The 288,358-nt window shown below is 36.0% G+C and overlaps 3 protein-coding genes across 3 annotated transcripts; 1 reads left to right on the top strand and 2 right to left on the bottom strand.

Annotated features, from left to right (window-relative positions):
- Positions 1-44,620: 44,620 nt before the first annotated feature.
- Positions 44,621-60,654, top strand: LOC138709271 (zinc finger protein 227-like). Its single transcript, XM_069839929.1, has 4 exons — positions 44,621-44,960; positions 52,597-52,739; positions 54,335-54,414; positions 57,707-60,654. The coding sequence occupies exons 2-4, from the start codon at positions 52,608-52,610 to the stop codon at positions 58,884-58,886; spliced, it is 1,392 nt and encodes a 463-aa protein (XP_069696030.1). The 5' UTR covers positions 44,621-44,960; positions 52,597-52,607; the 3' UTR covers positions 58,887-60,654.
- A 45,960-nt stretch (positions 60,655-106,614) lies between these two features.
- LOC138708542 (hemolymph lipopolysaccharide-binding protein-like) lies at positions 106,615-121,957 on the bottom strand. Its single transcript, XM_069838656.1, has 4 exons — positions 121,787-121,957; positions 117,051-117,168; positions 110,183-110,443; positions 106,615-107,236 (listed from the first exon to the last, which is right to left on the bottom strand). The coding sequence occupies exons 1-4, from the start codon at positions 121,955-121,957 to the stop codon at positions 107,070-107,072; spliced, it is 717 nt and encodes a 238-aa protein (XP_069694757.1). The 3' UTR covers positions 106,615-107,069.
- A 147-nt stretch (positions 121,958-122,104) lies between these two features.
- On the bottom strand, positions 122,105-257,240 carry LOC138709270 (nose resistant to fluoxetine protein 6-like). The gene is made up of 14 exons (XM_069839928.1): positions 256,203-257,240; positions 189,666-189,847; positions 171,482-171,639; positions 161,854-161,978; positions 160,197-160,364; positions 158,074-158,167; positions 156,122-156,247; positions 146,832-146,997; positions 137,043-137,122; positions 135,884-135,979; positions 134,221-134,350; positions 131,726-131,900; positions 125,835-125,977; positions 122,105-123,692 (listed from the first exon to the last, which is right to left on the bottom strand). Exons 1-14 carry the CDS (start codon positions 256,675-256,677, stop codon positions 123,543-123,545), a joined length of 2,268 nt encoding a protein of 755 aa, XP_069696029.1. The 5' UTR covers positions 256,678-257,240; the 3' UTR covers positions 122,105-123,542.
- Positions 257,241-288,358: the final 31,118 nt, after the last annotated feature.

Raw genomic sequence — 288,358 nt, 5'->3', positions numbered from 1 at the left:
ATAAAGACTGAACAATTTAGTGTAGAATTTAATAACAAAGAAAGTATTAGTGACTGAAGTACAAGTTACACGTAGAATAATATTATATAGGGATGGAATTACTGGAGATTGAAGTATTTTATGCTACAATAAGATAACTATTTATAAAGAGAAAAGAACAAGTAATGGCACTGCATTTAAAGTGATTCAGGGTTCCCAATGAGAGGAACGGTTTTCTTCTGTTTAAATTGGCGAACGTGCCAAATGTTTAGTATGTGGACACTCTGTTATGATGAAAAAAATGTATATATATATATATATATATATATATATATATATATATATATATATATAACGTTGACAGACATTACAATACCAAGCATTCTCAAACATATAATAATACTGTTGGATATGAACATATGGAACTAATAGAAGTTTTAAAGCAATCCGTCGTCAATGAGGTAAGTTATATTATGAAAGTAAATTACTTGTTTCTCAAACGTTTGGATTTAATGTTCCTAATACCGATCTGAGGTAACTAAACAAACCCTAGAAACATCCAGATCAATAAGACAGGCAAAGCGAAACCTTAGCAAAGGCAAACAATGTATGCTTGGAACAAAGGACACGGCAGGTAACACTATAAAAGCTAGAGGAGACATATTGAATGCAGTTACGGAATTCTACAAACTCCTCTACGCAACAACCATACCCAGAAACAGCACGCAAGGGCATGACCCCTCAAACACACAAATCCTACCTATCCTGCATAGTGAAGTACGAACTGCCATCAATGAACTGAAAAAAGGAAAAACACCGGGAGAGGACGGAATACAAAACGAAGTATTAAAAATAGCAGAACCACACATTACACCCATAATCTCCCATCTATTCACCAAAATCCTAGAGACAGAGGATATCCCAGACCAATGGAACACAAGTACGATAATATTACTCCACAAAAAAGGTACTCGCGATGGCATAAATAACTACAGGCCTATAAGCCTTATGTCGAACCTATACAAACTGTTCACGAAAATAATTACCAGAAGATTGACAAAAGTGTTGGATGAAAAACAATCGCCAGAACAAGCAGGCTTTCGCAGAGGGTTCAGCACACCTACAAACGATAAATCAATTGATCGAGAAAGCAGAAGAATTCAACATGAACATTTATCTTGCCTTTATTGACTATAGTAAAGCCTTTGATTCTGTGGAACATTCGAGTATAGTACAAGCACTGAGACGGTTCCTCGTATAGGATAAGGAGATTTTCATTAGATTAGTATTTCGTGTTAATATTCTCATATGGATAGTAAGAAGCATGGACGTGTAAGTTACAGAATGTGAGACGGAAGTAACAGGTGGACAGGAAGGCCGAAGGGAAGCCAGGCTGACAGGAAACATGTGTCCAGGCGTGGAGTTGACTGATGAGGGAATGTATGGACTTTGCCTGCGGGTGGTCAGTAAGATGACGCCAAGCCAGGTTCCAAAAGAGATGATCTGGTATATGTCAGAGAATTGGCAGGACGCCGGAAGTAGGGGGATGTTCTAGTTAACGAACAATTTTGAAGAACGCGTCTTAAGTGACGTAAGTGTAATCGTGGCCAATCAGGATTCTTAATAGAGACACGTGATATATAGATAGGAGGGTGAAATTCTATGTTTGGTGGTTGAAAGTAGAGGATAGATTTGGGCAGATAGACAGAAGGCAGATAGACAGTGTTCGGAGAGGTCACACTCCACATATTCTCGGCAAACCTAACTCGGAAGTATAACAATTTACGGACTTAGAATTTTTTAGTGGGTGTAGTAAGAAGTCGTGTGTTGCATTATTATTATAACTCTGAATTCTTTCCTCTCATCACGTTATCAACTGTCCGTTATATTACTGGTGTTTTATAGTACAAAATATATAATCACGTGAACTCAGAAATTAGTATACCAACTTGTAGGAAGTGAGAGCGAGATATTATACACTTGGACGCGCATTTCTGCTAATCTGAAACGAACACTTAATAATAATAATAAACGTTCTCATAGTTCTTACCAACAACTTCTGGTGTGCGCCTACATCATTTCAACCTACGAGCACGTCTCCCAAACCCCATGTCCCGACCGTTTTTGCAGCTGACCTGGGACCTCATCCTCTACCGGAGTAATCTCGAGGAGGCTGGCGCCCAAATTAAACAGTGTACGTAGTTAATTATTGACATCGATGTGCCATCCTCGAGATACTTTCCATATTTCGGAGCTGGCAGCCGAGGGCGACGACGACCAACAACAACGACGGCGACCCGCATCAGCACTAACAACACAAGGAATTGAAGCAAAATATGTGCGAATACTACAAAGGATCTACAACCAAAGCCGCGCCAAAGTCAAAACTGAAATAGAAGGAAAGCCATTCAAACTGGAAAGGGGAGTTCGTCAAGGGGACCCAATATCCCCCAAGTTCTTTACGAGCGTGATGAAACATATATTCCAGAAACTGAACTGGAACGAAGACTGGGGTATCAACATAAACGGAAGCTATCTAATAAACTTACGATTCACTGATTATGTGGTCCTATTCAGTAAAACTCCAGGGGAATTACAAACAATGCTCGAACAACTACATGAACAAAGCAAAAAAGCTGGTCTCACACGACACAAAACAAAAATCAAACTAATGCCAAATGGTCCACAAACAGCCATACTAATAGATGGAGAGACACTAGCATATGTGAACGAATATACATATCTGGGGCAACTGATTTCATTTCAAGACAAAATGGAAAAGGAGCTGAGACGGAGAATCTGCCTAGCCTGGAAAGCGTTCTGGGGCCTCAAGTTCATACTCCTAGACAGAAAGCTAAACCAGAAAATAAAATTTCACACCCTAGAAACATGTGTATATCCTGTGCTATTATACGGATGTCAAACATGGTCGCTAAGATCACAGCAAAAGAACAAACTTCAAATATGTCAACGTAAAATGCAGCGCATAATCTTAGGAATATCCCTGCGAGACAGGATACCAAACACCACAATCCAACAACTATCACAGACAACAGACGTCGCACAAACAGCCACACAAAGCAAATGGAAGTGGGGAGGACACATTGCCAGACTACAAGACAACAGATGGACCTACAAAAGTACTGTTTGGGACACACGGATTGGGCAAAGGACGCAAGGCAGACTAAGACGCAGATGGGAGGACATCTTCAAAGATCACGCAGGGCACCAATGGTCACGGATAGCAAGGGACAGAGAAGAGTGGAAGTCGCTAGGCAGACATCTGAGCAACGACTAGAACAGCAACATGCAAGCATCATTGTTTGAGGGAAGTTTAATAAGAGAACAGTGTAAAGTGTAGTGTCAAACAACATTATACCTAACGAACAGCATTGAACCTAACATAGAGTAGCTCGCCAAGTTAGGAAAACTGAGCTAACCCTACCCAAGGGTAGGAAGCCTTTGCCCTTCATGGGACATACTGGGCTATTTCATTTCATTTTATTTCAATTATGTCAGGTGAAGAATACAATGAGTGCATTTCTGCATTGTGTAACTTTCTCCATTCTCCTATAACTTCATCCCTCTTAGCCCCAAATATTTTTCTAAGAACCTTATTTTCAAACACCCTTAATCTCTGTTCCTCTCTCAAAGTGAGAGTCCAAGTTTCACAACCATACAGAAATTATAAATTCCAACCTTAAGATTTTTTGACAGCAGGCTAGATGACAAAAGCTTCTCAACCGAATAATAAGAGGTATTTCCCATATTTATTCTACGTTTAATTTCCTCCTGAGTGTCATTTATAGGTTTCAATGTTGCTCCACGATATTTGAATTTTTCTACCTCTTCGAAGGATAAATTCTCTCTCTACATGATCATTTGCAGTGCTCTTCCGTTTTTAAAGGTACATCAAGTACAAGTTACTGTACAAATGGAAACAAGTTTTGGAGATGTTGGAAAAGATCAAATTTGTTAAATAAAATTTCTAGATCAAAATAGTTTTGTGGAATATAAACTAAATTTTCCTGAAATTAACCTATTATTCACATATCAATTTCTCAACAAAGATTGATTACAAAATGAACTAAAGAATATTTATGTAGATAAAAAAAAGCACTTATCCTCTCAAAGACCTCCTGAAATTCATAATTTTATTAGCAATCTTCAAACCATCTATGAAGAGGTAACACGACTTATCAAGTTGGTTGACATTCGCCATTACTACAGCTTTCTCTGAAAGGAGTATTAGCACAAAAGGGTAAAAAAAAGTCTTCGGGATTCAATGAAGAACGAAAGATTAAGTTCTCATAGTACAATCGTCTTTGGAAAGAAATTGATTAAACAATTTGCTGTTGACAACATTTTCAAGGAAAGGAAAGAGTAACTGATACATTTGCAAACAAGAATTGACGCATGGCTCTACTATATAAAAAATATAAGGTACCAGGTAAGCAGATTTTTTCAGCCTACCCACTATTTACACCTTAGCTTCGCCACTGATTGGTATATTGATTAATTTGTGTTAAACTGATGCAGTACCGGTAGTGGAGTAGTGGAGTATGATTGTGCATTATGTACTTGTCTCCTTGCCCCGTGGAATTGGTATATTGATTAATTTGTGTTAAACTGATGCAGTACCGGTAGTGGAGTAGTGGAGTATGATTGTGCATTATGTACTTGTCTCCTTGCCCCGTGGCCTCCACCGAGTTCCATAGAAGAACATACACACATACACAAGGCCCTCATAGAGAGAGAGCTACACATTCCTTGGTTTACTTACACCACCAACTGAAGGAGTAACTCATGTCATCAACCAAGAAAACCAATATTGAATTTTGTCCACTGATAATGACATTACAACAGTATTACAAGTGGGTAGAATGTTCAGCACGTACCAGTACCTTGTCATTTGATAGCTCAATTCCAAGTAAGCTGAATAAGAATAATAATGTACGTTGTAACACCAGCAATAAAGGTGCAGAAATAAGACAAATTCACAGAAAATAAACCTGCTGCTGAAAATTGAATTCTATTGCTTAGCAATTGGGATGAAAACAGTAGCAACTCAAGTCTCGTCTCGTCAGAAATGTCTCGCTCAAGCAGCATCTCCTGAACATGATTCAACAATTGCTTAGACTCATTAACAGCTGCTTCGCATATTGCTGTAACTATCAACACACTGCACACAGTGTAGATTCCCCCAGTACATCATTGACGGAATATTCTCTCTGAGCTGTTCATTCTTCCCTGACAAATCGATTGGACCGTAGATATTGCAAACAGTGGCAATGAAGAGGAAAGTCAATTCTGCTAAAATAGGCAAGCCGTATATAGAACTGACCATACACGAAAATTCGTATAGCATATTGTATATTTCTCTGCATTCATGAATCGCATCTGACTCTTTAGAAGAATTTATAACCATGGACTTATTCTTTCTTTCCTTACTAATGGATTTGACAACGAAAATTATTGGAACTTCTTGAACATTCAGGTTTCTTGATGTTTTTTTGCTTATTGCGTCATTTTCTTCAGCACACTCTAGTGATACTGGAAGTTTTCCTTTAAGTGCCTTCAATCTCGATTTAATGAACAATATCGATCCACAGAACTGAAATAAGAACACTAGAGTAATCCAATCTTTTATTCTATTTCCTATCTCATAGTTTAAAGAAACTCTGTGACTCCATACAATGGATTGATACGTAAAGAAAATTAAGATGATAACGCTGATGATTATTATGATTATTAATGAATACATTCGCAATATTTTGTATGAGGCAATTTGTATGTCCCTGGAGAATAAACGTCTGTCAATGTTTTGAGCTCTTATGAGGAGTTGTGAAATAATTTTCCTCTTGAGTAAGACAACGCATAAGCAGGTAATAGACGTTGTGAAGGAAAGTGGTATGAGAATAACCTCGAGCAAAATGTCTCCAGGTGATGTATAATTGTTCATAATAAGACGATTAATCACGTTGACCAAGTTAGTAATCATGACAAAGAATACTACAATATTCCAGAGTGCAGATTTCTTTGAGAATGTTATTATGGAGTTTTGATATTGATCTCCTTTTTCTATAGCCAAAGGTGCCATTCCAACGGTTTTGGAGAAATAATACAAAGATTTTGTAACGTCGAAAAAGTCTATATTAGAGGAACCATCCATGGCAGAAGCTAATAGTAGACTACTATAATTGAATTGTTTTGCGATGGTGACATTCTACTTGTTTACAATTCTATGTTTGCTAAGGACAAATGAATTGTGATAATGGTATTGATTTATGAATATTACTTCGTGTGCTCCGATAATGTATGTTCAATTTTTACAATTGTGCTAAACGCTCTTACTATTAATTTATCTAGGCCATATATTATGCAATGATTGTACACACGTTTTGACAAGGGTATGAATAAATGGAAAACATAATACAAAACTAACTTCAATTTCCTAAGTGGAAACTGAACATCAGTTTAATTTCCTGCCTTTGGGATCTACTAGAGCAGAAATAAATAACATTCGTCTGCATGAGTTTTGTTTAATGAGTGAGTTGTTTGGATTCTTCCATTGCTAATTTTCAAAAATTGTAACGTTTCGAAGAATGGCTCTCTCTGTCTTCTTCATTAGGCGAAAACCTACTGTGGGGATCGTTACAAACAGCTAGCCTGTCTGACTGATCGACGACCATCAAGTCGGTGTGAAATATAAAGATGGAACACACAATGTCATAAGCTGTTTTAACATGAAATATAGAGAATGAAAAGAGGAATAAAAAGAATTCCGTGATTGTTACTAAACTAATATATGGAACAAAAACACCAATGGCAAGGAATAATAGGTAGCCTACTAATAAAATCAACAGTGGAAATATTGAAATAATGAAACAATAGGAAATAAATAAATAAATGAGCGAGGAAACAAACTACTACTGCCATCTAGTGGTGGAAGAGAGTAATAACTAAGTGGGATTATGGCCGACTTGATTCTCGCTTCGCTTCACCTTTACCGGCCTTGACAATTCATTTTGATCCCTGTGTTAAAGCTGTAATCGAGAATAGGATGAAATTCCCGCCAGATGGCACTGACTGCCAAGGTTCACTAAGGAATGTGTGTATGGTTTCTTGTACGATTATAATTAGTAATATTGCGCTTCTTTCTACTGGTATGTGAGTTTATTGTGATATGGTTAAAAAAGACGTATTGTTGTGTACCATTTTGTACTTCGAATAGAAAAAAGAGTGGAGAAGCAATATCATTCCACGAGTTTCCTAGTGACAGGGAAAGATGATTATGATTCGTGACCAGAATATTGTACGAAATGGAATTACATAAAAATTTGAGTTGTATCCTTCGAAGAGGTGGAAAAATTCAAATATTTTATTTTATTTGAGTAGGTTATTTTACGACGCTTTATCAACACCTTAGGCTATTTAGCGTCTAAATGAGATGAAGGTGATCATGTCGGTGAAGTGAGTCCAGGGTCCAACACCGAAAATTACCCAGCATTTGCTCATTGGGTTGAGGGAAAACCCGGAAAAAACCTCAACCAGGTAACTTGCCCTGACTGGTAATCGAACCTGGGCCACCTGGTTTTGCGGCTAGACGAGCCAACCGTCACTCCACAGGTGTGGACAAAAATTCATATATTTTGCAGCAACAGTAATAAATATAAATTACATTCGGGAGAAAATTAAACGCAGAATAAATATGGCAAATGCCTCTTATTATTCGGTTGAGAAGCTTTTGTCATCTAGTCTGCTGTCAAAATATCAGAAAGTTAGAATCTATAAAAACAGTTATATTACCGGTTGTTCTGTATGGTTGCGAAACTTGAACTCTCACTTAGAGAGAGGAACAGAGATTAAGGGTGTTTGAGAATATGCTTCTTAGGAAAATATTTGGGGCTAAGAGCGATGGAATTAAAGGAGAATGGAGGAAGTTACATAACGCAGAACTGCACGCATTGTATTCTTCACCTGACATAATTAGGAACATTAAATCCAGACGTTTGAGATGGACAGGTCATGTAGCATGTATGGGCAAATTCAGAAATGCATATAGAGTGTTAGTTGGGAGGCCAGAGGGAATAAGACCTTTGGGGAGGCCGAGACGTAGATGGGAGGATGATATTAAAATGGATGAGGGAGGTGGGATATGATGATAGGGACTGGATTAATCTTGCACAGGATAGGGACCAATGGCTGGCTCATGTGAGGGCGGCAATGAACCACCGGTTCCTTAAAAGTCATAAGTAAGTAAGTAACGGAAAGATGCGAACATGGGTTAAAGTGATTCCACGCCAAGACTCTGTTCCCAAAGCAACTCCCCATCTTCAGTTGTTTGCAGAGGCGGCTCCTCAGGGCAGGCAGGGTAGGCTAAGCCTACCTCAACACATTTAGAAAAACCTAAAAGTGGATATTTATTAACTACCCCAACACATTTGGAAAACCTTATATAATTATATACTCTTGTCTAGGTGTTTATAAATTCTTCAATTAACTATGAATGGGATTTTTTGAGGGTTAGTTGGACGTTGCTTACTACTGGCAGTTCGATTTATGCGACAAGAATACACTGGACAGATCACGATGCGTCAGAAGGTAGGCAGAAGCGAAGTTAGCCGACCTTCCACGTAACTTCAAAGCTGGCCCTGGAGTAAGCATTAAAAGAGATCGCTATTCTAAATGCTTTCTTAGCGCATGCGTTCTATGCTTAAGCCAGCGCGCTAGAATTCTGCCTGCCCTAACGAGAACCCACGAGCATTATCGAACACCTACGATTTGCGAAATTTCTGTTTGAAAGTTTCACGAGTTGGAACGTAGATTGTTACGAGTAGTATAACAGTTTTTAAACAGTGTGTTTTAAAAGATGTTTTTTTAACAGTGTATTTTAGAAAATGTGATTTTTGCAAGTACGTACTGTATATTAATGTTACGTATATTTGGTGATTTATAGTTAATGTAAGTGATAACAATAATATTATATTATGACTGATATAATAAGTAAACTGTTACGTTGTCCGTTTTCGCGTCGTAATGACATTGAAAAGAGAAGTATTTTGGAAATGGACGACCCATTCCTGCATTAAGCTCTATTGTTCATAAAGTCAGTGCTAAAGGTGCAAGAAAATTTAATCCTTCATGGTATGAAACACTATGAAATGGAAATATAAAAATTGGAGATTTATCTTTCGAAAAGGTGGAAAAATTCAAATATCTTGGAGCAACAGTAACAAATATAAATGATACTCGGGAGGAAATTAAACACAGAATAAATATGGGAAATGCCTGTTATTATTCGATTGAGAAGCTTTTGTCATCCAGTTTGCTGTCAAAAAATCTGAAAGTTAGAATTTATAAAACAGTTATATTACCGGTTGTTCTGTATGGTTGTGAAACTTGGACTCTCACTTTGAGAGAGGAACATAGGTTAAGGGTGTTTGAGAACAAGGTTCTTAGGAAAATATTTGAGGCTAAGAAGGATGAAGTTACAGGAGAATGGAGAAAGTTGCACAACACAGAACTGCATGCATTGTATTCTTCACCTGACATAATTAGGAACATTAAATCCAGACGTTTGAGATGGGCAGGGCATGTAGCACGTATGGGCGAATCCAGAAATGCATATAGAGTGTTAGTTGGGAGGCCGGAGGAAAAAAAGACATTTGGGGAGGTAGAGACGTAGATGGGAGAATAATATTAAAATGGATTTGAGGGAGGTGGGATATGATGATAGAGACTGGATTAACCTTGCACAGTGTAGGGACCGATGGCGGGCTTATGTGAGGGCGGCAATGAACCTGCGGATTCTTTAAAAGCCATTTGTAAGTAAGTAAGTATGGTATGAAACACATAAATGGCTAACAGGAAGTGAAGTTAAAGCTAAGCTGTAGGTGGTCACGTTTGTTATTGTAATCTAAAGAAGGTACTTGGAATCAGATCATATTTGTAACTCGGTAAGTCTAAAGAGACTTGAAAAGAATTTGAATCCAATTTCGGAAATGTCGTCTGAACAACAAGGGTTGCAAGACAACAGTATAACAATAAACTAGAAAAAACTGACAAATTATGAGACGGCTCATTGATGTAACAGTATTGTTATGTAAGCAAGAGTTAAGTTTTCGGGGGGCATGATGAAAGCGAGCTGTCATTGAATCGCGGGAATTACATAAAAATATTCTGTAAATTTTGCCTACCCTGAACATTTGACTACGAGCCGCCACTGGTTGTTTGTAGTTTACATTTCGGGGAAGAAGATTATTATAATAATGGGAAATTTAGACTATATTAAAACCAAATGCTGTGCCAACAATATTCCCTCATTTTCCTAGGTATAAAGTGACAGATATCAGAAGACCATGACGAACAGTTACAGTACTAAAACTGATCTCCCTCCACCCAAGAAACGCAAATCTTTTAATAATATTGGATTTTCACTATTTGAACAAGATGTTCCCAGTGGCTCAGCATCAGTTAATGACATTCCCTTCTAGCCAGTTGAAAACGACCATAAAGCGACGGAAACAGACGTTGTCAACTTTGTGGAGCTAAAAAGAAATAATTACAATATCAGATTGCGTGTGAAAATTACACAACTTAGTCAGGTGTTACAAGAGAAGCAAGATGAGATAACGAAAACAACCGAAAAACTCCAACTAATTGAAAGAGATCCGTTACGTAAGGAGCTGGAGAATGTAAAGAAAGAGGCGGGTGAAGACAGTATTCATGCAAAATTGATTCTAGATCAGCTGCTTAATATCGAAAGAGAATACTAAACAAGAATATATTAGAAAATTTGTATACAGAAATTGAGCCGTTACTGTGTAGATGCCCTCTCTTGCAATGCCAGTTTGTGATGAAGACGGCCAAAAACGACTTGTTAATATCATTATTGTGAAATTTGTTAGGCCACTTCTAGATAACATTGCAGCAGCTTTAACTGAAAAACTTGTTCCTTCGAAGAATGCGGCTTATAATCCACTGAGTCGCAAAATATTGAAACTATGATTCTTGATTCTGGAATGTATCAGTGCAGTGAGTGAAATTATAAAACTTAGTACAAGTTATTGTAAATAATTACCCAAGTGATTACTTCGAAACATCGCAGTTTAGCCTAGGGGTGCTACTCAGCGAATGATCTACAAAATTACGCCTCTGTCATCATGTTACTTACAAGGAGAGGAGGACACGCTCTGTATATCACCGAATTAAAACAGATTTTGTGACATGAAAGTACAATACACACTGTTTAAAGTCATACCTGGTATGGGTGGCCAATGACCCCTCGTTTTGGAAATATTGGCTATTGTTTATTACATACTTCTGTTATACCTGGTGAGGTTTAACTTGTCTCAGTAGCAATAAAACCAAGTCCCTTCAAATGAGGGTGGAGATTATAGGAGGGTTGTAAATTCTCAGTATTCCTTTCAAAACCTTGTTATTGTGCAGGCTACCGGAACTCAGTTTCTTGAAAGACAAGCTCAGTGACGGAACTACACAGTACGAAGAGAGATATTTTGTTACTGAGTATTCTATTTTGTGCTACAGAATGTATCAACTTGTAAGTGATTTTTACATCCCTTTTAATTTATTTGTGTTATTTGTGCTTTTGATTTTGGTGCTCCTAGCTGGTGTAGGCAAACAAGGGAAACCGTTACAGTCAGACGCTAGGGAAATCGTATGTTTGGTGCATAAGTTAGACGCACTGAAAAACGGAAGAGAAACAATATCAGTATCAAATGTATTAGGTAGAACGGCGGCTGCGACTGGTGTATCTAGGCGAACAGTTTCTCGTATTTTAAATCAAAAACAACAGGCGGAAAAAAGTGGAAACGTTTTGTCAAAACCAGGAAAGAAGAGACCCAACAGAACACCAAATAAAACTGTTATAGATTCGTTTACCGGTTCTGCTATTCGCCGTACAATTTACAATTTGTATCAATCAAAGTTTTTGCCAAGTTTAGATAATATGAGGGAGGCTCTAAAAGAGGCGAAATTGTTTGATGGTAGCAAATGGACTCTTCGACAGATATTGAAGAAAATGAAATTTCGCTACGTCAAAAACAATCAAGGACGGAAAATGCTAATGCAAAGGAGTGATGTTGTAGTAAGGAGATTTCATTTTTTGAGGAAAATAAGAGAATGTCGATCTTCTAACCGCCCCATTATCTATTTGGACGAGACCTGGATCAACGTAAATCACACTAAAGATAAAATATGGATGTGTGAAAATTCTGAGGGCGACCTAGAATCACCACTACGAGTCCCCATAGGCAAAGGCCAACGATTTATCGTGCTTCACGCTGGATCGCAGACTGGATTTGTACCTAATGGTTTATTGTGTTTCAAATCCAAATCTACACGAGACTACCATGAACAAATGGACGGGAATGTTTTTAAGAACTGGTTTATTAATACTCTCCTCCCTAATATACCACAGAATTCAGTGATAGTAATGGACAATGCATCTTACCATTCAGTTGAACTAAATAAAGCTCCCGTTTCTTCCACTAAAAAAAAAAGAAATGCAAGCATGGTTATGCTATCACAATATTCCGTACGATCCGTGTTATACTAAACCAGTTTTATATGATATTGTTAAAAGATCAAAAGACAGATTCAGAACATACGAAATCGACACAGTTGCTGTTCAACATGGACACACCGTACTGCGTTTGCCACCATATCATTGTGACTTTAATCCAATAGAATTGATATGGGCGCAAGTAAAAAGTGACGTAGCAAAACACAACACTGATTTCAAAATTAGCAAAACTAAGGAACTGTTTGAAGCCGCGTTGGAAAAAATAACACCTGAAAATTGGAATAGTGCGTGTGAACATGTTCGGTATATTGAAGATTTTTATAGGAGCAAAGATGGTATCGTGGATGAGCTCTTGGACAGTTTTGTGATAAATTTAGAAGAATCGGATACAGGTACAGATACAGATAAGTGTGAGGAGACTGACGACATCTCTATTTTCATGGAAGCAGGCCCTTCCGCCACTGGATGTATGGACGGCATCGCTCCATTGCCCCAATCACCATAACAATACAGACGAGGTAAGACATATCTCCTTTCTCTCTCTTTTCACAGTGAGACAAGATACATCACATCTAGTATAGGTGCCTAATAGGGAAGCATTAGTCTGTGTAAGGGCGTAGCTCAAATGGTTGGATGCTGAGTTGTCATCCAGGCAACCCGAGTTCGAGTCCTAATGTCTTCTCATTTTTTTAAAGCTTGATATTATTATTATTATTATTATTATTATTATTATTATTATTATTATTGTTGTTATTATTATTTTAATTCACTTTCAATTGTCAGTTCCTATATTCAAAGCCATGTTGAAATATGCGTGGTATGCATAAAAATTGATAAACGAACGAGAAGTGTTTGTGAATGTGAAGGATATCTGTTTCGCAGCAGAAGTGCGGAAAAATGTGTGTGACTGTGAACAACCTTCTTTCATTTGCTGTGCATGGTGCAGGAAATATGTTTGTTTTCTGTGTTTTTATGACATCATAATGAATCGGGTATAAAATGAAATGGAATAGCTGCTACAGAAATAGAACAGACGCCAGTGACACATCTTACCTTCCTACGTGAGCAGTATATCATCGTTTATCCTTTGCAATACAATGTTAGTTAATTAGTAATTTGTTTAAAACATGATGAAGCATTCAATACATTGAGAAATATGATATAGGTATGTAAATAGGTAACTGTGATCACAATATTAATCATTATTAAAAGGAAAAAAATATAGAACCAGTTAAGATTCGAACTCATGTTGCCTTGATAATAACTCAACATCCAACCATATGGGCTACGCTGTTACACAGTCTAAGGCTTCCCTATTGAGCATCTAATGGAAGTATGTCACAAACAATTGCCAATATTTACAAAACGAGGGGTCATTGGCCACTCATACCAGGTATGACTTCAAACAGTACGTCTTGTACTTCCATCTCACACAATCTTATTCTATTCGGTGATATACAGAGCGTGTCCTCTCCTTGTTAAACTAAACAGGTTACGATATCTTACCTTCCCTACTTTTAAACTCACGCTTTTACCATAATTAACAGAACTAAACATAATAATACTTAAGCAGTGCTGACTAGATCAGACGCTATGGACAGTACTCTATAACAGAGTCGCCAGTATGAAAGGATAATTCCAAGCCTTTGGCGTGAGACGAACCCGATAGCTCAGTGGTAGAGCGCCTGACCGGAGAACAGGAAGTCGCAGGTTCGATTCCCGCTCGAGGTTGTGAAATTTTTCTTTCATACCGTGGCATGATTGTGACTATAATAGTATTTAAATTCATTAATATGTCACATCAACGGGCGTGTATATGTCACCAAACATCGTAAGATGGAGATTATATAATAATACTTATTTATTATTTATACGTGTTAGTATTACTCTTTAATCATTTTTTAAAATTCATACTGAGTATTTCTTCTGTGGACACCAAAGCTTGGCAGACAGCGCCTCGTGGTGGAATTGAGAAATTAAACAATTTCAGTAAGAGATTACTATTGTCAAGGCCATATACAAAAAAGCGAAGGGAACATCAAGTCGGCCGTGGTGGGATTAACCCCTTTACGCATACGGGGACAGATATTGTACATACTGGTTTTATATTCATGTAACTTATAATATAAGCATATAGGCCTAATATTTCAAACTGCATACTGGGACAAATATGGCACACTGTCAAGAATAACTGGATTTGACCATATGTGACATCATTTGAAAAAGAGAGAACTAGGTACTTAAGTTATTTGAATATTGAACCAGTGTGTGCGAAACTGTCCCATGCAGTACCGGTAAGGGATTAACCTGCAATTGCCATCTGGTGGTGCCGGGAAACAAACTACTACTGCTTTCTAGTGATGTTACTTCATGCATTTTTCTTGAATTTTCTTGATGTCCTGTTCGACTATAGGTAGTCATATGCCCGGAAGAATGAGACTGAGTTGGCTAATAGAGTTATCCGAAAAACTCATGTGTGCAGCTTCCTTGTACTTCCTCTGAACCAGAGAACGCTTGGTTTGTAAGATGGAGGTGTTTTTCTCCTTTATTCTGTGACCAGATTCAAGGCTGTGTTGGGCTATTCTGGATTTGTCTATGAGGCATTGTTTAAAGTTGTACTTATGTTCTTTGATTCTTGTGGACAGGGGTCTTCTAGTCTCCCCTACGTACACACGGCCGCATTCACAATAAATGTTGTAAATGCCTTCTCTTCCACTCAACCAGGTTTGAATAATATACATGGAATACATAATTATGTAATAGAAGACAAAATAACACAAAAGACGATACCTTAGAGATTACATAAAATGTAATAGAAAATTACAAATAGTTAAGATTAGTTACATAATATAAGATCAATCTTCTTAATGTATCAGCTGTTTGCTGACAACATAAAGTCCACTATAATCCACTGTAGTCTATTCAGTTGTTGTTTTTCACGAGAAATGAGGGGTATTTTGATCGGTGTTCATTATAGATACCTGTTGCTAGTAGCCAGAGTTGGGGTGTAGTCAATATATACTGCAGGCTGTGTCTTCTGCAACTGGTACTGATGATTTTAATTTACTTCTTTTGTGGTTTATGGATGGACAATATAGAAGAATGTGTTCCAGATCTTCATCATGATTATTACACCACAGACAAGTAGGATTATCAGAAATGTGAAATCAGTGTAGGTACAATTGAGTGACAATGTGACCTGTTCTGGCTCTTGTTAAAAATGTTTGAACATGTCTGGGTAAGTTTTTGTACATTTCCAGGTCATTTGGTTTCTTTTGTAGCTACAGATTTTTCCTTTGTCAGAAGAGAGCCAGTTGTTGATCCATAGGTTTGTAAAATGAGACTTTACTGAAGCAAAAGCCTTGGATAGAGATATCACTTGAAGAGGTCTTGGTTGCAGATATGTTGCCTGTTTTGCAATATTATCGACTTTCTCGTTTCCAGGTATACCACAATGACTAGGTATCCATTGAAATGTTATTTCCTTTTGGAGTTCTTTTAGTTTACTTAGTTGTTTCTGAATTGGAATAATTCTATGTGCATATAGGTTTGGTACATATTTAATTATATTAAATATAGCCCCCTTGGAGTCGGTAAGTATGCAAATAGATTTTGCAGAAATTTGAGTAACACACTGAAGAGCAGCATCAATAGCTAGCAATTCAGTGTCAAGACTGGAGGAGGATGAACATGGTATGAAATGACTTTCTTGATATTTTGGAATATAATACCCTGCTCCTGATGTCCCAATATTAGGATTTAGAGATCCATCTGTATAAATTTGAAGGTGATCCTTATAAGTACTGCAGAGTACATAGTTCCATGGAATCTAACTTAAGAATATAATAAGGAGAATAGACAATTTATAAAACATAAACTGCTCGAGATAAACTCGACGATTAATTCACTTGAGAAATAATATACAGTTAATATACTGTATTCATTCATAATGTTCTATACAAGGGCATGTCTTTCACTGCAAACCCAGCATTCTCCAGCATGTCCTATTTTCTGCCTTCCTCTTTGTCTCCTAATATGATTCATATATTTTAATATCGTGTATCATCTGATTTCTTGTGCCCTGAACTCTTCTCCCTTTCACCCTTCCTTCCAGTGCATCCTTTAGAAGGTAGTTAATTCTCAACTAGTGACCCAACCAATTCCTTTTCCTCTTTCAACATCATTCTTTCTTCATCCACTCTTTCCAACACAGCTTACATGTGATTTACAAGACATAAAAAGTTGAATAGCAAAAACATACTCGTAAAAACATGAAGTTTCAAAGTTTGTAATTCACCTGTTGGTAACGACACTGAAAAGACCTGCTTCACTCCTACAAAAATCGGAAGCTGAAATTATAAAACTGCCATTTGTTTCACAGCACTTACTTGGTTATCAGAAAGGTCTACTATATAACATTTAGATACAAAGGATTAAGTAAAATATCAAGATAATAAGAAAAAAAGGAAGAGAGAGGAGAAAAAAATCTGTAGAAGTGGGAAAATTTGCTCAAACTCAATTCCATTGGTTATGTTTGTTTAGCTGCAAAAAAATTGAGTAGACATTTTATTACTTATATTATGCACCTAATAAATTTGACGAAATAGTGGACTAACGTTTTTGCATGTAATAGTGTTTGACGAAAAAATGTGGAAAAAGTCTTTTTTTAACGTAATTTGAATTGGACGTTGTATCTGCGGACCAAAAATTGTAGTTAAGTAAGTTGTTACTTGTGGTAGTGAATATTTTTCATCTTCGTTATAGTCATCTTTTATTGTTAATATCCTCCACATCAGTATCGCTCCAGCTCTTTTTCTCATTCCCGTACAAACATACAGTAAAGACATAATTTACATACAATATTTTTTTTATTTTTTTTTGTAGGTTATTTTGCGACGCTGTATCAACATCTCAGGTTATTTAGCGTTTGAATGAAATGAAGGTGATAATGTTGGTGAAATGAGTCCTGGGTCCAGCACCAATAGTTACCCAGCATTTGCTCATATTGGGTTGAGGGAAAACCCCGGAAAAAACCTCAACCATGTAACTTGCCCTGACTGGGATTAGAACCAGGGCCATCTGGTTTCGCGGCCAGACGCGCTAACCGTTACTCCACAGCTGTGGATCACATACACTAATAATAATAATAATAATAATAATAATAATAATAACTTATAAATGGCTTTTAAGGAGGTTCATTGCCACCCTCACATAAGACCGCCATCGGTGCCTATCCTGTTCAAGATTAATCTAGACTCTATCATCATTAGGGAGCAGATTTTTATGTGCTAAAAAATTTAAATATATTTATTTTTTATGTGCTAAAAGTACGAAAATATTTGCCAAAAATAAAGAAAATATTTCCTTACTTATTTAGCTTGGAAAAAAAAAATGTTACTAGGTACTCACCAACCACACTTGAGTGGTAGTAGTTGGCCAAGAATTGCAGTGAACAGCAAAGGTCATCTCTAAATTCTCCATCACAAATGCATGCCGATTATCTCTGAACAACGACTTATACTGAGAAAACGATCTTTCCACATCACAGGACGCCAGACGTGCATATTTAAAGAGAGGAATGTCACAAACACCGTCAATTTCACCTACAGGCACATCCTCCAATACATGAGAAACTTTACACATTTTTTTATATCCACTGTTTTTCCCAAACACATTCTGGAATTTATCCCTTAGTACTTGTACTTCTGGACCAGGTAGCTAGTCTAGTTTAATTTTCACGGCACGCACCACCTTGTTTCAGACAACAGGTTTTTGGATGTTTCGAGTTTTTTTATGGTGTTACACAAAAAGCTTAAATTTGCTAATAGGAAAGCCAAATCGTTTTTAAAAAACCATATTTCAGTATATCTTGAAGGATATCGATTGACGAAGCCCGGTAACAGGGAATCACAACAAGACTTATTGCCTTACTTGGATATGAGCGAGAGGCGAGAGATTTGTTTAAATTAAATAATGTTCATACCCGAACTCTTATCTGTTGTGTTTCACAAACAAAGCGTGGAATGAAATCATCTTTTTTTTTATTGGGTTATTTTACGACGCTGTATCAACATCTAGGTTATTTAGCGTCTGAATGATATGAAGGTAATGATGCCGGTGAAATGAGTCCGGGGTCCAGCATCGAAAGTAATCCAGCATTTGCTCGTATTGGGTTGAGGGAAAACCCCGGAAAAAAACCTCAACCAGGTAACTTGCCCTGACTGGGATTCGAACCCGGGCCACATGGTTTTGCAGCCAGACGCACTGACCGTTACTCCACAGGTGTGGACTGAAATCATCTTCAGCAATAAACATTCCTAATTATGTGTTGCAAGATCTCTCCTCCTTGTCCATGTTAATTTATTCTCTAATAATAACACTGATATGCTGCCTGGCAGTTCTCAGAACTTGAGGCGAAACTATTACAAAAATGGATCACGGATACACGACACATCGCTTGGAAACACAAAGCAACCAAGAATTCTTAAAAAGATAACGTACTTCTGAGTGACATAATTCATTTAGTTTTAAAATGTTTAAAAGTTCTTGTAAAAATTATTTAAGTAAAAAAACTCCAAGATTTATGTGTTTATAATAGATTTCCTGAAAATATGTATTTACATAATTTTTTGTGAAAATATGTTTTTTTAAGTGAAATAAAATTCGGATTTTAAACTTGAAACTTCATGTTCGGAATTTTTAACTTTGTTAATTGTGTTTTATGACACGCAAAAATAATATTTAATTACATAGGAATACGCTCCTTAATCATCATATCCCACCTCCCTCAAATCCATTTTAATATTATCCTTTCATCTATGTCTCGGCCTCCCCAAAGGTCTTTTTCCCTCCGGCCTCCCAACTAACACTCTATGTGCATTTCTGAATTCCTCCATACATGCTACATGCCCTGCCCATCTCAAACGTCTGGATTTAATGTTCCTAATTATGTCAGGTGCGTGCAGTTCTGTGGTGTAACTTTCTCCATTCTCCTGTAACTTCATCCCTCTTAGCCCCAAATATTTTTCTAAGAACCTTATGCTCAAACACTCTTAATCTCTGTTCCTCTCTCAAAGTGAGAGTCTAAGTTTCACAACCATACAGAACAACCGGTAATATACTGTAACTGTTTTATAAATTCTAACCTTATGATTTTTTGACAGCAGACTAGATGGCAAAAGCTTCTCAAGCAAATAATAACAGGCATTTCCCATATTTATTCTGTGTTTAATTTCCTCCTGAGTGTCATTTATACTTGTTACTGTTGCTCCAAGATATTTGAATTTTTCTACCTCTTCGAAGGATCATCATCATCAATGGCACGACAGCCCTTCCTGGGCCCTGACCTTTTTCAGAAGTTTTCGCCATTCCTCCCTATCCAATGCCAAACTTCTCCAATTTCTAATACCCAAAGTCTTGATGTCATCCATCACACAGTCTTCCCATCTCAATCTTGGACTCCCAACCTTCCTTCTTTCCATCGGAATAAATTTAAAACTCTCTTCACAACTCTATCATCTTGCATTCTCACAACATGCCCGACCCAATCCAATCTTCTTATTTTTATAAATTTAACAATGTCCGGCTCATTATATAATTTGTAAAGTCGGGAGCTGAGAAGCACAAGGAGAGACAGAAAAAATTGGAAGATATTAATACGGGTGCTAGACTGCGTGAAAAATATTATGAAGAGATTAACAAAGAGATCAGTGATGAACCGAAATATTTAAAATCAATTCATGCCTCTAATTTAGGGCTAACCCCATTGAAACCAATGAATCTCCGAAATAGTCTGAGGGAATTAAAACTGGACAGTTTATTTCCAAATATTTGTATAGTCATTAGAAGGATAACCAGATTCAAGTTGATAAAATAGGGGACAAAGTTTCAAAAAAGAGGATATTGTTCGATAAAAGAGGACAGAAAATATGTATTTAGATTTAGGCTTATTATACTTTAAATTACGCATTATCTATTTTATTACAGAATATTTACAATACAGATTTAGGCTTATATAATACTTAAATATATATTAATATTTATTTCATTACAAAATAATTATGCAAAAATTTAATAATAATGATTTCACAGTTGGCTACATATGAAAGTCATAGTCAAGGGAACTATAATTATTACAGAGGACAGATAATATCTATTTAGATTTAGCCTTAGGCCTATATTATACTTAAAATTATGTCAATATCTATTTCATTACAGCATAGGCTACTTACGATAAAACTTAATAATATAAAATGATTTTACAGTTAATGAAAGAAACGGCCATAACAAGTAGGAGCAAAGAGAGTTATGATCATTGGCAAAGAGTATATTCCGTCGATACTGCTGCCACCTACAGACAAATTACTTGAGAAAGGCGTCAAATCAGATAATTTAAAAATATTGGGCATACAAGTTACGAAAAGAAGTACATTTCTTTATTTTTTTTTTAAATCTGCCCGGACCCCGGACAAAGGCCTAAAAAGAAGGGCATGTCCGGACAAAAGAGGACGTTTGGTCACCCTAGACATTAGAATATTCTTTACAATTCCTGTGACAGTTGCTGATGCTTAAAGATCCTTCAGAAAAATGAAGGAAATAAAAAATGTATTCAGATAAACAATGTGTCAAAAACGACTGAGTAATCTTGGCCTCCTTAGTTTTTTTTTATTTTAGTAGGTTATTTTACGACGCTTTATCAACATCTTATGTTATTTAGCGTCTGAATGAGATTAAGGTGATAATGCCGATGAAATGAGTCTGGGGTCCAGCACCGAAAGTTACCTAGTATTTGCTCATATTGGGTTGAGGGAAAACCGAGAAAAAACCTCAACCAGGTAACTTGTCCGACCTGGAATCGAATCTGGGCCACCTGGTTTCGCGTCCAGACGCACGAACTGTTACTCCACAAGTGTGGACGAGGCGTTTTCTATAGTCTGGAGAGTGAGTTTGCTATGTCTTTAAATTTTGATGATGTAATTGATGATTTTGCATCAGTGAAGTCAAGGAGAGTTGTTTGTTGACGTTGGATTGCAAGTTAGAAATTACAGGTGTTTAGAAATAATATTTTATGAATGTAATATATTGTGCTAATGTGAAGTTTTGCTAAAAGTTTTCAATGTAATAAAAATGTACCGGTATATTTTTAGGTTCATATCTGTGTATGGGGTTATCTTTTATTTATTTTGTAAATAATTATTAAGTTAAATTAACTGGTAACTTGTAATTGTTACTTTTTTTCAACGGGGGTCCGAGTAAAGTATTGCATAGGGGCCCATAAATTCTGTCGGTGGCCCTGCCAGTACCTTGTCATTTGATAGATCACTTTCAAGTAAGTTGAATAAGAATAATAATGTACGTTGTAACACCGGCAACAAAGGTGCAGAAATAAGACAAATTCACAAAAAATAAACCTGCTGCTGAAAATTGAATTCTATTGCTTTGTAACTGGGATGAAAACAGTAGTAACTCGAGTCTCGTCTCTTCAGAAACATCTCGCTTGAGCAGCATCTTCTGAATTTGATTCAACAATTTCTTAGACTCATTAACAGCTGCTTCACATATCGCTGTAACTACCAACACACTGCACACACCGTAGATTGCCCAGTACATCAATGATGGAATATTTCCTCTGAGCTGTTCATTCTTCCCTGAAAAATCGATTGCACCATAGATATTGCAAACAGTGACAATGAAGAGGAAAGTCAATTCCGTTAAAATAGGCAGGCCATATATAGAACTGACCATACACGAAAATTCGTATAGCATATTGTATATCTCTCTGCAGTCATGAATCACATCTGACTCTTTAAAACAATGTATAACCATGGACTCATTCTTTCTTTCCTTACTAATGGATTCGACTACAAAAACTATTGGAACTTCTTGAACATTCAGGTTTCTTGATGTTTTTTTGCTTATTGCGTCGTTTTCTTCAGCACTCTCTAGTGATACTGAAAGTTTTCCTTTAAGTGCATTCAATCTCGATTTAATGAACACTATTGATCCACAGAACTGGAATAAGAACACTAGAGTAATCCAGTCTTTTATTCTATTTCCTATCTCATAGTTTAGAGAAACTCTGTGGCTCCATACAATGGATTGATACGTATAGAAAATTAAGATGAAAACGCTAATGATTATTATAATTATTAATAAATACATTCGTAATATTTTGTATGAAGCAATTTGTATGTCCCTGGAGAATAGACGTCTGTCAATATTTTGAGCTCTTCTGAGGAGTTCTGAAATAATTTTCCTCTTGAGTAAGACAACGCATAAGCAGGTAATAGACGTTGTGAAGGAAAGTGGTATGAGAATAACCTCGAGCAAAATATCTCCAGGTGATGTATAATTGTTCATAATAGGACGATTAATCACGTTGATCAAGTTAGCAATCATGACAAAGAATACTACAATATTCCAGAGTGCAGATTTCTTCGAGAATGTTATTATGGGGTTTTGAAATTGATCTCCTTTCTCTATAGCAAAAGGTGCCATTCCAACAGTTTTGGAGAAATAATACAAAGATTTTGTAACGTCGAAGAAGTCTATATCAGAAGAACCATCCATGGCGAAAGCTAATAGTAGACTACTATATTTGAATTGTTTTGCAATGGTGACATTCCATCTGTTTACAGTTCTATGTTTGCTAAGGACAAATGAATTGTGATATCGATTTATGAATATTACTTCATGTGCTCCGATAATGTATGTTCAATTTTTACAATTGTGCTAAACGCTCTTAGTATTAATTTATGTAGGCTATATATTATGTAATGATTGTACACACATTTTGACATGAGAATGAATAAATGGAAAACATAATACAAACTAACTTCAATTTCCTAAGTGGAAACTGAACATCAGTTTAATTTCCTGTGGTACCCTCTGAATATTCTTTAGGCTCTATTAAAGCAGAAATAAATAACACTCGTCATCTGCATGGGTTTTGTTTAATGGTTGAGTTTTTTGGAATTTTTCCATTGCTAATTTCCAAAAATTGTAACACAACGTTTCAAAGAGTGGCACTCTCTTCGTCATCAGGTGAAGACCTACAAACAGCTAGCCTCTCTGATCGACGACCGTCAGGTTGGTGCGAAATATAAAGATGGAACACACAATGTCATAAGCTGTTGTAACATGAAATATAGAGAATGAAAAGAAGAATAAAAAAGAATTACGTGATTGTAACTAAACTAGTATATGGAACAATAACACCGACAAGAAATAATAGACACTAATAATCAACAGTGGAAATAATGAAATGATGAAAGAATAGGAAATAAATAAATGAGCGAGGAAACAAACTACTTCTGCCATCTAGTGGTGGAAGACAGTAATAACTAAGTGGGATCAATTAACCTGCTATTGTCATCTAGTGGTGCTGGGAAACAAACTACTACTGCTTTCTAGTGATGTTACTTCATGCATTTGTCTTGAATTTTTTTGCTATCCTGTTCGACTATAGGTAGCCATATGTCCGGAAGAATGAGACTGGGTTAGCTAATAGCGTTATCCAAAAAACTCATATGTGCGGCTTCTTTGTACTTCCTCTGAAGCAAAGAACACTCGATTTGTAAGATGGAGGTGTTTTCCCACTTTATTCTGTGACCAGATTCAAAGCTGTGTTGGCTATTCTGGATTTGTCTATGAGGCATTGTTTAAAGTTGTACTTATGTTCTTTGATTCTTGTGGACAGGGGTCTGCTAGTCTCCCCTACGTACACATGGCCGCATTCACAAGAAATGTTGAAAATGCCTTCTCTTCCACTCAACCAGGTTTGAATAATATACATGAAATACATAATTATGTAATAGAAGACAAAATAACACAAAAGAAGATACCGGTACCTTAGAAATTACATAAAATGTAATAGAAAGTTAGAAATACCGTAGTCAAGATCAGTTACAATTGTTCTGCCCTGAACTCTTCTCCCTTTCACCATTCCTTCCAGTGCATCCTTCAGAAGGCAGTTAATTCTCAACTAGTGATCCAACCAATTCCTTTTCCTCTTTCAGCATCATTCTTTCTTCATCCACTCTTTCCAACACAGCTTACATGTGATTTACGAGATATAAAAAGTTGAATAGCAAAAACATACTATATAGCATACAGATACAAATGATTAAGTAAAATATCAAGATAATAACAAAAAAAGGGAAAAGAGAGCAGGAAAAAATCTGTATAAGTGGGAAAATTTGCTCAAACTCAATTCCATTGGTTATGTTTGTTTAGCTGGAAAAAAAATGAGTAGAGATTTTATTACTTACATTATACACCTAATAAAATTGACGAAATAGTGGACCAACGTTTTTGTATGTAATAGTGTTTGACAAAAAAATGTGGAAAAAGTCTTTTTTTTAACGTAATTTGGAGTGGACGTTGTATATGTGGACCAAAAATTGTAGTTAAGTAAGTTGTTACTTGTGGCAGTGAATATTTCTCATCTTCGATATAGTCGTCTTTTATTGTTATAATCCTCCACATCAATAAAAGATGACTATATCGAAGATGAGAAATATTCACTGCCACAAGTAACAACTTAATTAACCACAATTTTTGGTCCACAGATACAACGTCCACTCCAAACTACGTTAAAAAAAAAGACTTTTTCCACATTTTTTTGTCAAACACTATTACATACAAAAACGTTGGTCCACTATTTCGTCAATTTTATTAGGTGTATAATGTAAGTAATAAAATATAATCCTCCACATCTTCAGGATAACACAGAGGGTTTGGAATTGAACGGGTTACATCAGCTTCTTGTCTATGCGGATGACGTGAATATGTTAGGAGAAAATCCACAAACAATTAAGGAAAATGCGGAAATTCTTGTTCAAGCAAGTAGAGCGATAGGGTTGGAAGTAAATCCCGAAAAGACTAAGTATATGATTATGTCTCGTGACTAGAATATTGTACGAAATGGAAACATAAAAATTGGAGATTTATCCTTCGAAGAGGTGGAAAAATTCAAATATCTTGGAGCAACAGTAACAAATCTAAATGACACTCAGGAGGAAATTAAACGGAGAATAAATATGGGAAATGCCTGTTATTATTCGGTTGAGAAGCTTTAGTCATCTAGTCTTCGGGTCAAAAAGTCTGAAAACTAGAATTTATAAAACAGTTATATTACCGGTTGTTCTGTATGGTTGTGAAACTTGGACTCTCACTTTGAGAGAGGAACAGAGATTAAGGGTGTTTGAGAATAAGGTTCTTAGGAAAATATTTGGGGCTAAGAGGGATGAAGTTACAGGAGAATGAAGAAAGTTACACAGTGCAGAGCTGCACGCATTGTATACTTCACCTGACATAATTAGGAACATAAAATCCAGACGTTTGAGATGGGCAGGACATGTAGCACGTACGGGCGAATCCAGAAATGCATATAGAGTGTTAGTTGGGAGGCCGGAGGGAAAAAGACCTTTGGGGAGGCCGAGACGTAGATGGGAAGATAATATTAAAATGGATTTGAGGGAGGTAGGATATGATGGTAGAGACTGGATTAATCTTGCTCAGGATACGGACCAATGGCGGGCTTATGTGAGGGCAGCAATGAACCTACGGGTTCCTTAAAAGCCAGTAAGTAAGTAAGTAATCCTCCACATCAGTATCGCTCCAGCTCTCTTTTTCGTTCCCATACAAACATACAGTAAAGACATATTTTACATACAATAAATTTTTAATTTTTTTAGTAGGTTATTTTGCGATGCTGTATCAACATCTCAGGTTATTTAGCGTTTGAATGAGATGAAGGTGATAATGTTGGTGAAATGAGTCCGGGGTCTAGCACCAATAGGTACCCAGCATTTGCTAATATTGGGTTGAGGGAAAACCCCGGAAAAAACCTCAACCGGGTAACTTGCCCCAATCGGGATTAGAACCTGGGCCACCTGGTTTTGCGGCCAGACGCGCTAACAGTTACTCCACAGGTCTGGATCACATACAATAATAATAATAATAATGATAATAATAATACCTTACTTACAAATGGCTTTTAAGGAACCTGGAGGTTCATTGCCACCCTTACATAAGACCGCCAACAGTCCCTATCCTGTCCAAGATTAATCTAGACTCTATCATCATATCCCACCTCTCTCAAATCCATTTTAACATTATCCTTCCATTATGTCTCGGCTTCCCCAAAGGTCTTTTTCCCTCCGGCCTCCCAACTAACACTCTATATGCATTTCTGAATTCGCCCATATGTGCTACATGTCCTGCCCATCTCAAACGTCTGGATTTAATGTTCCTAATAATTATGTCAGGTGAAGAATACAATGAGTGCAGTTCTGTGTTGTGTAACTTTCTTCATTCTCCTGTAACTTCATCCCTCTTAGCCCCAAATATTTTTCTAAGAACCTTATTCTCAAACACTCTTAATTTCTGTTCCTCTCTCAAAGTGAGAGTCTAAGTTTCACAACCATACAGAACAACCTGCACCGGTAATATAACTGTTTTATAATTTCTAACCTTAAGATTTTTTGACAGCAGACTAGATGACAAAAGCTTCTCAAGCGAATAATAACAGGCATTTCCCATATTTATTCTCCGTTTAATTTCCTCCTGAGCGTCATTTATATTTGTTACTGTTGCTCCAAGATATTTGAATTTTTCTACCTCTTCGAAGGATAAATCTCCAATTTTTATATTTCTATTCCTTACAATATTCTGGTCACGAAACATAAGCATATACTTTGTCTTTTCGAGATTCACGAGATCGCTTTACTTGCTTCAATTAAAATTTCCGTGTTTTTCCTAATCGTTCCTGGATTTTCTCCTAACATATGCACGTCATCCAGATAGACAAGAAGCTGATATAACCCACTCAATTCCAATCCTACTCTGTTATCCAAAACTTTCCTAATGACATATTCTAAAGCAAAGTTAAAAAGTAAAGGTAATAGTGTATCTCCTTTCTTTAGCCCGCAGCGAATTGAAAAAGCATCAGACAGAAGCTGGCCTATACAGACTCTGCTGTAAGTTTCACTGAGACACATTTTAATTAATCGAACTAGATTCTTGTGAATATCAAATTCAATAAGAGTGTTATATAAAACTTTTCTCTTAACCGAGTCATATGCTTTTTGAAATCAGTAAATAAAATAATAATAAATAATAATAATAATAATAATAAATAATAAATAAATAGGTAATAATTAGTACAGAGAACCAGGAGTGCGATTTTAGTATAAAAACTTTGTGCATAGACTTCATTCCAGAGCAGGCAGGCAATGATATGAAAGCAAAATAATTTAGTTTTGGTCAGAAATAAAATATTTATAACTTAAAAAGCTGATGTACTGTACTGGTACCCTTATACTCCCATTTTTTCTTCAATATCTGTAAAATACAAAAAATCTTATCAATAGTCGATCTATTATGCCTAAAACCGCACTGATGATCCCCAATAATTTCATCTAGGCCTACATATGGAGTTAATCTTCTCAAAAGAATATTGCGCAAAATTTTGTATGATGTCAACAAAAGCGATATTCCTCGAAAGTTACTACAGTTAGTCTTATCCCCCTTCTTAACCTTCTAAAGACTGGATGAAGTATTTTGACACCCCAGTCGCAGTTTTTCATTAAAAATACATTAAAAGCTCTTCTTATGTATAATTATATATTTTTTTTATTGTGTCAGAGTTGCTTATGTTTTCATGTGCCAACTGTTAAAAATAAGACAGTTAATTTATTTTCCTAGAAAAAACACAACTATTAGATGGGGTGTTGAAACACCCAACATCATCTTTTCCATCACTTTGTAATTATTTCATTTTATTTTTATTTTGAAATGTTTTGTAGATTATTTTTATGTTGGTAGTAGCCTACCAGTTTTACAACAGTGTTATTTAAATATTTAAATACGTTCCACATTTTAACATATCGTTTAGTACTTTTCAACATGTTGCACAAAAAACCACACTTCAAGACTGTAAGATAGTAAGTAATTCTCAATAATGAACCAATAAGTTAAAATGTTGAACATATTTAAATATTTAAATAACATTGTAATGCCACACTTCACACAAAGCATTTCACTTGTCTCTTCTTTAGTTGTTTTTCCAGAGGTCTGCAAAAGAGTAAGGAAGAGACTAGTGAAGTGCTTTGTGTGGAGTGTGTCATTGTATGGGGTAGAAACATGGATATTACGATGAAGTGAAGAGAAACGAATGGAAGCATTTGAAATGTGGATATGGAGAAGAATGGAGCATGTGAAGTGGAGAGACAAAATAAGAAATGAAGGTGTGTTGGAAAGAGTGGGTGAAGAAAGAATGATGCTGAAACTGATCAGGAAGAGAAAAAGGAATTGGTTGGGTCACTGGCTGAGAAGAAACTGCCTACTGAAGGAAGCACTGGAAGAAATGGTGAACAGAAGAAGAGTTCAGGATAGAAGAAGATATCAGATGATAGACGACATTAAGATATGTGAATCATATGCGGAGACAAAGAGGAAGGCAGAAAATAGGAAAGATTGGAGAAAGCTGGGTTTGCAGTGAAAGATCTGCCCTTGGGCAGAACAATGAATGAATGAATGTCCTTGGCTAAAAGGGTGCTCTGAGACAAATAAGTTATACTGTTATAACTGGTACCTGTTTTCTGTTTGGGAGTAAAAATCAGTAATCATCTTCTTATTGGTTCTGTGTCACAAACATTTCTGGTAGAAAAACCGAAAAACTTCAGAGTTAAAGAAGGCATCTTCTGAATGAAGAGAGTTTTCTCTTGTTATGCCGTGGAGAAACTGAACATGCAATTTCTAAAGGAGCCAAGGTTCAAGCCGCCAAACACAATGAAATTCAGGGACGGTTATCCAGATGAAGTAGGTGAAGTGCCACTTCACGTGTTTACGTGTAAAACACAATTTCATCTCATATTAATAATTAATTCTAGTTATTACCGATACCGTATTTCTAAAATAAAAAAAAAAGTTTTCTTTTTAGTCGTTATGAACAATGTTTAGTTGTAACAATCCGCTGAATAGTTAACAGTTACAAGCACTGAGCGGTGTTTACTGGAACTTACAATACTGTAGAGGAGAAATTATTTGGACTCCCATTCTCATACAGTACTTGGTTTCTGTGGTAATATGATGTCACACACTAAAGAAAGATTGTATGAGTGAAGTGCATTTCTGAGTCTTTCAGCTACGGAGAACCTGTGCGGAGAACTGTCAGACTTATTGTAGGTGGAATAACCAGTTTACAGATCTAAGGGTACTAATAATAGAGAAGGGTTGAAGCTGATCTCCAAGGTCAGGGGCTATTGTTTAAGAGCTGTGAAATTGTATAGTATGACTCCAGAATAGTATTCTCATTCCTTGATTCCAAGCAGCCACTCCTGCGGTGATAAATTAGCTGGCTCTACATACACCCCACATACATTCGCAAAGTTTAAAAGTTGTTTTCCGCGGCGTGTATTATTTCTTCTCAAGAGCTCATGACCTTGCCAGTCTTGTTCCAACTCTTATATTTGAAAGTTTAACGCGCACATAAATGTACACATGTAGTTTAATATTGTGTACATATACAGGATGTTTAAAAAATACGGGGCATAATTTCAGGTATGTATTTCCCACATGTAGACAATCAAAATAGTTCATTACAACATGTGTCCGGAAATGCTTTATTTCCGAGTTATGGCCTTCACAACATTTAAATTCACCAGAACGTTTTTCTTTCCGCAGGTCGTTGTCGTCAAAGGAGACATTAAGAGGGCACTCTGACAGTTCATTCCGAGGTGAAGGTTACATTCAGTGTTGTGTAGGCGTTAGCCTGTGCGACATGTATTCAAATCAATAGCTGGCAGAGATACACTTCATGTACGGTAAGGCGGACAGCAATGCTGCGCTGGCTCGTTGTTTGTACCAGGAGAGGTACCCACAGCGACAATGTCCACATCGGAAGACATACATTTGTACGTCTCCATTACCGTCTGTGCGAGTATGGAAAATTTAACTCTCCTGGTTTGGGAAGGGGACGACCAAGATCTACAACTCCAGAAGTACAGGAGGAGATTCTGGAGGCTGTGAACATGACTCCTTCTATCAGCACACGAAGGGTAGCATTGCAAGTCAATGTTCCTCATACGACTATCTGGAGATTATTGAAAGAGTATCATTTGTATCCTTATCATTTGTAACGTGTACAGGCCCTGTCACCAGCAGATTACTCTGCACGAGTTAGGTTCTGTCAGTGGTTCTTGCAGCAGTGTGGTGTAAATCCGAACTTTCCTGCCTTAGTATTATTTACAGATGAAGCACAGTTCACACGAGATGGCATAACAAATTTCCACAATCAGCATGTATGGGCGTATGAAAACCCACGTGCAACTGTTCCATCTCATCACCAGGTGCAGTTCTCCCTCAACATGTGGGCCGGTATCATTGGTGATCGATTAGTTGGACTCCATGTACTTGTAAACAGACTTACGGGGCAGGCGTACACAAACTTCCTGGAAAACACCATACCTCATGTTTTAGAAGACACTCCACTGATCAATTGTCAACACATTCACTTCTTGCATGATGGCGCTCCTGCACACTTCAGTCGTACGGCTCGCCGGTACTTGGATCGAAGGTTTCCTGATCGATGGATAGGTAGAGGTGGCCCAATTGCTTGGCCTCCACGCTCACCTGATCAGAACCCTCTCGATTTCTACTTGTGGGGCCATTTAAAATCATTGGTTTATTCGACTCCGGTGCCTGATTTGGAATCCCTTCGGAATCGAATTGTGGCATGTTCTGAGGACATACGCAATACTCCTGGAGTTTGGGATCATGTTCGCAGGTCAATGAGACATCGATGTGAGGTCTGTATTCAAGCAGGAGGTGGACATTTTGAACATCTTCTGTAATGACAACGACCTGTGGAAAGAAAAACGTTCCGCTGAATTTCAATGTTGTGAAGGCCATAACTCGGAAATGAAGCATTTCCGGACACATGTTGTAATGAACTATTTTGATTGTCTACATGTGGGAAATACATACCTGAAATTATGCCCCGTATTTTTAAACACCCTGTATATTAACTTATTATTTAATGTATTTAGAGTATATTAATGATAAGTGTATATAGTGCATTAATCCTACATCATAGTGTATATTATATTTTTAATCGCTATAATGCTATTATACAAATACTTAGGTACCAGTACGTACAAAATGTTGATAAATGAGTGTGAAATATGTATCCCGAAAACGACACAGTTTGTAATTTATTGGAAATGCAGTTTTGTAGACTTAAATATGAGGATAAAAAAGATGTTTTAAATTCTGGACGACCTACAGTTCCATTTGTTATTTGTTTTAAAAAGTGCTAAGAAAAAAGAGAAGTTGTATAAAATAACTTCAAAAATTCTTCTGATGAAAGAAGCTTTTCTGTTTGAAACGATTGAAAATTTCACTCTGAGTACTACATCACAGGAGAGACTTTCATCATTAGCCCTATAGGTTTGCATAGAGATATACTGTCCACCCTCAGTCAAACTCAGACATCATCGACAGGTTTGCTGCTTTAAAATATAGGATTGACTTGGCATGCAAGAAATTCGGAGCCCTAAAATAAATTAATTTTCCTGTTTGCATGCGTTCTAGAACTATTAAAATTGTATGTAGTTTACGAATAGTAGGCCTACTCATATATTGGTAAAACTGTTCATGCATTTGTGTATGTGAACAACACTTCACCTATTTCTTTTATGGCGAGCCACTACTGATGAAATTGTGAACAAAAATAGATTTGTAATTGGGAGACTTATCGAAGTTGTTTGCTTCTTAGGTAAGCAAGAGCTTGACGATGAAAGTTCCGACAACAAAGGAAATTATCTTGAATTATTGTTACAACTTCTCTCTCTCTCTCTCTCTCTCTCTCTCTCTCTTTTCCAGTACTCTTCCGTCTTTAAAGGTACATAAAGTACAAATTACTGTACAAATGGAAACAAGTTTTGGAGATGTTGAAAAAGATCAAATTTGTTGAATAAAATTTCTGATCAAAATTGCTTTGTGGGATATAAACTAAATTTTTCTGAAATTAACCTTCTGTCCACATACCAATTTTTCAACAAAGAATGATTAGGAAATGAATTAAAGAAGATTTACAGTATGTAGATTAAAAAAAAAAAGCATTTATCCCCTCAAAGACCTCCTGAAATTCATAATTTTATTAGCAATGGTCTTCAAACCATCTATGAAGAGTAGCATGACTTATCAAGTTGGTTTTAACATTCGCCGTTACTACACCTTCCTCAGGAATATTAGCACAAAAGGGTAAAAAAAATCTTCGGAATTCAATGAAGAACGAAAGATTAAATTCTCTTAGTACAATCATCACTGGAAAGAAATTGATTAAACAACTTGCTGTTGATAAGATTTTCAAGGAAAGACTAATTGATATTTTTGCAAACAAGAATCGACGCATGGTTCTACTATATAAAAAATATAAGCTAAGCAGATTTTTTTCAGCCTACCCAGTATTAACACCTCAGCTTCTCCGCTGATCGGTATATTGATTAATTTATGTTAAACTGATACAGTACCGGTAGTGGAGTATTCATTGTATGACTGTATATTATGTACTTGTCTCCTTGCCTCGTGGCCTCCACCGAGTTCCATACGAGAACATACACAGGGTCCCCACAGAGAGAGCTACACATTCCTTGGTTTACTTACACCACTAAATGAAAGAGTAATTCATGTCATCAACCAAGAAAAACAATCATTGAATTTTGTCCACTGACAATGTCATTACAACAGTATTGGAAATGGGTAGACTGTTCAGCATGTAGTATTGCTACATTATTATTTGATAGATCAATTTCAAGTAAGCTGAATAAGAATAATAATGTATGTTGTAACACCGGCAACAAAGGTGCAGAAATAAGATAAATTCACAAAAAATAAACCTGCTGCTGAAAATTGAATTCTATTGCTTTGTAACTGGGTTGAAAATAGTAGCAACTCGAGTCTCGTCTCTTCAGAAACATCCCGCTTGAGCAGCATCTTCTGGACTTGATTCAATAATTGCTTAGACTCATTAGCAGCTGCTTCGCAAATTGCCGTAACTACCAAAACACTGCACACACTGTAGATTGACCAGTACATCAATGACGAAATATTCCCTCTGAGCTGTTCATTCTTCCCTGACAAATCTATTGCACCATAGGTATCGCAAACAGTGGTAATGAAGAGGAAAGTCAATTCCGTTAAAATAGGCAGGCCATATATTGAACTGACCATACACGAAAATTCGTGTAGCATATTGTATATTTCTCTGCATTCATGAATCACATCAGACTCTTTAGAAGAATTTATAACCATGGGCTTCTTGTTTCTTTCCTTACTAATGGATTCGACAACAAAAATTATAGGAACTTCTTGAACATTCAGGTTTCTTGATGTTTTTTCGCTTATTGCGTCGTTTTCTTCAGCACTCTCTAGTGATACTGAAAGTGTTGCTTTAAGTGCCTTCAATCTCGATTTAATGAACAATATTGATCCACAGAACTGGAATAAGAACACTAGAGTAATCCAATCTTTTATTCTATTTCCTATCTCATAGTTTAAAGAAACTCTGTGACTCCATACAATGGATTGATACGTATAGAAAATTAAGATGAAAATGCTAATAATTATTATAATTATTAATAAATACATTCGTAATATTTTATATGAAGCAATTTGTATTTCCCTGGTGAATAAACGTCTGTCAATGTTTTGAGCTCTTATGAGGAGTTGTGAAATAATTTTCCTCTTGAGTAAGACAACGCATAAGCAGATAATAGACGTTGTGAAGGAAAGTGGTATGAGAATAACCTCGAGCAAAATATCTCCAGGAGATGTATAATTGTTCGTAATAGAACGATTAATCACGTTGACCAAGTTAGCAATCATGACAAAGAATACTACAATATTCCAGAGTGCAGATTTCTTTGAGAATGTTATTATGGGCTTTTGACATTGATCTCTCTTCTCTATAGCAAAAGGTGCCATTCCAACGGTTTTGGAGAAATAATACAAAGATTTTGTAACGTCGACAAAGTCTATATCAGAACCATCCATGGCGCAAGCTAAGCTAATAGTAGACTACTATAATTGAATTATTTTGCGATGGTGGCATTCTATTTGTATGTTTACAGTTCTATGTTTGCTAAGGACATATGAATTGCTTGTGATATTGTTTTATGAATATTACCATACTTTATGTGCTCCGATAATGTATGTTCAATTTTTAGAATTGTGCTAAGCGCTCTTAGTATTAATTTATGTAGACTATATAATATGTAATATACAGTATGTAAACACCATTTTGACACCAGTATGAATAAATGGAAAACATAATACAAAACTAGCTTCAATTTCCTAAATGGAATATAATTTTTTTGTGGCAAACTGAACATCAATTTAATTTCCTGTGATACCCTCTGAGTCGCCTTTGGGATCTACTAGAGCAGAAATAAATAACACTCGTCTGAAGGGTTTTGTTTAATGGTTGAGTTGTTTGAACTTCTTCCATTGCTAATTTTCAAAAATTGTAACACAACGTTTCGAAAAATGGCTCTGTCTTCGTCATCAGGCGAAAACCTACTGTGGGGATCGTTACAAACAGCTAGCCTGTCTGACTGATTTACGACCGTCAAGTCGGTGTGAAATATAAAGACGGACCACACGATGTCATAAGCTGTTGTAACATGAAATATAGAGAATGAAAAGAAGAATAAAAAAAGAATTCTGTGATTGTAACTAAACAAATATATAGAACATTAACACCAACGAAGCCACCGGCGTGCCTCAGTCAGTTAAAGCACTTGCTTGCCGGTCTGAAGTTGCGTTCGGGCGCGGGTTCTATCCCTGCTTGGGCTGATTGCCTGGTTCGATTTTTTCCGAGGTTTTCCCCAACCGTAAGGTGAATTCCAGGTAATCTATGGCGAATCCTCGGCCTCATCTCGCCAAATATCATCTCGCTATCACCATTCTCATCAAAGCTAAATAACCTCGTAGTTGATACAGCGTCGTTAAATAACCAACTAAAATAAACACCAACGACAAGGAATAATAGGTACTAATAAAATCAACAGTGGAAATAGTGAAATAATGAAACAATAGGAAATAAATAAATGAGCGAGGAAACAATAAAAACTACTATTGCCATCTAATTGTGGAAGACGGTAATAACTAAGTGGGATCAATTAATCTGCTATTGCCATCTAGTGGTGCTGGGAAACAAACTACTACTGCTTTCGTGCATTTTTCTTGAATTTTCTTGCTGTCCTTTTCGACTATAGGTAGCCATATGCCCGGAAGAATGAGACTGGGTTGGCTAATAGCCAGTAGCGGCTGGTGGTCAAAATAATGAATGTGCTACAATTCCTATATTGGCCTACTGTTATACACTTGTATATATTTATCTTAATTTGAGACTCGCCTAGTGACGAAATATGAAATCCATACGACGTTCCTTCCTACTGCAGAACCTATCAATTACCCTGGTGTTAAGCCCCTCCATCTTGGACATCATACTCTTTTCTATTGACAGTGTTGCAAGAGCAGTGAGGCGATCCTGGGACATAGTGTTCCTTAAAAGCGTTTTTATGCGTTTTAAGCAAGAAAAACATCTTTCTGGCTCAGCAGTGGTCATTGGTGTTGTAACCAAAATATTTAACAACTTCGTTACTTCACAGAATGAATCCTGTGAATTGTTAGAGGCTATGTATCGTAACAATTGAACAGCTCCATCTATATTCCGGAAGGCAGGTGTTCCGTATAGAACTCAAAGTTGAGTCTTTAACACTCTTTTGTTCAGTACAGTATAGCTGTTGACAGCAACTTCAAGTTCGCGTTCAGGAAAATTAGGCTATGCGAAAAATTGCCAGAAAATTTGCTGTTTAACAATTTTATTGTGTCTAGATAGCTTAAAGACTGGAAACGGTGAGTAGTTTTCTGAATTATATGGTCACATACTTCCTTCGCTTCAGTTTTCTGGGATTCCATTCTCCGTCGCTTCCTGACTAGTTCAGGAGGAACCTCAAAAACCAGGTAGACGGACACTTGAATTACCAAATAGGCCTACATTGTAAATAGTTCCGAGTTCTTCCACAAACAAGCATTCTTTTGTTACGCTTTACTTTTGCAATCTCCAAGCTGTGTTGTGCTGAAGCTGACTACAGCACTTCCGCGCGTAAAAATAGCCAATCAGGGCAGTGATTTCAGCTTCGCACATGCGCATAATTGTATTTTATTTATTTTATTTTTATTTATTTATTTTTTTCTTATGTAGAATTTTGAGTAGCACATCGTACCCCCTGAGGCACCAAAGAGCTAAGAGCGAAGAACTAACCACTCTATAACGCGTCATGAACATAACCACGGGAAATTGTCAAATGGCAGATCAGAAACTATGGTGGTATTGCAAATACATTATTTGAGCAAAAATTATCATTGTGCTGTAGCACTGTAGCACAAAAGGACGGGCCGCCCCTGCTAATAGCATTATCCGAAAAACTCATATGTGCGGCTTCTTTGTACTTTCTCTGAAGCAGAGAACAATCGGTTTGTAAGATGAAGGTGTTTTCCCACTTTATTCTGTGACCAGATTCAAAGCTATGTTGGGCTATTCTGGATTTGTCTATGACGCATTGTTTAAAGTTGTACTTATGTTTTTTGATTCTTGTGGACAGGAGTCAGCTAGTCTCCCCTACATAGCCTACATACGGCCGCATTCACAAGGAATATTGTAAATGCATTCTCTGGTGTCTGCAGGATCTGGCTTCGGTTTGTTGTTGGACAGGACTTGGAGGAGTGTATTCTCTGATTTGAAGACCGTTCTGATAGTACTTACTTATTGGTTTTTAAGGAACCCGGAGGTCCATTGCCGCCCTCACATAAGCCCGCCATTGGTCCCTATCCTGAGCAAGATTAATCCAGTCTCTACCATCATATCCCTCCTCCCTCAAATCCATTTTAATATTATCTTCCCATCTACATCTCGGCCTCCCCAAAGGTCTTTTTTCCTCCGGCCTCCCAACTAACATTCTATATGCATTTCTGGATTCGCCCATACGTGCTACATGCTTTTATGGATAAAGAATCCTGTTCCTAATTGGTGACTCATTTCCTTCCCCTTAATACAAGTAATCTCCTATTTGTGTTATGCCGTTCATATCTAACCTAACCTCCTGTACTCCCACAAAGTCTATTCTATATCTAGCTAGTTCTTTTGCTACTAATGTTACCCCTCCTGTTCTCTATAGACTTGTAACATTCCAAGTATCAAATCTCATAACCTTATTCCTTTGCTGTGGTCGTGCCAGAGAATCAGTCCCATTCCGAGGCTTATTTTGAGGTTTCGTAACAAGCTGTTTTTTACGGTGATGGGTTGTTAGCCCTTCGCCCAACCCCCAAGCTGGAGGACCATCCCTCATCGGCTGTCCTCGACTGCTTATACAATATATTCACAGATACCCTCTCCTCGATATGCAACCTGAGGACGCGCCATGCCATGGTGATAGGGACCCACAATACATGGACTGATATTATATTTCTTAAAAATTTTCTTGAATTTTTCGGAAATGCCCTTGACATATGGAATTACAATGGTACTCAGGAGTTCAGAGGAAGAAGAAATAATGTCCTTGTTTTTCCGGTTATTGTTGATCATCCTATTGTTGAATTTGTAGGAGTAACCACTGGTTACAAAGGTGTTGGTGAGAGACTATACCTGTACTTCATCTTGAAGATCGGATGCTTTACTACAGATGGAGGTAGTTCTGTTGTTGAGGGTGAATATGATCCCTCTTTTTATGTGTGTAGGATGATTGGACTCAAAATGAAGCTGTCAAAAAAGGTATGCAGTCCAGAGTTAACTACATGCTATGTAATTATAAATCTTCTCCTCGTAGTACTCGCATATTTGCAAAAACATCGACAGTTCAGTATTTATGCCTATCCGAAGACAGCCATGTATACAGAAATCTTACTTGAGAGGATGTACAAAATAAAATGCAGCGGTCTTTCATAGGCCCTAATTGAAGACCTCAGGGGCAAACAGTGATAACCCTCAAAATTGAGATTGACAGTTTTCTGGTTGTTAACAGCCTATAAGCCACATTGACTTTGATTTGGTTAAATAATTATGTAAATAATTGTTAAAAATGATTGGATTATGCTGCTTGAAAAATATGACAATTCTCTTGTGTTTCTAGTAAAAATTAAAATATATGCAAATTGTAAATGTGGGTTACCATTATTTACCCCAAAAGTTTCCAATTGATAGCTTCCTTAAATTTGTCTTAAAGACTGCTTGACATCTTGGATCCTTTGCTAGCATACACATTTAACATTAATGCTAAAGAATATATATTTCCCAACAAGCTGCGGTTATCCTCTTACTTAAAAATAGCAAAAGACAAAATGTTGAAAATTATAGATCAGTAGGTGATATCTATTCTCAATAACTTCTCAAAATTTTCGCAAAGGTATAGGAAACATGCACATTTCCTTTGTTTCTTAAGCATAAACTAAATCCATCTCAATGTGGATTTTCTAAACCTAAATTTACAGTAACTTACTGGTACTGGTACTCAGGCCTAACCAACAAACATAAGCCTTGTTATAACATTGTACAACTCATTTCAAATGAATTTTGTGTTTAATACATATTTATGTACCAGTACCTAATATTGACCTGAAGATGACCAATGACTTTTCGAAAACAATTAATTACCTTAGTTAGCAGTGGCGTATGCTGAACCTGGAGTTTGGGTGTTCTGTTAAAAATATATAGTTGGTCTATCTCGCACAATTATTATAGGCCTAAGTGAAATATCGGGTCAACATTAACTGCCATTTTTAATATATAATTTAGTATTATTTATAAATAATAACTATGGGGCGGATGTTGATAACCTAAAAATCTACTTAAAATGATCATTAAAATGCCCTTAAACTAAAGGAAAAATGACATGAAATTAAAAGAAAATGACATTTAAATATTATTCAAAGTACTCGCATCACAACTTCTTAAAAATTAATCACCTTGTTTCAATGACTGCCCTGCAAATGCCGGAGAAAGGAGGCAATTACAAATAACGTTATTCAAAATTGCATTATTTATGATCAAACAATAACCATGGCCAGCAAAATAACCTGTTTGAAGTTCCACAACCTGCTAACTATTCTACAATTTCATATTGTGAAATAGAAAAATGTCTAGTATATTGTTCGCTTTTTGTTTTATATTGTTGCACTAAATTCGGAAGTGGCGGGGTAGGTCTATCCTTATTCACTATACCATGTAATTTCTCTCCTAGTGGGCGAGAAGAGAATGGCTTTTGCAAAAGATCTTTTACAGTGTAGGTACCGGTACATTTCCAAGTGCTATTATCATTAAATAAGTAATTTAATTTGTTCACCTGCGCTGGCACACAACTATGAACCCTAGTAAAACCTAAACACAGTAAATTCACTCGCACAAACAGTAAACACACACGTCAAACACAATATTTTGTAACGCTATTGACAAGTTGAGCTGCCTGTATATAGGACGACCTGCGAGCTTGAGAGAAGCGAGTATCCCCACCATGCCACCTTGCAAGTGTAGAGAATTATAGCAGTAACTCTCAGCAGGGGATGTTCTTTTGTACGGACAGGACAACCAGTTATAAAACAGAAGCCGTTCTGGGGATGGTGTGCACATTCAACCATCAGGCATTTAAAATATTTAAATTGTAATGAATTAAAATTAGTCTTGAACTATATACGTCAACTCCCAATGAGATTACCACGCATTTAAATTGTGATAAATTAAAATTATTGTTGCATTATATAAAACAACTTAAAATAAAAAATGAGATTACCGAATTTACAGGGTGTCCAGCGCACACCTTGAACATCCGCAATATATGCCCCTGTCGGTCATTCAGTCAGTCAGTCAGTCAGTCAGTTAAACAAATAACATTGTAATGATTTCATAACCTATTATTTTACTTAATAAGTTTGTAGACGGAAATACCAATTTATTAAATACTTTGTACTAACCAAATTGATTTCATATTTACATAAAAGAACTTAGCCTATGGTACTATCAAAATGCGTGGACAAATCGACTTGATCTATTTCGATTTTAGAGAAGCTTTCAGTTTCATACTACATAACATGGCTCTCATTAAGTATTTTCATTGACCTGTAGGCTACCACAATATGTTCACTCTAGTAGTCGTTGGTAACTTAAATTCCCCCCTCCCCCCAATTATTGGATACATTCTTTTAACACTTACCAGTACGTTGTTCAATAACTTAACAGTTCATCAGTAAAAATCTTTTGTACAATCAGAGATATTGCTCACTGCCAATCTCTTTTGTGAGACATTGTTTAAGATTGTCCAATGAGAACAAAATTAATTAAATTAAATGTTTTGAAAAGAAATGTAAAAATTTCAACTAGATAAAGTACCGGTACGGTATTTTTGGTAACATTCTAGTATGCAGCAGTTTGAAGGAAGATTAAAACTAAATTAACAAAACTAATTGCGTCAAGTACGGTACCTTTCACAGTAAAATTTACTTTCATAAACATATTCACATACTGGTATTGATTTTATTTGTAATAGGCTATCTGTTCCTTTTTTGGATGTAATACCATCCATTACTTACTGTATTCTTTTTCACAGTAGATTCACTTTTAATATCTGCACTGATATATAAGTACCTACTCTATTTTATATTAATTAGATCGAAATTAGAATATGCATTTGCATTTTAAAATTCCACTGAAACAACGAATTCTGTAAAATTAGAAAGCATAAATGCGAATTCATGTGTATGACCCCCGTAATAATTGCGAAAAAATTTGTGATTTATTAAAGAGACACTTTACATTCCCAATAACAGTACAGAATGGTATCTGACGCTTTCTTCTAGGATTCGTGAACGAGATAATAAGCCTGGACGTTCAAAGCAGGTACCCTCTTCACCACGACACTCAGAATAAGAATGTACATAACTAGGGATCTACAGCTGGGGAACGTAGCCAATATTACTCCATATCTTCAATAGTAACATTTCCAGAAGCTGCGGAAATGACACTATTTAGTCCTCTCAAAGGCTAGTATCCTGGACCCCAAGAGAAATTAACGAATTAGAAGCCAACTAAAATTGGCAAATTATGGATATGAGAACTTAACCAGAAAAACTGGTCCACAGGTTATAAGACTGGTTCACAGGAGAATAATCTACCACTTATATTGTATGAATCTAGATCAGAGGGTAAAAGATGGAGATACCAGTAGCAGTTTTGAGGAATAGAATATTGAAGTTAGAATAAGATCTACAAAATATATGTTTTTGTCTATCTATTATTACCGGTAATAATTACTAGATTATGTACCATAGATCACTATGGCCGACCATGCCATATGAGGCATTAACCCTTGTACTTACTTACTTACAAATGGCTTTTAAGGAACCCGCAGATTCAATGTCGCCCTCACATAAGCCCGCCATCGGCCCTATCCTGTGCAAGATTAATCCAGTCTCTGTCTTAATATTCCACCTCCCTCAAATCTATTTTAATATTATCCTCTCATTGACGTCTCGGCTTCCCCAGAGGTCTTTTTCCCTCCAGTCTCCCAACTAACAACTAAATTTACAGAATAAATAAAATAACTTAGTCTGTGTGAACAGTAGCCTGTCAGTAATGGAATCTAACAAAAATGGCTGGCAATATATTGTAAAACTTTTTATGTAGCCTATGCAGAAGTAGGAAACTGCAGAAGTGAATTATAGTAGTGTCATAATCATGATTTTTAACATTACCTATATTAAGTGACATATCTTGATTCCACATCACTTGTTAATATCTGTTTAGGCTTCATTCAATGGTCTTTTCCAAAGGATAAAATGCATTACACTTGTAATTTTTTTTATCTAATCTAAAAGCGTAAAACAATTTTACTATAAAATTTAATTTTTGCTCTTTGTAGCCTTTCACTTGCCATTTAATTATTCATGTCCTTCTTCCATCATGTATAGGCCTATTTTTAATATTTTAAAAGGCCTATCTTTGTTAGGAATCATATATATATATATATATATATATATATATATATATATATATATATATATATATATATATAATTTACTCTCTTGCTATACTATAGGTCTACCAATGAGGTTCAAAGACATCACTTTTATACATTTTTTCAATAGGGTATTCTTTTTTTTTTCTTTTTTACATTTGATGGCATACTTTTGTTGTTTAAAAAATTATTTGCGCTATGCATTAGTAGGCTATAGATATTACTCATAATAGTTTTTTTTTTCTTTTTTTTTTTCCAATACGGCTTTGCTTCAATTTTTTCTGCTCAAATGTAGTGTCATAAAACTAAATACAATACCAGCAGTCTGTTTTCATTAACTCGAAAGCATATATAGCACCCTCTACGTTAAGTAAGCAAGAATGATGCAATGAGAATAAATAAATAGGGTATCATTCATTCATTAATTCATTCATCCACAGTTTTTTACCCAAGGGCAGGCCCTTCATTGCAAACTCAACATTCTCCAGTCTTTCCTCCTTTCTGCCTTCCTCTTAGTCTCCACATATAATCCAGATATATCTTAATATTGTCTACCATCTGATAGCTTCTTCTGTCCCAAACATTTTCCCCCTTCTCAATTCCTTCCAGTGCATTTTTCAGTAGGCAGTTTCTTCTTAGCAAGTGACCCAGCAAACTTCTTTTTCTCTTGCTGATCAGTTTCACCATTAGGTCTACATTTTTTGTGCCCACTCTTCGTAGCACATTTCTTATTTTGTCTGACCATGTCACATACTTAATTCTTCTTCATGTCCACAATTCAGATACTTTCAATCGTTTCTCTTTTCTTCTTCATAATCTCATAATGTCAATGTTTGTTCTCCATACAATGTTACACTCACAAAGTACTACTTCCCTAGTCTCTTCCTTAGATGTTGAATTAAATTTGCAAGAAAGACACGAGTCCTACGATCCACTTCTTTGGCAACAGGAGAAGATAAAATTTATTTTTGAACAGGTAATTTCTCAACTTCAAAGCACTCTTTAAAATGGTTCTATGGAAGGTAGTTTCCAATCTCTGGAAACGATTTTTGAATGACGTCATGTACATCAGGAGTCACACGACAGTTGAACTGTGGTGAGAGGTGACAAGCCAGTATTGAGTGATTTCATAGTCAGAGTGCACAATGTCTCACAGCAGTAATGCCAAAGAAAATCGAGCCTTTTTGGGAGGGGTACATTACGACCCTTTCTGATGCCAAGTATAGTTAAGTAAAAATAAAAGAAGTCTGCAAAAAAACGTGGTGTATCAGTACCGGTACCAGTAGTTGTCCGTCCCTACATTTTATATTGCAAAGATAGTAGGTACTAGTAATTATAAAATAAGCAGTAAGCAGTAACATGAGCTGGTGCCAGAAGTCAAAAGGAGGATAACAGTGAAAAAGGAAGCTTTTAATAGAAAAAGGTGCAACTTCTGCGGACCTCTGGAAAAAGAACTAAGAAGAGACTAGTGAAGTGCTTTGTCTGGAGTGTGGCATTCTATGGGACAGAAACATGGACATTACGACGAAGTGAAGAACAGCGACTGTAAATGAAGGTGTGTTGGAAAAAGTGGATGAAGAAAGAATGATGCTGAAACTAATCAGGAAGAGAAAAAGGAATCGGTTGGGCCTCAGGTATATAGGCACATATATATTTTTTTTTCTTTTTTGGAAATGTAACAATACTATTTACAGTTCAGTAAAATTGAATATTTGTGCGTGAGATTCTTCTTTTTGCTATTTGATTTGTATGTTGAACTTTATCTTACTGGTACCAGTAATTTAAAATTTTCTTATAATTGTAATTGAATACTTGAAGTTGCTATTCGTATTCCTCAAATTTTAAGTTTCACGTGTATTGTAAGAAGTTAATAGAAATAGTATTTAAACTCTACTTAGTTATGTATTTAATAAAATTACTGTCGCAATGTTACTTCAATGTTCATGCAAATTACAATGAAAACGTTCACGGCATGTTGGATTATACAAATACATTTCCAGTTCAGTATAACTGTACATTTAACTGGAGCAGCTGTGTTCCGTTACTTCGTGATGATGGCAATAGATTTCATATTGAAACAGTAAAAGTCCTTTCAAATTATTTTATATGTTGTGTCTCAAGTGCAGATTAAGAAGTTGATCGAATTTTGTGGTGAAATGTATTCTCTTGTCATGTTCCGTTTCATTCTTGTTTTCTACACCTTCCGCTAATATTTAAAGTAGGACACAAACACTTAGAAGAAAGTAGCCTAACTTGTGACCAATTTTTTAGTGGTGTGAGATTTTTGAGCTTTTGGAATGAGATCGTCATATTAGCCTATTAGAAAAACTGCATCTACAAAGGAACTTCAATTGAATTGCCAGGTAATAATAAGTACACTATATTATTTGTTAAGTTCTGAGTACTAACTTCTTATTTCTTCATTGTTAGGCCTTAGTCCAGAATAATGACAATATTCTGACATACAGATTAGTTAATGATCAGTATTAACATAATCAAGCTTTTAAATAATTGAAACCCAATCTTCTGATTGTGTAGATTTTTATTCATTGTCAGTGCAATTAATTTTTTATGTATGTAGGACAGGAAAGCTGTGACATACTTTCTAGATACTAACCTTTCGGTTTTCTTTCTAATCTAGCGACTATAAAGTTAGTTTGAATTTTTTTTTTCAGTAGTGATAAATAAGTAAGGTAATGACATGACAGATTATAAGTTGTTAACTTCTACAAAATATAACATCTTTTGCTTTAAATATAGGCTAGTTAGTCTACATGCTTGCCAGCTTAGTGATGGACTCTATAGTAGCCAGTTACATTTAATCGTAACGAAAACATTTAATATCATTCGAATATTTTATAAGCTGTTAGGTCTTTCAAGTGACGTAAGTCAGATTTTCACTAAATATTTACCTATACTTAGCCTATGTACCATCTTAAACACGAATGACAGTGAGGGGTTAAGGGAGGAAGAGATTATCAAATTGTACGCGACCGCATATCCTCGCAAGGGGATTTGGGGCTGCGTGTAAGAAATTACATGAGCTCCAAACTGGTAGGCCACTTATTTCACTCCGTATGTCACTGTTCCATTGAAGCAACGTAGAAAAATTTAGGTGTCACATTAAGGGAGGAAGGAAAATGTCGCAGAGCACTACACTATTTGGAACAAGATTTTGCAGCAGCAAGACAGGGTGTCCTAAAATGTATCAAGACGAGTAAAGTTGACCTAAGTAGGACTAAAGCATTTCATACTATTTCCAGTATATAATTTTAAGAAATTAATATAGCCTGCAGTACGCTACTAGCCTATGGGGTGGCCGGATAGCTCAGTTGGTAGAGCAGGCTACGCACTGGAAGGTCCGGGGTTCGACTCTGGGTGGTGATGGGATTTTCTCGTTGCCAAACTTCCAGAACAGTTCCGAGGTTCACTCAGCCTATCAAATTGAGTATCGGGTTTTTCTGGGGATAAAGATGGTCGGAGCATGGTGCCGACCACGCTACCTGAGAAATCATTATTTATTCATTTATAGTTTTCTGCCCAAGGGCAGGTCTTTCACTGCAAACCCAGAATTCTCCATCTTTCCTATTTTCTGCCTTTCTCTTAGTTTCTTAATGCACTCTCAAAGTGGTCACAGGTGCGAGTGAAATGTATGTATAACAGGAAATGTAGGCCTACATTGAGACCATGCAAAAAGAGTTAGATGGGCTGTAATCTGCCACCAATCTGCCAATTTCTGAGTAACTAAGTTGGAAATGAACATGCACAGTGATGGAGTAGGAAGGCTCGCATACTAGGCTGAAATAATTTTATTTTTCTCTTCCCTTATTTCAAGTGAGGTGTTGTCTCTCAGACTCGTTTACAATGAATGGATGTTTAGGTGGCCCTGAAAAAGACCGTTCTTAAGGGGTTAGGTAGGCCTACAGCTTACGACAGTAAAGTTTTGGAAATAGGCTATTCAACATTTTTTTCCTCCATTAATTACTGCATCTTGTACAATAATGAAAATTGGTATATGTACCTAAAACACTGTCCTTCTGCTATGTGAAAAAAAAATATTTTTACGATTTAAAAATTATTTGTGTAAGCTTAAGTTATATTTAAGTTATTTATTTTTTCAAAATTCAAAATGTTGGCAGTTTACTGTGCAGTGATGAAGTATTTCCCTCATAACTTTTTCATGTTTTCTCTCTTTTATTTTATTGCTGAAACTCATGTTTAGGCCTACAATAGCATACTTTTTCAACTACATTTTTAATAAATAATATAATTTTTATTTTGTGTTAGAAGAAAATACTGATAGGCTTTTTAACGAAGGGTCCCGGGATCGATACCCGGCTCCAGAACAATTTTTCGTTGAAATTATTCAAACCTGCTTTACAGGGAGCTACTACCTGAAAGCCAGATTTGTACTGATAGGCTATTTTACCATTTTTTTAATGACTTTATTTTTATCAGACAATCTATCAGGGTTGAGAAGTGATCTTGCATCATATTGTAGATATGACATGCATAAATACACACAAAAAATTTCATCACAAAATGTTGGATAGTTTTTGAGGTAAGTGGGAAATGCTTCATCACTGCACGGTGAACTGAATTTTGATTTTGAAAAAAAAAAAAAAAAAAAAAAAAAAGTAAATCTTTTTTTTTTATCGTAAAAATATTTGTTTCATATAGCAGAAGGACAGTGTTCTACACATACCAATTTTCATTATTGTACATTATACAGTAATGGAGGAAAAAAATGTTGAATATTTCCACAATTTTACTGCTGTAAGCTGTACCTAACCTCTTAAGCAGAGTTGGACTAGAACAGGATAGTCTGTGGGAATTGTCAACACTCCAATAGCAGGCCTACATATATGGCGATTCACAGTGTCATTGTTGTGAAATCTAGATTCATCCGAACACAGGATGTCCAATATGATCACTGGATTTTTTCCACATTTCATAACATCCATTCACAAAAGTTCACTCGAGCTTCGAAATCTCAGCTTGTCAGATGCAGATGATAGGGCTGAAATTTATGGGAATGCAGTTAATTGTATCACAGGTGGCTGGATGATGTTGACCTATTGTGCCATTACCCGTCTACATCTAATGTGAGAGTTATTCTGGATAATATTTAAAATAACATCTTCATTATCATTGAACGTCACTAGTGTGTCTCTAACACGAGGTATTCTTCCAAGTAACACTGTTGGCGTGTAGACATATTTTAATAGGACCTACTCCAAAGTGTATTTACAGCCAGTTGCTCTTGATTATCCTGAAGAAGTAACATATCAATGTACTCGTCCATGGAATACACAGTGAATGAACATGGACTGTGTAGAGACCATATTAGTTAGGTAGCATTAGATTTCAGGCTACACACACAGACAGAGAGACAGACACGAAGCTCCATATACGAAAAAAAAAAATAGTAGGCCTAATTCTGGAGAAGAACCACTCCACGATTTTTCGAACTTTTTTTCCCATAATCAATGATTTTATGCTCGACTTTCGAAAGGTAATACAAAAAAATGTCGGAAACACATACCCTGTAACCGAATAAATCCTATCACAACCTAAACTAACCTAATCCTAACTAATCCAAACAAAACTAACCTAATTTAACCTAACCTAAACTACTCTGATCGCCATCAAGGAGTAAACATTGCCTACCAACAAACATAACATTATGCTACCATCCAATACTACGTGAAACTTTAAATATCTAGAACCATAATCTGCCCTCAAGAATCTGCACATATAGGTAAATGATGGGAATTTAATATAGAATAATTATACATGCTCAGGACTTCAAAATTTCATGGAGAGCCTTTCCTCCAGGATTAGTATTAAAAAAATTAACTGTAGTAGGATTCGAACCACGGAGACAGTTACAGGTTACAGCACTCTGTACCTACTCATTCACACCAACAGCATGTACAGGTCTCATAGGATAAAAGAGCATTCTGGACTTAACTGGACCTAGAGGATACTTTGCTTTGTTTCATCCTTTTCATTCTGTTTTTCTAAAACATAGCTTAATCAAGAGTTATCATTATAGGGTGCAATGACAGTCATATATTTCAGTGAACACAAGTTTAGTGTTCTTGCACACAAAACAGTAATGTTTAGCTGATGTTTTAGCAAGGGTATGGTTTGACTTATAAGGCTATTTTTGTTTCACTTCGAGATTTAAAGCCCGTAATATTTGACTTCCTGACACAGTTTGTGCTTTGCTAAAGCAATCTCTCAAAAATTTCCTTTGTTGCTTAGTATTATGTCCCTATTCTAGTACCCACTCAAAAGAGAGTGTGAGTGAGTGAGTGTGTGTGTATGTGTATGTGCGTCTGCCTGCAAGTGCGCATTCATATTTATGTACGGAGAGATCAAATGACGTGTGGACAGGAGTGATGGGATTTTCACTGTGTGCTGCTGACGCTCTCGCAACAGGGAATGGACAGTGTAAAGTCGCAGTGATAAAATCATACAAGTTTGCGTAACTATTTTTACTTTCCAACTTTATTGATGGAAGTGCTGAAACTGGCCACCTTCATTGTCCACACATTTTTGGCACCTCTTTATCGAACATCTCGTAACTCACTGTAGTTCTGGTCTGTAGTTCATGCTATTAATTTCGTGAAGGGTATTATTACGTTTCAGTTCTTTCAGGGTGTGTAGGGGTATTCTTCATGTAGGGGTACTTCATGAACGATATTAGGTTTCTCAGCGCTTCAATAACGATTGTTTTGTGAACACACATAACCATGGAGGTGGAATCATGCCTCGTCTGAGAAAAATATTAAACGTGGGTCTATGAGTCCATTATGAATATTATTCAATATCCACTCACAAAATGTGCGCGTACATGCAGGATTACCCAGTTGAAGAGCACGTGTCTTAGTTGTTTTATATGGCTGCAACTTTAATAATTTGATAGCTTTTGCACAGACTCATAAGAAATTAGTACTTGTTGTGAAAGGCACCTAAGTGATTTTCTAGAAGAATGTTCCAATCGATGACCAATGTCATCTAATGTTTCTTCTGTGAGAACCCTATACTGTCTCTTGTGTTTCTTAGGCTGAACACTTCCCATTGCCTGGAATTTATTATGAAGATTATGGATTGTTGTACATGATAGAATTTTTACATCTGGGAATCGTGTTTCAAACTGCCATCGAACTTGCTTGGCAGACTGGGTTAACACATATGAATCATAAATATATATGTATATACGTTGTTCTTCAGTTGAAAACATTTTATTAGCCATTATACAGTTTACACTTATTCACACTTTCACTTTAAATGCACAAAACACTGTATAATATGTACCGTGTCACTTGCCAGTTACTTGGAGACTGATTCACTAACCTTAATTCGAGCCAGAACGAACACGTGCATGCTTGCATCATCGTTATGGAAACTTGTATGGCTGTATCACTGTAACTCTGCATTGTCCGTTCCCTGCCATGAAAGCATCAGTAGCGCACAGTGAAAACCCCATCGCTCCTGTCCAGACATCATCTGATCAATCTGTATATGTATGTCGGCATAATGTATGTACAGTGTTGTCATGCAGGCCATATGGCAACCTGCAACAGGCCAAATTGTTTGGCCAAACACCTGCATAGAATTGGAATATATCAGTCCCCTAACTGCCCATTGTGCAACTCAAACCAAGAAATGGATTCGGAATACCTCAAAATCTGTGCTTCAGTGGCTGACCATGACAATATCTTTGAAGAATATTGGAGTGCAAGAGATCAAATGACTTTATTGTCAAATGCCTGGCATTAGAAAACAACAACATTTTTTTAATGACTTATATGGGGAAGAGAAAATATTGCCCGTATGGAGCCATACAGCATATTAGTGTCTAAGTTGTACACGGATATCTGATCGTAGATCATTTCTCTCTCTGTTCCTAATATATGAAGAGTTCGCGGGAAAAACGATGAATGTCACATTTCTGTTAAGGATTAGATAATGATCTAATTGAATCTATAACTGCAAGATGTAGTACTGTTTCTATAGAAAATAAAGGAAAGGATTACTGTATTCGTGGTGATAATTCTCCTTTTTACCATTTTTCATAAGAACAACATTAAATTTCGTAGTGATCCATTGAATTAGATAATAACATCAACCTTAATAAAACTGTGACGTTCATCGTTTTTCCCGCGAACTCTTCATATCTTCTTTAATATTCATAAACATAAGTGGTCCACCTCTACACCACTGGAATCCAGAACCATATATAAAAGAATGGTTGAAAAAACACTGAAATACTGCAGATATACACTCCAGGATTCATCAAGACCAGTGTTCCTCTACTGTGAGAGCTCTATGGGATCATCTTCTTTAAACCAAGCTTGTTTTAAATAGGCCTACAGTTAAAATGTAAAGTAAAACAAATTCTTTATTTTTTTTTTTATTTTTTATTTTATTAGGTCATTTTACGACGCTGTATCAACATCTCAGATTATTTAGCGTCTGAATGAGATGAAGGTGATAATGACGGTGAGTCCGGGGTCCAGCACCGAAAGTTCCCCAGCATTTGCTCGTATTAGGTTGAGGGAAAACCCCGGAAAAAACCTCAACCAGATAACTTACCCCGACTGGGATTCGAACCCGGGCCAACTGGTTTTGCAGCCAGACGCGCTGACCATTACTCCACAGGTGTGGACAACAAATTCTTTACTTCATTATAAAAGCATTCATTAAATATTTGTTATAATGATAGAGAGAGGAGGATAAAATATGTTTCAAGGGACAAAAATAAGAGGTGGGGTGTATGGTCAAGAAAAAAATACCATGACAGTACTGTGTATGTATTCTGAGGGACTTCCGTGAGGTTCTCTTGTTTCCCTCCATCACTTTACATTTCAATATTTACGAGTATAATCATAATTTTCAATAGTATTACTGAAATGGTGTAGCTGGAATATAGTAGGCCTATTGTGATTGGCACACAGATGGCTTAAGTCTTATTAAGTGTAGCATGCTACCTACTCAGAGACTCACTTGGCTGAACTTGATTATGCTGGGAACAAAATCCGACCAGTTCTGACTGTTTTCAATCAACCTAACCAGTGGACACTCGATACTGTTTCTTTATACTGGAAACATAATTTCGAGATAGGGAGAATCCTAATTACTGAAGATGAAATTAAGTAACTAACTTAACTTATGTAGCAAAATTTTGCTTTTATTGCAAAGTTAACATTTTATAAATCTTGATTACACAACTTTTAACGCTATATCACTTCAGAATATGTATTATATCTCTTTCTCTTGTTAAATTCTATCGTCCTAGTTAACATGTTTCGGCCTATTATGGGCCTTCTTCAGAACTGGTTGTTGCTGGTCTTGGCGCCTTTTGTTTTGTTTCCTGTGGGGGTGTGTTTGTATAGTGTAATGTGGAGTCAAAGAGAGAGAGAGAGAGCGAGAGAGAGAGAGAGGGGGAGGGAGAGAGGGTGAGTGTTTTTTTTTTTTTTTTTTTTTTTTTGAAACTGAGTTGTGTTGAGAATTTCATTTGGATACAGACACACAAAAACATATCTACTAAATGAAATTTTCAACACACAACTCAATTTCAGAAAACACACTCTTCGACTCCACATTATACTACACAAACACACCTCCTCAGGAAACAAAACAAAAGGCGCCAAGACTAGCAACAACCAGTTCTAAAGAAGGCCCATAATAGGCCGAAACATGTTAACCAGGTACAATAGAATTTAACACGAGAAAGACATATAATACATGTTTCGAAGTTAAAATTTTTATACATGCTCTATCAAATCAAATTATTTATGTTTCCAGCATTTCTATATGGAATCTGATTGACCAGTTTCGGGTAAAATGCTTATTTACGTGCAGCTCACATTCTTCTGAAGATTTTGCTAACTTTCCTCTTTGTTGAAGTACGATTGCAATCTTGGAGAAAGTAAGTTAAGCAGATGTCTCAGTGATATTGAGAAATTGAAGATTTTGCTTTTTAAGTTTCAGTTGCAATGGATCTGGAGCACCAAGAACCTCACTCTATTATTGAGCCTTGTGTGGTGCTGTCAGTTGAGAATAATGAAGTAGAAAGTGAAAAGTACACAGAAACTTCGAAGCCAACCCCTTCAACAAGCAAGGAAAAGGTGTGTTTCATGGCAGCTGGTAAATCTGACTTGACTAGCATTTTAAGAACCCTTTAAGTACTATTGGAACAACATAATAACTTTGCATGTGATTTTCTTAGTTAAAATACAAACTTCTGATATATTCGTGACAATTTTGCTTCTAGAGAAATGCCTTCAAAAGACTTTGGGATTTTACTGTCACATATTCATTGTGTTTTCATGAAGAGTTCTCCTGTATAATATGTCTTGTTGTTGCTGCTGTTGTCTTATCCTAATGTTGTACACAGATATTAGCATTTTGGTAATATTATTAATACCGGTAGCTGTTCTTTGATGCAGAGGCTATGAAATATATTTTAAATGAAAAACATTTTCTTTATTAATTCGACTGAAAATTATTTTATTTAAGATGTAGTTACAAGGTCAAAATTTTATATTTGAGCATAATTATTGGACCAATAAATATTGATAAAATAAATATTAAATATGTATGTGAATATGCAGTAAACATGAGAGAAATATGTATTAAATGTGCACCAAAGAAAAATATGCACTTAAATATGCCATTGAAACTAATAAAAGATGTTTATTTAATATAAATTCCAATTAATAGGCAATATTTCCAATTTGTTGATATTTATCTTAAAAACTTGCATATTTATGTCTGTATTCTTGTAATATGCCACAGATGCCGAAATATGCAGATGTGTACTATTAAACTTTACTTACAGATGTAGAAGAATTTCAAACATATTTTGTTTCCATTGTGCATATCATTTGTGAGAGCAAACAAAACATATAACCAAGACCAGATATTTATGGAGAGCGCGAAATTCACGACATGGTAGATATATAATAGATTTTTGCTAATCTGTACGAATTAAGTGATTCTGATTAATAATATGCGGCTAAAACAATCGCGACAAATCGCGAAATAGAGTTCTAACAGCGAAATATGAACACATTCGCGAATAATTACTATTGCGTTGTTTTATAGCAAATTTCATTTTGTGACTTTTTTTTCCTCGGATTTTTTTTTTACTTGAATTTGTTATATATCCAAGTAGCCTACATTACGTGGTATTCCAGGTGTTCTGATTACGTTAGTGAACTCAACATTTCACTAATCATTTGAAAGTGTTAATTTGAGGGCTGCAAGTTTTTTTCGTTTTTAATGAATGTATGTTAAATACAGTCTCAATCCAACAAATATTGTCTATTGGCCATACCGCACCTTTACCAGAATCCAAAGAACCTTTAATGTTAATTATTTGGAAAATAATATTCATACCAGTATTGAGTTAATACTCCAATTCCAAAATAATCGTACTTTCCAAAATATCCATTAATCTCCCCCAAGAGTACAAATCAATCTCCAACAATCTCTGCCAACACCAATATTAAAAAACACAAATGATAAAATTAATCTCCATAAATACCTGCTCCCTGCATATAACTGTGATGTCTAGTCATTATAATTGTACTAAATTCACTAAAACGTATGGATTAAAGTACGTTGATTTAGCTTAGTTTGGTTAATCTTTATTGTCCAATAAAATAAAACTGTTAACTGTTTCTAATAATATTGTTCTTACATGTTTTGATTTTTCAAGGTCTCAGTAGATGAACCGTTGCTTGCCATGCAAATGAAGAATGAAATAATTACAGAGGATCATCCCATATATATGGACAGGTTAGAATATGTAAAACATATTACATACACTTCTCAGTTTTATCATAAATTTAAATCTTTTTTTTTTTTTCTTGTTAAACATCTCATAGTGAAGGTAGAGCAAATTAGAGTATGTCTCAGAAGTGCCAGACTCAGATTTTATAATAACATTATTTTCATGATATAAAGGGTACTGCATTTAACAGAAACTACTAGAATAACAGATTTACACATAGAGGAGCACAGATTATTCTTACATACATTTCTGGAAGTACCTGTCATTTTGTTAAAATCACAACTTCATGATGACACATGTCAGCAGATACATTTTGCAATACATTGGCTGAGATGCTCTGGACATCATGAGTTCTACAGATAAGATCAAAAGTTGTGGCATATCATCTTCTTTAGTTATTCCATCAGGAAGATATCTGGATTAAACATGATTAGTGAGCAAAGTAGCCACAAAGTTCATTTGTTTTAATTTCTCTTCCCTGGTAGAAATCAGTTATCTATTGTTTTGCTTGACATATGGCATGTTGAACTATCTTGCTGACACTAACTATGATTAATTTCAAGGGAAAAATTATTCCGGGGACGGGTATCAATCCCGGAACCCTTTGAATGAGTGCGCTACTGACTGAGCTACCCAGGAACTACATCCACCACTGTCCCAATTTTTCCCTTTATATCTACAAAACTGAAGTGGGCTGACAAGGTGCCAGAAACCCAACTTTGAGTGCACACAAACTTTGTGTGACTTGAATTGTGATTTTCTGTTAACGTACCTACAGTGACGTATATATTATGCTAATCTGGCTTTCATGTATAGCTCCCTGTGAAGCAGACTTGAATAATTTCAATTTGCATAATATATATGTCACTGTAGGTACGTTAACAGAAAACCACAATTCAAGTCACACAGAGTTTGTGTGCACTCAAAGTTGGGTTTCTGGCACCTTGTCAGCTCACTTGAGTTGTATGAATATAAAGGGAAAAATTGGGACTGTGTTGGGTGTAGTTTCTGGATAGTTCAGTCGGTAGAACATTTGTGTGCTAAGCGAAGGGTCCCAGGATCGATATTGGTCCTCAGAATAATTTTTCCCTTGAAATTATTCAAGTCTGCTTCACAGGGAGCTATACCTGGAAGCCTTGCACTAACTATGATGTTCTTTCTCTTACACGGGAAAAAAAAAAAAACTGTTGATCAATGGCGATGGCTGATTTGATGCTACTATAAAGAAAACAGCCCTACAATTCACTGTTTCGAAATTGCATAGCACACTTCAATTTTCTTTGAGTGAAGCTGGGTTAATGTAATGCATGACATTCCTTAGTTTGAGAATTAACACATTCATTTAAATGAAGTTAAGACTTGGCCGTCTAAAATTTATAGTTGAGTTTCATTATTTTGGATCAGTGATAGTACTGAACACATATTTCTGTATCCAATGGACATATTATTGCATTATTCTGGCTCTGTACTGTCGTAGCTTTAAGTAGTTCATAACCTTGTGAACAGTTGACTGTTGAAATGCTTTCATTTACTGTGATGAACTCCTTATGATTTACTACAACAACCAAAGATTAACTTGCTCCAGAAATTTTGATTAATACTGATGGTCGCCCGTTTCTTGGTGTGTCTTAGACACTCTTGCAGGAGCACCTGTAGCTTACCTATCTTCAGGGTGCAAAGTCTCATGTGCTGCTCCCTCTGGGTGTTGTGGGTTAGGTAGTTGGGGGAGTGAGTAATTTGTATTGAGTGAAACTAAATAGCCATTCTTAATATGAACCAAAAACTTTTATTTATTATTAGACTAATTTCGCAATTTGATAACATCAAAATATCAATTAGGCTACAATATTAATGGCCACGAGCATGAACAGCAGATATTGTAACCACGTTCATGTCTGTGGCGTAACGGTTAGTGTGTCTGGCTGTGAAACCAGGTGGCTCAATTCCCTGTTGGGGCAAGTTACCTGGTTGAGGTTTTTTTCCAGGGCTTTCCCTCAATCCAATATGACTATGACCAAATGCTGGGTAACTATTGGTGCTGGACCCCGGACTCATTTCACCAGTATTATCACCATCTCATTCAGATGCTAAATAACCTAAGATGTTGATGAAGCATCGTAAAATAACCTAACCTAACCTAGTGTAACCACAGTTAAAATTGCACCTAACTTCTGGTTAAGCATTTTTACAGTGCATCGACCTTGGTTGGAACTTAAACAGAAGATAAACCATGGCAATCTAACCAGTGATATTCGAGCAATTAAAGGAGATAACCAGTGATTCTTCCTCGGACACATATCGTCAAGTTAGATGTACATATCAGTCAGAACCTCGTTGAGAGGTATCACTTCTTTTATATTTTGCTAAAATAAATTTTATATATTAGCAAAATTTTCTTCATATAATGACGGCTTCCATTTATTATGCTTCTATTATTTGAAGTGTAAAATCCACGAATTGTTCATTATTATTTACACACAGGCTGGATTGCATTTCTGCATTGAATAGCAATACTTAAGCGTTGACGCAAATAAGTAGTGCAATGGCGATCACCAGTAATGAAGATCAAAATTTGGCCAATTTGAGATACCAAAACTTTAGCGTTATTATTATTATTATTATTATTATTATTAAATCGCTGATTAGCTACATGTTACACTACTGTCTTCAGATGTATACAAACAATTGTTCTTCCTCTGACACATATCGTCAAGTGAGATGTACTGCCTGATAATAGATGTACATATCAGCCAGAACCTCAATCAGAGGATGTATTATCATTATCATTAATAATTTTATTATTATTATTATCATCATCATCATCAGCTTCATCCTCATTAATTTCTTTCGCTTTCTCTCAATTTACAGTTAGTGCAAATGCTATGTGAAATGAGAGTGTTGGTTTGTAGCAGTCATTATTATGCTTTATTTTGATTGAGCAAATTCCTTATAATAATTTCTTTAATCATTAAATTGCTTATAATTAGTGTTTCAAAGAACGCATTTACATGTGCAAACCAATATGAAATTTATGTATTGACAAGAACATTTATTAACTTTGATTTAAAACTAGTAGTTCGCTACATGGCTGGTGGAGCTTGGATCTTGTATATTGCAGCAGAAAAAGTTACATAAATATATTATTATTTAGTTAACTTATACGAATTATAATTTTGTTTGTAGTCTAAAAGGCTTCAATGCTACAACTCATTTATTGTTTTGTTGAAGGTATTTTTAAAATAAGAATTGAAGTTCTTAATAGAGTTCTGTAGAATGAGATATGTACTTTTATTCCAGTATTCATTGGCTGACTGTTCAGCAAGACAGAATGGCAATTCAACAAAGCTCATTTGGAATGCAACTGAGTACTATTGGTCACCAGCCAAGACCTTTCACAGTATATAGAGGCCGTGGTCGTCCCCGTCGTACAGACAATGGCGAAAATAAACCTGTCAACAAAGTGCCGAAACCGAAGTATGAACCTGGAACTAAGCCATATAAGTGTGATAATTGCGGGAAGGAATACATTCGTAACAGACATAAATGCCCCACGACCAGTTTTGAATGCCATATATGCCATAGAACATACACGCAAAATGCCCATCTTCAAAGACACATGCATACTCATACGGGTATCAAACCTTTCAAATGTGAACTCTGTCCAAAGACTTTCGCAGAGAATTGCTTAATGATGCAACACATGCGAACGCATTTGCAACTGAAGCCCTATAAATGTGAACACTGTGGCAAGTCATTTACAGTGAACACTTCTCTAATGAGACACATGCGGATACACGGAGAACAAGAAGCTGAAAAGGATGGAGAGTCTGCGTCACAGGAAGATGAAAATTCAAAAAAGCCCAAATACCCTTCTAGTATTAGGTCGTTTGTATGTGATGTTTGCAGTAAATCGTTCTACGACAGTAGCAACCTCGCCAAGCATATTAGAACGCATACTGGCGAGAAACCTTATAAATGTGTTGAATGTGATAAGACTTTCTCTGAAGCGAATAAGTTGAATAACCACATGCGAATTCATACTGGTGAGAAGCCTTACGTGTGTGAAGTTTGCGGCAACGCCTTCTCAGAAACTAGTAATCTCGTCAAGCATATGCGAACGCACACGGGACAGAAGCCGTATAAATGTGAAGTATGCCTTAAAAGTTTTTCTCAGAGTTGTAGTCTTTCAGCACACATGAGGATTCACACTGGGGAGAAACCTTATAAGTGTGAAATTTGTTCGAAAGCTTTTTCTTATAATAAAACTTACATGTCTCACATGCATACTCATACGGGCTTCAAGCCATATTCGTGTGAAATTTGCACTAAGTCGTTCTCACATCTAGCTAGTTTTACATATCACATGCGTGTTCATACGGGTGTAAAACCGTACAAATGTGAATTATGTGGTAAAGCGTTTATAGATAGTAGCAACCTTGCGAAACATATGCATGTCCACAGAACTCCTGTGATGTAAACTTTTAAATATCTTATTTTACCTCACAGCTTCATGAAATGTGCCTTATAAACGTGATATTTAGACTGGGAAGTGTATTGCAATTTCTAAAAACGACGTATTTGCCGCCAGGTGCTTGAAGTGTATAAAAGACTAATTTGAAATTCGAGATTTTTTTTTTTTCGTGTGTAATTATTATGCACATTCTTGCTAATGCCAGCAGGTTTTTTTTTGGCAATTCTACAGAACTAGACCAAAGGAGTACCATTTTTTTCTCTATCAATTGCTTATGGCGAATAGTACAGAGTACTAAGCACGTGGTTTTACTTTTCGATACCCAATACTTCCCACAGAATAAGCTAGAACTATTCATCTGTTGTACATAGTAATGGATATATGTATCGATGCGAGGCTATACACAATCTAGTATATACAGTCACGAAGCTTGAGGTGATTTTTTGCAACTGAGAGTACTAGGAACAATAGACTGTGTCGGTACTATTTCGCATTGTCTGTGATGAGGCGATAAGAGCGATCCTAGTGGTTAGCAACTATCTATGGATGCATATTTCCAGCGTATTGAGCTTCGTAGTGTTGCCAACTGGATGGAAATTCCGTCAAAACTGACGGAATTTCAACGTAGAGGACGGGGAAAAAATGCCTTTGACGGGTGACGGATTTTCTGGCGGAAATTACAATTCAGATCTTTCTTTTTTTACTTTTTTAGCTGCTGTAATTTTTAATTATTTAATTTTTGGGGGAGCGTAGACCAACCCAGCACATCAACTGCAGATGATATGGATCGATAATTATTTTAATCAAGATTGCTAAGTTGTGTTAAAATTTTCTTTTTAATTATATATAGATATATTGAGTGGGTCTTATTACTTTTAATTTTGACGGATTCTGACGGATTTGCAGTGTTATACTGACGGGAATACAAGTTATGTGTTGGCAACGCTGGAGCTTCGTGACTATCACAGTCTAGTATATACAGTCGCGAAGCTCAATACATAGTAAATATGCAAACGTTAGATAGTTGCTCACCACTAGGATCGCTAATATCGCCTCATTACAGGCAATGCAAAATAGTACCGTCACAGTCTATTGTTTCTAGCACCCTCAAAACTCAAGCTTCGTGACTGTATATAGTAGACAGTGACTGTATATAAGAGACTGTGGCTATATTGCCCACATCAGACGTCACGAATGAATGAGTGTGGCTAACGACGTCACATTCTTAGTCATAACATGGCCAACATTGAACAAGTTTATATACGTATAAATGCACGTTTAACATGAGTTTAATATAGCATTTCCTTTGTTTTTTAGAACTTCGAACATGTATTTATATTAGGCTATTGTGAAGCTAGCCATTACTAGGCCATGATAACTGCGTGGCTCCGAGTCATACCACAGCTTGTCTTTCTCGTTATCCACGTGAATGTGTCACCATTTAGATGTAAAACACGATTGTTAATTATGTCAAAATACGACTCTTCGACAATAATTTATAACTTCACTGGTACTAAAAATGCTTAGGAATGCAATATATCGTGATTACATTCACATGTTAACTAAGTTTTTAAATACCTAGTTGACTAGTTTTGGCTTGGGTGCCATCTTCAGAACTGCAAAGGTCTTCAGTGTTTGTAATATGGAATCAAATAGTGTATATTAATTACTTCGAATTATTTTTTTAATTATATTAGTCTTTTTCTCAGTCCAAAAATTACAAATGCCCCAGTTACCAATTTATCTTAAATTAAATCCACTAAAATCCACTGGAAATTGCAATTGTGACTTTTTTTTTTTTACTTTCCCACTTACTTCAGTGGAAGGTAATTTGCATACTATATCTTCAGAAAATAGAATAAACAATTCTGAATTCTCATCAGTAACAGAACGTTTGTCAAATTTCACCATTTCTTTAGATACTTGACTTTAAATTGTTCTTTAGTTTCAGGTACTGAGCAACTTGAGCTACAAAATGTTTTTTTCATTTTGTCACCTGTGCACTGCACTAACAGAAACTCTCCTTCAGTTATGCTGTTTTAATTCACGAGTCAATACTTCTATGTATAGTCAGAATCTATACTATGATTAAGTTCTAAAACTTCATCTGCATTTTTCTCACTACTTGACTCATACAATCTTCTTATTGGTGTTGTTTTTTTTTTTCTGACTTAGTTTTCTTAGCCTCAATTTCTATCTTTAGTGGTGTGTTGGTAAAAAATTCTGGTTTATCCTACTGTAATCATTTCTTCTTCACATCATTTGATTTCCTTTCTCCTGCTTTTAAGAATGGATGAATATCTTCAGGTGTTATTCTTCCAATTTTATTGGACATTGATGAATGAAGAATCTGTTGAGAATCTACATTATTCATGTTTATTTCCGGAATAACTGACAGAGGAATCTCCATTGTAGGATTCATTGCTGGAGGACTACTCCACATTTCCTAGCTCTCTCTATCTGTGGTATTGACATATAACAAATCAGCAACTGTTTTTCAGTGAGATTTGGTTTAGCATGTGCAGTAAAGTGACAAAAATATTGTAGAAGAATGTCATCATTAGATCAACCACTTAAATTTGCTGTTCCCACTGAACCTGCAGGTGTTCCCTTTAACATAAATGTTGTTTAAATTTCACTGTTGGGAAAATGAACATGGTAGGGATACTACAAGGTCTGGCAGAAACAATAAAGGTATTTCAATACATTATATTTTCAAATTTACGTGGGGCTATTGTTCAGTATGTGTGACAGTCTACCTTGGAGATATGTTCAGTCATCTGCGTCTCTCAGACCGATTAGTTAGCCATGGAGTGTTGGACAATATAGGAACACATTTGTGCTGTTGAGTGGTTCATTAGAACAGGTTCCATAATAGAGACGCAACGAGGATTTCGACGACAACTGAATCGACGTGATTCTCCTTCTATGTTGCTATCAGAAGATAGTTCAGTCAGTGGCGTCAGAAGGGCAGTGTGGCAAACAAATCCCCACCTGGTCAACCACGATCGGTGCGTACACTAGAAAACATTGTGCTGGTGAGGGAATCTGTACTGAGGAGTCCGAAGAGATCAGCAAAGAAGCATGGCATTGCATTGCAAATGTTGGACAGAAGTGTGTGGCGCATTTTACACCAAGACTTAAAATTCCACCTGTTTAAAATGCAAGTTGCACAACGTTTTTCGGATGGAGATAAGATGTTCTGCTTGGCAATTCTGCCAAACTTAGCGTCCTCTTCATGACCCTAAAGTGACAGTGTGGTGTGCTGTGTAGTCTTCCACAATAATCTGGCCGTATTTCTTCGAGGATGAATATGGTGAAGCTGTTAGTGTAAATTCTCAATGTTACAGGCATATGCTACAAACGTTTTTGTGCCAGAGCTCTATAAGCTCCATAAGCATGAGAATTTATGGTTCCAGCAGGATGGGGCAATTGCTCATACTACAGGAATCAGCAGGAAGTTCTGCACAATTTGTTCCTAGGGCACCTAATTTCTCGCTTTGGAGACGTGCCATGGCCAGCTTGGTCTCCAGACCTAACAGCCCCTGACTTCTTCTTGCGGCGCTTACCAGGTCTCAAAACTTGGAACAATTAAAGGAAAGAATCTGTGAGGCAATAAGAGAGGTTCAACCAGAGAGACTGCAATGCATAATAAATAACTTTCAAAGCCACGTACAACAGTGTGTTGAAAGTGATGGTGTGCATTTATATGATGTTCTGTTCAGAAAGTGAATTGTGCGTATGAAGTTCCAAGATTTGTAGTTTAAGTAGGTACCATTACAGTTTTAATATGTATTAGGGTTTAAAACATATATTACTTCAAAATACCTTTATTGTTTCTGCCTGACCCTATATTTCTATTGCATTTACACATGCTACCATAGTAACAGTTTGGCTTCTCTCCGCCAAAGTCATTCCTCCAACTTATTTAGTCCTCTTTTCAGCAAACATTCAGCTCAGTCATCAGTCCAGTCTCATCCACATTCCAAATCTGATGTGATTGGAATTTATCCCTATCAAAAACATGGTGTGATAATTGTTGAAAAATTCTGATACATTTGTTCTATTAAAAGCTGTTGATCTGGATAAACTTGTTGATTCAGATTTTCTGTCCTGACGCTTACAAAACATTTGCAACCAATCCTCACCAGTCATATTGTGTTCATCCCATCTTTATTGTTTCTCTTAGCATACTGTTATGCTAACTTGCGGGTTTCTACTTTGGTAAGACCATAGTGAAGTTTAGCTGATTGTAATAAATACTGCAACAGTTCTTTCTCTTCATCAGAAAACACTTGATGAATATCATACTTCGGTGTGTATAGAAGTGAATCATTGCCTGATCTTCGACACTGTTTTATATACTGGCCAATAGAAGAGACTTTGAAACACACACTTCTCAGCAGATTGCCTGATTGTTAACTTCTTTTGTAAAACATCATTCGCTGCTGCCTCCATCCTGTCTTTTGGAGGTGCAGGTCTAGCATATTTTCTATCCTATATAATCCACCATAGTTTAGAACAGTGGTCATCAGCACAGTGCACCCTCGGGCTAGCGTCTCTTACCCACGGATAAGAGACTGCACTATAGTGCATTCATGGCTGCTTTTCCCTATCCCTTCTGCATGATGGTGCATATTCAGATACACTGCTTACCCGTTACTCAGTGAATGCTGACGACCACTGGTTCAGAATAATTTCTTGGCAATGGAAAACCTGATCGCTTTAATTTCTGTTATCTTGTCACTAGGCACTAGAGGTTCAACAACAGAGGTAAAATACTTACTTTACTTGGAATGTTTCTTCATCAACAAAAGCTGCCAATCATTAGTACTGATTTTAGGCTGGAACTTCTGCACCAGTAGTACCAATCATAATGTGATACAAACGAAATTTCTCTTTTTAGTAAACCAAAGATTATTGATTTTGTCCCTAGGTACACTGTCGTTCAAAGATATCCGACCTACGATTTTATGATCGTGTAAGCGAATGTCTCAACCATGGGATAAGCCAGAACCAAAGATATGAAAAATTGACAAACTTTGAAAGAGTTCCGCTAGTTCTCTCTAGGTGGCACCATTTTTGGGAGCTATTAAAAAGTGTCAGGGAGAACGATTTTGTACATTAAGCATAAATTATTCTTATAATAGGCAATATCAGTGGTTTCCACCCAAACTCAGTGTTGTTTTACAATCAGTAGAGTGGAATGACAAATTGAATTCTAGGGCCTACAACACGGGTATATTTATCTACTATTGACAACAGTGACATATCTTCGCCATCTATTCATAGAAATAATAACTTGTGAAGCCACACTTACACCAACAAATTATCACAATCGATTAGTAGGGTAGGGATTTGAATGTCGGTGTACAACCTGTCCTTTGGTTAAGCACCTTCCCCATATACTTCATATTGTTCTAGTAATCAAGTGAAAGTAATCACGATATATTGTATTCCTAAGTGATATAGTGTTAAAAATTCTGTAATCAAGATATGTAAAAATGCTTTCTTGCTGGTGCAGTCCAGACTTCTGTCCAGAAATTTGCATATTTTCTTGCTGATGTGGTCCAGGTACCCAAGTGCCTGGGCCTCTCGAGCAAACTGAAGTACTTACATGTTTTATCAGCATGTGTCATGCCCATTCATTACTACGTACAACAGATGGATAGCTCTGGGTTATTCTGTGGAAAGTATTGGATACCGGAAAGTAAAACCACGTGCTTAATACTCTTATCCTATTCAGAGAACGCAATTGTTAAAGAAAAAAATTGTGCTTCCTTTGGTGTAGTTCTTCTGCAGAATTACGATTTTTAAGTATTTGCATTTTCTTTCTTTGCTCTATTGCCCCTTTGTGTTGTTTAAATTATTCAAATTTTTATGTGATAATTAGTCTTTTAGAATTAATAGGCCTAGCTTTTATTGTATTGTATGCACAGTTCCAGAAACAAAAACTGGCCCAAATCTTGAAGCTGCTTACAGAGCAAAATTCACACCACAATGATTTAACAATTGTTTTCGACCCAGTATTATCTGAATAGTATTACAGGAATGTACAGTGCGTATACTAACTGGCTCCGCAGGAGAAGTGGCAAGCAGAATGCGGGGACTCGAGGAGTTGTGTTGGTATCGTGCAGGTAGAGTCAATGACCTTGGCCACATCGAATGATGGAGGATGGGAGGGAGTGAGTCATTCCTTTCCTCAAACACAAGTGTTCAAACCATGTGTTACGCAGTCCCAACTTACATCGCTGCCGGGTCAAATACTGCTGCTTGCTTCACTGCGGAGCCAGTTAGTATACACACTTTATTCCACAACTAATGCAAAAAGCACGAAATTAATCTGAAAATAAGATGAAATTAATGCCTGAGATTCATTATTAAACAAACACGATACATAAGACAACCCCAGTTATGACAATTCATCACATCACAAACATTCTGATAGTTCTGTGCTAGCATGCTTGCTCGCAGACTGCAAAGTTCAGGGTTCAGATACTGTTCAGGAAAAAGTTTTTATTTAAATTATGCACGTTAATTTCGTTTACCATCGTTTTATTTTATTGCACGATTTACTATTAAGAATAGATCAATTTTCATCTTTTCAAATGCCTTTCTGGTTATGACAACAATCAACATAAAATGAATTTTAATAACTGCCAAAATGATCTGGTGTGTAGGCCTACCACAGCTCTGGAGCACTGAGCATATGCAAGCTTTGAATGTGGAAATTAGAAAATTCAAGTAGGCCATTTTTTTTTCTGGAACTATATTTAAATCATCACAGTAGGCACTTTGCCAGAAGTATTTCTATATTATCGTAGAAATAATCATAATACCTCATTGCCTTTAAGTGTGAAAATAATATTTTTTGAAAAGAGACTTGTGGTGCTAAAAAAAAAGTCTGCATTAAAGTGTAGGGATTATAATGTACTTCGATCTTGACGCCTTATGTTTTATATGCTTTGAGTTCACATAATGACTTGATTCATTATTTCTTGAGCTGTCTGCAATGTCTTTGTTACACAGAGAGGTATTACGTACATTTATTTTCTGTCATAAAATTGAAGATGATAAAAGAAGTATCGAAGGTTTAAAAATTTGAGTCCTTTGATCTGGTAATATATTCATTCTTGTGAGATTCTTAAATCAATGCAAGACATTTGCTAGTATCAGGATTATGTAATAGTATCACAGAAGACCACTATTTAAGGCAGTGCAGAACAAACACAGTGAACATAAGTCTATTCCTGTGGAATGAAGCTACTCGTATTTCTGCATTTTCATGTCAAACTGAGTCCACTATATTTGTACTACTACCAATATCACTGAGCCTGGAAAGATGATGAAGTGTCATAGGGTAGATTTGAGAAGTCATATAAAGGCCTGTAATGCAACATTGTTATGGATATATATATATATATATATATATATACAGACCATTTTAGAACTGATTTCTTATACCTTAACTGTAAGTGAATAAGATATTTTTCTTTTTCACCAACTCTTAGGAAGCAAGTGAGCTCATCTACTTTGGACAGGCACAAAGAAAAGTCAGTGGTCTTACTGTAATTCTGTATAGAGAATAGTATCTCAGTTCAAACTTGAAACTAAAAGCAACTGGAAACTCATTACAGTAGAGTCTCGATTATAATAGCAATAATAATAATAATAATAATAATAATAATAATAGTAATAATTGTTTATTTAACCTTGCTGAGTTAAGGCCATACTGCCTTCTCTAACACTCAACTGTGATACAAAAAATATTACAAATTTACAAAGTAAAGTACACTATACACAAAACTGAAGGAGATAATCATAATATAATATAAACAACAAGTCAGTGAAAATCAGACATTATAATTATATAACATACCCATAGAAAGAAAGGAAAATGCATAATAAAATGTGACCAGTAGGTCAAAATAAGTGAGACATACAAAGTGTAAAAATATAAGACAATACCGGTAATAATATTGATGATGATAATATTATAATAATAATAATAATAATAATAATAATAAAATAGTGAAGTGTAAAGCATACAATGAACACAATATTTTTAGGTACACACAGTAAGGAAAATTATGATAAGTGGCTCAAGTTATCACATTATAGATATACCATTATCGGGAAATATGAAACAAAAAGATCAAATAAGTTAAATATCACTAGAATATGTATATAAAAAAATGTATTGAATACGTGAAAACATGCAATACAACACTAACTTGGATTTGAAAGACTTTTAAGGTTTGGGAGTGAGTATTAATATTATGATAGCAAGAGAGAGTATGAAACGGGCAAATAAATAAGAGGGGGATGAAGTGTGCATAATTCGATATAATAGAGAAAGTGAGTGCAGATTTCTCCTCTCATGTTACATAAGCCATGTATGTATGTATTTATTCACACTGAAAATGGGTAAATACCCAGTGCCAGTGGTAGGAATCAAACTGTAAGAGGTATCTGTAGATTCTTTTACTAGTTTATCAACACCTGATACCTCTCCCTGAGCCAAGGGTGTAGTAAGACAAGGAGATGGCCGTGATTACTTGTTTGCAAGGGCTCACCAGTCATTGAGTATTTGCTTGCAGAGATTATTTTCACAGTCACCATTTTACCCAGTAGTTCAGCATCTTTTGGTACTAAAATCAAAAAGGCACCTGTTAGGCTTCCTTCATGTCGGGAGTTTCTCTGTGCGGCCAATTTGTGACAATAGCATTCTTATTCAGCTTCTAAGCATTCTTATTCAGCTTCTTTCAGCCATGATAACTTCTCGAAAGAAGATAAGAGATGATCATAGTATCGAACATTACAAATGAAGCAGATTCACATGTTACGAACACACTGTAGTTTCTGCGAGGAATCAATCCTGAGATCACTGAACAAAAAATCACAATAATCGAAGTGAGGTGGATTGAGTGTCTATACCAGCGTCTGTTTTAATTTAGATGAATAATGATACAATCTTTTTAGTGAATGGAGAATAGAGAATGCCTTCTTACATGTAAATTTAATATGTATATCCCAGTTGAGATTAGATTCAAAATGCACTTTGAGATTTTCTATGGTACAGCTAAACGGGTTCATTGTTTTATTCAGTTTCACAGTTTCTGGCTTTCTGTGATACCCGGATCACGTTTTTTTTTAATTATAATAGTGTACAAATTTAATTTAATTAATGATCTTCCTCAACTTGGTGAGATTGCCGAAGACAAAGAATGTTAAACAATAACATTTAAGATGTGACATTAAAAATTTCTTACAAGAAGTTCATTTACAATAAACTGAAATTTACAGCAAATAATGTTTACAATAATGAAAATTTGCAGTAAAATAAAAAACAGAGAACAAATAAAATAGACTGAGAAAATTGAACTGCAATTTGAATTGAAGTACAAGTGTCGCCATAAAATCTGCAGAGAAACCTTCAGAGCTATCATAGAAATTTCCTTAATTGTTGTCGTTGGGACTCTAAATTTATGACAGAATGACACAAATTGTTTTGTTATGGTGCCTCTAGCGCTCACCGCCCACCATTAATCTGATGACTTCTCTATCCCTGAGTTTATATGATGTTTTGTACTAAGGGATAGTTGGTTCATAAATTGCCCTTTTCTCTAGATTGACCTCCTTGGGTTGATTCTGATGCTTCTCGAATATAACCTTTTATCTCTCGAGGTTTATGTTATAAAATCAATATGCCGAAGACTTCCGGTATCCGCTATTCCATGGACTTCTTCATAGGTAGTGTAGCCATTGGACTTACTGTAAGGCATGTTGCGATTACAGATCTGATCTTGTTATGCCTGCTGTTACGAAGAGTTTCGACAAATGGGCATGAACCCAAGACATGAGCCGAAGTTTCAACCTCATTGTGACATTGCCTACAGTGGTGATTGTCTTGAGTTCTGCCTGGAACAGCTCGTACAGGACCAACATTACCGGTCATCGTCAGCGCATCTCTCCACTCGAAGCTAGAAAGTACTTAACAATAACAAAGTTTTTTTTTTTTTTTTTTTTTACCTAAATTACATACTGTGCTGTATTATGAATAAAATCTCGTTTATTATGTACATGTGAGTAATGTCTTTCTACATTACTGGGACCGATCTTTGTCCTTTAAAGATACAGTATTGAAAACCACATAGCGCTCTTGGCCTATATAGTCTGTATAATGGGGACTCTACTGTATTTGTACCAGGGCTCAGTCAGTATTACTGTTGTGTGCATGTGCATATACTTGTTTATATTTTTCCTCTGAGACCGAGTTTATAATTACTAAAATATTATTATGGTTGCTGATGATGCTCTGTATTAGGTTGATGTTTAAGTTTATAGCGTTTTTGTTCGTCACAACACTGTATTCTTATGAGACTGTTTATCGTTTGTCATTTGTTATTTGGAGTGTTGTGCTTGTAAATACGTCTTGAATTTTTCGGATTTGAAGAAATTTTATGCTATTTTTGGCCTGAAGAAAATGGAGTGTCAAGTGGAAAAAAATTAACACTTTTGACATATTCTTCTATATGAGTTTATAGAGCAAAGACAGAGGAGGCGACTCGAAACATTTGTGCCGTGTACAGGGAGAATGCCATCAGAGAAAACACTGAAAGAAACTGGCTTTGTCGCTTCAATACACAACAGCCCATACAAAAGTCAGTGTCTATCTAAGAAGATAGTGTCATGCATCTGGTTGGATAAAGAAGGCATTGTGTACTACGAATTTGCTTCCCAGAAATGCAACCATAACTGCTGACATTTATTGCCAACAACTCTGACGTCTTACGGCCGCAATTTATTTATTTATTTAGCTAGCTGGTACAAATTAAAATTATAAAACAAAAATGTTTCTAGCCACTACTGGTACAATAAGAGCCAGGCTCGTGTACGGCGTGGCCTTAGGCAATAATACAACATAAAATTTACAAGGACAGCTTACTAAATACAGTAAGTAACTTAATTCAAACCAATAAATAACACACAAGAGCAAAAAAAAAAAGAAGAAGAAGAAGAAGAAAGAAAAAAAAAAGAGAGAAAAAACACATTTAATATAAATTGACAATCAGACAGAAGCCAGTGATATTCAATAAAACCATGAATATAGTTGACAGAAATAAAAAGTAAAAAAATACATTTATTAATACTATATATCATGAATAATTTTATAATTTTTTTTTAAAGCTTCAATTTTAAAATACTTCAAATTTGAAAAATGGTTTGTAATTTTATTTTAAAGTCTTGGGCCGAAACTAGCACCATGTTTAAGAGCTGTACTTGTATGAAATTTAGGCTCAATTAATGGGAAATTAGACTTTTGCCTTCGAGTACGATATTCATGTCAATTAGATTTATGTTTTATTTGATTTCTGTGGTAGTAAGTTAGTAAACTATATTTATAAATTTCTTCACTAGTTAATACTTTAAAATCTGTATAAATTAAATTTGTTGGGTTACTTAATTCATATTTTTGAACTTTTATTAATCTTCTGTGTAATAAAATTAATGGATTAAGTACAGATGATGCTACTCCACTCCAGTTTTTTATACCATACTGTATTAATGATTGTACTAAAGCTAAAAATATTATTCTCAATTGAACAAAAACGACTGGAAGACTGCATTAAGTGCTGCTGCAACATGATTATGCACACCCACACTCTGCTGATATGACGAAAACAGCTATTCCAGGCACTTGTCTGAGAAGTCATACATCTCCCATATTCTTCCAATCTTGTACCTTCAGATTTCCACCTTTCCCGTTCTCTACCCAACAATCTTCGAGGGAACTCCTTTGATAAAGAAGATGCTTTACAAACTTGGCTTGAAGATTTTTTGTAACTCCAAACCAGCAGATTTCTTCAGATGTGGAATTGAAAAACTACCACATTGTTGGCAGAGAGTCATAGATAATGTAGGAGAATATATTACTGATTAATTTCTTTCTTCTATCCATCTCAAATAAAAACTTTTATCACATCGAAAAAACGCTACGAACTTTTACATCAACCCATTACTACCAACTTAAAATTTTAATTTTGATATTCAATGACATTGTTAATCTGTATTTTGTAGTTGTGTGTTTCTTTAGCTTACATGTCAATTGGCTTTATAATATGGTTAGAAAGTGATAGGAAAGATATGATTGAGTTTCTCTCTTAGGAATTTTGAAAGAAAGTGACTTAAATATTGTGATGGGTTTGTTGAAGGGGCATTACACTCATACAAATGCATTCAAAGACTGTAACTTTCGTTGGAACTCAAATTGTGGTCTAGAAGAAGAGACTGCTTGTCATTTAATCTTAGAATGGGATTCTTTAAGCCCAAAGAGATACCACACATCTGGGTCAGAAAATATTACCAAAAAAGAGTTGTAAGCTTCTGTTAATGATTAAAATTTCAGATTTATTTTTGAGGCTGAAGTGCTTAGGTCTGACCTACGTACCTCTAGTGCAGTTCTGTTGTATTCTGTGATCAAGTAGAATTACCATCAAGGTTACATTAATAGAGGAAGGTTAAATGTTGAAGACATGTCACATTTCTTTCTTAAAATTGAATATGAATAATTTATTATTATTACCATCGTAAAAGACAACAATTTAATAGATAGGAATTTCATTCACTGTTATTATTTTGGTGTTGAATTGCAACATTTGAAAAGTTTTACAAGTTGCAGAACATAATGTTAAACAATAAATATTCATTTTTTTTATTGTTTCAAGTTATGAGTAATAATATTATAGTTAAAATAATTGAACACTTACATATTTCTTATTAAGTCTATGGTTTGCTGAATTGTCTGCAGGTATATCATGGAAGCTCGCTATAACCAGTTTGGGCCTATATACTAGTGAAAACAAAAATGTATGTGATTGTATATTACATCACTGACAGCTGCACATTATGAACGACAGTGTGAATTTAGATCAGAGTTGCGCCTTTTGCGGTCCTCTGTGGCCCAGATGTTTGTCTGGCCAAGCTAACAGGAAAGAAATCATGTTGAATGTATTCTCTTATTTCAGAAAATGCTGAAAGTGTTTTCCTTCGGCTTGTATATACTGCTGACATCTGCAGATAGAAGTTTCCATTGACTCAGCACAGTTCATCTTCAGAAATTTTGTAGCAGATGATTTTAATTCTTCCTCGGAGTGTGAATTTGACTTTATCTTTTACCTTTATCTGCAGAAGACAGAAGCATTTTCATGATATATTAAAAACTAATTAAATGGAGTAATATTTCCGTTTTTTAATAAATAAATGAGAGAAAAACAGGAGATACTGAGACCCGAACACTTGATGTGCTTGTTTTATGCTTTCGCATCGGTCTTCTAACCATTTGCACCATGAGAAAAGATGTAAATTGCTGTCACAAATACATAATTATGTAAAAACTGCTTCTCATTAAGGTAGGCTACATTGCATATACCAATAAGGTAATAAGCAGGTTACTAGTGTGAGTCATGCTTGTCTAGCCAGGGTATTCTGATTGTAAGATAGAATTTATTCGATCTGCAAGTTTTTCTGTCCCAAGTTATACATTTCCTAACTTATTACGTCAAATATATGAGACAATAGAATCGTTAAAGACCATTTCTTTTCGAAGTTCTATAATTAAGCTAATACATTGAAGAACACATTATTTACAATTTTTTTCTTGATTTTTCATTTTCACTCTCGAAGTTTGTACTGATCAAAATAATAGGTGGTGTAGAGTAGATTGCACTGGTTCAAGGCTTTCGTGACAAAATTTTTGCCATCACTTCAGTTTTTCATAAATAAGAATGAACCTTCCTCTTTGTTTGGAACAAAACCAGAGCTCAGGACACCATTTTGAACCACTTACAATAGACTCCATTATGTTGATATTCTTCTGAGCCACAGTGGAGCATGATATCACAAATCGTTGCCAGTGCAGCATGCCCATAGCTTCTCTACCCACCACACATTCTGCTTGACAGTCTGAGTACTGGTACATTATATTGAGGTACTGTTAATCACAGTTTTTTTGTGAAATTATTGCAAGTTCTTTGTACAGGGCTCTTACAAAAGACCTTTCCGGTTTCTAACACATGTAATTTACGTTCTATGAATCTGAGGTGCATGAAAATAGTACCAATGGAAAGAGAAACTCAAAAAGTTTAGTTCCTTACCTTAAAGATGTTAATGTGTCCCCCTTGGTAACACGGCACACATCAAGCCTATAGTCAAGTCCCACGTAGGTACGCGGATTTTTCGACCCCCAGATTCTAAGGTTATGTCTGTTCACCTTACAAGGAAGATGAAAAGTGGTTTCGTCAGAAAACATCATGGAATGAATAAATTCATCATCATTTTCAATTAAAGCCTGCAGAGTTATGCACTTTGTCCTCTGGTTTTAGGGCTTGCAGCAACTGTAGTCAGTATGTATGAAATCACAACTGCTTGCAAAGAATCTTGCAGTGTACCATTTATGAATTATAGCCCACTGGATGGATCTGCACCAAACTTTGTTCGGTAATGGCGTTGCATATTAATAACCGAATGGTTCACATGAAAATCAAGCACACAAAAAGCTTTTCTGTCCTCTGTAGCAGCCTTCTTCTTCTTCTTCTTCTTCTTGTTTTGTTTTCTGACGCCTTATCGATTCTTTACTCATTCAATTTTAGTGTCGATTCTGCCTTTTAAAACTTTTGGGACTGTAATTCCGATATGTATTGAGAGTCTGGTTGTATTGTTTTATATTTTCATCTTACATATCTTCATGTGGATATATAACAGTTTTCCTATTTGGATTTCTTTATTAACTAATATGTCTGGAATCTTCCAAGGGCCAAAATATAGCTGTTGGCTAAGTTCGTGTATTAGTTTGTCAATATGTTGTTTATATAGTTAGCATTGGAAGAACATGTGACTTATTTCTCCTGGCTGTTTGCGACACCCCCCTTCTAATGAGGTGTAGGTATTTTGGGGTTATGGCTGCGTTGTGTTTAAGTTTGTTGAGGACCGATATGAATGGACGTGTTAGTTTTTTTTGTAAGTACCATGGTTTGCCTGTCTGGGTGACTGCATTTGTTTGCCTGGTGTTGTGTTTTATTAAGTCTGGAACCTAGATATTTACTGGTGCGAGCGAGTTGGTTGTTATGGCTGCTTTCGCCATTGAGTCTGCAGTCTCGTTTCCTTGAATCCCTTTGTGACCTGGTATCCATATTAGTTTTATGTTATTCTGTTTTCCTAGATTGTGAATCAGCTGTTTGATATTTATTACTATCCAGGGAGTTTTCGTTGATAGGTTGTTGTTCTTTACTTTTTCTATGGCGCTGAGGGAATCCACAAAGATGAGAAAGTGCTTTCCTGTAAGGTTTTTGACTGAGAGCAGAGCTTGCCGTATTGCAAATAATTCTGCTGTACAAACAGATGATTGATGATGAAGTTTGATTTTTCCACTACCTGCCATTGTGGTGTTTACGTAGGCTGCCTCCCACACCCTCATTGGATTAGGATCCGTCGGTGTATATCTGTATTGTGTTGATCTCCTGTTCTACTGTATTGGTTACAAATTCTCTAAATCGTTGTCCAGTGTGTATTTCTTGTTTGTTGAAGGTTGTGGTGTCCGTGGTTAGACTTTTTTGGAAAATTTCATATTGGACACAATATAGTGGAAACCGAGGAAATATTGGACAGTGTGGCATATTATAGTATTCTATGAAAGTTTGTATATTTGTGGTATGGGGAAAGGTATTGGAGTTTCACTGTTTTGGATTTGAAGAGCAATTCCTTTGAGTTTGTTGTATATCGGACCAGTTGAATTACATAATACTGAGTGCATAAATCTGTGACAAGCTGTCCTTTTCTTGTGAAGTAGTGAGTGATACTGAATTGTCTTTAGGACTGATTGGGTGTGAGGTTTGCCGCTTATTCCAAGTATTTGTTTTGCCACCTGGTAATGGATTGAGGTTAATTGGGCTTCTATTTGGGTTTGAGGTTTGGGTAATATGACTATGGCGTATTCTTGAAGGGCTATGAAGAAGTTGTTGTAAAGAAGGTGAAGTGCAGATGGGTGATTTCCCCAGTATCTGCTGGTTAAATACTTGAAGATTGTGGCTCTCTGTTTTAGTTTCTGAAGGAGATTTGTATAGTGTGTTTTCCCAGATAATTTATGGTCCATATCTACTCCCAGAATCTTGATGCATGTTTGGGTTTCTAATCTGTGGTTCTGAATTGCAATTTTGTTCCATAAGTATGGGCGCTTTCGTCTTTTGTGAAAAATAATGTGTTTGCTTTTCCTTGGGTTTGTGGGTAGTCCCAGTTGGTTGAGGTGATTTTGAATGCCCTCTAAATCTTCTTTGATGTAGCGTCTGAAATTTTTTTGTCTGGTGGTATTTTGGTTAATAGGTAGATGTCGTCAGCGAATACTAAGATATTACTTTTCTGGAGTGGAATCTGTGACAGGCCCATGATATAGATCGTGAAAAGGATGGGGCTAAGCGATGATCCCTGTGGGATGCCTAGGTTTGTGGTTCTGCTTGTTGTGTTTCCATATGCTGGTGGGAAGGCTATGGTTCTATTTGACATGAGGTTTATGATGACTTTAATAATTTCCGGAGGAAGCTGTATTCTTTCCAATGTTGATTGCAAGATTGAGAGGATCACAAGAGTCATATGCCTTAGATATGTCCATTGCTATTACATTAAGATGTTTTTGCATCCATGCCGATAATACATCTGTGAGGATATACATTAGACAATGTACCGTGCTGTGATCTTTTCTGTATCCATATTGCCATTTAGGCCACTGTCCCATTCTTTCTAGATAGAAGGATATGCATTGTGCTAAGATTTTTTTCAAAAATTTTTCTAATGGTGTTTATTAAGATGATTGGGCCAAAGTCTTGCAGGAGGAAACCTGTCGTTCCAGGTTTTTGTATTGGTATTATATAAAATTGTCTCCTGGGAGATTTCAACCTAAACACCACGTCTACGCAAAACAGCACCTCTATGCGAGACAAGTTCGCACAATATCTTGAACTCTGTAGCAGCCATTTCGCCTCAACAATGAACAAATTTGTTTATATGCACTATTATGAGGCAGTGTTACCAACTAGGGAAACAATGTTGCCACAACTTAACTTTTTGAGTTTCTCTTTCCATTGGTGCTATTTCCATATATCTGAGATTCATAGAACGTAAATTACATGTGTTCGAAACCGAAAAGGTCTATTGTAGTAGATATCATTATGTATGCTAAATTTTATGAGATGTCAGAAGTTATGCCAAAGTTAACCCCTCAGGCCAGTTTGCCATATGCGTTTATGCATGATGTACGATTGCATAGAACCGGCCACAGTTCATAATCTATTGGCGGTATTTTCATACGGTTTTTTTAGTCTATTGCAAAGAGTCTGGTTTTTACTGCTGTATTTTTATATTATGTTTAACTGTTTCGAAACTAGAAATAAAAAAAGTGACGTCATGTAAATGTAATTATTCTACTAGAGGATTTAAATACCACTTCAGCACTTAGCATCAGGAGTTTTAAATGCTGGATTGAGGGGTTGAGAATACTAGATAGGAAAGATTGTGTTCTGTTTATCCTGGTCATCTTCTACTCTGAAATTGGTATTGTATTTGTGTGAAATCGTTTAATTTTGTTCAAATTCATGTTTACAGACGAAATAAATTTGATTCCTTCCATCTCCACATAACGAGCTTCCATCTTATTACGTTTGTCGAGATTTTAATTTTTGTAAAAGATATTTAATTGCATTTAATATTTGATTATGTATGGTATTGAACTTTATTTATATATATATTTATTTATACAGTTTATTTATATATTTATCTATTTATTTTTTTTTTAGAGTTAGTGACCTTTTACATCACTGTGTACATACCTCTAAATGTTACATTAATTCTAAATGGTGAATGTTAAGTCTGAGTATTGGAAGATGGAGGTGAAAATTGGTTGTTAATGGCCCTCCCAGGAATATATACTATTTAATACACCTCTCTATAGTTTATATATTTTCATAGCAAAATAGAAAACGTTGGGTGTTTGTAATGTCTGCTATATTATCTTTGAATGTTCATTTGAACTTTCAAGTAACTGGTTGAATTCTTACAAAGTGTAATCTTGTTTTAAAATAAATAAATTTGTATTGTTTTCAATTGTGCATACTTTCATTCTATGTGTGAACTACCATGTAAATAACTATGTGGTTACTTATTTAAATGGAATAAGTGAACAGTTTACTACTGACTTCAGTTGTGACAGCCTAATTTTTTAAACTATTGACACTTTAGGAAACTTAAGGACCTAGTTTGTTTACATGTTTTAAAAATTAGTGTTGCTGAATATCACATGCTTTCACATTATATATATATCACATAGAAAACCAAATAACCCTTATATTAAGTAAAGATTTTTCAAATGATCAATATCATAGTCTAATTGAGGACTGTTTTTGCAAAACTTGCTAACTGCAAAATTTGCAAAATTGAGATTTTGGTGGATTCGTTAATAAAGCAGGCCTTTACACGATGTTAAAGTTATCTTAGTAAAATTGAATTATTTCTCTTCATTATAGTGTGTCAAAGTGTGATGGTTGCTCCTATAACCTATTTGTCTTCATTCAGTTTTTTGTCTCTCCTGTAAATTTTAGTTTTTTCAGTTAGCAAGTTTTGCAAAAACAGTCCTCAATTGGATTCTTTAGTTTGCAAAGTTACACTTGCGCACACTTTCAAACTCATTTGCTTTCACGAACTAACAAACTATACCATATTCTGTTAGAGCTGGGGTTGGCAACCTACAACCATATATGGCCAGCACTCTTTTTCCAGTAGCCCTCAGGCCTAAAGAAAATATAAAGGCAATTTTTACCGGTTAGTTCTTATTTTAACTTGGGAAATGAATTAGCATATTTCACGTTAGTACTTTACTTTAAAAACATCTTGTCCTATAAGTCTGCAGTATTTTGTTCTATTTTTTCATAGCTCTAAGAGCTTGTATTGTTTGTTTTCTTAATAATCGACTATCATGTCACTATCTAGACCAGCAAAAGAAAAGAAAAGTAGATCTTGAGCACCGCGTGTTCAATGAACAATGAATCCAAGAATACTTTTTCATCCAAAACAAAAATAAGGATTTGTGTCTGATTTGCAAGGAGAGTATATCCATTTACAAGAGTGTAATATTAAGTGGCATTATTATCTACATCACAAAGAAAAATATGATGTATTCAAAGGTGAGATCAGAATCGAGATGGCCAAAAGTTTGCAGAGAGCTATTTCAGACCAGCGGAATATATTTAAGATTAGGGTTAATGAGAATTTAGGTGCTGTGCGTGCTAGTTTTCATGTTTTCGAAGTAATACCACAAGAAGGGAGACCACTCATCAGGGTTGCCGACGTCCTGGATTTCCCAGGATTGTTCTAGATTTTAATACTATGTCCTGTGTCCTGGATTCAGTTATATTTGTCGCGGAATATAAACAAATATTGAAAAAAAAAATCAATTCTTTGCTCATTTCTATAAAATTATTTTTAAAATTCCTTATTCATATTTTTAAAGACTCTGTCCAACCTATGTTCATTGTCATTTTCAATGCCCCTGGCACCTCCTATCAGGTTGTATTGAAATAAAAACAATAATATTACAGTGTGTATTAGGTATAATACAATATCTTTATTCTTTATTCTCTTTGCAAGTTTATTTATTATAATTATTGATGGATTTAAACACTGTAACATGCATTTTTTTTTTCTGTATAGTTCAGGATGTAAAAATAACTTTATTTTTTCAGACTTGTTGTTAATGGAGAAAAAACTGTGAATCCCGGATACTGAGATAGACCATTTTATTAGAACTTCTTTATAGAATAAATATAGGAGAGACTATTGTACCTTTAAACACTTTTCACATTTTATTTCTTTTTTTTTAATTTTAGGAAATGAAATTTTTTAAATGAAAAAATGCTTGAAATAATTATTGAAGATTCTTCTACAGATCTATTAAGGATGGAAAAAATAAAATGAAGGGCTATATAATGTGTTCGAAGGTACAATGGGTTCTTCTAAGTTGGAACACATGGAATATAGGTGGGAATATAGCTGTAAAAACTGACAATCATATTTAAAATGTATTTGCCATCATAAACCATTGCAGGCTTCTCTGATTGAGATTTTATTTCCTGGAGGAGCAATAACTGCTTCAACAGCTTTCTTCAAGGCATCCGGATCAATTGGGGCATCTTAACTCCAGACTTACTTCGTGACATGATCTTAAAATAATAGAAAAACAAAAACCGATATTATTGTGTACCTTGGAACATGTTCCATGGTAGAAGATGTTTTGTGTTCAAAGGTACAAGAGGGTGCACGTTTAAACAACTATGGGTACTAAAACTAGAGATTCGAATAAATCATGGAAATTAAAATATGTTATTACTCACCAGATGATAGGGAATACACTGTACTTGATAGTTAGTACTTATTTACTGGCTTTTAAGGAACCCGGATGTTCATTGCCGCTCTCACATAAGTCTGCCAGTGGTCCATATCCTGAGCAAGATTAATCCAGTCTCTACCATCATATCCCATCTCCCTCAAATCCATTTTAATATTATCCTCCCATCTACGTCTCGGCCTCTCCAAAGGTCTTTTTCCCTACGGCCTCCCAACTAACACTCTATATACATTTTTGGATTCGTCCATACGTGCTACATGCCCTGCCCATCTCAAACGTCTGGATTTAATGTTCCTTAATTGTGTCAGGTGAAGAATACAATGCATGCAGTTCTGTGTTGTGTAACTTTTTCCATTCTCCTGTAACTTCATCCCTCTTAGCCCCAAATATTTTCCTAAGCACCTTATTCTCAAACACCCTTAACCTCTGTTCCTCTCTCAAAGAGTAATTAGAATAATAGTAGATGCCAAATCTAGGGAATCTTGTAGGACTATTTTAAAAAAACTGCAAATAATGCCCATGGCTTGTCAGTATATCTTTTCATTAAAAATCTTCCTCTTATGTAATCGTGGAAACTTTGTAACTAATTCAACAGTTCATAGCATAAATACACGTCAAAAAAATGACTTTCATACTCATCGGCAAGTCTATCATGCTATCAAAAAGGAGTGCGTTATATGACAGTACAAATTTTTAATAGCCTCCCTATCGATATAAAAAATGAAACTCAAAACATAAGATTATTTAGGGCAAAATTAAAGACCTAATTTCTCACGCCTTCTATTCTGTAGGTGAATTCATGACATTCAATAACGCTTCATAAAACTTTGTGTTGTACTAGTAGACTATTTTGTAAATCTCTTCTGTATATATTTCATCTAGACTGTGACTATAAATTAAGACTTTATAATAGTATTAAGTTTTTTGACTTGTTCCTTATTCTAGCTGTGAAGCAATGTATGAATACTATGGAATGTTAATAAATACAATACAGTACAAAAGTGAGAGTCCAAGTTTCACAACCATAAAGAACAACAGGTAATATAACTGTTTTATAAATTCTAACTTTCAGATTTTTTGACAGCAGACTAGATGATAAAAGCTTCTCAACCGAATAATAACACGCATTTCCCATATTTATTCTGTGTTTAATTTCCTCCCGAGTATCATTTATATTTGTTACTGTTGCTCCCAGGTATTTGAATTTGTCCACCTCTTCAAAGGATAAATTCCCAATGTTTATATTTCCATTTCGTACAATATTCTAATACAATCTGGTTTTGTTAGAAAACATAAAACATTGAACGAAATTATTACTTTTGGTACTAAAAAATTTATTTTGTCCACAGAACTCACACTTTGCAATAAATCAAACTGAAACTACGACCAGAGCTACTTAGCGGCTTCTCTACAATTTACTTCAGTTTGAGACCTCTAGGTACTTACGTATTGGCTTTTAAGGAACCTGGAGGTTCATTGCCGCCCTCACATAAGCCCGCCATTGGTCCCTATCCTGAGCAAGATTAATCCAGTCTCTATCATCATATCCCATCTCCCTCAAATCCATTTTAATATTATCCTCCCATCTACGTCTCAGCCTACCCAAAGGTCTTTTTCCCTCCGGTCTCCCAACTAACACTCTATATGAATTTCTGGATTCGCCCATATGTGCTACATGCCCTGCCCATCTCAAACGTCTGGATTTAATGTTCCTACTTATGTCAGGTGAAGAATACAATGCGTGCATTTCTGTGTTGTGTAACTTCCTCCATTCTTCTGTAACTTCATCCCTCTTAGCCCCAAATATTTTCCTAAGCACCTTATTCTCAAACACCCTTAATCTCTGTTCCTCTCTCAAAGCGAGAGTTCAAGTTTCATAACCTTAAAGAGCAACTGGTAATAAAACTGTTTTATAAATTCTAACTTTCAGATTTTTTGACAGCAGACTGGATGATAAAAACTTCTCAACCGAATAATAGCAGGCATTTTCCATATTTATTCTGTGTTTAACTTCCTCCCGGGTATCATTTGTATTTGTTACTGCTGTTGAGTCCTCTAGATAGCAGCAAAAATTAAAAAACAAAAAATTTTCAAAGGTACACTATGCTAAAGGTACAACAGTCTCCCCTAGGCCTAACAGTTAATTTGATGCGAATCAGTGTTACTTTATACAACAGTTTAAATCTCCATCCATATGATGTGTATGGAAGTGTCTAATATTAAAAAAAAAAAATAATTTACATTCTGTGAAAATCTATATTTTACGGTAATATTAGGCTGGTAAACTTGTGATTGGTGCACGAGACAAATATTGTTGAAGGTGGTCTCAATTTTAAAACACGAAGTATATTTCAGTTCTACAATGTGTGCTAAGAAACATCCTTCGCCCATTGAAACCAAGTAGAATAATTTTATACCCTCGTACATGGTGTGATAAATATCTAAACTTGTATGCCATGACGAACAGTTTTATACACCACTGCTTATTCGCGCAACTCACAAGATGTGACTATTGACAGCCCGCAAGTCGAGTGCTTACAGACTCAACAAGTTGCTGTCATTTTCTCTAGTAAAAAATCAGCTGTATAGTAAACACATAGCGGGAAGTGATGTTTACATAATTTCAGTGAAAGAGGGAGTATTGATTCTAATATCATTAAGAATAAGTAATTGGATAATTCTCAGCATGTTTATTCTCTGATTGAACTATAATAGTACATTATGCAACGAGCCTATAATGGTAGTAAGTAAGACGCAAGTATGTTTGTTTATGAAACGAGCGCAAGCGAGTTTCATCATTTTCATACGAGCGTCTTAATTACCAATATAGGTAAGTTTCATACGACTTTTTATGCTCGACCATATTTCTAACTTGAAATTATTCAAAATTAGGTCTTCTTATGGTTATGTGCGAACTGACCTGAATTGTGAGATGTGCGCAGACGCGAAAGTATTTATTTTTTCCGAGGCCGAATGCCATTGACCTTGACAGAGAATAAGATGAACATTAGTCTGATATAACCTGGAAATTGATTTAGAATTGAAAAACGAGATGACAAATTGAATTTATTTGAATATTATTTACAATTAACGCTAATTATTATAGTAACAGAACATAATCTTCTGCGACAGTATTGGATTTCCAGCCTCCGTGACTTTTCGCTAATTGTCTTTCGATTGCATATCCGAGAATAATCGAAACTTGCGGTTTCATAACGGTACAAAGCTGACTTGTCATTGGCTGAACACCTGAACTTTAATGAATAGGTGTACTTTAATGACATGCATTAAAGGACTGCTACCAGGTGTATAATTACTACATTTCGGCATGGTCGAGCATAAAAACTTTTATGGTTGTCCAATTTTAACGACAATAAACATTTCAGGTTTAGTGTGGTCATTGTTACATGATTTTCTAATGGAAAGTTTGGTGGGTTTGAAAGTTGAGGAGACTGATAAGAGGTATTTTATGTACCGTACTAAAACAATTGAAGGGCTCAGAGCCAAAGGCGACTAACCCACAATTTTGTATTGTTCATTATTAAGCCCTTCTTCAAAACTATACATTGTTGTTATAGATTCATGCTATATTTTTATATTTATTCAATGTAGACCAATAAAAATAAATTGTGAAACCAATCATTTTTTGTCAGGATCCTCTTAATTTTAACCCTTATTTACTCATTTTGTAATTGTGGGTTAGTCACCTTTGGCTCTGAGCCCTTCAATTTAGAGCCTTTCACGTACCTCATTACTAGATCTCGGATTTTGAGACTCGAATAGGATAGGTTTCAACAGTTTTATGTAAAAATCCCCAAGTGTATGCAACACGAGAAACTCTTGAGCGATGATATTGCTTAAAACTGGATGCATTAAAGAACGTATGTTTTAGCCTATGCTAATCGAGCCTAAAAATCCGAAGTCTACTCATTACTATTACATACATTAACTTATGGCAAATTCACTCGACGATCTTCTTCCTTCGCAAACCGAACAATTAGATCACAACAAACTGAACATCTACTACCGGTACTAGAAGAAACTAGAGATAAATCTACATTTATTTCTAAACTATTAATATTTAATGTACTGTATCTGTGATTGTATAAATAAATATATCTTGTATCACAAAAAAAAAAAAAATAATAATAACAGGAACACCCGCAAACAAGAAGAAAAACCTGTCAACATAAAAAGAAACTTTCACGCAGAAAGCGAAAACTAATAATATATGACGCGATTTTCTAAAATCAAGAAGAAAGAGAGAGAGAGAGAGAGAGAGAGAGCTTGCCAATACGCACAGTGGTCTAGAATGCAAATTTAGCGGGACATATTAATAACTTTTCAGCTACCTAACAGATTTTTATGAAATTTTACACAGTAGTTACAGGTAGCATATATGTTTTTTATGCAAGCTCTCGTTACGTTGGTATAAGGGGAACCACCCCTTATAGGGGGGCGCATTTAGACAAAATTAGTAACTTTTCTCCTATCTGACAGATTTTTATGAAATTTTACAAAACAGTTACAAGTAGCATATAAGTTTTGTATACAAGCTCTGATTACGTTGGTATAAGGGGAACTACCCCTTATAGGGGGCGCAATTAGACAAAATTAGTAACTTTTGTCCTATCTAACAGATTTTTATGAAATTGTATACAGTATGCAAATCTAGTCTTTCAGGTAAGCTCCCTGTTTAACAGATTTGAATAATTTCAAGGGAAAAATTGTTCCGGGGCCGGGTATCGATCCCGGGACCTCTGGTTGAACGTACCAGCGCTCTGCCAACTGAGCTACCCGGGAACTCCACCCGACACCTCTCAACTTTTCCCTTTATATCCACACAACTCGCGTGGGCTGACGAAACGCCAGAGACCCACATCGAGTGCACACAATCTCTGTGTCCCGGGATCGATACCCGGCCCTGGAACAATTTTTCCCTTGAAATTATTCAAATCTGTTTTACAGGGAGCTTTACCTGAAAGACTAGATTTGCATAATATATACGTCACTGTGTACGTTAACAGGAAACCACAATTCCAAGTCACACAGAGATCGGGAGAATATGGGGGATGTGGAATCACCTCCCAACCAAGCTTCTGGAAGCTAGCTGCTTTCGTCATATTAGCGGAGTGCGATCGTGCATTATCATGTTGCAGCATCACTTGATGCAGTCTTCCCGGTGTTTTTTTTTAATTGCGACCGCAAGGCGTCTTGGTTGTTGGCAATAAATGTCAGCAGTTATGGTTCCATTCCTGGGAAGTAAATTCTTAGTACATGACGCCTTTTTATTCCACCATATGCACATCATCTTCTGTGAATAGACACTAACTTTTGTACAGAGTGTTGTGAGTTGAAATGACAGCACCGTTTTCTTGCAGTGCTTTCTCCGATGACATTCTCCCCGTACACGGCACAAATGTTTCGGGCAGCGCTGTCTTTGTTCCTCTATTAAACTAGAAACAGAAGAATGTATGAGAAATATTCGCCTTTTTATACTTAATAGTCTATCTTCTTTAGCCTACAAATAATACAAACTTTCTTCAAATCTGTAAAATTCAAGGCGTATTTACACACCACCGCCTGCTCGAACGCATCTGCACAACCACTGACTGCTTATATTGCCTGCTCATAAAATCATTCTGACAATGCTTTCACTGACATAGTGTATTTCCGATTTCCAACGGTTGGTGGTTGATGGCAGCATCAAGTATACCCTGTTCCTCTACAGGGTGTTTCCGGGCTGGTGTTACAAACTTTCAGGATTGTTGGGGAAGGCACATGTATCAATTTGAGATAAGGAACCCTGGTCCGGAAATGACTGTGAGTCGAAAGTTATAAGCAAAAATAGTTGTGTGGAAATGGAATTGTAATTTCGCAACACGTGCCCTCCTTCCCTTAACCTTTGAAACAGTCGTGGAAAGATGGTATGGGCTGGATGTCTCCTACGTGGGTACTTGTCCCGATACAATCTGTGAGCTTGTCTACTGTTCCCATTGGCTCATCCATAATTGAAAATCAGGTCTGCTTATTCCGCTCTCGTCTACTCCTCACTAGGACTGATCGACTGGACACTGCAACTTGTACACATACACTGCTGTCTACAGACGTGCATATCAGGACCGACCATGTCCTTACACATTACGCTATCTGCATTGCTTTAGTGTAGTTTCCTGTCCCCACCCCTCAGACAGCACACTGAATGGAATACTGTAAGTATACAACGTAACCAACGTCAGATTAATACAGTATGTGTAAGATGTACAGATAAATATACATAAATAAGATGTACAGAGGAATAAAATTATTTCATTTACACACAACTATTTTTGCTTGTAACTTTGTAACTTTCGACTCGGTCATTTCCGACCATGGTTCGTTATCACAAATTGATACATGTGCCCTTACCCATCATCCCTGAAAGTTTGTAACATTAGCCCGGAAACACCCTATATATGTCTGCTTCAAACTATTAAAAATACGTCGTTCTATCTACTTTGTGCCAGTGTGACATATTGAAGTGTGTTCAGAATAATAATCATCAGAAACTCTTGTGAGTAAATTCGTGAAATCTGTACTTAGTAATGTGGGGAAGTTCCACACAGAAATTTTTTCCGGTTTTCTTGTTTTGCGAAATCCCTTACTCGGAAAGTATTGAATCTGTAAGTCCCTAGGACATTAGTTCATTGGATGGCAGGTGGGAATATTTTCTTTTTTTATTATTGAATTGCCCACTTGCAAAAGTTTGTATCTGAAAAGTTCATAATACATTTTGTCTTATAAATCACCAAACGCTAGCAAATGAACAGATCATGGCCTGCTGCAGTTTTTTAAGAACATAATTACAATTATTTAACCTTACAAATTCCATAAAATGTCCTACTAGTAGTTAATTTGCAATTTTAAAACTGTTTTTTAATTCTGTCACATAGTGGCTCGACTCATTGGCTTTCATATTTTAATTTTTGTTTGTGCATGTCTAGTTGTATTTCTTATTGTTTCAAGAGCAATGCATATAATGAATTAACGGAGAAATAACGGTTTTTGTGAAAACCAAATAAGTTAAAATTTCAAGGTTTGCAGTAAAAAGAAAAAACTGTTTATTTCAATTGATACTAACTGCATGGAAATGATTATGCTTACACATACTTTAAAGCATTCCTTCTTCAGTTATCACTGCATATAAATTAGATTTTAACTCTAGATTTTGATTTTAAAAGTATTTTCGAAAATTAACTTATTCTGTTTTAACAAAAAAAAAAAATCCGAAAACTAGATGCATTCGTTTAAAGTATTTATTTTACTGACTTTTTAGTGGGTTATTTCAAAATTATGTTCATTACAGATTTCTGGTAGTCTGCAAAAACTAGAACATTTATACTGTCACTTAAAACTAATATATTGAATTAATACAAGGAAAAATTAATATGTATTAGATTAAAAATAACAATAGTAATATTATTAAACTCAATATACATTCTATGTATGATGAAGTAGTTTAAATGTAACACACTTGTTTGAAAATAACTACATACAATAATATTATAGACAAGTTTACAGACATCACATAAAAATCCCGTATAACAAGTAAAACAAAAAATTACTAGGCCTATTCTCTCTCTTCAAAAGAGCAAAGCTTTGACTGACATTCACTTTTAAAAAAAGTATCACGGGATAAGGGGTATCACGGAAATAGGCTACTTTACCCTATATCTATGTTATCACTCCCTGATGTTTTTCTCAGGTGAAATGTTGTTTCATAATACAACCAATGGAGGAAAGCACAACCAATTTCAGCTCAGTAGTGAAGAAAAAACTAATATTCATAATTGCGCTTGGCGGAATGACAATAAAAGTTTACCAACATTGAAAGATTGAACGCATTCGTCCGGCCCGTTTAACACAAATCAGGATGTAAGAAGAGATCAGACACAGCATAAAGGATACCATGACATTTTCGGTGTTAATGCCAATCGATAGGTCTTGACGCTAAGCAAATACCATTATAGTAATTAAGGTATTTTCTTTAAGTACATGAAACGGTAAAAAACAAAACAAAACAAAAACCGCCGAAAACTGACATTCGGTTTTAATAAAAACCGATACAATTAGAGTCGTGAAACAAAGTAACATCGCAGTCTAGTATATACAGTCACGAAGCTTGAGTTGTTGAGAATACTAGGAACAATAGACGTCCACACCTGTGGAGTAACGGTCAGCGCGTCTGGCAGCGAAACCAGGTGGCCCGGGTTCGAATCCCGGTCGGGGCAAGTTACCTGGTTGAGGTTTTTTCCGGGGTTTTCCCTCAACCCAATACGAGCAAATGCTGGGTAACTTTCGGTGCTGGACCCCGGACTCATTTCACCGGCATTATCACCTTCATCTCATTCAGACGCTAAATAACCTAGATGTTGATAAAAAACAATAGACTGTGCCGGTACTATTTCGCATTGTCTGTGATGAGGCGATAGTAGCGATCCTAGTGGTTAGCAACTATCTATGGATGCATATTCCCTACGTATTGAGCTTCGTGACTGTATATATATATATATATATATATATATATATATATATATATACTGTGGTAACATTTTAATCACATAACATGAACATAAAGCGTAGGACCTATATCCACGAACGTTTTCAAGGACCATTAGGAGCTGTCATCTAAAGCAATATTGTTTCCTTTTCATGTTACATGTTTGACCATTGAATGAGCAGCCAGTCTAAGCAGCTTTTACAAGCACAACATTCAAAATAACAAATGACAAACGATAAACAATCTCCTAATAACGCAGTGTTGTGATGACGAACAAAAACGCTACTAGCTTATGTTTCAACTTAATAATTTTATTTATTTGTACTTGATTCTATATAAGAAACAAAACTAAAATAAAATTGTTAGAACCGAATTCAAGTAAATCACTAGACCCATTTGTATTAAGCAAAATACATATAAGTAATGGTGGATTCAGCCAAGAACTGACTACTGTCGGGATGTAGGAGGAAATTTTATTGGAGATAAGAATGGAATAAAGGATAGATGGACAGAACATTTTTACGAACTACTTGGGGAACATAATAGAAATGAGGATAATGATGTGTGAACATACTACAATACGAAGGTGAACAACAATTGGTACCGAATGAAGAAGAGATAATATCTGCAATGTACTCAATGAAGAATAATAAGGCTCCTGGTGACGATGGTATGGTAGCAGAACTATGTAAATGTGGTGGAAGAGAATTGGAATTACGTATTGTCAAACTTATCCAAGATGTATGGATTAAGGAGGAAATCTCAGATGACAGGAATAGAGTTACACTTCTGCCGGTGTTGAAGAAAGGAGATAAAACTCTCTGTGAGAATTATAGGGAATAGCTCTGTTAAATGTGACATATAAAATTATGACCAAGTTAATTGCGTATAAAATATCTAAGATTGCGGAAAATCTGGTTGGTGAATATCAAGGTGGTTTTAGGAAAGATAAATCTACCAGCAATAAGATATTTATAATTAGAACCATTCTGGAAAAATGTTATGAATTTAATGTGGACCTTCATTTACTCTTTATCGACTTTAAACAGGCATATTGGAGATTAATCCAAATTAAATTAACAAATAATAAAAGAAAAGTGATGATTCAAGGAGAAATTACCGACGAGTTTGATATGAACCTTGGTGTGAGGCAAGGCGATCGCTTTGCACAATATTATTTAATATTGTGTTGGAAAGAGTAATTCAAAAAATTGACATCAATCATGGAGGCACGATGATATATAACAAAATGGTTCAAATCTTGGTATATGCTGATGATGTTGTACTGATTAGTAGATCTGTGCAAGAATTACAGTTCAGCTTTACCCTCAGGGACGCCGACAGAATTTATGGACCCCTATGCAATACTGTACTCGTACCCCCATTGAAAAAAGTAACAATTACAAGTTACCAGTTATTCTAACCATAATAATTATTTGCAAAATAAATAAAAGATAACCCCATGCATGGTACGAATCTAAAAATATACACTTTTATTACATTGAAAACTTTTAGCAAAACTTCACATTAGCACACTATATTATATTCATAAAACATTATTCCTAAACACCTGTAATTTCTAACTTGCAGTCCAACATCAACAAACAATTCTCCTTGACTTCACTGATGAAAAATCATCAATTATATCATCAAAATTTAAAGATCTAGCAAGATCGCTCTCCAGACTAAGGAGGTCAAGGTTACTCAGTCGTTCTTGACACATTGTTTATCTGAATACATTTTTTATTTCCTTCATTTTGCTGAAGGATCTTTCAGCATCAGCAACTGTCACAGAAATTGTATAGAATATTCTAATGGCTATACAAATATTTGGAAATAAACTGTCCAGTTTTAATTCCCTCAGACTATTTAGAAGATTCATAGGTTTCAGTGGGGTTGGTCCTAAATTAGAGGCATGAGTTGATTTTAAATATTTCGACTCATCACTGCTCTCTTTGTTAATGTCTTCATAATATTTTTCACGCAGTCTAACACCCATATTAATATCTTCCAATTTTTTCTCTCTCTCCTTGTGCTTCTCAGCTCCCGACTTATGCCTGTCCTTATCAATTGTGCAGTTAAACTATAACTGATAACATTAATGAACAGAATTTACTAGACAAACTACAACGAAAAGACGAAAGTTTCGACACGAAACATACAATGTACTGAAAAGGAAACTTGATCCTGCGAGTTCGGTTTGGGAGAGTCCACTAGCATATTGTGGTGGTAGTTAAAAAGGACAAGTCAATAAATAATTGAACGTGTTCGGTACAAGCGACGGGAACATAGTTCAGGCAAATGCCGGGGCCCCTCAAGTGTCGTGTCGGTGAACGTTAATGCGGGAAACTGATATTTTATTATATAGAAGTCAAATATTTACATATGAAGTGGTAATTTGTATTAATTCTAGTATTGTTGAGTTAATATGTCAAATTTATGTAACAAATATTCTTACAAAATTTTATAGTACCGGTATGTATCTACGAATAATTATTCATGATAATGAAAAGTAATCAGACTCACTTAATCTGACTGGCCCTTACTGCTCACGGGCCCATATGCACTTGCTCCCTTTGCCCCTCCCTTCTCGGCGGCCCTGTTTACCCTAGTAGAACAAGAAAGTATCCAAATGGGTTTGAGTGTGTACCCTAGTAAAAATATACAGGGACATCATTTTATTTTTACTAACATTTCTAATATTAACCTGGCTATATCTTTGGATCAACGATTAAGAACCGGAAACACCGTTTGCTACCCCCTTCCACGACTGGAGTTCGATGATACTGGCGTAATATAGGCCTACAAACAAATCACTTTACTAGGTATAGGAGGGAAAAAAAGTAGTTCATCCATTTACGTAAACTAGGAAATATCGCGATTTTGAGTTTGATAATTTTCATTAGGTTTTTGTTTAATCAAAATACAGTACAGGATTAACAATAAGTGTTTTTATTCACGAACTGAGCTGTCCATGCGGATGTATCCATTATACAGTGTATATTATACTGTTTACAGCACATTAGCGTACAATATAGAGAATTAAGTTAAATTGAAAAATAGTCATAATATGGATATTTAAACACATTTTTGAAAATGGTGGCCGTTCATTTCGATACAGACTTCAGTTCTTTTTTTGCATATTATCGCACTATAGCCTATTGTACGTAATTCCAATTACTAGGTTCGTACTTCGTATCAGTAACTCATGTTGAAATAGTTCTGTACCTATTCTATAAAAGAGACCTTACGCACTGTAAATTCAATCTTCACTTCTGCCCTATCCGAAAAGATAAAATTATTCAAACATGCTATCTACTGTCCGTCCAAGTGGTTACGTCGCAGCGTCGTAGAAAGGGAGGAAATCACGTGACAGTTAATTACTTAACGAGGCCCTTTTATTTAAGTTATTGTATGGGTATAATATTACGTAGACGTCTAATTCCTAACAGAAATTAATGTTCTCAGAAAAGAGCTAAGACAGCCCAGCCACTAGCATTTACAGAGAGGCGAATAGAAGCAGGAGGGGGAAACTGGAATGCGACGTAGGCAAGTGGAAAATGATGCAATACTGAAAGCTCTTCCGTCACTGGAAAACGCGAACATATTTTTGGAACGTAAGGCTACTATGACTGTCTTGGATCTGTGTGGAGGACGGTTGAACTTCATTAGTAGAAGGGGTGGGAGTGAAATACACTCAAAAAGTCAGATACAATAAAAATTGAAGTAAAAATAAAATGATGTCTCTGCATATGTGATTACTACAAGAGAGGAAGGTAGGTGGATGCACTATAATGACATAACAATTGGAAGGAATAATTTTGAAAGAGTACAGAGCTTTAAATATCTCGGGAGTGTGATAACTGATAATAATATGGTATTGACAGAGGTTAAAGAAAGATTACAGTTGGGAAACAGATGCTATTGGGCCTTACTTCCTTTGTTACGATCTAGGGATCTCTCAAGAAGTGGGAAAAAGAAAATACAGTATATAGAACAATAATCAGGGCGGTCGTTATATATGCCTCCGAAACTTAGTCTTTACTAATAAAGGAGGAAAGGAGAATTTTGAGAAGAATATATGGGCCCCAAAATGGAGAATGAAGAATGGAAAATTAGAACTAACAAGGAACTTTATGAGATATATGGTGAACCGCATAATATAATGGGTGTAATTAGAAGCGCAAAGTTGAGGTGGGCCGGCCATGTTGAAAGAAGTGAAGAGGGATCATTACTGAAAAAGATTTATAGAGGGAAGCCAGATGATATATAGAAGATGTGTTGGGAGACCAATACCTGGTAAAGTTTATCTTGTCTCAGTAGCAATAAAACCAAGTCAAAGTTCTGTGTGTATGAATCAGGAAATTGAAATCAAACACCTAGAAGCTCCGGACCTCCGGAGGGTTGTAAATTTTCAGGATTGCTTTCAAAATCTTGTTATTGTACAGGCTGCCGGAACTCAGTTTCTTGAAAGACAAGCTCAGTGACGGAACTACACAGTACGAAGAGAGATATGCGTGTGTAAATTCTGTGTAAAAAAGTGTGAACTCTATCACTTCTCAGAGTGCTTAATAGAATAGGATCGCTAACTGACCTCATCAAAGACAAAATATAAACAGTGCAGTGTGCCAAACTTTAATGCTCCTCCGAGCGCACCTTTCTCTTATTAAATAAAACGAAGTACCTTCAAATGAGGATGGAAATTATAGGAGGGTTGTAAATTTTCAGGATTCCTTTCAAAATCTTGTTATTGTACAGACTGCCGGAACTCAGTTTCTTAAAAGACAAGCTCAGTGATGGAACTACACACTACGAAGAGGGATATTTTGCTATTTTATTTTGCGCTACAGAATTGTATCAACTAGTCCCTTCCGCCACTGGATGGATGGACGGCATCGTTCCACTCACCCCATCGCCATAACAACACAGACGAAGTAAGACATATCTCCTTTCTCTCTCTTTTCACAGTGAGACAAGATACATCACACAGTCTTTAGGAAGAAATGGATTGAAGGCGTCGAAGAAGATATAAAGCAGATGGGTATAAGGGCATGGAGGAGAAGAACTCAAGACAAAAGAGAATGGGCTTCTATTGCTAGGCAGTCTTTGTTCCTTCAAGGAACGTAATCGCCATGGAGTAAGTAAGTAATGGTGGATTCATCTAATTACAAGCATGTAAACGTTATTCATATATTCGTTCGTTATTTTGTTCCGTCCTAGGGGATTAAAATAAAAGCAATAGCTTTCTCAAACTCGACGAGCGAAACATCTGACATGCTAACGGATCACATAATGCAAGCACTTGATGATGCCAGCTAACCGATAAAATTGTGCCGTTTTCAGCAGATATTACAAACACTAACTTCGGAGGAACGAAAAGGAGAGCGATTAATAATGTATACTACTCGTATAAACTTAATAACAAAATGAAGAGGGAAGTAATTGGTGTGGGTTGTGTAGCACACATAAGTACTACAGTATAATGATGTACAGACAGCTGCTGTTTACTAGTGGACATTCAATGCATTGTGGACAAAAAATTTTTACATTTTCACAACTGCACAGTGCGTGTTCAGACACATAAAGGAGTTTTGCGATTTCGTAGAAAGGGAATATAAAAACATATTGGTACACAATAAAACTAGGCTACGCGGCTTTCATTAATGCAAGCTGTAAAGATAATAATTTTATTGATATACAGGTTGAACCGTAAGTAATGCCATTAATTTGGAGGGATTATTCTTTGAGATATTTAAAACAAACAAGTTTAATGCAATTTTGCTCTTTTTTTTTATTCCTTTTCTAGAAAATAATAGTTTTATATGAAACATTTCATAGCGTGTTTTGGAAAGCCATTGATTGAATTCCCAATATGCTCAGTCAAGTTAAGGGGAGAGGACGGTATTTTTTTTAACTTTTTTCCTATTTGGTGTAAAATATTAATTTTTTGTATGTAGAGAGCTCATACCTGTAGAAACTCAATCAAAAATAAATATTTAAAAAAAATATATTTGGGGGCCCAGATTTGAAAAAAAATATATACTCAATGTAGGATTTTACTAAAATCCATATATATCTAAACCATTTTAAAGGTAGATTCATCCCGTTTTTTGCAATGTATTTGCAAACGCATGCTCTACAAACTGTCTGTAACAGAATTTTGATATTAGTCCCTACGTTTGTAAAATAAACAATTAAAATTTAATAACACTTTTCTGAATTTCTTTCTCGCAAACAAACGGACGTAGTTTTAAAATGAAATCAATTAACAAAGTTCTGTTACAGAGAAATGTTTCCTAATAGTCTAAAGAATGTCATCATCATCATCATCATCATATCCCTCACGTATTAGACCCTGCAGGATCTGTTACGGTCTCATGCCAGCGCTTGCGTGGTCTTCCCAATTTCCTCTTTTCTCTTGGTACATAAGTAAGAATCTGTTTAGGCCATCGTGTGCGATCCATCCTTTCGACATGTTTTTTCCACTGAAGTCGATATTGTTGAACAAAATTAACTATAGGATCCATTTTTAGTTCCTGCAATATGTCCACATTTTTACGGTGTTCCAGCAAAGATCATCCCGCTGTTCGTCGCATGAATCTGAAGAATGTATGTTCTAAATTTCATGGATTTATCTTTAATACTTCAGAAATTATATCCATTTTTGTCTGGCAATGTAGCAAAAAAAATGAAGTTACCATAAATCGATAAAAGGAGGCGGGTGATTTAAAAATCCATAGCGCAGGAAGTTTAAAAATAGTGTCTCAACATCCGATAAGAGCACAAATACCCACGAAATGTTATGAAATGCATTCCACACATATCAAAGAGTATTTTAAAGATTTTTTTTTTAATTCAATTTACCGGAAACAACAATAAAAGGGGTCGGTGATTTAAAAATCCATAACGCAGGAAGTTCAGAAATGGCGTCTCAACATCTGATAAGGGCACATATACCCACAAAATATTATGCTATGCATTCCACACATATTACAGAGCATTTTAAAGAATTTTTTTTTTTTTTAATTTACTCATTTTTCACGAAAAAATGCCATCCTCTCCCCTTAAAAGAGCAACATATTATTATAATAATTGATTGAAAGAATTTTAGTTTTGTCCTTTAAAGGTGCAGAAATTTGATCTGAATAAATGTAACATTGTAAAATTCCTTTGCATAACGAAAAGTTAAGTTTATTCGGATCAAATTTCTGCAATTTAAAGGGCAAAACTAAAATTCTTTCAATCACATATCATAATAAACTCCTACCTTAAGTTGACTGAGCATATTGGGAATTAAATGAACGACTTTCTAAAAAACGCTACAAAATGTTTCATATAAAACAATTTTTTGTCTCGAAAGGAAAAACGAGCAAAATTGTATTAACTTTTTTGTTTGAAATATCTCAAAGAATAAATCCCTGAAATTATTGACATTACTTACCTTACTTACTTACCCTGAATATCCGGGTCTAAAATCGTATTTCTTATCAATAGAAAAATGTCGCATGATTTAAAAAGAAAATTCTTTAAGTCTGAAACATCATTGTTGTTTCTTATTTTCTTGCATAATCAGCTTGATTTGCTTAACTCTGTAATAAAAGACCTTGAACATGATGATATTTCAGGAGTACGGTGGAAAATAAAAGATCTGATTATGAATACAGATAATCGAAAGACAACTTTCACACATTAAAAGATAAAAACTTTCTCACAAAGTTAGAAGCTGAAGTTGGAATTAGTAAGCAAAGTTTTGAGTCTATAACCCACGGGTCTAGAAATTCTCGTCACCGGAGATGTCATCTTTGTACTACTTAGTCAATGATACAATTTTCTTCACCGGGCTTATGGTCACCGATTAAATTTTTGCCACCGGACTTATGGTCATCAATTACATTTTCGTCACTGGCCACTATTTTTATTATTTTTTTTAAACGTAATAGAATTGTTAGGTTGTTTTTCAATGTTAAGCAAAATGTATTTCCAGGAGTTCACTTAGCCGGTTGTCTGTGTCATATAGACCAAGCTTTTTGGAGGTGTTTACAGGCCGAAGGACTGTCAGGACCATGGGTGAGCATCTCGTGCTCTCGAAGTGTGAACACAATCTCAGTGCAGGTAGAACAAACTCTCTACTGTAGTGTCTGAAGTAAGTGGCGGCTCGTTTTAAGTAAAAAAAGAATATAATCCCCAGATCATTTCCCTTTAATGATGAGTCAAAAGAGAAAGATTTTTTTTATTAACAAAGGAGGTAAAGATTGTATTATGTTCTATTAACTTCCTTACGCATGACATTTTATGTTACAAATAAACACAGTGAAGGTTTTAGAAAAGAAATACTGTCTAGATCTGTTTTACACAGTGGCGGCTCGTGATAAAATATGTGTGTTCACAATTTTGTGGTTCCAAAATCGAAGAGAATTCGAAATCGTACGTTTAGTCTAATATGAAATGTCATGATTCCAATGTTTTACTATCGAAAAAAACTGTATATAAATTCAAAAAACATATAATAATAATAATAATAATAATAATAATAATAATAATAATAGTAATAATCATAATAATAATAATAATAATGAAACTCAGTCTTTTTATTTCCAATTTTTCATGGTAAGCCAGTTTATCCAGTTCTTTACTGTTCAAAATTACTTGAACAGAGTTCATTGTTTACGTTTGTTAAAAATGAATACATACCACAATGCCGTTATTTACAAACGCGTGTGTTCAGTAATATATTTTGATTCACAACACACTGATACATTATAGCCTATACCAGTACTGTAATCCCACTTGCATAGATTACTATAAATACATGCCAGTAAATATTATTCTTAAATATTATACACTGCCATACAGATACTTAAATTCATACCACCACCACAGTCAGCCAGCACGTGTTTGAAAGCCAAACTATGCTATTATCCCGACACTGAAGTATAGTAATTCACAAACTACACTCTCGTAGCAGCACTGTACACACATCAACGTAAGTAAACGTTCCTACAGTCAGATGCTGACATCTACAGGCTATTAAATTTTCTCCTCGAGATATAGCACGTGAACGATAGGCATCGATGAACCTGAAATCTGTAGGATAGATACTCATCATGTTCACTTAATGCTTTGTGCTCTTGACGAGTCATAAGCGGCCAGCGAAAGACAATTTTCTCCCGCGCATGCGTGAAATTCCTGTAACCATATCGAAAAGAGCACGGCTTGTACGTGAACGGATGTTGCCAAGTTTACATAAGAAGTTTATGCAAGATGCGGGAAGTTTAAAATACTCGATTCTGATATTATACATCCCCACTACGTCAATACGGTAGCAAATAATAAAACTAGTCGTGCATTAAAGGAAACAAGGTATTCACGTGCTCTTGTGCTCTTATTCACGCACCGCCACTGGTTTTACAACAGCTAAAGGTAAAAATGGGATATCAACAAGGTGAGACTGATATCAAATATCGTTAGCACGTTGTGCGTGCGAGTTACAGAATTGCACGACATATGATCGACTAGCTAAGAGAATTTATGGATAAATTTGAAATGTAGCAGTATCGTGTAGAACATAGACAACTTCACTTTCTTTGACTATAAACTATCTTGAAGAGTGATAAGAAAACCTTCTTATCAAGTATAAGACCCTACTTCGAGACCTAGAGCAGAATTCACTGGTAAGTTTGGAGAAACAGTGACAATTGACAAGGAATCGAGATTTTTCTGAAATCCTTTTGGCTTACAGCCGATAGAAGATCTTGAAAGTTTATAGCTTGAATTGATAAATCTACAGAACAGCACGCCACTCAGATTCCAGCGAAATCAGGAATCGAACTGTACGTAATGCTGCTTAAGTCAGAATTTCCAAATATACTCTTTGCCTTTGCTTCCATATATAGGCTACTGTATGTACTTGAGTCAGAGTTTAATATAAGAAAGAAGTGTAAAAGCTCTCAATGTACAGAAAGAGCTTAGAAGTAAGTTTATTTCATCTGCTGTGACATGTGAAAAACACTTCCTTGAATTTGTGTTTCCTTGCGAATATAGACTATTACATTTCTGAGAACAGAAGAATACTCTTTAATGTATAAAGACTTGTAAATTCTCGCGTTCTATGTTTCAAATAAGACATCTAATAATTAATATTAACAAATAGTATAATAATAAATAAGTGTTGCAGCTATATGTTTTGTATCTTGAAAAGGTGTACTCAGGTTGTGTTTCCAATACTAAACTAATTTACAAAGCTAGGAAATAATATAATTTTGTTATTTGTGTTTAGGTACAGTCTGTCTAAAATTGCTATAATTATTGTACCAGCGTCATTCTGAAATCCAAATCATGGAGTAGATATCACGACCATCTGCATGAGCCGCCAGAGCGCACCGCGGCAGTGAACTGCTTTTGCAGGGAAACTACAAACAACTTGTAACTGCTGCGGCTGGCTACGTCTGTCTTTCTCTCTTTCAAGTTTTTTTAGCACTTTGTGAGTACGAGTTGTCCATCCATGGTCAGGACAATATTCGGAAGAAGATAATACTGAGCTGAGGGCGTAATTTCACTCGTGTATAACCATCGCAGTTGTTCCCGAGTAAGCTGTCGTTGCTTTTGAAGATTTGGAAATCACTGCTATCTATTAATTAATTCCAGTCTTTAACTATGGGAAGACAACTATAATGAAGGGCCATAGACTCGGTAGAGACAGACAGATGCCAATGTTTCACCCGATCGCGCAGTATGGAACTGTTATACAGGGACATCATTTTATTTTTACTAACATTTCTAATATTAACCTGGCTATACCTTTGGATTAACGATTAAGAACCGGAAACACCGTTTACTACCCCCTTCCATGACTGGAGTTCGATGATACTGACGTAAAATACAAACAAATCACTCTACTAGGTATAAGAGGGAAGAAAAGTAGTTCATCCATTTACGTAAACTAGGAAATATCGCGATTTTGAGTTTCATTAGGTTTTTGTTTAATCAAATTACAGTACTGTATTAACAATAAGTGTTTTTACTCGCGAACTGAGCTATCCATTCGGACGTATTCATTATGCAGTGTACATTATACTGTCTACATCACATTAGCGTACAGAATGAAGTTAAATTGAAAAATAATCATAATATGGATATTTAAACACATTTTTGAAAATGGTGGCCGTTCATTTCGAAAGAGGCTTCAGTTCTTTTGTGCATATTATCGCACTATATACTATTGTACCCAATTCCAATTATCAGTTTCGTCCTTCGTACTAGTGATTCATGTTGAAATAATTCTGTACCTATTCTGTAAAGGAGTACCTTGCGTACTGTAAATTCAATCTTCATTTCTCCTCAATCCGAGAAAATAAAATTACTCAGACAAGCTATCTACTGTCCGTCCAAGTGGTTTTGTCGCAGGGTCGTAGAAAGGGGGAAAATCACGTGACAGTTAATTACTTAACGAGGCCCTTTTATTTAAGTTATTTTAAACAGTTGTATAATATTACGTTGACGTCCAATTCCTAACAGAAGTTAATGTTCTCAGAAAAGAGCTAAGACAGCTCAGCCACTGACTTTACAGAGGGGCGAGCAGAAGCGGATAGGGGAAACCGGGATGCGACGTAGGCAAACGGACGACAGTACCTGTGCGAAAATATTATTCAATATTGAAAGCTCTTTCGTCACTGGAAAACGCGAACATATTTGAATCGGTCATTGCAGAAAGGGGATAAGTCATAAAATCTTACTTTTGAGATAATCAATAAAAACTTCTTCCAATACTGGAGTAATCATTATAAATATTTTTTCTTACTTTGTTTATGAATAGTGAAGTATAATACATCATGTTAGATATCTGACATCTAAAACACTTTTGTTTAAAGTTGTTTAATCGAACCATGACTTATCCCCTTTCTGCAAGGAATTGTTAAACATAAAAGAAAAAAAATATAAATTACAATTTTGGGCTAATGTAATATTTGAAATCAAACTAAATGTTAATAATTACAATAATAACGATGTTTTTGTGTGTAATTACTACATTACTGTCACCATTTACATAATTATGTTTGCATTTTAATCATTATTCCTACTACAGAAATGTACCAATATGTGATTTTATATCACAGTTTTAAATCAAAACTCTACTTTTAAACTAATAATTAAAAACTGCATATAGGAGAGCACAATAAGAATACACTAAAGTACAACACAAAATTATTTGTTTCAATTGTTATAGAGTGTATTGTTAGACTTGGAAGCCACGTCATTTGTAGATTCCTTGTCACAAGGTGGCCAGTTCAGGATCTCTTCGTAAAAGAAAGTGTGTTCCAATAGAATGTATTGTCTCACTTTCGATACGTCTCCAAGTTTTTTTCGTATTAATGGGAATTTTGCCATTGTATGCTATTGTGTAGGCATTACTATGCGTCCAGAACCTGGTTTTTTCATACAGAATCTGTGTTTCCTCATTTCACTACCAATGAACAAACTGGCAGTCACACATCCTGGATCATCTTTAGAGTAAACAAATTCACGGAATTGTGCTGAAGAAAACATGTTCTTATCTTTCCCTTTTCCCCTCAGTGTGTCTAATGAGCAGGTGGTTTTCTTGTAATAATCTGGCCACCAGTATTTAAAATTCAAAATATCATCAGTAGTAACTGATTTTACAGAAAATCTGTTGTTTGTGTTTGCCTGATGGATGAAGGTATTTTATTGGTCTGGCACATATACCCTGTCTGTTTTCCTTAGTTTGCGCTTCACTACACCAAAGTTGCGGTCACAGGGAAGAAATGAATGGCCTCGTTGTGGAAAATAATGAACGATTTTGTTAAATCTCCCCATTTGGGCCAGTGTAAGCAGCAGTCGAATTAAGGTACGATTTTTATTTTACCCTCCACAGTTATCAGAGGAAAGATACAATTCCTTGACTGAAGAAGGGACATTATTTTCAATGTAGTTCAGAAGGAACACACTATACCTTCATGATAAGATAGAAGTGCGCCGTATGGTCTTTGAAATTATGAATGTTGAAAATTGATGACCCAAAGTAGTTTTTTACCCACATTGTTCTCCTGTCGTACGTGCTGCTACAGAATTCCCAATGGAATGCCTTCAGTTTATTTTTCTTATTTCTCCGGTAGTTAATTTCATTGCATTTACGTTTACCACTAATAACACAGTTTTCTTCCCCTGGGTCACTTGCTACTTCTAGCTTATCTGTCATTTTCCTTATCAGCTGATGGGCGCGTAACTTATTAGATCCCCGGGACTCAGTTGCGTCACGTCGTCAGTCAGTGCAGAAAGAAGATAAATCGCTGACTTGTCCCCTTTCTGCAATGACTGCGCTAATTATGGTACTCTGCTTTGCGTTGAGAATGAGCAAATTTGTCCCATTTCTGTATGGAAATGTGTGTCTAGGTCTGGAGAAAGCAATGGCACTCTTAACTCATTTTCGCGTTTTTCATGACTTCTCCCCTTTCTGCAATGACCTATTCATTTCTGGAACGTACTATACTCACAACGTCAGTACTGTTTACTATGACTGTAAGGCGACTTTGTCTGCATACCTGGCCTTGGTTGTGTGTGGAGAACGATTGGAAGTTTAGGGGAGAGTCGGGTAGTATCGGACATCGGGTAGTATCGGACAGTGCGTTTCTTTCATCTACCATCATATGGTAGTACCTGAATGACATGGTTACGTTTCTCTATGCGACATCACAGAAACGTAACCATGTCAATCAGGTACTATCATCGTGTGGTAGACGAAAGAAACTCACTGTCCGACATTACCCGATGTCCGATACTACCCGACTCTCCCCTACTAGTAGTGGGGGTGGGAGTGAAGTACATTAAAAAACTCAGGTACAATAAAAATTGAAATAAAAATAAAATGATGTCCCTGTATAAGGACTACAGAGAATCTTTCTCGAACCATACATGTGAAACATGGCATAGACTCATGAACACTCTCATGGGAAAGCCTCATCCTTCCTTATATTGTCCTGAAGTTACTGTAGATTGAAACAGAAAGAACACAGGGTGGCAATTTTGAAACATTAATAACATTTTATACAGTGTAGGCCTACCTATGGATATTTTACTTGTGAAAATAAATTATTATTTTTAAGCAAATGTGTAGGCCTACTGGTGACCGAAATATCGGGTGACCAAAAAGTCGAAGTGACCATAACACCGGGTGACAAAATTGCAGTGACTAAGTGGTACAATGACGAGACTTCCGGTGACGAGAATTCCGCTTCCCATCATCCACGATTTTTATGACACGTTCATAGAATATGTAAAGGAATAGAGTTACCGATTTGATGAGTTAACTTGCTGGACATGGACGTCTCTAAAGAAGCCTTATACATGAGAAGATATACAGAACGCCCTCAAGTTTATGATAGACAAGAAACTTAATTGTTCCGTTAATGAAAATACGTTATTTAATGAAAATGGATATGCTACGCGTTACGTGGACAGTAGGAAGGTGTTCTGGGAAACAAATTAATTATCTCTTATCGAGCGCTGATATGAAGTGCTTCAGTATTTTAAAGAAGAAGGCGTATAACTTGAAAACATTAACCAACTGTTGGAAATCTCATTTTGTATTCTGGGAACCAACACTGCTATAAAGCGCAGTGGGAGTAGTTTGGACAAAAGAACAAAATCGCATTGACATCGATACGCTAAAAGCTACAATTACAGTTAAAAAAAAACTTTCAGTGACTATAAGTGTGGAGATTTCTTTTTACTTATTTTCGAAAAATCGTAACATTTTCACTCAGATACATGGATCTGCAAAATATAGTTTGCAGGACTCAGGAGAGGGGCATCCTTATCTTCTAGCAGTGGTACAGCAGAAAATGTCATTTAAAGGGTGAACAGGCCTAATTACACTGAACAACAAGAATTTTGCTCCGACTTAAAACAATGTGTCTCTTATGGTTTGGTGTGCGCTGAATCCTAAAATGCATATATTTTCTTCGTATCACGTAAGGTTTTTAAGATATACTATGATTTCACTTTTCGATAAGCGCTCCCCCATGAAACACCTGGCGCGTGTTAGGGGTATAAACCAAAACAAAAGCTAATGCGTTTTATGAGTTTGAATTATTTGCGGTTTCTTACGGTTGTTGGCATGTTATTTCGTACTTCTAATAAATAAACAGATATTGGTCCTTTCTATTAAGTAAATTTCATAACAATTCAAAGTGAGGTCTATGCAATGAACAAATAAGGGTGTGGTTTTCAGTATTTAAAGGAAAGGTTTACCAGTTTGAGTGAAGGAAAATTAGAAGAGGGCATTTTCATTGGTCCACAAATTCACAAAGTTATGGCTCACCTTTTGTTTGAGGAAAAACTTTCCATTACAGAAAGAATGACATGGCGCGCTTTCAAAGACGTTTGCTCAAATTTCCTTGGAAATTCTAGGACAGAGAACTACATAGAACTTGTTGTGGAAACTATGTTAGGTTCATATGACAAAATGGAGTGTAATATGTCTCTCAAAATACACTTTTTACATTCTCATTTCGATTTCTTTCCTCCTCACTTTGGAGCGGTAAGCGACGAGCATGGGGAAAGATTTCATCAAGAAATATCTGAAATGGAAAGGAGATATCAAGGAAGATCATCATCCAGCATGCTTTCAGACTAATGTTGGTTCCTTGCAAAATATAGTCCCGGCTCTAGTTATAAACAGAAGTCATACAGAAAATTATTTTAAATGTAAGTTCAAATTCTGAGATTTTTCTCATTATAAGCATTAAATATTTTTACTGTTGTTGTGTTTTAAACTATGTATCATCATGTTTGTATCCAGTACACATTTTTCAAGTATTATGAGGAATTCTGAATCCCTAGCGTGTAATAATTTTATCAGTAGCAGTGAAAAATTAAAAACAATTAAGTTTTGTCATAAAAAATTCAATTCATTTTCCCCGGAAAATGGTACGTGATGGGGAAATTTTGATTTTAAATTCAGGTTTATGGCACACATATTAGTAATATTTACCTATTTTTATTTCGGAGCAAGACAAAAACTAACATTTGTTGTTCAGTGTTATCTTAGTTTAAAAGAAAATATAAAGTGTCCTGCTTTTTGGAATTTAAAATATGGGTCTTCTAATTGAGACGACCACTGCAAGCGAACTCTTTCAACATTATTGTTAAACTTGATTCTTTTGGCATTATTTCACATTTAGCAGGAACTAGCATCATAGAATGAGCTTATGCAGAATGAATTAATTTATTTGTTAAAATAAATTTAGTTTATAGGTCATTCGTTATACCACGAAGCTCACCTATGCGTCAAGAGAAGAAGAAAGTGGACTGAGAAGCTTCTCTCCCTCGCTACGCTTCTATTCGTAGCTAGCGAGCTAACCCCCACCGTAAGCTTCTTACTATATCGCACACAAGCATTTTGTTTCACGAGATAACGAATGACCTTTACTTCCTATTGTAATCCAAGGTAACATTATTTTAAATCTTACTTAAATTGTACGAGAACAACAATATATGTTGTGACTGACGTTAGAATGCTGCAGAGCAATGGCGTGTTTATGGAAAAGAACCAAAACGCTGAAAATTCAATTTTGTTCTTCGTAACTTGATTGGAGAATAATTGTAGACCTTGAAGCAGTTCGTATTTCATGTTTGTTCGTAGGAGAACCTTCTGAATTTCGTCTTCAATCTTCTTGGCTTCTAGAAGTGCCATCTGACAGGCCACAGTCATCGCCGCCATCGTCATGAAGAATATAACACACCAGATGAACAATGAAATGAGCTGATTCAAACTTCCCCATGTCGAAATGCTAGGTGGTGTTGGCTCGCTTGATGTTAAAATCGACAGAAAGTGATACATATTGGTTGTGAGTCCTCCAGCTGAACGCACGAACACCAGGACAATAGGAATGCCGTAGATTGAATTTATGAGATTTGTTACTTCATAAATGTTATTGTAACCTTCCCTCAGTACCATGACTGCACAAGGACTACTGGGTCTTCCCGAGGACGTGTGATTTTCAGTACTCGTGTTAGTTTCTATCATGAAGCCAAATGGAGTTTGCAGAATGTTATTGGTTCTGTTTGTGGTTCTGAAGTTATGTGCTTTAGATTCTTTCAATAGTACTTTAATATCGAAAACTGAAGAAATATTTTCGGATAGCGAAGCCAATCTATGTCGCACGCAGTTCACAATTTGGCAGTATTGTATGACGAAAGTTATGACAATGAAGTACGCAAAACGGTACATGTAATAATACACTTCATGTCCAGGTTCTTCAACAATAAAAGCATCATAGAACGTAAAGATCACGTAGGCAGTGCAGGAAACAACTACACAAATTATGAAGTGATTCTGTGGTCGTTGATTCTGATAAATAGCAACTGGAAACTTACCCAGTTTCTCTATGATCTGACCAAGCTTTCGTCTGTTTATGAACATAATAAAAAACGATAATGACACCATTATAAAATTCATCGGAAAACAGAAAGCCATGTTCACTGCTATACCTGGATTAATTGTTTCGAAATTATGATACCTCATAAATCCAGCAACTAAACCACCGATCATGACACCATTCAATATAATGCTCCACACAAATATTCCGATATTGGAACGCAGTTTAGAGTTGACATTTATCTCTTGTGTAACGTGATTCCAATGCAAAGAAAATGGAGCCAGGCACAAGATTTTGGACAGATAGTGAACATGCTTCATTTCACGGTATATGATAGAATTGTTTTCCATATTTAGTTCTTAATAATAGTGATATCAGTTTCTATGAAAATAGACCTTCACTCTCAGCAGCTGAACATCAGAAATGTTCAGGAATATTTGACACAGTTTCCTGTTTAATTTACAATAATGTTATGTAAAGCACTTTTCATTAACGATCTCTAGAATAGAATGAAAGTCACGGTTACCTTGCGTTGTGTTTACGCCTCACATATCAGTAATTTTAATGCTAATCTACTTTAACACGTACAGCCTGTTCTGATCAATACGTTCATGTCTAGTTCTCAATTATTTCTCGGAATTCTAACTTGGAAATTCTTATTAATAATTCACGTGTTTGCCTATCTTAATGATCTACGTTTTCAAGTCCATCTCTGTAGGATCGAAATGTTTACTTAATTCACTTAGGCCCACGTGAAGGAATGCTCTTTGTTGTTCAGCTATCTCTTATTGCTTCTGCAATTCAATGTTAATGCCAGACAGTCTTTCAAAACAAAAGAAGGCAGCGTAGACATTTAGATTACCTTGTTATAAAGACGTGATGGATGTTATATGTGGGTCAGTTAGACCCTGACCAATCCCAACAATGTTAAGTCAACTCTTTTTCCTTTTAAAATAACTACTTCCTTGAAATAACTGAACGGAAACGGAACCACGCTAATATAGGTAATTGTTTATTCCTTGTACGGAGATGCCAACTTTTAATAATTAATCATAATGTTTACGAATTTTCCCATACAATTACGCTTTTATGAATGGTCAGTAACATATTATGAGTTTTTTGATCTTTCAAAGTAGGCTATTGGACGTATTTGGTTCATATTCATTATGTGCGAGTCCATTCTGCAACGATGCACATGAAATAATTCATATTTACTTCACAAGTAAGAGAACTTTATTCGAAATCAAAAACATGAAATGGAGTTTTACCGTACTCGAATGATATTTGGCAACTGCATCATTTCTCTAGTTAAATAAATCAACCGAAATCGTCTGACTTCTTTCTTTGGGTTAGTTGACGACTCGTCTGTATATCGCATAAAACCTTGAAAGAAAGTGAAGGTCTGCAAGAGAGAGGGAATTCAAGCCATGAGACTTGCGACCTAATATGATAGTATACTTCCGAAATAGAACGTGAAAATTGTAGGAAAATCCTGCGGACATTTTATATAGGCCTGATCTTCAGAAAAAGCCACAAAAGTTGAAAACTATCGTGTTGAAAATGTCCTTGTATTACGCACATGAAATATTTCTGGAAATTAAATGTAGATTTAAACTAAAAAGATTGACGAGTTATAATTGATCATAAATAATTACAGAAATTCAGTGACAAAAGAAACATTAATTACACTGTTTAATGATCAAATAAAACAAGTGACTATTCCTTGAAGTCTACCTTTCCAGTTTCGTCAAAGTGCCATGTCGCATAATATTGTATACGGTAACGAGAAACACTGCATCAGAATTTTTAGTTTATAAGCTGATCTCACAGAAGAAAGGCTGAGGCGTGTTGCAGGGGAGATCATTCAGCCCCTCCGAATGCCGCATGAAGGCACCGCAGTCTTCTCCAGGGTTGTCACCATAGTTGTCAGGTTGCCCTGGTGCCCATTTGTCGAATCCTGTTACATTTAAGTTGTCCCCTGTGAAAGAAACGAAGTCATGAAAACAATGAAACATCGAAATGCATTACTTTCATGGCTTTCGGGTAGAATCAACGAGCTAGAAGTAAGAATATAGACTGGCTATAGCACCTTCATCTTTGATACAGTTGAACCTATGTCCGCCATGTTTTAACTAGTTAAGAAGTACATGTGGTTCTTATAGTATGAGACTGAAAGGGACTGTATAGAACAGGGCTGGGCAGCAAGAGCGGATTTTACTCTCTCACGGGGAGCCATATGATTTCTCTTCATCCCCTTTCTTCCCCGCCGAACACCGCGCAGCGTTGATTCCGTGACGAATGAATATTAAGCGTCCCCGTTTAGAGTCTGGATGCGCTCCCGATGCCCAGCCCTGGTATAGAACATGTTGCATTTTGTGAATCTTATTTTATATCGCTATGACTCATATATCCCGTTTTTACCAATGCAATGGTCAGAAAACCCATGCAGCAACATTTTATTCCGTACATCTTACATTGACATTGAAGCTTTAACCCTTTACAGCACTGTAAGCCAAAAAATTAAAACAAAATGTAATTTTTTATGTTTGTCATATCATGGATCATAACAAAGCTTCGATCCATTTTTTGTTTCAAAATTTTGACTCTGCACACAATTTCAAAAAAATTATGGTCACTCTGAGCTACCATTATGCCACAGTAGGGATTTTGATATAATTATAGAGAAAGAAAGAAAACTATAGTTCTTCTGAACAAGCACTATGCTGCAAAGAGTTAAGATGTAGAACAAGTCGACAGTTGGGCGTTATTCCTATAGGATGAAACGGAAATGGATAGTCCAGTACAGTACCGGTATATAACATGTTGCATCTTGTGAATCTTATTTTATATTGCAATAAGTCATACATCCCATTTTACTAAAACTTATTTATTTTATATTGCAATAAGTCATACATCCCATTTTTACCAACACTTATTTATTTTTAACAGTGGTCAGGAAACCAATCCAGCAACATTTTATTCCATACATTTTACATTGAAGCTTTAAAATGTGGAACAAGTCCAAAGTAGGCGTGGTTCCTATAGGATGAGACGGAAAGGGATAGCCCAGGATTGTACAGTATATAACATGTTGCATCTTGTGAATTTTATTTTATATCGCAAAAACTTGTATATTCCACTCTTACTAACACTTCTTTATATTTAATAATCGTCAGTAGCTATGGAAAGTCAAAGATGGTTTGTATTGCATTGGCCAGCAAATATCTCCTTTCGTTTATAAAATACATGCATTTGAGGAGCGTTTTTGCAAAAGTCGATAGATGCAGAATTTTTCGAAATTGAGTTACATATGGCTATCGTATATTTTCTACCTCCGGAATCGATCTATGAAATCAGATTTACCAAAACTTGATTCGTGCCGTATGTAAAGACTACCAAACCTTCCAGGTTTTTTTCAAAACTCGATAGATCCTGTCACTTAGTGTAATTTCTGTAAAATCTTGATTTCTGCATCTATCGACTTTTGCAAAAACGCTCCTCATTTATTCTCGTAGTGTACAGAACACAAAATATTATATGTTGTGGAATACCACCTATTTCACTTCATTTTTTAAACCCAATATTTCGTTAACAAATCATTTTCCAACGGGAATCTGTAAAAACAATATACACTTTACAGAATTTTTCTATCAATAACAACTGCTATGGCAAACTATTTATTTTAAATACAATGTTCTTTGTTTCGTTACTTCGGTTGCTACAGTTGTAAGCAGAACATACAAGAGGCATCTTGACTAGGACATTTAAAAATTCCAACGTGCGTATACGTCTCCTTTTGCTAAGCGAGCTGACCAGTTAAAACATGGCGGCCGGTAGTTCAAGCTAGTACCACTCAGAGCGCTGATACAGACGTGTTCGTCACTATACAGAGTGTTTCCGAGGTGGTGTTACAAACTTTCAGGGATGATGGCGATCGGCACATGTATCAATTTGAGATAAGGAACCCTGGTCCGGAAATGACCGAGTCGAAAGTTACAAGCAAAAATAGTTGTGTGGAAATGAAATAATTTTATTCCTCTGTACACCTTATTTATGTGTATTTATCTGTACATCTTACACATACTGTATTCATCTGACGTTGTTTACGTTGTCTACTTACAGTATTCCATTCAATGCGCTGTCTGAGGGATGGGGACAGGAAACTACACTAAATCAATGCAGATAGCGTAATGTGTAACGGACATGGTCGGTCCTGATATGCACGTCTGTAGACAGCAGTGTATGTGTACAAGTTGCATGTCTAGTCGATCAGTCCTAGTGAAATGGAGGAGTACACGAGAGCGGAATAAGCAGACCTGATTTTCGAATAGGATGAGCCAATGGGAACAGTAGACAAGCTCACAGATTGTATCGAGACAAGTACTCACGTAGGAGACATCCGGCCCATATCATTTTTCCACGACTGTTCCAAAAGTTAAAAGAAGGAGGGCACATGTTGCGAAATTACAATTCCATTTCCACACAACTATTTTTGCTTATAACTTTCGACTCAGTCATTTCCGGACCATGGTTCCTTATCTGAAATTGATACATGTGCCCTTCGCCATCATCCCTGAAAGTTTGTAACACCACCTCGGAAACACTCTGTATATTCTTATTTCTAGCTCGTTGGACAGAATACATTACTTAATAAGCCTCAGAGAAGAATTTATCTGTAGTGTAGAAAAAAGAGTGGCGGCTAAAATGACGATACTAATTGTAACTTTCATTAAAGGAGAAAACGGAGAGATAACCGGAGAGAGAGATCGAAAATGAAGGATAAAAGAATGAATGGAAGAGAGAAAAAGATAAAGATATTATGAAATAAATCAAAAACTAGTAGGTGTGTGGGTGAATAGATGAGTGGATGGGTAGATTGGCAGAAATAAACAAAGAAATAAAACAATAATTGTAGAAAGAGTACCGAAAATTGTGACGTAGTGACCCTCCTGGAACAAGTCGTGGAAACCCAAAAAAGCGTTGTCCTTGAGGTTGGGGTTGGCGCGGTACATACGCTCCAGCTGAGCCGCCTCCTCCTCGGAGTTCAGCACCGCGAGGTTCGCGCCCTCCCGTTGGCACGCCAGCCTTGCTTCCTCCCATATCAGCAGGGTCGAGTGCAGCTTGTAGTAGCCCAGACCCTCGGCGAGCTCGTACCCCGGCGGCGCTGGGGTGGGAGGTGGGGGTACTACAATCAAACGGACTATATGCACTTCCAGCCTGCGAGCCATTGCAATAAAATTTCTTGTGACTTCTTTCCATAAGATCACTCTTAATTGTGACCTCGGCGGCTGGTCTGGGATAGAATTTCAAGGAAATAGTCACTTACTTACTTACTGGTTTTTAAGGAACCCGGAGGTTCATCGCCGCCCTCACATAATCCCGCCATTGGTCCCTATCCTGAGCAAGATTAATCCAGTCTCTGCCATCATATCCCACCTCCCTCAAATCCATTTTAATATTATCTTCCCATCTACGTCTTGGCCTCCCCAAAGGTCTTTTTCCCTCAGGCCTCCCAACTAACACTCTATATGCATTTCTGGATTCGCCCATACGTGCTACATGCCCTGCCCATCTCAAACGTCTGGATTTAATGTTTCTAATTATGTCAGGTGAAGAATACAATGCGTGGAGTTCTACGTTGTGTAACTTTCTCCATTCTCCTATAACTTAATTCCTCTTAGCCCCAAATATTTTTCTAAGCACCTTATTCTCAAACACCCTTAACCTATTTTCCTCTCTCAAAGTTAGAGTCCAAGTTTCACAACCATAAAGAACAACCGGTAATATAACTGTTTTATAAATTCTAACTTTCAGATTTTTTGACAACAGACTGGATGATGAAAGCTTCTCAACCGAATAATAACAGGCATTTCCTATATTTATTCTGTGTTTAATTTCCTCCCGAATATAATTTATATTTGTTACTGTTGCTCCCAGGTATTTGAATTTTTCCACCTCTTGGAAATGTCACTTCCAACATAAAATTAATTTTTTGGTACAACATTATGTTAGTGCATGCATATGTGAAATTTAGACTAGTAACAATTTGAAATGGCATTTTCTCACAGGGCAGAAGGAAGCACTGGTGGGGTAATAATAGTAATAATAATAATAATAATAATAATAATAATAATAATAATCATTCACTTTCAAGTATAAGGTGGGTCAAAGAAACGGCAGATTTTAATTTTGTTGTTTTTGTTTTGTTTTACAGCACTGGACTAGATAAAACATAAATCATATGCCATTTCCCTTAATAACAGTTTTCCATTATAGATATTCACTTTGCTGGTGTCTGCTTGAAAGGTGCTGATACTGATAGCTACAACCACAATATTTTAAAAACAAATTACTAGTTATGTATCCCTAGCTGATTTCAAAAGTAATAAGTATAATTTATGCTATCCTAACATTATAAACAGGTTGTTACTACATCCAATATCGTTCGTAATCACTTTATTATAGCACGCGTGCCAATAAAAGTAATGACGTATTCGCTGTGACGTAATACCGGAACGCTTGCTATCTTGCTTACTACTTCTACGCGCGACGTAACAAGAAATGAAATTCTGGACAGAAGTTAACGTATCATTTATTTCCAATCTTTAACAATTTTGTGTCACTTTTGTACTATGAAATCACATAAAACAGTTCTGTGGCTCAGAGAAGCTATATTAATAAAATAAAGGAACATTTATAACATAACCTGCAAGGTCATCCATTTCTCTTTATTCAGTGTCAATGCCAGGCGCAACTAATCGATATGAATATATGAAGACTGTCAGCTATGAATCCCGAATTTTGTTTATAATTTATTTCTTACAATTTATAATGCTAAGATGTCAAAAAGTGTTGTATGCAACTCGTGGGTAATCTTATTATGACACTCGTGAATTCGTGCGACAAAAATTCACTCATGCCATAATCATCAAGATTATCCAATTGTATAAATAACTATTATTACATTTTATGAAGAATACAATAAATAAAAGACAAAGAGCTCAAATAGGAATATAGCTCAAAATTGTTAACATTTTAACACACTCAGTAAGACAAGGGTAAAGAAGAGGAAAGGTACGAGTGTCCTACTTCTTCGAAGATATTGATTGTAGACCCATGTTTACATTTTACTTAGTTCGTTATTTATCAATACCACCTGTGTATTTGCACTTTCGTAGCACTCTGCAAAGATATAACAAAACTGAGTTATATAAAATATCAATTCATAGTAGTAGAAACAAATATTAGATTCTGTGTCAATTGTATATTGACTTACAAGAACGACATTGTAATTCTCTTTCTACTCCCTGTGGTCGGGTAATAAAATGTGAACGCTAGCAAAGTAATCAACAAGGAATCCCGTTTAGAATCCTCTAGTCATAGCTATCTTACCTCTTGTTCTAAAGGCTTATGTGATGTTATCCTAAAGGGAAGGGCTAACTCTAGCGTTATGTTCATCTCAGGGAAATTTTACACCGACTCCCAGGCGCTCTCAACCCACACTAGTCGACTACGTAAAAGTTCGCAGAGTATTCAGGTTTCGAGCAGGCAATCTCACTCGTTTCTAGATGGTGGTCGGAGAATGGTGATGGAATGGAGATTGGATGAACTTATGTTAATGCCTAACTTTCGGAAACAGTAGAACCCCGAGAAAAACTCAAACTGCCAGTGGCGCCAACTTTTTAAAACCATTGGGTGAGTTCAAACACTTGATCATAATTTCCCAAAAGAATCTCATAAATCCTCACTTTAATGATATTATTTTTCGTAATATTGATGTGACTACGGATAGTATAGACCTATACAATGTACTGTAGAATGCTAAAAATAACAAAATGGAAATCTAAGAGCGATTTTGTAATGTATGTAGTTAGTATAAGGTCTAGGGGCTATGTTCCATTTACTTGTAGGTAACATTATTTTGGATTTTATATGAATACCAATTTGTTCCTTCATACTAGTAACTATATACAAAAAAAAAAAAAATCTCCACATTATCTTGTGTGTATATGTTCTGCACAATTATCCATTTTTAGTAATTAAATAGAACGTTACAATTATATAAACATTTTAACTTGGAGATTTGAATTCTTTCTAACGATAAGTTGATAACACGAAAATGGACTCACTATTACGTAGCACCCTAGATCATATATACCCCAGATAGGTCGTCCTTATAGGCTTTGACGTTAACTTTTGTCAGGTTTACTACGCTGCCATCTAGTTCTTACATAAGGAGTCACGTCATAATTCCCATTTGAATTGCATTAGCGACTGTACTGCCATCTCGTTTTCGTTTACGGCGGACGGGTGGCGATCCTGGCGGTTGTTCTCTTCAAAGTGCAAACGATTTTAACATAGCGATGATCTGTCTGTTACATATATGATCTAGGGTAGCACGGAGTGATGCCAATGTGTTTCTCCCTATAAATTCGTTATAAACATCTTCTAAATCTAACTTTTCAGCAATATCCTTATGTGGCACCTGACTATCGGTAGGAGAGATGAATAAAGTGCACACTAACAAGGCATCCTTACTTATTCAAATTCGTCCGAATAATTTTATCTTGACAAGATAATGTTATTATTTAACTAAATTTTCTCATCAGAAGTAATTGCTAAATTACTATAATTTGGTTTAAGAGACCATTACTTGCTTTCAGTCATCTGAATTTATTCACAATTTACAATTGAAATGGTACATATGAATAGATACCCGAAATGAGCATATGCTCGTGCTCGGGTACAGTCCAGTAGAGTGTACATAAATTTTACAGATATCAATAATAATGTTGATGATAGAAATAACAGTAACAATAATAATAATAATAATAATAATAATAATAATAATAATAATAATAGGCTAATAATAATAACAACCGTGACGAAGATAATACAAAGATAGTAATACAAATTATTGAAATTTTAATTATTGTAATTTATTGATTTCAATAAGCAACCAACACGTATCATGTTCTTGTTTAGTCGACTGCCAGAAGACATAAATAAGGCATCACTCAAGAGGTAACTAAGCCAGGAGAAAATGGAAAAGGAAATGATGATGATGATGATGATGATAATAATAATAATAATAATAATAATAATAGTAATAATAAGACGACAAATTATTGGGTGGGCTCGGGTCCCACGGGCTCATATAAGTTGGCGTCACTGCAAACTGCGACCTAGTCTGCCACAAGTGTCACTATGGATTTTTCATTGAAAAATCTCATACCTAATCTGAAACCTTATTAGGACATCATTGAGTTTATCTTGATGATTTAGAAACAAAGAAACGTCGTACAATATCCGAAGTATTGACATATTGACATATTGATTTATTGATATAGTTCACAAGTACAAAACTTAATAATATAACAAAAGATCTATAAACAAATGTAGTTCTACATACTAAATATACAATTTCCTAGACTCATTATTTTATCGCAAATCTCAATAATTTATTGGTTCAAACTTGCACTTACGTCTGGTTTTAGTGCATGTTTAAACCAATCGTGATAACCATTAAGACATTAAACCTTATTTTATCTGCTCCTTTTCACAATTTAATTGTAATTATTTAGGTCTTATTTTAATAATAACTTATTATTCCAATTAGGTGATCAGATGTCGACATACTGTAAGTCATGAACCTGAATTAGCTGACTCGATACATTCTATATGTAGGTTGTCTTTATTTCTTACAATATTTCCTTGTCAGCAGAAACGTTTGCGTAACTTCAATGAAGACTACCGCATACCTGCTTAAAAGCAAACTTGACAAGTTGCTTACATAATCAACCTCAATTTAGTTTCATTATTGTGTCGCATGTACTCATTATCAATTCATTACTATTATAATGCCTACTAAATTTATTATAAATGCATTATTATTGAAATTAAGACATATTAGTAAAGCAATTTATAAAGTCAAAATTATCTTCCGAACCTTTACTAAATAATATAGCCATCTGAATACATTAATAACTGCCTTAATTCTCTATTTTCAATTTTTATTATTTTAAAACCTTGACGTAATTCTATCTTATTTTCAAAACCTGTCTGCTTATCTAATTTAATTAATAATAAGTGTTTCTAATTTTAGGAAAATTTAGTCTTTGCTGATGCCTATCTCTTAGTAGGTAGTTTCGTTCAGTATCTATAGTTTTGATTGAATCTACTTTATTTCTGATAGAGTTTCTATTTGTCAATTTACCTCTTAATAACTGTTCGTCACCTTCTCCTACTCCATCGGTCGGTAACGCACAGTTCCTCCATATTGTAGCACTTCCTCTCGCGCACCCCGGACTAACAACGGCATGTGGCATTCTTATAAATTGATCTTCACTTGCGCTGACTTTGCCGGTTGATCCACAATCGCTTCTCCTTGTTGAGTTTTCACTCGCGCGCCTCAGCCTACCCTCACTGGTCGTTCTCTCAGTCTGTGCCTCAGCTCCCCAAACAGCATCTTCACTGGTTCCAGCATCTTCTTCCATACTAGGTTTTCCTTCTTCACTCTTCTTTCTTCTAAAGGGATCTGAGAAAACAGTGTTCTCTAGTTTACTTAGGTATGCTCTAATATCATTCACTCCCGTAAGCTCATCAATTCTTCTATTTGTTATTTCTGATTTCTTCTGCCCACTTGATGAGTTACTTTTCTTATCAGTCCTCTCTACGCTTCTAGACTTCCTGTTTCGTGATGCACTTCTTCTGTTTACGTGTGGTGTAGATGATGCTCTATTTCCACAAGTCTCTATTTCCTTATTTCTGTTCTTGTTACCGCAACTGAATAGATCCTCAATGTTTTGATTATTTAAGGACTCTACGTTAACTATGTTTCCGTTTATCTTCATTTTATCTTTAACTAAAGTTGCCCTAAATCCTTTCCCTCGAGCTTCTTTTAATATTGGAATTAACTTCTTTCGTTTCTCTCTAATTTCTTTTGCAAAGTCATTTTGTATGAATATATTTGTGCCTTTGAGTTGATGCGTATTGGCAATGATGTGTTCTTTGATAAAGTAACTGTTCAATTTCACAATAATTGGTCTTTTATTTCCCTTACCTACTCTATACGCGTTATTTATCACACTTATGTCCAAGTTTAGACTGAAATACTTAGTTAATAATTCTAACACCACGTAACCAGTATCAATTCTTTTTTCATGATTGCACTCTTCAACACCATAAATTACAATGTTATTAATTCTACTATCATCTTCCCATTTTTTAACTATCGATTTTAACACCACCTGCTCTTGGATAACCTCCTTTAACTTCTTTTCCACTTCAGTGTACCTGTTTACTAATGTATCTATATCACTTGCTACTTTGTTTAGTAAAACACTTGCCTTTAGTCTGTCTTCTCTCGTTTCTTTCATATAGTCTATCCATTCTCTTTGAAACACTTCATCACTGAAGACTCTTCCTTCTGTATCTCCAGGACCAGGGTTTAACTCCACATTTCCAATAATCAGTAGAACTGATAAAACAGCCGCGGCCACAAATATGTTGATTCTATCCGACACTATAGCATATTCACCTTTTGAACATCTGCAACACTGCCCTGCATTGAAGCACCCGATTCGCGCCCTGTAAGAATTTAGGTCGTCGCCCATACCTTCTTCACACGCTAACCTACTTGCATATGCTGCTTACTACACAACCGTTCTCTATGACTGCACTTTGTGAACTGAATATCCGAAGTAATCTCATTCAGTTACAATTAGTTTATCTTCAAGTGAAACTATTTCGCCTTAGTTGGAGTATCATCACATTTGCTTAATTACATTTACCTGTTACAGTGGCGGAAAATTTGACGGCTTCAGTCCCGTCACACGTCACTGTGCTATGATGTATGTCCACCTCCCATGAGTTCGCTTCCATGTTCTGAGAGTCGTGTTCCATATCCAGCTGAAAAGATATGAACTGCAATAAATAATAGATGAAAATAACAAGTTAACGATAAAAGAGAAAGGAAGAACTCAAGAACTATGTTCCAGTGCAGAGTCATCATTTCTAGACTTAAAAAATCAGGCACATTTGCTCTGGAATGGCCTAGCATATACAGTGCGTTCGTAGCTCGACCGGACCGTTCCGCGGCTACAGCGCTACTCTGGCGGCAGGCGCGCCAATCTTCACCCAGTGCAAGGCCGCCGCAGAACGGTCCGACCGAGCTACGAACGCACTGTATATACGAATCACAATTTTCGAGTTAGGACACTATTTTACTGGGATTGCGATATGCTAGTGCAGTCATGTCAACTGATGCCCATAGGCGCAAGGGCGCGCTTTAGAGCTCAGGAGAGCCTGAGCGCTTTACAGCGGGAAGGAGAGAGACAGACGAGAGAGGTAGTATATGTCGCTTGGTCGAGCTTATACAGGGATGGCCAGCACTGATTCAATGGATAAAGGGAAGATAACTTATTAAAATTGTATTCTTGTCCATTTTTAGATTTGTCTGAGAAGTAGCGTGCATTATAAGAATGTAAGTTTTAATTTTAATGCTCATTTTTCACAACCTTGCTTTTTATTCTCTCGACTTTTTTTTACAGAAAAGTGAAATTTTCAGATGTGTTTGTTTAGTACCCTTGCAGATACTGAAACAATGTTTTTGTAAATCTGATATATTTCGTAAATACGTATTAGTGAAGATGTGTATTACAAATTTTGAAAATATTCGCATGGGAAATGTTTGTAAGGAAATGAATTAACAAAGCAACTACTGTTACATCATAAACAAATGATATGTGCCCATGTGTTGTAAAAACGTCAGGTCTATAGCTTTAGCAGATTTCGAGAACATAATTTGTATTCTGATGACAGGAAGTTCCGCACCAATATCACCTTAAAAGCATAATACGATAAAAGTCTTGTTATGACTGTAATATCAGTTACAGTTAAAACACATACCTATGTAACTTTGCTTTGTACTATAATATTGTTTTGATTAGATACCATCAATATCAATTCCAACTTATCATCACAGTCTACTATATACAGTCACGAAGCTTGAGTTTTGAGGGTGCTAGAAACAATAAGACTGTGACGGTACTATTTTGCATTGCCTGTAATGAGGCGATGTTAGCGATCCTAGTGGTGAGCAACTATCTAATGTTTGCATATTTACTACGTATTGAGCTTCGCGACTGTATATACTAGACTGTGGTATCATGTCATACTCAGTCTCTTTCTTTTGGATATAACTTTCTTTATAAATGATGTGTTTTATTCACTTAGTATAATATAGTTGTACTACTATGAAATTTATGTGAATATTCCTTTTTAACTCTATATAATGTTAGTAACGTTTAAAACACAACTGCAATATTAAGAAATTGGTGTTAGTACTTTTGTTTTACAGACAATATAGATAATATCAAACAGAAAGAAGCCATATAAAAATAACGACATAAAATTTCACGTTCCGTTTGAAGTTTGTGCAACATTGTTTTCTTAATCCAACAGGCTGCTTATTCCTCCTTCTATACCAGTAGTGTCAGAGTTGTAAGCTCCGAAACCGGTTGTGGTGCTAGAGACGTCCAGTCGGAGCGTGAACCTGCTTATGTCTGTGGAAGCACCGGAGCACGCAACGAGTTATAGTGGAGCGCTCCGCTCCGTTTAGACTGTGTCTGACAACGCTGTTCTACTGGGTGTTCAGTTCAAATTGTGTCATGGCTTGCTGTATGCCGTCATGTGGCTAGTCGATGAGCCTAGAGAATTCAATCTTCCTAAATTTCCGCAGAGGTGTATTACCTATGTGTCAGAGAAGTTGCCTAGAAAGTACGGCGTTCATTCTGAAGAGTACTTACCGATACGTACGGTAACGCCGGTAGTGGCAGGAATGTGAACTGTTTCAATACCTGTACTGAGGTGAGTTTTTTTCTTACTGTCGAGATATGGGGAGAGGGTTAAAACGATTACTTACGTATTTGTTGACATTAATTTCGACGGTCAACATGGACACGGAGCTTTTGATTTGTGTTGTGGAATGTTGTGGTACGCAACCGATGATAAATACCCTGCGTACGACTTGGCCGCGCAAAACACAGTTCGAAAGAGGTTATGGTAGCGCACAGACCTTACAGACCGCCATCTGTAGCTACGACGTTCAAGTTATACCGTATACGTTCTCAAGTTCAGATTGAACGCTTGATTAATAGGCAACTTCTCTGACATAAAAGCTGAAACTCGCTTCAAATCGCTGACTCATCAACAGTGACGTCATGACACACTTTGAAATGAACACCCAGTATACCTAGCGCTTGATGCTCGCGCACGACGTCAAGGTCAGAAAAATGCGCTTGCTTTGACATCACTGGTCTAGTGGCTTATATTAATTTTCTACTTATCAGGTTGAATTTTCTTTTGTCAACTTTGTTTAGAATTTCGGTATAGCTAATGCACTGTAAGAGAGTTAAACTCTACCCTTAGTGATGAGAACTTCATTGTACCTACACGCAGAACAATATAGTGTTTACAAAGCAGCTGGCAAGGTAGTCCTCTCTCCTCGTACACAGCCAGTTAGATGGGGCTTTTACAATAGAGGCCGAGCAAGGAAAAAAATTAAACGTTTGCCTGAAGGACAAACGTAAATATTATGTTGGTTAGAATATACTGTATTGTCGTCTCTCGGGTGTAGAAACGTAAAATAGTAGATTATCAAAGGTTTTGGTGCCTATTTATTAAAATATTTTTACAGCAGTATTTTACTAAGAAATAGCATAGGCTATCTTTACTAATCACAATTTTCGAGTTATAACACTATTCTACTGGGAGTGCGATATGCTAGTGGATTATATTGATTTTCTACCTATCAGGTTGAATTTTCTTTTGCCAACTTTTTTTTAGAACTTCGGTATAGCTTATGCACTGTAGGCCTAAGGAAGTTAAACTACCTTAGTGATGAGCACTTCATTGTACCTTAGGTAGTATAGTAAAACCCCTCTAACAGTAACTTGGACACTTGTGGTGCTAAGGAAATGTGCCAACTTACTTCAGAAGGTATGCAAGATAAAGGATTTGAGAAAAAAATACTGCGAGAAAACTCTGTCAATTTATTGTATTTATCCGCAGCACATAATAATGATAGAAATAACTGCTTCTATATTGCATTTTCACGGACTGAATAATGATGAATCATGATTGTCATATATTGGCGATAACATTATAATACTATTTTTATTATTAATACAGGGACATCATTTTATTTTTACTTCAATTTTTATTGTACCTGAGTTTTTGAATGTACTTCACTCCTAACCCTTCAACCGTCTTCCACACAGATCCAAGACCGCATAAACAGTTACAGTGGCCACAGTACGTTCCAAAAATATGTTCGCATTTTCCAGTGACGAAAGAGCTTTCAATATTGAATTATTTTCGCACAGGTACTGTCGTCCATTTGCCTACGTCGTATCCCGGTTTCCCCAACCAGCTTTTATTCGCCAGCTAGTGGCTGGGCTGTCTTAGCTCTTTTCTGAGAACAGTAATTTCTGTTAGGAATTGGACGTCTACGTAATATTATACAACTGTTTAAAATAACTTAAATAAAAGGACCTCGTTAAGTAATTAATTGTCACTTGATTTCCCTCCTTTCTACGACCCTACGACATAACCACTTGGACGGACAGTAGATAGTATGTCTGAGTAATTTTATCTTTTCGGGCAGAAGTGAAGATTGAATTTACAGTACGTAAGGTACTCTTTTATAGAGTAGGTTTAGAATTATTTCAACATGAGTTACTTGTACGAAGAACTGGTAATTGGAATTAAGTACAATATGCTATAGTGCGATAATATTCAGGGGCGTATTTTGCGGGCTACCGGGGCTACCGGCGGTAGCCCAAGGAAATTACAAAAGAAAAAGTTTATAATATAACATAATGTAATAATTTTGTATTATTAGTTTTACCATAGTAATTAAAATTAAAGTAATTGTTAGATATATTTTGTGTAATAATAGGGTCAGCGGTAGCCCAAACCCTTTAACCAGTATACGCCATTGGATAATATGCACATTAGAACTGAAGCCTGTATCGAAATGTGTTTAAATATCCATATTATGATTATTTTTCAATTTAACTTCATTCTCTATTTTGTACGCTAATGTGCTGTAGACAGTATAATGTACACTGCATAATGAATACGTCCACATGGACAGCTCAGTTCGTGAGTAAAAACACTCATTGTTAATACTGTACTGTATTTTGATTAAACAAAAACCTAATGAAAATGATTAAACTCAAAAGCACAATATTTCCTAGTTTACATAAATGGATGAACCACTTTTCTTCCCTCCTATACCTAGTAAAGTGATTTGTTTGTATATATTAGCCTACGTCAGTATCATCGAACTTCAGTCGTGGAAGGGGATAGCAAACGGCGTTGATCCAGAGGTATAGGCAAGTTCATATTAAAAATGTTAGTAAAAATAAAATGATGTCCCTGTATTATTATTACCTCTTCATAAGCATCAGTATACAGAATCACTATCTTACTTCCTAATACCTTGAGCAGTTGTAAAACTCACCTGAGCGATCCAATGCCCCGTCTGATTACGCCGGCTGTTCAGGGAGAACCTCACTGTTGCTGTTCTTTCGTCGAGGCAGGGGACGCCGATGTCGGGGTCGTTATCGGAATGACATGGAGCGATGCTTAGTGCAGCCAGCAGACACGCTGCTCCCAACACTAACACAGCCATGGCGCTGACCCCTGGATACTGACAAGGCCGCCTTTCACCGTCAACGACTAAGAGGATTGTGTTACATGGGGGACTGTCTACTTCCTCATTTCTAGTTGCCATGGAAAGGAGGGCAGCGAGGAAATAAACAGAAATTCTCAAAAAAACAATCTTTGAATAGAATAATGTTTATTGTGCATTGAATTTCAATACCAGGACATTTAATAAAATATAATGTTTAAAAATACAGGGACATTATTTTATTTTTACTTCAATTTTTATTGTACCTGAGTTTTTTAATGTACTTCACTCTCACCCCTTCTACTAACGAAGTTCAACCGTCCTCCACACAGATCCAAGACCGCATATACATAGTAGCCTTGCGGTCATGGTAAACAGTACGTTCCAAAAATATGTTCGCGTTTTCCAGTGACGAAAGAGCTTTCAATATTGCATCATTTTCCATTTGCCTACGTCGCATCCCGGTTTACCCCACCTGCTTCTATTCGCCTCTTTGTAAATGCTAGTGGCTGGACTGTCTTAGCTCTTTTGGGGAACATTAATTTCTGTTAGGAATTGGACGTCTACGTAATATTATACCCTTTACAATTGTTTAAAATAACTTAAATAAAAGGGCCTCGTTAAGTAATTAACTGTCACGTGATTTCCTCCCTTTCTACGACGCTACGACGTAACCACTTGGACGGACAGTAGATAGCATGCCTCAGTAATTTTATCTTTTCGGATGGGGCAGAAGTGAAGATTGAATTTACAGTACGTAAGGTCTCTTTTATAGAGTAGGTACAGAATTATTTCAACAGGAGTTACTGATACGAAGTACGAACCTGGTAATTGGAATTGCGTACAATAGTCTATAGTGCGATAATATGCACATTAGAACTGAAGCCTGTATCGAAATGAACGGCCACCATTTTCAAAACTGTGTTTAAATATCCATTTCAATTGAACTTCATTCTCTATAGTGTACGCTAATGTGCTGTAGACAGTATAATATACACTGCATAATGAATACTTCCGCATGGAAAACTCAGTTCGTGAGTAAAAACACTCATTGTTAATACTGTACTGTATTTTGATTAAACAAAAACCTAATGAAAATTATCAAACTCAAAATCGCGATATGTCCTAGTTTACATAAATGGATAAACTACTTGTCCTCCCCCCTATACCTAGTAAAGTGATTTGTTTGTATATTACGCCAGTATCATCGATCTCCAGTCGTGAAAGGAGGTAGCAAACGGTGTTTCCGGTTCTTTATCGTTGATCCAAAGGTATAGCCAGGTTAATATTATAAATGTTAGTAAAAATAAAATGATGTCCCTGTATATCTAAACTTTTTTTATTTACATTAACTAGATTGCAAGGTGTCACTTTGTCATGCTTTCCACTTTATAATAAAGAGAATATTAGTTTCAATCTTATCGTCTCAGCTAAGAGTGCATCAGTCTTCACTCAGAACTTCCACAGCCAAATGTGTTTGTGCTGGAATAATGCGATAGTTTTGACCCAATAAAAAAAAAAACTTCTTTCTTTCTTGGCACTGATTTCATAGTTTCATTTCTGTAGGAAACGTAATGTCTTGCAGTCAATGGCCCTTGTTGCACTCTATGTTGCTGTTTCTTCTTTTGGGCGCCATGGTGATTTTCAGCAGACTGACGACAGGCGCTTCGAACGCCAAAGAGATGAAGAACGACAGCACGAATGAAGCCACAAGGTTGCCTAGATACAGAATAAACTGAAACAAAGATTCAATCCGTTTAAAACACAAATGGAATATGGAGGCATTAAAATGAAGCAGAATAAAATCGATTAAATTAACTGAAATTAAATAGAATAGAGTCAGAGACGGGTTAAGTTATTTTCGAGAACTTCACTCCTCAATTTATTTTAAGTGAGATTGCCAAAGACAAAGAATGTTAAAAGTAACATTTAAGGTGTGACATTTAACTCACAATAAAATGGTTTATGTAAATTGAGATTTACAGTATATTATATGACTTAAATTTAAGATCATGAAACTTTGCAGTAAAGTAAAAACATAAAAGTTTCTTTTTTCAATAAAATAAAAATAAAATGAAGAAATGCAATTGTAGTTTAAACTGAAGTACAAGTGTCGCCGTAAAATCTATAGAGAACCCTTCTAAGCTAGCATAAAAATATCCTTTATTGTTGTTGTTACTTAAAAATTACAGAATGACACGAATTGTTTTATTATGGTTCATTCATCCTCCTGTAAAATTTTTAGTTCGGGGTCTTTCTCGGGCTTAAGACGGTCGGAGCGTTGTGTCGACCACACTACATCATTCTGGTGCCGAGGTCAATACAGAGGTGGCCAAATTATTACACTAAAGTGATTACATATGGAACAAAGCTGTATTTATCGGCAGAAATAATAAACAAAAAAGTATTTTGCACTGAAATAATGAACAGAAACTTCATTCTGGAGGTTAGTTATATTTTGTGAACATTTTCTTATTCTTCATTAACATGCTGCTTTTTTCAGGGATGCTGGAAACTAAAGTTTGACACTTTCTTTGAATATGAGCATTATTTATCCAGATATCAGCCAGTGCTTCAGTGAGTCCATGTTTTGTTGTAAACTTTTTTTTCAGTTTCTTTTTTCAGTATAGACTACGGATTTTCAATTAGATTCATATTATCCTGCCTATTTGCAGGCCATGGAAGAACAGATTGTTGAATATCTTCTTCATTATATAATTAAAACACCAATAATGCCAACACAGCAAAACAAAAGATATCCATCCGTTGGAAAAATATACCAGAAGATGTAAACAACAATTTAGACTCTGTGAATTGAAGGGTTCAGAGTCATAGTGGGCCAGGTGCCATTTATTAAAAACGGAGAAAGCAAGGGTCAAAGTTGAGTAAATTTCATAGTTTAATGAAGATTGACATATAATTTAGTTTTAATGTGCATACTTTATATTACTTGCTATGTGTTTAATTAAATTATGGTATTCACTTAATTTTAAGCCTTGTTTTCTCCGTTTTTAATAAATGGCGCTTGGCCCACTATGGTTCTGAATACCATAGTTTAATGAAGATTGACATACCATTTAGTTTTAATGTGCATACTTTACATTACTTGCTATGTGTTTAATTAAATTATGGTATTTACTTAATTTTAAGCCTTGTTTTCTCCGTTTTTAATAAATGGCGCTTGGCCCACTATGGTTCTGAATACCATAGTTTAATGAAGATTGACATACCATTTAGTTTTAATGTGCATACTTTACATTACTTGCTATGTGTTTAATTAAATTATGGTATTCACTTAATTTTAAGCCTTGTTTTCTCCGTTTTTAATAAATGGCGCTTGGCCCACTATGGTTCTGAATACCATAGTTTAATGAAGATTGACATACCATTTAGTTTTAATGTGCATACTTTATATTACTTGCTATGTGTTTAATTAAATTATGGTATTCACTTAATTTTAAGCCTTGTTTTCTCCGTTTTTAATAAATGGCGCTTGGCCCACTATAGCTCTGAACCTTTCAATTATAGTGATAATTGATATGACGAATTATATTATTCTTCAAAGAAAAAAAGTTTTAGTCTAATAATTTAGTATGGAGTTCTACTTCCATTTCCTCCCAAACACCTTCGTGGTATAGGCTATACAGGGTGAAAGGGACCTATTACATTCATTCACAGTGATAATAGATTAAGTCAATGCGAACACGTTTTGTTAAATAAGTTTTTGATACGTCCAAATAGTCCTGAGAATACGAAATATGACGTGTTGCAATGCTCTTTGAGGTCATTGCTCCGCAGTGGATGTGAGTGTAACTGCAGTCATCCAGTCTGCAAGACTTGCGAGAGGAGAATATAAGCAAAAACGTCTCATGCTTACCACGAGGAGGTTGTGGATATGGAGCGGACCATCCATGCTGAAGGCAGTGATGACCATGATGAGAGGGTGCGTCAGATACGCACAATATGTCAGGCGGCTGAGAGGATACAGCGCACGGAATGACAGCAGGTTGTTGATGACACCTGTGAAACACAATCATATTGTTTTGAATCATGATCACATCTAGCAATGTAAGGTAGATAGATGCTTATTTTGTTTCCTCAGGAGGAAGTAAAAATATCAACTTAATACTGAAGTCACTCGCTCATTCATTTGTGCACGTGGTGCCGCCATTACAGATTTCTTTGTGCAATGGAGAGGAACATACAAAATTGATATAAAGACATGCATATAATTAATACTCGACAGTTGTACTAAAAACTCTTTCATATGAACTAAACAACACTTTATTCTGAATGTAATTTTATATAATATACCGGTATTTGTACGTATTATATTACTGTTTAATGTATCATTTAACTTTTACAAATGAGTCATTCACTCGAAAAACGTTGCAGTCAACACTTTTGTTGTATATACAGGGTGTTTCAAAAATACGGGGCATAATTTCAGGTATGTATTTCCCACATGTAGACAATCAAAATAGTTCATTACAACATGTGTCCGGAAATGCTTCATTTCCGAGTTATGGCCTTCACAACATTGAAATTCACCGGAACGTTTTTCTTTCCGCAGGTCGTTGTCATTACAGAAGATGTTCAAAATGTCCACCTCCTGCTTGAATACAGACCTCACATCGATGTCTCATTGACCTGCGAACACGATCCCAAACTCCAGCAGTATTGCGTATGTCCTCAGAACATGCCACAATTCGATTCCGAAGGGATTCCAAATCAGGCACCGGAGACGAATAAACGAATGATTTTAAATGGCCTCACAAGTAGAAATCGAGAGGGTTCAGATCAGGTGAGCGTGGAGGCCAAGCAATTGGGCCACCTCTACCTATCCATCGATCAGGAAACCTTCGATCCAAGTACCGGCGAGCCGTACGACTGAAGTGTGCAGGAGCGCCATCATGCAAGAAGTGAATGTGATGACGATTGATCAGTGGAGTGTCTTCTAAAATATGAGGTATGGTGTTTTCCAGGAAGTTTGTGTACGCCTGCCCCGTAAGTCTGTTTACAAGTACATGGGGTCCAACTAATCGATCACCAATGATACCGGCCCACATGTTGAGGGAGAATCGCACCTGGTGATGAGATGGAACAGTTGCACGTGGGTTTTCATACGCCCATACATGCTGATTGTGGAAATTTGTTATGCCATCTCGTGTGAACTGTGCTTCATCTGTAAATAATACTAAGGCAGGAAAGTTCGGATTTACACCACACTGCTGCAAGAACCACTGACAGAACCTAACTCGTGCAGGGTAATCTGCTGGTGACGGGACCTGTACACGTTGCAAATGATAAGGATACAATTGATACTCTTTCAACAGTCTCCAGACAGCCATATGAGGAACATTGACTTGCAACGCTACCCTGCGTGTGCTGGTAGAAGGAGTCATGTTCACAGCCTCCAGAATCTCCTCCTGTACTTCTGGAGTTGTAGATCTTGGTCGTCCCCTTCCCAGACCAGGAGAGTTAAATTTTCCATACTCGCACAGACGGTAATGGAGACGTACAAATGTCTTCCGATCTGGAACAAACGACGAGCCAGCGCAGCATTGCCGTCCGCCTTACCGTACATGAAGTGTATCTCTGCCAGCTCTTGATTTGAATACATGTCGCTCGCACAGTCTAACGCCTACACAACACTGAATGTAACCTTCGCCTCGGAATGAACTGTCAGAGTGCCCTCTTATGTCTCCTTTGACGGCAACGACCTGGGGAAAGAAAAACGTTCCGGTGAATTTCAATGTTGTGAAGGCCATAACTCGGAAATAAAGCATTTCCGGACACATGTTGTAATGAACTATTTTGATTGTCTACATGTGGGAAATACATACCTGAAATTATGCCCCGTATTTTTTAAACACCCTGTATAAATTATAGATGGAACTACGTTATATCTGTCATCCTGCATGCGATGGGAAACTTTGTTTTACCTAAATCAACAGTAGGCACCATTACTTACCTACAAATAGCTTTTAACCCGTAGGTTCATTGCCGCCCCCCTCACATAAGCCCGCCATCAGTCCCTATCTTGTGCAAGATTAATCAGTCTCTATCATTATAACCAACCTCCCTCAAATCCATTTTAATATTATCCTCCCATCTACGTCTCGGCCTCTCCAAAGGTTTTTTCCCTCCAGTCTCCCATCTAACACTCTTTATGCATTTCTGGATTCGCCCATACGTGCTACATGCCCTGCCCATCTCAAACGTCTAGATTTAATGTTCTTAATTATGTCAGGTGAAGAATACAATGCGTGCAGTTCTGCGTTGTGTAACTTTCTCCATTCTCCTGTAACTTCATCCCTCTTAACCCCAAAAATTTTCCTAAGAACCTTATTCTAAAACAACCTTAATCTCTGTACCTCTCTCAAAGTGACAGTCCAAGTTTCACAACAATAAAGAACAACCGGTAATATAACTGTTTTATAAATTCTGACTTTCAGATTTTTTGAGAGCAGACTAGATGACAAAAGCTTCTGAACCGAATAATAACAGGCATTTCCCATATTTATTCTGCGTTTAATTTCCTCCCGAGTGTCATTTATATTTGTCACTGTTGCCCCAAGATATTTGAATTTTTCCACCTCTTCGAAAGACAAATCTCCAATTTTTATATTTCCATTTCGTACAATATTCTGGTCACGAGACATAGGCCTAATCATATACTTCGTCTTTTCGGGGTTTACTTCCAAACCTATCGCTTTACTTGCTTCCAGTAAAATTCCCATGTTTTCCCTAATCGTTTGTGGATTTTCTCCTAACATATTCACGTCATCCGCATACACAAGAAGATGATGTAACCCGTTCAATTCCAAACCCTGTCCGTTATCCTGAACCTTTCTAATGGCATATTCTAGAGCAAAGTTAAAATGTAAAGGTGATAGTGTATCTCCTTGCTTTAGCCCGCAGTGAATTGGAAAAGCATCAGATAAAAGCTGGCCTATACGGACTCTGCCACCATTACGGAACCATTACAGATATTTAAAACTTAATATTTAGTAGAACAACGTTCAGGGCTACCAAGTTAAAATTATGAAAATCGTGTTCAAACAAGCTGACAACAACAAAACACACGCAGTAATCATACGTGTAGCCATAATGTATTTACAACAAAAGTAATTTTCAGGCTCTTAAAATAGACTCAAAAATTTTACATTAGGTTCTACTGTTAGGTTCTGGAAATTACAATGGTTATACAAAGTACAATAAGCATTGTAATAAAAAAGCGACAGGGATTCATTTACTGAGTCATTCGTTCATTCGTCTTTATTTTAGTCTAGTTCGTTTTACTCGCATTCATTCCAGTTCTTTTCATGTTTGTTTATTCACTTTCGTGTCTTCCTTTTCTATTCATTATTTATTTTCTTTTTTATTATTTCAGTTTCTTGTTTTTCTTCCTACAATATCTCTTTTCATTTTTTTCCTTTCTATGTATATCGTCGCTCTGGACTGTATTATAGGCCTACTCTTAAATTATTTACTGCCTCTGTATTCGGCATTCCATTCACGTTTTTTTACCGTACATTTTCAATATCTCTACTTTTCTTAATTCATCATTGTTTTACTTCATCACATAGGGTTTCACCGTGAATTTTACTTAAGATATTTGTCTCACATATCTTTAGTGTTGCCATAATAAAGAAACACAAAACCAGAACATGATCGACACCTCAATTCGATAACAATAGGAAATGTATGTATTTCTAAGAAACTTATTCTATATTTCATATAAACACTAACGATCTTTTATTTACTATAGACACTATAGACTCCTTCAGCTTTCGTTGTTAGCCTATCCGTTTCACTGTTGCTCGTACTTCATTTTCTGACACGTAAGAAAAATAGAATTTGTCTTCACGCTTTCAGTTCCTAACTACTTCACCAAATCAGCATCAATCTCTCCTTTCTATTCCTCATCACAAAACTTCCCTATACTCGTCCTCCTATACTGTATCATTTGCCTCGCCTCTGGAATACGTTACCTAGTGACGTCAGGGATTGCCGGACACTGTCACAGTTTAAAAGTAAACTAGAAAAGTATGTCTTATCTCACGAAATCCGTTTCTGAGAAGTTGCTAGATTTATGCCGAAGTTTTTATCTTCAGTATTTTGGCAATAATTTCCTTTTGTTAGAATAATCCTTTCTCTTGTCTTTGTGCCAGGATACTAGAACTGTTTATTGTCCCTTAGTCAATAACAGTCATGCTGAGTGTCACTGTTATTTTGTGTCTGTATTTGTTGTATATGTTTTTACTTTTTGTTTGTTCTTCTTTTGCATTATTTAATATGTTAGACTAATTTGTATTATTTTTAGTTTCTATTTGTATGTTCAGTTGTTTTTTTTATGTCATATTCATTCTGTCACTGGTTATTACTGTAGATTAATTGCATTGATGTATAATTTTTCTTGTAGTTGTATTGCATTTCTGGTGGTGTGGAAGAGAAGGCCTGATGGCCTTAACTCCACCAAAGTAAATAAATAAATAAATAAATAAATAAATAAATAAATAAATAAATAAATAAATAAATAAATAAATAAATCAGTATCACTTATATACTTAATATGGACAGGGTTGGACACTTCAGTAATAGAGGAAAATGAGGTATCAAAGAAAGTAGTGTGGTAACATGGTGGCTGATAGCTGCTTGTTGAAAAAGAATTGCCCTGAACAACATTTGAGGAGGTCAAAAAGGAGGAAATTTGAAGTGCAGTATTGAGGTAAAGTTATGAATGTGATTTTCAATGGTTAACAACAAACTGTATTGTATACATCTGAAGTCTGATTAATGTAATAAGCTAGTCAGAGATATATGCAATAGAGGGAAAAAGGAACTGACCACCCTAGTACAGTCTACTATATACAGTCACGAAGCTTGAGTTATGAGGGTGCTAGAAACAATAGACTGTGACGGTACTATTTTTCTTTGCCTGTAATTACGCGATATTAGCGATCCTAGTGGTGAGCAACTATCTAATGTTTGCATATTTACTACGTATTGAGCTTCGCGACTGTATATACTAGACTGTGACCCTACTCCATTATCTCCTAGCTAGTTGACTCATAAGTGGTACCATGTTGGCATTAGTTGTGATGTTCAAACTTGTCTTTGGACAGTTGACTAAACGACAACGAACTGTAGTCCAGTTTCTTCTCACAAAATGCTTGTTGAAAATAATTTTAATGACGTTTCACAAAGCTACGACTTCATTTCTAGGTATTAGTTAACTTATTAGCATTTATTCACATGTTTATGATTTGTATGAAAACATGACATGTTGGAAGAAATTGAAGATTATTTTCGAATTCAGAACAAAAGTCCGTTAAGAATCGCTTATCAGATGCAAAACAACAGAAAAAAAAGTTTCAAAATGCAGATCAGTGTAATCTGTTCCTTTCTGCTGTTCACTGAGTTTTCATCAAAGAATTTGCAGGATGTTTAGTATTCTGTTCTGCCTCATTTTATACGCGGAAATTGATCTACATCTTCTTCTCTGAATTTCACTTTCCTTTGGTTCACTTATGAGGTTCAAACCTGTTTTCGGATAGTTGACTAAACAACTTATTTTTTGCCGCTTTTCAGCTAGGTTGTATACACGAAAGTGGAAACTAAGGGACGAATCAGAAATGGAAACGCACTCTCTCTCTCTCTCTCTCTCTCTCTCTCTCTCTCTCTCTCTCTCTCAATCTATCAATCAATCAATCAATCAACTTCATTCTGAAGCTGCTGCTTAAGACTCCAATTGTAAATTACCACCATATCCTGTACAGCAGGCAACGATGATCCAGGCGAGGGACAGTCCCCAGGCGGTGTGCCCCAGAGCCACGTATACAGCTGACGTGATCGTCCCCAGCTGGACATGCAGCAGGCCGTACACCAGGCTGAACAGGCACAGCAGGGAGAGTGCCCAGCCACCCAGCACTGCCAGCTGGAATCAACACAGTTATGTTAATATAACCACAATTTCAATTACAGAGGTTATTCAGCGTCAAAATTTAACCTGAGTGAGAAATGGCTGACAAATTTTGTCTGGACCTCGCTATCAGGGACAGAGCTCTTGTAAATGCTGTAAATCTGGACAAGGGTCTCCGAGCAGGACATTTTTCTTGAAAAGCAGGATTTTCCACAAAAAAAAGGAGAACATAAAAATGTGACACTAATTTTTAATAATTCTGATAAGAATGTAAATTGTTGACTTGGTGTACACTAGAATTGATACAAGGAAATGGAAGTTCCGGAAGTATACTAATCGATAATCGAAAGCTGCTTCCACATCCTGTAATCGATATTTTTCCATGATCAAAGCACTACCAAAGTCTAGTATATACAGTCACGAAGCTTGAGTTTTGAGGGTACAAGGAACAATAGACTGTGCAGGTACTACTTCGCATTGTCTGTAATGAGGCGATAGTAGCGATCCCAGTGATTAGCAACTATCTATGGATGCTATTTACTACGTATTGAGCTTCGTGACTGTATATACTAGACAGTGGCACTACCGTAATCCAGCTAAAGGCTGATTCACAATAAACCGGGAAGGGAAACGAGAACGGAAATATTGTTAAAATAAATGTATTTAAATGTAAGCAGTCACAATTAGCTATTGTGAATGCTCACATTTAAATACATTTATTTTAACATTCTTTTCGTTCTCGTTGTCGTTTCCGTTCCAGGTTTATTGTGAACGAGCCTTAATCCAGCCACTCCTTGCACAGAGGGGTGACGCATTAGCAAGTGTGCGGATTACTGAAAGTGCTTAAAATGCCATTAAATTTAATGTTATAAGCTGCGTCAACCACCCCACTTGCATTTCTAAATCGAAAGTAGAACGTCCCACACGTGGCCGGCTCGTGTAAGATAGGCCTATATACAAGTATATACTGTAATATATAGGCGTATATGTATAAGTAATAGAGTATAAAATATAGCACCAGTGCAAATTTCCCAGAAAACTGCTACAGCATAAGTGATGCGAAGTATACCAGGAGGATTCCGGATAACTGAGAGACCGGATTAGCGAGTGTTTAGTCCAGAGTTGCAGAACTGAGGAAGAGAGGGATGGAAGCCTGGGGAAAAAGTTCGTTCCTTCATCCACAAGACCGGAGCCTTTAGTGGCGTTTCTGTGACGTTTTACAAACACATTGTTTTCTCTTGTCTTCTCCTCCTACCGTACAATGATGCGAGGGTTGAAGGGAAGGGATGAGTTACGTGTTCTGGTTTATGACGTGTGTGCTTCAATTGTAGCACAGTTTTGCACCCCTGGTCTAGTCTATTTACAACATACTTTTATTTTTAAAATATCGAACTTTTGTTACTGTTAGAAGTTCTGTACCTTCTATTGGGAGCGCGTCTGATTACAATCATAACGTACAGTACTTTCCTGTACTAACGAATGGGTTCAGTCACCTTATATAAACAATTCTTAATGATTGCTGTATGAGTTGTTACTGGATTTCTAAACTGTGAAAGATTAGTTAAAATTGTGAGATTGTGAACTCGGTGGTGAACTGTTACTATTAGTATGTATGTAATTTTTGTATTGAGTAACTACTCAATGAAAGTTTTATGCTATGGTGAGTTAGAAACGTAACTTCAACAAAATAACGAACTTGTTTAGTGCAAATGTCAATAAACAGTGAAACAACTAGCAATGAATCTTTGAATAAGCTATAAGTCAGGCATTTCAAACTGCTGGCTTGTGACGTCACACGTCTCCGCTCTCGAGCTCCTTGAGAGGGGAAGCATAGCTATAAGAGAAAAGCAGGGGGAGTGTCAGTGGAAGGGATGGAGATGTTTAAATAGCGGAGACAACATTACCCTCCCTCATGTGCTCTACTACCTCTGCTCCGAGAGGGGAAAAATGCGCCCTGACTTCACAGACTGGCCAATGACTGCTGTGAATATACTCTCCAGGTTTAATTAGATTATAACATGACCTGCAATGTTCCCACCAATATAAGTTCATGCTCAGAATTATGTCATATCAAAGATAGCGTATTTGTTCATTTAGAAAAAGCACAAGCCTAACACTAAGTGATAGTGAAAATGTTGGTATTTTGATTAATATTTGGATTCCAGAAGAAACATTTAAATTCCCTTATAGACAAATTGGTGGCCAAAGCAGAAGGTTTTCGTGAGGATACAGATTAAAATGTTACATCAATATTCCTGGATGTGTCACTGCCCTGTGTACCTATATGTGTAAATAAGTTAAACATTATCAGGTACGAGAAAAAATTGTTTTTTACCGGTGGCATCTTGATGTTGCAGTTGGTGCGTTGTAGTATCCAACCCGTTCCCATGCCTACGAGATACGGTCCCACTCGGGTCCACGGTTTGTCGTACAGGGCGTCAAATTGAGCAAATGGCTCTTGTATCCTGCAAAAAAGTAGATACATAATATAAATGCACTTCCATATAACAACTTCATTGTAAAACTGCTTATGTCTAATGTTCAAGATATTTTTTAAAGAAACATAATGAAATTGATCGCTTTAAGATATCTTTTGAGATATAAGATATACGCTATCCGCATGTCCTTAATGAAATGGTAGTGGATCGATAATGGAGTGTAGTTTAAATGACCAATGGCAAAGATAACGGAAGTATAGGCCATTCGGTATCTCACGAAACCTACCTGCGCGTGAGGGGAACAAAAAAGTGGACTGAGAAGCTTCCCTTCCTCGCTACGCTCTTCGATTTGCAGATCATTTCAAATACGTTTCAAAGAACACATCACAGCCATAACAAAATTAAAAAACACTTCCACACATGCAGAACACATCACAAATGCTAATCACACTAATCACACTTACAGAGACATCAACACAGACATGGAAATTCTACACATCCAACCAAAAAGCGAGAAACTAAACACACTAGAACAATACGAAATATAGAGACACAAAAATGAAATTCTCAACACACAACTTAATTTCAGAACACACACTCTTTGACTCCACATTACATTACACAAACAGACCCGCACAGGAAACAAAACAAAAGGCGCCAAGACCAGGAACAACCAGTTCTGAAGATGGCCAATAGCAGGCCGAAACATGTTTACAAGGTAATATAAAATTTAACACGTGAAAGACACATAATACGTTTTTCGAAGAATAATAATAAATATAAACTTAATAAAATAATGATAATAGTAGTAATAATAATAATAATAATAAATTAATTTCAGTTTGTTTGTTCTCTCATTTCACTACAACTGTTTTACTATCCGCTGTTATGTCATAGGCTCTCAATAACTACTGTGTTTTGGAAAAGAATTACATTACTTATCCCGGAGTGTAGGAATGGAGGTCCTCTTGCATTACGACCATACGTACTGACCTAGCATTAAAAGAAAAAGAATGAAATTAATTGTGTCAATTGATGGAGGATCTGCAGCTCTGGAAATACCATAGAGATAGACTCAGTTTCATAACGGTCACTAGATCGAAGCCAACCGTGAAAGGAATCAGAACTTGTTCTAAATGTCTCCGAATAACATTTCGGTCGAGTACAGTACGATTATTTAGTCCAATGTGCGCCTGGGTCAGGCGAGTTCATTTAGTTACGCCAAGGGGTGTTTGGGTTAGTCAGTCGCTTGCCTTCAGAGCATCGTATGCCATGCGTGCGGTAGACCAGTATGTTTCTAGTACAGTTAATCTGTACTGCATTCCTTTACAGACCGCTCGCCCTTATCTCTACTCCGGAGCTCTTCCCACTACTTCTGTTACTTCCCCTCTTTCGCGTCGTCGAGCTGTCAGGACTAAATAATCGGTCTGGTACAAAGCAAGTTGCATCTGGCTGATCGTATCCAACTGGTACTGCCAAAGCTCGTACATCATTTTTCGCTATTTTAAAAATAAAATTATATATTTATATATTCCAGTTTCAGGCCATGTTGAAACTCACCTGGCGAGATATTGGTACTGGTACGATATGAACCCGGTGGTGCACCAACTGCTGATCAGAAACACTGCCCACGCCACTGCTACAGCCCGAAAATGCCTGCATATGTGAGAAAGAAATCCGTAGTAATTGCGTGATATATCATAGGAAATACAGGAAAAGTGCTGTTACATACAGTAATAGGAAACAACCATCACGACTTCTACCTATCCATCTTCTTTCTTACTTCTACTTTATTGCCTTCCACTCAGTGGCAGCATTTTTAGTGTAGAGGGACGTTTAGATGGGCAAAACTTATTCATGCTGACCGAACCTCTTTCGTGTGCCGCATATACCTTTGAAATACATTTTTATGCCGGTAACTGATATTATTTCTGTTAAGGACATATCTGCAATATCAAATGTTAGTACTATTTAACCTATGATTAATTTTCTATTTGTGCACCATCTAGATAAAAAAGAAACAAATAAAAAGGTTGAAGTTAAAATTTAGAGACTTTATAAATTAAAACATGAACGTTGATAGTTCATACATAGCTTGAAATAAATATGAAATAATTACTAAGGAATGCGAGATAAATGTAGGAAAAATTAAAATGGTGCATACAATGAGTGGTAAGTTATTACGCAGACTGTTATAGGGTCAAAAATGTTTCTTTAAAATGTAAGACATAAGGACTTCCGTTAAATTTGAATGTTATAAAAAACTACAATTTAATAATTTATTTTAAGAACTGGAACAGAATAGCAAACACTGTTGCACAAGAGCGTAAGTGATTAATTTTTTTAACATATTTCAAGCTCTGAATTTTTCTTAATAATTGTTTAGTGTTAGACCATTTCTGAATATAGTAAAAACCAGAAGAATTTATATTACAAATGTATCATATTTAAATTTTGATTGAGACGTTGGTTAGGTTACTATTACTACCACGTTGACAATAAAATTCCCACCTTGTCTTCTAGGATTCACCTGATGGTGCCGCATAATGCTGGGATTTTAACTTAGATTAACGATATCTATACCTGTTTAGAATTCTGTGAGTGAAGTCTGAGGGATATTTGTTTAATCATGCCACTCTGCTAGTTTTCCTCACTGTGACTTTGTTCTGAGATTTTTTTTCTTTCCCTCCCCCCGTGATCATAACTGAAGGCGACTCACCTGACGGACTGCAGAAGTAGCAACACCCCCAGCACGTAGAACTGCGTGTCATTCGCCATGTACCAGCTCCACACCATGCACTGCAACAAAACGTTCAACTCTAAAGGGTCGTTCAAAATGCGCGCCGGTTTTGAATCTCTTGGTATTTTTTTGTTTGTCGGTTGTTCGACATTGTTTTATTTCATTTCGATATCCATAAACATATCGATTGTTGCTTCAGTCTGAATTTTTCGCATTTCGTCATTGTGTGTCCAGCCATGGAGCAGTTTACTATTGCGCAACGTGTGGTTCCTGACAGTGTGACTGTTAGTCCAATGAAATCAGTTCTTCGCCTTTCCCAAGAATTAGGCATAGGATGTTCTTCAGTAAGGCGAATTCTCCGATATGATCTCCATTACCACCATGATGCCACCAGTCACTGTGCCCTCAAAACAATAATTGAGTTGCTCAATGAGCGGTTCCCGGATCGTCTCATCTCGCGTAATGTTGACTACCAATGACCACCAATGTCATGTGATTCAACGCCATGTGATTTTTTTCTAAGGGGTAATCTTAAATCATTGGTGTATGTCAATAAACCCCGAAACATCCGCGAGTTAAAAGAGGAAATTCCACGAGTTGTGAGCGAAATCCAAGTGGAAATTTGTCAGGCAGTCATGGCGAATTTCACGGACACAGTTCTTGCATGCCAGCGCAGTAGAGGGGGTCATATGCCCGACATCATTTTCCATATCTGAAATGGGAAGGTGAGTTGAACATATTTATGTTCTAGTTTAAATTATTTTGAAAAAAAAAATAAATAAATAAAGTTCATGATTTATCAAAACCGGCGCGCTTTTTGAACAATCCTTTATATTCTGGATGCCGAGAGTTAATGAGAAAGACGAGAATATATTGTGTTCATATTATGATCGGCTACTGAAGGATGCACTGGAAGGAATGGTGAACGGGAGAAGAGTTCGGGGCAGAAGAAGATATCAGATGGTAGACGACATTAAGATATGCGGAAACTAAAAGGAAGGCAGAAAATAGGAACGATTGGAGAATGCTGGGTTTGCAGTGAAAGATCTGCCCATGGGCAGAAAACATGTATGTATGTATGTATTATGATCAGTTGATTGACTTCACCTTCCTTAGCTGAATTTATATATGCACATGTACATGATGGAAGTGAAATAACCCTGCATATTATTATTATTATTATTATTATTATTATTATTATTATTATTATTATTATTACTATATTTATTGATATTGTACTATGTTGTAATAGAACATATTTATGAATATCCTTATAGGCCGAAAATCTTAAACGTAATTTTTTTCACAGTCATTCAATTTTTAACACACAAGTCAAATTTCATACTGTGTCAGCTTCATTTTATTACAAGATCGGTATTAGGCGTTAGGTCTCTATAATAAAGATAGCATTGCTATAATTCGAACGTGGCTCATCACCAAGCACACGGAAGAGGGGTAGGAGGACTATGCCTTATGTCGATGTAGATTTTGTTACTCTGACAGTGAATAATTAGAGAAGGAAAGACGATTATGGGAAAAAAATACTCATATCTAAATGTGTCATTTTTTAAGTTCAAAGGGGGGGGGTTCAAATCCGGTAACCCCCTTGCATACGCCCCTATTGCGAGTAGATTATGTGACTTAGATGAGGGGATAGCTAAATGACATGAGGTTGTGGAATGTGACAAGGTTAGAGAGGTATAATGACGGGATAAATAAATGGCATGAGGTCGAGGAATGTGACAAGGTTAGGTTAGGTTAGGTTAGTTGAGGGGATAGTCAAGTGACAGGAGATATTAATATAAACTTCATTTACATATTATGTAGTACAAATGCTATCATATTTTATGTGGTTGATAAAACTTATTAATTTAAACATAAGATTTCATTTCATTCTCCATGCACTAAATGAAATTATATCATATTGTACTTAATAAATAATTTGTAAATTTAAACATAAACTGTTCCATTTACATATTACTTGTATGTAATACAAAAATGTTAAATGATCAGGTATTTTCTCTAGACCAAAAATAAAACAGCAACTCTAACATTAATCGCAAATTTACTTTCGTTTAATTCAATGATATTCTCTGAACCACACCTTTTTTCCTTTATTTCGTTGTGATAACCTACTATAAGGTCTTACTACATTTGCATTTTCTTTCAGTGTATTCAAAACATCACCACAGTCTAGTATATACAGTCACGAAGTTCAATATGTAGGAAATATGCATCCATAGATAGTTGCTAACCACTAGGATCGCTACTATCGCCTCATCACTGACAAAGCGAAAAAGTACCGGCACAGTCTATTGTTCCTAGTACCCTCAACAACTCAAGCTTCGTGACTGTGTATGCTAGACTGTTATACACCGTAAACCTTGGACTTGACTAGTGGAGTCAATTATTTAAGAATATAGTCGCGAATTTTACTACGACCATTTCGATCGTCTTTTGTTTCGCATGGCTCTGTACAGCCCGGTAACTAGTGGCGAGCATAGTCGGCGTTGCTCTACCGTGCGCGTTATCCAGTTGTTTCGTTATTTATTATGATACATTCTGACGTCAGTTTCGGTGAAGTGCGTTCGTCGATACTGGAACAATAATTTCTACTAGCGTTTACTTTGTTTACTTTTGTGATAGTGACTTTTTACTTACCATTAACTAAATAATTATTGGTTTATTAGTATTACTGACATATTTATATATACTTCCATAATCTTTGGTTTTTAAATATGAATTAATAAAGACGTTAATGTACAGACAATATTGGTTGCTTAGGACGTCTCTAAATAAATTGAAACCAAGAAACACTTATTATGATATGAACAGTGCGTTACATATTGACAATAAAGTTAATCTATATGTGGGAAAGAAGACACCACGAAATTCAACTAAATCTAACACAGGTATTTAAAATTAGAATTACTTTATAGTTTCGTAGTAATTATATGTAAATGTGTACTCTCCTTTGGTTAATACCCGTACACAACTGTCGATATGAGAATAGATGGTTAGTTTTAGTGTCTCCGTTTTCATTATTTTTTCTATAACAATGTTGTTCTTACTGATTTCCATACTTTTGAATTGAATTGCGAGTTTTTAATGATTTTATTTTTGTACTGATTTCAGAAACTATATAAATTAAACAGATAGCATTTGTACTTACAGATACTTCAAATGTTCATGAAAATATTATTCTAATAGATCTAGTGCAGTTCAATGGAATGACATTTTACTAATGAGGGCAATTTGTACCTAAGCTAATATCGTTGCAACTGACTAACATAGGCTATCACCTGGTTACGATGTTTTTGTACAAGTATAAATTTACAGTGTTGTTCAAAACTTTTGCAAGCCGGTAGAACACTAGCACTTTAGGAAGTTCTACAAATTATTCTTTCTGGTAAGAATATGTGCCCCATTTAACTGTATCAGTTTTCTCCCTTTTTGCTGCGTCTCGTTTAGGCACAGTGAATGCTCACATTTAAATACATTTATTTTAAAACAATTCCGTTCTCGTTCTCATCGCTTCCGTTTCCGGTTTATTGTGAACCAGCCGTAATTGTGCTTTCCCGGAAACACGGAAAAGTTGCCTCGTCTAGAAAGGGCATTTCATCAAGCAACGCGCCATTTCCTTCAATTTCCTGTAAAATGGACGATGCGCATGCGCGTGGCTTGTCCTCAGGTCTGATTTCCTGGCATATTTTGACGCCGCGTCGTTTTCATTGCAGTTACGCGCATGCGCAAGTATTATGTCGTCATGCAACCGATTAAGCTGTAGTTATTCTGAACATAGACAAAGATTCTGAATACCTGCTGGACCCGATTTCCTTTTCTATTCTGTTTATTTGTTTTGCAGTCGAAACTTTTAAAAACGTCGTAGTTGAAGTTAACATTATTTTTCCATACGTGTAAAGCAAAGAACTTTCTAACCAACAATGTGTTACCAAAAACAGCAGTTTCGATTTAAGTGTGCCAAAAAGTAAATTTATATGCGTATAAAGCAATAATCAGCCTATATTTTATATTTTGTATTCCCTAATTCCTCCTTTTTCTTACTTATGTATTATTATTTTATTCTATTTGTATTGTTATTTACAGTATCTGCATTTTGTATTTATGTGTAATTTTGCATCTACTGTTCTCCAACCAGGAGATAAACCGTGAAAGGAATGTGCTTACTATTGCGTCATCTATTGGAGCGAAATAGATAGATGATTATTAGAGTTATAACGTCAGTTTAAAAATCATGCGCTCTCCTCCGTATGTTATTTCCTGTATGGAGGGCGCTTAATAGACCAAGACCAAGTGATCTAATTTTGTAACTAGGGTAGTATAAAATGTGTTATAGTTTGTGCTTTGAGAGATAGCCAATAGAGATATGAGTAGCTATGTGTGTGACCTTATGACATCTTATGACATCAACATTCATTCACAGCATCACCCCCCTTCGTTTCATTCCCTGGAGACTTTCTCGTGGTTGGAGTACAGTATATGTTTACAAAATGTAAATATGTATTTACATAATAAAAATAAATAAATTTAATAACACTTAAAATGCTTAAAAATATATATTTTCTTGTATTTTCGGTGTAACTCAGCCGGTAGCGCGTTTGCCTGCTGATCCGGAGTTGCACTAGGACGTGGGTTCGATTCCCGCTTGTTTTTTTTCGAGGTCTTCCCCAACTGTAAGGCGAATGTCAGGTAATCTATGGCGAAACCTCTGCCTCATATCGCCAAATACCATCTCGCTATCACCAATTCCATTGACGCCAAATAACTCAGTAGCTGATACAGCATCTTGGAATAATGAAGTAAAAAAAAAAAGATCCAATTACTAAATTTAATATTAGTTGTGTTGATATCTATCCCCCATTTATTGTAACTTATAATGTAATATTATAATAACGATGTTGATGATAAAATACAATTAAAGGTACAGGGACATCATTTTATTTTTACTTCAATTTTTATTGTACCTGAGTTTTTTAATGTACTTCACTCCCACCCCCTCTACTAGTGAACTTCCAACTATTCTCCTCACAGAACCAAGCGTATACAGTCAAAGTCGCCTTAAGGTCGTAGTAAACACAAACAGTATTGAGTTAGTGAGTATAGTACGTTCCAGAAATATGTTCGCGTTTTCCAGTGACGAAAGATCTTTCAATATTGAATCATCGCACAGGTACTGTCGTCCATTTGCCTACGTCGCATCCCGATTTCCCCCACCGGCAACTGTTTAAAATAACTTAAAAATGATTAACTGTTACGTGATTTCCCCCCTTTCTACGACCCTGCTACATAACCACTTGGAAGGACAGTAGATAGCATGTCTGAGTAATGTTATCTGTGCGGGTCGGGCAGAAGTGAAGATTGAATTTACAGTACGTAAGGTATATACTCTTTTATATAATAAGTATAGAATAAAATTATTTCAACATGAGTTACTACAGGGACATCATTTTATTTTTACTTGCCTTTTTATTGTACCTGCATTTCTGAATGTACTTCACTCTCACCCCTTCACTAATGTCCTTGCTCCCGTCAGACACACAAACTTACGGCTGCTGTTGCATTCGAAGTCTTCAAGCAGTGAAGTAAACACTGCAGTGTATAGTGTGTTTCATAAATATGATTGCGTTTTCTATAGAAGAAAGAACCTATATTAATAATATAGTACTAAAAATTATATTCAAGAAACGATAAATTCAATTTCAGAGAATATGCTTCAAAATGTTTTTAATAATATGCGTACTGAATTGAAGCCTGCATTGTAATGAACGGCAACCATTTTCAGCAACTTGTTTAAAAATTCAGATTAGCTTTTTTTGAATTGAGGTGGCTAGAAGCAAAGGAATGCTAGTGACATTTGTAATAACATGAGTTAAGTGCATCCAATGTAAGCAAAAGTATCTAAAATTTTAGTGGCAAAGGGATATTTTAATCGCATCACACATTAAAAATTAAATAAAAATTTCACCGGTTTTACGAAAGCTTAAATATTTAAACCCCATTTTCTCAAAAGTAACTTAAGTGCACTTACAGCCCTTTACTTATGACCCCCTCAATTTAAATGCACTCTCTATATTGTATGTTAACACCAATAATTAATATGCTAAATAAAGTAGACATTACATAACGAACATAGCCGCCTGAAAAGTTGAGTTTTTTTAAAAAAAAAAAAAAAAAAGTTACTACTCTACTGTATTTTGATAAATTCCGTAAAAGTGATAATCAAACTGAAAATCGTAATATCGTATTTCCCTACAACATAAATGGATACACTACTTTTCTCTCCTCCTATACCCAGTAAAATGATTTGTTTACATATTGCACTAGTAACATCAAACTCCTGTAATGGAAGGGGGCAACAGTGTTTCCGAGTATAGCCAGGTTAATGTTAAAAATGTTGGTAAAAATAAAGTGATGTCCCTGTAGTACGAAGGACGAAACTGGTAATTGGAATTAGATGCAATAGTCTATAGTGCGATAATATGCACAAAAGAACTGAAGTCTGTATCTAAATGAACTGCCACCATTTTCAAAAAATGTTTAAATATCCATATTATGATTAATTTTCTATTTAACTTCATTATCTATATTGTACGCTAGTGCTGTAGACAAGCTCCTAGTTTACGTAAATGGATGAACTACTTTTCCTCCCTCCTATACCTATTAAAGTGATTTGTTTGTATTTTACGCCAGTATCATCGAACTTCAATCGTGGAAGAGGGTAGCAAACGGTGTTTCCGGCTCTGAACTATTAATCCAAAAGTATAGCCAGGGTAATATTAAAAATGTTCGTAAAAATAAAATGATGTCCCTGTATATGACATACTTGTTTCGTGAAAGAACAAATTGCAACCTTTTAAAGGTCATGAGAGCTATACAGAATTCCAACTTTTTAAAGGCGATGTACCGCTCGGCGTATTGAGTGGCGCGCGCCACTGCACTGCCGGCAAGACAGGCAGAAGCACTCTCACTCGCTCTTCCTCACCAGCCGCCCGGCCGATCCTAGTTGCCAGGCGAGCATGCAGCGCGAGGAGGTATGCAAGGAGATGTCCGGAATCTCATCGCATTAGTGACTTAACGTTCTGTGTGAGAAGCCCATTTCCTCGCGGTTTGCTTGTGTTGTCATCGTGTGTTAATGACGGATATTAAATTTGCTCTGTCTCTTGCATTAGAAACGTCATTTTCGTACCCTACATCAACTTAAAGCGTCATCCTCGTCATGTAAAAGTCCAAGGCCTATCCGGTCTTACTCTACTCCAGAATTTTTTTCAAGAATCGTATGGCCCCTATCAGTAGGGCTAATTGTAGCCCTCTTGCGTCCTATTCAGTGATACTTCATTGTGTTTTGAGATTGTTCATTCGTCGTACGTAGTCGAAACACTTTTACTGTTAGGGGATGGAATTGCCTATCTTCAGAATGTTGAATTATGTCTTACCTAAGGAACTTTTTCTCGTAAACATTTGAAGCTATACAGCTGATATTTTTGCAGTTCTTTTTGAGAGATTTTTTCAGATAAGTCTTAGTAACTCAAATAGTTTTATTATTTTCAGGGGTTAGGTACAGCTTAAAGGAGTAAAATTTTGGAAATATTCAACATTTTTTTCCTCCTTTACACTATTTTGTACAATAATGAAAATTAGTATGTATAAAACACTGTTCTTCTGCTATATGACAAACATATTTTACGATTAAAAAAATTATTTACATATTTTTTTCAAAATTCAAAGTTCACTGTGCAGTGATGAAGCATTTCCCTCATAACTCAAAAAGTATTCAACATTCTGTGATGAAATTTTTTGTGTGTATTTATGCATGTCATATACACAATATGATGCAAAATCACTTCTCTAGCTTTGGTAGATTGTCTGATAAAAAATAAATTCATTTTTAAAAAATGGTCAAATATCTAACACAAAATAAAAAAAATATATATTGTTTATTAAGGAATGTCGTTGAAAGTTGTATTGTAAACGTGAGTTTCAGCAATAAAATAAAATAGAGAGAACATGAAAAAAGTTAACAAGTTTATGAGTTATGAGGGAAACGCTTCATCGCTGTACAGTGAACTTTGAATTTTGAAAAAAAAAAAAAAAAATTAAATATTTCTTTTAAATCGTAACAATATTTTTTTCATATAGCAGAAGGATAGTGTTTTACACATACCAATTTTTATTATTGTACAAGATACAGTAATGGAGGAAAAAAATGTTGAATATTTCCAAAAAAAATTACTGCTGTAAGCTGTACCTAACCCCTTAACATGTCATATGCAAGGTATAATTCCTTTATATTACATACTAAACTATTTGTATAAACGTTTCGTCGCTCTTATCGCGACATCGTCAGATACATTTATTATCTTACATTTTCAATATGTTAACCACATTTTAATTCTTACGTAACAATCAAATATCAATGTCAATAAAGTTAAAATTAAAAACTTAAAAATTAAGAGTTAAAAGATAAAAGTAAAAATATTTAAAGATATATATTATAAGTCTTCACTAACTTATTTGCAATCTTTTAACATATTTTGTGATTAAAATGCAAATATGCTATGTTAATGTACATGAAGACTCGTTTAGAAATAATATGGCCTGTTTTATATCATATAATTATATGATATATTATATCGTATAACAAATTAACCAGGGGTATAATTCTAAAAGCATGTAGAGTAACACGGTAAATATTTGAAAATAACACCTTTTATACTTTCGGAGAAATAACCACTTAAAATCAGCATTCCGCACTATGAAAACATCTAGACTACCTTGTCCCCTTAAAGAAAATATTTAATAATTCTTTATGTAAATATGATAAAATAAGCAGTTCTAATTTTCCATATTTGAAAATTATTTTCTTGAAGCTGTTACAGTTCCCAAAAAATCTATCAGTCACATTGAACGATGTTATTTTCGGCTGATAAATGTCATTGCTTCAAGCAACACTCTTCTTAATCCTACCTATCTTCCTCACTTCTTTTCTGTAGCCCTATACAGTTCAATGGTTTTCAATTTTCTTCCGTACATCACGTTAAAATCTCTCCTGTTCAGTTCCTCAATGAACTCTTCCTTGGCAGCCTCCTTTGCATTTTTGTTATGATCTTTGCAGTCTCTATAATCCACAGGCCTTCGTGACTTTTATGCAACTCCAGAAACTTAAATACTGGATCATTATTCCACTTACTCATTGCGTCCTATTATTTTTACTTTCCAGTACAACAGAAAGAACAATCAGCTGTTAATTTACCCCGATTAAAATAGATGTCAATCTGAATTCGCGCGTTTTTCTCTTGAATTTAAGTTATCAAGTGACATTTATACTCTTCAAGTTGTTTCAAGTGTCCTTTCAAGTCAAGTACGAGTAAAAAGTAGAAAGAGTTTGAAATTCACTTGATACTTGAATTTCTGATTATCTGGTTGGGTTTTTTCCGAGGTTTTCTCCAACCGTAAGGCAAATGTCAGGTAATCTATGGCGAATCCTCGGCCTCATCTCGCCAAATATCATCTCGCTATCACCAATCCCATCGACGCTAAATAACCTCGTAGTTGATACAGCGTCGCTAAATAATGAAGTAAAAAAAAGGTTACTTGAATTCAAGTCGACACTTGGCTTGAACTCAACTTGAATCACAGTTCACACTTTTCAATTTCGTTAAATCAAGTTACTTGATTCAAGCTACTTGAAAAGTGTGAACGAGGCTTTGGAATAGATCCCATCAGATACTTAATTAAAAGATTGCTCACCATTTCGCGCCGAGGGAACAGGTTGTTGATATAGAGAGCGTTGCGCCACCAATAGCTGTCGCAGTTGAGTTGGTCCATGATCTTGGGCTCGAACACGGAACTGCTCTGCAGGTGCCTCATGGCCACCTCCACCAACCCCAGCACGAAGAGGTACGCGGGGGTCAGTCTGCAATAACATGTGATCGCCAAATTATTCTCTTAACGTTTGTGGGTCACGTGGTTGTAAAATGTTAGGAAAGTCATGAATAGCCAAATTTTGCTCCTAGTTTTGTCTGGGTTTTCAAAGCAATAAAAGTATATAAGAAGTCAAATCTCATCCTTCGATTTTCCATAATTTAATTTGCTTTTCTGTCTTTCATCGTCAGTCTGTTTCCCCAAGAGGAGATCTCACATGAGCTGCGTTGCTGATTACCAAGCTGCGGATTTTTAGGCACTAAAACAGTTGAAACAGGCAGGCAAAATAGGCATTTAAAAAAATCACTAACAAATTTCTAATTCTCAACGGCTAACACGACAATAGCGTAGCATTATACACTACTTTCAATAGGAATGTCATTATGGCAGTGAATAATTAAATATTCGTCCAAATGTTGTAATGAGAACTGATGTCTATTGTCTGTAAGAATGTTCTTAAATTGGGAGAAACTCCCTTCCACTTCACATGAAGTGATGGGGCAATACTTCAGGGATCCAATCCCCGCTGGGGACCAAACCAGTGGGAACGCAGTAATGTCAATGTATTTCCAATCAATGCTTCTGATGACTTTTGCTTTGGCATGTCTCCACGTTATACTTCACGTATTACAGCAGAAAACTCAACTCCATACTCAATTCGCAAACTCACAAAACGGATACACAGTTTAAAACAACTACCCTAGTCAACTACCACAATGATTCATGCGGCTTTCGAAATACATTTTTTCTTATTAGTTGATTTTAAATTATTCGATTTCTCCGCGCTCTGGTGGCAGTAAAACGTAACACACAGAATTATCGATAGTTCTATATCACTTCCCTCTGCTAGATAAAAAAAAAATAAACAAATTACAAATTCAAAAAATATCGATAGAATGGTCAGTAAATTCAAGTATAATATATAATACGGATATTTAGGCAAATTTTAGGCATTTATAAGCAAATAGGCATTTACTAGTGAAATAGGCAATTATAGGCACTATAGAATTCGCATATAATACTCACAATGTCTTAAAATGGATATGTAACATAAAATCTTCCGCCTTCAGGTTAAGGATTAAAATAGGCATATAGGCATAAATAAGTAGCTTACTGATTACATTGTTCTATACTACATTTTGAAATTAATTCATGGTATTTCGTTTATCACCCTTATTTAAATTAACTTTAGTAGAATTAAAATATAACTAAATAACAAATAGCCTATAACGATAATAGGAATGTGTAGCGAACTGAAGTATTTTGCCATATTGAATGCTATGAATTTGTAAATTAAAATTATGGAAAATTATTGCCACATAATTTTATTCAGGTAACACAAAATCTGTACTATGACACATTAATTTACACGGATAATATAACTCTAATGACCAGTTTCTCCAAGTAATGTTTAATTTGGCTTAACAAATGTTAAATTAACAGCTGGTTTATTTTTAACGTTTTGTTAATATATTTTCCATTTTTTCAACATAATTTCGTTTAAAATAACCAACACTTAACTTTAACTGTCGTTAATACTATTCTAACTACTCAAGAGCAATTGGTAATGATTTTGCATATGTAAGGCAATTTCTTATTGGCTGAAATTATTATTTAAATTCTGTAATGTAGAATAAGTCATGAAACATGTATAAAATCATAACCATGATCATAGTACAGAGAGTTGATAAATTAAAGTTGTATTGACTACTATTGAATAATAATTATTATAAGTAAGGTTACAGTTGTAATCCTAAATATGAATTTCTGTTCATAAAAATCTCAGCATTATGACCACCAGGTGACAATAATTACAGAAATATGTGTGTAGTTACCCCGAGGAGAATTCACTATCATATAAAATTATCTACTCACTCTCTCTGCTTCAGGTCCATGTAGAAATTATATGTGATTTCGTCTTAAAGAAACAATTGATGCTGAAACATTTTATTATTAATTAATCATTGCGTATTTTGAAGCATTGGTACTAAACATTCCGTAAAACATTATTTTCACAGCTTTTGTCTGAACAGCTGTGGTGTTATTCGCCATGTTTAACTGTTTGTTAAATGAGTTAACTGCTTGAAATCCTACATTTAAAATTAACAAACGGTTAAGAATCTGTTAAGCCAAACTGGTGTTGAACACGTGGAAAAACTGTATTTAACAAACTGTTGAGGGTTTAACAGTCGTTAAGTGTTCTAACAATACTTGGAAAAACCGGCCATAAAAGTTAACAAACAGTTGACAATCTGTTAAGCCAAACTAGTGTTGAAGACATGAAAAAAACTGTATTTAACAAACTGTTGAGGGTTTAACAGTCGTTAAGTGTTCTAACAATACTTGGAGAAACCGGCCATAAAACTATTAACCAAGCAGTGAGAGAAGGCTGTCAATTATATGAAACTCTTTTTAACATTTAGGGCTAAGTATTTTGACAAGTTAATAGCAACATGGCAATATCAGTTAATATTTCCTGCGCATGTTTTCTTGATAGCTAGTTTCCCTAGTGATTACTGCTATCCTGCATCTACTTTTTTATACCTGGAGCCTCTTTAGCAGTTGTACTGACTGTTACAAAAATATCGTTAGATACTTATTTTAGGCATGTTCGCACTTCTATCACTGTGAAAAGCGTTCATTAATGGCGGTTTCCCTTTGTCTGTCTGCCTAGATCTGTCCGCCTCTCAAAGACTGATTGACTATTGACGGATTATATGGCATAGCTGTTTTCATCAGAAGCTCCGTCATACGAGGCGTTCAGAAGTCAACATGATTAACTCCACTTTTGGTTATTTCAGAGTTTCTAAGTTGGCAACGTATTAAATTGACCATATTTTCAGCGGCCAATATGATTAACTCCATAGTTCAGTAAAAAGCCCACAGAATGCAATATTCTTCTTGACTACATCACAGAATTAATTATGTATATTTAACTTTAACCTTGTCTTTGGAAAAGGAGTTAATCATGTTGACTTCTGAACGCCTCGTTATTGCTAAATGTGTGTGTGCGTGTGTGTTTTTTTATAAGCAATATAAAATTGTAATTCGAAGGCTTTGGAGACATAAAATTATAAAAGTATTCCATACACATTCCACGATAGGGGCTTCGTGCCATTACATTCCGTTGTGTATCACCAGTTTCATTCACCTGTCTTCAAAGCCATGCTAATATACGCTTGGCATAAGTGTGGATATGTGACAGAGAAACATGTGAGAAAGTTTGATAACGTTCTTGCAACAATGTTGCCTGTTGGAAACGGTGTATGTGTTACTGAAAGAAGTGTGTGAAAAACTAGCCTAAATAAAATGTTTGTACTGTTCAAAGGCTCTTTGTCTCGACCACTTCATTTCGAATCCACACTATCATATTTAAGGTCAGTCACAAAGTTAATACCGTACATACTGTATTTTCAATTCAAATTGAATTTGTATTTCAGCAAGAATACTGTCATAGGCGGAAAGAGAACAGTTTCCTTGGGGGGGGGGGGCAAAGCAAAACCATAGAATCTCCATATAACAGGATTACGGGGGACATCATTTACCTCCTTCCCCGTTATAGCTTGACCGTGGTATCCGTGGTACAGTATTGGAATATTATCATTTAATATAGGTATTTTCGGGAGCATTTTCTTACAGTGTTACATCCATATCCGCGATGTTTCGGACCGAGTTCTATAGGGCTTGAACTGTAAGTCTACTACAAATTATAATAGGGCATAACTTAAAACAATCTCCATCTTTTTCTCTCTCGTACAGAAACACATGCATACATCAATAAAACTACGTAACAGTGCTAACAGAAACTTTTTTATATGAAGTTTACTTTCCTGAAGATATCATATGAAATGTAAACTCTCTTTTATTTAATCTCATCTTTAAGTTTACACATTATACCAGGATCACTTTTCTTTTTTCTGCATTATTGTGCAGTGTTACTCATAGCCTATTTCTCCAAGTGGCGGCCTGAACACCTGCAGAATTCTAACACATGTGTACAGGCTGTTACGAAAGAAACATTACAGTGTTGCCATTCCTGAAATGAGGTATACTAATTCTTATACATTCAGAAATTTAAAATAAATGTTGTAGTCCAGACATATGATCTGAAGACATTAATTCCATAACTTAAGCATAGAAACTTAATCATAAACAAAAGCAAAAAAGATCTTTTGAATTCAATATTTTCCAACGTTAAAAAAAAAAAAAGAATTGAGACAAGTTTGGGGGCTGCGCCCCCATGCCCCCCATAACTCAGCGTATGAGTGCTGTATTAATGTGAGTTAAGAGAAAAAGAAAATAGACTAGAGCGTTAATGCCAGAGCTGTGATACGGGTCGTGGAACTATGAGAATCCGAGTGCGCGCAAGAAGCGGCATAAATAGCATCGATTTTCTAGTTATATTTCGTAATCGAGGAAAAAGCGAAATGAATTACTATCACCATGTTTCGTAACGAACGAAAATTAGCTTAAATATGCATTTTCATTAAATTAAAGCTGCACGACCTGGAACGGTTCCCTTCTAAGAGGAAGACACAAAATAAGAAAAATTGGAGAATGCTGGGTTTGCAGTAAAACACCTGCTCTTGGGCAGAAAACTATGAATGAATGAATTTGTGCATTGCCCAAGAAGTGAGAGTTATTTACGTACAATGCAATTCCTTGCTGTTGTCAGCGTACGTGTTAAATGTCAGTCACTTTCTCTTACCGCACCTTATACTCTCCCGGAGGAAGATATACTAAGAATTTTATTACGTTTAAAATGCATCTCCCTCAATTAAATTTGTGTAATTCTCAACTCTCGAGCCAATTTCAGAATAATATGTTTTTTCGGAAGCAAAAACCATTACTCCCAACATAAGCGCCGGCTTTTAATTTTTTCAATGAGTGCTCACACTTTGGCACGGATATAAATCAATACAAGTACATTCTTACCGCCTTCATTTACCTCACCTTACTAATGGATATACAGGGACATAATTTTATTTTTACTTCAATTTTTATTGTACCTGAGTTTTTTCATGTACTTCACTCCCACCCCTTCTACTAATGAAGTTCAATCGTCCTGCACACAGATCCAAGACCGCATATACAGTCACATAAGCCTTACGGTCATAATAAACCGTATGTTCCAAAAATATGTTCGCGTTTTCCAGTAACGAAAGAGCTTTCAATATTGAATCATTTTCGCACAGGTACTGTCGTCCATTTGCCTACGTCGTATCCCGGTTTCCCCCACCTGCTTTTATTCGCCAGCTAGTGGCTGGGTTGTCGTCTTAACTATTTTGTGAGAACATTAATTTCTGTTAGGAATTGGACATCTGCGTAATATTATACAACTGTTTAAAACAACTTAAATAAAAGGGCCTCGTTAAGTAATTACCTGTCACGTGATTTCCTCCCTTTCTACGACCCTACGACATAACCACTTGGACGGACAGTAGATAGTATGTCTGAGTAATTTTATCTTTTCGGATCGGGCAGAAGTGAAGATTGAATTTACAGTACGTAAGGTACCCTTTTATAGAGTAGGTACAGAATTATTTCAACATGATTTACTATTTACGAAGGACGAAACTGGTAATTGGGATTAGGTACAATAGTCTATAGTGCGATGATATGCACATTAGAACTGAAGCCTGTATCGAAATGAACGGCCACCATTTTCAAAAATGTGTTTAAATATTTATATTATGATTATTTTTCAATTTAACTTTATTCTCTATATTGTACGCTAATGTGCTGTAGACAGTATAATACACACTGCATAATGAATACGTCCACATGGACAGCTCAGTTCATGAGTAAAAACACTCATTGTTAATACTATACTGTATTTTGATTAAACAAAAACCTAATGAAAATTATCAAACTCAAAAGCGCAATATTTTCTAGTTTACGTAAATGAACTAATTTTCTTCCCTCCTATACCTAGTAAAGTGATTTGTTTGTATATTACGCCAGTATCATCGAACACCAGTCGTGGAAGGGGGTAGCAAACGGCGTTGATACAAAGGTATAGCCAGGTTAATATTAAAAATGTTAGTAAAAATAAAGTGATGACCCTGTAGAAGCTGCAACATTAACTCATTTTTCAACAAAGGAACGTACCGTCACACATGACAAGCAAGGAGCTGCTTTAGTGCACTTTGAATCGTCTTTATTACTCACTGGTCTGCAACGGAGAGAGTTGCAAGTTTTGGATTAGTTTCTAGAGCAGCTGTGGCCAAACGGAGTAGGCCTACAAGTAGTACTCCTCGAACTCTGGTTCGAATCTTGGAAACCACGCCCGACGCGACGGGTTGATTGACAAGTTTACCGTACTCAATGCTGTGTGCCCAGTAGCGTCTCGTAGGAGGAGAGGTAAAGTTTAAGAGTGAAAACGTAACTTTTGACATATTAAATTACTCTTAACGGACCTGTTAAATGAATTAATTGTATATACAGTATATATTGTATTTATAGAGTAGGTGTATATACAGTTAATGTGTATCATGTTTACTATCATGTTCTATAATATACAGTATATACTAGTTCATTATTATTATCGATCTAATTATATCTCCTGTCATATGTAGCAGTAATATTTTGTAGAGTGCTAGTTTCGCAATGTTAGTGCGTTTATGTGGTTAAAAAGTAGCTGGACAGACCATTTCAGTTTAGTAGCAATCCCACTTACAGTTGTCATGCTCCATTAGTATTATTATTATTATTATTATTATTATTATTATTATTATTATTATTACTATTACGTACCGAACTAGGTTTTACCTTTCGTAGCGTCCTGACATAAGCATTTAAGGTTAGAGTTTGAACCCTGAAACTCCAGGATATACTAACGGATAACTTTCCTAACTTGTTTGGGAACGAAAATGCGTTGTCTGGTAATAAGATAATACAAGTAGACATTGGCTTCGACTGAGAATACTAATGAAGCTACCGTACACTGCGGTGAAGAGGAGATTAACTACTCTATCTCGTCAATGTTAAATTTGTTTATTTAATGATTAATTATGTCAGAAATTCCTAAATATGTCGTTCTGAAATGTTCACAAGATAAAGATATAAGGTTTCTAAGCAAACGGACGAAGATTTATAAAAAAAATGGTAAATATATTTTTAATAATTTTGATTTTATATTGTTGGTTTTACTAAAATATTTTTATCAACCTAATAGACATACATTCCTTAATGTGCGTCCAGGTCATTATTGTATTGTTGTCAACAAGTGTTTAAAACGTCATCCTTTTATCACTTATAGTTCCTGAGAAAACTGAAAATTTGCATTAAAAATATAAAATGGACATTATTTTAAGAAATTCAAACATTGTTTACAAATATTATCTCTGATAAATCTGCGTCAGTTTTCTTAGAAACCTTGTATCTTTATTCTGTAAAAATGTCATTATTAGACTTCGTGGAATTGCCACGAGAATCGTAAGGTTTACTGCGCACGCGGTATAGACTGTATGAGAAGGGGGCGTGCAACGGATGGAATATGCCTCTAATGTAAACACTGAGCAGTATATTGCGGTTACAATAAAACCTGTATCCTTCATTCAAGAAATATAATGAATGCTCATTGAATTAGGAAATGTCTAAACATGTAAATACACAATAAATTATTTTGTAGCGAGATATATTAACTCTTAAAATTTAATGTAATATACTCACAACCTCCTTGAATATGTGCATTGCAGTAAAGAGTTACGTACATTTTGAGCTACTGCAAAGTGAACCTCCTCCGCTGATCACTTAAACAGTTTTTATATTGGGAAAATGTACATTCGATATCACACGATGTAATAGGTGCATGTTTGAAGAATGGAAAGTCACTACTTTTTAGTACACCAACTTCAGACGTCTTGTCGTGACCTGATAGTACATCATTTATAATACGAAGTTGGGAATAGGCAGAATTTTTAGCAATAATGTTTCTCAACTTACATTTCACTTTTTCTGAAATTAGTGAATTTTTATTTTGGATAACGGTTTGTGATACTTTATCCACTATTTAAGGGCTTCCGAGAGTTGTAGTTTAGACGATTCTAATAGGGTGATGCTTTTGGACACGATTTTAAAATCAGAATCAATGAACAGAATATCTTCCAATAGCTGTTCAGAAGGCAATGATTTTACAGCTGCAACAGCGGAACTGTCTGTGCTATCCAATGCATCAATAGCCTCCATTATTTTGCCGTAATGTTCTGCATAGGCTAATGATTAACAACATCCAACCACGTTTCCCATCGGGTCAAGACTGGCTGCGGGTGTAAGGGTATTCTAGGGACAATTGTTTGGAACAGCAACACTCTCATTGTAGCATGTTTGATTGAATTCTTGTATGTACTGAACAAATGTTAAGCTTTGACTATTCCAACCACAGTAATGCAAAAACAAGTGCTTACATAGGTATACATTAGCTGTAGCTGCTCTATCTATTTGAACCGGTCACATCTCTCAACATGAACTGCTTATACTACGAGACCGGGAAGTCGCCCACCTCCTGTATACTACCGTACATCGGCAACCTGATTGCATGGTGCGTGTGGCAATTCAACGAAGTCTAGTCATTATGATACCTCGAGTAGTTCCAGAGATGAGTCATTAAATTAGCAAATTTAACACTGGTGCATTGTCGGTACACTAGTTAATCTCCTCTGAAAAAGAACTTCGTCGATAGCTAACGCAATTTTTTTTAATTACATCGTGTAAAATGGGTATATTTTTTCTTCTGTAAAGCCCATATTACATAATCCATGACAATTATTTTTTCGTCCCATGGTACCACGAAAGTTAAAATCAAAAGAGAAATGAATTTCTGCTCAAAAATCCAATATCTGTTGAGTGCTTGAGTCTTGGAGCACCCATGTAGTCAGCGCTTGTGACTCCCAAAACTATTCAAAATCGAACACATGTATATATAAACTTTTTTCTTCACAATGATATCAAGAATCAGTTTCTAGAATATTACACGATTTTCGTGAATCTGTGTATTGAAAGCGCTATGACAGCACAAACAGTTAAACCACATTGGCTATTTATGTATATAGCAGTGTGTTTATAATATTTTATAGGCCTACTGTTCATTACACTATAAGGTACATTTGACTCACCTGACGAATCTGTAAAAAATCAGTGTGAAAAACTTTGCTATATTCTCCTTGAATCCCAGAACCCTCTTGCTTTCTTGTTGTTGTTTAGCGACGGTTCTGTAGTACAAGAATGTGACTAGAAGACCACTGCAACATATGAAACAAGAAAAACACTGCGTTGTAAACATGTTTTGATGTCCCATAGGAAATTATATTATGCTACATTTATCGAGATTTTAGACTGTAGGCAGGGTGCGAATTAAGATTTCTGATGAGGGGGTGATAGAATCCTAGACAGAGAATACCATACATAAAATTATTATTATCCTCATTCGATACGGCTCAACGCTTGGTGGCACTGAGTTGCTTGTCTTCCATCTTGATTATAATAATTATATCCATGAGCAGGCTTAAGATGTGTAATTCCTAAGTTATTGATTATTATCAGCTTGTCGATGATGATAATACACAAATATTATTTTCTTTTCTTGTCTCATACTTTATAAAGTACATGTACTCATATTAAAACAAAAGTTTGTACATTTATATGATTTTTTGCTTTTTTATGAATGGTTTTAAATAGTTTATTTATTTATAAATGATCTTCCTGCAGTTATATTTCTATAGCTTTTTATGTTAAGTTCATAATTTAAACGTATTTCAGTACGTAATACAATTTTTTCTATCTGTATATAAGATCTGGAACGACTGATTTCATTAATTAGACTGAATGTATTGACAGATGTACCACACTGGAGTGACTGCTTGATTCACTAACATATTTGCTGGATTACTGAATTACAGAAGTGCGCGATAGAATCACTGACTAGTTGGCGAACTGAAATGCTTGAACATGTTGACTGGATAGTTCAGGCATTCTCTGTGCGCATGTCTCTGCTCTCGAGCTCCTTGAGAGGGGAAGCATAGGTAAAAGGGCGAAGTAAGGGAAGTGACAATGAAACGAATGGAGATATTTAAATAGCGGAGACACAGCATTACCCTCCTCACGTGCTCTACTAGCTCTGCTCCGAGAAGGGAAATGCGCTCCGACGTCACAGGTTTTCCAGTTGGAAATGACTGGGATAGTTTTATGATTGTTTTGTTGATTTACTAATTAATCCATTGATCAATCGATAGGTAGATCAACTGATATGTTGGTTAGTTAGCTGATTGAACTGCTTGATGTCTAGATACCTGACCAACAAGCAAATATTCTGATGGGGGAAGATAAAAAAGTTAATTTTTTCTTCTTCCATCATGATAATATATCAAAAGAAGTGCTTATACAAATTTTGACCACTCGACCACAATTACGAGGCCATCCAGAAAGTAATTTTCCCTGAGGCCGTTTACAGATAAAAAGTACAATTGTATGGAAAGATTTATTGAAACAGATACAGCAATTGTTGCGCTATTTGTCAACATATCCCCCACTGGAATTGAGACATTTATCATACCACGGGATCAATTTTGTATCCTTGTGTCGTAGAAGTCAGCCGTCTGGGATCGGAACCAGCGTTTGACAGCCGTCTGCACCTCTCTGCCGTTCCCATGATATGACAAATGTCTCAATTCGGGTGGGGAATATGTTGAAAAATAGCTCGACAATTGCTGTGTCTGTTCCAATAAATTTTTCTAATGAAATTGTGTTTTCTTTCTGTTAGCGGCCCATGGCGAACTTATTTTTTTATGGCCATCGTAACTGCGGTTGAGTGGCCAAAATTTGTATCGGCACTTCTTTTGACATTATTAACACGGTGGAAGAAAAATTTTAACTTTTTTATCTGCCCCCAATCAGAATGTTTGCTTGTAAGCTACAGCTGCTTCCGGTATTTCTTCAATGGTAGTCTACATATTTTGACGCTGAGGGTGAGGGTGGAAAATGAGGCCGTAGAACAGATTTTTCCGGGTATTTTCATTTGTCCTTCCAATATCATATCCTACCTTAAACATCTGTTTTGAGTTCAACTCACCTGATCAAGAAGAATGTGTCCACTGAAAAGGTGGCGTTACTGATGGTCTGGAACATGAAGTTTCTCTCCGTCACGGTCCTCAGTGTTTTGTTCTCTGCAACAACACAACGACTTGTGATTTCGTCTTCTTCGTGACTGTTAAGTGCAAGTACAGTGACCTTCAAAGATATGACCCGCGATTTTATGATCGTGTAAACGAACTTTCCAACCATGGGATAAATCAGAACCAAAAATATAAAAAATTGACAAACTTTGAAAGAGTTTCGCTGGTTCCCAATAGGTGATACCATTATTAGGGCGATTAAAAATGTGTCAGGAAATATGATTATGTAGATTAAGTATAAATTATTCTCATAATTGACAATGTCAGCGGTTTCCAGCTAAACCCAGTGCTGTTTTACAATCAGTAGAGTGTGATGAAAAATTGAATTCTACAATGCGGGTATATTTATGTGCCATTGGCAACACTGACTATTATCTTCGCCATGTATTCATAGAAGTAATAACTAGTAACTAAAGAAGCCACACTTACACCAACAAATTATCGAACACTATCGATTAGTAGGGTCAAGTATCTTTGAACGTCAGTGTACAAAGCAATTTACTCATTCAACATCTTCACCGCTAATGTATTGACTACTTAACATTTTCTTGTAGCTCAGTTTATGTTATTTAAGGACTGGGAGTTCACCGATGAAATGAAAAATGAGGTAGGCTACCGTATTCAAGCAAACTGTTCAGTTTCTCAGGCTGACTTCTGAAATAATGGACTCGAATGATGATGATAATAATAGCAATAATAATAGTAATACTAATAATAATAATAATAATAATAATAATAATGATAACGGTATCTATATCTTTCGACGTTTCCTATTTCACAAGAAGTATAATTTAATTTTGTCTTTGGAATGCGATCTTCTCATGTCCCGCAATGAGTCAATGGGGCGTATTTTCGACTACAAAATAAGTGAACTATAGAATTGAAGGTTTATCCCTCACACAGAAATTGGGTGTGTGTCCCTTGTATTGGTCCTGTGAGAATTCTGCTTCTTATGAATATGTGTCTTTGGTTCCAAATTCTCACAAGAGTGACCGGTGAACAAGCCAAAAATAAACCTCGGACTGATAATGATATCCATATTGAAGTCTTCGTTCATTAGACTTTATTGCTAGCTTCAGTTGGTATAACGGGGTACTAAATTTGTTGTGCAAGGTGAATGGGAATTGATTGACAAAGTTATGGCAGTTTTTTCTCTCTAAGAAATGGAATGAGAATATTAAAAATTGGTTTTTCTCTGAGAGACACTTTCTCTTTAAATAAATAAATTAATTAACTAATTAAAATAAATATTAGTTCGTAACGCGTTCTGAATAGCTTACTGGATCAAACCTTTTGTTGACTCAATTAGGTAATTATTTTAATTTAAAATCTGCATTATATTTATATTTGTTCAAATTCACGCTTGGTAGAATATTTTTTTATTCTAAGTTGTTTTTGTAATAGTTGTTATAATTTGTTTTTATGCGTCATAATAGCAGATAGTGCTTTTCGATAGTGTTGAACAGCAACCTCGTAGCTTGTGTAAAAATATTCAATTTTATAGGAGAGCGAAAAAAAAAACATTTTAATATCTTGATCACAAACAAATATCTGACATAAGAGGGTATTTAAATATCATCTTCTGAAGTTGTGTCCATGCCTTGACATTAGATGTGTTAGCACAAGATTCGAAAATACTTTTTAATGGGGATAAAGTGAAATCTCATTTTGTTCATTTTTTACATACGAAGTTTGAATTCTTTTTGGACAACCTGTATTAGAATAAAACGCTAATACTTCAGTAAAAATTAGGCACATTTAAAGTTCTTCTTAAAATAAAGATTAAATTAATCCCCAACAGAATGCTGAAAGACGATGCATCAACACCCATTAGTCTACATGAGCAAGTATTAAAATTAAAGCTGGTGGTTCTTTTTAACAATTTTATGCCCTTCCTACCAATAAATATGAAAGCATTTGTGACTCTCAAAAATGAAAGGGTAGGCCCTCATAATACATTAGAATATACGTGAGCATATGGGTGAAACGTTTAATTTGGCAATCCTTTGTCGTGACTGACCGGCAATGGCGAACACTTGAAGATATGTGTGGACGAGGATGACCCAAGCCAAACTGAGGAATCGGAGACCATGCACTGACGTCAGCGAGTCCTCTGCCGTGTCACAGTTGAGGATCTTCCGCCCGTTCCTCACCGCAGAGAAGGCCAGCAGCATCTGCGACAGCAATCCTGGAAAGCAGTTCATTTCTGAAGTCAAAATAAATTTGTTATTATAACCCTAACCACTCTACTATTATGTAGTCCAACATGAACATTACGCATGTGCCGCCGTTTCATTAGATATTAACAATTTATAAGAAATTGTTGGATCATTTTAATTAATCAGTGTTACAAAAAAACAGACCAAGTATAAAATATAGTTAAAATGTTGTATTAATGTTAGAATTTTTAAAATTCTCTTATATTATAATGAAAAGGATTATTAAAAAGCCAATTATATTATGGCGCCATTTAGAATATTCTGGTTGCCTCGGGAGCGTGCGCGCGCATCCAGCGAGAAGGAAGGCACGGGGAAACTGAACTCGAGCTTCGGTAGGCGCTGTAGCGCGGCACGGAGCGAGGGGAAAGAAAACTACGGGAATTCGTATTAAATTTAAGACTATTCACCCGAAACCATGTGATAGCATCATTAAGGAAATTAGTCACATAGAACTGGACACCATCTATATCTTAGACGATTTCATTAAATCCAACTCGATTCCATTAATACCATAACATTGCAATGTAGTAATAGGTATATCAAGCGAAACACAATCGAAGACTTTGGAAAGATCACATAAGCCAGTTAAAGTATTACTACGACCCTCAAACTGGGAAATTACCATAACACGAGTTTGTGTACTGCATCGAGAGCGGAGAGGCTCTTTCTAAACCCAAACTGAGATCTATTAAATAGATTATTATTGTAAAAAAAGTCTGTTAATTGTACATTCATTATGGATAACTAATTTTCAAAATTAGCTGGTTTTTCCCTTTTTGTAGTTGAAACTTTTTTTTTTTTTTACAAATTTAAGCGAATATATGAAATTTCGTCTTAATAGACATCGATTTATGAACTAAATTAATTGGTTAACTATAATAAAAACTACATCTTTTACCAAATTCATAAGCATATCCATGTAGAGTTTGATTTTTAATACATCTTCACAAGAAACCAACTCCCACCTAAATGAATACTAAGGAGAAAATAATTTTGTAGAGGATATTAGCCTTGTGAACGCAATGTTGGACAGATTTACGTAACTCAGTCATTAAGAGAGCTAATGAAATAGTGATTAAAATCTTCAGCCTTTAGTCCATAATCTTGTTTAACAACTTTCTTATTTCTGTTAGAATTAATAATTTGCCGAACTGCTTTGCCTTTATTAGATGCATTACAGTTGAATTTCGCTTGCCTCATGATAAATCTTCGCTGTGGATGCGGACGTCACTGAGAGTTATCCTGGTAATACCACAGTCACGAGCTCAATACGTAGTAAATATGCATCCATAGATAGTTGCTAACCACTAGGATCGCTACTAACGCCTCATTACAGACAATGCGAAATAGTATCTGCACAGTCTATTGTTCCTAGTACCCTCATAAACTCAAGCTTCGTGGCTGTATATACTAGACTGTGGTAATACTCAGGCTGCTGTAACGATTGTTGGTTCTCACCTGGAGAAGATTTCTGCTTGTGTTGTACGTCGATCGTTTGATCACTTCCGCTTTCGCCACGATATAGCAGCAACTCATAACACGATCCGGCCGCTATCAGCACGCTGATCACTATCAGCACACCCCTGTAAAATGGAAATGTGCTCAAAACTCAATTTTCAAACATTTAACATAGCTTACTATAGTTTAATATAAAAACGAACTAACACTGAAGTTTAATATGTATTCTTCGTCCACTCTTTCTTTCCCTTCTTTGTTTATTTCTTCCGTTTTGTTTTTCCTTTGTCATTCTTTCTCTCCTTATTTCGCTTGGCTTAGCGAAGGCTGGACACGGATGGGAGCTACTATTTGGGCCATTGTACGTCCTATCTCTGATCACATATAACAGATTGATCACCCTAATGCACTTTCAAGACAACTTTTATCAATTTCACTATGCTGCCATCTAGCGACTGTGAAAGAAGTCACGTTAAAATCTGATGGAATTGCATGGAGTAATAAGTTACAGTTCTACTTCCATCTAGCGGTCGTTAACAAAAAATTCATTTTCGACAGCGAAAATTCTAGTAGTTGTTCTCTTTTATATGTTGGCATTTTATAACATGGGAATGGCCAATTTGATAAACAGAGTATAACTAAATTACTTTCTCAAAATTTGGAGTGATGTAGAGGGTGCTATGGTGAAGATTTTTCACCCAGGAACCCATGTTCAGAAATGTATTTAAGAAAAATTCGTAGCTCTTTAAGTAAATAAATACAGGGACATCATTTTATTTTTACTAACATTTTTAATATTAACCTGTCTATACCTTTAGAGAACCAGAAACACCGCTTGCTCCCCCCTCCAAGACTGGAGTTCGATGATACTGGCGTAAAACACAAATCACTTTACTAGGTATAGGAAGGAAGAAAAGTAGTTCATCCATTTACGTAAACTAGGAAATATCGCGATTTTGAGTTTGATAATTTTCATTAGGTTTTTCTTTAATCAAAGTACAGTACTGTATTAAGAATAAGTGTTTACTCACGAAGTGAGTTATCCATGCGAACGTATTCATTATGCGGTGTATATTATACTGTCTACAGCACATTAGCGTACAATATAGAGCAAGAAGTTAAATTGAAAAATAATCATAATATGAATATTTAAACACAATTTTGAAAATGGTGGCCGTTCATTTCGATACAGGCTTCAGTTCTTTTGTGCATATTATCGCACTATAGACTATTGCATCTAATTCCAATTGCCACTTTCGTCCTTCGTACTAGTAACTCATATTGAAATAATTCTATACCTACTCTACGTACTGTTAATTCAATCTTCACTTCTGCCCGACCCGAAAATATAAAATTACTCAGACATGCTATCTACTGTCCATCCAAGTGGTTATGCCGCATGATTGTAGAAAGGGAGGAAATCACGTGACAGTTTAATTACTTAACGAGTCCCTTTTATTTAAGTTAAATTAAACAGCTGTATAATATTACGTAAACGCCCAATTCCTAAGAGAAATTAATGTTTTCAGAAAAGAGCTAAGACAGCCCAGCTTTTACAGAGGGGCGAACAGAAGCAGGTGGGGGAAATCGGGATGCGACGTAGGCAAACGGACAGTACCTGTGCGAAAATATGATTCAATATTGAAAGCTCTTTCGTCACTGGAAAACGCGAACATATTTCTGGAACGTACTATACTCAGTAGGCGGCCGGGTAGCTCAGTTGGTAGAGCAGCTGGCTACGGACTGGAAGGTCCGGGGTTCGATCCCAGGTGGTGACAGGATTTTTTCTCGTTGCCAAACTTTCAGAACGGCCCCGAGGTTCACTCAGCCTCCTATCAAATTGAGTACCGGGTCTTTCCCGGGGGTAAAAGGCGGTCAGAGCGTGGTGCCGACCACACCACCTCATTCTAGTGCCGAGGTCATGGAAAGCATGGGGCTCTACCTCCATGCCCCCCAAGTGCCTTCATGGCATGTTACGGGGATACCTTTACCTTACCTTTTACTATACTCAGTAACTCAGTACTGCTTACTATCTGCTGTCTTGGCTCTGTGTGGAGTTGGAACTTCATTAGTAGAAGGGGTGGGAGTGAAGTACATTCAAAAACTCAGGTACAATAAAAATTGAAGTAAAAATAAAATGATGTCCCTGTATAATATGTGTACACTGAAAGAAAACAGCACCAAGTGCAGGAGATATTATAAATATCTTCATTTCCTAAAATACTCGCTACACAGTCGAATCACAGCTCATAACAGAAACACAACGGATAACACTTCTTTGCCAAAGCACTCTCACGTTTGTCAGACGAATTACTAAGGTGCTACAATTCAAAATTAAATTTTTGGCCATTTTAAAAGACTAGCCGTATTACCCTACTCTCTGAAGATATCTGTGAGATATGAGAGCCAAGCGAACGAAATGCGATGGCATCGTCGTCCTGCTACCACATATTAGCGCGCAATTGCAAGAATATTTATTGTAAATGTGAAAGTCTATAAAATTCTTAAAACTACACTAATGTTTTATTTAGCCTCTGACTACGTAGAACGATCGCCATCACAAAAACAGGAAAAACATCTTACAGTGCTGTAGTTACTACAATTCTCGTTACCGGTCATAAGTTCCTTGGTGAAAAATCTTCACAATATCACCCTCTACACTCCCTCAAATTTTTAAAAAGTCATTCTGTTACATTCTGTATATGTGATCAGGGGTCCTATATATGCGGTGATTGTCCGACAGGTGGCCTGGGTGGAATTCGTGAATCCAACGCTGACAGGTGGGCCATCCTGACTCAACTCCTGATAGTCAGATCCCATTTCGTGGACGAGTAGCCTGATAAGCCCTAGAGAGCCCGAAGAACAAAGCCATTCCTAATCAGCTGACGGCGACGCTGACTGGTGGTCATCCTGCCTTAACCCCTGAGATAGCCAGGTCCTATCTGCACATGTGATGCCTGATAAGCCTCAGGAGCCCTAAGCCCTTTTCGTATCAGCAATGGAAACCCATACTACCACAACCTATTTTTACTATTGCAGATGATAGATGAAATTAGGGGGAGGTGAAGAGTGTTGGTACAATGATAGAGATAAACGAGAGTATCTCTAGAAAAAAACCCTCTGCAACGTCTGTTTTATCCATCAAATTCTATTACGGCCGAGGATCGTACCTGGGCAGCATGTATGGAAAACCAGAGCGCTAGCACTTGAGCCACGGACGCGGCTGACTTTCTTATTTACTCGTTCTCTTACTTCTTTCTCTTCACTTTCTTATTCTTTCTTCAGTCTATTCCATCTTTCTTTATTTTATTTTCCCTTCTTTCCGCCTCTCTCCTCTCTTTTCATTCGTTCTCCTTTCCGTTCCTTCGTTCATTCGTTATTTGTTTCATCAATCTGCGTTTCTTTTTTGTTTCTTCTTTCCGTTGTCATATTACTTTTCTTCTGTCTTGCAGTCGGCTTTCTTTTGTTTATTTATTCGTTTATTTATTTACTTATTTACTTATTCATTCATTCAATTTATTTATTTATTCATGAATTTATTTATTCATTCATTCTTTTCATTTCACTACACATCTTGATTACACAACTTTTAACACTATATCACTTCGGAATATGTATTATGTCTTTATCGTGTTAAATTTTACCGTACCTGGTTAACATGTTTCGGCCTGCTATTTGCCTTCTTCAGAACTGGTTCCAATAGCCAATAGCAGGCCGAAACATGTTAACCAGATACGGTAAAATTTAACACGAGAAAGGCATATAATACAGATTCATTCATTCCCTTATTCATTTATCTATTTATTTATGTATTTATTTATTTATCTATTTATTTATGTATTTATTTATTCATTCATTAATTCATTCATTCATTCATTCATTCATTCATATCTTATGTCGGCTATGGGTGAAGTCAAGCTCATATTTGTTTTTTCTTTCTGTCATTCTTTACCTTGAAACTTCTTTTCTTAATTAGGCCTACTTTCTTCTTTCATTATTCTTTTTTTTCCCATCTCTCTGATTCCCGTTTTCTTCCTACATCTTCCTTTCTCCTGTTTTTTCTGTTTTTTCTTTCTTTCATTCTATTTGTTATCTTCCTTTCTTACTTTCTTTTTATTTTCACTCCCTGTTTCTTTCTTTCTTTTTTTTTTCTACGTCCATTTCCGGTTTACCTTTTTTTCCTGTGCAGGATGTTGTTGGCGCTTCTACCTAATTTCACTCAATTTTTCGTTAATACATTCATAGTCTTTTTTGCTTTCCTTCTCTCTCATTGCATTCTTCTTTGCATTTCTTTACATCTTATTTTTCCTTTTTATCCCTCACTTCATATATTCTTTTCCCTACTTCCCATCTGTTTTTCTTTCCTTTCCTTCCTGTTTTCGTAAACCTTTGCCCTTCTAACTAATTTCAAGGAAAAATTGTTCCGGGGCCGAGTATCGATCCCGGGACCCTTCGCTTAGCGCACGAATGCTCTTCCGACTGAGCTACCTCAGGAACTACACACGACGCCGTCACAATTGGGTCCCGGGTCTATACCCGGCCTCGGAACCATTTTTCCTTGAAATTATTCAAACCTGCTTTACAGGGAGCTACTACTTGAAAGCCAGATTTGCCTTGCCCTTCTGTTCCTAATTATTCCCCATGACCCTCATTACGTCATGCTCTGTAGTTTCCTCTTCCACGTAATTCCCTGCCCCAGGTTGTGCAATGCTCCCGCTGGAAAGGCGGAAGAGCTCGAATCACAAACCGCTGTGATCGCTTGAATAATCGCAGCCACCAATAAAGAAAACGGTCAACCGTTCCAACCTGAGGCGCAGGACAACTCGTATAACATGAATACCTTGATTTACACACCACAAAATACATCAAAGTTAGTTAAAACATGGATAAGTAATAAAAAAAGAAGCAAATTTCAATTGTGTCTCTCCACACGGTAGAGTGACTTCAATAAAATTAGGAATTAAGAAATCTCATATATAAGATCTTCAGGGTGAGGTTTCTTTGGAGTACACTAGACTCCATTGCTGAGATCATTACACCTCTCTGAATCCATTATCTTTATAGCCAGAGACCGGAACTTTGGCAGAATGCCTTTTTAAATGTGTTAAATCTATCTTCATTTTGAAAATAAATCTGTGCGAATTATACCTCTGTGATTGAAACGTCAGTTTTATGTTGCCCTTTTCTGCCTTTTTTAATATGAATGCCTAATTTACAAAATAAATGTTTGTTTTTGTCTTTATTTGATTATTTATCTATTATTTATTAATTTATTATTAAAATTGCCTACAGGTATATTTTAATTTATTTCTATAACCTCTATAATGGAAGTGACTTCACCGAATGTATATTATTGTCTTTCAGTCAGTTCATATTCTCTTCGCAACAATGAGTGTTGCCGTTCAAAAATGTATAACAGTAAGCGTTTTAATTATCGCTTGTGTTTACTTCACAAGGCAACAATGAGTGCGGGTCTAACGTTATTTTTAACGGTTATTTTTCTTTCAGTTGTCATTGCGACGTTGTTGTAGCTAGCTAAATATTTCATATCGCAACAAATCAGTACAACCAAACACAAAAATGCACTTTCCAAGGCTACCGGGAAGAAAATTTATTTGCTTCCAACAGTAATTGCAACATCGAGTTGAAAATCTCAATTTGCATTCGACTTATGTAAAGCTTTTCTTGCTGCCGAAATGACTTTGTGGAAAGTGCAAGGTTGTGGGTCTAGTGCAAGGTTTTTGTAATTGCCTTTTATTGCCTATTTTAGCTATTTATGACGCCTTTTTGCCTGCCTATTTTAATGATTCATAATGCCTAAACTTCCGGTCTCTGGTTATCACGAATACTTTAATTTTTTTAACTTTTAGAATAAACGGTTGGATCTAAATCGCTCTGGAGAAAGAACTAAGGAAGAAACTAGTGAAGTGCTTTGTGTGGAGTGTAGCATTGTATGGAGCAGAAACATGGACATTACGACGAAGTGAAGAGAAACGACTAGAAGCATTTGAAATGTGGATGTGGAAAAGGATGGAACGTGTGAAATGGACAGACAGAATAAGAAACGAAGCTATGTTGGAAAGAGTGGGTGAAGAAAAAATGATGCTGAAACTAATCAGAACAGGAAAAGAAATTGGCTGGGTCACTGGCTGAGAAGAAACTGCCTACTGAAGGATGCACTGGAAGGAATGGTGAACAGAAGAAGAGTTATCGGCAGAAGAAGATATCAGATGATAGATGTCATTAAGATATTACATTGATCATATGAGGAGACAAAGAGGAAGGCAGAAAATAGAAAAGACTGGAGAAAGCTGGGTTTGCAGTGAAAGACCTGCCCTTGGACAGAATACTAAACGAATGATGAATATCCTTGTCAACTTATTCGACATTCCAAAACTACTTGCAAGTTCTATCCTCAACTTTGGAAGGGTTGTCTATTCCTTCCCTTAATATTCGTTCTGTGGATAGCGTATGCCAGCCGTGGCGAAAATGTGATCGTGCATCGAGCCACTGTGTAACCTGCAACGTGCACAGCACCTATAGAGGGAGGCGGACACCCGAAGGGGAAGTGAAGCAACCTTCTGACTTATTAACGGATTTTCATTTCCCTTACGTCAAGCACTCAAATATAATTTTATACAATATAAGATTACAAACTAATGTTTACTACGTGTAACGAAGAAAGAAATGAATAAGAAAACATAGGACACATTATCACAACCTAAAATTAATTGTCTGTCAGTTGTGATCTAAATTTGGTTTTTACTATTTTCATTATTCAAAATAATTTTTCACAAACGTAAGTTGTAGCGAACATGGCTTCAACAGAGCAAGCGAAAGAACGAAGCTTCGGATATTAATTTTTTGTCAAAGATTTGAAAAGTTTAACATTTGTCAAGTCCTTACATCTAGCTTTCATTTAACATCATATTGTAAATCTGTGAATTTAAATTGAAGATCTAACCGCATTATTCGTACATCTGCTGAAGAAAGATCGACGTACAGAGATAATAATAATAATAATAATAATAATAATAATAATAATAATATTTATACAACCGTTTTCCTCGTAATACTTGCGAACAAATCATACATTTAATATTCTCATCATATCGGCAGCAAAACAATGCGTCCTCCCATCCTACTTGAAACTTTCGTTTTTGTAGAGGCACATGGTTTCGAGAGAGACATTGCGACGATACGCCACTCGCAGGTCAGAGACAAATGGAACGGAGTTTTACTCCAGTGAGTGAGAGATTGGGGGTTAGGGGAGGTAGGAAGCAAGAGAAATGCATAGCTATCATTGCGAGCCACAATGTGCTCTCGAGTCACATTTTCGCCACGGCTGGCGTATGCACTTCTCATCCATGATTCGATTTCCAGAGTGGGCAATAGAAGAGATCTATCTTTCGTCCACGGGACTGGGTGTTTGTACAGTAGTGGCAAAAAAACCGGACCGACCCTTGTAGCTGATACAAAAGAATGCTGTGCTATGTATTGTGTCAAATTGTGGTAATTTAAATATGGATAGTGAAGCCAGAGGTATGTATTGCTATTTAATGTAAAAATACGCAATTATCTTTGCCGAATAGAGGCAGAAATATAATATTGATGCCAGATGAAAATAAAACTCTCTAAGTTTTTTCGTCTGTAAGTTTGAGGCACTGAAGGAAACAAAAGACGGTAAGAATCGAACAAAAGCAATAAATTTCATTGTTACAATTAATTACACAAGATGATGTGTTTTGTGACTAACAGAATTTGAATCTGTGACTCTGAAATCAGCTACAATGGTCGGTCCGGTTTTTTTGCCACTACTGTACATTATCTCTTATTTATTCTGTGATGTTTCCGCGATGGCCCTGCATTGTGATAACCACATGCTAGTGAGGCCCACATTGCTAGAGGGTCTGCAGTAGTGTTGGTCCAAAGAAACTCTCCCTTACACCGCATTGGGTTGTAAGGCAGGAAAAGGAGGAGGTTAAGTAACAAGTCAAACATGAAGAAGAATATAGGCCTATACTTATTTTGAGCTCCGTCGCTATCTCCGGCTACATTGGATCTTAGTGACTTATTGTGCATAATCTCATTTTTTGTGAATGTGTTTTATATTTTTTCATCAGAGTTCTGTGTTATGTCAGGAGTTGTTTGTTTAGATACATCTGCCAGCTTAGCAGAGAACTTGGTAGGCGAGGCGTGACTGATTAATTTTTCCCGGCGTCCTGTCTTTCAAAAATATGGTTCTTGCATGTGTTGTAAATATGGAATACGGGACCCTTGACTTTACTTCAACCCGAAGGCAGTCATAAGGATTTTTTCCGCTCTCGCACATTAATCATGACTACGAACGGCAATACGACTATAGTATTTACTACATTACATTTATAACGATGTTTCATTGGCTATTGGAATCATCATTCATCATCATCATCATCATCATCATCGTCGTTATGTTTATTAAAATAATTTACTTTAGTTTAAAGTTTAATAAAAATACTCGATTTCACTAAGAACATACTGACTGTCAACTTATGAAATAGGATAAAGGTTGGTAATATTGTGATAGAGTAATATTGTGATAGTTCTTTCTGACAATTTATTATAATTTTGCTGAGCGAGGGAAGAACCGGTTTTGTACAGAAACTTGTCCACGAACATTCCCTTAATACGTTAACGCAAAAAACCGACCTTCATCTCATACAGTAAAATTGTAATAAATTCTCAAAAAGAACTATCACAATATTACCAACCTATACCCTCCGTATCAATATGTGTAGGTTTATTACAGTCAAATTACTTATCAATAGTACACACATTGAACCATTACAATATTACATGAAATGATATATAAAAGTTTTTGACAAACTTTTTCGCCATAATCTTGGCATCTTCAGGTCATATTAAAAGAGAACACAATAACACATGATGAACACTTAAAAATGTTCTGGTTAAAACATTCGTTAAAAGTTTAAAAACTGGTGTGGTAGGCAGTTAGAACATATGCCATTAAATTTTTTTACATGTAGCATGAAATTAACACCATGAAGAACATAGAATAGGCAATTAACACTGTACTAATTGATAAGTGTATAAAGAAGTAGAGTAAACGCATAACAATTTTCAAATTGATAAGTGTACTAATTGATACTGCCAGTATTTGAAGATTGTTATGCTTTTACTCTACTTCTTTTTTACACTTATCAATTAGTACAGTGTTCCCTATTCTATGTTCTTCATGGTGTTAATTTCATGCTACATGTAAAAATTTTTAATGGCATGTGTTCTAACTGCCTACCACATAAGTTTTTAAACTTTTAACGATTGTTTTAACCTGAATATTTTTAAGTATTCATCATGTGTTATTGTGTTCTTTTCTAATATAACCTGAAGATGCCATGGTTATGGCGAAAACGTTTGCCAAAAACTTTTATATACCATTTCATGTAATATTGTAATGGTGTGTACTATTGATAAGTAATTTGACTGTAATAAACCTACACATATTTGATATTTATATTATACTTATCGCACCCAACATGCCTTTAAATTTACCCTACTTGCTTAAATCTAACTTAAATTTATTCCCATGCTATAGCTTCCCGTTTTAGGCAGGTTTCTGCTTATAACTCACCCTAGAATATGTAGTTTAATATCTGAAAGAACACTGTATTCCCCAGGAACAGGTCGTACTCTGATCACTTGCAGCGCGTTGCCTGGCTGCAGTAGTGCCGTTATATCCTTTGATCTGCAGGATCGGGGTAGACATAGTCCCAGGAATACCAGGCGATTCTGGAAAAGAAGTTTTCAGGGTGGATTAAACTATATTATTATTATTTGAGACTGAACTAAGCTTATATTTCAGGCGAGGGTTGTAATTTCCCCTTACCTCTTGTACACCTCTATACGCTTAACAGTTTTATCCAATGGCGAGTACTTCGCGTCATTCACCCCAGCGTCCCCATCTATGACCGACGCGCCGAAGTTATAGTTGTTTTTGCCGCCTATCTGACATTGTGTTAACCTAATTTTGCTCCATCCACAAGTTCCAAGACCTTATTCAACAATGCTAGGATTTAATACTTCTCTTTTGTCGAAGAAGAAAAGACAGGAAAAGCAAAAAGAGAAGATACTAGATAGAACAGTGGAGACTGAAGATCAAGCTTGTCCTATAATATTAAACTGTTAAATTTATTTAGAATTAAGTCTATTTTTGTATTATATTGTATGTTATGTCATTTTTCTTGTGTACTGACGACGCCATGAATGCTTGTAATTCTATTCGGCTAATAAAGATCTAATCTAATCTAATCTAATCTAATCTAATATGTTCTGATTCAACCATGATCAACTCTGCATTTTCACAGCCTTTGCATTCTGCAGACATGTAGGAAAACAAAGATATCTGCTTAAGCCAATACAGAGTAGCCCAAAAATATTTATACACTGTTTGTTCATCAACAACTTTGGAACAAATTGAGATAAAATTCTCATTTTCGGGGAAATTGAAGCTTAATGTTGTTAGTTGGCAGTGACCAGATGAGCGCGCAGGTGTATGTGAAAACAAAATGGCAGATGCAAAGTTGTCGTTCGAACAACGAAAGGTGATTTTGAAGTGGTATTTTAAGTTTGAAAACATTAGCAAGGTACAGCAACAATGGCGGAATGAGTTTTAAACAATGCTGCCGACACGTCTGAATCAATTATTGGAACATGTAACACAATGAAAGCAAAAACATACATCACGGTTATTCTCAAGCTGATTTTAATGAACTAACAAAACAAAAATTTAGGCCTATGTGTATTTTCAGAGGTACGATGTAAACGCGCACACTACTGATTATGTTAAGGCAGTGGTTTCCAATCTTTTTTGACTGACGACACGCTTTACTGAACGCCAACGATATCGCGACACACTTATTTGCTTTATTAATGATAACAACCAGTGATTTTATTCTGGAGAAAAAGGTGGTGCAATTCTGTGTAGAATATTTTTTAGCGGACGGAGAGATAATTACTGTTCAATGCACGGGAATTTTGTCGTTTTTAACCTCCTTTTTTCAACTAAGTCTTTCAAGGTCTAAGTGGAATCTAAAGAAAAATTAGTATATTAAAAACATAGTTATTCACACATATTTGGGTTCCATGATGAAAAATGCAACAAAAAGGTGTCGGAACTTTGTAACGCATTTAGGTGTTCTGCTATTAACTTCTTCAGATATTCTTTTTCATTTTCAGCAAGTCGATTTCCAAAACTCTCAACTAAAGAAAAGGGCAATAATTTGCCTGCCATAACTGAAGACTCCCAAAACTTGAAGGGTGCTATTCATAGACATTTCGCAGCACGCGCTACGAGCGTACTAAGCTAGCCCCTGCTATCCACTGGTTACTTGTACAGAATTCAAATCATATCTTATCGCTAACACTGGTTTATTAATTCGAAAAACGCTGATTATCCACGGGAAACCAGCGCTAAAAATGTCTATGAATACGGCCCCAAATTTTAAAAAAATCCTTGAATTTTGTTTGTGGCTAAAATAATAGTTTGTTTTGTGTTGCATTCTTGTATTTAAAAAGTTCAGTCTCTCGACGCACACCAAAAATTATCTTCCAAAAGTTTAGCATATACTCTGGCTTTTCGTCCTCAAAAAAGAATAATAAGAAGAAGCTCGTCTTGAAGCTCTACCACTCGTATCATTGATGTACCTCTAGACAGTTACATGAGAATGATTACTTTCTAAATGCTTCCTTAGTTTATTTGACACCGTCGACTAATTTGATAAAACATTTCCGCATTTGAGACACTCGGGATTTTATTTATTGTTCATCTCCACGCCATGTAAAACCATATTGGAAGTAGTTATCGCTTTATACTTACGAAACGCAGTACAATTTTGTGAACTTTAAGGGAATTTTCGCACACATAATTTGAATTAGCACTGCTGTTATCCAACCCAGAACTTGATTCAGATTATCTTTTTCTAATTAAAAATTTGTCCATGATAAAATGTAAATAAAGCATTTTTGATAAAATAGTCGCACTATCACCGCTCACACATATTTACTGAAACTGACCAATGTGTGCTGACGATTCCAAACTCTGTTTATTACTAAGTGGGAAGAGTAAACGAATTACTAAGCATTGCTGTAGTGTTCACTTTCATTCGAATTATCGCCAGGCAGAAAAATGAAACTGAGCGTTATTGCAGGTGTTTCATTCGTAAAGTCTTTCTCAAAATAAAATTTACCATATCATAGAGTTCATTGTAAATAAAAAATGCGTTTTAAAGAGACTTTCTGGATGGCATAAAATTTATTTTTCAATTCCAAAATTTCGCGACACACTCCATGGGTCTGCGCAACACACCTGTTGGGAACCCCTGCTCTACAGAGCATTACAGGTTATCTTATAAATCTGACAGACGACATTTATTTCTTAGTCGAAAAAGAAAGTCAGGTCTAGCATTCTTGAAGGATGAAGGAGATTGCCTTGACCGTTACGTAGGAACTCTGTGGACACATTTTAACTTCAAGTGCATTCTTTATTATTACTACTGACATAAACATTAATGTATGTAATTTGCCTGAGGAACTTCCAGAAAAGTCTCTATTTGAAAGCGTCATGGCCTAATAACCTTGTTCGCTGGGTGGACACTAACTGCAAGTCTAGCTAATTACTGCTTTTCTTTGTACAAAAACGTCTCCGCTGTTACTGTAATTAGAACACAGTCCACATACGTAACTTTGATTCCGCACTGTAATTAGGCCTACACCGGAATATCCGGAATCTCGAAAAATTGCTGCTATTTTCCAAATAAAACGCTAATTTATCTTAGGAAAATACAGAGTGTTTCCGGGCTGATGTTACAAACTTTCAGGGATGATGGGGAAGGGCACACGTATCAATTTGAGATAAGGAACCCTGGTCCGGAAATGACTGAGTCGAAAGTTATAAGCAAAAATAGTTGTGTGGAAATGGAATTCTAATTTGGCACCACGTGCCCTCCTTCCCTTAACCTTTGGAACAGTCGTGGAAAGATGGTATGGGCCGGATGTCTCCTACGTGGGTACTTGTCCCGATACAATCTGTGAGCTTGTCTACTGTTCCCATTGGCTCATCGGTATTCGAAAATCAGGTCTGCATATTCCACTCTCGTGTACTCCTCCATTTCTCTAGGACTGATCGACTGGACACTGCAACTTGTACACATACACTGCTGTCTACAGACGTGCATATCAGGACCGACCATGTCCGTTACACATTACGCTATCTGCATTGCTTTAGTACAGTTTCCTGTCCCCATCCCTCAGACAGCGCACTAAATGGAATACTGTAAGTAGACAACGTAAACAACGTCAGATGAATGCAGTATGTGTAAGATGTACAGATAAATACACACAAATAAGGTGTACAGAGGAATAAAATTATTCAATTTCCTTACAACTATTTTTGCTTGTAACTTTCGACTCAGTCATTTCCGGACCAGGATTCCTTATCTCAAATTGATAGATGTGCTCTTCCCCATCATCCCTGAAAGTTTGTAACACTAGCCCGGAAACACTCTGTATATACTTTAATTTCTTTTCATATGAGAGAACTATTACACATGGACTTTGGATTATGTTAAAGTCAAAAAATAAAATATAAATTTCTGAATACATTAAATAAAAGAAATTAAACAAAAACATGTCTAATTTCTATGTAACAGTCTTGTTCGTACACTTTGATTATTTATACTTTTGAAAAACAATTATTAATATCTTGTAGAATAACCTTTCGACTTTATTACTGCTTGGCATCTCCTTCTGCACGTATAATCGCCACACCTCTAGAAGCGTTATTTTGCTCTAAACTCCTAATTAAATGTTCTACAGCTGTTATAATGACCTATCTATTAGGGCGGAGTGAATCTATACATGAAATTGTTTTTTATCTGTTTTTTAAATGTAGTAGTTGCATCTATATTTTCACTTAACTTAAGAATGTGAAGAATATGGAGTTCCTATATTATTTAATGTTTGATGTGTCCCAAGGGGTTTGAAGTTTCTTAAAATTATAATTTTTTTGCCTCTTTGTATATTTGTTCTATTATTTTGTTTTTCATTAAATAGCTAATGAATTGCTGTAAAATCGAATATTTAAACTTTATTTGGAAGACTCTAAATTGGGGTTGCAGTATACAGTATTTTTGAGGGGATCCAGAGAGAGAAAATATGAAGGGCTCAGAGCCATAGTGGGCCAAGCGCCATTTATTAATTAAAAACTGAGAAAGCAAGGGTTAAAGTTAAGTGAATACCATAGTTTAATGAAGATTGACATATCATTTAGTTTTAATGTGTATACTTTGTATTATTGCTATATGTTTCCATTGAATTATGGTAATAACTTCATTTTAACCCTTGTTTTCTATGGTTTTAGTAAATGGTGCTTGCCCACTATGGTTCTGAACCCTTCATATACTGTACAATATTTTACGTAAAGTGTGACAAAAATTCTATTGCAGCCCATTTATTTTTTTTTTAGTTACAATTTATTATTGTTTTCTTTTTCATTTCTTTCTGAGTGGTAACTAAATCAACAGATTCAATTATCATTCTTATTTTTGTTCTTTGCTCTAGTAAAACATTCTTTCTTGTTTTGGAACACGGCGGTCTTTATCACAATTAGGCTTACAGTATTAGTCTTTTTTGCATTTGCAACTGCATATATCAAATAGTTTGGTTTGCAAATAGTTAATTTTGCAATGTTGTCATTTTAGTTATCGTCACTATGTTGTTTCTTACAAGGTTTCATTAAATTTGTGTATCGATCATGGTAAGCACGAATCAGTTGTAATATTCTTGTATGACTGGCTTTGGGAATTTATACCTTTGCCTGGATTTCCTTAGTTTTGATAGCAACTCTTTCTGAAATCTCTCCAACAGTAGATTCTTTTGATATGAAGTCAGATTTTGATTCTTTTTTGACCTATAGATAATATTTCATTACGTCATGATAAATAGATAATTGTGATGGGTTCAGCCCCTCTGGCATTGCGAATAGAGTATAGGTCAGATTTCTTGTATTAATTAGAGATATTCTGATTTAAATACCCTGAAACATAAGAAGAATGGATTTCCATTAATTTTATTATATTAATTATATCATACCTAAGAGTTTTGTGATTATTCCCAATTTTCTTATAAATTGAGGTTTCTGCGACACTTCAAGATAAAACAACAGGAGACCAAAATTATTCAGTCTTTTAACATGTATTTTTTAAACGTTCCTGGTATCATGTTCAGATTAAGTCGCTGGAGAATGTTCTCTCGTTAAAAATCTGAACCTTAAAATTTTGTGAAAATTTCAAAATATGATGCTCTTGGGGCAACTCTAAATATTAATCTAGAGAAAATATATTTTGTATTGTTCTTTTGATATCACACCACAACTTTTCCCTGGTATTACATTTTGATTCCATAAACTTCATATTTTTACTCCACCCTGTCTATTACTAAAGTGTACCCCTCTCAGTGGTTCTTTTATCTTAGGGGAAAGTCGTAGTCGCAGGGACTCGTATCCGAAAAATACGGAGGATGCTGCAGATTAACCAGTTCCGCCGGTTAAGTAAATTAACGATCTAGCAGCCACGTGACAACGAGTACTATTTCGAAGCACAATTGGGTGGCACTCAAGAATTTTCGACGCCTTCGGTCATTGATGGCTGTAAATGGTGTTCTAAAAAGCGACTTAATATGTAGCATCCACGAGCATTTCAATTGAAACACAATGAGTGATTAATACATTTTCATAATCATATGCAATAATAAACATAACTTTGAATGGGTCCTGCTCTTATCTACATTTCTTGGCCTTAGAGCGTTGCATGTAATTCTTATTATTACAGGGTTATTTCCGATCTCTGATAACGAAATTTAATGACGTCATGTGCGTCAGGAATCACACCGACAGCTAAATTGCGGCAAGAGGTGACAGACCAGTAGTGAGTGATTTCATAATCAGAGTGCACGGTGTATCACAGTAGCAATGCCCAAGAAAATCGAGCCTTTTTGGGAGGGGTACATAACAACTCTTTCCGATGCCAAGTACAGTTACGTGAAAATCATAGGAGCCTGTAAAAAACGTAGTTTCGTTATTTCCAAGAAAGGCATCTTGTGTGTACCTAATAAGACTGGCAAAGCTCGGATGGGATTAATTCCAGAGTGGAAAAAGCAAGCAAATCTACCCCCCGTCACAAGTCACCGCAAGCCACGAGATGATACAAATTAATTCCATGCGAGCTTTATTTATCTTACTAAGTACACAGAACATGGCTTTCTTGGAAATAACGAAACTTCGTTTATTGCAGTCTTCTTTTATTTTAATTTAACTGTACTTGGCATTGGAAAGGGTTGTTATGTACCCCTCCCAAAAAGGCTCGATTTTCTTGGGAATTTCTGCTGTGAGTCGCCCTGCACTCTGACTATGAGATCACTCACTACTGGTCTATCACCTCGCACCACAGTTCAGCTGTCGTGACTCCTGTCGCACATGATGTCATTCAAATTCGTTATCAGAGATCGGAAACAACCCTGTACAATCACTGTCTATAAGTGATACATATTACCTGTTATTTTATAAATAACACACATACCAGGCACCACTCCATCTCATACTACCAGCTTTCATTAGTCACCGCTAGGAGAGCTGAATAATAACGGTCGATGTTGCCACTAATTTTCGACTGACTTATGGATGTATTTTGGTTGTGTTAAATTTAAAACTAACATGTGGTGGAACTTTGAAATAAAAAGAAAAGTCCATTATTTGATGGTCAGAAAATGTGTCCGTTCTTGAGTTATCTTTCATAAAAACTGTCTCAGCTCCTCTGTCAATCTTGTACAGTGACATCAAAAACTTTTCCCTTACATTTTTATTGTACCTTGTTTCTTGACTATATCATGCAGGCGCGTGCTTATAAACCGAGGTAACCGTCGGAACGATCTCGCTGTGCTGTGTGCAGTCTGAAGGGGCACAACATTCAGTTGCTGTGTGTCTATTGCCAACCTAACATAGAGTGGTATAGTCTGTTTCGAAGACATGCTTGCTTTTTTATGCAACAGATAGCTTTTCTTTTTGAAGCATATTTCAAGGATGGAGATTGAAGACTGTGAAGAACAGTTTGTTTCTCGTTTTCCTGATTATGCAGGCTAACCACTGAAAACTTACGCAGATGTCGTAATAATTTGGTTAGTAAATTTATAGAAACCGTATGCACAGAACGGGAAAGGTATGTTGGAAAGGCTACAAAACAAACACAAGATTTAGTTGCAAATGTAAAAGAAAAAATGCCGAATATTTCTCGTAAGTTCTTAAAGAGATTGGCTGCAGAAATGGGCATTTCTTGCGAAATTCTTAAATTAATTCTCGATTTTTAAATGAAGAGTCCACTGCAAGAATGATGGCTGTCATTTGGAATACATTTTGCAGGAGAAGAAATTGAAAGTTTGAAATGTTCAGCGCTCAAAGCTTAACTGAGATTTTCCGATCATTACTGCAAAATGACTCTCTATGTACATTCTATATGTCTTAAGCTATGCATTGACAATCTTGGTTCATTTTCGACAAGAAAGTGACATCCATCATTCTTGCAGTGGACTCTTCAAATCTAAATCTCGGGAGATTCATTTTGATTGTTTATGTAATTATGCTGAACTTTTATTTCATATTCACATGTCGGTTTTAGGCACATAGTTTTTTCGGTTTCTCCAGACGTAAGTATTTGTGGATTTTGCTAACATAAAATAAAATGTGTTTTGTTGATTTCTTAATGGCTCACTGTATCACAGCATTTTTATTCCAATATTAGCGACATACCTTTTGCTCATCGTATACTTTCATCATACCTACGGCCGCATGCTGCATACCTGCACAAACAGCACTCAACGAGCGCGCACGCTCCTTCGGAGCGGGAGAGCCGTGTTTACCGCTCGCCGAAACGGAGAGGAAGATACGTCAGAATGACATAGACTTACTATAGGTAGAGGAGAGGGAAACGACCACACAGATATCTAGTGGAGTGCAGTGTGTAGGTCTATTCTCAGTAACTGTTTCACGTTGCTTACCTACTGCTACAGTACAGTATGGAGGAATCTAAGGGTGCTATTCATAGACATTTCGCTACGAGCGTACTAAGCTAGCCCCGGCTATCTACTGGTTACTAGTACAGAATTCAAATCATATCCTATCGCTAACACTGGTTTATGAATACGAAAAATGCTGATAATCCACCGAAAACCCGCGCTAAAAATGTCTATGAATATGGCCCTAAAAGACGGAACATAACTTTTAACGACTTACAGCTCGAACTTATTGATCTTCAATGTGACCTAAGGGCTAAAGATCGTTTGAATACTACTACTAGCTTGGTTGAGTTTTACAAGACTAAACATTAGCAATAATATCCACGACTACACAGGCTGGCTGTGAAAATGATTGCTATGTTTCGCTCAACATTTATAGGCTATTTTTGAGCAACTGTTTTCTATAATCAACTTTAATAAAGGCAGACATCGAACATCTGTAATTGATGTTTCATTACGATCAGTAGGCTACTGTTCCTTTCAGCTGCCAACAGCATAAAACCTCATTTTGATGTACTGATAAATAAAAATATAACAAAATGATATTGTACATTGAAGCAGCTATAGAATTTCTATTATTTCTGTAAAATAAATATTTATTAATTAATTAATAATAGTCCAAGATAGTTTTGCAAACACTGAACGGGAATTCATTTCATAAGCACTCGTAATAGTAATTGCTTTTGTGTACATTTTGTACGAGATCACCCCTTCTTCCAGTCCACCCTTATACAGAGCGCAGCTAATATCTGCATTCCGCTCATGAGCTGCGAGCCGGCTCGGAGAGTGGAAATCTTGTGCAGGCCTGCTCTATCCACATGCAGATGGACAGTATTCGCTATGCTAAGGAGTGACACTGCATAGGTACAATAAGGACATACTGTAGTTAAAAATGCAAGGAAAAGGTTTTTGATGTCACTGTACAACTTTATTGATATGCATACTAAAGGGAAGCTAGACAGAAAATAGGTTCATTGCAATATTAAAGAATTTATACCCCCAATAGATAAATGAGGACAAATCATCTATAACTCAAGGGAGATGAAACAAGATTTCTACTTTTAGTTTCAATAGCAGAACTAATCGAAATGGAGCTTACTTTCTGTAATTAACTTTACCCTTGTTCCCCTTTTGTGTTTATTTACAACCGTGGTGACGCGGTTAAGTTGCTGGTACAACTAGTTCATTGCAGCAATACAATGGACACTAAATCTTGACTTTATGCAACGCTGAAAGCATGTCTCTTCTGCTTTATTACAGCTTTCTTATTTAACACAGCGCTGCACAGCGACAGTTCGAGAGATTAATTACAGTCATCATATGCCGGAGTTTGTCACGAAAGGCGTCTAGGTTCAAGCTGAAGCTAATAATTATCATAATTTAATGCCAGAGAAATGAAATTGGCTTTCGTTATATTGATCTCAAGATTTCTAGACTTTTTATGGTATTTTTATGTTAGGTGGGGCTATATGGTGCATATATTCAAACCAGTGGCGGACGGTGGGTTTGAAAGTTGAGAAGACCAAGACGTGACTGATGAGAGTTTGGATTATACTACTACTAATAATAATAATAATAATAATAATAATAATAATAATAATAATAAAAGCCGTAAATCCCCAGTGGGGCAAGGCCTTCTGCTTGGGCAGGGATGGCTCGAGTCTTGACCATCAAAAGAGCCGACCTGATGGTCTATTTACATTCCTAGCTTTTTTTTGTCCACAATTTCACTAGCCCTGGTTGTTGCTGCCGCCCAAAGTTGGTTGACTGCGTCCTTTCACCGTGCTCTTTGGCGTCCTATTCTGCTCCACAGTCCTCCTAGCTGCAACTTGAACTCGTCCCCCCATCTGGTTTTCGGTCGTCCACGGTTTCTCCAGCCAATTCTTGGATCCGACAGTGTCGCCGTGTGTGCCCATCTGGTAGGTTGCATTCGTACCACGTGTCCTCCCCAGCGCCATTTCATCCAATTAGCTAGTGTGACCACGTCCTCTACGCCGCTTCGTCGCCGTACTTCTTCGTTTCTGATTCTGTCCTTCAGGCTTATTCCGAGTATTTTCCTTTCCATTCTTCTTTGACATCTTCCTAACTTTAATGCCTGTTTCTTTGTGAGTGACCAGGATTGCGCCCCTTATAGAAGTACAGGTGCAATGCAGCTGTTGAAGATCTGCCTCTTGTTTTGCAATTTCTGGCTCTTGTCCAATAGGATGGACAGACCCCAAAACTTTTTCCATGCTGATGCTATTCGTCTATCGATTTCTTTATCCATGCTGTTCTGAAATGATATGGTCTGGCCAAGGTAAATGTATTGCATGACAAATTCGATGTTCGCATTGTTGACGATCATCTGCCCTTCTGCGTCGTTAGTAAGTACTTTGGTTTTGCTGGTGTTCATTGTTAGGCCTACTGCCATGCTTTCTTCTCATAAATCGTTCAGCATCTCTTCCAATCGTTTCCTGGATCTGGCGTACATGTATTAAAATAGAAGGCATGTAACGTACCTCATTACCAAGCGCACAATTTATAGGTTTTAAGAAACTGAAATTAGGTTTTCCAATCTATGTTTCAGGATTTTTTTAAGGATTGTAAATCCTATGTTTAGGAATTTATATGATTTTACGGGGATACTGTTAATATATTACAATACTCTTAGAGTTACATTCAAATATCCGTTATTATAGGCCTAACATTATAAATCTAAAAAGTAGCCTGATGATTCACATGGTGATGATGGAATGTTTTATGGAACTATTTACCAATATTAATACATATCAATAGTCCATTATGTTTACAACACTGTATCTTTATTAAATTATTACACCCGCAAACCACTCATTTAAGTAGTGCTCCTGATATGATTTATTTATCCTTAGGATATTTTAAGTTCTAACCTACGAATTAGATCTTTTTAGGTCATATTAAATTTAAGAATCTTACTCGTTGCTACATAAAACGAATAAGAAAAGCAATATTTCGAGAGTAACAAGATAGCAACAAAAGTGATTCGAACCTAAGAACCCGGGGCTTGCTCATTAGTGTTACATAGTCTAATTTTACAGCAAATTCACTTGACGATCCTCTTTCTTTGCAAACCGATCAATTAGGTCACATCATACTGAACAACTGCTATTAGAAGAAGCTAGAGACAAATCTGCATTTCTTTCTAAATTCTCGATATATTTAATATACTGTACAAATAAATATATCTCGTAACATAAAAGAAAAAAATAACAGGTACACCCGCAAACGAGAGAAAAATCTACTAACATAAAAGAAAACTTTTACGCAGGGAGAGAAAACTAACAACACGTGACTAAATTTTCTAAAATTAAGAAGATAGAAAGATAGAGAACTTCCCAATACAGCCGAAATCAGCTGTGACTATAAGCAGTACAGTTGTCAGCGGTAGGTAGGACGTCTCCAAATTCGGCTCCCCTCGCGCGTTCTAGTTAAGTTCAAATACTCCGCTAACCAGCTATCTTATTGGTTGAACTGCTGTTGTCATGGTTACCGGGGAGCAGAGTGATGTAGATGCCTCCTCTCTCCCGCTCTCGCATAGACACTGCAGGCTGCTAGATGTCGACTATACAGGTTACAGAGCTATCTGTTATTTTATGGTACGAATTATTTGCACTATCTACAGTACAGCGAGCGGGCATCACCAGCTAGATGTGGTCGACTTGACGTAACTTACATCTTAGTCGTAGTGAATAGTAAAATTAATATAAAAGGAAAAATGTTCGTCATTTGCTATAACTAATCTGTGATCTTAATTTAGCTGGAATATACTATCATATTGTGTTCTGGTCAATATTAGGGGAGGCACGGCCTCCTTTGGCTCCCCTGAAAATTCGTCGCTGGCCCAAACCCTCGTTAGCTTTGTGTAAACCGATATACAGAGTTTCGCCGATATGTGAAATATACCTCCCAACTACACAGTGCCGTCGACCAAGTAAATCGGTTTGATTTGACTTGGCTTGAATTCGTAGTATAATATATCTGCAGAAAATCAAGAGAGAAATCATGCTGAATGTGTCAGATTCAGTAGATCTATAACCCTGAAAAACAAGATTGGGATGACCAAAAACATAATGTCGGAGACAATAGTTCTTAGGCTTCGAAATAGACGATTCTTTCTTCTTATTCTTATTCTTCCTTCTCTTCGTCGACATTTCTGCTCTCAGGAGCTCGCCGTTTTCAGACTTCACAGATCTCGGTCATTCCAATTACCAGGTACCAGGTCCCTTTCATCCATGGCTGTGTTCATGTATACTTTCCACTGCAAAGTCGGCCTACCTCTTCTCCTTTTCATTGCTAGGGACCATTTTATAATTTTCTTTGGCCATCTATATTGCGGTAGGCGTTGGATATGTCCGTACTAGAGTTGAACAAAACTAACTACCGCTCTCGCTTGCTGTGTTCGCCGCATTTGTCTTTCGAGTCTCGGCTCGTCATTCTCGAAATAGCGTTTGGTCGGCATGGAAAGATTTCGTAACTCTGAATAACATACATGATTGAAATAAATAACATAAATGTTTAAATGAGACAAAAAGACCAAACAGAACAGTACCTTAGTTATCAAAATGTTCTGGTTCTATTATATGATATTATCTATGGTTATATAAATAAATAAAAACAATTATCAAATAAATTTGAATTTCCAAGAAACATAAAACATGATACTAATATCTTTTTACTTGAAATTGCACACTTGATCTTAAACATATATGAAAAGAAAATCCCTAGCCTTTTAATAAGGGCCTAGTAATTAAATAAAGACTGGGGAACAGATTATTATACACTGAAAGGTAGAGATGTTTCAAATAGGCTACTTGATTGTTTGTACACACACACACACACACACACACACACACATATATATATATATATATATATATATATATATATATATATATATATAAAACAGTTGCCAAAGTAGATAAAACTACTGACTTCGGGAGGTGATCAATATCAAGTCTCGGAAGACTCACAACCAGTTTTCACGTCAAGGACGCGACATAATACAACATTGCAGGCTTTGCGGGCGCTGTTAGTCTCGTTTTCTCGATCGTTCTTCATCTGTAGTCCATATTACTTCAGTGCTCTATTTTCTGATGTTTTGGATATTGAACATATAACCCCCATTCTTGTCCAAATTGATCATTTCGTATTCTGCCTCTTCATGTTAGTTGCAAACATCTCCTCATGTAGTCATTTCAACAACTCTATTGTTTGTCTTTAGTCTTTTAAGAGGCCACATTTCTACTCTATATAGCATGATATTTTCCACAATATTATGGAATATTCTCTTTTTTGTTTCTTGCCTAATATTTTTGTTTTATAGTATCCCATGAAGTGTTTTCGTTGCTTGCTTGCCCATTGTAATTCTATTTTCCACATCTTTACCACATTTACCCCACACAACTTATTATTATCTCGAGATATTTAAAGTTGTTACATGGTTTTATTTCAGAATCTAGTGTAATTCTTTCTAAAACAAAATGAATACCATTTTCATCAACATTACTCTGCCTTGAACAATATTAAAAGTAAATCAACCGGTAATTAGTAATACCAATACAATACATAATTTGTCACCTATGCCACGTCTTGAGTTAAATATTTAGATATTAGACCAATGTTTAAAATAGGACAAGCATGTCTCCTTTCTGTGTAACAGATTGCGTAAAGCAATCCACAAATGTTCTATTCTACGTTTTCATTTACCTGTTTACTGTATGTCTTACGAACAGTGTACTTAGCTCTGTTTCAATTTGTAATTCAGTACGTATATTAGCTTGGAGAGGATTGACAAAATCGACAGTAATCTTTAATTTTGCTTCAGAAAAGAATTATCAAAATTTATCTATACTTATAAACCTTTAGATTACTCAATGAAATAATTTTTTCAGGAATTTGGTATATAAAGTCTAAAACAAATTTATAAACAAATATTGCTGATTTACTTCCATACGTCCACACCTATGGAGTAACGGTTAGCGCGTCTAGCCGCGAAAATAGGTGGCCCGAGTTCGATTTCCGGTCGGGGCAAGTTACCTGGTTGAGGTTTATTCCGGGGTTTTCTCTCAATCCAATATGAGCAAATGCTGAGTAACTTTCGGTGCTGGACCCCGGACTCATTTCATCGGCATTATCACCTTCATTTCATTCGGACGCTAAATAACCTAAGATGTTGATACAGCGTCGTAAAATAACCTACTAAAAATAAAAAAAATTACTTCCATAAAAAGCAAAATAAATTTAAAATTCATTCCCTTAATTACCGGTTCTTACTTACAAATGGCGTTTAAGCAATCCGGAGGTTCATTCCCGCATTCACATAAGCCCGCCATCAGTCTCTATCCTGAGCAAGATTAATCCAGTCCCTAGCATCATATTCCACCTTCCTCAAATCCGTTTTAATTTTTTCCCCCATCTATATCTCAGACTCCCTAGAGGTCTTTTTTCCTTCATGTCTTCCAACTAACACACTATATGCATTTCTGGATTCACCCATACGTGCTACATGTCCTGCCCATAGCAAACGTCTGGATTTAATGTCTCTAATTATGTTAGGTGAAGAATACAGTCAGTGCAGTTCTACGTTGTGTAACTTTCTCCATTATCTTGTAACTTCATCCCTTTTAGCCCCAAATACTTTCCTAAGAACCTTATTCTCAAATACCTTTAATCGCTGTTCATCTCTCAAAGTGATAGTCCAAGTTTCACAGCCATATAGAAGACCCTGTAATATAACTGTTGTATCATTTCTTACTTTCAGCTTTATTGAGAGCAGATTGGATGATAAGATTCTGAACTGAATAATAGGACATTTTCTATATTTATTCTGCGTTTAATTTCCTCTCGAGTGTCATTTATTGTTGCTGTTGCTCCAAGGTACTTGAATTTTTCCACCTTTCCAAGGGATAAATTTCCAATTTTTATTCTTATTCCGAGGCTTATGTTGGGGTTTCGTAACAAGCTCTTTTTTACGGTGATATGTTGTTAGCCCTTCGCCCAACCCCCAGCTGGAGGACCAATCTCCTATTATTACTTAAAATGAAGCATTAACGTTCAGAAACTTTAACTTTTACGTACCGTAAACATGAACTAAATTAATAAAAAATACGAGCAGTAGCGGCTGATGGTAAAAATAATGAGTGTGCTGTAAGCTCTATAGCGGCCTATTGTATGCACTTATATGCATTCATCGTAATTTGAGACTCGCCTAGTGGCGAAATATGAAGTCCATACGACGTTCCTTCCTACTGCAGAACTTGTCAATTACCCTGGTGTTAAACCCCTCCATCTTGGACATCATACTCTTTTTTAATGAAGTATTGCAAGAGCAGTGAGGCGATCCTGGGACATAGTGTTCCTTAAAAACGTTTTTAAGCGTTTCAAGCAAGAAAAACATCTTTCTGGCTCAGCAGTGGTCATTGGTGTTGTAACCAAAATATTTCGTTACTTCACAGAATGGAACCTGTAAATTGTTAGAGACTACATATATTATAACAATTTAACAGCCATCTACTGTACATTTCAGAAGTCGGGGCTTCCGTATAGAACTCCAAGTTGTGTCTTTAACACTCTTTTGTTCAGTATAGTATAGCTGTTGAAAGCAACTTCAAGTTCATGTTCAGGAAAATTATGCGAAAAATTGTAAAAAATGTTGCTGTTTAACAATTTTGTTGCGTCTATGTAGCTTAAAGACTGGAAACGGTGAGTAGCATCCTGAATTATACGGACATATATTTCATTGGCTTCAATTTTCTGGGATTCCATTTTCCATCGCTTGCTGGCTGATTCAGGAGGAACCTCAAACAGGTAGATGGCAGCAGCTGTCGAATACTTTAATTACCAAATACATTGTAAATAGTTCAGAGTTTTTCCCACAGTTTAGTATATACAGTCACGAAGCTTGAGTTGTTCAGGGTACTAGAAACAATAGACTGTGCAGGTACTATTTCGCATTGTCTGTGATAAGGCGATAGTAGCGATCCTAGTGGTTAGCAACTATCTATGGATGCATATTTTCTACGTATTGTGCTTCGTGACTATATACTAGACCATGGTCGTCAGCACTCGCTGAAATGGGTAAAGGGTAAGCGGAGCCGTCCCGTGTGCCTCGTCGTGCAGCAGGAAGAGATAGAGAGCATACCCGCTAGCAGGTACTGATGCATCATAATGTTCTCCGCGGGTAAAAAACGCTAGCCCCAGGGTGCTCTGTGCTGATGATCGTTGTACTAGACTGTGGTTCTTCCACAAACAAGCATTCTTTCGTTACGCTTTACTTTTGTAATCTCCAAGCTGTGTCGTGCTGAAGCTGACTACATCACTTTCCCGCGTAAAAATAGCCAATCAGTGATTTCAGCTTCGCACATGCGCATAATTATTTTCTGCGTTCTCATGTGGAGTTCTGAGTAGCACAACGAACCCCTTGAGGCACCGAAGAGCGAAGACTAAACACTCTACAACGCGTCATGAACATAATCACGCCTATATCTTGTCTCTTGAATGTATATTATGCTTTAATCCATTCTCATTTAATGTATATGTCATTTATTTGGGGATATAATAAGAAAACTGCTTTGAGACCTTTACAAATTATTCAAAATAGAGCTTTAAGAAATTTATTGGGTTTTCATTATTTGACTTCAGTTAAATATCTATATCAATTTTCTTTCGTTCTACCAGTTGAATCAATTATCAAATTAGGTGCTGCTATTTTCATGTACAAAGTAATTAACAATTTAATACATAGTAATATTATATTTCAGTTTAATAAAGATATACATACTTATTTAACAAGACAAAAAGACAATATATATTTTTCTCAGCATAGCTCAGTAACTTATGGAACGAAAGGACTTAACCATTTTTAATAACAACTTTTAACCAACTTCCTTTAGAATATAGACTTTTACCAAATTGCCGGTGTTTTAAGAATTGTTTAAAAATACGTTTTTGGGAAGATAATTTATTTTAATTCTCAGTTGATTTATTTATTTTATGGTTTCAAACTTTTTCTTCTTTGTGCCCAAAACTTTGTTATCTTACTATTTGTTCTTACTTTCCTTTCTTTTTTTCATAAATTCTTGTGTTATTGTTTGTTTTTCTCAGACTATAGTTTCATGACTTTTCAATTACATTGTATAATGTATGTACGGTATGTGTTCTTGTTTGGCCCCTACATATGAGTTATACTCGTTGGGGCATACTCAATAAATTAAAAAAAAAATTGTCAAATGACAGATCAAATACTATGGTATTACAAATACATTATTTGAGAAAAAATTATCATTGTGCTGTAGCACTGTAGCACATAATGACGGGCCGCCCCTGAATACGAGTAAGCCTATATTAGTTAACTATCCTAATTCTTATAAATTCTTTTAAAGGTGCAAATACAGGACTAAATTATAAATTCTTAAACTTCGACGTGTTCACCAGCTGTTCATAAAGAAACTGGCACTCTCTTACAACAGTTGGCGAGGGTAGAAAGTTAGTTTGCGCATGCTTACAAAGCCCTAGCACGCTAGTTTTCTCTTTCTCGCGGCAAAGGACTTGGAATGCAGATCTTCAGCGGTAGAACTATATTGTATTCCTACCATGCACATACTGTGTAAGACGGGCGTATTTCGACAAATGTGTAAGACTTTTTCTCTAGGTTTCATTTAAATAGTAACAAAGTTTACCTTGGGTGTAAATTTCGACGACAGAGCCACTTTCAGCCTCACCACGTTGAAGCCCACTTTGAAAGGAGGAGGATCTGGGTTCGTGTCCCGTAACTCCAGTTCTGCACACAACGAATATGAGCCAAGCCAAAAGTCGTTGCCGAAGAAGAACTGAGAAGCATAGCGGCCACTTGCGTCCGTCACTGGAAACAGAAAACAGATTATCAATTAGAACTGCGTAAACTTTTGTAGGAAATGTGATAATAATTCTGTGGCCGGGAGGAAAAAGGTCTTGGGTAAAAATTTCATGCTTTTCAGGAATGCAGTAGAAAGATTGAAATTGGTGTCAATCACAGAGTTTTTTTTAATTAAAAAGTTTTTCCTGGATATTATTTGTTTATATTTCTTCTAAAATAGATAATGTTGCTCATTTAACAATTTTCTTGATTATTTCCAAAAATAGCCGCACTTAAGCTCTTTTAAGACTAGGAGCCAGACTGAGTAGAAGGGAATATTAAACATAGACCTTTTTCATGTCAAAATAAATGAGAAATGTAAATTATTAGGAATACAAAATGGGTCTTAAACAATTATAGGACTGTTTACCCTGGTGCTTAAAGTTTTAAAAGGAAAGGGCATCAGTATGTGATAAAATGGCTAAAATACAAATTACACCTTTTTAATAGGGAAGCATGGAAAGTAAACATGTGATGGTTTGTAAGGAATAAAGTATTAAATATACTTAAGTCCTTTATTCTGTGTGTGCTCAATTCAGAAAGTACTTAGGACGCTCTATAAATCCAGTCAGGAGTCTTATTTGACTTTAGCAGTTTTACCAGATTATAGAGAATTGTTTCCGCTTTCAGAATATATAAAAATCTTATTTTCACAAAAAAATTGACTTAAGACCATTTTCCTCCCGGCCACAGAATTGTAGCTTCTCAAACTGTATATAAATTTTGAAAATTAAATATAGACTATTCAATCATACGCAGATGTGATAATTAAGTCTGCCTAATCTTACACAGAAATTGCGAGATTTATATCTAACAAAATGCATACAAAACTGTGTGTGTGTTTTTCCAATGCCTACCCACTTCACTTGCGTGATTCGGGTTCGGCATACTCCGGATAGATGGCAGAACTGTGACCCATTTTCAAATTGCACACCACTTCGGCGGGCCACGTGCATACAAAACTGTGAGATTAAGATTTGTCTAATTCATATAGACTCTTGAAAATTATATTTACTAAATATTTAGTGTATACATCTTGATTACACAAGTTTTAACACTATATCGCTTCGTAATATGTATTATATAGCTTTCGCATATTAAAATAATATTATAGTACTTTACCTGTTTGACTAGTTACAGCCTATACTGGGCCATCTTTAGAACTCAAGAAGATGGCCCATAACAGACTGAAACTAGTCAACCCGATGATATAATATTTAACACGCGAAAGCTATATAAGTTTAATACATATTTCGAAGAAATATTTAGTATTCATTGCTACATTCAATAAAAATAAATACATATTATGGACGTAGCGTACACTCGTTTGAGCAAGCTCGTGTTCGGGAGCAGTTTCTATTTTGTACTAAATGAAACATAACAAAGTTTCAATAAAATTATAAAACCAGTACAATTATTACAAAATAGGGATAATTACGAAAATAAAAGTAGAGAATCAAGTCAAGAACAGAACATAAGTTGGAATGAATGTATAATATATAGAAATTAATAAAAATAAAAAAGAAAGTAGGAATGTGAATACTAAATAAGTTGTTTATTTTTTCCTTAAATTTATTAAAGTCAAAATTACCTAGGTCAGGATTTATCAAAATGGAGTTGTATAACCATTACCAGTAACTCCGACTGTAATTTTATTTATGAATTTATTTATTTATTTATTTGATTTTTTGTTTGTTTATTTATTTATTTGACTTTTGTTTATTTGTTTATTTGTTTATTTATTTATTTATTTATTTATTTATTTATTTATTTATTTATTTATTTATTTATTTATTTATTTATATTGGCAGAGTTGTTGAGACCATAAGGCCTTTTCTTCTACTCAACCTGTATAAGAACAATAGCAAATATGAAAATGGCAGCAATGCAGGAACAATACAAAACTAATAATAATAGTAATAATAAAATAATATTAATAATAATGATAATAATTTCACACCTGTAGAGTAACGGTTAGCGTGTCTGGCCGCGAAATCAGGTGGCCTGGGTTCGATTTGTGGTCGGGGCAAGTTACCCGGTTGAGGTTTTTTCCGTGTACTCTTCATATGTACATACTGTACGTAGTACCACTGTTAATTGTGAAAATTACAGTTGCCTAGTTTGGTAACAGTTATGGTTGTTTATGATTTAAAATATGTTAGAAGTACCGGTAAGACTAAAATTGTATAAATTGTATGAACATCATGAGAATTAAAACTACCTAATATAGAGAAATTATTGAAATAAGTGAGATAAACTTAGTACTTACAGAATAATACAGGGCAATTACAAATGATTCATCAGGTTTTAAGTCAAATATTTGCGAAAAATATGGATGCAATATGTTTGCGCTAATTATGAATCGAAAGAAAACCTCTCAAAATTTACTTTTCCATTGTTCTAACTCTGGCGCGTGTAGACAGACGGCAGCACGAGCAGTTTTCAAACTGGTGTTTATGAGAGTATTCCGAATCTCAGCGCTGAGCAATCTGATGGCATCACGGTGTTCCGAATTTCAACGATGACGTCACTGATGCTCCACCGGTTTCGCACCGGTTCCATCAGCTTGCAGAGGTGGTGGCAGTCTCCATCAGTGAATCTGATTGGTTCTTGTATAGGGCGGGAATTAGCAGACGAATGGCATCGTGCACTAGTGTCATGGCGGCGTGTTCTGCTGTATTGTTTGTTTGTTTTTTTTTTATGTTTAATTTTTAATTTGTAATTACACTTGTATCTTGCATGTGTTTCTGCTTTATCTCTTTTTTCATGTTATGTGCAATTCTGTGTTTCTTTTAAACAAATCTGTACTGTCTATTGTAATTGGGGCTTTGCCCTGTTATAGACTTAAATATATAAATAAATAAATGAGCACAACGTAAAAACAATATGTTAATGGCTTATGAGCAAACATGTCAACGGACCAGTTATTACTACCGGTTCAAGAAATAAATTGTTTATGCTCTCTTTTCTTTGAACGAGATGACAGTACGGAAATTTCGCAAAATCTTGCTAGCGTAGCACAGACAACTTGTACAGCCGCCATGACAGCCATCGAACCTTCCAGCAGTTTTTTTTTCCTATTTCGCTCCAGCGTGATGTCATTGTTGTCCGATGAGATTCGGAATACGCTGTATGCAACAGAAAGCGTTCGCGGCAGTCTTGCCAACTTGGGGTTTTTCCCCCCAAATTTAGGGGAAAACACTTTTCCAGGAGCAGGTTTGGGGGGATAACAATTTTACAGAGATTTTCAGAGGAAATATAAATTTTAGAGGGTTTTTTGGGTGTTTTTGTAAACTACGTCATAAGGATTTATTTTTAAAATTAATTACAGTGAAACTACTGTGTTGTGTAATTGAACAATGAATATCATGATCATAATCCTCTCTTCGGCCATTATCGCATCTTGCAAGCATGTTTTTTCACTTGCTGTATTTATTACTCCTGTTATATTATGAAGCTCTCTCCCGCTCGTAGTCGCGTTGCACACGTTTTCTCCTTGTCTTGCTTAAGTCATGGCCTACACAACAATAGTGTCTGCAGTAAAATACAGTTAAACAATTTCCCCAATCTAAATTTATGCTTTTGATATAATGATTTCCATTTCTTTTATATTCTACTTACATGTTTTCTTAATTAGATTTCATTTTATACTAAATATTATACGCAACAAATGCCAGTCACGTGAGCTATGAATAACATTTTTAGTTTGAAACTAATTGTCCGCTTGCTCGAGTAAAAGTCAGTACAGAGCAAGATGAAAGTGTTGCGGACTTTCAGTGTACTGTGGCAATACTTGCAACATGCAACACAATGTTCTCCCGATGCATCAGGAGCCAACCAGATCGTACTGCGAGGACGAATTATGAGAAATTAAAAGACTATTCTGTTCTACTGCATGTCAATGTGTATGATGTGTGATATGTTTTTTCTATTTAATTGTGTACGTATGTGTAATCAAATCATCACTACATAATTTTATTCTATGCATAGACATTTCGCTAGCCCGCGCTACGAGCGTGCTAAACTAGCCCCTGCTATCGAGTGATTACTTTTACAGGATTCATATCATATCGTTAACACTGGTTTATGAATACGAAAAATGTTAGTTCGCTGATCACCCACCGGAAACCCGCGCTAAGAATGTCTATGAATAAGGCCCTTAATCTTTTAGTGCTTTGATTTTTATTCTATTTGTAAATTTAATATTAATTATAATTGTATTCTTCATATTGTAGTTGTAATCCCTTAGTAGAAGGGAAGAGAAGGCCTAATGGCCTTATCTCTACCAGGTTAAATATATACACTAATGCTGCTGGAACGTTTTCCACGTCACTTGCGATACTTTAAAGCCGCCTCCATGCTTCTTTAACACAATAATTCCAGTAGCAAGAAATATGTCATGCCATTTCTTTAAGCTTTTAGGAGTCGGTGTATCTCGGTTAAACACTCGCTACAGATGGGGAAAAAATAACGTAACGGTTATTTTGGAACAGTTCCTTGCTTGTATCTGTTCCAAAATGTAACGGCACCTTGGAATACTACCACAGTCTAGTATATACAGTCACGAAGCTTGATACTTACTAAATATGCAAACATAGACAGTTGAAATATACATCCATAGATAGTTGCTCACCACTAGGGTCGCTACTATCGCCTCATCACAGACTCTTTCCCTAGCAGACCATAAAATGTATTATACTTTTGATATCGTGTTCTTTTGAAAAACTTTACACCTTCTTTCCACTATTGAAATATGAAATACATGAGGTTTATATATTATTTTCATAAAATATATATTATATTCTATAAACTCACCTTCCTGGATCTTTCGGAAGAAGGATAAGTCTAACCTATTTTCTTACAATTTATAGTACTACAAACGCCCCCTTCTCCCATATTATTATTCAAATTATTGTATTTTAGCCATTTACATTTATTACAACCGATAACGAACATTTCACAGTTTACATAGCTTTTCACAAAAATGCGAAATACGACACAGTCAATGCTTTTTCGATCTAGACCAGGCCGTAATGTTTGTTCGGGTTTTCTATTTCAGTGTACGGAGCTCAGTGAGATATTATATTGTAACTTTAATGCTTATCATTGCTAAGCTTTATTTAGTGTAATGTGTCCATAAGTCTCTTTTCTACTTAATTATGTTTATTACTATTTTTCAGTTCATATTTGTATACCGGTATGTACTTTTTCTGTATGTGATTTGATCCTGGTTGAGTGGAAGAAAAGGCCTGATGGCCTTAACTCTGCCAGGGAAAATAAAACTATTATTATTATTATTATTATTATTATTATTATTATTATTAAGTTCCGTTTACTTCTTGTTGCATAATATATTGCAGAAATAATTACAAAACTGTGTTATTTTAATGTGAAGAAAATGTTACACGTTAACATAATCTGTTCGCGTTAACATTTCAAGTTTAGAATGGAAGCTATTTTGAGGTTTAATAAAAAAGAATTTATATTGTGATTTCAATTTAGCACATCTACCTTCCTTAATTTTAGACAAAACATTTACCATACCACTCCTATGAAATTAGTGTACGTACCATTGTGTTACTTCGTCTCTTAAGTAGTAGATAAATACAATAATTCAGTACTCAATTGTAGTATTAAAATACAAGCAAACTGAATGTCCGGGGTATCATATATTACATTACGCTTAATTATAATGTACGATTGCGAATTTAGGAATATAAGTTAAATATAGTAAACATAACCTATAATTTTCATATGAATGGCAAGGCATTGGAGATCACTAAAATTAGACAGAAAGGGGCAACTGGTACAGTAAACATAACCTATAATTTCAACATATCTAAATATCCGTGCGGTGCAATTGAAAATTATTGAATCGTGCATAAATGAATGTACAAGAATTCCGCAATATTTAATCGAAATAAAGGCAGGTATTACACATACGAACAACGTAATTTTCACACCATAAATAATATTACATCTTAACTCGCAAGTGAATTATGTCTGAAGTGTCTCATAATCATTATTTTAAATTTTATTAATGGAATTACACTACATTTTAGAGAAACATATGTTACTGTTTATGCATTCCAACTAATTTATATGGTTGAAACGCCGTCCTTCGTGGTCGGGTTAAGCGAGTTACATGGTCTGCCTTACGGCCTGTATTAGATCACGATGGCTGTGGCACAGTCTATTGTTCCTAGTACTCACAGCGCTCCAAGTGGCTAGCAACTATCGTGAGATTTGCAAAAAATCATCCCAAGCTTCGTGACTGTATGTAGTATACTGTGATTCTACGTTCCAAAATAACGCTAGTACGAAATACTTGCTGTTACAAAATACATTGGATGGCCTCAAACATTTGAGGCATAAGTTAAATATATGTCGTAAGTATAATGATACCACGATAAAGTATCGGGTGGGCTCGGATCCCACGAGCCCATATAAGTTGGCGCCACTGCTTGAAAGCAGAATTGGGGATCCTTTCGTCGCACTGAAAGAAATGTTGGAATCTAAAGTGAAAGATAAAAAATAAAGATATGAAGAGCCTCATTAAAAAATGTACACATTATCTTGAAACTAATGTTACTGAGTATAGAATTCTATCAAACAATTATTAGCATAATGCCTGTATTAGAGTATAGTAACTACATTGTGAATTTTATCAAGGGAGGTGAAAATATATAGGTTATGTTTTATTTACAAATATTTTACAATTTTAGTTTCATTACCAGTTCTTGAAATTAAACTAAATTCTGTTGAAACATGGCTATGTCGAAGATTTTTATTTACAAAAATACAACGGTAAATTTTCATATTTCATTACAATGAGATTATTACCCTTCATGTCGGTATTAATATGAATTTTAGCACGATCGAAATGATTATAGCTTTTATTTACTATTTTTTTAAGAAATTGAACACTACTGTAGACTTGAGCTGAGCGAAGAGAAAGAATAGGTTAGGTTTTATTTACAATTGGAATCCACTTCGATTTCGTGACCAATAAAATTTACAAATAATTTAAAATTGCATTACATTTGCTGCTTCGAACAAACCTGATCTACGAATTCAATTTGGTATTAGAAAACATTTCTTTTCCACGAAGTCACATCTCGGCTCACTATGACATCATACTGCATCACATGACATACAGGGGAGTATGTGATCATTTAGCTTCCTAAATACCACTGTTATATTACTAGTCGTACGTGCATGTTTCAAAATACCACTGTTACATTACATATTAGTAGTACGTACCTGTTCCAAAATACTACTGTTCCACCAGATACTAGTCAACCGTGCGGTTCCAAGATACAACTGTGCACCTTGTAGTTACACACAAGTTACATATGGTACTGTTATTTCGGAACTGTTATTTGGTACCTAGTATTTTGAAGGAACTGGAATAGTTGGTACCGTTACGAGAAAATAACTTTCCCCATCTCTAACACTCGCTCAATCTTCTTTGCACAGTAGTGGTAAAAAAAACAGGACCAACCCTTGTAGCTGTTTCAGAGTCACAGATTCAAATTTTGGTAGTCAGAAAACACACCCATCTTGTATAATTAATTGTAACAATGAAATTTATTGTATTTGTTCGATTCTTACCGTCTTTTGTTTCCTTCAGTGCCTCAAACTTACAGACGAAAAAACTTTGAGAGTTTTATTTTCATCTGGCATCAATATTACGTTGTACCGCGCCATGGCATCGCGGTCTGAGGCATCCTGCCTAGGACTCGCGTTACGGAATGCGCGCTGTATCGGGCCCTCATGGAGGAAGAAATTTTCTCATGAAATTTCAGCCAGTGTATGGGACCGGTGCCCACCCAGCATCGTGATGCACTTGGGGAGCTACGATAGGTAGCGAAATCCAGTTGGGAATGCCAGTTATAACGGCTGGGGGGATCATCGTGCTAACCACACGATACCTCCATTCTGGTTGGATGATCGTTCACCTCTGCTTCGGCATGTGGGCGTCAGGCCGGCAGCCGGCTGGTCGGTCTAGGCTCTTCATGGGCTGTAGCGCCACGGATTATTATTATTATTATTATTATTATTATTATTATTATTATTATTATTATTATTATTATTATTATTATTATTATTATTACTATTACTATTATCAATATTACATTTCTACCTCTATTCGGCAAAGATAACTGCGCATTTTTACATTAAATAGCAGTACATACCTCTGGCTTGACTATCCATATTGAAATTACCACAGTTTGACACAATACACAGCACAGGATTCTTTTGTATCAGCTACAAGGGTCGGTCCGGTATTTTTGCCACTACTGTACAATAACAGTGGATTTTAACTCAGCAAACCAGAGCATTGTAAGTCCCGTCGCTCTAATTTCCGGCAGCCAATCTCGTTGCAGGTCGGCTACATTTAAACGTGTGCGCCTTGTGATTCGCTGATGATGACGTTATACATTTCCTACGGCTCGATAAATACTTAAAATAATAGCCCTCCATTTTGGCTCTTTCGTTGGCGTTTGCAGAAAGCACACGAGGACATTATTTGCCGCTCAATTATTTCCTCAATTACAGTGCGTTTGATTTATTATCATAGGAGCTACGACATGGTAATTTTTAATGGTGCGGCAAATAGATTCCTCGTCTGGTAGCTCGCCAACGAAAGAACAAAAATGGCGAACGATACTACCTACCTAGACTTTATAGAGCCTTCACTTCCTAAGACGTAAGCAAAGAGGAGGAGTCACGCCGGGAATAAGAGCGTCGCGACTTATACCTACGATCGGACGCCATGACTGACACGGAAGACCATGACCCGACCTCTGCTTATCTTTTGATTACAATTGAGTTTTCCTTTCAAGTGGCGCCTTCTGTTTCATTATATCTTTATCCTTTAATTTTTTACAGGCAATTGAAATTAGGTTCATTGAAGCGGGACACTGTGCACTTCATTGCTTGAAATTATGATTACATTCATCCATCCATCCCAATTCCAATACCATCAATAGAACAATGAATTGTCGCTCTGGATGGCACAGTCGGTATAGCGCTAGCCTTCTGTGCCCGAGGTTGCGGGTTCGATCCCAGCCCCTTTACGATGGCATTTAAGTGTGCTTAAATGCGACAGGCTTATGTCCGTAGATTTAGTGGCATGTAAAAGAACTCTTGCGGGACAAAATTCCGGCATCCCGGAGACGCTGATATAACCTCGGCAGTTGCGAGCGTTGTTAAATAAAACAATTTACAAATTGAACAATGAATTACAATAAAAATACAGAATGCACTTACACTTATTATCACAGGAGATTTATTTTATTTAAGTTTCTATTCATATTTATACACATAATATGTTACTTGAGATAAAACAGTTTGTAATATTGTATAACTTTCTAAAAACGAACTTTTAAGAACAAAATTACTTCAACTAAAACAACACTCTATTGTAAAACATTATAAAACATAAGTCGGTTGCAGAAAACATTGGATATAATGAAGTTACAGTGGGCAGATATATTATGATTTCGTATATTCTTAGTATGAGGGTAACAGACTGTCCAGAATGTATGTACTAAAAGAATGACTGATAATCTAGCATCTGTAGGAAACCACAATAACCGATGATCTTGGATGTACCAAAACAGACTAAGATTTTGTTTGTGCCGAATAACAGGGTATTTCTTGATCGAGTGTGTTCGTAACAGAAGGAGATGATCAGGATGATTTCATATAATCAAATAGCAGGGTGCACGAGCGTTCAGGTTGCGTTTCGTGGTAGAATAATACACGTTTCATAATGTACATATTACATTCCAGATGGCAGTATACCCACCACTTCCGGTATGTCTGTAGCGGCAGGCTACCTGCAATATCCGGTATGTCTGTAGCGGTAGGATACCTGCAATATCCGGTATGTCTGTAGCGGCAGGATACCTGCAATATCCGGTATTTCTGTAGCGGCAGGATACCTGCAATATCCCGTATGTCTGTAGCGGCAGGATACCTGCAATATCCGGTATGTCTGTAGCGGTATGATACCTGTAATATCCGGTATGTCTGTAGTGGCAGGATACCTGCAATATCCGGTATGTCTGTAGGGGTAGGATACCTGCAATAACCGGTATGTCTGTAGCGACAGGATACCTGCAATATCCAGTATGTCTGTAGCGGCAGGATACCTGCAATATCCGGTATGTCCGTAGTGGCAGGATACCTGCAATATCCGGTATGTCTGTAGCGGCAGGATACCTGCAATATCCGGTATGTCTGTAGCGGCAGGATACCTGCAATATCCGGTAAGTCTGTAGCGGCAGGATACCTGCAATATCCGGTATGTCCGTAGCGGCAGGATACCTGCAATATCCGGTATGTCCGTAGCGGCAGGATACCTGCAATATCCGGTATGTCTGTAGCGGCAGGATACCTGCAATATCCGGAATGTCCGTAGCGGCAGGATACCTGCAATATCCGGTATGTCTGTAGCGGCAGGATACCTGCAATATCCGGTATGTTTGTAGTGGCAGGATACCTGCAATATCCGGTATGTCCGTAGCGGCAGGATACCTGCAATATCCGGTATGTCCGTAGCGGCAGGATACCTGCAATATCCGGTATGTCCGTAGCGGCAGGATACCTGCAATATCCGGTATGTCTGTAGCGGCAGGATACCTGCTATATCCGGTATGCTTGTAGTGGCAGGATACCTGCAATAACTGATGTGTATCTTGTAGCAAAATACTCGACTTTTCCCGATACGTCCAGTAACGTACGCATCTTGTGGCAAATATTTGTACCTGAAAATAGGAATTGAATAGGGAAGGATTAGGAATGTGTGAGAAACTCCTGTGATTACTTGACGTAAATTTTAGCAGTTCGTATGTTTTTGTTATAGGAATTGTAAATATGAAATCTTATTTTATTTTATTTTGCTCTCAATAGTTGCTAATCCCTTCATCTGTGAATGCTATAGCCTACTGTAGTATTTGTGGGGATATTATAAGAATAATGGAACTAAGAGAAAATACAATTTCAATTCAAGTTATTTTAGTTTTCAAGAAGAATGACACATAATTAGAGATGGCGATATTTGCAATTCGCATATTTGCGAACTGACTCTGTGATACTTATAATTTTTCAAGACTTCAAGAGTATTCACTGTAATTTGAGGAGTTTTGACAAAACGTTTTTTTTTTCTCCATTTAAATAATTCCAATTTTTCTATCATCAAGTAATAACATATTCGCCGATCCTCTTCTTTCAAGTCCCCAGATGATATTTAATATACAGTGCGTCTACAGATAGAGTGGGCCGCGGCGACCTTGGACTGGGCGAGAGTTGCCGCACCTACTGCCAGATACAATCCACTCTCTCTAGACGCACTGTATATTCGCATTGTATTTAACCATTCGGTACGCTCCCGATTTTGGAGTAGCACGATATTTGTTTCAGTTTTATTTTTATTTTCTAACTGAATTCTTTGTCGTCTGCTGTTTTACAGTTCATTTAAAATGTTTGACTCAGGTTTATGCATTACAAGGATATGCTATACTAGACATGGATTATTTTATTTATTTAGTAGGTTTATTTCTACTGGTGGAGTTAAGGCCATAAAGCCTTCTCTTCCACATTACCAGTATAAGAACAATATCAATTAATATAAAAATGCCAGAAATACAGGAACAATATAAACAATTAATAATAACAACAAAATGAAAGCAAGTTTAGTTGCATGTAATTCTAAGAATCAAACAATAAAATTATAGTAATCTGAATCGAATTGTTAAAGTAATAAAAAAAATTTATATATTAAAAATAAAAATCATTATTATATTGTAAAAATTATATTTTAGGAAAGCTCACAGTCTAAACAGTCTAGCTGACAACCGGGTTTTGAAATTAGTAAATGTCTGGCAGCTCCTTAAGGTATGAGGTAGGGAGTTCCAATGATGAGAATTATTAAAACGGTGAATGATGAAGAATATTGGGAAGTGTTATAATGAGGTATACTCAATGTACCGGTGATCTGAGATAGAGTATTTAGATATGGTTGGAGCATAAATACACAAGGCGAGACGACAGATAACTTGAGATTGAGGTGCGCAGAATTTGAAATAGAAGATAAAGACAGTGTAAAGTTCTGCGATCGTTGAGCCGGAGCTAAGATAAAGATTCGAAAAATTGGGAAATGTCGTATCGTCGGACATTGCACACACATTATTATGAACACGTTGTAATTTGTTCGAGAGTTCGGTGCTTAAGTCAGTGAACATCACGTCACAATAGTCAAAGTGCGGCATTACGAGTGTTTGAACTAATGTTTGTTTCAGGGTAGCCTATATGTACGTAAACGACCACAAATATTATCAGAAAATGCAGGCTCTAAATTTCTAAAATTTTATAAGAAAATGAACTCACAATTGGTAAAAAAAATTGCAAGGTACCACAACAAGACTTACTAGAACTTAAATATCTGATAAAAGTATACAAAAAAAGTTACTAAAAATATTTTTCAAACCAGTTTTATCAAAGCATGATAAAAAAACAAAAGAATTCTGCAGTTACATCATTTGTATGTATGTATGTATTTATTAACACTGCATATGGGCATATACCCGGTGCCAGTGGTAACTAATTACACTCAATAATGACAATTAATAATAAACACAACTAATAGAAAACAATAATAATAATAATAATAATAATAATAATAATAATAATAATAATAATAATAATAATAATAATAATAATGAGCATCCTAAATTAAATGAAGCATGGTCACTTAAAATAACATTTAAAGTAAATCTAATTAGTATCTTAACCCTAAGTTCGAACTAAGATCCACGAGTGTGACAGGTTCATACCTGCACAAGTACCTTTCGGCACTACACTTATTTCGCTGTCAACTCACTCACAGCATTGATTCTACCTGATTTCACTAACACTTCTAACCATTTCACTGTTCAAATACTTTACATAGCCACTTCACTGACACAAACACACTTCACTTACACAATAGATTTCACTGACACTACACACTTCACTGACACATCACACTTCCTCACTGATAGAACACTTCAAATAACAAGATATCAATTACACCCTTTAAGTAGTGTGTATAATATACTACCGTCTATTAATAAAGTCCTTAAGCCATAACATTATTATGGCCTCTCTGACATCTTTCATATTTTTCCTGCATGTAATAAACACTTATTTCTAAAAAGTAGAGTACTCTCAAACATGTAGAGTTGTTTATTTTAATACAATTAATTTTTTATTTGTCCTATATAAAATATATTAAAATTAGATAATGTTTTGTGACCTAATTTTTTCATTTTTTAGATATGGGCATTATAATAGTCTGTCTTTTGCATAAATGCATGTTAAATCAGTGTACAAAATTTCAGAATTCTATCTCTAATGGTTGTGGCGTTATGAAGTAATATGTGTGACAATTTTCAAATATTGGAAAATTTAATTTAAAGTAAAAAAATTTAAAAATACTATTATAACCTTTTTTATATTTTTATCAGATATTAAGTTCTAACAAGTCTTGTTGTGGTACCTTATAATTTTTGTCCAATTGTGAGTTAATTTCCTTATACAATTTTAGAAATTTAAAGCCTGCATTTTCTGATCATATTTGTGGTCGTTCACGTACACATGCCCTTCAGTGGCGCGGGAAAGAAAAATGCTTGAACCGGCTTAACGAGTGAACAAACGAGCATATTTTTTTTACAAGTGTGCTCTACTTGGTAATTCCAACTTAATCCGTTATCAAAATATATTCCTAGATTTTTCACGGTAGATGAGTATGGAATTTCAGTATTACTAAGCGTAATGGCCGGAATTTGACTATCGTTCAAAGTAATCAGCCGTCTTTTGCGTCTTTTATTGGTTATAAAGTTATTACTGTTATTAGCATTATTATCTTATAATTACTTGTCGTTTTAAAAAGCCCCTTGCATAAGAGTTTTAATCTGAGTGAAGTTAAAATATTACAGAAATACACCTCGCATGTATTTAAAGAAATATTGCTCCGGGTTTCATTTTTTACTGCCCAAAAATTAAAAAAAAATCAATACTAATACTAATATTATTATAAATCAATCTGTCAACATTAATTCTAAAACTAAATGAATATAAAATTCCAAGTTAAATTTTATTCACTGTACTCATTGCATCATCCTCAGACATGTTCAACTGATTCAGATAAGACTGTGTTGCAGGGAGCATTTCATAGACAGCAAAATGCTGAGAAATAAATAATTCAGAAAAGAACTAAAGAAAAACTAAAAATATTCACTCACGTCACATTTCCCTTCAGAGTTATGTATTATTTCTTCTGAAGCTACTCGTACTTCCTATCACATATGTTGCCCTTTTTCTATTTTATGTTGCTCACTTATCCCTTTTCTTCTATGCTCTGTATCGGCTCCGTTCTGAAAATTACGGTTGATAATACTATTGCGACATATTTCTAAACCTAACATTTCATTTTCAGAGCATCAAGTCATAGGTTTAAGAAATATCTCAAACTTAAATAATAATGTAGCTAATTCAAAGGACTAAATACTTTCCAAAATAACATACAGTATTTAAGTGAGAATTACAGTAGTGCATCTCCGTTAAATACAAGTTTAAGAATATTTAGAAAGCCAGGTAGTTTCCTAGTACCCGGTACTCGTTATATAGGTCGTTTTTGTGTTTACACAGTGGCTTCTTTCTGGAAAGAATTTTAATAGTTTGTTACTAGATGTGATTCTAGTCAGTTTGTAATATATTTTTGGTCCAGGGCAAATATGCATCTTTTATGATTATACAACAATGGCTGACTTAACAGCTTATGCAGCGAGTACCGGGTACTAGGAAATTTCCGAAAGTCATACACAGTATAATTAAATTATTTGCAATACGTTGTATGTAATTAATTTATCGTAATAAATTAGTAGTTGTGAAAAACATTTCCGTGGGAGAAAAATTGATGTCTCATTTAACATATTCTTCCTTTTTATAGTGGTGAATCACGACAATAAAATTCCGCATGTTCTAACATTAAAACACCACAAAGGTCTAAAAGAGTTCATTCATCGTGTCTTTAGTTCAGTCAAACCTAACACTCTGAGATAACGAATTAATGTAAATTATGTCATACATGTACATCGACGGAGGCACACTAAAAATTAAAAAAAATTCGTAACCTAATGGGTTTAATAAAAATAGTGTCCTTCAATGAAATGGTATATAAGCAATTCGCGAACCCACGTCTGCCACCATTTTTCTCTCCTTCGAAGTACCTCAAAGACAACGGTTCGCATTCACTCTCACAATGGAGAAACTTATAATCAGTGTTGTGCAGTTATGTCTAATTACACAAACTTACCCCCAATAACATCAAGCGAGAGCATTGTGAAGTTTCGATAGCCTCTGAAATAGTTTCTATGGAAACGCTCTAACAGTTGTCTTCCTTTCTTATGATTCACTGTTTTCTACCTTTGTTCCCACTGTAATTAATGAGGAAAGAAGAAGAGCGATTTTTAGATGACAGATATCTGTGCTTAGAAGATATTACGACTTGGAAATAATGCTAAGAACACGTGGTGGCTTTGTTTTGGTTTCGCACTGTTATGTCATTAAGTAATGTGGTGTCTATTTTTAGTTACTTGTTTATGTCTTTATTTTACTTTAGCAAATCATAATACTCTTAACTAACAAGTTTATTTATTTAATTAATTATTTATTTATTCATTCATTCATTCATTCATTCATTCATTCATTCATTCATTCATTCATTCATTCATTCATTCATTCATTCATTCATTCATTCATTCATTCATTCATTCATTCATTCATTCATTCATTCATTCATTCATTCATTCATTCATTCATTCATTCATTCATTCATTCAACTAGCTAGTGAGTACAAATTACATTTATAAGACAAAAATATTTCTAGCCCGTACCGTAAGAGCCAGGCTCGTGTACGGTGTGGTATTAGTCAATAATATAACATAAAATTTACAAGGACAGTTTACTAAATACAGTAAGTAACTTAATTCAAACCAATAAATACAACACAAAAGCAAGAATAAAGAAGAAAGAGAAAAAGAGAGAAAAATACACATTTAATATAAATTGACAATCCGACAAAAGCCAGTGATATTCAATAAAAACATGAACCCATTTTGAATCTTGCGTACCTACTTTTAACACTTAAATATAAATAATTGATTAACTAGCGGACTTAGTCGTGTTTAATTATGTTAGTCTGTGCGGCTTACAGCTGTTTCGGTGCTTCATCACACCATCCTCAGAGCCTACTAGATCTCTGCGTCATCTCGAACTTCTCTGCCTGTTATGTGGGTGCGTTTGATTGTTGAAAGGTGTTGAAAAGTGGAGTCAAATAGTGTGTGTGTTCTGAAATTGATCTGTGTGTTGAGAATTTGATCGGGGTGTGCTTTAGTGTGTTTGTATATTTCGTATTATTCTAGTGTGTTGAGTTTTTGGTTCTTGGGTTGTATGTGTAGGATTTCCATGTCCGCATTTTTGTTATTGCATGTATGGTTAGCATTGGTTATGTGATTGGCGTATGTAGATGTATTGTGTCCTCTGGTAATTGCTTTAATGTGTTCTTTGTAGCGTGTTTGGAATGATCTGCCGGTCTGTCCAATGTAGAACTTGTAGCAAATATTACATGTGAGTTTGTATACACCTGTTTGGTTGCATTTATTTGTTTGTGTTTTTTATGTGTTGAGATGTCTTTGTAGTGTGTTTTCTGTTCTGTATGCTATGTTGTATTTCTGCTTTCTGAATGGAGATGCGATCTTATGTGTGCTTTTGTTTTCATATGTTAGTGTGATGTATTTCTTGTGTTCTTGTGTTTGTGTTGTGTTTGCGTGTTTTTGTGTTTAAGTTTTTGTTTTGTCTTTCTTATGATGTTTTCTATTATGTTTGGATTGTATCCGTTTTCTTGAGCTATGTATTTGATTGTGTTCACTTCTTCATTGTAGTGTTGTTGGCTCATGGGTATGTTGAGTAATCTGTATACCATTGTCCTGAATGCAGCATGTTTGTGTTGTATGGGATGGTTAGATGTGTTGTGTATGTGTGTGGTGGTGGTGGTGGTTGGTTTTCTGTATATTTTGAAGGTGTGTTTGTTGTCAATTTTTGTTACGGGGATGTCTAGGAAATTTATGGAGTTGTTGTTTTCAAGCTCCAGTGTGTATTGGAGTTTTGGGTGTAATTTGTTTATGTATTGGTGTAGTTTGTGTATTTGTCTTTTGGTTCCTTTGTATAGTATGAGTATGTCATCTCCGTATCTGTGCCAGTATATTATGTTGTCTGCATATTTGTTGTGTTCATTGTTGAGTATGTATAACATACATACATTGTGCAAAATCCGTACAACTAATTTATACCTTCCCTTGATAATCATCGCCTTCGGGAAGAATTGAACGTACAAACTTTGATAACCACTGTATTACTAAACAAGACGTTACATAAGGAGCTCTGAACATTCTTAGTAGATTTAATTTTATATGCGTAGATAATTTTATTAATACGGTACCTATTTTCTCAGCATATGAATGTGTGTAGTACCAGGGTTGTATTAAATTTAGATAATTTCTTAATTAGATTTCATTTTATGCTAAATATTATACGCAACAAATGCCAGTCACGTGAGCTATGAATAACATTTTTAGTTTGACACTGATTGTCCGCTTGCTCGAGTAAAAGTCGGTACTCAGCAAGATGAAAGTGTTATAGACTTTCAGTGTACCGTGGCAATACTTGCAAAATGCAACACAGCGTTGTCTCGATGCATCAGGTGCCAACCAGATCATACTGCAAGGACGTATATGAGAAATTCAAAGACTGTTCTATTCTACTGCATGTCAGTGTGTGTGATGTATGAATATTTTTTTCTAATTGTGTATGTGTAATCAAATTATCACTATATAATTTTACTCTAGGTTTAATTTTTACTTACGTAAAAAAATCTTTCTTTGTTCTTAACTTCTACAATAAACTGTCCAACCTTTATTAATCAGTTAATCTTTTAGTACTTTGATTTCTATTCTATTACTTACTTACTGAACCCGGAGGTTCATTGCCGCCCTCACGTAAGCCCGCCATTGGCCCCTATCCTGAGCAAGATTAATCCAGTCTCTACCATCATATCACACCTCCCCTCAAATCCATTTTAATATTATCTTCCCATCTACGTCTCGGCCTCCCTAAAGGTCTTATTCCCTCCGGCCTCCCAACTAACACTCCATATGCATTTCTGGATTCACCCATGCATGCTACATGGCCTGCCCATTTCAAACGTCTGGATTCAATGTTCCTAATTATGTCAGGTGAAGAATACAATGCGTGCAGCTCTGCGTTATGTAACTTTCTCCATTCTGCTGTAACTTCATCCCTCTTAGCCCCAAATATTTTCTAAGAAACCTTATTCTCAAACATCCTTAATCTCTGTTCCTCTCTCAAAGTGAGAGTCCAAGTTTCAAAGCCAAACAGAACAACCGGTAATATAACTGTTTTATAAATTCTATCTTTCAGATTTTTTGACAGCAGATTAGATGACAAAAGCTTCTCAACCTAATAATAACAGGCATTTCCCATATTTGAATTTTTCCACCTCTTCGACGGATAAATCTCCAATTTTTATAGTTCCATTTCGTACAATATTCTGGTCACGAGACATAATCATATACTTAGTCTTTTCGGGATTTACTTCCAACCCTATCGCTTTACTTGCTTCAAGTAGAATTTCCGCGTTTTCCCTAATCATTTGTGGATTTTCTCCTAACATATTCACGTCATCCGCATAGACAAGAAGCTGATGTAACCCGTTCAATTCCAAACCCTCTGTGTTATCCTGAACTTTCCTAATTGCATATTCTAGAACGCAGTTGAAAAGTAAAGGTGATAGTGCATCTCTCTGCTTTAGCCCGCAATGAATTAGAAAAGCATCAGATAGAAACTGGCCTATACGGACTCTGCTGTAAGTTTCACTAAGACACATTTTAATTAATCGAACTAGTTTCTTGGGAATACCAAATTGAATAAGAATATTATATAAAAATTCTCTCTTATCCGAGTCGTACGCTTTTTTTTATATCTATGAATAACTGATGTACTGTACCCTTATACTGCCATTTTTTCTCCAATATCTGTCGAATACAAAAAATCTGATCAATAGTCGATTTATTACGCCTAAAACCACACTGATGATCCCCAGTAATTTCATCTACATATGGAGTTAATCTTCTCAAAATGATATTCGACAAAATTTTGTACGTCGTCAACAAAAGTGATATTCCTCGAAAGTTACCACAGTTAGTCTTGTCCTCCTTCTTAAAATTAGGTACGATTATGGACTCCTTCTATTGTTCTGGTACAATTTCCTTTTCCCAATTAGCAAGTATAAGTTTATAAATTTCGCTAAATAATTCTATTTGTAAATTTAATATTAATTTTAATTGTATTCTTAATATTGTAATTGTAATTCCCTGATAGAGGGGAAGAGAAGGCCTCATGGCCTTATCTCTGCCAGGTTATATATATGTATGTATATGTATATATATATATATATGTATATATATTTATATGTATATATATATATATATATATATATATATATATACGCCTGTTCCACAGTACGGAACATGTTTGGTACTATTGAAAGCAGTGGCGTCAACTTTTAGAAAACACTGGGTGGGCTCAAACATTTGAGGTACAAGTTAAATAAATGTAAGTATAATTATAACACGATAAATTATTGGGTGGGCTCGGATCCCACGAGCCCATATAAGTTGGCGCCACTGTTTGAAAGCAGAATTGGGAATTCTTTTTCGCACTGAAAGAAATGTTGGAATCTAAAGTGTAAGATAAATAGTAAAGATATGAAGAGCCTCATTAAAAATGTACACATTATCTTGGAACTAATGTTACTGAGTACAGCATTCTATCTAACAATTATTAGCATAATGCCTGTATTAGAGTATAGTAACTACATTGTGAATTTTATCAAGGGAGGTGAAAATATATAGGTTATGTTTTATTTACAAATATTTTACAATTTTAGTTTCATTACCAATTCTTGAAATTAAACTAAATTCTGTTGAAACATGGCTATTGTCGAAGTTTTTTATTTACAAAAATACAACGGAATATTTTCATATTTCATTACAATGAGATTATTACTCTTCAAGTCGGTATTAATATGAATTTTAGCACGATCGAAATGATTATAGCTTTTATTTACTAATTTTTTAAGAAATTGAACACTACTGTAGACTTGAGCTGAGCAGAAGAGAAAGAATAGGGTAGGTTTTATTTACAATTGGGATCCACTTCGATTTCGTGACCAATAAAATTTACAAATAATTTAAAATTGCATTACATTTCCTGCTTCGAACAAACCTGATCTACGAATTCAATTTGGCATAAGAAAACATTTCTTTTCCACGAATCCACATCTCGGCTCACTATTACATCATACTGCATCACATAGCATACAGGGAAGTATGTGATCATTTAGCGTCCTAAATACTACTGTTGTATTACTAGTCGTACGTGCATTTTCAAAATACCACTGTTACATTACATACTAGTAGTACGTACCTGTTCCAAAATACTACCGTTCCATCAGATACTAGTTAACCGTGCGGTTCCAAGATACCACTGTGCACCTTGTAGTTACACAAAAGTTACACATGGTACTGTTATTTCGGAACTGTTATTTGGAACCTAGTATTTTCAAGGAACTGGAACAGTTGGAACGTTACGAAAGAAAAATAACTTTTCCCCAACACTCGCTCATTCTTCTTTGTACAGTAGTGGCAAAAAAAAAAAAACCGGCCCGACCCTTCTAGCTGATTTCAGAGTCACAGATTCAAATTTTGCTAGTCAGAAAACACATCCAACTTGCATAATTAATTGTAACAATGAAATTTATTGCATTTGTTCCATTCTTACCGTCTTTTGTTTCCTTCAGTGCCTCAAACTTACAGACGAAAAACTTTGAGAGTTTTATTTTCATCTGGCATCAATATTACATTTCTACCTCTATTCGGCAAAGATAACTGCGTATTTTTACATTAAATAGCAGTACATACCTCTGGCTTCACTATCCATATTGAAATTACCACAGTTTGACACAATACACAGCACAGGATTCTTTCGTATCAGCTACAAGGGTAAGTCCGGTATTTTTAAGTCGCGACGCTGTTATTCCCGGCCTGACTCCTCCTCTTTGCTTACGACTTAGGAAGTGAAGGCTCTATAAAGTGTAGGTAGGTAGTATCGTTCGCCATTTTTGTTCTTTCGTTGGCGAGCTACCAGACGAGGAATCTATTTGTCGCACTGTTAAACATGATCATGTCGTAGCTCTTATGATAATACATCAAACGCACTGTAATTCAGCAAATAATTGAGCGGCAAATAACGTCCCCGTGTACTTTCTGCGAGCGCCAATGAAAGAGCCAAAATGGCGGGCGATTATATTAAGTATTTATAGAGCCTTAGGAAATGCATAACGTCTTCATCAGCGAATCACAAGACGCACACGTTTAAATGTAGCCGACCTGCAACGTGATTGGGTGCCGGAAATTAGAGCGACGGGTCTATGCCTGCGATCGGAACAATCGGTAGCCATGGCTGACACGGAAGCCCATGACCCGACCTCTGCTTATCTTTTGATGACAATTGAAAACAATCTTAATGAGCTTTCCTTTCAAGTGGCGCCTTCTGTTTCATTATATCTTTATCCTTTACTTTTTACAGGCAATTGAAATTAGGTTCATTCAAGGGAGACACCGTGCATTTCATTGCTTGAAATTATGATACCATTCATCCATCCATCCCAATTCCAGCACCATCAATAGAACAATGAATTGACACTCTGTGTGGCATAGTCGATATAGCGAAGGCCTTCTGTGCCCGAGGTTGCGGGTTCGATCCCAGCCCAGGTCGATGGCATTTAAGTGTGCTTAAATGCGACAGGCTTATGTCCCTAGATTTAGTAGCATGTAAAAGAACTCCTGCGGGACAAAATTCTGGCACACCGGAGACGCTGATATAACCTCGGCAGTTGCGAGCGTTGTTAAATAAAACAATTTACAAATTTAACAATGAATTACAATAAAAATACAGAATGCACTTACACTTATTATCACAGGAGATTTATTTTCTTTGCGTTTCTATTCATATTTATACACATAATATGTTACTTGAGATAAACGAATTCGTAATATTTTATAACTTTCTAAAAACGAACTTTTAAGAATAAAATTATTTCAACTGAAACAACACTCTATTGTAAAATATTATAAAACATAAGTCGGTTGCAGAAACATTGGATATATTGAAGTTACAGTGGGCAGATATATTATGATTTTGTATATTCTTAGTATGAGGGTAATAGACTGTCCAGAATGTATGTACTAAAAGTATGACTGATGATCCAACATCTGTAGAAAACCACAATAACCGATGATCTTGGATGTATTAAAACAGACTAAGATTTTGTGTGTGCCGAATAACAGGGTATTCCTTGATCGCGTGTGTTCCTAAGAGAAGAAGGCGATGACCAGGTTGATTTCATATAATGAAATAGCAGAGTGCACGAGCGTCCAGGTTGCGTATCGTGGTGGAATAATATGCGTTTCATAATGTACATATTACATTCCAGGTGGCAGTATAGCCACAACTTCCGGTATGTCTGTAGCGGCAGGATACCTGCAATATCCGGTATGTCTGTAGTGGCAGGATACCTGCAATATCCGGTATGTCTGTAGCGGTAGGATACCTGCAATATCCGGTATGTCTGTAGCGGCAGGATACCTGCAATATCCGGTATGTCTGTAGCGGCAGGATACCTGCAATATCCGGTATGTCTGCAGTGACAGGATACCTGCAATATCCGGTATGTCTGTAGCGGCAGGATACCTGCAATATCCGGTATGTCTGTAGCGGCAGGATACCTGCAATATCCGGTATGTCTGTAGTGGCAGGATACCTGCAATATCCGGTATGTCTGTAGTGGTAGGATACCTGCAATATCCGGTATGTCTGTAGCGGTAGGATACCTGCAATATCCGGTATGTCTGTAGTGGTAGGATACCTGCAATATCCGGTATGTCTGTAGTGGTAGGATACCTGCAATATCCGGTATGTCTGTAGTGGTAGGATACCTGCAATATCCGGTATGTCTGTAGTGGCAGGATATCTGTTATATCCGGTATGTCTGTAGTGGCAGGATACCTGCAATATTTGATCCGTAACTTGTAGCAAAATACTCGACTTTTCCCTATACGTCCAGTAACGTACGCATCTTGTGGAAAATAGTTGTACCTGAAAATAAGAATTGAATAGGGAAGAATTAAGAATGTGTGAGAAACTGCCTGTGATTACTTGACGTACATTTCAGCAATTCGTATATTTTTGTTATAGGAATTGTAAATATGAAATACAATTCCTTTGCATACTGTCAGGGAAGTACACAAGTTTATCATCCCTTGTTTGTGTGTCTGTTGACAGTGCTTTTCCTCATTGACTATTGAACGAATATTTTGCACTCAATAGTTGCTAGTCCCTTCATCTGTGAATGCTATACTGTATTATTTGAGGGGATATTATAACAATAATGGTACTAAGAGAAAATACAATTTCAATTCAAGTTATTTTAATTTTCAAGAAGAATGACACATAATTAGAGTTGGCGATATTTGCAATTTGCATACTTGCGAACTATGTGATACATATAATTTTTCAAGACTTCAAGAGTATTCACTGTAATTTGAGGAGTTTTGACAAAAAGTTTTTTTTTTCTCTCTATTTAAATAATTCCATTTCTTCTATCATCAAGTAATGACAGAATTTGAAATAAAAATGAAAGACAGTGTAAAGTTCTGCGACCGTTGAGCCGGAGCCAAGATAAAGATTCGAAAAATTGTGAAATATCGTATCGTCGGACATTGCACACATATTATGAACACGTTGTAATTTGTTCGAGAGTTCGGTGCTTAAGTCAGTGAACAACACGTCACAATAGTCAAAGTGCGGCATTACGAGTGTTTGAACTAATGTTTGTTTCATGGTATACGTATGTACGTGAACGACCACAAATATTATCAGAAAATGCAGGCTCTAAATTTCTAAAATTTTATAAGAAAATGAACTCGCAATTGGTCAAAAATTGCAAGGTACCACAACAAGACTTATCAGAACTTAAATATCTGATAAAAGTATAAAAAAGGTTATTAACATATTTTTCAAACCAGTTTTATGAAAGTATGACAAAAAAAATAGAATTCTGCAATTACTTCATTTGGTAACCATAACATTGTTATGGTCTCTCTCACATCTTTAATATTTTTCCTGCATGTAATTAACACTTATTTCTGAAAACTAGACAACTCTCAAACATGTAGAGTTGTTTATTTTAATACAATTAATTTTTTATTTGTCCTATATAAAATATATTAAAATTTAGATAATGTTTTGTGACCTAATTTTTCCATTTTCAAAGATAAGGGCATTGTTGTAGTCTGTCGTTTGCATAAATGCATGTTAAATCAGTGTAAACAATTTCAGAATTCTATCTTTAATAGTTGTGGAGTTATGAAATATTGTGTGAGAAAATTTTCAAATATTGGAAAATTTAATTTAAAGTAAAAAAAAGTAAAGCTATTATTAGTAACCTTTCTTTATACTTTTATCAGATATTGTTGTGGTACCTTATAATTTTTGTACAATTGTGAGTTCATTTCCTTACACAATTTTAGAAATTTAATGCCTGCATTTTCTGATAACATTTGTGGTCGTTCACGTACATATGCCCTTCAGTGGCGCCGGAAAACAAATGCTTGAATCGGCTTAACGAGTGAACAGACGAGCAGTTTTTTACAAGTGTACTTTACTTGGTAATTCCAACTTAATTCGTTATCATAATATATTCCTAGATTTTTCACGGTAGATGAGTATGGAATTTCAATATTATTAAGCGTAATGGCCGGAATTTGACTATCGTTCAAAGTGTTCAGCCGTCTTTTACATCTTTTATTGGTTATAAAGTTATTACTGTTATTAGCATTATCATCTTCTAATTATTTGCCGTTTTAATAAGCCCCTTGCAATTTGCATAATAGTTTTAATCTGAGTGAGCTTAAAATATTACAGAAATACACCTCACATGTATTTAAACAAATATTCCTCTGGGTTTCATTCTTTACTGCCCAAAAATTAAAAAAAAAAAAAAAACAAGTATAATACTAATAAAAATGTTATTATAAATCAATCTATCAACATTAATTCTAAAACTCAATGAATATAAAATTCCAGGTTAAATTTTATTCACTGTACTCATTGCACCATCCTCAGACATGTTCAACTGATTCAGATAAGACAGTGTTGCAAGGAGCATTTTATAGACAGCAAAATTCTGAGAAATAAATAATTCAGAAAACAACTAATTAAAATCTAAAAATATTCACTCACGTCATATTTCCCTTCAGAGTTATGTATTATTTCTTCTGAAGCTACTCGTACTTTCTATCCCGTATGTTGCCCTTTTTCTATTTTCTGTTGCTCACTTATCCCTTTTCTTCAATGCTCTGTATCGGCTCCTTTCTGAAAATTACGGTTGATAATACTATTCCGACATATTTCTAAATATAACATTTCATTTTCAGAGCATCAAGTCTTAGGTTTAAGAAATATCTCAAACTTAAATAATAAAGTAGCTAATTCAAAGGATTAAACGGGTTGTAATACTTTCCAAAATAACATACAGTATTTAAGCTAGAATTACAGTATTGCATCACCGTTAAATACAAATTTAAGAATATTTAGAAAGCCATACACAGTATAACAATTAAATTATTTACAATACGTTGTATGTCATTAATTTATCGTAATAAATTAGTAGTTGTGAAAAACATTTCTGTGGGGGGGATTGATGTATCATTTAGCATACTCTTCACTTTTTATAGTGATGAATCACGACAGTAAAATTCCGCATGTTCTAACATTAAAAAACACAAAGGTCTAAAAGAGTTAATTCATTGTGTCTTTAGTTCAGTCAAACCTAACACTCTGAGATAATGAATTAATGTAAATTATGTCGCACATGTACAACGACAGAAGCACACCAAAAATTAAAAAAAAAATCGTAACCTAATGCGTTTAATGAAAATAGTGTCCTTCAATGAAATAGTAAATAAGCAATTCGCGAACCCACGTCTGCCACCATTTTTCTCTGCTTGGAAGTACCTCAAAGACAACGGTACGCATTCACTCTCACAATGGAGAAACTCTTAATCACTGTTATGCAGTTATGTATAATTACATAAACTTACCCCCAATAACATCAAGCGTGAGCATTGTGAAATTTCGATATCCTCTGAAATAGTTTCTATGGAAACGCTCTAACAGTTTGTCTTACTTTCCTATGATTCATTGTTTTGTATCTTTGTTCCCATTGTAATTTATGAGGAAAGAAGAAGAGCGATTTTGAAATGATAAATCCTGTACTTAGAAGATATTACGACTTGGAAATAATGCTAAGAACACGTGGTGGCTTTGTTTTGGTTTCGCACTGTTATGTCATTAAGTAATGTGGTGTCTGTTTTTAGTTACTTATTTATGTCTTTATTTTACTTTAGCAAAACATAACACTCTTAAGTAACAAGTTTATTTATTTATTTACTTATTTATGTATCTATCTATTTATTTATGTATGTATTTATATATGTACTTATTTATGTATTTATTTATGTATTTATTTAATTATGTATTCAATTATTATTTATTTATTTATGTATTTATTTAATTATGTATTCAATTATTTATTTATTTATTTATATATTTATGTATTTATTTATATATTTATTTATGTATTTATGCATATATTTATATATTTATTTATATATGTATTTATTTATATATGTATGTATTTATTTATTTATATATTTATGTATTTATTTAATTATGTATTTATGTATTTATTTAATTATGTATTTATGTATTTAATTAATTAATTATTTTTATGTATTTATATATTTATTTAGGTAATTAATTATTTATTTTTATGTATTTATTTATATATTTATTTATTTACGTATTTATTTATTTATTTATTTATTTATTTATTTATTTATTTATCTAGTGAGTACAAATTACATTTATAAAACAAAAATGTTTCTAGCTACTACCGTAAGAGCCAGGCTCGTGTACGGTGTGGTTTTAGTCAATAATATAACATAAAATTTACAAGGACAGTTTAGTATATACAGTAAATAACTTAATTCAAACCAATAAATACAACACAATAGCAAGAATAAAGAAGAAAGAGAAAAAGAGAGAAAAATACACATTTAATATAAATTGGCAATCCGACAGAAGCCAGTGATATTCAATAAAACATGAATATAGTCAACAGAAATAAAAGGTCAAAAAAAAAAATACATTTGTTAATATTATATGTCATGGATAATTTTACAAATTTCTTTTTTAGAAACTTCAATTTTAAAATATTTCAAATTTCGAAAATGGTTTGTAGTTTTATTATAAAGTCTTGGGCCGAAACTAGCACCATGTTTAAGAGCTGCACTTGTATGACATTTAGGCTCAATTAATGTGAAAGTAGCCTTTTGTTTTCGAGTACGATATTCATGTCAATTAGTTTATTTAAATTATTTTGCATATTTACTGTGTCAGAAGCACGTCACAAAAAAAATCGGTGTAGGCTATATTGGAGAGGCAGCAGCAAGTTTTATAACTTAATACGCTGATAGAATTGCTGTTACGGTAACGATAGCAGTGACATCGTCTCTTCTTTCCAGACACCCCAAAAACTCGATCTATCCTCACTGTGCTGGGATTCCTAGAATTGGCCCGTTAAAGTAAGTACAGTGCATATCCCTTTCAGTTCTTCGGTAAAAAATCTTGGCATTCACATGGATAATAATCTCAACTGGGACATGCAAATCACAGAAACCTGCAGAAAAGTATATTCTATTATCCATGTGCTAAAAAGGATAAATGTTCATCTTCCCTCTTGCTTAAAAAAGTCCCTTGTGCAGACGCTTGTATTTCCCTATTTTGACTATGCTGACATTTTACTGACTGACCTTTCCAGCGACAACAAAACGAAACTTCAATGTGCTCATAACTTGTGTGTACGTTTTGTAAGCAATGTTCGTAAATATGATCATATTACCCCATCCCTGGAAACAATAGGTTGGCTTAAACTAGATAAGAAAAGAAATTTACATTCACTTCTCCTTCTCTTCGAAATCTTGAACTCTTCTATTCCTTCGTACCTGTCGTCTCGCTTCACTTACCTTTCTTCCCACCACAATCTGAACACACGCTCTCGCCATGAAACAATACTAACAATACCATCCCATCGCACTTCCTCATACTCATCCCCTTTCACAATAGCCCTGCCAAGACTCTGGAATTCGTTACCTTCTAGCATCAGGGACTGTCGAAATAGAATTGAATTCAAACGCAAACTTACTAGGCACTTGGTCAGTAATTGAGACTCGTTCAGACATGGTTTCTTGTAAATAGTTCTCTTAATCTATCACAAAATATTTCAATATCCGGTAATTTCATTGCTATAGATTTTTGTTATTGTAGGTTTAATTTGTAATTTGTAATTCAGTAAATACAAAAATATTCTTTGTTCTTAACTTCTATGATAAAATGTCTAGCTTTCATTAATCAGGTAATCTTGTCGTACTTTAATTTTTATTGTAATTGTAATTGTAAATTTAATGTTAATTGTAATTTTATTGTTCATATTATAGTTGTAATCTCCTGGTAGAGGGGCAGAGAAGACCTGACTTCCTTATCTCTACCAGGTTAAATAAATAAATAAATAAATACTAATGAATTATATGCATAAACATGTCGGTTCTATGGTAACTAACGTGCTCTATCGTTTGTTACCCGTTGCTCATACGCCTGCATCAATTTGTGCTGCATATTCAATGCTCTCATTTTAAGAGGAAACTTCGCACCATTCCGCCGCCGGCCCACTTCCTGCTCTCCCGATCGCGGCGTGGAAAGCCAGTTCTACAAAACATCCCAGCAGTTAGTTGCTTCTGAGAATTGTGCAAAAACGTATGTGACTGTTGCTTGTGTATTAAGTAATCGATTGGAAAATGAAGTATACGGTTCAACAACATATTAATTTCGTGGAGTGTTATGTGAAAAAAAGATAACTATCGAAGATGCGTTCAGAGATTTGCTCGTAAATATCCCGATGCCCACGTGCATCAACGTCGGTTAGTGTAACCACAGGTTAAAATTGTCACCTAACCATTAGTTAAGCATTTTTACAGTGGATCGACCTCGGTTACGACTTAAATAGGAGGTTAACCACAGTAATCTCTAACCGACCATATTCGACCGGTTAAAGGAGATATCCAGTGATCAGTTAGCAAGTAAAGCAAAATGGAGGCCAGAGCCACAGATGTTTATTTCGAAGATGATTATTATTGTACAATACTTGAATTACTTGGATAAAGCATGAGCGTGAAGATTTTCTTTAATGGAAAGAGAGAATTCTACGAGGAATTAGGTGACAGAAAATTTCAGGAGGGATTTCGTTTATCTACAAATGGGTCACTTGAAATAACACAGTCATATTTCTCTTATGCATCGGCTGCTTATATTATGATCTGTGCAAACGAATATATGGTTACAAGTCGCCATTGACGTCATTGTTTGTCACATCGTATGGTTTACTAGAAGCGGTCCTATGCTCTTTGTTTACAAAACTGAACATTATCGAGAGGTGGAGTTGTAATCAAACTATACACGTAGAACGTATAAGACGGATACAGTACACAGTCTCAAAAGGTATGACACGTTCTACGTTCTCGATTCGATTCTAGCTTGGGCTCATTACCTGGCTGATTTTTTTTCGAGAATTTACCCAACTTTAAGACGAATTTTAAGTAGCTCCATTGCGAATCACCGACCCCATCTCACCTAATACAACCTGTCTCCTTACATCGAAGCTAGATAGCATCGTAATTCATATAGTGTCGTTAAATTGATTTTAACATACTGCTTAGAGATAGACTTTCCCCCCTTATGTTTTCTAGTAAGTTATTTCCTTTTTCAGCTTTCTCCCTTAATTAACTATGTTTCTTCAATAGTACGGCGTACCCCGAGTTAGACATGGATTCAATAAGCTTGAAGCTCACCTTGATAACAAATCAGATCCGAGACTTGTGCAAGAACGTGAAATCGCGCGTACCTTATACAATTTTTCTTTCTCCAAACACATACTATTGTCATTACAACACTGATGTGCACCCGGCAACACATGAAATCACCAGAAGTATGTCTGAGACGTGGAAGTTTCACTATACATTGTTCAAAACATTAGTTTAAATCCCATTAACTATACTATTGTAACACTAATATAAGACGATCATTAAATCATCATAATACAATTTATATAAACTAACTGTGACGAAAAAACAACACTATTACATAGCAAAGATTTCTACACACTTAAAAACAGTTAAAAGTAAGTTACTACTTTTACTAATTAGTTCAATAAGCAATCTGTTTTTCGTGACGTCTAGAAACTTTTAGCAAATTCTCGTGATGAAGAGATCTGTATTGATGGCAAAAACTATACGGTCCATACACATAGAGTGAAAACTAACAACTGATAAAAACCTATCATTTACACTACACTAACAAAGGACTTTCACGAACGTTGAAACTTGTTTACTTTGTTATTTAACGACGCTATCAACTATTCGGTTATTTTGCATCGCTGGATTTGGTGATAAGGACATAGTATCTGCCGAGATGAGCCCGAGAATTCACCATAGATTACCTGACATTCGCCTTACGTTTGCGGAAAACTTCGGGGGGAGGGAATCAACCAGGCAATCACTCCAAGTTGGAATCGAACCCACGCTCGAGGGCAGCTCCGGATCACCACACAAAAGCGCTGCCTCTTGAGCTGCGCCGGTGGCTACGAACGTTGAAATCGAGTTCCAAGATAAAACATGGTAAACTTGGTAGAAAATAATATGACATAGCTAAGACAACGTTTTTATCCTAAGCACCATAAAATTCGAAACGTCGAAAATAACGTGTATAATGAGACACAACGAACGTTCCCGGTGTTGCTGTCGGCCGACCAGTTGCAGTAATTTCTATTCCGCTTTCGCCGCTGCTTGCATCCGAGAACTAACGGCGCTTCGCCGGATTAAACATTAGGTACTCACCCTTCTCACAGTAGCTGCTGGAAGTGCTTCAATTTTGTTTGATACATAATCCACAACGTCATAAGAAACTATCATTCACACGCATCAGAACAAATTTCTGTTGGAATGTTTTCTTTTTAGTTCCTCTATCGTGTGAAGATTACTTGCATACACTTTATTTTTCAGTTTTCCTCAGAAATAACGTTACATTGTGTTAGATCTGGAGAATGAGCCGGCCGTAACCCTCTGCTAATAATTCTGCTATCATATCCATCTCCAAAGATAGGACATCACCTATATTTGCGTGACGCCGAATCGATCGTCAGACAGGTTTGGATTTAAAAGATTGGCAGATGGCAGTGGTAGTGAATTCTAGACTCATAGATCTGCATAGGAAGTACTGTAGCCCCACAGGTTCTTGCTTGCCTAACGGGAATATGACTAGACCTGGATTTTATGTAATAAGAATATGAGAAATATGTAGCTAAAACGGAAAAAATACTGTATATAGATAAATATGTAACTTAAAATCTAAGCTTTATTAGCCTATATGTATTTTTGCAAACTGACAAGAAAACAGAACTGAAAAAAATTACATGTGCACATGTGATTCAACTTTATTTAATTATTGTTTGGAGGCGCACTTAATAATCAAATATTTTTTCATATTTTCTGTGGTCATCGATTGCCTTCTATCTGTTAGGACCTAGAATGCTCTTATAAATGGAAAAGACCTCTCAACTTCACATTGTAAGTAACTGGCGCGTATTTCAGATGAGGAATGATACTCGGAACAATGTTCTCAAGGAGCTGCACACATTCACCTTTAAGTATTTTGCATACCATGGAAAAAGTTGTGTATCCGGGGTTCATGGAAAAAGTTGTGTATCCGGGGTTCTTACTGAAACACACTCACCGATGACTCCTGGCACAACACTCAGTTTATTGGTTGCATGTTCCACTATCGACAAAGATTCATGGAGGACCGGTCCAAAAGTCGAGGAAAAATTGATGAGAAAATGTGTTTTTTTTTTTTTCAAAATATGCAATATCTTTAAAATTATGCAAAATATATACCTAAATGTTTATTATGCACCAAAATTTGTAAAAATATGTGACTTAAAACTTCGGAATAATGATCCCTTTGGTGTGTTTCGCCGACATATTACCTTTTCTTATAGTTACGTATATAGGGACAGAATAGCCTATGTAATTACATAAAATCCGGATTCTAACGATGACTCACATACAGGATGTTTCCGGGGTGGTGTTGCAAACTTTCAGGGATGATGTGGAAGGGCACATGTATCAATTTGAGATAAGGAACCCTCGTCCGGAAATGACAGAGTCGAAAGTTTTTTTTAGTAGGTTATTTTACGACGCTTTATCAACATCTTAGGTTATTTAGCGTCTGAATGAAGTGAAGGTGATAATGCCGGTGAAATGAGTCCGGGGTACAGCACCGAAAGTTACCCAGCATTTGCTCATATTGGATTGAGGGAAAACCCCGGAAAAAACCTCAACCAGATAACTTGCCCCAACCGAGAGTCGAACCCGGGCCACCTGGTTTCGCGGCCAGACGCGCTAACCGTTACTCCACAAGTGTGGACGAGTCGAAAGTTACAAGCAAAAATAGCTGTGTGGAAATGAAATAATTTTATTCCTCTGTACACCTTATTTATGTGTATTAGCTGTACATCTTACACATACTGTATTCATCTGACGTTGTTTACGTTGTCTACTCACAGAATTCCATTCAGTGCGCTGTCTGAGGAGTGGGGACAGGAAACTACACTAAAGCAATGCAGATAGCGTAATGTGTAACGGGCATGATCGGTCCTGATATGCACGTCTGTAGACAGCAGTGTATGTGTACAAGTTGCAGTGTCCAGTCGATCAGTCCTAGTGAAATGGAGGAGTACACGAGAGCGGAATAAGCAGACCTGATTTTCGAATACGGATGAGCCAATGGGAATGTCAGATTGTATCGGGTCAAGTAGCCACGTAGGAGACATTCGGTCCATGCCATTTTTCCACGACTGTTCCAAAGGTTAAGGGAAGGAGGACACGTGGTGCCAAATTACAATTCCATTTCCACACAACTATTTTTGCTTATAACTTTCGACGCAGTCATTTCCGGACTATGGTTCTTTATCTCAAATTGATACATGTGTCCTTCGCCATCATCCCTGAAAGTTTGTAACACCACTTCGGAAAGACTCTGTAGATCTATGAGGTAAAATGAAAAACCACCAGATTTATAATATAAAAGTTTGACGGCTGGAGAGGAATACTTAATGTAACGGATGGAGGCGTCGTCTTCACTGAGCATCGCAGTCGGCACACAACTCAATCAATTACGGGTGCACAAAAAGCCTGTTGGGCTGAAGTGCTTGGTGATGTTCCTTGTCTCGCCCCGATAAACACGTCTATACCATTATAATTCTTGACCACATATGTTCAAGACATTTTCGACACATTTGCTATTTTATTTTTCTGACAAGTGGTTAGGTAATAGGGTTTTAGGAAATTTTCCGCTGGATTTCCCGAACTAACATTTCTAAGTATACAAATTCTTAAACACTTCCTCCTCTCACTACTTCCCTTGTAACTGTTTCTACCGGTATCTGAAACAAACCACACACAAGCATTCATTAGCATGTTCTATCAAACTGAGCGTGTATAACTTGCACCTCCATTCATACGTTCGGACTGTCCCTTGTCAGTACACGACGCGGAAATATTGCACTAACCCACAGGCGTGATGTTCCAACTAGTCAGTCCCCTTACATTTCCCGGTGTTATATAATAATGTAGTCAATGCTTTGTCAGAATCCAAGAGGAACAAACAGTATATGGAGAAATCTTCTCCATAGGCGTTTTCTCCACAACAGATCTTACATAGCCTTTCCTAAGGGAACAGAGGATTGATTCTAAGCAGATCTGTGAGATTTCTGGTGAGCAAAGCGGTTTTCTTTAACTATAGGGTCATTCGACAGATAATGGAGAAAAAGTGGGAGTATAAGGGTACAGTGCATCAGTTATTCATAGATTTCAAAAAGGCATACGACTCTGTTAAGAGAGAAGTATTATATGATATTCTTATTGAATTTGGTATTCCCAAGAAACTAGTTCGATTAATAAAAATGTGTCTCAGTGAAACGTACAGCAGAGTCCGTATAGGTCAGTTTCTGTCAGATCATTTCCAATTCACTGTGGGCTAAAACAAGGAGATGCACTATCACCTTTACTCTTTAACTTTGCTCTAGAGTATGTAATTAAGAAAGTCCAGGATAATAGAGAGGTTTTGGAATTGAACGGGTTACATCAGCTGCTTGTCTATGCTGATGACGTGAATTTGTTTGGAGAAAATCCACAAACGATTAGGGAAAATATGGGAATTTTACTTGAAGCAAGTAAAGAGATAGGTTTGGAAGTAAATCCCGAAAAGACAAAGTATATGATTATGTCTCGTGACGAGAATATTGTACGAAATGGAAATATAAAAATTGGAAATTTAACCTTTGAAGAGGTGGAAAAATTCAAATATCTGGGAGCAACAGTAACAAATATAAATTATACTCGGGAGGAAATTAAACACAGAATAAATATGGGAAATGCGTGTTATTATTCGTTTGAGAAGCTTTTATCATCCAGTCTGCTGTCAAAAAATCTGAAAGTTAGAATTTATAAAGCAGTTATATTACCGGTTGTTCTTTATGGTTGTGAAACTTGGACTCTCACTTTGAGAGAGGAACATAGGTTAAGGTTGTTTGAGAATAAGGTTCTTAGGAAAATATTTGGGGCTAAGAGGGATGAAGTTACAGGAGAATGGAGAAAGTTACACAACACAGAATTGCACGCATGTATTCTATACCTGACATAATTAGGAACATTAAATCCAGACGTTTGAGATGGGCAGGACACGTAGCACGAATCCAGAAATGCATATAGAGTGTTAGTTGGGAGGCCGGAGGGAAAAAGGCCTTTGGGGAGGTCGAGATGTAGATGGGAAGATAATATTAAAATGGATTTGAGGGAGGTGGGATATGATGACAGAGACTGGATTAATCTTGCTCAGGATAGGGACCAATGGCGGGCTTATGTGAGGGCGGCAATGAACGTCCGGGTTCCTTAAAAGCCAGTAAGTAAGTATAGGGTCATTCAAAAGTCACTTCAAACTGTAAAGCGTTGAGAAGAATAGGAATACAGAGTGATTCATTTGGAAAGCCATAAAATAAAAACGTGATAAAATGAGAATTGTTGCTATTTATTGTTAAATTATTTGTGCATGCATTCTAGAAGAATGGAAGTTTTGTCCAAATTAGACCTCAACGTGCCCACCATTGCGAACACGATACAGTTCATATCTTAGGCTAATTCCTCCCATGTGTGGTGTAACATCTCTGGGGTAACTTTCTCAAAAGCTGAGAAAATCTTTCCTCTGAGATCAAGAATATTCTTGGGTCGCTGTGCATACACATGATTCTTACGAAACCCCAGAGAAAGAAATCGGGTGGTGTCAGGTCTGCGGAATTCGGAGGCCGCATAATTGGCCCTCCTCAACCATGCTAATTGTTACCAAATGTGTTCATCCAGATAATCACTGACGTCTGTTACACCATCCTGTAGGAACAAGATATCCTGTTGCAATTGTGGTTCGAAAAAGTTTTTAAACATGTCCAGGTATGGTCCTGTTCGAACTGTTTCATCTGCGAAGATATGTGAGTCAATCTATCTCAGCAAAAATGGAAGCACAATATTCTGCTCTGCAAGAGTCCTTGTCTTTAGTTCAAAGTGTTATTCTGAAAATCTTCAATCGGTGCTTACAAAAAATTCTGGATATCATTCTGCTTGTAAGGTAGCAAAATTGTTACGTGCTGAAGCAGCAGAATTAGAAGAGGATTTGATACAAGAAGAAATATGGTGTTTATCTCATGCACCTTTGACTTCTGGTGATGTGGATAGGCTATTCGCAATGTACAAAAATCTGTTTTCTGATAAGCATAGCAGCTTCATCATGGAAAACAGATGACATTAATCGTTTCCTGCAGTTTTCATCTTTAATGTGGGTAAAAGATGGAAACATTTATACTTAAGTAATATAGTGAAACTCAAGTTAATTTTTTTTTAATTTGTGTTACTGCAATGCCCAATGTTTTCCACAACTTTCAACAAATTGTTTATGCATTGAGGTTTAATGGATGGATGGATGGATGGATGGATGGATGGATGGATGGACGGACTTATTGTCATCAACATTATATATTAGTTATGGTGTACCACAACTTATGTATACGGGTTTCACCATAACTTTCTATTACATTTACTTACAATTATTATGAAATCCCGACAGCCTGTTAAATTAATGCCTCTTCTACTATCCTTATTCACTTAACTCCACACAGTCAATTTCTCCTTATTGATTTTAAACATTCACCATCTGTTCGTTCCTCACTTACATTCCTTCAAGCATTCTAATCTTGCAAACATAAATTTGTATATATTTCCGTCTTTCTACATCGCATCTAGCTCGTTCTACTCTACAGGATATTATTCTGTTGATCTCTATTACTTTATCAAAAATATTGTTTTTAAATTTTAATTGGCTATTCTTATTAAAATCCCTATACTAACATTCCTATTTAAAATACTTAACATCTTCACACGGTTTTACTCATTTTACCTGATGCACATCATTATTATATCTTGCTCACTATACAGTAGTTTGAAATCATCCATTCATTAACCTCAATCAACGCCCAGCAAAAACTTTAGAAAATTGTAATTACTCTCACTAATATCATCTTTCATAAACTTCACTACATCACTTTCCAAGATTTACTTCTTTACAATAAACTTCAGTCGGTAACTATATTTATTATCTAGCCACTTTTTTTAACTTCCAAACTGATCCCTATTTCCGAGCTCCCTTGAACACACTTTCATCACTCTAAACACGATTTACGACATTAAATCACAAAACTATCATATTGCAATTCTATTTGGACACTTTATTTATTTCTTATCACTCATACACCAATTTCTAAGATTGTAACTTTTTTGCCCCTAAATCTACCCGTAAAAATAATATACTACCCTGTGGTGACGAAAGCACTATCTCTTCATCCATCATCCTTGTCGCATCCTGACTTCTTCTTTGAACGCTAACCGCACCTTCTCTTGATCTCCCGTAATGTCTCCTTGTTTCAGCTTCTTGTCTTCAGCTTCTTGCTGATTCATGTAGGCTAGGCCATATGTTATTGGGTTGATCTACTCCACTAGGCTCAGCAGATTCCTGATTGGTTCTCGCTCGTCTATCAGAAGACTAGTCTCCGATATGGGATTTAATTCCGTACATATTTCATATTGCTGACTCGCTCGTTTCTCGCCAACATGAACCAACTCGTCTAAAATTTCTTCCGGTTGTTTGGTATTCACTTCTCTGTAAATTTCCAATTACGGAGACCTTGTTTTTCTGTGAGTTGAAGTTCCTCTGACAATACTCTAAGTCAGTGGCCGTCAGCACTCGCTGAAATGTGCAAAAGGTAAGCGGAGACGTCCCGTATGCCCCATCGTGCAGCAGGAAGAGGTAGAGAGCATACCCGCTAGCAGCTACGAGTGCACCATAATGCACTGTGTTCTCCGCGATTAAGAGATGCTAGCCCCAGGGTGCTCTGCGCTGACGACTGCGAATAGTTTCCCATCTATTTTTATTTTACTCTTAACTAATATCGCAAACTGACCTCTCGATCTTGCTTCTTTCATAAATGGTAGCAACATCTTTCTCTTACGCCTTATTTCCACACTGAGGTTTACAAAAACTGTAATCTTTTATTCCACTTAAAAGTAAAGACAATTACAAGCTCTTATTTCTCGAAATTTATATTTCATATTTTAAGATTGTATTGTACAACATATCTGCATGCATATTTCAAGCTTTATTGATGCATATAAATCCGGGATCCAGCTATGATTTACGTTTGTCGTCCTGAAGGCCTATTATTAATACTGTCCTCCTTGGCTCCGTGGATAGAGTACGCATCTTTCATCTAAGCAGTGCGTGGTTCGATTCCCTGTGTGTGCGTTGGGACAGATTTGTTTTCTGTCTGCGGGCTGATTGTTTGTCCCTTGCCATGTGTTGTTCCGCGCTGTCTCAGCAGTGATTCTGTGCCGCGTTGCCACTCTATCAGAGAGACCCGTAATATCTCTATCAAATGTTTGTCTATAATAGGTATATTCTCTCAACACCGTAGGTTGTAAGTCGGTGTTAGAGGGGGAAGTAAAATACACCAGAAAAGAAGAAAACGATTTAATAGTAGTACAGTAGAGAAGGTAAGACTTGTTCTGTATTCGTATCATGTACCGTGGCTACATCACCATTAGTTATGGAGGGGAAAGATAGCCCTATGTTTGGTCTGAAATTAACTTCCATGTCGGTAGATTCATATAATATTAACCATGATGAAACAAATTCTCTTTCTGATAGCTAATTCTATCCCCTATCGCAATGTTCACATACCAGGTCTCGCCTCCTCATCTATACTGCTGCTGCTGTTATGAAATGCCAAAGAATTCGATGAATACGAGAGAGTCGCGTGCAGCCACAAAAACAAATTAATATGTCTTTGTTCATGCGTGTCAGCAGGTTTATTTCTTTTTTATATGTTTTATTGAATTGTTATACAACAAATTTACTTATAAGTATTTTTTGTGTAGTATAAGTTATGACTGATCTTTAGGAATGTGCCCAAAAACTGGCGGTATGGTTCTACACCTAAATTTATTTTAACCATCTTCATACTGGTATCTAGTTTACATTTTATGATAATGTACATGTTACAGTTTCATTCAGTTTTCTCTTTTCCCTCTGGAATTTCGTAAAAATATTCCACATCCATAAGATAATTGTGATGTCTGGAAAAGGATTCCATTACGTGTACTAAATCTGTGACACGAGACCTTTAGTTAGGCTTAAATTGCTTCAAATTTTACAAATTATTAAAAATGAGATGTTCATTTCGTCGCAGATATTTGTAAAGTACGTCACGATTTACGGCCTATAAGTTCGACTTGGACATTGATGGTCGGATGGTATAAACAATGCTACCTACCAAACCCCTCCCCAATACATAACTGGTAGATATTATGTTTCTATTTTAAGAGTCACTTAGTATTAAATTAAGATATTCTCTTTTATTTTGGAATAGGTTTACTATGATCCATCCCAGGAACCTGTGTAGTAACTTCGCGCATATGGTTGGCGGAGTCTATCTATACCGGAATGTATTGCGGGTAGTATCAGCTCGAGTCCGCTAAGGGGTAAGATGCTCGTTGTAGAAGGTAGAGGAGAGTTAGATATAAATTATCCCCTCCTGCAAGCGATTGCTCGCTTCGTTCAAGCAATGCCTCCCCCCAGAGCAGTCATTGGCCCTATCCCTGCCATATATTACTTGCGTAGAGGTCTTGTTTCGTCTTTCTACTCCACAGATCTGGGGTACCATAGGAGCTCGGTGATCTATACACCAGCCATGAGACAGGCTAAACACCTTATTGGAGAACCAAATCTGACTCAACCAAACAACTCCCGGCTTTGGAAAGGAACATTTTAAAATGAGTAATTAGACTTCTGACTGGACATTGCAATCTGAATAAATTCCTACATATATTTCGCCTTAGTAACAGCTCAACTTGTAGGGAATGTGGGATGGAGGCTGTTATAACCTCATATTTTGCTGGATTGCCCAGGTCTAAGGCAATAGGTATCATTATCGCGGGAAACATATTGTTTCCTGAGAAATTTCAGGAAAATAAACCCAATAGCATCGCAAGGCTGGTGTTACATTGCGGTCTGCTGGATTGATTTCCAGCTTATGGGATGCACAATGGGCAATTTGGACCCAAGTGCTAAAGTAGTAGTATACACTTTTATATAAGAAGAAAAATAAGAAGTAGAAGAAGAGACATCCATTTCACGTAGTCTAGACCAGTGATGTCGAAACAAGGGCATTTTTCTGACTTTGACGTCGTTCGCGGGCATTAAGCGCTAGGTATGGAAAGAGGAAGAATGTTGTATATGAATAAGCAGCCTGTTGGATTAAGAAAACAGTGGTGCACAAACTTCAAACGGAACGTGAAACTTTGTCATTTTTATATGGCTTCTTTCTGTTTGATATTTTCTATATTGTCTGTAAAACAAAAGTACTAACACCAATTTCTTAATATTGCAGTTCTATTGTTAACGTTAACAACATAATAAAGAGTTAAGAAGGAATATTCACATAAATTCCGAAGTAGTACAACTATGCAATGAAACACATCATTTATAAAGAAAGTGATGTCCCAAAGAAAGAGATTGAGTACGACATGATAAGTTGAAATTGATGTTGATATCTTTAACCTTATAAAAGTAATCAATAATCTAATCAAAACAATATTACAATATAAAACAAAGTTACCTAGGTACTGTATATGTTTTAAGTGTAACTAATATTACATAACAGAACTCTTATCGCATTATGTTTTTAAGGTGATATTGGTGAGCAACTTCCTATCATCTGAATATTAAATTATTTTCTGGAAACCTGCTGAAGCTATAGAGCTGACATTTTTACAACACATGGACACATATCGTTTGCTTATTATGTAACAGTAGTTGCTTTGTTAATTCATTTCCTTACAAACATTTTTCAAGCGAATATTTTCAAAATTTGTAATACACTATCTTCAGTAATACGTAGTTACGGTATGTTAGATTTATGAAAACATTGTTTCAGTATCTTTAAGGCTACTAAATAAATAGGCCTATATCTGAAAATTTCACTTTTCTATAAAAAAAACTTGAGAAACTATTCCTTTTAAATAAAAAAAAACAAATTTGTGAAAAATGAGCATTAAAATTAAAACTTACATTCCTATAATGCACTTATACTTCTCAGACAAATCTAAAAATTAACATGGATCCAGTTTTAATAAGGTCTCTTCCCTTTACCTATTGAATCAGTGCTGGCCATCCCTGAATATAGCTCGACCAAGCGGCATATACTGCCTCTTTCGTCGTCTCTTTCCTTTCCGCTGTAAAGCGCTCAGGCTCTCCTGAGCTATAAGCGCGCGTTTGCGCCTATGGGTATCAGTTGACATGACTGGTATAGACGATCTTCGTGGACACGTTTTCAGTCTAGTTTGAGTTTCAGTGCTCTACGTCACGACAGAACCTCACCATGTGTTACACGGATTTCCGGAGACTGACTTTCGGGCTATTCTGATCGACGAAGTTTATGAGAATGTCCCGCTGGGGCGATGGATCGTCCAAGTTACATAATATGCAGACTCTGCCGCGGGCACTCGGAGTTACGCAACACTGCGGAACTGCCAGCTACGAGCCTCTGGAATCTTCAGTGCAGACAGGTCTTGCAAGCCTCCGTATGTTCATTTGTGAAGGTTTAATAGATCGTTAATCTACCGAACAGTTCAACAGCACCCACTGCACTTTCTACATAACAACTTAATGGACCTCATAATATTTAATAGTTCTTCTCATGAAGACAAGATGGCAACCAAAGTACGTAGAAGAATTATTTGTGTTGCGGAATAGAGATGACGTTTTTCCAATCGAAGGGTTCCATCTAGCAGATTGAAATACCAGGTCATTTCATTAACGAACCCACCACCTCCATTCCAAAAGTAGCTCCTGTAACAAACATTTCGGTTGGTTCCATATATGAAGTGCTGAAAAAGAAGACATTTTTACCCTACAAAATACAAAATCACTACCAGCTCAGCGAAGACGATTTTGATAGAAGAGTAGAATTTTGTGGACAAGCAACGATGTACAGATTTCTCAGAGAATTGGCTTTAGTGATGAAGCGACTTTTTCTTAAATGGGTTTATCAACGAACACAATTGTAGGTACTGGGATATTGAAATAGATGTGAAATAAATGAATGAGATGTATAAACAATTGAATGATCTTTCATATTTTAGTATAAAAATATAAGGGTGTCATTTGAAATTTCAAAGTCAAGGTGGCTGCGAGTGGGGGGTGAAATCTAAAATGCAATTAAGTCCGGTTTCATACTTTCACCTCAATATATATATTGACATGTTTTTTTTGTTTAAATTGAATTCAAATTAGATAATTAGTTATTTAGGCTGGGAAGTTTTGAAATGAAATCCGTGTATAACTGGGTATATTGACTATGCCATTAAAGAATAGCAGAATATATTAACAGTAAATGGTAAATGTATCCCCGTAACATGCCATGAAGGCACTTGGGGGGCATGGAGGTAGAGCCCCATGCTTTCCATGACCTGGCACTAGAATGAGGTGGTGTGGTCGGCACCACGCTCTGACCGCCTTTTACCCCCGGGAAAGACCCGGTACTCAATTTTATAGAAGGCTGAGTGAACCTTGGGGCCGTTCTGAAAGTTTGGCAACGAGAAAAAATCCTGTCACCACCTGGGGAATATATTAACAGTAGGTTTTAAAATCGTCATCATCCCCCTCAATACTATCTCATTTGCAGAAGATCAAGCAATTTTTAGTACGTCAGAAGATAACCTTCGAAGAGCTGCTAATATACTTGAAAGAATCAGAAAAGAATACAATTTGAACATCTCTACCTCCAAACCTAAAGTATTAACATTTCAGGGCAAAAATCATCTCAGATGTAAAATTGTAACATGGAAGAACTGTAGAATAAGTAAGCAACTTCAATTACTAAGGATTTAATGTTTCATACTGCCAGAAAAACGACATTAATATAAAAGTTCAGAAATTCAGAAAATGTGTGGTACTGTAAGAAGAACACTAGGCATAAAACAAGACACGAGACACAACTAAAATGTTATAAAGTAATGGCAGTCCCACTAGTAACGTGTGGATGTGAAAACTGGATTCTGAACAGAACAGATAGGAGAAGAATTGAAGCTGCCGAAATGAGATTCCTTAGACCAAAGGCAGGCTATTCCATTCCAGATAAGAAGAGGAATACAGAAATAAGGGATGAATTGCAAATATTATTTAGCCTAACCGCAAGGATAGATGAAATGAGGAGAAACCAGCGTATAGGGAATTTTATACAAGTATAAACACTTTGCATCGGTACCTTTAATGTAACAGGACTGATTTGAATGACCTTCAAACCAGCTTGAGCGTGAGATTCTGCTTTTTCCCTAGAGATGGCGCTGACATTACACCAGTTAGCAGTCGACACAGCGGAATATAACAGGTATATTATGTACTCAAATAAAATAAATTGGACCGATGAAATAATAAATCCGTCAATATCTGTAATGTCTAGACTCTAGAGTTCCTTTATAATGAAAGTTGAGACGTTGACCTCATCAACAATTAAAATAGGCTATGTAATGATTTGATAGCGCTGAAAATGGAAAAACAAAACTCCTATGAGATGTAAAATCATATGCCTATATATTGTATACAAATATTAAACGAATTTTATATAGATAATTTTATAATGTAGCCTATTATATTATTTTATAATATAATTTATTATATATAAAACAAAAAATTATTATTACAACTAGTTTATCACTAAGAAATAAGGAAAAGCTGTTAACTTGAATTTATTTGAAGCAAAGCGTTACCTGATTATGCAATAAGGTAGGCGATGTTTGGGTCCTGCATCTCAACTCATACTCAGTTATTATCTTAGCGTGTGCTCGATTACACTACCCTCTAGCGCTTGAAAGTGGAACCAAACGCCGGCGTACAGAGAAACAAAACAGAAAAATTCGCTCAATGTCCATTCTATATAATCCCTATTCGCTGGAGAAAGTGGGAAGAACACTTAGTGAGAATGCTAGAACAACAGATGTCAAAAATAATATTCTCATAGCCTATAATCCAACCGAATTTCGAAATAGAGAAGATCTTTGATGAGATGGAGAGACCAACTTTATTCTCTTGAAGACGGAACAGACCAGCAGGCCTAAGCCTTGAAGTGGATGGTGATGATTTCGATGACGATGACGACTTGAAAGATCAGCTTCATGGATGTAGTTCTCTTCAACACAGAGAAGTTAACAGGTTTTCGGTTAATTCCCATAAGCGATTTTCAGCATCGTTTCCAGAATTTGTATCAAAGATAGCACAAATGCATTGTGGCTGGGAGAAATTATTTTGAACATTAATACGTGTGCCACAACGGGCATGGCAACCAGACTTAATAGTAATCCACTGAGATGCTGTGTTGTTGATTATTACTAACAATTATCGCAATCGGTGCAAATCAAAATCAATGTGAGAGTCCAGACATGGACTGCTTATTGTGTATGCCTCTCATCCACATTCGCTTTTTCTCTTCGAATAAGGACTCTCTTTTGTATGGATTCCTATGCAGTCACCTACTTGGCACACATCCGGAGAGCTTCGTATGACAACGCACTCAGTATGGACGTCACAATCCTTCTACGCAATGTTGATTTGTGCGCAGGAATCAAATTATGAACAGTTTCTATTCTTGTTCGCAACGCCGTGATTTCTTCTCCTCTATCTAAATATCTTCCAGGCCTACACCTTTTTAAATAGGATTTATATATTTCTTCCTGGTAATTTGTAATCTGTTTTCCATTAATACAGTGAGTTAGGAAAGGAAGCGCAGATATTTGTTTTATTTTATTTATTTATTCTGGCAGAGTTAAGGCCACACTACCAGAAGTAAAATACATAATGAAACAATGACAAAAATAGGAAAGTCATACTTAAATGAAGAGTCCACTGCAAGAATGATGGATGTCATTTGGAATACATTTTGCAGGAGAAGCTATTGAAAGTTTGAAATGCTTAGCGCTCAAAGCTTAACTGTGATTTTCCGATCATTACTGGACAACGACTATCAGTGTTAATGCCATATAACTCTGTATGTACATTTTATATGTCTTAAGCTATGCATTGACGGTCTTGGTTCATTTTCGACAATGAAATATTAACTAAACATAAAACATAATTAAGTGATTTACAATTCATATCCTAATTCTAATTTATGATAGGCCTAAATGACAATTTATATAAACACAGAATAACCTAAAAAAAATCTGCTAACACTCACAATTCAATTTCATGTAAAAGTATGTAATTCTTAATTCTTAATTTAAATTGATTAACCGTTCGGCAATTCCTGACATGACGAGGTAAGGAATTCCATAGGCGACAAACTGACACGGTGAAAGAGGATGAATAGAAAGAGGTACGGTGATGAGGAATGGATAAGAAGGCCTGATGTTGATTCCGTAACGTTGTAAGATATTCAAAGCCAGTTCTGAGATATTTTGGAGTAGAAGTGAATAATATTCTAAACAGAACAGATAAAGAATGTGCTATTCTACGTTCCTTTAGGCGGACCCAAGAAAGAACTTCAAAAGATGGCGTTATAATGGTCAAATTTACGAGTATTGCAGATGAAGCGGACACACACATTATGAACACATTGTAGTCTTTCAACTAAATTAACAGTTATATTTGTCAGGAGAGAATCGCAATAATCGAAATGGGGCATGACTAGCAATTGAATAGTGTTTCTTTTTGTGGAAAGAGGCAGACAGTTTCGTAAGTGATTTAGAGAGTGGAACAATGAAAATATTTTCTTACAGATGTGAGTTACTTGACTATTCCAGTTTAGATCTCTGTCCATTAATAATCCAAGATTTTTTACTGTGTCGCTATACTTAATAAACGATTCATTTGTTTGAATAATAAAGGAGAATAAAAGCAGGAAACAAATAATTTTGCGTAAATAACCCCTTTTAGATTCAGAAGCGATGTGTTTGTGTTGAAATGAACTTTGTTTATAATAGAATATTAATTTATCCAGAGTGTTCGCCAGGAAACATATTTCGCTCACGTAAATTCCGTCGGTCTTTTATTGTTGTAAATCGGACACGACTGTAGAGGAAATAGTACGTACATTTCCCCAGGATCGAGCATGGAAAGGTTTTGTGTTGCGTAGTATGGCCAGATAATGCAGGCTGAATGGACATCAAGGTTACTGTTTGGTTTGTTCACTGATGTTTCAGCCATTGGGAAGGGGGTAGTATCTGTACAGGTTGGAGCCAGCAGAGCGTATCGGCACACGACACTTAATCGGAGTTTACTAGTTCGGTCCCATGGTCAAAAATATATACTAGTTCGGTCCGGAGCCAAGAAGTAAACAATACTAGTTCGGTCCCGGGTCATTAAGTTAACAGTACTAATTCGGTCCCGGATCGAAAATAGAGCAATACTGGTTGGAAATCAACATTTTCCTTCCCATTCAATGCAGGCTTAGGACTTCATAAGGCAGGGACGGGTAAATTCGTGACTCGAGACAGCAAACTACAAAATTGCCGCCCCTTCCTTAAGGCATGGTTAAAAATCTTGATTATCATGTGCAATGTACAGTATAAGCCTTAGTCAAAACTTCTTAAACTTAAGAGTAGTCAGTGATACTAGGAGCTATGTTTTTGGGAAAAATTTGTAGGACTGTTTTTATATATTGCAGTTTGTTTATTGATTTAGATACAAATTCTGCAATTTTGTCTCAAATATATTGTTCTTTATTTAATTGGTCTCATCTTTTTGTTGCTGGACTTCTAATTTGTATATAAGTGTCAATTTGAATTCGTTTTAGAACGTCTATTAATTGAAAGATGTTAGATGATTCACAACTGTTTGTCGTTCTTTCTGTCGTAGCTACGAATTCAAAGAATGTTTACCAGTGACTGAAATGACAGGTACGACCGCGCCTAATTATGAAAACAAGTTCGAATAAGTGTCACTACCAATATCAAAACACGCCAGTATAGATATCATACCAACATAAAAAAAAGTAGGATTCGAAACGACAGCTAGTTCATAATATATACTTACCAGTCTCTTTGATAAATATGTAACTGGTCTATACTTGAATAGTTCGAACCGAATTAGTACTGTACAGACCGATTATTTAGTTCTGACAGCTCAGCGACACGAAAGAGGGGAAGTAATAGGAGGAGTGGGGAGAGTTCCGGAGTAGAGATAGGGCGAGCGGTCTGTAAAGGCAAGCGAGTGAATAACCCAAACACCCCTTGGCGTAACTAAATGGACTCGCCTGTCCCACGCGCACATCTCCGGAGACTGTCAGGACTAAATAATCGTACTGTTCCTTTCTGAACCCCGGACTGAATTAGTACTGTATATTTCAGATGTGTATCTGATAGGACCGAACTAGTATGCACCCCTCTTAACAAGAATTCAAGCTCTGTTGCAATATTTTATTTGAAAAATAGGCTAGACAATATTCTATTATTCGCATATGAGTTGAAACTAAGTTTTGTGCTGTGTTTAGTTGAAGTGTAAACAATTTGTCATCATGTGACGTCTTTGGAAGTTTGTATCTCGAAATATTGATAGTGAATATGAAAATTAACGTTGTGTGTAACCGAATGGACGCGCTAAAGCCACACATACACAGCCATCTAATATCATTTAAAATCTATAGGCCTATACGTATTTTAAGAGGGGAGGAGGACAATGTCACGACTCACTTGCAAATATCATAACTGCGTCAGGAGTACTGTGCTCAATATTGAAGAAAGTAGTTGTGTTAAATATAGCAAATAATTCCACGCCAAAAAAGTTTACCAAGAACAAAAGAACAGGTCTACTTAGAATGGATTTAGTCGTCACCTAATTCGAAGAAAATGTATGAATTTTATACAAATCAATACTACCGTGAAGTGAATTTATAAGTAAATACTATAATAATTTATTGAAAGGATTGACATTTCAATATTCACAATTAAAAATGAATTAATATTGAAATATATAATATATTTCGGCTCTGATGTTTCAACATCTTTTCATTTATAAATATTTATAGGTTGTTTTTCCTCCATGTATTGTCGTCTCTAATGCCAGATTACAGAAATTAATTATGAATAGGCTTACTTTTTTACAGGTGAACGTTGTAACTGGACACAGCCTTTGCACTGTATATATGTACACATCTACAAATAAATACATATGGAAATTACGATAATACAAAAAATTACAATAAAAACAACTGAATACTTGCTTTACGAGTCTATATACATTAAAACGAGTGACTTTAACTTTTTAAGTATTTCAAAAGAAAATTTTCTCCTTTATCATAAAATACGTTTTTTTTTCTTTCCTAATGAAGTGCTCGCTACCAAATTCTTCTATTGGAGCACTCAATTCCAACAGCCTAGCTTTGTTTTGCCCTAGATCATATTTATGTAACAGATAACTCATCGCTATGTTAAAATCGGAAGCACTTTGAAGAGAACAACCGCCAGGATCGCCACCCGTCCGCCGTAAACGAACACGACATGGCAGTACACTCGCTAATGCAATTCAAAAGGGAATTATGACGTGACTTCTTATGTAACAACTAGATGGCAGCGTAGTAAACCTGACAAAATTTGTTAACGTCAAAGCCTATAAGCCCGACCTATCTGGGTATATATGATCTAGGTTTTGCTTTGACATGGTTCGCTGAACATCAGACCTGAAGCATGGATGAATATATAATAGGATGCGAAAATTACTAAGTTTCCCGTAACACATACTAGAGGCGCTGTTGTAGAAATTTATCTTGCTGCCACCTGTTGGGAGGAGGGGCGTTATTACATCTAGCAGTGCACCAAGTAGCGAAAAGAGTAATTAATTACTCCATGCATTTAGCAGCGCACCTGGTGCCGAAAATGTTAAACTGTGCAGAAAGTATTCCCTCCCACCCTCATCGATATTCAAAACTAATTTAAAATAAAACATTTACTTTTTTATTCCCCACAGCATCTTCTACTGAAAATTCTTACCGGAACGAACAGGAAGATAAAAGAGACGATCTATTTTACACTACCCAATTAAAATATAACCAGACACAGACAAAAAAAATAAAGCAAAAGGTTAGATAGGGTAAACGCGGGTGAATCGGATTGGAGGACAAATCGGATCAGTTAATATAAATTGCTGGTCATAGAGTGCGCTAGTGAGTTCTTGCTGATACCATCCTCTGAAGTCAAAGAATGCTAGTATTTGAGTTCGATGACCATAAGAAGTTGGCGTGTGTAGGACCTGCTGGTGATAAATAGACTATTTTTTATAAGTTTGAGGTACGTAGATGCTCTGAATTTGCCATTTTGTTATTTTTAGCTCTGGATTAAACAATTTTTTGAACACACATTATTAAAACTTACGCAACAAGTTATGTAGTAGGAAAGAACAGTCTGTCTTGATTCTATAACCTCACCTGATGTTCTCATTTATTTGCTGCCAGTACTGCCAATTTGCAAATACGTATTTCTGTGCATGTGCGGGCGAAACGGATCAGTGAATGGCGGGTAGTTTGAATTGCTTATTTTATATAGAAATGGCAATATTGTTTTTCTTTTTAAATTCCGGATGGGTAGAGTTCAGCACGAGGAAGACCCAAACATATTGCTTGTCTTCTCACTTCACCAGAGAACATAGCACAAATGAAGAAAAAGCAAAAATTAAAAAACGAGAAGATAAATAGTAAGAAAGGATGCAGAATGAATAGAAAAAATGTGTAAAGAGAAAGTGAGGACATGATTGAGATTAACGATAGTGATGAAGAAGAAGACGACGACGATGATGATGATGATGATGATGATGATGATGATGATGATGATGAGGAGGAGGAGGATGTGGTTGTAGAAATAGACAATGAAGGGAGTGATGACATTTGCCAATTTTGTATGTTGAAATATTCTGATCCCAAGTCTGTGAAGAAAGGAGAATGGATCCAGTGCCAACGTAAGGGTGAATGGTACCACGAGGTGTGTGTGGGAGCTAAGGGGAGAAAGACGTTTATCTGTGGAAAATGTGTTTGAAAACAGAGAAACTAAGAAATGTGATTTTGCCATTTCTGAGCTTCTAATTTTATATCTTATAGCATGAATAATAAGTTTCCACTGCTTTTTCTTTCAATCCGATTTACCCGCAATACCAATCCTATTCACCCGCCACTGGAGGATGATTCGGATCAATTTTAACAACCAATTAAATTGAAGAAAAATAAAACATAATAACTATTTCTGACAGACTGTTGCGTCAGACTTAAAGTTAATGAAATTATCTTTCAGCGGACAGTAAGAGACGCAAGAATTAACAGCGTATTACCACTTTTATTTATAATTATTTTAAAAATGATCCGATTCACCCGCGTTTACCCTAATTGAGATTGTATTCTTTGGGTATTTATTGTACAGCGCAATGGAAAAGTCTGCAAGAACTACTTAGTTAGGCTAGTTCAATTTATTATATTACTATTACTTTACAATACATTCAACAACACTATTTTACAACGTCCATAAACATCACTGTTTGACATACACTGCTTATACACACATAGTATCACTTTATGTTCACTTATTAGCAAGTTTCTGTCTGCCATCTTGTCTCTTCGAGCAATATCTCGAACGGATAAATAGAGAACTCTGGGTAATGTACCCAACACGTAGTTCTAATGTTCACCACCTACGACGTTGGGCGCTGATCATCTTATTTCAGCCCCCCGCCGCCAGATGGTGCTGACCGCAGTTTCGCATCCTATTATATATTTATCCATGCCTGAAGTGTGTAAGCTGTGCTATACTCCGTACATACCTACACTGTTGCGCTTTGCTCGAAGACTTCAGGTAACCAAACTCAGGACTCTACTAATATATTATTATATGTTGTTTTCTAATGCCAGGCGTTTGACAATAAAGTCATTTGACCACTTGAACTGCAATATTTTTCAAAGATATTATATTATTATATGTAAAGTGATGTAACACAATAGAGTTTAGGCCTACTATACATGTGATATAACTACGATTGTCTTGCACAACATGGGATGCAAATGTGTTTTTGTCCTGACTGATAATCTATCGATGACGATGAAGACCTTGTACCTCTTAGTTCGAGAAACCATCGAAAGTTCTTCACATACTTAGGCCTAACCTTAACGTCAACATTGTTTTCTCCACTGCGAGTGTTTTCTTCGTGCGTTTAAACGCTGGGTACTGACCTCAATGGACAGAAAAGTACTTATATAAATCACATGACAGAGAAACTGATGTGTCATGCGAAATTTACCGTGGCCTACATTGACAGCGATCCATTCACCTCGTACGTCGATTCGTATTTAACTTGAAGATGATTTGTCTCTTATTTTAATTCCCTTGTAATAATTTTAGACGAAAGAGTGCGTTCTAATTTTCTGTCCCGTAAATAAGCGTTATGTTCACCGTCGTTGTGGCTATGTGGATGCTCTCCCAAATTAAGCGGTCCAAGTTTCGATTCCTGGTCTGGTAGGCTGACCAGACGTCGCCGATTTCCGGGGACAGTCCCCGGTTTTGAGATGCTGTCCCCAGGGAGCAAATGTCCCCTTTTTGTCCCCAGAAATTTTGATTTTGTTTCAATGACATTTTACACATGAAAATTTAAGTATCGTGATGAAACTGTTGTGATTCATGCACATTTCTGAACGGTTCTCAGTATGAGACAGAAGAACCAGCGAGCACAGTATGAGATATTCTGCACTCTTTGAGAAGAACATACGATATACCATCTTTGTCTTCATTCGCGTTGTGCGGAAGCGTTAGAACTGCCACAGCATCCATTTTTAAGTAGTTCAAAAAATGAAAAGTTTTGTGGCAAACCAACAGGTGAAAATTGGTGTGATGTTTTTCAACATTTAAAAAAAAAAATTCTATTCCATTTGGAAATCTTCTCAAAATAGTGTCATTAATCATGTGTCTTTCAATCAGTAGTTCGTCAGTTGAAAGACTTTTCTCCACAATGAACTCAATCTGGACTGATGAAAAGTCAAGAATGAAAATTGAAACAACTTTGTTACAAGTGAAAACAAACTTTCATTTCTCATGTGAAGAACTTAGTGTGAAGCTGTATAGGAATGAATAGATCCTTAAAAAGATATATTCTTCAGACAAGTACTTGTAAAATGTATGTGATAGAAATCAGTGTGTACAATTTATTTATTTATTTATTTATTTATTTATTTATTTGTGTGTGTGTTTGTCTCTTTGTGTGTTTGTTTGTCTGTTTATTTATTTATTTATTTATTTATTTATTTATTTATTTATTTATTTATTTATTTATTTATTTATTTATTTATTTATTTATTTATTCTGGTATAGTTAAGGCCATCAGGCCTTCTCTTCCACAACACCAGGAATACAAATACGATAATAGAAATAAACAGAAAAAATACACTATATACAGTAAAGCTACACAAGAAATAAAGAGAGAGAAAAAACACTATAAACAAAGTAAAGCCACACGAAAATATACACAGGTTGCAGTCACACAAACTTCAAATGAGTGATTAAGTATCATAATTAATTTTATCCTAACTAATTAACTAACATAAACAAGAAACTTGCAATTTTAATCTAGATTAAAAAAGAAAAAGAAAAAAAACACAAATCAATACTTCTAGCAATTCCTAAAAACATTAACTAAGACAAAATTTTCCAATTTAATTTTGAATTGTGATAAAGTCCGGCAGTTCCTGACGTCATTAGGTAACGAATTCCAAAGGCGAGGTATTTCTACAGTATAGGAAGATGAGTATAAAGACGTTCTATGATGAGGGATAGAAAGAAGTGCTTGATGTCGGTTTCGAAGAGTTGTAAGATATTGAAAGCGCGATAACAGATAATTCGGAGTAGAAGTATGCATGTGAAAGACTTCGATACATGCGTCAGTACTGAAATTGAATTCTTAATGGCCATAATTATGTATAGAATTTATGTGTCTTTATTCATTTAATTCAGAAAGTTAAGATACTCTACAAATTTAGTGTGCAAAGTTATATAATAGTAATTTCTGCAACATTTCAACGGATAGTGACTAGATAAGTGTTTGCGGTTTTCCTTGAAATTGCCGATCTGATCAGCCTACGGTCTGGGCAATATAGAAATTTATCTTCTGTCCATAGGACTGGGTGTTTGTCCGTTGTCTTGTGATTGTCGTATGATGTTTCAGCGTGGCCTTACGTCATGTCGATCCTATGATCAGCATTTGTAAGATGTCTAATGTGCGATCCAATGAATTTCCCTCTTATCTGCAGTAATGTGTAAGTCTCGGTATGGCATAGTTGCGCCCCGCGGTCAATTGGGAGGCCTATGCATGGCATAGTTGCGCCCCGAAGAAATCGGGTAGTAAAATGGACATGGCATAGTTGCGCCCCGAAGAAATCAGGTAGCAGAATGGACATGGCATAGTTGCGCCCCGAAGAAATCAGGTAGCAGAATGGACATGGCATAGTTGCGCCCCGATGGACATAGTGCACAAAATAGATTACTTAAAAATATTATAATGGTAGCTGCATTGAAATCAGGTAGGCCTAGCATATGATCAATTTTGCTATTTAAAATAACACTTTTTTTATCGATCACACGCAATAAATAACTGCATTTTTTTGTTTGTACACCAATATCATAACCCTACGGTACAAGGTTTCGAAAATTGAAACTTGGAACCATTGTGAATTGTTAACTCTTTACCCTTTTCACTAAACTTAACATTTATTTGAAATTAAACTCACTATACGCCATAGACGGTGTGAAAATCACTAATAAAATGTCAAGACTGCTAAGGCCCCATATTCCAACGCCTCACTCATTTTAATATGTCAGTTAGTAAAGTACTGCATGAACAGTAGAAAAACAGTTACTAAAGCACTACCAACTTCATGGTGTTTATTTTAATAAATATTAAATCGAATAAGAAATCAATACGAGGCTCGAGTTTCCGTAGTGAATTTTTGTCAACCTATTTCATCGGGGCGCAACTATGCCATGCCCTTTTCTCTACCTGATGGGAACGGGGCGCAACTATGCCCACAAAACAGGGAACCTTTTTTATCTGCTGCATCTTACCTCACCGTGGGGCGCAACTATGCCCTGCCCGTAAGTCTGATAAAAGGGGAGGTTAGGCAAAGAAAGAAAAGAGAAAGGAAGGAAAGGAGATCATTAGTATGCAGAAAATGTTCCAGGTTTTAGCAGTGTAATAGACAGAGTGGAAGAGAAATAGCCTTGCAGATTTTCAGAACGAATAGTTCATGTTGTATGTAATAAAAAACTATATCATCATATCGATTCAAAGTTAATAGTTTTTCCTCAATTGTTTAACAACCTCTTATTCGGTAACTATTGCGAGTATGATCGTGATTTTTGTCCATATCGGTAGGAAAACTAATAAAGAATAATTTATCCCTCTGGCGTATTTAAATAGTGTGGACGGTTTTCGTGTAAATTTAATTTTAAAAACCTCTAATTTGAAGCAACTGCACGATGCGCTTTGGTTGCAACACAGCGCCAGAGAATAGCTTATCTAGCGAGACACACAGAGTTCTTTGACCTTTTACATCTGTATTACGAGAACTGTGTGTCAGCGGCGATGTTGCCGACTGCTGGAACTTCTAACTTAATTTTCTAATTAACCGTGCATTTAATCACAAAACGTAATATAAGTTTTCTATTCATTTCAGTGTACTCTATCGTCTCTTTCAATCTGCAAGATTATTTCACTTCCACTTTGTATAATATGAAATGTTCGTATCCATTATTATTATTATTATTATTATTATTATTATTATTATTATTATTATTATTGTCGTCGTCGTCGTCGTTCGTTCGTTCGTTCGTTTGTTCTCAGAGTTCTGCCCAAACCCAGCTTTCTCCAATCTTTCCTTTTTTCTGCCTTCCTCTTTGTCTCCATATATCTTAATGTCGTCTATCATCTAACATCATCTTCTGCTCCGAACGTTTCTCCCGTTCACCATTCCTTCCAGTGCATTCTTCAGTAGGCAGTTTCTTCTCAGCCAGTGACCCAACCAATTTCTCTCCCCCTTCCTGATCAGTTTCAGCATCATTCTTTCTTCGTCCACTTTTGCCAACATAATATGTTATTATCTTCATTTCGTATTCTGTCTGTCCACTTCACATGCTCCTTTCTTCTCCATATTCACAATTCAAATGCTTCAATTTGCTTCTCTTCACTTTGTCATAATGTCCATGTTTCTGCAACATACTATGCTACAATACATACAAAGCACTTCACTTCTCTTCCTTAGTTCTTTCTCCAGAGGTCAGCAGATGATGTTCCTTTTTATATTAAGAGCTTTCTTGGCCGTTATTATTATTATTATTATTATTATTATTATTATTATTATTGTATTATATTATTATATTATCATATTCGACTGTCGCCAGTTTAGTGCCGGCTCGTAAAATAGATGAAATCGTAGATTTCTTGCTACGTAGGAAGTAGCTTAACGCCACGTGAAATACCCATGTCTTTGAATGATAAGCTTGCAGTCTATCTCTACCGCTAAAATTTACCACAGTTTTATCAGATTTTTTTTTCAAATGTTTAAAACCCTCTTAGTCGGTAACTATTGCGAGTAGGATCGTGAATTTTGTCCATATCGACAGGAAATATAATGAATCACTTATCCCTTTGGCGTATTTCAATAGCGTGGACGGTTTTCGTGTAAATTCAATTTAAAAACCATTAATTTCAAGCCACTGAACGTTGCGAACATATTGCAACGTCGTAGCGAGAGAGGGAGACTCGCGTACAGAGACAGACCTGAGTTCGTTGACCTCTTACATCTTTATTATTAGAAGAAAGATTACTGTATTAGCGGCGATATTGCCGGACTGCTGAAACTTCCAACTTAATTTTCTAAATTAACCGTGCATTTAATCACAACACGTAATATAGGTTTTTCTATTCCTTTAAGTGTACCCTATCGCCCCTCTCAATCTGCAGGGTTATTTCCCTTCCACCTTGTATTGTGTTTAATATCATTATCGATATGTGGTGCTCTTATACAGAGTGAGTAAAAAGTTTGCAACAATGCTTGTAACTTTCTTATTTATAATTTTATGAAGAAACTATTTATAAAAAAAAGTTGTAGGGTATCAAAGAAGGAATATTTTGAACATATTTTTAAATACTATGCTTTTCATTTATAAAGTTTGTGCCAAGAATTATGTTTATTTTTAATAGCACCATGTATTTATTTCTCCATTTTTGGGTTCTCCAGATCTCAGTACGTACAAAATCATATTTTGTTTGCCATTTATAAACTATTCTTTTGTAAAAAAAATTATCTCTTCTGATGGCAATGTATGTGTACTGAATAAAGGAAACTTTTAATGATTCAGTACATCAATTTGAGGAGGCTTTGTATTAAACAAATACAGATAAAAGCTAATAGAAACAAGTAAAAAAACTAATAAAAACAATTGAATAACAATATTAATATTATTTAAACTTATAATTAAAAAAAGGCACATTGTAGCATATGCACCATTGAAATTTGAGTGCAATAGGAATGCAAGACATGGATTGTAAAACAAGAAAGCCCACTGAAACCAAAATTAGCATTGTTGTGTTATATCACGTATTGATTTCAGTTCACAATAGGTGCTCAAAATGGCCCCCATTTACTGCCAAAAATTCATAAATCTGTCTTTGAAATTGTTTAATTTTTAACTATTGTTATTCAATTGTTTTTATTAGCTTTATTCACTTATTTCTATTAGCTTTTGTGTGCAATTGTTTAATCTAAAGCCTCCTCAAATTGTTGTACTGAAGCATTCAAATTTTCCTTTGTTCAGTACACATACATTGCCATCAAAAGAGATAATTTTTACAAAAGAATAGTTTATAAATGGCAATATAATTTTGTACGTACTGAGACCTAGAGAATCCAAAAATGGAGAAATAAGTACATGGTGCTATTTAAAAAAAAAACATACTCATTGGCACACTCTTTATAAATGAAAAGCATAGAACTTGAAAATATGTTCAAAATATTTCTTCTTTGATAGCCTACAACTTTTGTATAAACAGTTTCTTCATAAAATTAGAAATAAGAAAGTTACAAGCATTGTTCCATACTTTTTACTCACCCCGTATATTTCTGAAACAATAGTGTCATACTTATTTCCTATGTAAATAGTGGTTCATAAAATGCTTTCTTGAAAATCACCTTTAAGCACAGTAGGCCTAAATCCCTTTATCAAATATGGCGTTATGAGCTTCATAAGTAAACGATATTCCTTCCACAGCTGATGAATTATAAACAGTGATCCGTATTCTGCACGTTTTAAATAAACTGTGATAGCTATCACACAGCTCGTCTTTATTAAGATGCTATTCAGTAATTTCCAGGAGAAACATTTTAATATTTTATTTCTCCTATTCTCAACTAATTTCTGTAGTCTTCTTAATATGTATGGCTTTGATTCAATTCCATCTCCTGTGTAGTAAGTAAAGAAGTTTTAAGGATGAAAGAACGAACGATATGAAATGTTATTGTACCAGGAAGTGCAGTTGTACTTTTGATTTCGGTGTCCGTGTCGTACATATTGTGGTATAACTGGACCACTACGGTCCTCGCCAGATTCTCTTGAATGAAATCAGTTGCGAAGCTGGAGTGCTGAGAAATATCAGACCGTGACTGTTATGTCAATTAATCTGCTTAGAGAGTAAGACTCTGTATTCAAATGCAACTAGCTTTTGTTGTGTAAAAATGTATAGAAGCACGTACCTACGCAAGAAGGTGACAAATTGTGACCAGGGAATTGCAGATTTTCGATTATTTTTGCAGCTAACTATCCCGCAGTATTTTCGCAATGCACAGAAGTACCACATTCTAGTATATACAGTCACGAAGCTTGAGTTGTGAGGTTGCTAGAAACAATAGACTGTGCAGGTATTATTTCGCATTGTCTGTAATGAGGCAATAGTAGCGATCCTAGTGGTTAGCAACTATCTATGGATGCAGCTTTATTACATATTGAGCTTCGTGACTGTACATACTATAGTCCGGGTCAGCTTACTTCATATCCTAAGGGTGAAACCTAACCATTTTTCCCCCATTACTACAGATACTAGTGAATTATGGTGATTTTCTAGTTTGCAGGTTGAATTTTCTTTTGCCAACTTCGTTTCGAATTTCGATACTGACAAATACTACAAATGGTAGTGATTTTGTAACTGGTATGTTGGCAGCTGAGACAAATATCGACAATATTTGTCGGTGCTGGAGTTCCATGAAATTGAAATTGTATAGTTTTCTGAGACTGTTACTGGAACCTAGTGAAATTTGAATATACTAATAATTAATTAATTAATATCAGTATTAATATTAATACATAATAGCTATTTTGTGTGTTGCGGTGTGGTTATAATTCAATATTATAGTGAGGTAAGTTTTCGTTAGTTAGTAATAATAATTTCATCTGGTCAAACAAAATACATTTTTAGGTTAGGTCTCGTGAGTCAATTGTTTAGCCAAACCAATGAATTTTGTATTTCCAGACAAAATACTTGACATGTTGATCCCTTTCTCGTATAGTATGCCTACGAAAATGTAGTACAAATTATTGAATTATTTAGAATAAACTTCGAACATAAAATACAGTAAGTAAATAAGTATTTTAGTACGAAGGATCGTGTGATATCTGTTAACAGTTGGCAACACTGACAAGACGGGAATATTTGCTGTTTAGAAACTGTTCTTATGTGATCCTCACTATAGACTGTGGAAGCACTACATATCTCTCTCTCTCTCTCTCTCTCTATTTTTCCCTCTTTCCTCTCCCCCCTTCCCCCACATTGGCAGAAGTTACAGAAGTTACATAAATCATAACATCTATAGCCAAAATCAATTACTTACTCTCTGTATGCAATCTAGAAAATGAGAGTACATCTTATGTCCATAATGAGTGATTCCGTTTATTTTTGTTCTTTGTATAATAGTTAAAACAGTCCACCGCTGTGTAGTAACGGTTAGAATGTCTGACAGTGAGACTAGCGGGTCCGGATTCAAATCGCGGTTAGGATAAGTTACCTGGTTGAGGTTTTTTTCCAGGGTTTTCCCCTCAATCCAGTGAGAGGAAATGCTGAGTAATTTTTGGAGCTGGACCTCGAACTCATCTCGCTAGCATCATCTTCTTCATCTCACTCAGACGCTAGATAACCATAGCAGTTGATAAAGCGACGTAAAATAACCAAAAAAATACTTAAAACAGGAGTAAACATGGTAGTATCACTCGTAAAATTATAGAGGACTGAATTTATGCGGCATGCGTAAAATTACAGCGGGAAATTTTGTCACTTTTCCGAAATTCGTTTGACACTTTTTATCCATCTTCCTGTCAGCATTCTAATTTGTCGGCGATACTAATCCTTAGATTTTATTGCGAAAAACTTTCCACACGCATTTATGACTTCTTGAAATGCATAAAGTCGCCGTCCTTGTAGAAATGTTGCATGGTCTGGTATGCTGGAGCATTGTTTTCTTAGGACATATTGCATGCTTTCTGTTGATCAAAGGTGTGTCGCAATGCTTCGGGACTTCGTGTACTCGATCCACTTGCTCAGAATAGGGTTTAGTGTCAACGGCATCACTACAATAGCTTCATAGTTTCACCAAACACACAATACCAATTTGTGCCCTAAATGACCACTTCTATCTCCTGGCTGAGATTCTTCGTTACGGGTGTGCATCGTTTTCTCTCGTTTCTTCTGTGCAGAGCTCAATTCCTAGCTCCCTGGTCTTCCATCCAGACGACCCGTGTTCAGGTCGTGATGGATTTTATGGTGGACAAAGATGATGCTTGCAAAAGATTTCCTCGGTGTACTCCCGTTTCTCCCTACTGCCATTCCAGTTGTCACGTATGTTACATTTTTATTATTTTCAAATTCTATATATTGAAAATGAAATTACTTTTGTCAACTTTATTATTAGAATCAATTTAGAAGATCAGTATCATTTTAAAGGAAAAAAGTTGTTGAATAAAATGTATTATTATTGAAGAAAATAAAGAAAAGATTCCGTCACGGATGTTACAAGATTTGTGAACTCACTTCACATCTTATTAACAAAAAGTGTAAAACTCAGGTCTCTGCCTCAAGCAAAAAAAAAAAATCCATTCCCATAGTGTCCATGTGAAAGCTATGCAAATCTCATGGCATCCAATCAGTTCACAAAAATATAATCTATAAATATGCTATAGCTGTTTCTTCCATGTCACGGATATATTACAGGTTACTTAATGTCTTTTATTTTTCCAGTTTCAAAACAACTATGATATTTCTAAGTCAAAATATTCACTTCAACAGTAAGATTAATTGCAACTAATCCAAATTACTGAAAATAATTAATTATTTAATATTACTGGTATTTGTAATATAATTTAACGCAAAATAAACAAAGTCAGACTTACAAGCAAAGTCTGTCAATATATCGACGGCACAGTTCGAAATTTAATTTTGAGCAACCTGAATTTTAAAGCTTCATGTTGCTGTGAAAAATCCCATTAAGAGACTTGCTTGCTTACCTACTTACTTACTTACTTACAAATGGCTTTTAACCCGCAGGTTCATTGCCGCCCTTACATAAACCCGCCATCGGTTCCTATCCTGAGCAAGATTAATCCAGTCTCTATCATCATATCTCACCTCCCTCAAATCAATTTTAATATTATCCTCCCATCTACGTTTCGGCTTCCCCAAAGGTCTTTTTCCCTCCGACCTCCCAACCAACACTCTATATGCATTTCTTAATTCGCCCATACGTGCTACATGCCCTGCCGATCTCAAACGTCTGAATTTAATGTTCCTAATTATGTCAGGTGAAGATTACAATGCGTGCATTTCTGCGTTGTGTAACTTCATTCTCCTGTAACTTCATCCCTTTTAGCCCCAAATATTTTCCTGAGAACCTTATTCTTAAACACCCTTAATCTCTGCTCTTCTCCCAAAGTTTCACAACCATACAGAATAACCGGTAATATAACTGTTTTATAAATTCCAACTTTCAGATTTTTTGACATCAGACTAGATGATAAAAACTCCTCAACCGAATAATAACACGCATTTCCCATATTTATTCTGCGTTTAATTTCCTCCCGGATGTCATTTATATTTGTTACTGTTGCTCCAAGATATTGGAATTTTTTCACATCTTCAAAAGATAAATCTCCAATTTTTATATTTCCATTTTGTACAATATCCCATTAAGAGATTATAATTTGAAACTTACAGTATATAGGTTAGGTTAGGTCACGGTGGCTACGGGCGGGTTTGCACGTCGGCCATACTGAGGCCTATTGTATACTCCGAATTGTATGGGATGAATGAGGATGAGGGTGTACCAGCCCACCGGCCGCATGTGACCCCTCACCCGCTCACCCAGTGGGGGCCTCCTACCCTTCCCCCGCTCTAAATGTATACCGCCAAGATGACCAAGGTGCACAGGATCCATTCCAACGGCCATTCCAAGGTATCGAAGCGCCCTTGGAAGTGCTCTTAAGGAATGAATCTGGCAGAGATATTGCGGAGGGCTGGGAACCCAGGAACGGTTGCGGAGACGACGCCCCCTCCCGTAAGCGGATGGAGACATGCGTCTTGACCTGAATAGCCTACGTCTATTGAATGAGATGAGAAAGATCAATGATATGAATTCTAATTTTTTTCCTACAAGGAAGGGAAAGGGAAAATGGATCGTGACAATGAAAATTCCAATCCAGCATTTGCCTAAGTAACTGTGGAAAAACCATAGTCAGGTTGGTCGGTCCGCGAATCGAACCACAGACCTCCCGAATGCGAGACCATGCGATAAGTATGAGCCAACTTGCTTGGTTATAGTATACTGTATATAAATAATTATTAATAGAATTTGAAGTAATTTCAACGATTCTTTAATTTTTCATAGCAACATGAAACTTTAAATAAGTAGACCTTCAGTAATTGTTCCCATCTACATAATAAGGCAACCGTTAGGACATTAGGCCGAAGCCTTCTTGAAAGCTGGGACGCTAATGAATACTGTAACGGAAAAGCAACCTAAATGCCAATGTAAAAAGTAAGACACGAAAATTGGTTTAAATAATAGTGTAAAGTGTACCGTTCTACTAATGTTCTGAGTTCCTTTCTACTTATCAACGGCGAACTCACACTTCACGAGCTGTAGTGCAGGCAAATTGGTGTAACTTAAGGGGAGAGGATGGTATTTGTTAAAACTTTTTTTTATATTTGGTGTAAAATATTAATTTTTTGTATGTAGAGATCTCATAGCTGTAGCAGCTCAACCAAATATAGATATTTTGAAAAAAAATTATTTGGGGGCCCAAATTTGAAAAAAAAAATATATACCCAATGCAGAATTTTGTACTAAAACCGATATATCTAAACCGTCTTTAAAGATAGATTCAAACAATTTTTTGCAATGAGTTTGCAAAAGCATGTTCTACAAACTGTCTGTAACAGAACTTTGGTATTAGTCCCTACGTTTGTAAAATAAACAATTAAAATTTAATAGCACTTTTCTGATTTCCTTTCTTGCAAACAAACGGACGTATTTTAAAAATGAAATCAATTAACAAAATTATGTTACAGAGAAAAGTTTCTTAATAGTCTAAAGAATGTGTGTTCTAAATTTCATGCATGTATCTTTAATAGTTCAGAAATTATATCCATTTTTGTCTGGCAATGTAGCAAAAAAAAAATGAAGTTACTGGAAACCAATAAAAGCGTGTGATTTAAAAATCCATAGCGCAGGAAGTTTAAAAATGACTTCTCAACATCCGATAAGGGCACAAATACCCACCAAATGTTATGAAATGCATTTCACACATATCAAAGTGTATTTTAAAGATTTTTTTTTTACATTTAATTTACCAGAAACAACAATAAAAGTAGGCGAGTGATTTAAAAATCCATAACGCAGGGAGTTTAAAAATGGCGACTCAACATCCGATAAGGGCACAAATACCCACAAAATGTTATGCTATGCATTCCACACATATCACAGAGTATTTTAAAGATTTTTTTTTTAATTTACTCATTTTTCACCAAAAAATACCATCCTCTTCCCTTAAGTCAGGAGAGGCCGGCATTAACTAGTGCAGTGATGAAAATTCATTCTCATTAGAATTATTTCCTCTTATTCGTTTTGTTATAATTGTTATGAAACTCATTATTATTCACGAGCCCATAAAGCTATGGACGTAATCATTGTATCCTCGGGAATAACCCAGGAATACAAAAATATTATAAAAAATGCATTCGTACTTTTACATGTCTCAAACAAACGCTACAGCCCATTAAGAGTTGAGGCCTATCCGCTTGCTGCTGGTCTAATATCAACATGTATCAACAGAAGCAAACTATCGTTCAACCAGTACCAGGATAACGTGTAGCTAACACGTCGATTCTCTCTGACGTGCGAAACAGAATTTTGCTACTCACTGTCGCTCCCGAAATTCATTACTATCCCGAGTGGACATCGGTTTCATACACTGGTCGAAATTTCATTATAAAATTTCTTTCCGCATACAGACTCTAACCAGAATTCATTCCGTAGTGCTAAACCCTATTCCATACAAGAAGACTCCGCATGTAAACAAATGCACGTGTCCGAAGCCTATTCTAATGGTTGTAGGACAAAGAAAGTTTTTAAGGCGTATAGAACGCGACGTTAATTATCAATCTGAAAACACAACCTTTGATATATTCTCGAAGACTTAGTAGGAAATATGCTGTTTTTCTGAACACAAAAGGAAATATCTCCAACCGTAAGGCGAATGTCAGGTAATCTATGGCGAATCCTCGTATTCACCTCGCCAAATATTATCTCGCTATCATCAATACCATCGACGCTAAATAACCTAGCAGTTGATACAGCGTCGTTAAATAATCAACTATAAAAGTTACTTTAAGAACAGATGTCACCATACAGCTTAAAGTTACTGCTACAACACGACTTTACATAACGATGTTGTAAGACAACTTTTAACGAAGTCAATAATAGTAATAATAATAATAATAATAATAATAATAGTAGTAGTAATAACAATAATAATAAATTATTATTGTTATTATTGCTATTATGATGATTATTATTATTTTATATTTTAGTTGGTTATTTAACGACGCTGTATTAACTACTAGGGTATTTAGCGTCGATAGAAATTGGTGATAGCGACATGGTATCTGGCAAAATGATGACGTGGATTCGCCATAGATTACCTCACATTTGCCTAACGGTTAGGGAAAACCTAGGAAAAAACCCAACCAGGTAATCAACCGAATCGGAAATCGAATCCGCGCCCGAGCGCAACTTTGGTTCGGTAGCAAGTGCTTTAGCTAGTGGCATTATTATTATTATTATTATTATTATTATTATTATTATTATTATTATCATTATTTTTATTTTATATTTTAGTTGGTTATTTAACGACGCTGTATCAACCACTAGGGTATTTAGCGTCGATAGCAATTGGTGATAGCGACATGATATCTGGCAAAATGGGACCGAGGATTCGCCATAGATTACCGGACATTTGCCTTACGGTTAGGGAAAATCTAAAAAAAAAACCCAACCAGGTAATCAGCCTAATCTGGAATCGAACACGCGTCCGAGCGCAATTTTGAATCGACGGGTAACTGCTTTAGCCGACTGAGCTACGGTAGTGGCATTATTATTATTATTATTATTATTATTATTATTATCATTGTCATTGTTATTATTATTTTTATTATTATTATTATTATTATTATTATTATTATTATTATTATTATTATTATTAATAGCATTAATATTATCATTATTACTATATTTATTATCATTACTATTTACTTACTGGCTTTTAAGGAACCCGGAGGTTCATTGCGCTCTCACATAAGCTCGCCATTGGTCCCTATCATGGGCAAGATTAATCCAGTCTCTACCATCATATCCCACCTCCGTCAAATCCATTTTAATATTATCTTCCCATCTATGTCTCGGCCTCCCCAAAGGTCTTTTTCCCTCCGGCCTCCCAACTAACACTCTATATGCATTTCTGGATTCACCCATACGTGCTACATGCCCTGCCCATCTCAAACGTCTGGATTTAATGTTCCTAATTATGTCAGGTGAAGAATACAATGCGTGCAGCTCTGCGTTGTGTAACTTTCTCCATTCTCCTGTAACCTCAACCCTCTTAGCCCCAAATATTTTCCTAAGAATCTTATTCTCAAACACCCTTAATCTCTATTCCTCTCTCAAAGTGAGAGTTTCACAACCATACAGAACAACCGGTAATATAACTGTTTTATAAATTCTAACTTTCAGATTTTTTGACAGAAGGCTAGATGACAAAAGTTTCTTCTCAACCGAATAATAACAGGCATTTCTCATAATTATTCTGCGTTTAATTTCCTCCCGAGTGTCGTTTATATTTGTTACTGTTGCTCCAAGATAGGCTATTTGAATTTTTCCACCTCTTCGAAGGATAAATCTCCAATTTTTATATTTCCATTTCGTACAATATTCTGTTCACGAGACATAATCATATACTTCGTCTTTTCGGGATTTACTTCCAACCCTATCGCTTTACTTGCTTCAAGTAGAAAGTTACTACAGTTAGTCTTGTCCCCCTTCTTAAAAATAGGTACGATAATGGACGCCTTCCATTGTTCTGGTACAATTTCCTTTTCCCAAATTGCAAGTACAAGTTTATAAATTTCGCTAGATAATTCGCTTCCACCTTCTTGTATTAATTCTGCTGGAATTTGATCAATGCCTGGAGACTTGTACTTTTTCATATTTTCTGTCGCAATTTCGAATTATCATTATTACCTTTTATTATTATTATCATCATCATTATTATTATCATCATTATTAAGGTATCACTACTACTACTACTACTACTACTACTACTACTACTACTACTACTACTACTACTACTACTACTACTACTACAGATGAGGAGGCGAGACCTGATATGTGGGCTGTGCGAGAGAGGAAAGAATGAGCTATTAGAAAGAGAGTTCGTTTCATGATGGATGCGAATCTACGGACACGAAAGATCATCACAGACTGAAACCTATCTTCCACCTTCATACTCATTGGTGATATAGCCACTGCACATGATAAGGTCACAGAACAGATCTTACCTCTTCTACTGTACTACTACTACTACTACTACTACTACTACTACTACTACTACTACTGCCAAAACTGAAAAGCGGTATTTACTCTTTGCAGCCCAGAGCGATCCGTTGTTCAGAGACGTCAGAAACACCTCCATATCCTCTCTACACCCCGCTGCCAGCTCTCCTGGTGGCGATGATCCCCAAAGATACGGGTTATACACGTTCTGCAGCCATCCCAATTCACCGCCGCTGGGGTACGACACTCCCCTGCCAGAAGGTAAGTGTTCTTGGATCTCTTTAGTCTTATTTACAAACGCGGACTCCTTTACTTCGAAGTACTCCACTTTTTTTATGTCCTCGCTCCCGACAATTTGAATATTAGAACTATTAATATGTTCATCAGGAGGTTTAAACACATATAGCGTCTTGGTGTTCGTTTTGTTTTGTACAGGCATATCACTATCATTCCTCGTAAAGTTTGGTAACACTTCCGTCACATCAACCACATCGACACACGTTACAAAAGATAATATAGAAAAAACTGCTAAAATCTGGGGAAGTTGCTTATGTAGGATCATGCTTGCGCCACTCTGTGTTTTTCCGTGTGTGTGTTCGATTATGATTTTTTGTCACACCGTTGATTTACACCTATTGTCTTGTTACGATACATCTACTACAATTTTTTCTTGTCCTATAGTTTTTGTCACAGTAACTAGAAACTTCTATTTCCGTATCTGTTGTATTTTGCTTTAAAATAGAATAAGAGAGTTATTTAATGATTGTAAGTTACTTATTTAATATGTCATTCAAATAAGAGGGAACTTTCAAGTTACTTCAACAAATAACATGAATTCATTCATAAAATGGGTTACTTATTAGTATATTTATTACATTATTTTTACTTGAAACTCTTCCTACGCTAACATTTTCCTACAATTTATTTCAATTTTTCTTTAAATATCCATAGAACTTTGTCTTAAAGATCTATGTTAGTTACCAGTTCTTTGTGTAAAATTTCTAAATAAGTTTTACCCGAATAGCAGCAACAATTCACTCACGCTTCGAACTTTTCACTGTATTTGTGAGCGCGATCATGAGCACGCACACGTCCACTTCGTGAACTGGTTAGCCACAACTATCACCGTTACGTTCTCTATTCGGTCCGCAACATCACTGTGACGTCACTCAAGAAAGAGAGGTGGAGGAGGCGGCAGGCGACTGAACTTAACGTGAAAGTGCAAGTGTGGGGAGGGGCAGTGTTACACGGGCGTTACATAAGAGATGAACCGATACGCCTAACAAATTTTGTTGTTTACAGATGGTTTCCGCAAAGACTAGGACATTTCCAGTGAGTCAACATATTCCTTCTGATATATACACGAGTTCAGCTTTTTCATTCGTGAAAGTGAGGAAAATATAGCGCTTAAGAAGTCGATCGTTCCCGATCTGAGAGCGCTATATGGTGCTGTGAAGTAATCGCGAAATATTATTATTCACTTCTGAGTGAGGAAACTTCATAGGATCTCTCTCTCTCTCTCTCTCTCTCTCTCTCTCTCTCTCTCTCTCTCACTGTAAACTTGCGCTTCAAGGGAGAAAAAATAGTACCCTGTTTGTATTTCAGTAAACCGGAGAAACCAGGTAATATTTCAATATAAATCACATTAATTCATTTATGTTTTTTTTTAGTTGGTTATTTAACGACGCTGTATCAACTACGAGGTTATTTATCGTCGATGAGATTGGTGATAGCGAGATGGTATTTGGCGAGATGAGGCCGAGAATTCGCCATAGATTACCTGGCATTCACCTTACGGTTGAGGAAAACCTCGGAAAAAACCCAACCAGGTATTCAGCCCAAGCGGGGATCGAACCCGCGCCCGAGCGCAACTTCATATCGACAGGCAAGCGCCTTAACCGACTGAGCCACGCCGGTGGCTAATTCATTTGTTATGAGGAAGTTTTCGACATTGTTAATCTCACAAAACACCAGCCATTACTATGTAATTGTAATTATATATTTTAGTTCTACTGTACATATTTATGCACGAATAAAAGGCAAATGTTGTCGAGATACACATGTAGGAATCTTGTCCATAAATTTTATTTTACTTTTTTTTTACACATTTGGTATAATATTACATAGTTCACACCATACTACATAATTTTACATATTTTAACATTATTGTAGAATATAAACAGTGGGCCAAAAAAACTGCACAAAATTAGAAATATTTATTTATTTATTTATTTATTTATTTATTTATTTATTTATTTTTAAGGTTTAATTAAAATCTTATGGAGGTCAATATATAATGATGCGAAAATGTGGTTTTTGAAGACAATTTATTACTTCAAAATGCAGAAATTGAATGTTGGTAAAATTAATAATAATTAATGATCTTTCAAGTAATCAGAATTACAAATGATGCTCTATGTGACCGCCATTTGCCCTCACAACCATTTGTAGGCGTCTTCTCCATTGTGCAATAGCACTGGATATCTGTCTTTGATCATGCCGGTCCCAACATTCAAGAAGGCGTTATCATAAATGTTCAATATTACGAATTCTTGTTTTGTAGTAAACTGATGTTTGTAGTTGACTCCATACAAAATAGTCCATAGGATTAAGATCTCGTTTGAAACTCCAGCGGAAACAATCAGAAAACCTGAAAAATGCGATCTTTAACGCAATAATCTCTCAGGAGGGATACCATGTCCGTATATTGCTAATCAATCCTTGTACACTTGAAACAGACCATTCTCGCTGAGCGTAGTTCGTTGCAATTTGACGGGCATATAAATTATCATATAGGTGCAAATGTTTAATGAAAATCTTGTTTTCGTTCGTTAAGCGAACAATTATTCACAAAATGAGAACTCAAAACGGAAGAAAACAAATAATGATAGCACAACAAATGGCTGGCCTGCTGAACTCTTGAGTTCGGTATAAACGATCGATTTTGCACTGCCTTACACCCTATAAAAATAATGTTTAATAAATGGTAAAAAATTAAATATTACAGTACTTTCCCCGTCTACAAGGACTTTGAAATTTGTCTGTGAAATAAACTTTCAAGTGGAATCATTAGCTACTGGAATATAACCATTTAAATTTTGTGCCAATTTTGGTCCATTGTATATAATAATAGTAATAATAATAATAATAATAATAATAATAATAATAATAATAAACCGAGAAATTATTATTATTATTATTATTATCATTATAATTAATTTCTCGGTTTATTTTGCACTTATATTGAACTATCCAATACCGTAGCAAGAAAGGAAACAAAGTTTGAAAGCTATTGAGCTATTCATACACTGTTGTTACAGTCAACGATAAATTGCACGAGTTCGATGCCGTTTCACACGTTTTTCTTTCTTGTTCTCAAAACACATCAGAATTTGTAGCAGTGTTGTTAACCAGCGAGGGAGTAACCGGTGAGTGTGTTTCAGTAAGATTTAATGATGTATTGAAAAAGAACCCAGAATACACAACTTTTTCCGATGTATGCAAAATACTTGAAGGTGAATGTGTGCAGCTCCCTGAGAACATTGTTCCGAGTACCATCCTCATCTGAAATACGCGCCAGTTACTTCGTGTGAAGTTGAGAGGTCTTTGCCATTTATAAGAACATTCTGACAGATAGGAGGCAATAGATGGCAGCAGAAAATATGGGAAAATATGTTATTATTAATTGCTTCTCTAAACAATAAGTGCATATAAGGTGTTAGTTGGGAGGCCGGAGAGAAAAAGACCTTTAGGGAGACCGAGACGTAGATGGGATGATAATATTAAAATGGATTTGAGGGAGGTGGGATATGATGATAGAGAATGGATTAATATTGCTCAGGATAGGTACCAATGGCGGTCTTATGTGAGGGCGGCAATGAACCTCCGGGTTCCTTAAAATCCAGTAAGTAACAATAATTAAATGAGGTTAATTACATTTGCACCTGTAATTTTTTTCGGTTGTTTTCTTATCATTGTGCAAAAAATATATCTAATAAAGGTTGGATTTTAAGTTACATATGTTTTATTTATTACATATTTTGCCATTTTTAGCTACATATTTATGTACATATTTCTCATTTTCATATTGCATAAAATCCGGGCTCTAGTCATTACAAAACATCACAGTTAAGGTAACTAAGCTTGTTTCCATCTCGAGGTTAATTTGGTCTTTTTCTGTTTTTACAAAAGTATTTATCTCATATTTTTGTCTTTACTTTAAATTGGCACGTAGGCCTATAGGCCTACTATTATTATTTGGAATATAATTAGACTTTTTATCCATTTTGAACACGTTCTGGAAGAAGCCATTCCCATAGTATGGTGTTCGTCATTCAGTAATTCATAGTGTTCTGTCCAAGGGCAGGTCTTTCACTGCAAACCCAGCATTCTTCAATCGTTCCTATTTTCGCCTTCCTCTTACTATTAGTCTCCGTGTATGATCCAAGTATCTTAATGTTGTCTATCATCTGATATCTTCTTCTATCCTTAATTTTTCTTCTGAGGACCTATGGAATAAGAACTAAGGAAGAGACTAGTGAAGTACTTCGTGTGGCATTATGTGGGACAGAAACATGGGTATTGCAACGAAATGAAGTGTCATGACTAGAAGCATTAGAAATGTGGATATGGAGAAGAATGGAGCATGTGAAATGGACAGACAGAATAAGAAATGAAGCTGTGTTGGCAAGAGTGGGTGAAGGAAGAATGATGCTGAAACTGATCAGGAAGAGAAAAAGGAAATGGTTGGGTCACTGGCTAAGAAGAAACTACCTACTGAAGGTTGCACTGGAAGGAATAGTTTTCGTCATATTTAATTTATTAGTTTGTTAAAGTAAACTGTGTTTCGCTGGTCATGAAGTGGCGTATAATCTGCTACCGACTTCAGAGAACACATCTCTGTTCGTGAAGTCATTCTGAAAAATACGTACTTTCAGAGAAGCGAAAAGTTTCTTACGCATTCGTGTCTGAGCACAAGGTACAGTAATTTATTACTCTTAGCAGATTACATCTAACACTGGTCAGTGGCCTGCTTACTGAAATGAGTGCAACTGACTGGTTGGGTAAGTGGTTTCTGCTGTAATAGAAATGCAGTAGTAGGCCTATACATTCTTCGTGGTTGCGCAAAAAATTGCCTCAGCCAAGAAAACGAAGTTTTGAAGAGGAGTATTTATGGACGATTGACATAATGCAGGTACCTCTTACACAAATTAGATATAATAATAATAATAATAATAATAATAATAATAATAATAATAATAATCATCATCATCATAATCATCATCGCGCACTAATAAATCTGACCTCTTAAGTTTGGAATTGTCGTATTTTACCAATTTCTAAAACTACTTCAAACCTCGTCCTTCTGATTATGGCTATCTTATGAATTCTGAAATGTTTCGGATATTGTTGTTGTTTAATCAACTATCCAAACACAGGTCTGGACCCCACAAGTGACACAAAGGGATCACTCATGAGGCAACTAGGCCAGGAGATAATGGGTTAGTGTGGCCAGTTACCTTGTTTAATGACATAGTTTTTTTTTTATTTTTCAGTCGTAACTTAACATGCCATATACAAAGTATAATTCCTTTATATTACATAACTAGCCGTACCCGTGAGCTCCGCTGCACCCGTTAGAAATAAATATAAGGTGATTACATAATTAAAATAGGACATTTGATCCAGGGAACATTCGTGTTTGATAGAAGGATAAATCGTTTAATGTGTTACTTAATATAATTGTATTTAAAATATTAAAATGCGATCATTTTGATCCAGAGACCACTCATTTTGTGCAATGACAATTCCTTTAACATGTTTCTTAATTGTTATTACCAATTATTTTTGGAAAAGCGAAAATTAACAGAACAATTTTGGCTACAGATTTATTATTATGTTTATATTATATTATATTATATTATATTATATTATATTATATTATATTATATTATATTATATTATATTATATTATATTATGTAAAAAGTGTGTTGATAACGGATGTACTCGAATTAGAAAGATTTTAATTTGTTGTGGGAGCTCTTGAATCTCAGGAGGAACAACTTTTACAACATCGCAACATAATCTGCTTGGCTCATTACCCAATTTTTTTGCATTGCATTTATTGCATATATTTTTTATGTATTTTAACACGATTGAATTGAGCGTAGTTAAAATTTGAATTATAAAATAATGCATTGCTAAGCTAACGTACTATTACTGCATACTAAATCAATACACTCTTGTTGTTCGTTAATTCTCTGAGATAAAAATGAATATGTTCATAAACATTATTTTAAGAAATACAGGAAATGAATATACAGAATAAACTATCAAGTTTTCTGTGCATAACAAGCTATTTTAATCTTACCTGTCCTCAATTCACTCACAAGTTATTGTAATAACATTATAGCATTATGTCCATCCAGAGAAACTACACTTTCCAATGATGAAATAATAATTAATTATACAAATCGGTTAATTTATCTTCCGATATTACTTCATACAAACACAGAAACATTGTCTGTAGGCTATGTTTCATAGCTTTCGATTGTTGTGTCCAAGGCCCCTTATAGACGAAGTCATTTGTTTTTTATTTCACCACACCGCCTTAGATGGCAGTTATTTTAATTTTAAAACTCATTTATCTCATTAAATATCAGTCCTATCAAAATTTTTCAAGAAATAAAACTTATCGAAAATTATTTTTAAAGAAACTTTTGTCATGTAACATTTTTCACAAAAATCAATAATAAGCGAGATATTTCGATTTATTTAATTCAGGCTCCCTTATAACTTCCCTTTTAAATAATGTATTTTGAATGCCATATAGCCTAAAACCTAAGTTACAACGAACTTAATTTATATTCCAATTTTCATCTAAATTCTTTCAGCCATTATCGCGTGAAAAGGTAACAAACATACAGACAGACAGACAAACAAAAATTTCAAAAAAGCTATTTTCGGTTTCAGGGTGGTTAATTATATATGTTAGGATCAATTATTTTTGGAAAATCGAAAATTACCAGAAAAATTTCGGCTACAGATTTATTATTAGTATAGATTAACTACTTGTATGAACGTTTTCGTCGCTTATCGCGACATCATCAGATACATTTATGATCTTACATTTTCAATATGTTAACATCATTTTAATTCTGCGTAATAATCAAATATCAATGTCAATAAAGTTAAAATTAACAACTTAAAAATTAAGGGATAAAAGTACAAATATTTAAGATATATATTACAAGTCTTCACCTACATAATTGCAATCTTTTGAAATATTTTGTTATTAAAATTCAAATATGCTATGTTAATGTCATTCAGATTAACAAATGTGTAATAATTCTTCCAATTTAGTACACACGTCAACATCAACTTATAGCTAATAACATTAAACTTTATAATACTAACATATGAGAGCTAACACATTCTTAACTATAAAACAATACCATAACACAATGTTCACACACAACAACAAATACAATATACAACAGAATCTATATGATATAAAACAAGCCGTATCATGTATATGATTTGTAAACTGATCATGTACATTAACATAGCATATTTGCATTTTAATTACAATAGCACATTATGCAACGAGCCTATAATGATAGTAATTAAGACGCGAGTATATTTGTTTATGAAACGAGCGCAAGCGAGTTTCATAATTTTCATACGAGCGTCTTAATTACCATTATAGGCAAGTTTCATACGACTTTTTATGCTCGACCATATTTCTAACTTGAAATTATTCAGAAGTATTCATTTTATTCGTATCTGACTGAAGATCGGAAGTGACCTTGTGCATAGCTCGTAAATTGTGAGATGTGCGCAGACGCGAAAGTATTGATTTTTTCCGAGGAACAATAATGTCATTGACCTTGATGTAATCTAGAGAATAACATGAACTAATTTTGATATAACCTGGAAATTGATTTAGAATTGAAAAACGAGATGACAAATTGAATTTATTTGAATATTATTTACAATTAACGCTAATTATTATAGTAACAGAACATAACCTTCTGCGACAGTATTGGATTTCCAGCCTCCGTGACGTTTCCCTTGTTGTCTTTCAAGTGCATATCCGAGAATAATCGAAAACCAGAACTTTAATGAATAGGTGTACTTTAATGACATGCATTAAAGGACTGCTACCAGGTGTATAATTACTACATTTCGGCATGGTCGAGTATAAAATATTTTAAAAGATTGCAAATAAGTAGGTTAAGACTTGTAATATATATTTTAAATATTTGTACTTTCATCCCTTAACCTTTAATTTTTAAGTTGTTAATTTTAACTTTATTGACATTGATATTTGATTATTACGAAGAATTAAAATGAGGTTTAACATATTGAAAATGTAAGATAATAAATGTATCTGATGATATCGCGATAAGAGCGACGAAAACGTTTATAGATGCAAATAATTAATTATGTAATATAAAGGAACTATACTTTGTATATGGCATGTTAAGTCACAGACTGAAAAATAATAAATCTATTTAATTGTGTTACTAAGACTTATCTAAAAAAATCTCTCAAAATGAATTGCAAAATACTGTGTTTAATTTAAATTCACTTTGTTCCAAAAAGTAAAATTTTGCAATCCGAGTTATTAATAATTTAATTTGTAGACTCACTATATTATCTACTACAGAAGAAGCTCCAAACAGATGAACTCCTATTTAGGTACGATTTGGTTTTACAGTAACGCAATGAGATTTTAAAGTTTTATTTTCTTTGCAATATTAAATAAATGATAGGCTACAGAGTCCTTGGAAAAAATATTTGCCCCATAAGGAAGGTACACTAAAGAAACTAGATCGATTGCGAAAACTATTTGTTTTCATTACATATCGGCTTTCGAGCGATTGACTTACTGTATAAACTAAAATCACAGTGGACATTCCTGTCAGACCACTCGTTAGATTTCTCTCCTTCCAATCCAGATTCTTTTAATATACTTATTTTTATTCTTATATTACTCCAGAAAAGAAATTCAGACCATATTATTCTCGTTCTGCTTCAAAAGACTGTTCCGTTCAGAGGTACTTCTTTCCTTCCTTCAGTCCTTGAACGTTCTTTGTCGCCACCATCTTCTAGTTAATTTGGTTTTATATTTATGTTAGTCAATTTTAATTCGGAGTTCAGAATTCCTTCTACCTCACACATTTGTAGTCGTTCTAATATTAATTGTAAGGGTCTCTATGTGTATGTGAAACCGATAGACTTTATCAGATTGTAAAGCCTTGATTTTTCTGAACCAACGCATGCGAGATGCAAGGCCCGCCTCGCACAAATCCAGACTACACGAGAGAGAGTGCGTGGTTTTTGTGGTTTTTATAGAAACCACTCACTATCTCTCGTGTAGTCAGGATGTACCTCGCTGCTATAGAAACCACTCACTATCTCTCGTGTAGTCAGGATTTACCTCGCAGCCATAGAAACCACTCACTATCTCTCGTGTAGACAGGATTTACCTCGCAGTTATAGAAACCACTCACTATCTCTCGTGTAGTCAGGATTTACCTCGCAGTTATAGAAACCACTCACTATCTCTCGTGTAGTCAGGATTTACCTCGCAGCTATAGAAACCACTCACTATCTCTCGTGTAGTCCGGATTTGTGCGGGGTGGGCCTCCCACCCGCATTTGTCGATTCAGAAAAACCAAGGCTTTAATTGCCTATGTAAATGGTAAATTTGTAAATTGCTTAAATGTAATTGCTAAATTTTCACAGCGATAATTGACTTTAGAATTAGCGGAATAGATAATAAGTTTTTGAAGATAAACGAGAAAATAGCCTTCATAAAACTAAGTGGGCAGTTAAACATTAACAAGCTTAATAATGTAGGTAAATTTCTGTTCAGAGTCAAAATTAGATGAGAAAAGAAAATGAAAATACTATGTAGGCCTAAAGACACATTATAATGTGAGAGAATCCTTCGCTCTACAAAACCTATTAGTTAAGGAATAACCAAATTAGTAACTTGTTAAACAGTTTAGTAAACAAGTGAGAAGATGAATTAGAATAATAATAGTAAAACATTTAGCAGTGGTAAATATACTGAAATGAGTTTATAATGATAATAATGATAATAATAATAATAATAATAATAATAATAATAATAATAATAATAATAATAATAATAATAATAATCGTGCATTCGTGTGTGTTGTATAGTATAGTTTAGTAGATATGCAATACTAAAGAGTACTATACTGTTATTAGCAGAGCTGTAAAATTAAGTAGTAGTTCACAGACTATAGTATGCATCAATTGAATATGCACTTCAAGGTCAATGCATAGTTGCCGCTTCGGTTCAGTTATAAGATATTTACGGAAAGAGAATTTCCAGCGAACTTCATGCACATCGTGATATATCCCTGAGTGAAAACATTGACCTATATATTTTTTTACTACAAAAGTGACACCTGTATAAAATATATTAATCCCCAGTCTTTGAAGAAATGTACCTGTTATGAAAACATTGACCCCTAATGTTTAATACTGTATAATACATCTGCATAAAATAGTTTAATAGTTTAATACAACAGTTCTTTAAAATATGATAAATATGCACACGTTGGCTCTTACATGGTTAATATATACACTTCCACAAGATACTGTAGAGTAACCCCCAGTACAATACAGTCATTATTTAAAAATCAGAAATATATGTTTTCGAGATATTCGTCCATATAATATGTTAAATACTCGTATAAAATGACTGTGCAAAATAGATTAATCCCAATAAAATAAAGTCATTCTTTTAATAAATGGTCCATACCTGTGGAGTAACGGTCAACGCGTCTGGCCGCGAAACCAGGTGGCCCGGATTCGATTCCCGGTCGGGGCAAGTTACCTGATTGAGGTTTTTCCGGGGTTTTCCCTCAACCCAATACGAGCAAATGCTGGGTAACTTTCGGTGCTGGACCCCGGATTCATTTCACCAGCATTATCACCTTCATTTCATTCAGACGCTAAATAGCCTGAGATGTTGATACAGCGTCGTAAAATAACCCAATAAAATAAAAATTTAATAAATGAGAAATATACCCATCGTGCGTTCAACATAGGATCCAAACATAGCAAAGGTCATCATTTGTAACACTTGCTCGTCTTTCACCAATATGAAGCCAGTTGAATACTTCAATATACCGATAGAGTCGTTGCCCAGCGTGCGTCATAGGAGACTAGTCTGTGCTACAAATTTGAATATTGGACTCTTAAATCGGATGACCCAGGCTTACTGCATGTTCGAAGTCCGATAATACCAAACAACGAACGTGTTCAACAAATCTCCTCTACTGTCACCTCGAACGAGTTGTTTTTCCCAGCGATGAATTTGTCGCAAGCTACTTACGTATCGATCTTGAATCGTTGTCACCTTTTTTAAGCCTTCCATAGTTTTTTTTCTTCAGAAAAGGTAACAACTTTTCCTTTCATCTCATTCACTACAGTTGATCGAGCTTTCTTTCCCTGGAAGCGCACATATTCTAATTGGGACGATTCGCCTTCGTCTTCTACACATTTTACTTATTGTGAATATTCGCCTTCATCTGTAAGAGACTTGGCTGATTGTTAAGACGGTCCTGCATCTGCTGCTTTCTCGTTGTCTTCGTCGACTAGCTTTCCAATCGCTAGTATTCGTTCTTTAAGCCAAGCATGAGTTCAGAGGACTATATTGCATTCGAATAGTCGAACAATTCGACTTTAGATTCGGTTCATTGAGAGTCACCAGCACGAATTCGATGTTCTTGGTTGTTTGGAGCATTTTCTGGACAATGATATTTCGATTGGCCTAACGTCTCACTATTATAATTATGATAGCTTATTTGCATACAAAACGTGCCGAAGATAAGTATGATTTCAGAATAAAGGCAATAAAAAGTCAGATGTGTCTCTTTAAATTCGATAATTACGTCATTAATAGACATCGGATGTTTAGGAAAATGCCTGTTTTGTTTGAATGTTCATATTTAAAGGTTTTTAGTAAATGTGCACGAATCATGAGAAATGAAGCATTCTGATGAAGTTTGATCTTGCCTTTTTTGCAGTTTACGCCTTTTTTACTTTAATATGTACTTTTTTACCCTTGTCTTGCTTTTATATGTACCTTTTTTGCCTTTTTCTTTACCTATATGACTACTCACTCATCAATACTGCATTTATTTTTGCGTTCGAAACTAAAATTACAGTTCTTATAGTAGCCATAGATATGGGACACCCTATTGCAATGCAGTGTTGTTGTTTCGCTTACTCCGGTATCGACCTTGTCCTTACCCAGCACTGATCTACCCCATTAATTCCTGACTTAGTTGCCTCATGAATGATGCCTTATTGGTGTCACTTGAAAGGTTCAAACCTGTCTTCGTACAGTTGACTAAACAACAACAAACATCAGTTATTAGTCGAATACATGGAGCGTTGGATTTCCACGCTGATAACCCGGTTTTGAATCCCGGTGAATCCAACCATAATTTGTGGTGGGCAAAGACGGTGCTTTCTGGTAGGACTTCAAGGCTCTACCGACGTCTCATTAATGTTGCATTAATCATCGTCACACTGATTTTGTTCAATAAACATGACAGATGTTTGTGCGTTAAACTTGAAAATTTGCTTGTTGTTTATTGTAACTCAAATTATGAACGTAAGCTGTGGATGAATAAGTATAAGTGAAACAAGTCTATAGAACAGAGAAACTACTTTTCCAGTGTACTTTGTTAAGTTACTTATGGTCTTATGGATGTTTAGTTTAAGAATTATAGGTGATTCAATATAATTTAAATGCCTTTTATTGCCCTATTTTTGTTGTTTTTAGAGCCTTTTAGGCGCCTAAAGTACAATTTTTGAGTACCTTAACTTCCGATGCGTAGCTCATTAGCTCTTGCTAATGATGTAGCAATATCCAATATTTCTTTCTGACAACTCGAGTAGACTACTAAACCTCAAGTATTGAATTCTTAAATTGAAAAACCAATGGTGTTCGAAGTAGCACACTGCTGGTTTGGAAATGCTAGAATCCGTTGATGAACAATGGTCTCATATTTTATTCCTGACCAATAGATCATAGTTTTGAGTTACAGACTAAACAACTCGTCAAGCTTCTGTCAGAGTCGACAATAATTCTAGAAGCAGAATTGCATTGTGTTGTGCAACTGCCTATACTCTGAAGTAACGTAGGTATTTTAAAACATTAGTTTCATTTCCTGATATACCCTTTTCTGTAATAATACAATATACACTTTGAAGTAAAATTTATTTGTCTGCCTACTTGAAAATAAACAATGTAATTATGGAACTTTACACCGTGTCCCGCTTAGAGGGATCGAGAAAGAAGTAATAATTTCAAGTGTAAATAATGGTTTATTAACATAACTTTTACATAACTTGATGTAAAAACTCTCAGAGTTTCCGAGAATGCTGAATGCAACTCGCTGTGTGCGCCTTGAGTTGCTCTGCAGACATCTAAACGGTATTCAACCTCCCGCCAAGTGTTCTGTAGCATTTGTGGAGTCACTAGCGCAGCTGCATTTGTGATGCGTTGTCTCAGTTCCTCTTTCAGATAAAGTCCAAGGAGGTCAGATCGGGTGACCTGATTGGCCAGGCAATGGGTCCTCGTCTTCCGATCCACCTATCCATGTACGACAAACGTTGTACTTACGTAACACTTTTTCTTCTGCTAGCCATAGCACACACTGAACTTTCTGTTGTAGTGCCCACATGTTGATAATGGCGCCAGGCTTGTTTTAGGAACAAACAAATGAAAGTTACGCATGCAGCTGTTTTCAAACTTTGTTTCGTGAACTTGGATAGTTTCTCTATCTTGTCAGACGTAAATCTCAACGTTTTAAGTGGTGAGCATTTATTTCTCGATCCCTCTAAGCGGTACACGGTGTACTTTAAGCAGCAACATTATCCAAGTCGACAGAACTCTAGGCAAAACTTACCCACCATTTCTTTCCCAAATAACAATCCAAATCTGTCGGTAAACATCGGAAATAATTAAGTTCGTCTTACAAGTACGTTCACTTCAGAAACGAAATACCCCACATTGCCAAATCATCGCAGTCAAAGACCTTATCTGAAGATATTAGCAAACAACAAACATTCAGAGTTTCGAAGTTAGTTTCTGCTCCGTAGCCAGAGAAGACAATAAAAGGAATCTATCTATTGGATAACAGCGGGTCTCCAGGAATGGACTAAGTTCCCCACTCCTTACCTCCTCGGATGACGGATCTCCAAAATGTTGGATATTTCTACTTCTGTGATACGGTAGAAAAGCTATAAAATCCGAACCGACTTAATTGACGTTGATTCGTATTCATAAATGAGAGTCTGTTTCTTACGTAGTCTCAAGATAAGCACAAGCAATAAAAATAATGTAATCGCTTTCACTCTCAACTGTAGAGCAAAAAATCAAGGACAGTCGTATAATAAGAATAGAGCGAATATTGGTTCGATACCCAACGGCAGTCTCGGTCATCCACCTTCTGTTCCCTACCTGTCACACATCGCTGTTGCAAACACTTGCAGCTAGCAGAAAATTGCTGTTAGTGAGAGGAACTTGTGAACGCGTCATACGACACGAACACAGCACTGGACCTAAGCTCAACGAACACGGCAAGAGCACAGAACTGAACTCGCAGGCTGGTTTCCGAAAACGAATTCGATAACTCTGACAAAGAACCAGATATTTCTCCTGTCGGAAGAGGATAACTTGACAATGGCTGTCACATAAAAATGCTACCTCTTTTTGCCGCCACTGGTTGTGTTCCCCTTGTTCTCCTTATGTTCCCCTTGTGTATCCCGTACATTGCCCTTGTGTTCTCCTTCTGTTCCCGATGTGTTTTCCTTATGTTTCTTTTGTGTTCCCCTTCTGCCCTTGTTCTCCTTGTGTTTCCCCTGTCCTTCTAGTGTTCCCCCTGTCCTCCTAGTGTTCCCCCTGTCCTCCTAGCGTTTTCCCTGTCCTCCTAGTGTTCCCTTTCCCCTCCTAATGTTCCCCCTGTCCTAGTGTTTTCCCTGTCCTCCTAGTGTTCCGCTGTTCTCCTAGCTGTCTCCCTGTCCTCCTAGTGTTCCCTTTGCCCTCCTAGAGTTCCCCTGTCCTCCTAGTGTTCTGCTATTCTCCTAGCTTTCTCCCTGTCCTCCTAGTGTTCCCTTTGCCCTCCTAGTGTTCACCCTGTCCTAGTGTTTTCCCTGTCCTCTTAGTGTTCCGCTGTTCTCCTAGCTGTCTCCCTGTCCTCCTAGTGTTCCCTTTGCCCTCCTAGTGTTCCCCTGTCCTCCTAGTGTTCTGCTATTCTCCTAGCTTTCTCCCTGTCCTCCTAGTGTTCCCTTTGCCCTCCTAGTGTTCCCCCTGTCCTCCTAGTGTTTTCCCTGTCCTCCTAGTGTTCCCCTTGTCCTAGTGTTTTCCCTGTCCTCCTAGTGTTCCGCTGTTCTCCTAGCTGTCTCCCTGTCCTCCTAGTGTTCCCTTTGCCCTCCTAGTGTTCCCCTGTCCTCCTAGTGTTCTGCTATTCTCCTAGCTTTCTCCCTGTCCTCCTAGTGTTCCCTTTGCCCTCCTAGTGTTCCCCCTGTCCTAGTGTTTTCCCTGTCCTCCTAGTGTTCCGCTGTTCTCCTAGCTGTCTCCCTGTCCTCCTAGTGTTCCCTTTGCCCTCCTAGTGTTCCCCTGTCCTCCTAGTGTTCTGCTATTCTCCTAGCTTTCTCCCTGTCCTCCTAGTGTTCCCTTTGCCCTCCTAGTGTTCCCCCTGTCCTCCTAGTGTTCTGCTATTCTCCTAGCTCTCTCCCTGTCCTCCTAGTGTTCCTTTAGCCCTCCTAGTGTTCTCCCTGTCCTCCTAGTGTTCCCTTTGCCCTCCTTGTGTTCCCCCTGTCCTCCTAGTGTTTTCCCTGTCCTCCTAGTGTTCCCCCTGTCTCCTAGCTTTCACTTTTTATCCCAGTGCTCCCATGTTATCCCAATGCTGTTCTTGTATTCTATTCTGTACTCCTTCTGTTTACCTTGTTATCCTAGTGTTCTTGTTCTCCTAGCTTTCCCCTTGTTATCCTAGCTTCCCCCTTTAATCCTAGCTTCCCCCTTGTTCTCCTAGCTATCCCCTTGTTATCCTAGCTTCCCCTTGTTCTCCTAGCTTTCTCCTTGTTCTCCTAGCTTTCTCCTTGTTATCTTAGTGTTCTTCTTGTTATCCTAGTGTTCTCCTTGTTCTCCTAGCTTTCCTCTTGTTCTCCTACCTTTCCCCTTGTTCTCCTAGCTATCCCCTTGTTGTCCTAGCTTCCCCTTGTTCTCTTAGCTTTCCCCATGTTCTCCTAGCTATCCCCTTGTTATCCAAGCTTCCTCTTGTTCTCCTAGCTATCCCCTTGTTATCCTAGCTTCCCCTTGTTCTCCTAGCTATCCCCTTGTTATCCTAACTTTCCCCTTGTTCTCCTAGCTATCCCCTTGTTATCCTAGCTTCCCCTTGTTCTCCTAGCTTTCCCCTTGTTCTCCTAGCTATCCCCTTGTTATCCTAGCTTCCACCTTTTCTCCTAGCTTCCCCCTTGTTCTCCTAGCTATATCCTTGTTATCCTAGCTTCCCCTTGTTCTCCTAGCTTTCCCCTTGTTCTCCTAGCTATCCCCTTGTTATCCTAGCTTCCCCTTGTTCTCCTAGCTTTCTCCTTGTTTTCCTAGCTTTCTCCTTGTTATCCTAGAGTTCCCCTTGTTATGCTAGTATACCCCTCGATATTCTAGTGTTCCCTTGTTATCCCAGTGTTACCCCTGTTATCCTCACGACTCCCTTGTTATCCTCGTGACTCCCTTGTTATCCTCGTGACTCACTTGTTATCCTCGTCACTCTCTTGTTATCCTCGTGACTCCCTTGTTATCCTCTTGACTACCTTGTTATTCTCGTGACTCCCTTGTTATCCTCGTGACTCCCTTGTTATCCTCGTGACTCCCTTGTTATCCTCGTGACTCTCTTGTTATCCTCGTGACTCCCTTGTTATCCTCGTGACTACCTTGTTATCCTCGTGACTCCCTTGTTATCCTCGTGACTCCCTTGTTATCCTCGTGACTCCCTTGTTATCCTCGTGACTCCCTTGTTATCCTCGTGACTACCTTGTTATCCTCGTGACTACCTTGTTATTCTCGTGACTCCCTTGTTATCCTCGTTACTCCCTTGTTATCCTCGTGACCCCCTTGTTATCCTCGTGACTCCCTTGTTATTCTCGTGACTCCCTTGTTATCCTCGTGACTCCCTTGTTATCCTCATGACTCCCTTGTTATTCTCGTGACTCCCTTGTTATCCTCGTGACTCCCTTGTTATCCTCGTGACTCCCTTGTTATCCTCGTGACTCCCTTGTTATCCTCGTGACTCTCTCGTTATCCTCGTGACTACCTTGTTATCCTCGTGGCTCCCTTGTTATCCTCGTGACTACCTTGTTATCCTCGTGACTCCCTTGTTATTCTCGTGACTCCCTTGTTATCCTCGTGACTCCCTTGTTATCCTCGTGACTCCCTTGTTATCCTCGTGACTCCCTTGTTATCCTCGTGACTCCCTTGTTATCCTCGTGACTCCCTTGTTATCCTCGTGACTCCCTTGTTATCCTCGTGACTCCCTTGTTATCCTCGTGACTCCCTTGTTATCCTCGTGACTCTCTCGTTATCCTCGTGACTACCTTGTTATCCTCGTGGCTCCCTTGTTATCCTCGTGACTCCCTTGTTATCCTCGTGACACTGTCGTTATCCTCGTGACTACTTTGTTATCCTCGTGACTCCCTTGTTATCCTCATGACTCCCTTGTTATCCTCGTGACTCCCTTGTTATCCTCGTGACTCCCTTGTTATCCTCGTGACTCTCTCGTTATCCTCGTGACTACCTTGTTATCCTCGTGACTCCCCTGTTATCCTCGTGACTACCATGTTATCCTCGTGACTCCCTTGTTATCCTCGTGACTCCCTTGTTATCCTCGTGACTCTCTCGTTATCCTCGTGACTACCTTGTTATCCTCGTGACTCCCTTGTTATCCTCGTGACTCTCTAGTTATCCTCGTGACTACCTTGTTATCCTCGTGGCTCCCTTGTTATCCTCGTGACTAACTTGTTATCCTCGTGACTCCCTTGTTATCCTCGTGACTCCCTTGTTATCCTCGTGACTCCCTTGTTATCCTCGTGACTCTCTCGTTATCCTCGTGACTACCTTGTTATCCTCGTGGCTCCCTTGTTATCCTCGTGACTCCCTTGTTATCCTTGTGACTCCCTTGTTATCCTCGTGACTCTCTCGTTATCCTCGTGACTACCTTGTTATCCTCGTGACTCCCTTGTTATCCTCGTGACTCCCTTGTTATCCTCGTGACTCTCTCGTTATCCTCGTGACTACCTTGTTATCCTCGTGACTCCCTTGTTATCCTCTTGACTACCTTGTTATTCTCGTGACTCCCTTGTTATCCTCGTGACTCCCTTGTTATCCTCGTGACTACCTTGTTATCCTCGTGACTACCTTGTTATCCTCGTGACTCCCTTGTTATCCTCGTGACTCTCTCGTTATCCTCGTGACTACCTTGTTATCCTCGTGGCTCCCTTGTTATCCTCGTGACTCCCTTGTTATCCTCGTGACTCCCTTGTTATCCTCGTGACTCCCTTGTTATCCTCGTGACTCCCTTGTTATCCTCGTGACTCTCTCGTTATCCTCGTGACTACCTTGTTATCCTCGTGGCTCCCTTGTTATCCTCGTGACTCCCTTGTTATCCTCGTGACTCCCTTGTTATCCTCGTGACTCCCTTGTTATCCTCGTGACTCCCTTGTTATCCTCGTGACTCTCTCGTTATCCTCGTGACTACCTTGTTATCCTCGTGGCTCCCTTGTTATCCTCGTGACTACCTTGTTATCCTCGTGACTCCCTTGTTATCCTCGTGACTCCCTTGTTATCCTCGTGACTCTCTCGTTATCCTCGTGACTACCTTGTTATCCTCGTGGCTCCCTTGTTATCCCCGTGACTCCCTTGTTATCCTCGTGACTCCCTTGTTGTACTCGTGACGCCCTTGTTATCCTCGTGACTCTCTTGTTATCCTCGCAACGCCCTTGTTCTCTTTGTGACTCCCTTGTTCTCGTTGTTTAATTTCTTGCATCACTCACACATAATTTCAAGTAAATATTTGCAGATAGGAAAGCTATGCAGCTGTCGACAGGTGATCGCACCTACACGTAGTTCTACGTAAAATCATTCAGCATAGTAAAGCTATAGGCTTATATCTGTCAATTTTTTTTTTATGTTGAAGATCCATCCACAACTCTGTCACGAATAGCCTACTGGCTTAATGTTCCAACCCTGATACTTTCTACTTTGTTTCGCACTTGTATTCGTCAAAGACTCCCTGCGGTCTCACGTGAAATTCTGAAGAAACATCTGTCCAGCAGGAAACTTGAGAGAAAAGTTGGCCTATAAATTTTTGTCTGAAGTCTATGAAGTGGAATTATCTGTTTCGGAAGAAGCCACTCACGCGCAAGAAAAGGGTTTACTATGGTTTCAAATGTTACCGTCCGTTAATGCCCACAGGCACTCTTTCACATTGATTCGACTACTTGCATCTTCTCGCCCGAAAAGTCGACATTTCGACAAAATTCCCTAAGAAAAACATAAATTATTTAATATAGATCTATAGAAATTAATTTATGTTAGCAAGGCTTATCGTTTCTTAGCTTCGTGATTTTTGTAGTAATTAGAATAAAAGCGTCTGCCGACTTTCAAAGTGGATCACCGGTACGCATTCTTAATTTCAAAATATAGACCACCAAATTCTTGCAAATGATTGTTTTATTTCATGTATCTCATTAATAAATTAAATTGACACGTAGATACGAACATGAATTGGAACAGTTCAGCAGTTTAGTAGAAAACGCTATACACAAATACAGGGACATCATTTTATTTTTACTAACATTTTTAATATTAACCTGTCTATACCTTTAGAGAACCGGAAACACCGCTTGCTCCCCCCTCCAAGACTGGAGTTCGATGATACTGGCGTAAAACACAAATCACTCTACTAGGTATAGAATGGAAGAAAAGTAGTTCATCCATTTACGTAAACTAGAAAATATCGCGATTTTGAGTTTGATAATTTTCATTAGGTTTTTCTTTAATCAAAGTACAGTACTGTATTAAGAATAAGTGTTTTTACTCACGAAGTGAGTTATCCATGCGAACGTATTCATTATGCAGTGTATATTTTACTGTCTACAGCACATTAGCGTACAATATAGAGAAATAAGTTAAATTGAAAAATAATCACAATATGAATATTTAAACACAATTTTGAAAATGGTGGCCGTTCATTTCGATACAGGCTTCAGTTCTTTTGTGCATATTATCGCACTATAGACTATTGCATCTAATTCCAATTGCCAGTTTCGTCCTTCTATTAGCAACTCATGTTGAAATAATTCTGTACCTACTCTACGTACTGTAAATTCAATCTTCACTTCTGCCCGACCCGAAAATATAAAATTACTCTGACATGCTATCTACTGTCCGTCCAAGTGGTTATGCCGCAGGATTGTAGAAAGGGAGGAAATCACGTGACAGTTAATTACTTAACGAGGCCCTTTTATTTAAGTTAAATTAAACAGCTGTATAATATTACGTTAACTTCCAATTCCTAAGAGAAATTAATGTTTTCAGAAAAGAGCTAAGACAGCCCAGCTATTACAGAGGGGCGAGCAGAAGCAGGTGGGGGAAATCGGGATGCGATGTAGGCAAACGGACAGTACCTGTGCGAAAATATGATTCAATATTGAAAGCTCTTTCGTCACTGGAAAACGCGAACATATTTCTGGAACATACTATACTCAGTAACTCAGTACTGCTTACTATCTGCGGTCTTGGTTCTGTGTGGAGTTGGAACTTCCTTAGTAGAAGGGGTGGGAGTGAAGTACATTCAAAAACTCGGGTACAATAAAAAATTGAAGTAAAAATAAAATGATGTCCCTGTAGATAGACGGGCAGACAGACGGCATGTCATATCAGATGTTCTGAAAACGTGCATTTCCGTGATAGTAGAAATTCTGGTAACTGATTAACATTAATGACTGTAATCGCTATCTCTTAATTGTTACATTTGTTACGATTGAGGAACATTTTTTTAGAATGATAGGATCCTTAACTTGTCGTTATTCGTCTCGTCTCTACGAGAAGTCGCTAGTGCCGAGAACAAAGACCACTTAGTTCGTCGGAGACTATACAGAGTGCATCACAGGCAGTGGATCCACATTACACTCGCAAAGGATGATGATGATTATTATTATTATTGGGTTATTTTACGACGCTGTATCAACATCTAGGTTATTTAGCGTCTGAATGAAATGAAGGTGATAATGCCGGTGAAATTAGTCCGGGGTCCAGCACCGAAAGTTACCCAGCATTTGCTCGTATTGGGTTGAGGGAAAACCCCGGAAAAAACCTCAACCAGGTAACTTGCCCCGACCGGGATTCGAACCCGGGCCACCTGGTTTCGCGGCCAGATGCGCTGATCGTTACTCCACAAGTGTGGACATGATGATGATGGTGGAAAATTCTTGGGATGTCGCAGCGGAACCGGAGTACCAAGATAAAACCTCTGTCTTGCCTGAACCACGTGCTTGCCCAACACAATAAATTCAAGGTAGAGCGGAATTTGAGCCCGGACCCCTGACTTATAAGCCCAGCGCTCTAGCACTGAGTCACCGACGAACATTCAGGTGATTATCCGGCGATAATATAGAATAAAAATACAAAAATTAAATGCAAATCTGGCTTTCAGGTAGTAGCTCCCTGTAAAGCAGGTTTCAATAATTTCAAGGAATTTGTGTGCACCCAAAGTTGGGTTCTGGCGTCTTGTCCGCCCATTTGAGTTGTGTGGATATAAAGGAAAAATTGTGACGATGTCGTGTATAGTTCCTGCGGTAGCTCAGTCGGGAGAGCATTCGTGCGCTAAGCGAAGGGTCCCGGGATCGACACCCAGCCCAGGAACAATTATTCCTTGAAATTATACAAAAAGTAAGGTTTGATATTTCCGTCTTTGACTTATTTATTAAAATGTCAACAAAGTTATTTTTGCTAATACATCTTATTACACGTGAACGTTTTCGCCCCTTGTTATGGACATCATCAGACAACTGTGTGGATATATATATGGTAAATAAATCCATATTACAAGAGCTTAAAAAAATTTTACAAACTTCAAAAATTAAAAACCTTTTTAAAAACTTTAAAAACAACTTTCGAATTGAAAAGTAAAGATTAAAATAATTAACAAGAATTATATATAAAATTGTTTAAAAATATGCATATTTAATAATATCATACTAAAATTGTCTATAGCAGATAATCAAATTTACGAAAAATATGTTATGGGTAAGTTTGTTAAATGTGTGATGAATGTGGAACAATCTGTAGGTGATCATTTGTTTGGGAATGTGGAAAAAATTAAATATGCATACTTTTACAAAATGTACAAGAAATGTCTGCAAAAGAATTCTGTAATTACATATTTAGAAAAACAGTGACGGAGAATATAACTAAAATCCTAGAATGATGTACTGAACGTGAATGGAAGAACGTGGTATAAAGTAACAGAGAATAACGTGTAACAAGTTATAAAAAATTGTGTAAAAGAAATAAATTGACATTATTAGTGCGGTACGGTCGCTAAAATAGTGATATCTAGGCAACTGAAACCTATATAATATGTGTAACAATGTTTGAAGATGTGGGGAATTAAAATTGAACTTTCTTAAATAAATACATGTCATAAATTAGATAATATATGTAATTTTGTGGATAAGCGTTGTTTGGGCAGATAAAGAACAAATGAATACTAGTCATAAGATCGTATATTAATAATTATGGTGCTAGGACCGTGGATAGAAAGTCTATGTGAAAAGTGAGAAATCATCAAACAACATTTAAATATTAATATATACCATTATTTCAATCATAGATAATATAGGAATTGTAGAATTAGAATGGTAAGGAAAACCAAAATACTCCTAGTAAAGCCACTAAAATTTGTTCACACACGTAGTGTCTGCCAGAAATCGAAGCTAGTCTTTTTCGTGAGTTCCCGTCGATTAACTGACGCACAATTTGACACTTTGTCCAGCCCTGATACAAACACCGTTACGTACTACTAAGTTAAAGTTCATATTACTAAATACGTGGCTGTCACTAATTATTTAAGCGCCGGGATCAGTGATACCAACATTAAGAATATGAGCATAGAAAGTAGGGCATCTTAGTAGCATTTTTTGTGATCTTGCGTTGACCAGGTGAATGAGACAAACAAATGAAAGTGCTCAGCTGAATGGAACGAACGTATCATTACTGAGTGAACCCCCGTTCTAGACAGCCCGCGCTTGCGCTGCAGGCAGTATGTGAAAGTGATTAACAACTGCGTGCGCAACTAGCAATCTACAAGCTGATAAGACTGCAAGAGGCTTTCATTGTACATTTTTTTTTTCGATTTCATTCTGGAATTCTGTTTGGTAGAGTGCATTATGCAGTACTTTAATTACTACATTTTTACTAGCCTATTGTATTGGATTGGATTGTGTTCATTTACAGTATACGTAAGTGAATTTCTATACCATATAAATGAAGCTAAAATCAAGGGAACACCGAAAACCTTAAGCCTAGTTTTCATTAGTAGAGTAAAGACTGGTCTACAATAAACCGGGAACGGAAACGACAACGAGAACGGAAATATTGTTAAAATAATAGTACATTATGCAACGAGCCTATAATGAAGGTAATTAAGAAGCGAGTATGGATATTTATGAAACTCGCTTGCGCTCGTTTCATAATTTTCATACGAGCTTCTTAATTACCATTATAGGCGAGTTTCATACGACTTTTTATGCTCGACCATATTTCTAACTTGATATTATTAATTTTCTTTGTATGTGACCTCGGCCAATGTCCCGTATGTTGTGAGATGTGCGCAGACGCGAAAGTATTGATTTTTTCCGAAGAACAGATGTTCACATTGACCTTGCTAGGCCATAAGAACCTACAGAGATAACATTGAAATTAAATTAGACATTGAAAAACGAGATGACAAATTGAATTTATTTGAATATTATTTACAATTAACGCTAATTATTATAGTAACAGAACATAACCTTCTGCGACAGTATTGGATTTCCAGCCTCCGTGACTTTTCGCTAATTCTCTTTCGATTGCATATCCGAGAATAATCGATACTTGCGGTTTTATAACGGTAGAAAGCTGACCTGTCATTGGCTGAACAGTTGTAACCTGAGTCGTCATTGGCTGAAAGACCTGACCTTTAATGAGTAGGTGTACTTTAATTACATGCATTAAAGGTCTGCTACCAGGTGTATAATTACTACATTTCGGCATGATCGAGCATAAATGTATTTAAACGTAAGCATTGTGAATGCTCATATTTAAATACATTTATTTCAACATTATTTCCGTTCTCGTTTCCGTTCCCGGTTTATTGAGAACCAGCCTTTAGCAGTAGAGTAAAGGCTGGTTCAGAATAAACCGGGAACGTAAATGACAACGAGAACGAGAACGGAAATAATGTTAAAATAAATGTATTTAAATGTGAGCATTGACAATAGTTAATTGTGAATGTTCACCTTTAAATACATTTATTTTAACAATATTGCCGTTCTCGTTCTCGTTTACGTTTCCGGTTTATTGTGAACCAGCCTTGACTTGGGCGAGTACTAACTATCCTTTCAACTCTACCAATGTAAATGGAATTAGTAAGTACTTAATCATGGTAGAGTAGAGTAAGATTGCACAATGGGATAGTAACTTACCACTCGCCTTCCCTCACCACTGCTTTTTACTCTACTTTTTACAGATTTGGCATAGTTGAGTGTACTGTTTATGAAGATACCGCGTGTTTGGCACGTTATTCTTAGTTTTGTTTCGTTATGGTACTTAAGGGGGGGGGGCGAACTGAATTTTTGTAATTTCTAAACTATAAAAAATACATAAATTGTTTTTTTTATACTAGTTCTGAGCATTACTTGGTACATAATGCAAATTTTCGAATCTCTAATGTAAGTAATATCGGCATTATTAATTATTGATATTAATATTTTTATATCAATATAATTCCTATCTTGTGCCATAATTTCCACAAATTGTTCAATAATTTTTATTCTCAAGGTAGCTTATGGCATGATAAAATATAATTGATAATTGGCATTTAGTTTGCTCAAGTTGTAATTATGTTTTTAATTAAAAATTATTTAATTTAATCATTTAAAAATTAAAAAAAAAAAATCATCCATATTAGGGAATGAAACATTTTAGACCCAGTCATACTTTACAACTACAATGCTAATTATCAAATATTGGAATACATTGAAACAGCAGAAAAAAATTCAGAAAAATATGTCATGGTATAGATTATGAAAAAGTGAATGCGTAGAAAACATTTAAACAGAGAAAATAGACACCAAATTTTAAATGCATTCTACATAGGTCTACATCCTGAAACTCTGCTATCAGTTGGACACATATATCGTCGTTGTTCCTGCAATAACTCCTATGTGCAAAATATAAAATCTTTCAGGAGGAAGGAAAAACACATTTATTCATCCTATGGCAGCCGTACATAGGAGACTGTGAATTCTTACATTTTCGAAACAAAGAAATATAATTACATGTACGAGATTTTATTATTTGCTGTATCACTATTTAAGTCATTTAATAGAGCAAAAATCTGAAAATCGATAAATATGTCACATAGGAGTCATTGCAGGAACAACGACGATATGTGGTATCTGAAACGGATTCTTTGTCTCAGTGTGCAAACAAGTATTAGAAAATTAAGGAAAACCACAGTAATTTTGAAATAAAGAGAAGAGAGTAGGCAGAGGGAGTAGGCATGACCCATCGTGGCATTTAAATAAGTAGCGCACGACTTTAAAATGGCGGCAGAAACACCTGTTAGAAGCGGAAAATGCAAATGTAACTTGGTGAAATGATTCACAAAAATATTTAGAATTCAATGTAAAAATCTAAAAATCGCATTTTTAGGCCATATATACCTATTTCTCAGTTTAGTATCACCTTAAAAACTAAGGGGTCTGAGTAGGAGACATTTTTTAAGTGATCATCTCAAGCACTGTCTCATAGTTTTCCGGGGTCATCCTCAAACACAATTTATAAAATATACTATATTATATTAGATAAATTATATTATCTCCCTTATCAGTACATATAAATATATACGAATAATCATACAACGTCTATAAAATGTCAATATCAAGCTGCTGCTTGAAATGCAAAGTGATGATTTGATGAAAAATGTCTTGTACGTCCTCTTCAGCAAGTTCCTCCAGAAGAAGGGCAGATGCTCCATGACTGTGCACTCTTTTGATCCAGTCTCTAACCCATCTTTTCTTTATTCTATTCTCTTCTTCTCGAGAGCTGAAGTCGCTTCCCTAAGCAAAATTTCAGCAATAATTTTTCAAAGGCTTCCTCACAGCAAAATGACGACGGCTGATGTTAATTTTTGTGACTTAAATGTTGCGCTGTACGACTCTACTATTCCATATTACTTTCCTTTTGCGTATGGACGGGTACTCTACCAAATTCGGCAGAGTAGTGAGTTCGGCTAAAAAGTATTCTAGTTTACTCTGCTGTTAACTCTACTATACTGAGATTCAGCGTTGAATGAAGATGAGGCAGATCAACCGCAGACTCTGTCCATGGAGGAATATGTAATAGGATACGAAACTTACTGAGTTTCCCGTAACACATGCTAGAGGCGCTAATGTAGAAACTGATCTTGCTGCCGTTTGTTGGAAGGAAGAGAACTTATTACATCTAGCAGCGCACCAGGTAGCAAAAACAAAAACTAATTACTCCATGCATTTAGCAGCGCACCTGGTGACGAAAATGTTAAACTATGCAGAAAATATTCCTTCCCTCTTACCCTCATCGATATTCTCAACTAACCCAATTTAAAATAAAACATTTACATTTTTATTTCTCACACCATCTTCCACTGAAAATTCTTACCGGAGCCAACAGGATCTATTTTACACTACCAAATTAAAATATAACCAGACAGAGACAGAAAATAAAGCAAAAGGTTAGATAATTGGGATTGTATTCCTTGGGTATTTAGTGTACAGCGCAATAGAAAAGTCTGCAAAAACTACTTAGATAGTCCAATTTATTATATTACTATTACTTTACAATACATTCAACAACACTATTTTTACGACAACACTATTTAACATACACTGCTTATACACACACTCAGTATCACTTTATGTCCACTCATTAGCAAGTTTCAGGCTGCCATTTTATCTTCTCGAGCATCGTCTGTTCGTGTCGAACGAACGGATAAATAGAGAACTCTGGGTAATCTACCCAACACGTAACTCTAATGTTCACCACTCACGACGTCGGGCGCTGATCATCTTATTTGAACCCCCTTCCGTCAGATGGTGTTGACCGCAGTTTCGCATCCTATTATATATTTATCCATGCTCTGTCACCAGTCACGTAGCAGATCCGCCCTGCAATGTTGCCCAGTTGGGATAGGAGGATTCTGTACACCCTTTGCTCTGTAGAACTGATTAAAAATATGTGGTGGTTGTTTATTTTCACGTGTAGAGATGCTTACATTAGTCATGTCAGTCCAAGAATCATATTTTTATGTCAAGTGGGTGCAGAGTTATTTGCATTTACGTTCTGCCTGTTTATCTTATGGCAGCTGTGTAAACATACAATAACACGCATCAGTTGTTCTTCATGCCTTATTATACAGAATGCTGTCTATAATAGTCTATTCAATTCTTTGAGTACTGTGATATTAATCGGAAGCACAGTCAAACTTAGGAAAAGTTATTCTTATTTGTAATTTATATAACTTGATCTAGATTGTTCATACCGTAAGTTCAAGTGGTTTTAGTGAATAAGTATGTGTGGTTTAAGTGTTTTAAAGTAGTGATAAATTTTTATAACGTGTTATTCCACATTCATTTTTTTATGTGTGTGTGTTTTCAAATATGTCGCTGGAACCTGGAGCAAGTAAAGAGCTTAGAATTGGCCGGCAAGAAGTTATTAGAGGGCAGAGGAGAAAAATAATGTAAAATGTGTATCAATTCTTAAAGAAATTAGCTTCACCCGAAATACAGGATCGCACTGATTTTTCCAAAACACAGGAATTAACTATAGAGGCATGTGGTATTGGAAGCGTTCATACCAGTACTGCCATGGTAATTTTTCTCTTGGCCATACGCCCCACCCCTTGTTGTCTACCTAGAAATATATTTTACTCTCCTCTATCTATCTCTGCGACTGTCATTTAATGACTTTTTTAATATTAAAGAAGAAGTAAAGAAATTGTTTTCCTTTACATTTTAGTTGTACAAGTTTGATTTAAAGGATATACCATGTAGCCCCACCGTAGATGCATACTTGTTTCGTTGAATCTTGGAGTGTGTATTTCCAGCACTTCTAGTTTTTCAAACATTACTTTATATAATTCTGGATTCCAGGGATGCAGAGGTGGACAATTTTTGTTTATGAACATAAAAAAAACATTAGAAACAGCAAGATTTGATTTAAGATCTATACAGATCTCCGCGTATAAAAATTAGACACCCATATACCATATGGCTCCATACAGACAAAATTTTCTTTTCCCCATACGATTAATTAAAAAAATAGTAGGTTCCCATACTATGTATGGCCCCGTATGGCCTCCTTGACAGCACTGGTTCATACTCATTACAAATATTTGTAATGAGGCAAAAAAATCAACAGAACATAGTGGCGCGATAGATAGTACGACAGTTGAAAAATGGTCAAATTGTGTGTCGTCATGCAGAACAGCTACAAGAAGAATATTTCCACAAACAAATTAACAGAGACCAAACTTAGAACCAACTGTGATAAATCTTGAAGACGACAGCGATTCGGATAGTGAATTGATTGACACAGAGGAGGATGAGGGGCACGAGGAAGACGAGAACGCAGGCGAACAACTTGCTATACCTCTGGTGGGTTAACCCAGATATGGCTGAAATATTTTTTTGCAATTTTTGTGTATTTTTCAAATCTCATTTAATGCAGTATATAATTGAAGTATTTGTATGTGTCGAAACATTCTAGTTGTAACTGGTTGAGCTAGAAACAGGTGTCCTTTTAAAGGGACAGTAGGCATATGAGCATACATATTGAGGAATAATTGAGTAGCTTAATATCAAAGACGGACATCTGACCTCAATCGAAATTTACATAGCTGTGGTTTTTTATACAATTTTTCATGCTCTTTCCAGTTATAGTGAAACCATATGCAAACTCTAACATTACATTTATAAAATAAAGTGTGTTAAATATTACAAAGAACACTGTGAATTACGAAATTGCCTCTACATCAAAACTATGGAGACGACAGATGTCCGTCTTTGATATTAAGCAACTCAATTGTATACTATGCTTACATGAAAGGAAACAATGTAATTGTTGTAATTTACAATTATTATTATTATTATTATTATTATTATTATTATTATTATTATTATTATTAAGCGAAAAGAGTGTTGAAGTTTCGAGGAGGAGGTTATATTGGGAGAGAAGTGACGATACATATAATGAAGCAATTGCTGTGGCAATGTCGAAAGACAGGTTTCAGTTCATTTTCTAAAATCTACATTGTTATGACAATGACAATTTAGATAGAAAATAAGACCTCTTCCAAAAATACTAAATGAAAAACAATAGAAACTTATGTCCGTTCAATACCTCCCTCCAGAACGTCGCCAGTCCTCCACTTGCAAACAGAGCTTGCTGTGCAAATCTGGATTTCAGATATATCTCCCTGTGAAGCAGACTTGAATAATTTCAAAGGAAAAATTGTTCCGGAGTCGGGTATCGATCCCGGGACCTTTGGCTTAGCGCACCAACGCTCTGCCGACTAGCTACCCAGCAATTACACCCGCCACTGTCTCAACTTTTCCCTTCATATCCACACACCTCAGTGGGCTGACAAGGCGCCAGAAACACAATTTTGAGTGCACACGAACTCTGTGTGGCATTTGTAGGCTGCATTATATGATATGTCTGTATTTGAGATGAAATTTCGCCTGTAGCATAATTTTCAAACGTAGATAGCATTTCATGCAGGGAAAATCCACTAAAATTGAAAAAGCGAAACAATTTCAAAATATATGGGGATATGCCTACTGTCCTTTTAAAATGACACATAAGTTTTCGTCATTGTCATGTCGCAATGAATAGACGTTTCGAACACATTGTGGTTTCACGTTATTTTTTTTATGTTTATTAGGAATCATTTGATCTACAACAATTTGTAAAATAATTCCGAACTGTAAAAATATTTAACATTCTTATCTGATTAGCGTCTCGGATGCCATTGCTGAAATAAACGAACAATTCTCACGTCCACATCTCAAACTCAACGATGACCAGAACTCTAATTACCAGTCTTAACACACCAAGCAAGCCTCTAATTAAGACAAGTAATAGTGACACCTATGAAAAAGTAAATGCGTTGACTGTAGAGAGGGTAATTTGAAACATTGACAACTGTCCTTTTAATAGGACAGTAGGCATATCTGGGTTAAAGTGAGTAATTTTGTTTATAAAATACTACAAATAATAATAATAATAATAATAATAATAATAATAATAATAATAATAATACAGAAGTAGCAGCTATACCTCTGGTCGGTTAAAGTGAGTAATTTTGTTTATAAAATACTACAAATAATAATAATAATAATAATAATAATAATAATAATAATACAGGAGTAGTAGCAGCAGCAGAGGAATGTACAGTAGTGGCAAAAAAACCGGACCGACCCTTATAGCTAATTTCAGAGCCTTGTTCAATCCAGAGCACGATAGACTGGTAACTAAGACTTTCGTTGTTCGAATCCTGCCTGGAAAGGAAACTTTTTTTTTGTTCCTTATTCAAATTTATTCCCAATACTTATCGATTGCTGGTAAAATTCATGTTCTGGGAATAATAAGTTAATTAAATAGTAAAATATCGCTGTAATCCAAAAGTATTGGGAATAAATTTGAATAAGGAACAAAAGAAAGTTTCCTTCCCAGGCAGGATTCGAACCACGAAAGTCTTAGTTACCAGTCTATCGTGCTCTGGAGTGAACAAGGCTCTGAAATTAGCTACAATGGTCGGTCCGGTTTTTTTTTTTTTTTTTAACAGTACAAAGCTCCCCTCCCTTCCTACCCAACCCTCCCGCACGTGCATATTCCAACACCGTTGAGACACGCTGCGCTGCTCTGATAGGCCACACTCCATCGTGAGCCAAGTTTGACGCTCATTATAGTGAAAACTAGGCCTTAAGGAGATACTTTTACCTTTAGTCTGCAGCATTGTAGACATGTTCGCAAAAGTCAAGGAGTCTATATGGAAAGCAGAATTGCACACGACATCCAATCACTGTTTGTTAAGCTAACAAGAAGCAGTTCTTCAAAGCAGGCATAATAAAATCGGAAGCAAGTAATTACGGGGAAGGCAGCAGGTTACAAGCTCAGGACTATCCCGTGGAAAAAGTTGAGTCAGAGGAAACTGCAAAGAAGCACGTACGAGTACGTTATTCTTTTTAAGTGCGACGTGAAGTTCGTGTGTACAAAATGTCGACATTATATAACTCGAAAGCAGTACAGCAAAATTATAGCTTTGTTTCTTATTTGGTTTATCTCTTAGCAGTACTTATATCATACGGTATGAGTTCCGGGATTCGATATCGGGTAGGGTAAGAATTTTCTCATGTATGTATGTATGTAAATATTTATTTACACTGCAAGTGGGCAAACACCCGGTGACAGTGGTAACTTAATTATACACAATAAAAATAATACACAATACAAATAATACACAATAATTACATTACTAATAATATATAAAATAACCTGTTCAAAATTTAGAAAACTCACGTCAGAGTCCCCCCTTAACTCATTCATTTCATCGAAAAAAGCCATATTCTTGTCTCACTGTCATGCTTTGTTTTGTAGGGACACTGCAGGTGCTACGGTTTCACACAGTCATTACACAATGTTTCAAAACAAATTAGGCTTGTGCACTGGGGAATGGGCTCACTTTCCTCACGATAAATATGCGGAGTCATATCTGCGTTTGACGACCTTCCTTGACCCTAGGATGTAGGTGTGCCAGCTTGGAGGTGCTAAGACATATAGGACTGTCCTATTGTGCACTCGCTGTTAACGTTTTCATAGAAT

Source organism: Periplaneta americana, chromosome 11 (assembly GCF_040183065.1).
Source record: "Periplaneta americana isolate PAMFEO1 chromosome 11, P.americana_PAMFEO1_priV1, whole genome shotgun sequence".
NCBI lineage: Eukaryota > Metazoa > Arthropoda > Insecta > Blattodea > Blattidae > Periplaneta > Periplaneta americana.
Note: the sequence above shows the minus strand (reverse complement) of the source record. Positions and strands in the feature narration are given on the sequence as shown.

Bases quoted from the DNA above. Each gene is read 5' to 3' on its own strand.
- LOC138709270 (XM_069839928.1), bottom strand. From the start codon at position 256,677: ATGATCCTACATAAGCAACTTCCCCAGATTTTAGCAGTTTTTTCTATA. The intron at 158,168-160,196 runs GTCAGTCACGAC...GTGTTGTTGCAG, and splicing joins TCAAGTGTTCGCCATTGCCG to AGAACAAAACACTGAGGACC. The intron at 135,980-137,042 runs GTGAGTCGCCTT...TCACATATGCAG, and splicing joins CTACTTCTGCAGTCCGTCAG to GCATTTTCGGGCTGTAGCAG.
- LOC138708542 (XM_069838656.1), bottom strand. From the start codon at position 121,957: ATGGCTGTGTTAGTGTTGGGAGCAGCGTGTCTGCTGGCTGCACTAAGC. The intron at 110,444-117,050 runs GTAAATGTAATT...GTTTGATTGTAG, and splicing joins ATTTTCCGCCACTGTAACAG to TACCCCCACCTCCCACCCCA. The intron at 107,237-110,182 runs GTACTCTTTCTA...TTTCTTTCACAG, and splicing joins TCACTACGTCACAATTTTCG to GGGACAACTTAAATGTAACA.
- LOC138709271 (XM_069839929.1), top strand. From the start codon at position 52,608: ATGGATCTGGAGCACCAAGAACCTCACTCTATTATTGAGCCTTGTGTG. The intron at 52,740-54,334 runs GTGTGTTTCATG...TGATTTTTCAAG, and splicing joins CTTCAACAAGCAAGGAAAAG to GTCTCAGTAGATGAACCGTT. The intron at 54,415-57,706 runs GTTAGAATATGT...CTTTTATTCCAG, and splicing joins CATCCCATATATATGGACAG to TATTCATTGGCTGACTGTTC.